At 50.6% G+C, this 257,516-nt stretch overlaps 6 protein-coding genes across 7 annotated transcripts; 3 read left to right on the top strand and 3 right to left on the bottom strand.

Annotated features, from left to right (window-relative positions):
• Positions 1 to 7,435: 7,435 nt before the first annotated feature.
• Positions 7,436 to 15,029, bottom strand: OLFML2A (olfactomedin like 2A). Its single transcript, XM_084298857.1, has 8 exons — positions 14,883 to 15,029; positions 10,522 to 10,785; positions 10,233 to 10,340; positions 9,893 to 10,078; positions 9,546 to 9,804; positions 9,244 to 9,465; positions 8,893 to 9,078; positions 7,436 to 8,695 (listed from the first exon to the last, which is right to left on the bottom strand). The coding sequence occupies exons 1-8, from the start codon at positions 14,946 to 14,948 to the stop codon at positions 8,094 to 8,096; spliced, it is 1,893 nt and encodes a 630-aa protein (XP_084154983.1). The 5' UTR covers positions 14,949 to 15,029; the 3' UTR covers positions 7,436 to 8,093.
• A 49,516-nt stretch (positions 15,030 to 64,545) lies between these two features.
• On the top strand, positions 64,546 to 86,429 carry NR6A1 (nuclear receptor subfamily 6 group A member 1; the record flags this gene model as incomplete). Its single annotated transcript, XM_084298823.1, is given in 10 exon segments — positions 64,546 to 64,573; positions 70,164 to 70,394; positions 72,321 to 72,376; positions 74,347 to 74,504; positions 75,597 to 75,801; positions 75,803 to 75,822; positions 76,470 to 76,724; positions 81,704 to 81,825; positions 84,066 to 84,218; positions 85,225 to 86,429. Coding segments are annotated over 10 exon segments (1,317 nt in total). The 3' UTR covers positions 85,314 to 86,429.
• A 13,463-nt stretch (positions 86,430 to 99,892) lies between these two features.
• Positions 99,893 to 115,222, top strand: NR5A1 (nuclear receptor subfamily 5 group A member 1; the record flags this gene model as incomplete). The annotated part of the gene is made up of 6 exons (XM_084298946.1): positions 99,893 to 99,994; positions 100,272 to 100,413; positions 103,632 to 104,269; positions 110,685 to 110,804; positions 111,255 to 111,402; positions 114,975 to 115,222. 6 exons carry the CDS (start codon positions 99,893 to 99,895, stop codon positions 115,220 to 115,222), a joined length of 1,398 nt encoding a protein of 465 aa, XP_084155072.1.
• A 5,866-nt stretch (positions 115,223 to 121,088) lies between these two features.
• Positions 121,089 to 143,588, bottom strand: ADGRD2 (adhesion G protein-coupled receptor D2; the record flags this gene model as incomplete). Its single annotated transcript, XM_084298990.1, has 25 exons — positions 121,089 to 121,204; positions 122,095 to 122,125; positions 124,767 to 124,825; positions 125,121 to 125,262; positions 125,625 to 125,678; positions 125,880 to 125,921; positions 130,634 to 130,754; positions 132,114 to 132,229; positions 132,871 to 133,004; positions 133,804 to 133,957; positions 134,452 to 134,554; positions 134,740 to 134,843; positions 134,956 to 135,082; positions 136,017 to 136,072; positions 136,347 to 136,452; positions 136,977 to 137,097; positions 137,233 to 137,367; positions 137,940 to 138,051; positions 139,285 to 139,563; positions 139,918 to 140,003; positions 140,447 to 140,545; positions 141,026 to 141,679; positions 142,421 to 142,651; positions 143,391 to 143,454; positions 143,541 to 143,588. 25 exons carry the CDS (start codon positions 143,586 to 143,588, stop codon positions 121,089 to 121,091), a joined length of 3,294 nt encoding a protein of 1,097 aa, XP_084155116.1.
• Positions 143,589 to 156,396: 12,808 nt separating this feature from the next.
• Positions 156,397 to 182,250, top strand: PSMB7 (proteasome 20S subunit beta 7). The gene is made up of 8 exons (XM_084299135.1): positions 156,397 to 156,556; positions 156,707 to 156,800; positions 156,947 to 157,044; positions 157,559 to 157,699; positions 158,968 to 159,083; positions 166,497 to 166,555; positions 179,878 to 180,029; positions 182,011 to 182,250. The coding sequence occupies exons 1-8, from the start codon at positions 156,495 to 156,497 to the stop codon at positions 182,120 to 182,122; spliced, it is 834 nt and encodes a 277-aa protein (XP_084155261.1). The 5' UTR covers positions 156,397 to 156,494; the 3' UTR covers positions 182,123 to 182,250.
• A 678-nt stretch (positions 182,251 to 182,928) lies between these two features.
• Positions 182,929 to 241,572, bottom strand: NEK6 (NIMA related kinase 6). 2 transcript variants are annotated; one of them, XM_084299133.1, is made up of 10 exons: positions 241,357 to 241,572; positions 220,505 to 220,632; positions 213,686 to 213,826; positions 212,684 to 212,746; positions 209,370 to 209,480; positions 205,824 to 205,932; positions 204,476 to 204,583; positions 194,575 to 194,669; positions 189,251 to 189,364; positions 182,929 to 185,191 (listed from the first exon to the last, which is right to left on the bottom strand). In XM_084299133.1, the coding sequence occupies exons 2-10, from the start codon at positions 220,595 to 220,597 to the stop codon at positions 185,081 to 185,083; spliced, it is 945 nt and encodes a 314-aa protein (XP_084155259.1). In that variant the 5' UTR covers positions 220,598 to 220,632; positions 241,357 to 241,572; the 3' UTR covers positions 182,929 to 185,080. The 2 variants fall into 2 exon arrangements, with proteins under 2 accessions (XP_084155259.1, XP_084155260.1); XM_084299134.1 differs by lacking the exon at positions 241,357 to 241,572 and adding an exon at positions 241,095 to 241,228.
• Between the last annotated feature and the right edge of the window lie 15,944 nt (positions 241,573 to 257,516).

Here is a 257,516-nt window from a genome sequence, read left to right as displayed (position 1 = left end):
GAGGTCTAATTACGTGTGGTAAAGTGAATTTCCCATATATTGAGATTCTATGAGGGACGGCTTTACAATGATGCTAATGCTGGCTGTCCGATGGCTTCATTAAGGGCCGAATGCAGACCTGGACGGGATGGTAGTGTCTCCTTGGCAGTGGAGGAGGCGCAGCCTGACAGCTCCGGCCCCAGCCCCACAAGGGACCAGGCTGCTGCAGCACGCTGTAAGGTTGCAGCATTGAGCTGTGGCTCCTGTGGGCTAATACGTTACCTAAATAGGTGCAGCATTGCAAAATGCTTTGCTTACTGATCCTGAACACCCTGCAGTGGCCAGCAGTAGCCTGTTCTGGAGAAGCACGAGCTTCTCACCCAGCACACGTGGCCCTCCAGAAGAAAAACAAGCAGACCACTGCGAGGATGCAGATCTGCACATTTCTGTCCCAGAAGCCTGATGCAGTTGGGTTACAGATTGTCAACATGCTGCTTACCATTCAGAAAAGAAAGGGGAGAAAACGTGGGGGAAAAAGCTTAAGTATCAGGCACTAACAATCTAAGGTGAAGCCACAGGTTTGGATGGCGTCATGCCCAGAGAAGACTCTAAACACATTGGCCAAGCTGCAGAGACAAAATGGATCGTGGCTCGCAGCTGATGCAAGCTGCAAGATGAACATCCTAAAGCCATAACTGAGAATTTGTTAATTCTGTGCTGCAGTTCTACATGATGTGGTTCCAAACAGAATAGTTCAGGTCAGAAGCTACCCCTGGAGGTCGCCAGTGCAACTGCTGAGAGCAAGGCCAACTTTGCAGTTAAATCAATTTGTCCAACTTGTTCCATATTCTTCTGTAGCTGATGGGTTACAGCTGCAATCTGCTGTTTTTCAGAAGCTTTTCTATATCCACTTGTGAAACAACAAAACAACGTTCAGCTTGCCTCAGCTCTGCCACTTTGAGCTCCCCTCTATGCCACATTCAGGGTTCGGGGCACGCTTTGTTTCTGTGTTCTCACACAAATGGTAGTGGAGCACAGTGTAACTGCTGGATGGGGGGAGGATTCTCGTGCTGTGCTTTCCTGTCGGGAGGGGGAGTAGGAGACCTGTCAGATGCTTGGCTCTGAAGCCCAGAGCGTGAGGCAAAGGGATGGGCACTGCTGTGAGAGTTAATGTGGGACAACACCTGAAGTTTTTGCACAATCTGCACCAGGCGTGTAGGGAGAGGTAAGTGGATTTCTGGCACTGCATTAAATACTGGTGCTGAATTTCTCCATCTGCCTGGAGCAGGGTGGCAAAACGTGAGCCCTGCCCTTAGGTCAGAATCGCCCTGTGCTGTTACAGACAACATCCTGTGGACAACTTTAAAGATATTGGGAGTAGCATACTATGGTTCTCCAGAGGGATGCCGGAGTGAGGGCTGCAGGTACAGAACTGCACGTTGCAGCTGTCAGAACAGAAGGTGCTGCTCCCTGCCCGTTGTGCCACGCTTTGCAGGGCCACCAGCGCTCTGTGCTGCTTCCCACTTCCCTGAGCGTCCCCGCGGCTGCGGGGTTGTCCCAGCCCCATGACGGCAGCCGCTGCCCGGGGGCTGCAGCCGTCCCCATGCCCCTGCTCCCGAGGGCAGGCGGCGGTAGCGGGGCTCGGCTCCTGCCAGCAGCTGCAGCCGGGCTGGCCGCGGCCGGGCTCTGTCCGTGTCCCCGCCGGCCGCGGGGCGGCACCAGCGGCACGGGCACAGCCCGCGGGGAGCGGCCGGGGCCCGGCGGGGCGGCTGCGGGGAGCCCCGGGCACGGGGGGGCTCCGCTGCACACAAAGCCCGGCGCTCCCGGGGCTGCTCCCGGTGCCTCCCTCCTGCGGGACCTCAGCCCCGCAGCTCCCCGGGCGCTGCCCTGGCTCCTGCCCGCAGCAGGGGACATGGGGACGCAGCGGGACGTGTGGGGCCATGCGGGGCTGTGACCACAGCCCTCGTGTCCTCGGCTGTGCCCGCTGCCCCCCATGTGCCACCATGGAGCCGTGTGAGCGGCGATGCCATCGTCACCCCCAGCCCGGTGGGCAGAGCCGTGTCCCACCAGCCCCATCCTGCCGGCCCCCTGTCCCGCCAGCCCCACGGGCAGCCCAGGTCGGCCCGGGGCAGCCGCCCGCTCGCTGCCCTGAATGCCGGTTTTGTTGGCCGGGCAGGGGGAGGCCTCGTCCCCACGCCGCCCCCGGCCCCGCTGCTCCCGTGAATGCCGGCAGTGTCTGCACGCGGGCACTGCGCGGCTGGGCCCCCTCCCGCTGCCCTGGTGGCTCCCGGACAAAGGTGGCACTGGGGCTCCCAGGCCCGGGGTTGCTGCGTGCCGGGGCCCCCTGACTCCCTGCCAGCCCGGGCTGCGCACCCGATGAAGGGAGCCTCTGTGCGAGGCCGAGCAGAGCCCGGCCGGGGAGCTGCATGAGCCGCCCTCCTCCCTCTGTGCCGTGCCACAGGGCACCATATGGGGGGAGCCTTTGTAGGGTGCGGGGTCACCATGACACCCCAAGCAGCAGGAGCCCCTCCTGCAGCAGGCAGAGGCAGTGACATGGGCACTGTGTGGCCCCAGCGTGGCCCCGCCGCCAGCCAGGCAGTGCCAGGGTGCTCAGCAGGGGGGGTGCAGACCCGGCCGGGCTGCGGGCAGGCAGTGTGTGTGCCGGGCCGAGGCAGCAGCGCACGTGGGAGAACAGTAGCAAACCCCAACATCTGGAAAAGTTTTGCGTCCTGCATTATTTCTGTAGTTCTGGCCCATTTTTGCTGAGATTCTCCTTGGCGGGGACTGCAGAGCGCGAGCTGGCCAAGCTGAGGAGCTCCCCGGGAGCACGGCACTGACGGAGGGGCAGGGGCTGTCCTGGGGCTGGTAGTGGGGGCTGAGGGTCCCAGTGGGCGCCGTGGCCCCTCTGCACATCCTCCCTGGTCCTGGGGGGGCTGCTGCTGCCCAGGCGGGTGGTGGGGCTGTTCTGGGAGTGGTTGCTTTGTCCCAGCATCACCTCTGGCCCCGTCCAGCCCTTAGGGCACCCCGAGGGGGCTGCCGTGCCCGGCTGCCTCACCAGGGCAGTTTGGAGCAGCAGCGGCGAGCCTGGGAAGGGATTTGTGTTTCCACTTGCGGGTGACTCAGCCCCGGCACCGCCAAGGCCCGCGGCTCCCTCCCTTCCCTCCGGCCGCTGCCGCCTGCCGCTGCCCAGCCCTGCCCCATGGCGTTTGGGGTCAGCAGGGCTCAGCCCCACAGCCCTGCGTCACCCACGGCTCTGCAGGTCCTGCACTGGGGCCTGCAGCACCGACATCTTCTCACCAAGCGAGTCCCAGTGCAGGGAGCCGATGGGGTCAGGGCACACAGAGCAGCACGGGCAGGGGCTCAGCCTCCCACCCCCGGGAGTCCTGAGGGCCATTAGGCTCTGCTGAGCCACTGCTGGCACGGCTGGGCACTGTCACGGGCACAGCCCTACACCGAGCCCCGGCCCTGCAGCCCCAGGGACCAGCAGCCCCCCAGCCCCACCACGCAGCTCCCGGCCCCCCGGGCCTGGGGACAGTGGCCCTGCTGGGCGTGAGGCCGTGCTCCCCGCCAAGCTGCGCTGCTTCCTGCAGTGACTTAGTCACAGCCTCGTCTTTTGCTGCCCCTGGGGACCATCAGCTCTATTTTAGGTACAGGGAACAACGGTGCCTGATACGGCACAGAGAAGGGGGGCGGTGGGGCCCAGGGCAAAGCAGGAGGGATGCGGGGATGCTCCATGCCCTGGGCTCTGCCCCTTCTGCCCCCTCCTGCAGCGTCTGTGCTGGGATGTGCCCTTGGTGCCTGCCCAAGCCCAGAAAGGGGAACTTCAAGGGAGGCCAGAGGGCCCCTGGTCCTGGGGTCAGTTCGTGCCTTGGCTCCCCCTCCTTCTGGCAGCCCCACGCAGCCCTGGCGTGCTGGGAAGGTGTGTGGGGGCCGGCAGCGCCTGCTGCTCACCCGACCAGCCTTGTTTGCGTTGGTCGATATTCACATCCCGAGCCTCCCGCTGCACTGCCAGATGCGGCTTCATCACGCTTACAAGAGAAACAGCTCCCTGCTGCGAGCACAGCCCCGCCAAGGGGGGCACTGCAGCAGGCCTGGTGCAGGGCAGCGGGGTGCTTTGGGGGGAGCCCCCCCTTGCTGACAGCCGCGGGTGCAGCGAGCCGGTGGCTGCCGGGCAGCCCGCAGCGGGGACGTGCCCCTTGCAGGCAGTGGGAATGCCTCCTGTGCTGCTGGCTGTGCCCGGGCCCTCACGTAGCAGGGACAGCGTGGAGGGAAGGGTCAGGGGGGTGATAAAAATAGACCGATGTGACACCCGGTACGGCTGGCTCTGGCTTTGAAGCATGTTTGCAATGTGGGCACAGTACCAGGACACACTTCCATCTGCTGCCGGACACACATTGCTTCATTCCCCAGGTCAGCAGCCCTGGCCAGAGATAAGAAGTCAGGGAAGGGCCCGGATTCCCTGAGCACCGCCGGGCCCATCTGCGCAGCACCGCGGGCACGCGACCCTCAGCTGTCTGTGGGTGATGCCCAGCAAAGGCCCATGCAGGGCACGCAGCCCACATGCCCCAGTCCCCTCGGTGCCACCCGCAGGCAGATGTGGCCCCGTCCTGGTGCCCTGTGGCAGGCAGGAGGTGCCCTTGGCACGGCAGCAGCTCCCAGCACAGCGGGTCCGGGCAGGCTCTGGCTGAGCCCTGCTTGGAGCAGAGCCCGTGCCTTGCTCAGCGCCCCTGCACCGCGTCCTCGCCCCGTCCTGCTCTGCAGGCTGCCCATGGGGCTGGGCTGCTCCCCGCCGTGGGGCTGGCACTGGGGGTGTACATGCAGCCCTGGGCAGCTCTGTGCTGAGTGGGGGCCCCAGCCTGATTAGCTGGGCCAGCAGGGAGGCAAAGCTACCGCAAACACACAGAGCTGGGCCGGTAACTGAGAAGGAAGCAGACAGGGAATTGAGCAATTCGTGCCTCACTGCCTGCCCTGGCAGAGGGGCCCGTGGGGGGCAGCCCCCCAGGACCTGCCTGCGCCCCGCTGGCCACAGCAGGCGTTGTGGGACGGGGTCACGGTGCCCACAGCCACTCGGCCCCGCTGGCCCCGGCCGCCCTTCCCCAGGTGCTGTGTTACCATCACCAGGCCTCGGGCGCTGCCACCCCGCCGTGTCCCCATCTCAGGCTTCATTTGCTGCTTGCTGCTGCATGGAGGGATTTTTAATCTCTTAATCACGTTACGAGCAGAGGTGGTGCTGGGCACGCACAGCAGGAATGTCTGGAAGTCAGAGGCGTCTGGCGTGGCAGGGACCCGGCCTGTCCCCAGCCACGTGTCCCCACCACGTCCTGCACAGGGACCTCCGTCCTGCCCTGCCTGGCGGGGCACCAGCAGCAGCAGCAGGACGAGCACGAGCTGGCACCGTGCAGCCCACGGGCTGGCGGGGCTGCCGTCACACACACATCGTGGCACCACACGCACAAGCAGCCCGGCCCCGTGGCGGGGGCAGCGGCCCAGGAGGTTTCACGTGTCCCCGAGCGTGTCCCGGCTGCGTGGGAAGCCCCCGGGCAGGCACCAAGGGGCAGCTCCATGGCCGAGGCCAGGGGGGAGTCCCCGGCACACAATGGCAGAGAAAGGCATCGGGGTGACTTCAGGCTGAGAGAACATCAGGGAGCGGTGGGGGGCCGGGGAAGTCCGAGGAACCCAGCATAATGACCCCTCCGGGAGACAAAAACCCCTTTGTTTTTGCTCGCTGCTGGTGTTTTGTCAGGCAGGAGCTGGGGCAGGGCTGCAGTGGTGCTGAGCCGGGGGTCAGGGATCCTTCCACAGCCCCACGGCCGGTGCAGGGCCCAGCGGTGCTGGGCACCGGGTGCCATGTGCTGTGGTCGGCGTCACCCAAGCACCTGCGTGTCCCCCAGGGCTGTGCCGAGCTGTCCTGGCCACGGGTGCCACAGGCTGGGGCCGCAGGGCTTGGGGAAATGCCAGCAGCCGTCGGGGGAAGGACTTACCTCGTGAAATGTCTGTCATTTGGGTGTAATTAAAGTTTCTCGTTATCGTGGTGTTAATGGCAGCCAGGGTGTGCTCGCAGAGGGGCGCCTTTGCAGGAGGCCCCGCAGCTGCAATTAGGCAACGCTGCCCTCCGGCCACGCGGTTTTAATTAACCTCGCCCTGGGACCCCCCCGGTCCCATCCCCTTTGGGCCCCAAACCAACTCCTCCCCTTGCACCCTCTGCTTCCCGGGCAGCCGTGGCTGCATCTTCACCCGCTGCCCCGGGCACGGGCACAGCGCTGCCGGGGGCACTGGGGGCACAGGGACAGGCCCCGGGGCGCTGCGGTGCAGGTGCCTGCGGGTCCCCGTGGCACTGGGTGCAGTCAGCTCCCCAAGGCACAGCCAGGGCCGTGCTTTGTTCCTGATGTTTTCGTTCCCAGAGGGAATCGAGGGACGCCCCTAACCCCCAGCCCAGCGCTGGTCCGGCACAGCAAGACAGCGCAAGGCAGAGCGGCAGCCCCCGCAGAAAAACAACAAAGCCCTGGAATTAGAGATGTGCTGGGAGTTTACTTTACCGCAAAAAAATGTCAGAAATCCGTATTGTTTAGACAGGGATTTGCTGGGGATCGTTAGATAAAAGCCTGGCAGAGACCCAGCCAGGGGAAAAAAGTCAGCCAACTCCTTTCCCCTGGCGGGGGACTGGCGGATGAGCAAGGGCTGTGCCGCATCGCACCGCTCGGCCAGCGGGGCACCGGGGCAGGCTCCGGGCTGGGGCTGCAGCAGAGCCGCGAAGGGCGTCCTGCAGTCCCTGCCTGCCCGTGGTGCCCGCCTTGGGCGTTCCCTGCAGGAAGCGTCATTTCGGCCATGCCCAGGATGTGTGCTCCGCTGGGGGGGCTGCTCTCGCCCCTTGGCCCCTCGGGGGCCCCCTGGCAGCTCCACGGTTGCAGAATTTCACAGCAGGGCTGGGGCAGCTGCTGCCGCCCATGCCCACGCTCAGCTGCTCTCGTCTCTCTGTGTCCAGGTTACAGTGAGACCAGATTTCCTGGCAGCCGGTCCCGGCTCCCAGATGTTCCTCCTCAGGCTGCAGCTCAGACCTGGAAACAGCAAATTCCCTCTTTTTTCCCCAGGACTGAGCCAGGCCGTGCTCCCGGCCCTGCTCTTGGTCCTGGCCTGCCTCCTGCACCGCCGGGCAGGGGCCCGCGGGACGCAGCCGTGGCCACGCCGGGTGCTGAGCCCTCAGTGTCCACCCTGGGGCCCCACAGGGCCAGGCTGGGGTGGGCTGAGCCCCCCTGCCAGCAGGTGGGAACGAGCAGCATGGCAGCACGGTGCCCTCCTCGGCACAGGCAGCGTGTGCAGGGAGCAGCCCCCATGCATGCAGGCAGCCCCACACCCGGCCGTGGGATGGGCGCACCCCCAGCAGGACCGCGAGCACCCACACCTCCCTGTCCCTGCTTCAGGAGAAAGGACGGAGGCACACAGTCTGGTTTTACGTCTGTTACTTTTTAATACTGTTCACTTCTAAAATGACAGAAACCAAGCCAAGCAATCCTGGGCCCTCGCCCTGCCTTGGGAGGAGTGCACGAGGGCCACGCGCCCCCTCCCCGCGTGGTGCTGGGCACAGGACACACCAGTGCTGCAGACAGGCTGCTCCGTGCCAGCGCACGCCTCCTGTGAATGCATTTAAATAACAAGCTATGAATTGCAAAAGCATAGGCATCTTATTTGCATCTTCTAAAATAGCAATCAGTGGCTGTTCCTGCCGGCGAGGCAGCGCCCCAGCTGCACCCACCCTGCAGGACAAGGTCCTGGGGGTGCTAAGGGCACCAACGGCTGCAGCGGGCACGGGGCCAGGCCGTGCACAGCGCCTTGGGGTGGGAGAGGTGCGGGGCTGCCCCGTGCCCTGCCGCAGCCCTGGGGCCTCCAGCAGGCAGTGCTGGCTGAGCCGACGGTGGTGGCACCCGGCCCCGCAGCCCCGGCAGCCACCGCGTCGTGGGGGTGTCCCCGGGGCGCTCCCTGCACCACGGGGCCCTGACAGCTCGGCCCTGCCGGTGGCTGCTGGCTGGGAGAGCCCCGGGGGGAACCGGGCCCTTCCCGTGGCCTCAGCCCAGCTTGGGTGCCGGTGCCAGGCTGCTGCCGGGTGCCCGGCCGGGCGCTCAGACCACGAAGTGGAGCCTGTAGGTCATCTGATGGCCGTTGTCCCAGGCGTAGAGCACCTTCTCTTTGGGGTTGTAGTCGACCTGTGTGGTGAAGGCGTACTCGTTGAGGAAAGGCAGCCGGAGCTCCGCCTCTGTGTCCGTGTGCGTGTCGAAGGCGTAGGAGATCTGCCCTTCCTTCTGGTTGTAGGTGTCCACGGCGTACAGGATGCCGCAGATGATGAAGCAGTTCCCGTAGGCGTTGCGCTTCAGCCCCGTCTTCCAGGTGGTCTCCCTGCGCACCGACAGGTCCCCGGGGTCGAGGCGGCTCAGGACGATCACCTCCTGCTGCGAGTAGTCGTAGTCCACTGAGGGGTAGATGACCCAGAGCCCGCTCTCATCCACCGCGAAGTCGATGTCCGAGTGCCCCCTCCACTTCCAGGGCGTCGTGTCCTCGTACACCACGTCGTGGAGCAGCGCCCAGCCGGCCACGTAACGCTCCTTCAGGTCGTACTTGATGATGTTCTTGGTGAAGGCACGGTTGTAGTAGAAGGCGCCCCGGTACACCACGTGCCCGGTGCCGATCCAGTTGTAGGGCAGCTTGTAGAGGTTGCTCCAGCGGCCTGCGGGCGGGCGGGAGGTGTTGAGAGCTCCGGGAGGCCCCGGCCCCTCGCCCCCTGAGCTCCCTGGTGCCGGGCAGGACGCCAGGCACAGGGAACCAGGGGCAGGTCCCCGTCCGCTCCCCACGCGGGGAGGCAGCGCCCAGGGCCTGGCACAGCGCCCGGCAGGAAGCGAGGCCCCCCCCTGCCACCGGCCTCACCCTGCTTGAAGTTGTCCAGGCTCCTGAACTCCACCAGGCTGTTGCCGTAGTAGTAGTTGGTGACGTAGATGCGGTCATCCTTGGCCGCCGGGTCCTTCATCCAGGCCCCCTCGTTGCGCCCGTAGCTGTGGTGCTCCGTGGGGGGCTCCACCGACTTGATGGTGCCTTCGCACTCCACCTCCTTCACTGCGGGAGGGAGGAGGAGGAGCAAGAAGAGGAGGAGGAAGAAGAGGAGGAGGAAGGCTCAGTCCTTGCAGGGCCAGGAGCTGGGCCACCAGTCCTCAGGAGCCAGGACGGGTGCCATGGGTGCCCCCTGTGCCCCCTCCCCGCAGCGTGGCCATGCTCACTCACCTCTGTTGGGCACTTCGGGGCCACTGGTGCTGTCAGCCCCGTCCCCGGGGGGGCTGCGGGCGGCGGTGCGAGGGGCCAGGGCGGTGCTGGGCGCAGCCGTGGTGCTGGGCACGGTGGTCTCTGCCCGTGCGCTGGGACGGGATGGGGTGCTCTCGGCCGGGGGGGGCGTGGGGTCCCTCTCCTCCTGCCGCTCAGGCACAGCCGCCCCCCTGGCGGTGCTCTCTGTGGGGACACAGGGGGGGCTCAGTGTGCCGGCAGCGACAGCCCCTGGCCCCCGCCCCACAGAACGGCCCTGCACTCACCGCGGCTGCCGGCCGCCCCCTGCGCCTCCTCCGCCTGCCCGGCCTTGTAGTAGGTGATGCCCCGGACCACGGTCTGCTGCTGCGCAGGCGGCTTGGGCTTGGCGGTGGGCTGCGAGCCCCCTCGCTTTGCGTTTTCCTTCTTGGGCTTCTCGGGCTTGAGCGGCTTCTCCTTGGGTGCTCGTGCAGCCGCCCTGTCCGCCAGCGCCTTGCGGGGACTGGGGAACCGCGCGGCCTCCTTCCCGCGGCCGCCCGCCGTGTCCTGGGGGAGCCCCGGTCAGACCCCTCCGGCCCTGCTGCAGTCCCAGGAGCTGCAGCACCACGGGACAGCCCGGAGAGGGGTCGGGTACCTGTGCCTTGCTGTCAGGGACCGCAGCAGCGTCCTTCTGCAGCAGCTGGTAGCCCAGGTTGGAGATCTCCTTCTTGATGCTGATCATGATGTCGGAGTAGTTCTCGTAGCGTCTCATCTGGTCGGTGAGGTGCAGCACGCTCTGCTTCATGAAGTCGTTCTCCCTGCTCAGGTTGGTCTTGATGGTCTGCAGGGAGGGGAGGATGAGGGGAACCCTGCTGGGGGAGCCCACAGCACCCCCAAAAGTCCCAAGCACCCGGATGGGGCCAGGCCACACGTCGAGGGCGCTGCGGGGCTGCCTGTCAGCATGCGGTGGGGAGGGTGCCCCGGCGCTCACTCACCTCCTCCAGCGTGTTCATCTGGGCGACCACCTTGCTGATGTAGGAGTGCACCTTCATCAGGTCCATGCTGTAGAGCGTCCCCTCCAGCAGGTCCACCATGGACTGCAGCTGCAGAGGGAGAGCCAGGCTGGGGCAGGGGCCATGGGGCAGCACCCATGGGGTGCCCCACGGATCCCCTTCCCTGCTGTGGCTGCAGCGCTGGGACCACACTGCTGCCCCCCCAGGGGTCTGCTGCTGCATGGGGTGGGGGCCCTGCCCCGCAGCCGCATCCCACCAGGCCCGCAGGTACCTTGAAGAGCTCGGGCGCCTGCTTCTTCAGCTTCTCCATCTTCCACTCGTTCTCGCAGGGGTTGAGCGAGGAGGGGGGCGCGGTGCAGGAGCACTTGCAGTCGGCCCCCGAGCTCACCGTCTCCACCGTGTAGAAGTCCTCCACCCGCGCGCTGCCGTCCCTGACGCGACTGCAGGCGTCCTTGCTGAGCGGCCGCAGGATGCACTTGCAGCGGCAGTCGGAGCCCTCCGAGGTCATCCGCACCTGGTCTGCCTCACCCAGTGCCTGCGGGGGACAGTGCCGGGGGTCCCATGGGGCCACCCGCCGCCACCGAGCCTCCCGCCCGCTGCAGCCCCAGGCTCTGCTGCGTTTCCCCCTCCCCAGGGGCTCCTGGCCGTGCCCTGGGAGCATGGGGCGTGGCGCAGCCCTGCCACCCTGTCTCTCCTCTCTGCACCCAGCTGATGGTGATGGTGACAAAACCTGAGCAGCCTCCCACCCCCGGGGCAGCCAGACCCTCTCGTGCCCTGGGGACACGGGGCTGGTTCCTGCTGCCATTTCCCAGCTGCCGGCAGGACCTGGGTGAGCAGCGCTGAGAGGAGCCAGCAGCGCCTCCATCCTCGCGTGCCTGCAGCATGGCTGGGGGGGGGCTGCTTGCACACCCCGAGCCCACACAGGGACGATTGTTCGTGACGAGACGCAGCCACCTCGGGGTGAGCTCAGCCCCTCCAGACGGGGACGGCTCCCGCGATGGCCTCAGGCCCAGTCAAGGACTCCCTTGTTTCCACACATGGCCCTGACTCACGCAAGAGCCCGGGGTGCTTTTCTGCTGTTTTTTCCAGATAAGGAACTGCTCTCTCCCCGGCTGTGCTTGGGAACAAAGCCCCCAGTGCAGCAGGCTTGGCGGGCCGGGTGGGCACGGCCGCGTGTCACCCAGCACCCGCTGTCCTGCCCAGGGGTGGCTGCACCGTGGCACGAGGCTGCTCCTGCTCCCCGGAGCCGCTGTGCTGCACATCCCAATGGCAGGGGCACCGCTGCCTGGTGGTGGGCAGCTGCCAGCCCGTCCCGTGCTCCTCGTGCTCCGGTCAGGAGCAGTGGTGGGAGCAGGGCCGGGAGCCGCAGCCGAGCAGCTGCTGCGGAGGCTTCTCCAGCCCGGGGCAGCGGCCGGCAGCAGTGACGCCAGCAGAGCTGCTTGTTCCCTCTCACACCCATCTGTGTGAAAACCCATGTCCCAGCCTGGCTTTGGCCACGCTGCTGAGCTGGAAAAAAGCAGCTTGTGTGTGCTGCAGGCTGCCTTCCCCCGGAGATCTGGGGCAGTGGGAGGCTGCAGCAAGCCAGGGACTTCCCGGGGGGACCTGTCCTGGGAAAACGCCCCCGTGCCTGGGGGTAACAGGGAAGGAGAGCACCCGTGGTCATGGCCATGCTGCTCACTGCTGGCTGGCACCTGCCCGTTTGTGGACGTGCCCTCGGTCACATCGCAGGACAGCGGTGGGGACGCGGGGCTCAGCTCCCTGCGGGGTCGCAGCCCGGGGGCAGGGGACGCCCCATGGCTCCTGGCAGCCCCCCCGAGGGCAGCCGGCTGCAGCCACAGGGAACCTCTCCCTGCCCACCGGGCTTCCCTGCCGCCAGCCACACCTTGCACACACAAACCCTGGCATTTTTCTGCCAGTGCCCTAACGAGCCCCTTGATTAATGAGGAAATGCAGAGCTGCTTGGAGGCTCCGAGAACCCCCGGGTGACGGGGGGCAGCTGGGGCTCGGCTCCTGGGGCTGGGACAGGCGCCACGCGTGGGCACCGGCACTGCCGGCGTCAGCCCCCCACAGCCAGGAGAAGCCCGTGGGTGGGCTCAGCCCGTCCCCACAGCCTCGGGGGCAGCGCAGGGACCCCCACCTCGCTGGGTCTGTGGGAGCCCTGGGGAGCTGGGGAAGGGTCCTGGTGGAGACCGCCCTGCTCTGGGGTCCCTCCTGCTCCGCGCACCACGAGGCTGGGAGAGGCAGCGCCGGGGGCCTGGGGGCAGGAGGGCTCCGCAGCCAGGGCCAGCCTGGCTCACCCTGGGAAACCAAACGGTGGCAGGGCTGGGAGCCGAGGTTAACTCTTCCCCTGCCTTCCTCCGCCCCCCCGGGAGCACAGCGCGGCGTGGGAAAGGGCAGAGGCACAGCCTGCAGGCAGCACCGCGGGGCTGGCGGTGGCCCAGGACCGGCAAGCAGGGAGCTGCGCTCCCTCGGCCACTGATCTCCCAGTCGGGCCCCAGTCCCAGCGGCTCCCCCGGCCCCGGGAGCTGGGGGTTTTCCTTCCCAAAGCTGCTGCGAAGCCTCCCTACGTTTTGCATTTCAAAAAAACCCTCTCCCTTTTCATAGGGAAACGAAGGTCTCACCAGCTGGGAGGAAAACAGGCTGCTGGGGAGCGCTGTAAATTTAACAGGATCTCATAAACCGCTCGGCAGGGTGCCGCGGGCAGCGGTGGCAGAGGGCTGGCGGGATGGGACGGGGATGGGGATGGGCAGGGCAGTGCGGGGAGCAGGATCCTCCTGGGCAAACACCGCGTCCCCAAGCTCCTGCGCTCGCCCCTGGCTCCCTCCGACCTCCCCACGGCAGTGCCTGTGCTCGTGCAAACGGGCAGGAAGGTTCGGAGCCCGGCCGCCAGCCTCAGCCTTCCACACCCAGGGGGCTGCGCGAGGTCCCTGTGTGCACGTGCGTCGCGGTGCCAGCCCCACGAGGGCTGTGCCAAGGGGCTGGAAGCGCAGCGCTGCTGGCACAGCCCGTGCAGGGCTCCCCCTGCCCACCAGCACCCCGAGACCAACCCACGGCCGAGCCCTGTGAGCACGCTGCCGTCCTGCCCGCACCAGCACCTTCCGCGCGGCACGGCTCCAGCTCCTCGTGCCGGAGGCTGGTTCCCGTGGGAGCAGGCGGCGGCGGGCGGCGCGTTCCCTCCCCTCGCACTTGGCAGCGCTGCTCCAGGGAGGATCGGCCTCGCGCGGAGGCCCCAGCGTCGCGCTTAGGTGGGGCGTGCGGGCCGGGGCCGTGCGCAGCGAGCTCGCCCGTAGCCGCTGCGGGTTGTTTACACTGCGCGGGGGGCTGAGCAAACCAAGGCTCCCCCGCGGCACCAAGAGGCAGCCACCCCTAAACCCAGAGACTGAGGGATCTCCTGGCCGCGTTTCAGCAGCAGCCCCTGCTCGGGGCAGCGTGCCCACCGCCCTTTGGTCTCGCAGGGGTCGGCAGCAGCGAGAGCCGCTCGCCCCAGACTGAGGGTGAGAGCGGGCGCTGGGGTTGCGGCAAGCCCGGCGGTGCACGCACCTCTGAGCAGCAGCCAGGGCACCGCGCCTGCCTGCACCCGGGCGGTAACATTAAACCCCGCTCTGCCTTTTAAATGGCTTCCTTAAACAGGAACCATATGTTCTATTTATACACAAAAGGCAATAAACAAGGAAGTCTTAAAAAAAAGGTCCCCGCGCAGCCCGCTCCGTGAAGGTCGCTGCCTCCGAGCATCGCCCGCGGCGCTGAACCTGCAGAGCCCTGCCTGGCCCCGCGCTCAGCCCCAGCCCCGTGCACCGGGGGCACGAGGCGGCTCCTGCCCCAGGCCGGGGGACCCCCACCCGTGGCTCCCCCAGAAGCGTTCTGGGGGCGGCGGCAGCGCCGGGCTGTGTGCTGGCTGCCGGCAGGCGAGAGCATCCCTGCGCCGTGCCGAGGGCGTCCTCGCTCCCAGCTCTCCAAGGGGGGTGATCCCAGCGCCGCTGAGCTTCTGGGACCTCTTGCAAAAGCGTTCGTGCGAGCTCTGAGTTGGTGCCAGCGTTTGGAGGAGGCAGGGCCTCTGACAGAGCCCCTGACAACGAGCCCGGCCGCTCCTGAGCCGTTCTGTGCCCTGTGCCAGGGGACCTGTCCCGTCCCGCAGGGACACCGCTCAGCGCCAGGCTCGCTGCCGTGCCGCGCTCCTCGCCTGCAGCGCCTGGAAGGCGGCGGTGCCAGGGCAGGGCAGGGCACCCGCGGCACCCTCACCCTCACCTTCCTCCTCCTCCTCCTCCTCCTCCTCCTCCTCCCTGCGCTCAGCCCCGGGGGGCACCGCGGGGAGCTCCGCCCGCGGATCCCGGAGCGGGGCGTTGCGCACCGGGTGCCCGGGCACGTCCCGGCCCCGCACCGCCCTTCCTGCCCCGGGGCCGCTCCGGGCACCGTCTGCTGCCGGCCCCGCTCCGTCCCGGGGCCGCTCCCGGCTCGGGCTCCGGTTCCGCCGCCCCTCTCCTCCTGTCCGCCGCGCTCCCGCCTGGCCGGGGCTGCCCCCGAGGCTCGCTCCTGAGCGCAGCGCCCCGCTCGCCCCCCGGTGCCCGCCCCGGGGGTCCCGTCCCGAGCTCGGTCCCTGTCCCTGTCCCGGTGCCGGTCCCGGCGGGTCCTTACCGTGCTGCCGCCGCGCGCCGCGGCCAGCGCCGGGAGCAGCAGCGCCGGGAGCAGCAGCGCCCGCATGGCGAGAGCGGCGCCGAGCGCCCGCACCGAGCGCCCGCTCCGCCCGGACCGGCGGCGGGGAGGAGCCGCGGGACCGCCCGCCCCGCCCCGGCCCGGCCCCGGCCCCACGAGCGGCGCCGCCGGGTGCCCGGTGCCCGCCCCGGTGCCGGCAGCGCCTCGCCCGCAGCGCCGTGCCCTGGGGCTGCCCCCGCTGCCCGCTGCCGGCGGCTGCCCCCTGGCGCCCCGCGGCTCCCGGGGCACCGGCGCGGGGCGGGGCGGGGCCACTCGCAGAGGGGGCGTGGCCATGGGGAAGGGGCGTGGCCTCCACACCCAATGGGCGGGGCTTGCTGGGGGGCGGCGGGACTACGTTTCCCGTGGTGCCCCGCGCGGGGGGGGCGTGGCGGCCGAGCGGCGGTGGCCGCGGCTGTCAGCAGCGCCCGGAGCGGCCATGGGGGCGCGCGGCCGCCGGGGCCCCTGAGAGCGCCGCGCCCCGGCCCCGGCCCCGGCCCCGGCGCCGCCGCCGCTATGGAGCTGGAGCCGCCCGCGGAGCTCCCGGAGCCCTGCGCCGCCGCCAAGGGGCCGCCGCGCAGCGGTGAGTGAGGCAGCGGGGGGGGGGGGGGAGCGGCGGGGAGCGGGGAGCGGGGCCGGGCGCGGCGGAGCGGAGCGGGGCAGGAGCGGAGCGGGGCCGCTCGGGGCCGCTCGGGGCCGCTCGGGGCGGGGCGGGCTCCACACGGCCCGGCCCGGCCGGCGGGGGCACAACAAAGGCCGCAGCGGCGCCCCCGGGGCCTGCGGTGCCCCCCGCCGGCCCTCCCGGGCTGCCCCCCACCCCCCCTCCCCCTGCGAGCACCGCCCCGGGGCTCTCCCCGTGCCCGGTCCGGGGGTGCCGTGTCCTGGGGCAGCCCCCCCCGGGCGGTGCCGGCGCCTCCGCTGCTGCGCCTCCGGGAGCGCGAGGCCGCCCCGCGACCTTCAGCCCCTGCTCGGCGCCCTGCGGCCGGGGGAGGAGCGGGGGGGGCCGGGGAGGTCCCCGCGGGGCGAGCAGCCCCCCCCCCGCGTCCCCCTCCGAACAAAGCTCCGCAGCGCTCCCGGCACCGCGGGCAGGGCTCCCCCTGTAAGCGCAGCCCCCTTTGGGGCAGCCCCCGTAATTTGGGGTCCTGGCGGCGGTGCTCAGAGCCGTTCCTGCCCCTCAGCCCCGCACGTGGCTTCTGCGCACCCCGGGCGAGCCGCCCCAGGTTGGGGGCTGCCCAGGGAGAGGCTCGCAGGAACTTTGAAATGCGGCCGCGGGATCTGAGGGCAGCGCTTGCTGGCAATTACAGCCTCATTATCTCAAGGGGCATTTCGCATGTCCTCAGAATCCCAGGCGACGGCTTCTCCTTACCGCTGCGAGCGGGTCCCCTCCGTGTGGGGAACGGGTTTTGTAACTGTGTGAATCAGAGGCAAACGAGTCAAATCAATGCTTTTTAAATAATTTTCTTCGGGCTTTCACTTTTCCTGCGCTGCTAGCAATTAGGGAGGATCCCCTTAGCACTGATTTCCCCAGAGTTTCATTTGGCATGTTGTTGTTTTTTCTATGAATGAAACATAAAATAACTGAAGCGGTGTAAAAACCATTAAGTTTCAAATAAAACAACAGTGGAGCTGCTTATCTAGAATTAAGGCAACTCCGGGCACTTTGCGTGAGTAGTCTTGGAAGATTTTAGAAGCAGGAAACTAACTGAATTATTTAGCTCCCTTAATGTTCCCGATGGGTAAATTACTGATCCGGGAGAGCTTTGCAGCAGAAAGAAGGGCAAAGTTGTGAGAGCACAGAGAATGCAAAGTTCTCAAGAAAAACGCCCTTGCTTGCATCCCTTCCCTCTCCTGCAGCTCTCTTAGAAAGTTTACTGGTACGCACTGACGTTTTTAGTGGCTCTTTATGCTTGGTTGCTTTGCATCTGATGAGATAAGCCTTTGCTTAACAAAGACTATTTCATTGATACAGCTTGGTCTTCGTTTACTTGCTATAAACATTTCTTTGAAGGTTTAGGAAGAAAAACAAATTGAGTTGTCGAATGGCAACGCTGCCGAAGTCAAATGTCTCTGAATAAACAAGAGGCTGCGGTGTTATTTCAGCGCGGTTTTGGCTTGCAGAACGTGGGTGCCTCTTGCTTTCGTAAATAATAACAGACAATAAACACCAGAACTGTGAGCCTGTGGATGTGGTGAGAAATAAGATTTATAAATTAGGAAGAACTGAGTCCTCTGTTTGTTTGGATGGTTAGATGGAAAAATACCTCTTGGTGTAAAGCTGGAATTCAGTATTGATGGCTTCTGTAGATCATTAATCGGGGGAAAAGGCTTTATGCGTGCCTCGTTGTATTAAAAACAAGACTAGCAAAGAATTCAGCAGGCAGTGTGTGATGGGAAGCTGCAACAATTTTTTTCTGCTATGAATTGTTGTAAAGTTACTCTGCAGGAGAAAATAAAACGGAATCTTCTGGTCAGGGGGCTGTGCTTACTGCTTGCCGTAATGCTGAGCTTTTAGTCACGTCTCTAGCAGGTCACTTTTGATATCTTTTTTTTGGGAGGCAAATTTGCAAGGGGTTGAGTGAATTACTGTGCAGCTCTTCGTGGCGGCAGCTCTGAACAAATGCTTTTACACTAGCATTCTCTGAGAATGAGAGCACAGTTTATCCTGTTGATAAACTGCCTATTTAAATAAAGCCTTCAGCGGTGTAATCTGGTAATTCTAGTGAAGTCATTTACATAAAGAATTGGCCCAGGATTTCGTCAGATGGTTGCTGGTGAGCTGAAATGCATTCTTTCCCTCCAGCTGTATTAAACCAGCCTTTTGATCCTTCCCTTTTTTTTTTTTTTTTTGAGCCTTTAAGCCACAGTGGTTATCACTTCGCAGAGTTAATTGAGAAAGGGAAGTTGGGGGACAAGAGGACCCTGCGAGGTTTAGCTTTAGTCTTAATTATTACAGTTCTAATTACCTAATTAGAAGACTTCAGATTTTCTGTTGATAAAAATGGTTCTGTGCGGCTCTTTCTAGAAAGAGGAAGTACAGTGCTGGTAGGCTAGCTTCAGAGAAATGCTGAGTTGGTGAAGGATTCCCTGCACGTAGCCTGCAGGCAGCCTGTGCCTGCAGCACCCCAATTCTCGGTGGCTCTGTGACCCCGCGTCCTTCATGAGGTGTGTGTGGGGCGTCTGCCTCGTGTCACCTCCTCGCTGCCTTTGTGGGGGTGCTGGAAACTTGGGGAAGTTTCTGGTCGCTGTGAAGGATTGAACACTTTTAGCTGTTTTTTCCCTTTGTGTGCATCAGAAAATGCTAAAGGTTCACCAGAGCTCTAATGCCGGGCTGACTGCGAAGTGCTGCACTGTCCTTGGCTTGAAGCACATCTCCCGGCTGAAACCTGATGGGAACTTTAAATATTTCAAGGAAATATAACCTCGAATTTTATGTCCTTGGACATCAGTCTGAAGGCTCCCAGAAGGCAGGAGCGGGAGGCAGCCCGTGCCCTAGTGGGGAGCTGCGGCGCCCCATTCTTGGTTACTGAGCCTCGGCTTGGGGTGGGTACCAGCCGAGCTGGGGTCTCCTCTTGTTTTGCAGTGGAACGTGAGCTTTTTAAAGTAGTTTTTCCCCAGAGCTGGAGCTCTGGGTGTCAGTTCAGCAGGAGCCGAAGTTTTGCCGCAGAGAAGCCGTTGTTTCTCTGTAGCACCTCGAGCCAGGTTTCTCAACCACCCAGGAGTAATGCTGGGCGCGTGCTTGGTGTTTTTCTGGGGTGGTTAATTGCAAACACAGCCTCTAGCACCCAGCTTCCTCGAGCAGTGTCTGTCAGCTTGGACACCCGGGGCAGGGCCCAGCTCGGCCATCACATCGCCGTGTCGCTTGGAGCCCGTGTGGGGTGACTGTGAAGGCCACTCATAAAGCCCAACTGGTATTTCATTAGGGACGTGGCTAAATGGGGAAGTCTGTACGAAGGGTAAGCTGCTGGGAGGTGGATTTGAAAGGTTCAGGAAGCTCGGAGCTGGGTTTATGGTGATGCCACCATCCCGTGTGAACCAGGAGCCGCGGCTTGGCCTCGTAGTTGAGGCCTTGTTAGAAATTCTTGTTCAGTGCTTCCCAGGCAGGATGTTCTTCTGAGCTTTCAGGTTTGTTTTTTGAAAGCGTCTCTAGAAAAGAGACCCGGGCTGCCAGCAGGCCTGTGGCTGGACGCGTTCCCCTGCCCTACAGGGCTGGAGAGCAGTGAGGGAGCCGCCGAGGTGCGGGCACACAGTGCAGCCTGCCCTGCCCTGCCCTGCCGGTGTGGCTGTTCCGTGCCTCCCGCCCTGCCTGTGGCTTCAGGAGGCTTTTCTTTGCCTGCTTGTCGTTCCCTGCTTCCCCGGTGCCTGCTGCATTGCTTTGTTACCTTCGCGCTGGAGCCAGCCTTTGTGTTTCATCTCGATTTCCATAGCAGCTCTCCCCAGCGCACTGTCCCTGCCCCGGGATGATATCCATAAAAATGACACTTCCTCGTCTCGGAAAAGCTCCCCAGGCCCGGTGGAGACGTGTAAAAAGGGCACCCAGCAGGAGGAGAGGCCCACGGCTCGAAATATTCATCAATCATTTTCCTGGCACCAGGAAACCGATCGGCCCTTCTGAGGGGCAGAGCGTGATCGATCACCCCGGCTGGGAAGTGGGGCCGCTGCCCCGACAGCAGCGTCGGCGGGGGAAGCGCCGTGTCCGTGTCCGTGTCCGTGTCCGTGCCCGTCCCAGGAGGTGACACACACGAGGACGGGCAGGCTGCTTCTGTGTGTGAAAACAAACAAACAGCAGAGTTGTGAGGAAAACTGATGAATCACCTCTGTGCAGCCTCAGCTCAGGCTAAAGACGTTTCCAGCACTTGAGCTGAGCTGTGCTTTGCTTCTGGATTTATTTGGGGTTTCTGTGGCCGACAGGAGCCGTTCTCGTCCCGTGTTCCCAAGCCTCCCTGTGCTCTACCCGCAGGTCCAGCAGCACGCTGCCTGCAGGGGCAGGTTACAGAAACTTACAGCTTCATGAAACAAACCGAGTTTAAACAGCCTGTGCTGCAGGCTGATAGCAGGGAAGGGACGGCCCTCTGGGTGCTGCTCCTTGTGTGTTTAACCTGTGCTGAAAATAAAAATATATGCATAGAGCTGGAGATTGCCCAATGATAAGCAAACAGTCCCTGCCAGCGTCTGTAGGGTATTTTATTGTGGCAGGCGGGTAGGGGTTACGTGAACTCTTATCTGGGAAATTGCTGTAAGCTGAAACAAGTTGTTTACAACTGCTCTTTCTATGAGGACTCCTGCAGTAGCCCTTGTGTGAGGAATACCATAATATTTATGGTGAGATAGCTGTCACTTGGATTGCCAGAACTCCTGCACCAGGAAAACCATCCCCGTGTGCCTGCTGTGACCCAAGCAGCGCTGAGCTCCGGGCCCTGATGAGCCCCGCTGCCCTCCGGAGCTGTGTGGTGCCCCGTGCTGGGGGTGGCACAGCGCGGCTCCTTGCACCCTTGTCCTTTTTCTGTTTGAAGAGCTCCAGGAGCTTGAACCCGGTGCTGTAAGTGCAGAACACACCCAACGGGTCGGCCCCTGCACAGCGGCTGAGGGCCAGGCCGCCAGCTGCTCCTCAACGCTCTCCTTCGGGACGGTGAGCTGCTTCCAGGCACGGACACGGCTCGTGGCTGCGGTGGGGGGAGCTGGGCTGGTGCTCGAGTGGCGAGCCTCGAAGCACGCCGCTGGCCAAGCAGAACGCGGCCATCTGTGGAACGGGGACTGCCGAGGCGGGGGTTCTTGTTTCGGGGTCACAGGGCGCTCGATTTCTCTGTAACACGAGGAGAGAACTCGAATGTCTCTGGTTTGGGAGTGTGAGCATGTCGGGTGCTGCTGGGCAAGGATGCTGTCGGGACAGACGAGGCTGCGGTGGTGCTCCTGCCCCAGTGCTGCTGTGTGGAGCTCCCCAGGAGGAGCCATGCCCCACGTGGTGTGATCCTCTGCTGCTTATCCGCAGAGCTGTTAGCTCTGTGCTCGGGGGAGCCTAGCATGCTGCCAAGAAACCAGGTAGGGGTGTCTGTTCCTTGGGCTGTACGGGCACTCGATAAGTGCCATGCCTGTGCCGTGCCTTGGCTGCCCTGAGGTGTGGGACGCTGGCCCAGGGGCCACTTGCCCGCTGGTGCTATGGCCTTGAGGAGGCTTTTGGGAGGGCGTGTGAGCCCCTCACTGCAGCTGGGGTGTGGGGGCCCAGCTCCAGCTGGCCGCAGTCGCTTACCACGAGCACGTTTAGTGGCTGTCCGCTGGTGAGCTGCGCTCTGCACACCTCCTCCACAAGAAATCGGTGGAAATGAGGTGCGTGAGGTTTTCATCAAGCTGGTGGTGAGAAAAGCAAATGATTTTGTCTGTCGGATATTTTCCATTCGCACTTCAGCTGCCCGGGATGTGGGTTTTCAAAGACACTTTCCTAAAGGAGACGGCGAACGAGTCATGAGCAGAAGGGGAGGTGCTGATACCCTGTCCTGACAGCTGGAGCTGTACGCTGAGGAGATAATTCCTTTAAGCTGTGTTTGTGCTGCTGCATAAAAAATTGAACGATAAATTGCTGCTACTGTTTAGCCTGGTTTTGGTGGAAAAAAACCCACATGCTGATCTTCAAATGTTTTTAATCTACTTGGTGAGCAAATATGCTCAGCTCCTAACAGAAAAATAGGAACAGATTTCTCTCGATGTAAGTGACTAGTGCTTTAAAATTACAAATTTTATAGTCATCTCTCTTAACCTGATACAAAAAAGGCAAAACCTTATCCTGCCTTTTCATGGAAACCAGCAAAACGTAAACTCTTGTGTTGTTGCTGTGAGGTCAGATCAAACTAGAATTAAAGCTTCAGATTTGTCTTTAGAGCAGCAGTGCATACTGAAGTCACTTCAAAATGATTTTTCCACTGGGGAGAATGGTAGCTTCCTTTTAAAAAATGTAGGTATTTTCCCTGTCCTGTAATCTAGTACAGATAGAAATAAATATCAACAAATACCCGAATGCTAGGAATGATGCTTCTATCTTGGAGTATGTTTTCTAGTTCTCAAACACTTTGCTGTGTTTTCCGTGCTGCTTAGATGTGTGCTGCCACACTTACAAGCTAATAAGCGAGCTGGCGTCCTGCGAAATGAGATTATAGCAGCAGACAGATGCAGATGGAATGAGGCTGAAGAGAAAGGAGTGTTTCTGGAATTGCAAGCAGCAGGAGCTAATACGGTTTGCAAACACCAGAGACAGTAGGCAGAGAGGTAGGTGCTGCGAGAGAATCAAATTTCCCTTGATTCTTGTCTGTATGCAGTCCCCATTCCTAGGAGGCCGATAATGCAAGCTTTTCACTCCAACAAACCCAAATTGTCAGTATTTTAGGGCTGCAAGGCAAGTGGCCAGTGAGGCTGGAAGGCCATAGATCACTGAATTGCACAGAAGTTGCTTGAGTCAGTAGTTGAGGAAGGAAAACTTCTTTAACAGGGCATCAAACTCCCAGATCCCATAGCAGACGTGGTTAAGACGAGCTGCGTGTGCTCTCGGGGTGCAGGTAACAGGCTGCAGGACTGCTGCCCATTCCCGTCTGCTCTCAGAGGTTCAGAGCTGGCGCTGGTCTCGTGTCCGGGACAGAGCCCAGGGACTGCTCGTGGGGCTTTGGCTGCAGCATCGCCTGGAGCCGGGGGCTCACACCCAGGCACTGAGCATCCCTCGGGCACGGGGAGCCCCGGGTCGATCCTTTTGCTGCCAAAGGACAGTTCATTTATTGCAGTCATCAGCGTGAGCCACAAAACACTTTCAGGTGGCCTGTAGGAAGAAACAAAGACCTCACGAAAATGAAAGAGCACCAGCCACAGCTACACCCACGCTGACAAATTACGTGTTAAGCTCATTCATTGATTTGGTCCTCTCGTGATGTGCAGCAAGAGCTACAGCTCTGGTGATTGATTTATACGACACAGAATATCATATTTCTAACACCTGCCACTTCCCTGTGCTGAAAGTGAGTTATAGACCTAACCACAGGATGCCAGCGGTAGCTTTATGTATGGTACGGGGAGCATATCTGCTGCAGCTCAGCTGTCTTGTTTTAGGATTGAGCATTACAAACGTATTGCAGGTAGGCCCTTACAAAGCTTTCACCCTTCCTAACGCAGTGTTTAGATGTTCACTGTGCATTCAGGGGTTGGCTTTAATTGTTCAGTCTTTGAGCACGTGTGGCAGCAGTGGAGGAATGTTTTCATGCCTAGTTCCTTCACCTACTTCTCACGTTCTGGGATGCTGCTGAGATCCTTCCACAGAGCACGACCCCGTGGCCAGTGAGTCCTGGTTACTCTTCTCTCCTTCCCAGGGTAGCAGGAGAGCCGAGTCACAGCAAGCTCTGGGTGCAGCTGAAGCCCGGTGCAGCCAGAAGCTGCAATGCTATCTTCACAAAATTAGACTTGAACACTGTTAAATTCATTAACCTTGAGGTTAGGGGGAAAACTGTTTTCAGAGCTCCCCACGTGTCTGTGCTTGCCCAGGATCTGTCTGTCGGTGCTGGTTGTGCACCGGCTGCTGAATTACAAGGGCACGGCGAAGAGGAACGGTCGTGCTTCCATTCTGAAGCGCTGGGGGCTGGCACCTCTGGGAATTCTGGCTAACCTACAGCCTGATTCCTGGCATGTTCCACCTGGCACGATGTGCTGCTAGTTATTGGTTGAGTCTTACTCTGGGTTGATAACGCTTCAAAAATCAGCAGCATCTCTACCCTTGCATAACGCTGCTCGATTCTACTCCTTATGTAGGTAAATCTGCTAGACTGAATGGATGGATTTTTGAGGTAGTATGCCAAGGACTTGTGTTGGCCAACATTTTATCAGTGATCAAAAAGTAAATATAGGATTTTCACTAATGTACACACAGCACAAAGATTTGCAGAACGATTATGCAATTGATCTTTCAATATTGGAGCAGTCTGGGCTGCCTGCTGGGCGATATCCCATTCAGCCAGAGCGTGTTCCAGGTAAATGGCATGGCTGGGAGCGGGCAGCTGATGCTGAGAGGCACTGGCTGCAAAACGTCTTTATGGGGAAGTGCCTGTCATTGCAGTGCTTCATCCAGAAATGCTGATGCGATCCTTTGGGAGCTGGAGGTGGGCCCTTCATGGTCACTGCCCGTCTTGTGCTGACGGCGCTGTGTTGGAGTGATAACAGTGTGGTGCTGCTTGGAGCCCTGATCGCCTAAAATACGGGGAATTGCCCCCAAAAGATCAAGGGAGCTTGGTAGTTCTGTCTTAGCTTATTGAAAAGACTGAGAGTAATTATCTTGTTGGATTGCAGCCACAAAAAGGATCTCTTGGGTAGAGCTTCCAGCACAGACAGGACCCAGTGTTACCAGGCTGCAAGCTGAAGCTCTGAATTCAGATTAAAAATACAAGTTGAAACCAGTGATTTCTTACTCTTGGTTACTCCTACATCTTGTAGTGGTTTTTGCTCTCGCCTCAGGACAGAATGCCTTTAAGAGATGTGCCTTGTGAGTCAGGGCAGTGCTGTGCCCTGAAACCCTCACCGTGCGGGCTGCCTGCCCGGCGCGGTGCAGAAGGCTTCTGGAAATCCAGGCTGGAAGTCGCGGTCCGGCTGGTACCACAGCCACACGCGTCTCCTCTCTGCTCCGATCTGTGTCTCAGGAGGCATTTCAGGAATCCCGTGACTTTTGATGGCATCAATAAATCAGACAGCACGCTGACAGAATTTCCCTGGAATGTAAACAGACATTTAGGGGAACGGCTGTGCTTAGGGAGGGGAGCGCAGGTACAGCTCCCGCAGCACGCGGGACGTTGGAGTGCCGTGCCTGCTTGCAGCTCTGTTGGTAAATAGGAGCCGTGAGTGTTTTCCATGCTAACAAAAATAACTGTCAATATTTATGACGAAGTGACCTTACTTCCCACTCCTCTCTCCAAACAGCACGTTTTCAGAGGAGAGGTGAGACGAGGAGCTCTGCCTGATGTAGGGGAAAGGGGAGGAATGTCTCTGTATGGTAAAATTAGCTGATAAGGGATAATGAATCACCTTTAACTCAGCTCTGCTCAGCAGTAGCTGATCTGGAGAGCTGCAGGCTGGTCAGCCTCGCCTCAGTCCCTGGGAAAAGCATGGAGCTGATCCTCCCAAAGGATGTTTCCAGGCACAGGTAGGGCAGGAAGGTAACTGGGAACGCTGATGGGGGCTTACCAAGAGCAAACCGTGCCTGAGCAGGCTCCTTCCTCCTGGGCCGGGATGGCTGGGCCCCCAAACGAGGGGAGAGCTGACTGCCTTAACCTTAAGCAAGGCTTTTGACATGGTCTGATGTGCCAGCGTTGTGGCCAAATGAGGAAATGTGGGTGAAAAACGAACTCTGCCTGGCTCAGAGGGTAGCAGTTGGTAGGTGAAAGGCTGACGGGTGGCCGGGTACCGAGGGGACCTGTGCAGGGGCAGTGCTGCTCGGTGCTGGCACCAGCCAGAGCACAACGGGGTGTGTGTCTGACCGGCTGGTGAGGTTCTGCAGGGCACGGGAGGACCTCAGTGACCAGAAGGGAAGGATCGACCGAAACCTCCAGGTTCAACAGAGAGCAGCTGTGGTGCGGCTCTGCTGAAATGCTGCGGGGCCCTGCTGAGCCTCGCGGGCGCTGGGGAGCGCGACGGCTCCTCGGGGAGGTGCTGGGAGGGCTGGGGGCTCCAACGCCTGACAGACGAGGACAGGCCGAGGGGATTGTGGTTGTTTAGCTTGGAGAAGAGGAGGCTAAGTGGGGATTAACGGCCGGCCTTCCAGTCCTTGAAAAGTGGTTCTAGGAACAAATGGAGCCGGACTCTTCGGGGGTGTGTGGCAAAAGGTCAAGGCAGCGATGGCAGGTTGCAGCGATGGGAATTCCTGCTGGATGCTCTGAGGGGATAAAGATGTTCTCTGGGGTGATGCAGTACTGGTGTCTGGAGAGGCCGTGGAGTCTGTATCCTCGGAGGTTTTCAAAATTTTGGTGAAGAGACCCCTGGGCAAGGTGATCCAGCCTTGAAAACAGCTCTGCTTCCAGTGGAAGGGCACCAGGTGAGCGGCAGAGGCCTTCCACTCTCCCGATGGTCGTACGAGTGTGATTCTGCTGCTGCTGACCGTGGGGTTCCTGCAGCTGCTCAGGGCACGGTGCCTTGCGCGCTGTACTCCTGTGTGCGATGTGCTGGGCTGCCAAACTCGTGCACCGATACCTTCAAAGTCCAATGCGATGTCCCAGGTTCAGGCTAAGTTCATTTCTAGGAGTATCCGCCGCGCACCCCTTCAATTAGCATAAACGGGGACAAGGGCAGGCAAAGGTCAAGAGAAGTTCAGAACAGCATAACCTCTTTTTGCTGGCATTTCCCAACGTTGCTCATCCTGCAAAGCTCTCCTCGCTCCCCTCGCCATCGTGTTTACTATACAGCTGTAAAAGTGGGAGAACAAGGCCCGGCTTGATACAAGGGAAGTTCGAAATCGAGCGGTTGAGAATAGGTAGCATTGTTGCTTAAAACAGGAGAAATAATTGATTTATGTTATGGTGGCCAATTAGGCTGTAAAGTGGGAAACTCTTAAAGCAACCCTGTGGCTTCAAGGCAGCCTTTGCTCTGATTTCTGCCCAGCAAATAGGGGGTACCCCAATAAAGGTCATCAGCTCCATGAGCTAAATTATTAATTCCTTTCATGCCACTCAGGGCTTGTAAACAGTATATAATCCAAGAAAACAATTGGCACTGTTCACTTACTGGGCAGAGGAAAGGTCAGAGGGTAAACAGTTGTATTGGCACCAGCTGCTCTTCATAGCTGAGCAGACTTTTGTCCTTTTCATCTGGTAGAGCAAACCTGTTTCCAAAGCTGTAGCCGGTTGTTGATCCATATCTCCTCTCTTAGCTGAGTTGTTGTTAGGAGCCTAATGTTGCATATAATTATGACAAAAAAAGGGCTGGAGGGGAGGGATGTGCATGAGAACCAGCATTGCTTCATAAAGAGCTGCTTGAAATACTGAACGTGCTAGTTTATGTGAATAAGAGGCATTTTATAATTCACCTCTTTGAGGCAAGTTGGTGCTTTTTTGGGGTCTCGGCTCGCCGTGTTCCTGCTGGGATGGTGTTGTGGGGCTCACAGCAGGGCTTGGCCGAACACGGAGGCGATCCCAGTAACTTCAGAGCTGGCACCAGGAGAGCTGTGACCAGTGTGCTGGCTGTGGTGAATATTGGTAATTAAAGAATTGATGTAATGTCAAGCACGAGCTGAAATTATCCTTTCAAGTGTAGCTAGCAAGTGTTGCACTTCTGTTGGCTGCAACTTTCCATGTGGCACTGTAGCAGTGTGAGAGTACAGGACTTGAGCCTACGCCAGCACACTGGTGACACGCTTACCGCTCAGAATTACTCTTCCGAAGGCACGCGTGTTGTGTGGTTGCTTTTTGAATGATATTTGATAAATTATTCCAGATGTTGGCAGGTGTAGCTTACTGCCCGAAGTGCTGGCTATTCACACCGCCGCTCCTCGGGCGCTGCCATCTGGCTGACTGGGGGCAGCTGGCCTCTCCCTGCCGGACAGCAGCAGGTAACCTTTAAATGACCATCTGCTGATCTGTCACTGCAGCCTTCCTGAAAGCTCAGTTGTGCGCAGCACTGGTGTCTCCATGGACTAAATCTTGCCATTCTCAGGAGAATAAAAGTAACTTCAGTGCTGCGCTTACTATTGAAGTTGTCCTGGCTATATATGGAAGCATATTTAGCTTTAAATAGGGGAAAAAAGAGGCTTTTTCCAGGTATCTAAAATTGTTATACTGCAGATAAAGAATCTTTTTTTACTTACAAAAATGTGTATAGTTTGAGTTACCTACCTCTTTCAAAGGGTTCGCAATTCCTGCATTAAGGAGATCATAGAAATAAAGTGGAAAACATGAAGATGCAAAACTTTTTATTATTTTTCCTGTAAGCAGATCAGGGGAGCTGTAAGAAGTGCTGCATGGCGTGTGGCTGTCAGAGTGCTCCAGGATGGCTGTGCCATACCCAGCTTTCTGGACAGCAGTGTGAGAAACACGAGGAAGAGCCCAGCCATACAAGGGCACGTTTGGTAGAAGTTCTGGGCAGTAAATGTCTCCAGTTCAACAGAAAACGAGATGGGCATAACCCAGGCTGTTTAAACTTTTATTGTCAGTCGGTACGCTGAACTGAAGCTGTTGGACTTGTGTGGTAAGACCAAGGCTGCTCAGCAAAGAGCTCAGTAGGTGTGGCTGGAAACATAGCGGGATTAATTTCTGTAAGCACAGTGCTGTGTGTGCTCTTCGTGTTCCATGACAATGGTCTGCCGAAGTGTTTACGTTCATTTGTGGTTTGCCTAATTAGAGCAGAACTTTGCACTGCTCTGTAAACAGAAGCCCTCAGTGCCGAGCTGTAAGAATGTGAAGGGCCTGATTTGGCCTGGCAGCAAACCCTGGCTGTGGGCTGAGCTGGGCTTCTGGGGCTCCGCTCTGTGGCTGAGGAATGTAAACTTGTGTTTGCTGGCTCTTAAATATGACAATTATATGTAATTGTGGGATCTACCATCATAAAAATGATGGAGAGGGAGACTGATTTGCTGAACTTGGGCATTTGTGGTGATGGCACAAGGATGAATGTTGCCTTTTTTGAGAGAGATCCAGCCCTAAAGAGAGCACTTCTTCATGCTACCTAATCTCAGATTAAAACTGACCCCATTACTAGGAGATGACTTTCTTGGTTTGGATCCTGGGAAGTTGGATCATTTGCGAAGTGCAGAGAATACCTGGCTCTAGGTTCAGATCACGCTTTTCTTATAATTTCTTTGCAGGCACAGGAAGGTAGTTCTGTTTCTTTTTTCAGATGTTATAAAACAAAGCTTTTTGGAATGTCTTTGTCTTTAAAGATACTTGCTTCTGGTACTGCTTCAGATCAAATGCCAGCATTTGTATGCTTTTGGAAGGGAATCTGTCTTCCTATCAGGAATCTTTTGAAGGAGCACTGGACACAGTTGTCATCTCTTTTTGTCTGCAGTAATGCTCCACTTAAACTGTCTGCAATAGCATCTTTTAAAGCAGACAGAATTTAGGATTTCTTCATGCTGAAGTGTTCTGAAGTCATGTTCTTATCTAACTTGCAGTGATTTTGCTGGAATGGCAATTTGAAAAGCAAGTCTGCAGGTAATGGGTATGTGAGATAATATTGTAAAAGGGAAAAGGGCAGCGCTGTTAAAAACTGCTTCTCAAAGCTACTTCCATAGATAAGATACACCTGTTTAATTTAAATGTACATTTTCAAGATTAAAAACTTATTAAGGCACTTGGTAAAACACACATCACAATTTTCTCATTTTCACTTTCTCATTAGCTACAGATGTGGAGCAGATGAGTTCCTCTTCTCCTGTCCTTCCTGTGAACTCCATGGGCAGTAAGTACCTCGTTTTCTTGCCAAATACAATGAGGTAGAATTTCTCACTCTGAGATCATATAAAGAGATGAATTCATACTTCGCTGTAGAGACTTTGAGAAGTTTTATAGCTAATGCTTACTCACAGAACTGAGGACCTGATATTTGGTTACAGAAGTAGCACAGTCGAGGTCTGCACATCGCTGTTTACACCAGCACAAGGTAGGTTGCATAAGATTTTGCCATGAGAGATAGGTCAGTGAAAGCTGTGAAATAGTTGCCTGAATGTTAGTGATACGATGATTAAAAAGGAACCTGAGGTGCTGGCAGGTTACATTGACCTAAAAGTATCCATGTGAAGTGTATCCCTATTAAACTTAGAAATGTTATAGCTGGGGATTTCTAATGAAACTGAAAGCAGTTGGTAAAATCTATTGTGGTGCAATTCTGGGCCTGTAACATTCTGAGACTAAAAATCTGGGCTGCTGGACACTTAAAATAAGGTGAATGTAGAATTCTTTTTTTTAATACTCCATCTAGTGGTATTTGCTGTGTCCAAGGATCAAATGCATTTTGTTGGTTATAATCCACTAGATGGCAACAAGTCCTTGTTGGACTTGCAGATGTTACAGACTGAAATCAATGCAATTCTATTCATAATAGAGGGATGAGGTATGTGCAAATTTATCATTTAAAGCAACTTTTTGGTCATTTTTAGAAACACTCTGGATTTTTCAGGTGTGGCATACTATTAACTGACACTTTAAAATAATGTTCAGATGCTCAGAACTACTAAAGTTTTTCCAGAGTCAGGGCACTGAGCATTCCACCTCTGTTATTGTGCTGATGGCACTTACTTTTGTTGGAGAACTGTGGTTCCTCTGCAAGGGGAGATGTTTCCTCCCTCTGTAATGAGAGCAGTCCTGTGGAATGAATGTAACATAGGCTCAGAGTTGCAAATGTGCGTGCAGTTACTTGTGTGTTAAGGACTACTTATATTCATCTAGCTAGGCTTTCTTCTAGTTGTTCATTTTTATATAGAAATTTCACATGTATATATAATTTTCATAAGCTATATGTGTATAGCTTATGAAAATCTTGTTTGATGTTTGGTTGAATCTTTGTAGCCTGGCATAGCTTACAGGTAATGCATGAGGGGTCTGAATGCAGTAAAAGGTATTGAAACTTAATTTTCCACTGTGTTCTCATATCAGGATATATCTGCCTAAGACTGAAAGCAAAGGCTGTCTAAGATGAGTCAAATGACATTTTTCCCCTAAATACTTGTATATTATTGCTGGTCTGAATTTGTCTAGCTGCAGCTGTTGTCTTTGATAAACCGAAAAACGCTTGTCAAACTTCTGTTCCGTATGAAGTTATTTATATAAACTGTTGATAAACTAAATAAACTGAGCTCCTGGAGTTCTTTTCACGTCTTCCTGTCTTTCGATCACACCTTCAGTGCTGGTGGGCAGGCTGAGCGCAGCAGCAGGGACACGGGCACGCCGCCGCTGGTGCCAGCTGGCAGAAGTGTCGGGTGGGCAGCAGGGCCCGAGCCGCTGGGCCTTGACAGATGAGCCCTGGCAATTCCTGCTGGGGCAGCCCCTAGAGCTCTGCAGCCCCGGCTGTCCGGTCCGTGGTGCTGGCAGCACTGGGGGTGCTGGTGCTCAGCTTTGTCCCGCGCCCAGCAGCTGGTCCTGCTGCCTGTGAGGCTGCTGGCCTGTGCTAGGGCGCGAGCAGCTGGCGCCAGAAGCATCCCAAACTTCCCAAGCATGATTTTTCAAAAATTCTGAGTATGTCGGGTAACCTGTTTTTCCCCTAGTAGTTTTTTTTCTTTGCTGTCTCATTGCAAAACATGATTAAAGCAAAAGGCTTACGGATTTTCACAGTGGAGTAGCAAACTGAGTTCTTATGCTTCTTTGTGCGTTAGGAGCATTGAGCTGTGGAGCGTCTGCTTAAACCTTGTGATCTTCATGCATTAGCAAACTTGCTCTGTAGTTTTCTGCCTGAAATGTCTTACTTGGAGTAATTGCAGTGAATTATTTTCACATTTTTTTTGCAGTAAGGATGAACATCTGGCAAGACTTTATTTTGTATTTTCATACAGATGTATGTAGGGAAAACCAGTAGGTCAAGTGAGATTTCGGTGTTTACAAGAAAGCATTTGTGTTATTTTATATTGTTTAAGAAGCCACTGGAAAAAGTACAAATTGTGTGATCATACATTTTCAGCAAGTCTTCCAAACATGCTGAAAAATTTGGAATTTCAAAGGCAAAATGTCAAACTGCATCAAAACAAGTCATTTGTCTAGCTCATGGTTATGCAATTGTGCAGGCATGCTTTCAGCCTGATCGCTTCTGTACTACTGCAGTGAACTTTCTAGATACAAACTGACTTTTGCCAAGAGTTTCAGTAGAAAAGCTCCGTGTAGGTGACTGGCACTGAACAGAGCCCTTCAGTGCCACACCTGGGAGATTTTTTCTAAAGCCGTGTTTTGCAGAGGTGCCTTCGGTTTGTGCATCAATTGAACTCAGCAAAGCTGTTCCTGTCTACAATTAAAAAAGTTTGTCTTTTAGCAGAATGAGTAAAGGGGGGTTACTACTAATATTCACCTAACTGGAGGTTACATGCCGTTAGTAGGTGCTGACTGGATGTGTGCAGCACATCAGTTACTGGGGATACCCCGCACAGCACGGGGCTGCTTTCAAAATAATCCCATAAGAAACCGCGGGAACAAACGAGGCTCAAGGAAAACGAGTGTGCCCGTTAATACCATGCATTGACTGTGGTGCTTCTGCTGGGCGAAGCAGCGTTCACCGTTGCCCCTCTGGTCGTGCCTGGTGCTGCATTTCGGGGGCTGTGGGATGCATGTGGGGGGTGCCCAGTGCTCTGTGGAGACCGTGGGGCTCCTGGGCATGTGTCTGTGTCATGTAAATCATGGAGACTCTGGAAGACTGCTAAAGAGGTCACTTTTTCTGCCTCAAGGCAGCAGCAGCTGTGTCTGTCATGCGTACTGAAGCGTCTGATCCTCCCAGGATGGCCGTGGAGCTGGTGTGTCCCCCCCTGCCCAGGCACTCTCTGCAAGTCCTATTGTAGCTCTCTCGATCACTCCTTACGTAGTCTGTTAGCTGTCTTATGTACATTTGGGCCTTTTTTAAAAAAAGTACTTTTTAACATGCGTAGCTACATTTAACGTTCAGATTTGTAGCATGTGAAAAAGATGTTTGAAGTCACTGATAAATGCCAATAATCGATTCCTGCTTTTCAGTGTTTATGTCTCAAGTAAAACTCTTAAAACAAAACAACAACAAACAGACAACAAAAAACACTTCACAACAGAATGTAAATATTACAAGATACTGTTTTAATGTGCTTCAGTAGACAGTACAGACCTGTATGAAAAGGCTTCCACATTTAACCAGAATGCTTTCTGTATCTTTATAAAGTGTCCAGCTTGGGCGCAGCTTCCACTGAAGCTGGTAAGGGACAGGGAGGAATAAGTCAGTCTGCCCTGAATTTGGATCAGGATTGTTTTCCTGTATGTAGAACAAAAACACAGCCTTGAGAAAAGCCATGTTCATGCCTTGTTACAACATCTGCTTTTCTACAGGGGATGCTTATTTCATCCAGAATTTACTGCTTTGTAAAACACTTTTATCTTTGCAGTGGCTGTCAGGTGGCAAAGCATCCGTGTGGGCCTGTGCTCATGAAGGAGCATGAGAGGCTGCTCCCACAGCTCCCACAGCCCTGCCCTGTGCCAGAGGAAGGAGAAGCTGAACTCAGTGCTGCTTCAGCACGCAGCCTACGTCCCTCCTCCTGCCGGTGAGCCCCGAGCAGTAGGAGCGGGCAGTCTCTCAGCTAGCTGGTCCGCAGTTTGCATTCATTGATCAGTGAGTTGATAGAAACGAAAACCCACCGACAGCAATGAATGTTGAGTGCAGCCATTAGGTGCTGTTCCTGCGGGCAGCTCCGTGCTTCCACAGGGCACGGTCGGTGTCGCAGCCATCCCGGTCTCAGGACACGACTATTGCAGGGCTTCTTGTATCTTGGAGGCTTCTGGGAAGGACATTTACACAGGGAGAAGAGTAGGAAAACATTCTTCACTTCAGAAACAGCATTAAAAATACAGGATTTCCTTTTTCATGGTTTTGCTTGGTTACTCCGCTTAGGCTACAGATTCTTGCTGTCAGGAGTATTGCTTTTGGAATCGAGACTGTTCTTGACTCCGTACCACAAGGGCTGGAGTCCTGCATGGCCTGGTCCAGCTGGGGCAGGCAGGGTACCGGGTGGACACGGCCGAGATGCCTGGGCATTCACCTTGCCTTCCCTTGGGAATCAAGGCTGGTTTCTTGCTGTCGCTGTACGAGCAGGCAAACATGAGTTGCGGCAGCAGCTGGACCTCGCTGGGAGGAATCCAGTCCACGGCCAGTGTTCCCAGTGAGCAGCTGCTGAAATCGAGCACAGGTTCCTATGAGCAAATGAACTGACATTCCACAGCTTTTTCCAGACGAGCTCAAGTTGCCAGTCCAAATGGAAAGGAGGTTTTCCTCCTGATCTGGCCTGTATTCTGCTATTCTGAACATACACCATACCCAGACTTGTTTAAGCATGCCATATGCCGTGTATACATTACTGCTCTTGTGCTGTCCACAGAAAACCTTCCATTACTCATTTTTTTTTGCAGAAATTCTGGTCTAGCTCATAGTCTTTTTGTTTGTTGTTGCTGTTAAATAGAAAACAACCATTACTTTTTTTTTTTTTACCAGTTCATTTTTGGAGAAAGTAGGGAAGTAGAGCTGGAAAAACTCAACCTCTAGCTCTTAATATAATCTAAATCATGACCTGTTAATAGCAACCATATGTGAAAAACTCCGAAGGTTCAAGCTTTCCATTTAAGAGAAGGTTTGTGATAAACCTCAAGGTACAGTCAACGGTCGATGGTTTTTTTTAGTTCTCAAACTCACCGACAGCGTTGAATGTTCACTGAAGCTATCCAAAGACGGCTGTGTACATGCACTGTACATACTTTCCATGCATATGTTTTCCATAGACTAGCAGTGGAAACACTGCTGAGGGCTGCACATTCTTTATTGTAAAGTCTTAAACTGCAAGTATTTTAATTACGAAATGGAACCATGCGGGCTAATGAATAGCAGAAGTGTAACACTACTGTTATCGATGCTAGCTTGACTTCGTGGTTCTTAAACCAGCTCCGAGTATATCTGAACCACAGCTGTGGAAAAGCCTTCCTCCTGTGGATGTGCACACTGTACATAGCATCGCCAAGGTTTTTAAAGCTTGAGCTGCTTGAGCGAGGTGGGCGTTGGGCACGCTGCTCCTGACTCCAGGTGGATTGACTTCACACTAAGACGTTTTTCCTCTTGGCTGCAGCGGAGGTGACATCCCAACCTTGCTGATGGGCAGGCAGCACAAAATCGTTTCTACCTCTTGTCTGATATTCTGAGCTGCTTCCTACGTGCCGCCGCGAACCTGCAGGTCCATCTGCAGTTGTCTGTGGCAGCTGAAAGCGTGGAAGGGCCTCCCCAACCCCAGGTGAATGTAGGCTCTGGGCAGGCTCACAGAGGCACTCGTGCTGGGCTCTGTTCAAAGCTTGATTCCTCCCGTTTGGTGGGAGTCCATCAGCCTGGTGTTAGGTGGCTTGGGAAATCCCACCCAAAGTGAAGAACTGCCTCAAAAGTCTGTCTGATTCTCAGATCATTTTTAATACAATCTAGAGCATTACTGGAACAGCTTTTTCCTTAAACTGAGTTTTAAACTGAGTATGTAAATGTCTGCCTAAGAACGTACCGGTCAGAATGCCTGAACTGAATTATCTTCATCCTGGAAAGTGGAAAAATGGATTTATTCGCCTTAAATTTCTATCTTGCATTCAGTTACCTTCACTTTTTCCACCTGGCTTCCACGGTTTGAGAGAGAAATTACTTGCAGCTTGTTTGTTAAAAATGGAATCTCTTGCTGTATCTGAAATAGCTGCTGTAGGTGAACTGGAGCCTGCAAAGCTTGTAGGAATGATTTTACTTTAAAATTCTGTAGACTAGCTTTTAATTCAGTGATTTCTCTTGTGAAGTTTCTGAATATCCCGAGCTGATACATGTAACTTAACAAATATTTTTTGTATACTGAGTAAGTTGTATCTTTGAGAGATGAGCTTGTTCACAGAATATAGTTTGGAGACTGCACTTAAATGGACTGAGTTCAGTGGTACCATTAAACATCAACTGATCCTGGAAATTAAAGAAATTCTCTGAAAATTAGTCTCACCTTGTTCCTGCAATCTTTTTGGAGTGGGAGCTGGTGGAACGAACAAAGAACATTTGCATTAATAACAAGTGGTGATTGACCTCAAGTGCTGAGCCCGGGTGACCGCAGGTGGTAGGTACAGCATAAAGCAGGGGAACCAAGTGCAAACCGAGCATGAAACTGCATGCATGTATTAAACTGCAGAGAGGCTTTTTCCTCAGTTCACATCTTCCTCCTCTTGTACCTCCACTAACCCTCTACCCGGTAACTGTCGTCATCTCATTTTGGAAATGGAAATCATTTTTTTTTCTGAATCCCACAAAGCGTGCATGTTATTTCTATATTCTGGCTGCATGTACCCTCCCTCTTGCAAAGTTCAAAGCTCTCAATCTGCTAGATTTTTGGTCGGATTCTGAGATGAAAAAAATATTCCCCAGAAACAATGGAACTGGGCAATGTTTGCAGGCTTGGGATGGACAAATGAAATAGTTACAGGTGTCCTTCTGTAGGGGATTTCTCCCCCAAACCACCTACAAAACCCCTTTTCTCTTTTGTCTTTCCCTCTCCCGGTGTGTGTGTTACATTTCCATACGGGGGGTACATACACTGTGTGCACATTGTGTAAGCACACGTGGAGGGTCACCCTGCTACAATGACAGCAACGTGCACCACCAGCCTGGAGGCCGGATTCTGTCCTACGTAGTCCTAGCACTTTCTCTTACTGGTGCTTGATTGCTTGTATCCTATCACACAACAGGCCGAGTCACTTTTCATGCCGTTTCTTCCCCATTTTGTTTCCTTACTGAGGTGCCTCACCTGCGTGCTTAACCAAAGCTTCGTCACTGGGGAGCAGAGCACGTGCTGAGCTGGGCAGAGAGGGCAGCCTCACAAAGCTGCTGCCGAGGGGTTGTGTGAGCCTACCGCACAACATTTTTTGCACATTTCTTTTGCATTAGCATAGCAAAATTGTTGAGATGCTGTTGTGGTTGTATTTTGTGCTGGGCTGGCAAACCTCAGAAGTTTGGAAGCTTCATTATCTGCACTGAATCTCGAACTCATGTTCCTTTCAAATGTTTTTCCTAGTGAGCGCTGACACCAGCCCGTATTTGACAGCTGCCATCTCTCTTTCTATTACTTTTTTATGCAGTGTTACAGATCTCTCTTGTAAATTGGGGAGTGTAAAAAAATAAAAACAAATGGACACTTCCCTGCCCCTAAGTCATGCTTTTACAGGAGGTAAACATGGCTCTTCAACAACACCTTCTTGAATCCTTCACCAGCTTCAGCTGAAACACCAGGCAGCTGGGGAACGGCCCTCCCTGGGGGAGGCAGTACCTCGGTGGGGAATCTGTCCGGGAACATGCTGAGAAGCAGCAGTGTGCGAGCACCATTGCTCAGGAGAATTCCCATCCCTGGATGTGCCCCAGAAGTGGGAAAAGCTCCGGGCGGACCTGATGCCTTCCCTAGGTGATAGCAGCAGTCAGCTGGTAGCCACGGGTCTGCAAGTGGCTGACGTGTGGAACCGCGGCAGGGCTCACCGATGGAACGAGCTCGGGGCAGAGCACTGCCGGAGCAGAACTTGGCACTGAAAGTGCTGCACGCAGAGCACAGGGCTTCTCTTTGAACCTCTACTGCAGAGAGCAGGTTTTTGTATGGAGAAAACTCTCCTCAAAATGTGCATACACATCCTCAAACGCAGATAAATTGTGTAAGGTCTGGTGACAAGATTTAGTTCTGTGGATGACTCTGGTATTCTGTGTATTTGTGGTGCCCAAACAATTCTTACACCCTAACCCAATCCTTCTGTCAGTTCCTCACAGCAACGCTTTTATTTAGAGCCTAGCAGGAACCCTAGCAGCAGTGCCCTAAGTGCCACTAAATACGTTTCCAGTATGCATGTGGTAGGAAAGCAGCTCCACTTCTCCACAATCTCCCCTCTGCCGGGGGAAGCACTTGTGGAAAAGCCCTGCACAAGCGTGTTTGCTTTGTCCTGTAACCAACTTTAATTGTCCTATAAACTGTTTGTAGAGGCAAATTACTTCGGTGTAAGCATGCAAATACACCTTAGGGAAACGGGGGGCAGATAAGGATGCAATCACTGGCGGTGTTTTTAGTTATTGCTATTTCACTGGAATTTGGGAACGTGTTTCAGTAGCAATGCCACTGCCAAACACTTCAGCATCAGCAGCCTTCTGCAATTAGCACTGCACGGTGTTATTTCTCCTAACTGCCCAAAAGCTCGCTGGATTACTACTTGACAAGTCTTGTGATATGTGAAAGCAGGGGACAAAGCTACCCGACTGTTCCTTTTGCCCTCTTAGAATACAGAACATAACGTCACGGTGCTGATCCCACCGCAAACAAACACAGCTCTTCTGGGACCTGAGAGAAGTGCGACTAATACCCGTTTCCAGTGATCTGGGGGGGGCTTAGGTTATTTTGATGTAACTGTGCATCGACAGACTTGCTGGTGGATGCAGCACAACCGCAGACTTTTGGAAGGTGTTTGACTTAATGCCATGTGACATCTTAGATGGGTGTGATATACATTTGCTGTGGCGAATGCTGAAAGGACTGAGAAATGACAAAGAGGGAGGTCTCAGTGTAATTCGAAGTGGGAACTTGACCAAGCGGTGCAGTCCTGGTCTGCTAAAGGCTACGCTAGAGAGATCACTAAGCTGGAGAGGTTTCTGAAAAGCTAAGTGGAGAGCGAATTGGAAAATCAAGAGACTTGGCAGCCTCTGTTTAGCTTAGGGTCAGGATCAACTTGATTAACCCAGTAGTGTGCATACGGCGAGCACAAGCTCACCTATAAAGGGTCCTTCAGCATCACGTAAGCGAGGCATCTCTGCGAGCACAGAAGAGCGTGCTTCCAATCTGTGACTTCCAGCTCTAAGAATGAGACTGCTCCAGTTGTTGCCAGTGGTCCAGATGGACTGTCTGTCACTAAGAGCATTTAAAAACTCTTCTGTGCTCTATTGAGAAGAGCTGCTCTTGTTTATATGGGTTGTTGCAGGCAAGCCCTAAGCCATGCTGCTCCAATGGCGCAGGTCTGCACCGTTTGTCTGGTCCTGGTTGGGAGCTGGGGATCTAAGCAGCACCTCAAGAGGAAATGTTCAGAGAAAACAACAACAAAATCCTCAAATACAAAATGGGTGCTTCAGTTATTCATGGAGCAAAGCTACTCGTTCAGCCAGGAAAGGTATTTGATTATCTTGAAGTGCAGCTGCCTGTTGAAGATAACCTACCAAAGCTGAAAGGGGAAAAAACGCAGACACTGAGGTCCTGAGTGGATGCTCATGAAGATTAAAAGTAGAATAAAGCTCTCTGAAGCAAAATGGTGAAGGGTAGGGAGTTCTGTCCTCTCTGTTAATGTCTTTACCTGCACAAATGAGCCAATTAGAGCACAGCAGCGCTGGCTCAAGCTTCGTGGTGTATCTGGTTTTGCAGGGGAAATGCAGACCCTTGAGGCTGGGTTAAGGATACAAGCAGGAGAAACTTGCCCATGTCCTACAAATCATATCATCTTCCAGATGTTTTTCAGCTCCCCCTCTGTTTCTTGGTTTCTGTGCATTCAGTAGCAGTGAACGAGTTTTTGTGAACTGTCCAGCGTCCCTGTGAACTCTTATCTTATCCCACATCTTTTAAGAGAACATTTGTTGCCATGAAGATTACTGTCAATATTAGATTCATTGTTAGGATTCCTGAGATTCTTCTCTATTAAAAATGAACTCCTGCCATTGTGCTGTGCTCCGACACATCCACTGCTGGGTAAGCAGCTTCTGTAGATATAAACAACCCTGTCTCTGTTGGTATATCAACATGCTGGTGATTCTTCATCGCTGAAATATTTGTCCTGTGCTGCACTAAACCTAGGACGTTGTTATAGTGGTGGTGGTGAATTTAAGATAAGTACTTCCTCGGAAGACACTGCTCTGCTGAATGCTCTTACTGACTGATCTGTGCTGAAGATCAGAAAGATTTCCCACTCGTGAATTTAGGCGCAATTCCTGTGACTCGGTTCAGGAAGGAGAGCGATGATTGTAATTACAACCACTCGAGTGTGCTACCAGTGCAAGCCCGAGCCTGAGATTGGTTTCTTCCTTTCGGTATTTTTAGAATCTACTGGCCCAGCTGTCAGTACGACAGTTGTTAGCAAAAGCTTCTGCTGTTGTAGAGAACTGACCTCTTGCTTTCAGATGGGAAATGGCTGGACTTGGCCAGGCTTGGTGGTGGCAGTAGGGAGGGCAGAAAATACTTTCTGTCCTAACACACATCTCAACAGTCAAACTGAGATACATCATATGCTTCAGAAAAAAATAAGGGTAGCTAGAGATTATAATGTTAACTGCAAAGACCAGGACTCTCTCGATCTTTTGTTTTTGATGAGCCAGTGCATGCTGCAAAGTCTGCTTTGTGTGAGCTCTTCCTGAACGTGGTGTCTGCAGTGAGATCTGTGTCTTACAAGGAATCATCCTGTGTTTCAATTCAAGGTAGTGAAGAAATGCCCAGGAGCTGCATGTACGCTTGACAGACATAGAAAAATGTCCTGCAAAGTAATCACCAGAGAAATTTAAAGATTTTGTTTTGTTTATATGGTTTAATCTTGAAAGACTGTATTAAATGTGATCCCTGCAACGGAAGGCCTGTTCCTAGGTAGGGACACCGCAGAGGTGTCTTCCTGCAACACGAGCCACGTTGTGGCTGTTGCAATGTCCCTGTGTTCACACACTGATCATACTTAAAAATATAGAAATGCAGATTTTTTCATATGCAAATTGGGACTTTCATATTTCACTTACTCTGTTGGAATATTAACAATTCTAGCTGGATGAACCTTAGATTATCTGCTTGGGAAGCAGTATGGATGGAGAGGGATCAAATGAAGGATTTGCTTTTCATAATCATGTCTCTTTCTGATTCATTGATAGTTTGTCCTTTGAAGATAATTAGTTTCTATTTTTCAGCTATATAAACCAGCAGTTCTCAGCTGATACAATTCTAGGTTTGCAGTTCTCAACAAAAACACCTCCAAATTTCACAGGTTTTGGTTCAGTTTAGACAGCATGGCACTTCTGAGTCAATTTTATTTTGCCATCTTTCAGGACTCTGTTTCAAGATACATTTAGTACAATAACGATTTTACTTCTAATAGCCCTAAATAACTACGGCAAAGTAAATGACAGCATGATGAGCTGCAAGAACGTATGTTCTCAGCCTATTCTTACAGCTTGGCGATGTCTGGTTTAGCTGGAAATGTGGCGTTGTCTTAATGAGAAATGTCTGCCTCAGGAGTTGAACAGGTGCCGTGATCTCACTGAACTTCAGGATGCTGGATTCCCAGTTGTGCTTTAGGTTAAGCCTCCCAGTTTAGGTTAATTCCTGGTTGTGCTTTAGTTTAGCCTCAGCAGGTACCGTGAGGCTTCAGTGCAGTGCTCCTTACGCCATCAGGAAATAAAACCACCGTTACCAGATCCTGTGCCTGCTCTAACTCACAGGGAATGAACTTCCTCAGTTTCACTGCTCCTTGTTCAGGTTTCCATATAAAATTATTTCAAGCTTGTTTAGGAATGATCTAAACTACAGCGTGCAGCCACAGCATTGACTTTAGGGAACCTCAGCCACTGGATGCCTCAGAAGGCAAGGACAGCCTTCTCTTCTCTAACCAGGTATTGTACTACTACAGCATTGTGTGTACCGTTGGTATCTCTAACTTGATTTTCTGTTTTTAGAGAAGATTCTGAAGTACTCTTAAATTGGGTATACTGTTACTGCTAGAAAAGCTGGTGGGTGAAGGAAGCAAATGGATTTCTCTCTTGATTCAGACTTGCCCGTCTGGGATCCAGGATGCAGTTCCACTCAGACTTGCTGTTTTGAAAGATGCAAATCCTGGTAGCGTGCCTGACTGCTAGTCAGTTATTGGCCAATAATACTTCTCTTCCCTAAGAACCTCTGCCTGCAGGGACTGTGGGCCCTTTCAGTTCAGTTCTCAGAAAGAAGGAAAAGATGGAGAACTGCCGCAGGGCGCGGTTGTGAGACCAAGGATTCCTTTCTGTAGTGTCTTTACTGCTTTACACTGCTTTAGTGTCCATTTCTCACTTCTCCACTCCCACATGAGAGGAAAAAGAAAAGGAAACATCTAAAACACACGTTGACAACTGTAAAAGCCAGTGCCTTTGTTCTTGCCCTGAGCTGGGTACAGCAGACAGCCGCAGCGGCCCTGGGCATTCGTTGCTTTGGTGTGCCCAGCCCTGGGTGCCACGCTGAGGGACCCATGCATGGCTTCACAGTTGTTGAAGGCTTACGAACTTCATAACTGAGCCTCCTTACAATCTGTAAATGACCCTCACCTGCCCGGTTCTTGCAATTTGGCACTAGTTCACCGCTCTTGTTCTAGCATCTCCTTCAGCTGACGCTGGAATTGGAGATGATGCCTAAAGCAGCAGTGTGGTCAGCCAGCCACCCGCTGCCCGCGATGCTCTTCCTCCACTGCTTGGGTGTGCTGCCCAGCTAGAGACCAGCCGTGCCTTTGTGACTGTGCTGCAGGTGTTAACATTTAAAATAGAAGCCTCTTCAAAGGCTCTTGCAGAACAACTGAGTATAATTTGGGGGTGGGTGGGAAGACACTCCCTTACATCTGGTGACCTGGCACGTATCCTGCTGGAAGGAAGACTTGCCCCCCTCAGGTATTTAATTTCTTTGCTTTTGTGTGCTTTAAGTGTCAGATGATGGTGGGTATGCCATCCAGGTGAGCAGGACTCAGCTGTTCTTTTCAGAATTGTAGACTTAACCTATTTAAACATAGCCATTCTGTGAAACACAAAGGAGAAAATGTACTCATCTTCATTTAGAAGAATGATCTTTGGATAACGTCACCCAAGTACTACATGTTTTTATCTTCCCTGTAAAATAAATTGGTCCCAGTGTGCTGAGATGCACATAAAAGTTTGAATATGGAAGTAGCATAAAATTCAGATGACTCGGTAGAACCAACTTCAGAATTTTGGAAAGACTGGAGTGGATTTACGGAGCACAATTTATGAAGGAGTAACATGCTGGCGGTTTTAATCCGTGAGTCTTAATCTGCTGGCTTTGTTTTATTTTTCCGTGCTCTTTTCTATAGTTGTTTAATTCTATTACCTACCTTTCTCCTGGGGTGTGATAAGAACAGGACTGTTTCATGGCACAGTTATCAAAGCACAGTAACGAGCCACAGACTGCAGATGATGGTTCTGGAATTTGTTTCGTGTACTGCTCTTCGAGTTGGGGATTCAACAATCGCAGCGTTATTTTTAGTTTCCCTTTTACACTCAATTCACTGGTATTTAGAAAATAGTTTCTAATACTTTAAAATATACCTTCTTTCCATCCCTCTTCCATGTACTTTCACTGACAACCGGGTGTTTGCATATCTGTGTTTCAGTAATTGCCTTCTAACTGGGACAATTAAGGGCTGTGAGAAGAGGAAACCTGTCATAAAGGCAGATTGCTGTTTGGAACACTCGGGGGTTTCCAAATGACAGCACAAAGCATAGGTGGACGTACTGCAAGGGTATCAAAACTCAGGCAGCGAGACCCTCGTGCTCAAACACGGAACTGCAGGTTTCTGGAGGGAAGGCTGCTTCTGTTCCCAGGCTGAGCGACACAAACCACTGCTCACAGAGATGATACAGCTGGAACAGCCTCGCTCTACTCAAATACTTCAGCATGTTCTTCATTTTCAGAGTATAATGCTGAAATACTGCGTCTATCCACTGGGTACTGAAGGAAAAAATTATTAAGTAGGGCAAACAAAGCTGAAGCTAAGCTATTATGTATTTCAGCTTGCTTAGTATTTGGCATGTGGACCAAATGCTTTAGATTATAAGGCATAAGCCGTTCAGAACCTTAAGTTATTTTAAAATTAAATGGATGACAGACACAGGTCTGCTGCACGGATTTGATTTTCTTTGTGTATTAGCAGAAGTAGTAAGCAATGTCTGTAAGTATCTAATAAAGCTATTTTCTGCTATTATAGAAAGGTTTACTATGAGAAACAGAACTGAGACAGTACTACATTTTCAATAAAACAAATTGAACAGATTCTCAGAAATCTAGGTCACAGTAACAGATGACCTATACATGGTCCTAGTTTTTGATGCAACTGTCTAATCTGCTCTGAGAGTACTAGCCAGACATCATTCCTAATTGACCTTGATATTCAGTGAACAGAAAGAAAGCTAAAGCCACATGATATTTAAATCTTCGGCAGAAAAAAATATATGGCAAACCTGAACGCATTCTTTTATACCTGGAATCTATCCTTGTACTGCGAGCCTTATCTGCAGCCAGGTTGGTATCTTAAAAATCTGAACGTGGGGCTCCCCCGCCAGCAGCCTGAGCACAGCCCTTCCCAACACCTCGCCCAGCTGTTTGTGACCGCTGGGGCACCGTGTCTTGGACTGGGCTGCCCTGTCGGCCCTTGGAGCGGGCAGTTGAGCTCGGAGCACGATTCTGCCGAGCACGAGGCCGCCGGTACCCGGAGTGAAGGCCCTGCAGTTACGGCAGTGGAACCGCTGACACGGGGCACGCAGTGTGCTGTGAATGCACGCCTCAGATGGGACTGGAAATCACGGTACGTGTGGTCAAACCCTGACCGCCTGTTTGCAGACCCGGCTAATCCTTCTTGTTCATGACATCTGACTTTAGGGCCTGCTGAAGACAATGCCACATTTACAGGCTTCCTACGTGTGAGAACAGAGGGATGTGTGCTGATAAATGCATGGCCTGCCAGTAAGCCCAGAAGAATCTAAGTAATAAAGCCTTAAGTGGGCATGGCGAGATATTTTCCAAGAAAATGTTAAGTTCCTTTAGGTAACCAACTAAGACTCGGTAAATACACCACAGAAGGTTTTGTATTGATGACCTGTGGTTTGCTGGACCTCACTAGCTGTGTTGTCAGGGGCCTGCATCTGGCAGGTGACGGCGTTGCTCCCCACGTGCTTCGTGCCGGAGCTGTGGCAGGAAGCACAGACGATGCCTGCTGCTGTTCAGGGCAGGGGCGCCTTGTGCTGACGACAGCACCCTCTGGGGAGGTGTGCGGGTGCACCGTGGGCAGCTCCAGGCCCTTTAATTTCAGCAACTCGCCCCCAAACTGCTCCTGTCCTCGACTGCATTTTGGCATCTCATCTCCGACAGTCGGGAGTTTGTGTGTTTTCATGGGTTGACCACAGATCTGAGTCATTTGCTGTTGCAAAACCAAATTGATGAGACTGTAAGAGAGCTGAGACTGAAAACTCGTGGTGATGGCACTAAGGTCCTTCCTTGCGTTAGGGGGTCGGGGCAGCTGCTGATGGTCCAAACTTTCCATGCACTACAGGGAAACTAAGAGTGATTGAAGTCTGTTTAAAAAGTGCTTTTACTAATCTACACGTCAGTGCTGCTGCTTATGGGGAAAGGATGCCTTTATTTCATCTGTAATATGAAAATACCCGATTGTTGTCTTCCGCGTTTTTTGTTTGAATCTTGCGTGACATTAATCAATGGTATGGTCCTGAAACGATTGTAGCATCTGCTGGCTATTACTGAGATAAAATGAAATTCTTAAGATTCCACATTCGTTAAATTGCCAAGTATATTGCTAAATTTGGGCATACCTGGTACATTTTTATTGGCAGCTAACCCTGTAATGCAGTATTATATATTAATAAATCCTCAGATTATATACACTTGGGTATTTTGCAACTGCTGCAACTTCAAAGCCTGTTAGTAGTTAAAAGGTTTCTTCTTTTTTTTTTGAGTCTTCATAAACTTTATACTGGAATAGCTGTAAGTGGAGTTGGGAGCACTGACTTGAGTTACCCCATACTTGTGTGTAGTTGAGAACACCCTGACCAAACAAGATCTTCAACAGCTCTCAGCAACCTTTCTTTATGTGCGTGTCAGGGATTATTCTGATGTCCCAGATGAGTTTACAGATGCTCACAGCCAGGAGGGCATGCCTGGACCTTCTTTTTATGCCTATTTTGATTAGGCAGGAACTCTTTCTGCCAACCTCTAACAGTATGGTTTCCACTCCAAATGAAATGCCCAACAGGTATTCAAACTGAGACACCTAATTGCCAGGGCAGAACAGAACTTTAAGCTTATTTTCTTTTTAGGAAGCAATTCAAGAGACTTTAACTTTTTTTTTTTTCTGAATGTTTTAAAATCAGCCTACTGATGAATAACCAGTATTAGCAGTCACAGAGGCAATGGAAAGGTTACTATAGTTTAAGAATATGATGGTATTTAATCTAAAAGTGCTTTGTTGGTAGATGCATCAGTATCCTTAACTTAGAATAGAAATCATCTGGGCTGTTTTCATTCAGAGGCTTCTTTTTGATAGGTCTTTCTGGGTTTGTAAGTATCATGACGAAGAAAATTAAAATAGCTTGATTGTAATCTACCCTGATTCTTATCACCCAAGTTTAACTGAGAAGTAAAACACCCAAGCCATTGTACTGCATCAGGAAGAGAATTCAAGGAAATTGTATAATTATGCAGACAGAAGTGATTCCTGTGCAAAGTATTTACATTCCTATTTGTATTTCTAATGTCCTGAAACAGCAGCCCAAGGTGCTATGAGCTGGCCCTGCGCATACAGGGATATTTTACCTCAATTTTACTAGCACTACAGTAAGAGGACTTCATGTTTTTCAAAAGTTGTGTAGTATTTCAGCCATCCAGGCTTTTTGTTCCCCTATATTGCCAGAAGGAGCACTGGAGGCACATCCTTGTCTGCCTGCTGGGCTGACGCAGGGCACATCAGCACGGCCAGGGGCCCCCACCCATCTCCCCCAGGTGCCGTGGAACAGGGCCTTGCTCCAGCACCCACCTCTGTCTTGCTGCAGTCACAAGGATTGCATTGGTAAAGCACGCTTAAGAGCAGCAACGAGCAGAGCCCATTTTCTCTATTTGGTGATGGTGCAGCTCGGAGCAGAAGCGTACATCTCCCAGCCGCAATTTATTACAGTTCTCTGTTCGGCCTTTCCCCTGGGTGAAGCAGAGAGCTAAGGTATTTCTGCTGTGCTCGTGGCCGTACAGGCAGAGATCTGCTGGCTCCTCTTAAATACTGGGGCTGAGAACTGCATCTGTATGCCTGAGAAGGTGGAAAGCCGTAACATCCAGTTGGAATGGGCGTTGGGTGATGTTCATGGGTACGAAGATTTATGGAAGCTGAGGAGGAGCAGCCCCAGCCTCCTGGTAAGGGCTGAACCTACCTCCCCCCTCGGTGTACAGTTAGGGGCAGGCCCCTCATCTAATAGGACCTGCTGGTTGGCTTTCTAATCTTTATAATTTCTGCTCATTGGCTCCAGTCAGAGGATTAAAGCCCAGTCTCTGAGGAGTTCTTTTTTTTTTTTTTTTTTTTTTTTTTTAAAGTCTGAAAGACTGGGGGGTGGGGGGAATAGGGGAAATAGGAAGTACGAGACACTAAGTATTTTGTTTTCCTTATTTATTGTGGTATTTGCCAGGCTGACCCGACTGAACAGCATCCTCCTACACGCCTGACGGGGCGAGGCATGCGGTGAACTTGCTGTACCTTTAGGACGGAGCCAGCGCTCCAGCTCCAGCCCCTTCCAGCTGCCATTAACATGAGGCAGCACATCTCAGGCTAGACATCAGCTGTCTGGGTAACGGATCTGCGCTGTTTATAAACACCGAGGCTTTCTGTCATCAAAATTCCTTCCCCCCCCCCCCCCCCCGTGAATTCAGACCTCCAGCCTGGCCACGCTCCTGCCTGCCAGCCCACGGGGCAGGCACCGGCGCTGCAAAGTAACCGTACGGACTCGTGATTTGATGGGCCGTGACCACAAAGCTTTTATGACCTTCTAGGTGGTTAAAAATGGCAGTAAGGAGCTCTTAAACATGGCACGGTCGTGTTGCCTCTCCGTAACGGCAGACCTGCCAATAGTGCATCAAAAGCCGTAATTTCCTGTGCACTGCAGCCCCCCGTCCCCGCTGCCTTCAGCTTTGTGTCCCCCGGCTTGTGCCTGTGTGCTAACAAATCTCTATTGTCCGGCGGGGCGAATAGTGGCTGGGAGCAAAGAATTGCTGTCTGGTTTCTATTCAAATCCAGGTAGTCACAGATATGAATGGGCTCCCTCCGACAGCCCCTGCTCGGCGCGGAGCCTCCGCCGCTTCCCGAGCCGGGGGGCTGCAGGGAGCGGGGGGGGGGTTGAAGGCGTTTTGACGCCGCTCCCGGCTGCAACTTCGGGCCCCGCCGCCCCCCGGTTCCGGCCGCGAGCAGCGGGGCGAGTCGCCCACTCGGCAACTTTCTCCGCCCGCCGCACGGCCCCGCGGCTCCGGACCCGCCGGGAAAAGTTTGGCGGCCCCGAGCCTCCCGCACGGCCCCCGCCGAGCCTCCGGTGCTGCGGGCAGCCGAGGGACGGGGCGGCCCCCGGGGCTGTCCCGGGCCCCCCGCGCCGTGCCGGGCCGTGCCCCCCGCCCCAACTGTTGCTGCCCGTGCCGGCGGCGCGCACAAAGCCGGTGTCGGCGGGCGCCCTGCCCTGCCCTGCGCTCCCCGCGGGGCCGCCGCCTTTGTCCCCGCCCGCCGCCGCCCCCCGCCGCCGCCGCCGCCTCCCGGTGGGGCCGGGGCCGGGTCCCTCCCCCCCCGATTCCCCCGGCCCCTCGGCTCCCCCCCGGCGGCTCCGGGGACCTTTGCGGCCGCCCGGCCGCGGGGCAGCTCCTGCGCGGAGAACAAAGGAGCACGTGCGGGAACGGCACCGGCGGGCAGCCTCCCGCCGGGACGGGCTCCCCGTCCCGGGCCGCGCCCCGCCGAGCGGCCCCGCGCCGGTGCCGGTGCCGGCCCTTACCTGGCGGCGCCGTCCCGCGCTGCTGGGGGCGCTGCTGGGGGCGCGGCGGGGCCCCGAGGGCTTTGTCCCGGCCCCGCGCCCGGGAGGCGCCGTCCCGCTCCGCTCCGCTCCCCCCCCGCCGCCGCCGCCGCCGCCCAGCCGGGAGCGGAGCGGGGCCCGGCCGCGCGCGCGCGCCGCCGCCAGTGACCGGTGTCGGTGCCGCGCCCGGGGTTTGTCAGCGCCGCGGGAGCGCGCACGCAGAGCAGCGGGGCCGGGCGCGTCCCCGCTCGGCTCCCGGCGCCCCGCAGCCCCGCGCGCGCCGCCCCGCCGGGCCCTTATAGCGCCCGCTGACGGACAGCGCCGCCGCCGTCACGCGCGCCCTGCGCCCGCGCCCATTGGCCCGCGCCGCAGACGGGGCGGGGCCTCCCCCAGCCCCGCCCCGCCCCGCCCCGCCCCGCCCGGCGCGGCGCTGTTTGGGTGTCTGGGCGGCGGGGAGGGGGGGGGGGGGGGGGGGGATGGCGGCGGGGGGCTGGGGGCGACCCCGGGGCTCCGGCACCGCCGTCCCCGCCCTCCCCCTCTCCCCCCACGCGGCACCGGAGCCCCCCCGCCGGCCCCGTGCGGCCCCCAGGCCCTCGGGGGGACCCGCGGGGGTTTGGGCTTCGCCCCCCGGCCGCCCCCAGCCGTGCCCCGGGCCCCTCCGGCCTGGGAATGAGGGTCCCGCCGGGCCTCGCGCCCCCCGTCCCGCTGGGCTCCCCCCCAGAACGGCGGTGGCGGGGCCGTTCCCCCGCCCGCTGGGTGCCGCCACCCCGGGGAGGCCGCCCCAGGAGCGCTAAATGCCCCCCTCCCGGTTCGTTTCCCCGGCACCCCGTGGCCGGCTCCCCGTGGCTGGGCTGCGCAGCGCCCCTCGCAGGGCTGGGGGCCGGGCAGGGCTCCCGCAGGGCCGGGGGCTCCCCTCGGGGCTGTCGCAGCCCCCAAGGCCCCGCGGGGCCGCGTGTGAGCTGCTGGAGCGGCAGGTGGCTGCGGGCAGCTCCCCTCATACCCCCTAATTTTATTGAAACGCCGACCCCAAGGGAGCTGCCACGGTAACACGGTCTGTGCCCTGTGGGGTCTCCCAGCACGGGGGTCTGGGGAGCGTTTTGGGTCGTGTCGCGATGCCAGCATCAGGGGTCCCTCCCGCGACAGGGGCGTGGGTGGCGAGAGGGCCTGTCAGCATTCCTCTGTCAGTTCCCACCGAATCCCCCTCGAGGGCTGGATAGATGCACAAGTGGGAAATGAGATGAAAAAACAAATGACAGTTACATGGCAGTCATCGAGGAAGAGGCAAACTGAAAAAAAAAAGGCCAGGACGGAGCTTCAGCCGTGACCCCTGCTCCTATCAGCGCTGTGCAGCTGCCACTGATGGGGGCGAAGAGGCTCCCACCTCTTGTTCCTGAGTGTGAAGGAGATAGCTCCTATCTGCTGTCCGTTCTGCCCACAAAAATCATTCTGGTAACTTCTCCGGTTCCCAGACAGCTTCCCCTCTGTCTCCAGCCATTCTCTCTCACTTGCTGAGGCACTTTGTCACTCCTCTGTCCTGCTGCTCAGAGCTCGCTCTGGTGCTTCCTGGGCTCTGCACGGGTGCCCGAGTGGTCAGCTGTGGGTCACACAGGCTGAAAAGAAGACAGTGTCTTTGAACCTATTTATGAAAAGTTAAAAATGAGACCGCAGGAGTGTCTTTGAGGGTAGTACGGACTTTGCAAGCCACCCAAATGGCTGCTGCACTCTAGGAGCTTTGACAGCCTCCTGTGCATGGACACTGTACTTCCCAGGCCTCATCTCGTGTCCAAATAGTGAAATCTTTTCATGAAATATTGTAGCAATGACATAAAAGACCCCAAACATGAAATGTTAGGGTCTAGAAAAAGAAAGTGCTTCAGCACTGTGTGTAAATGGAATCGCATCCCAGTCTCCAGATACCCCTTTGTGTCTCCCATGTCAGAGGTGATCTCCACCTGGTTAAGTTGCTTGAATATTGTGAGGCTTGCCCTAATTATATTGCTCTCATTATCAAAACACAAGGTCCTGTTCACTGGATATACATCGTGATTACAGAATTAGAACCGTGTTTCACTGAATCTATGGAAAACATCACTCCCCAGGGGGAAGCTGCTGCTGGAGCGGTCGTGGAGGAAAAGCTCTCCAGGCAAGGGCACCGCATCCGAGGGCGTCCTGACACGCTGCTCCTGGCGGCAGGAGCTGGGCCTGAAGGACCCTGTCACTGACAACGGGGCTGGGAGGAGGAGCTGGGGGTTGACCCAGTTTTCAACCCTTAGACCACGTTAAAATGCTGTAGTCGACTTCGGGGTATGTTCTGTGCAGAAAATTCACCCCAGTCAAAAAGAGCACAACGGAGATCTGCTGAGCCACCAACAGAAAGGCAGCGCAGGGGCACCTTGTGCTTCCCCCTGGTGTTTGCGAGTCTTTTTGGCACGTCCAGTCCTGGAGAAAGGCTGTGACAAAATGGGGGAAGGAGGAATTCTTCTGTAAGTTTGATCAGACCGAATAGGCGTGACTCAGACAGGTCAGCACTTGGGTCAAATATGTCTCATTTCTCCTGACACCTTGAAGCCCAGCGAGCTAAGAGCTGAGGGCTTACATGAAAGATGTTATCTTTCTCTTCCCGTGCCATCTTTATTGTAGCTACAGAGAAATGGAGTACACGAAGGGCGTTAAGCCGAGCACAGGCTTGTGGGGCTGTTTGGGGAGCTCTGCTGGTTTGTGAACAGTTGCCTCACTGGTCCCGCTTCTGATAAACCGTGGCCGCCCAGTCCCTGCAGGGGCACCAGGAGGAGGTTAGGGGGACGTGGTGCTGTCGTCCTCCGCGCTGTGCCGAGGGGCGAGGTGTGAGGGGTGCCGCGGCAGGGAGCTCTCAGCAGAAGGCAGGCTCCCAGCAGAGAGGCAGTTTGTCGGTGGGGTGAAGGGAAAGCAGGGGGGCTCAACGGGTGGAGATGCCTTCAGACAAAGTCATTTTGCTATGGCGTGTTACTGCCCATCCATACTGGTTTTATTACAACGTTCCAGCAGTCCCCAGTACGAGCTAGGGTAGGACAGCTCCTGGAGCTGGGGGCTGCGAGCTGCTGGACCTGGGGCTGCTCAGCAGGGAGCGGGGCTGCCTCCCTCTTGGCAGCGTGGCTCAAGTTCATGGTCGTTACTCGTCCTTAGCCTCACATCTGATGAGGGTAAGTCCAGTTGTGCAAAGCCAAAAACCATTCTGACCCGGTGAGCAGATCCTGGAGTCGAGCCCCGCGGTGTATGGCCCTGCCTCTGCCCCCCGTGTGCCCCCGCCATCAGGCCAGCCGGGCGTCTTCTGACCCTTCTCCACTTCTGTTCCTCTTCTGGGGTAATCAAAATGTGTCCGTGGTCTCGTTCAGTCAGGCACGACTGTAAATCAAACTATCTAAGAAAATAGTTTGGACAAAAGTTAATTTGGGTCAAAGAGGGATTAACCGAGGAAAGTGTTTCTACTCGTTCATCTGTCTGCTAAGAAGCAAGCGGGCAAAAGCTTGGAAAGAAACCTTGCTGAGCCCATTTTATGAGTTATTTTGTGTGTGCTCGGTCCTTCTGGTAGCTGTCAATACTTAAATCCGTCTGCATCAATGAGGAAGGGAATAGATTGATTGGAGAGCAAATTCAAAGGGGAAAGATTCGGCCAGTGGCACGATGAAAGGCAGAAGCGTGGGTAGAATGGGATTAAAGCAGAAGTACTCTTGGTATTGACCACACGGTCAGAGGCCTCTACTCCTGCTAACAGTCGTATTTAGGGCTAACTTGATACCTCTTGTGCATGAAAAAGGAGGGAAAAAAATAAAAACGTCAGCATGAAACTGAGGGAGATAGCAATTGTTTGCTAAAACTGATAGAAATTGATGAAGAGTCACTACAGAGCCCTAGGAGCAGCCTAGGGGAAGCCCACACCGGGAAGGCCTCGGGTTTGGGGCTGAAAACTGGAGGAATGGCCAGCAGCCGGCAGGGCAGGCTCCTGGGGCTGCCACTGCTGGAATCCGGGCGCTGTGCGGGGCCGTGGGGCTTGTCCTGGTGAATCCCCAACACAGAGCCCTGGGTTTCCTTCTTGCCTCTCCGTGCATGCAGTTTCCTCTCACCTTTAAAACCTCAGTTAGAAGAAAAGCAGCCTTCACAAGGGGAATTACATCAGCCATCCGAAGCACTGCCATTAAAATGTGTTCTGTGCACGGACCGCGGGACCGTGCCACTGTGCTGGGTGCTGTGCAGTCAGTTCTCGTGTCTGAGAGTCAGGGAACAGCTCGAGTCTGCTTACTTGAGAAGTAAACAAGAGGAAAATATAAAGGAATAAGACCAAAACTAAATAACGAGTCAGTGGAAGAGCCAGGAACGGGTTCTGCTAACTGTGCGTGTATTTGTTTTTTAGGGTATGCTGCCAGTATTAATAACAAAAGAATTGGCTCAGTTTCCACATTTCAGCTATGAAAAATGCATGTCTGTATTCCTGTAATCAGGGGAGCACTTGTGCTCAAAGAGAGGAGCGCTGCAGGTTAGCACTCTGACAGTGTCCCTGTGGCTGTCTTTTTCTCGGTGGCTGTCACCTTCTGTAGTCATCAAGTGGATAAAGAATTTTTGTCATGCTGCTTCATGAATGAAGTCTGTGCTCTTAAAGAGCAGGAGAATTAGCTCAGAAGTGTGCATTATCAGAGCGTGTGATGATGTTGGAAATCATAAAAACTAAAATATACTTTCTCTCTATTTTCCATTTCTCTTATCACGGCTCTGAGGAGGTGCAGAATCTGTTTGGAGTTTGTCACATTTGTTGTTGTTTTATTTTTTTTTTCCTAGCTGCTGCAGAAATGCTCGGGATCATGGCGAACTACCAGCCCTTTGCTTTTTGCATCATTCAAAAACCTTCCATTTAGAAGCCATTCTGATATCTTGGTGGTTTTTTTCTTCTTCGTCTTTTTTTAACTACTAAGGAAATTTGCATGAAAATGGAATCATTGTTTCTGAAGAGTTCCATCTGCTCCTGCTGCTTATTCTGTAGCTGAAGTCATAATCCTCTGCTTGTGACATTTCCCATTGAGGAGGTTTTTGGCTCGTTAGAGTTCCAGCACAAAATTTCAGAGCAGGGGACATATAGATGCTTCACCTATAGATATAGATATATATATAAGAAGACTGGAGGTGCTGTCAGAACTCCGCGTGCATCTGCAGTGGCTGCAGAGCCGTTCTGTGGGGACTGGCTGGGTAGGAAACGGGGCAGGCAGGAGGTGTGCTGGGCCAGGCTTAGGAAGGGAGAACGAATTTCCTCACGTTGTCAAAGCTTTGGCTAGGTGATCGGTGGGCAGCTCAGTGCGTTAGCCTGGCCCCTGGCTGGGGTGGGCACGCAGGGCTGAGTTGGGGTTACTGCACTGCTGGAACCAGCTGCAGGGAAGGGGCCAAGCCCTTAACGGAGCCTCAGCCGGGACGCAGCAGCCGGGCGCCCTCCGGCAGCCACCGAGGGTCCCTCGGCCGTTCCTGGAGGAGCTCCAGGGCCGTGGGAGCTCCTCCAGGAGAATTCCTGCAGATGAGAGGGGAGCCTCGTTGTTGTTCCCATTCCTCCCCTTCTGGGGTTTGTGCGTTTTACATGTGCGTGTGTGTCGCACCGTGCGGTGTGCGTGTGTGGGAATGCCAAACGCATTCTTCCAGTGGAGCAATAGGAAATGGAGAATCCTGCGAGCTGCAAAGTTATACTTGTCCTGCTAGGACCTCTGTCGCTATGCAGAAATACTGCAGGAAAGTGGGTCACAGCGCAGCGCTCCGAGCAGCGCAGCCGGTGCCAGCCCTGCCGCAAGGCTGGCGGCACCGGGAGCACGGGCAGGGAGCGCGGGGCTGTGCCGAGAGCATCGGTCCCCCCGCTCTGCGCCCCCATCTCAGGGAGTGTTTCTGCACCTGCGAGGTACCTGTGAGAAGCACGGCACGTGTATGACCCAGGCTGTGTTTTAAGGCAGGCAGCGTTCAGTTCTGCTGAGGAAAACAATTGCTCGCAGACCTTCTTCAAATCTCAGATTTCCGTTTTCTCTATTAATCACCGCGTGGTGTGCGCACGCACCCTTGTGAGCACCGTGTGTGCTCGGGGGCCGCTCTGTTAGCCCAGCAGCAGTGCCCAAAACATCCTGCCCTCCTTTATCACTGCAGGCTGAGTGCTCTTCCCCTGCCTCCCCGGCTCTCTGACTGTCCCGGGACGGCCACGAGGGCCCCTGCCCTTCCCCAGGCAGCGCCACGTCCGTGCAGCTCCGTCTGGGATCAATGCAGGTGGGTGCCCGGAGCAAAAGCTGCCCCCGGCTGGTGCTGCCCCGAGTCGGGGCGCTGGGCTGGGCTCTCCCGGCCCTCCCTGGGGAGAGCTCTTCACGGGCTGCCCCCGTGGGAATCGCCTGCGGTGTGCTGCTGGTGCCCAGCCCTGTCTGCAGCCAGGCACAGCCTTACAGCCCCACAACCCTGTAGGGATCAGGTTTGTAATTCACCTCTTTAGGGACAAGGGCAGCTGATAGCAACAGATCCGCATGGTTGTGTACAGTTGTGCTTTGTAAGCTCCACAGGAAATACACTCAGCTAAACAAAGCCGTGATTACGTGCGGCTCCCTACCTCTGTTTTCTTGCTGTTCTTTCTCACGTTAATGCTCAAGTACATGCTGTTTAGGAAAGCTCGCTCTCGTGCCCCTGTTGCCAGCACCAGGTCCCGCTCCAGCTTGTCGTCTCCTCTCTATCCTTGGCCCCTACAGCCCTCCGGGGAACCTGAGGCTCTTGTCCGGTGGCACCCGGTCACACAGCCCGCACGCTGCAGTCAGGGGCCTGGCATCCCGCAGCGTTGGTCAGGGGCAGCCAGGAGCAGTGGGCAGAGGGACTGAGACCTGCAGGTACCGAGTGCCGGGGGGCTGCTGCTGGCTCCCAGCGCGGCTGAACACCGGCACGGGTGTGTGTTGACATGGTTCTGCTGGGTGCAAGCAAAACACCTCTCCTCGGGGGAAAAAACCCTCTGCAAAAGTTTGGTGTGAGTATCGGTGCCTTCTTTTTGAGGAGGGGTCTCTCCCACCTGAGAGCCACAGGACAATGTAGGCCTTTCAGTGCGGGTGGTGCTGCTGGAGCTCCTCTGGGCTGGGCGCTGTGCCGTGAGCGTGGCCTTGCTGCACCAGTGGGGCCGGGGCTCCTCTGTCCTGCAGAGCTGCTCAGAGGCCTGGCTGCAGCACCGAGGTGTGCCAGCATGTACACAACATCCCAAACAAAGGGCCTGCTATTGTCGTTTGCATGTGATTTTTTTTTTCCTTTTAAAATTAATCCCGCTTTCTATTTCTGCGTGCAGAAGCACAGCCATGCACACACATGACCCAAGTACAAATTCTGCACAGCTACAGCCAAGTTATAAACGAGACCAGAAATCGCATGTAGCTCCGTGATTTAATTTTCTCTGACATATTGAGTCTATGTTTTAGCCTACAGAACTCCACAGCTGTGCCCTAATTCTCTTTTCCTTGTGATCTCAGCATCGCTGCCTTTTAAGGCACTGCTATTCTGGGATCTCAGCAGGACACCATGTTACGCTGTCACCGGGAGGTTGGTAGTCCTGCCACTGCACAACGCGGCTTCTCACCGGACTTGCAGACAGTATGTGCAAGGAAAAGTTTCCAGATTTAGTCGGTGGGGGATACCAGATGAGAGTGCTTCATATTCCATAATAATATACATTAAACTGTCGGTGCGGGGTTTCTGCTGTGATTTCTGTCCAAGGGCACAAGCAAAACATTTATATTTTCTTACAAATAATGCGCAGTAATTGGATTTCAGCAAGACCCGTGTCTGAGAAGGCAATTCACACAGAAGATGGCAATCTCTCGTGCTTTAAATAAGGGGGTCGCTGCCCTGTAGTGTTTCTGTTCTGTTCTGTTCAGTGCCGTTTGTATCTGTAGAGCTAACAGGCCTAGCTCTTGTCTTACGTATTTAACCGAATATTGACTGGGTTTTAATTCTGGTGCTGCCTCTTCCTGAGATCGTGGAGCTGCCCGTGTAGATGTGGCGTGGCAGTTTGCTAGAATTGCTGAGTTTGGGGTAGGAACTTGCTAGCTGTGATTCAGGCTGTTCCTGCACGTGGTGTGGCAGCCTTGCTGGTCAGATCTGTGAACATGAGCGTTCAGAGAGTGCCTCCTGGGAGCAGCACAGGCTGATTTGCTGTAGTGGGTGTGCTGCAGAGGCACCAACACGCAGCACAAGTAGCCCCGTATTTCGGCTGGTGAGATGCCTGGTGGTAAGCACGAGGAGGTTCTTTATGTGCCTTGATTGCAAGGAGCATAACACAAACACTGGGAATTTCAGAAAGCTGACTCTGAAATCCAGGGACCATTGCTGGGGCCGACCGCTCCAGCTCCCAGCCTGGCTCTCCCGTTCAGGCTCTGTGGCTGCATGGTGCTGGCCGGGGTCGGGGTGATGCTGGTGCCTGCTGCAGCCCCACACGAGGCTCAGCACGGCCGTGCTGTGACACCACCGGCTCCTCTCGGCCCCGTTCCCTTCATGTAATGTGCCATGTTCACGTTCCCAGCACAACAGAGCTAGTGACACCCGAACAGCAGCCGTGGGCTGCGTGAGGTTTGGGACGGGGCAGACCAGCTCCCCGGCGGTCACGGGGAGAGGCGGGCTCCTTCGGTGGGTGTTGAGGAGCATCTGTTAGGAAATTATCGCTTTGCTGTGGTTGATGTCCTCAGAGAGCAGCTCAGCACACCTTAATTAAGGTTCCTAATTCCTGCCAGGCAGCTGCTTCTGAACCTGGAGGGGAAGAGATGGCTTTGTTCCTCGCCTTGCAGAGGAGCGAGCCTCTTAACCTGCAACGCACAGCAGGTGGAAATCCCTCTGGTCTTGGTTCCAGCTTTGGCGTTCTGTTGCTTTTCATCTTAGATACAAATACTGCTTCAGTAATTACCAGAGGCATCAACCTGCACCAGCTATTAGATGTGGTACAAGCTCAGCATTTCCAAAAGCTGCTCCAGCACAGCATCGGCTCGGGCTCCTGCTCCTCCGGCTGAAGGGTTCCACGTCACCCCGGGCCTTGGTGGAAGGCGATGCAGGGCGTCCCGGCTCCCTTTGAGGAGTGGGCTCAGCCTGTACGGACCGTGTCACCGACCAGCTCTCAGCCCCGCTCCCGGTGCTGTGTGTTATATTAAAATTAGATTTTAATAGTTGGCGCAGACCTGCCTGGCAGTGCTGGTGTCCCGAAGGAAGCGATCCCCTGCCGCCACGCAGCACCTCCCAGCACAGCTGCCAGGCTGCTCAGCTCACCGAGTGCAAGGAAAGAGGGGAAAATGGAAATGTTTGCAGTCAGATATCTTGGGAGGAACACACCACAACATTCAGGGACTCTTAATGTCCTGGGGATAAAGTTGGAGGAATTCAAAGAAATAAAATCCCTTGGACGGCTGTGACAAGCCAGCGCGCTGCTACATCCCAGGTCATGTATTTTGAATGCTCGGGTGTTCTCCCGTGTCGGCCTTACAGCTCTGTCAGCTGGAAGACAAAATGTAGGGCTGTGCGTTCCCAGCAGAGCACGCTGGGGCTGTACCGGCTGTATCGAGACGAGCAGACTGGGGGTGAACTGAGAAATTGCCCCAAAACAACCAGCACGGGTGTGGGCTTCTGAAGGGTCCTCTAACGGGAGGCAAGTATTGACCAGCTGCCAGTTGAGGTGGCACGAGGCTGGATCACGTGGAAAATGGGGTGTGGAGATGTAGGTAAGGGCAGTATCGGGAGGCACATGTGTCCGGGGATCACCCCGATCCCCAGAGTCCCACCACGCGGGGCGAGTTCTCGCCCCCTGAGCAGGAACCTGGCACGGAGCAGATCAACGAGGGGCTGGCAACGAGGGCTCATCCGCAGGATCAGTCGGCTGCAAAAGCAAACGAGGGCACACTTCTGAGTGGGCTTGCTGAAAACAGAGGAATATTGGGATTAAAGATTCCCTTTATTTTTATTATTTTTTTTGGGGGGTGGTTGGAGAAGAGTGCAATTTGTCAGCTCCTTCTGAACCTGCCCGTGTTGGTGTATCCTGCCCTGGTCCTCTTCCTGTCTGCTCAGTTCCTTCGGTGGCCGTGCGTTGTTGTTGTTGTTTTTCCTGTGTGCAAGGTGATTGCTTTTCCCAGTTCCTCCTGCTTTCCTTCTTATTGGTGCAGTTCTGGGAAATTCCTCAGCCTGCAGAAGACCCCATTTATCTTTGAACTATCTAGCTATGTTTCGTGACTACAGGAATTTCATCCCCAAAATGTGCTGCAGTCCTGGGGACTTGTTTTATTTACTGCCAGTTGTAGCTGCCACCAATATGTAGTTTTCTTCCTCGAGTACATCGTCTTATTCCGATAGATTTTAATATTGGATTTACCAAACGGCACTGCCTGATGCTCCGGTGGCATCGTGTAAGACACGTCATGATAGATACGGACTTTAAAGATTGTTTTAAATGGCTTTAATACAGACAGAGGTCAGAAAAGGCAAGATAACAGCAAAAGAGGCTATGTCAAAAAGTAATTAGAGCAGGACAAATGGATTGTGCAGGCATGTCGAAGGCTGTTATTTCTGTAGGCAGTGAGTAGGAAAGGTGTTAATGTAATGTGACAGATCTGGAGCAAAAATGAGGGTGCAGGGAAAACAAATAGGAGCTGACCAATGGAATGATCTGAATTATGAGGTTGGCTTTAACATAATTTGATAACACATGGAAGAAGCGGTTAGTGTAGTTTCTTTGAAAATCGAATTGTCTTAAAGGCAGCGTGTTTGACCCAGCCTTCACACCCCCAGGAGCAGTCCCCGCTCCGCGGCCGCCCTGCGCAGCCGTCAGAAGCATGGGAACGGTTTGCCCTGTGCAGCTTCATGAACAGAGAGAAGGTTTTTGTTAGTGTGAGTCTAGTAAGGTTGGCTTGTATTTGCAGCCATGGATGTCTTAATTGGGGACCCCGTGCCTGGGGTGGGCGTCTGGGGTCTAGGAGCCACTGGTATGGATTACAGGAGGGCTGAGAGCCTGGTTTGGTGGAAGGGAAGGGCTGGGATCATGTTTAGCAGACGGAGGACGGGCAGGTAGCAGGTAGTTTTTCAGGACCCGGCTCTTGCACTATGCAACAGTGAGAGCAGTGTTACCCTGGGGGGGGCAGCAGTGCAGAAATACAGGATGCTGTGGGATGCTGTAGGATGCTGCGGGATGCTGCAGGGTGCTGTGGGATGCTATGGGATGCTGCAGGGTGCTGTAGGATGCTGTGGGATGCTGCGGGGTGCTGCGGGATGCTGCAGGCTGCTGCCCCCTCCTGTCCAGCCGCCAGCCTGGCAGCACCACCCGCGCAGGCGAGGGCCCAGCAGCGCAGCAGCGGGTCCCAGGCATGCAGCAAGCCCCAGCCTCCTCCTGCCATGCTGGGCGAAGCTGTGGTGTGCAGCGTGTGGGGTGTGACCCTGCGGGATGCTCCCAGGGAGGGCGAGGACAGGGCCCTGCCTCAGCGCGGCGGATAGCGAGGCTTTGGGATAATGCATTTTTAAAACTCGTCGTAAATCCCGAGGATTACAAACCGCGGGCGTTTTCCCTTTCGGCAGAAGGCGGGCGGTTATCTCTGCCTGGCAGCAGCCCTGCTCACGGCACAGGCAGCTCGTGCCTTGCTCAGCACTGCCCTCGTGTCACACATTCCTGCAGAGCAGCCTCTGCTCTGGGCGCTGCGCTGCTTGGGGCCCGAGCGCCTGCCAGCAATGCGCAGGAGGCACGGAGCAGTGTGCAGGAAGCATTTGTGCCACACTCCTGGTGACCCCAAGCAGCTAATTAGCAGCTGTGCTCGTAAAAATGTGCCTGGTGCAGGGTCAGGATCTGCAGCTTTAGCTCTGCAGTATTTCCCCCTTCGTTTTGCTGCCTGAGCTGACGGCTGGGGAAATGCCCTCTCCGTCGGGTTTGTCCTGGCAGTGCCCGGATACCCGGCACCTCTCATCCACTGGGATCAGGACTGTGATCCTAACAGTTGTAATGCCAAACTGTCAGCCCGCTGCTGTTATTGCTATTAAAAATACCAGCGATGCTGTAGCCAGGCCTACAGAAACCTCTTGGCTTGTCGGGTTTCCCCCGAAGTGCCCGGCAGTTCTCCTGCCTCCTCCTCGGAAGCTCCCTTCGCCTTCTGACCCCAACGCCTCCCGCCTCCTCCTATCCCCTGGCCCACATCTGCCTTTGCTGTCCAGTCACGGATCCGTTTTGGTTTTGGATGAAGAGATTTCTGCTAATCTGTGTGTGCACCCGCGGTCAAGGTGTGTGCCCCGTGCCGTGGCAGAGCCGTGTGGCTGCCCCCCCTTGTGCCCCAGGGCTTGGTGCCCGGTGCCCAGGACCCCGCTCCACGGCTCCCGAAGGCTTCCTGCAATGCTCTGAGGCCGTGGGACCGGCAGGGCTCGCTGGCTGTCGCAGAGTGCCGGTGTCTGGGCAGGGGATGAAGTCATCCTGCGGGAGAGGAGCTCTTTCTGCTAAGGGTTTAGAAAGGCGCTCGATTGCCTGCTCATAGAAACGGAAAGCTTTTTCCTCCGCAATTCTCTTTTCTTGTACTTGCCCACTGAGGCTGTAAAGCCATATACTTCTCATTCCTACAATCCCATTTGTTTTCCTTTTTTCCTCTGAAGGTGACCTCTCTGAGGAGCCCTTAACCTCCCCCCAGCTCCTTCCTCTGTCTCTCAGCCTCGGCGATTTGTCACCCACGGAGCGCGCTGCAATGAAACGCTTCTTGCCACCCGCTCAGCGGGCCTGCGCGGCAAGTCCAGTGCTGAGCAAAGGAAAATATAAACAAACGAAACTGGAAATGTGATAGAAAAATCCACCTTGCACAGCGACCTACGAGCGATTAGAGAGGAGGAAAATTCTGAAGTTTGTGCACACCAAGTGAACGTCTTCAGCAGAATAATTAACGCCCTGCTCCTGGTGCGTTAGATGCTAGGAGCGGTAATTACTGCATCTGTTATTCAACTGCTGTCCCGAGACCTCTCACACGTCAGGCCGATGGCTGGGATCATTTCCTGCAGTCCCTTGCACAGCTTCTGAACAATCTGCTGTAGAAAAGGGAGAGTGGCTGTACCCCGTTTGTGTAAAACCAAAACCAAATCACACAAAGAGTAGTTTTGCACAAAAACGAGCCGTGTAAAAGCAAAACAAAACTGCTTTAATTTTTTAAACACGGCTTCGTCCTGTCTTTACCTGCAGACAAGTGGCCGTGTTGGTAGCAGGCCAAGCAGGAGCAGGCAGGATCGGCACGCAGATGCATGCTGCCAGGCTTTGACCTGTACATTTGTTCCGTTTACCTTTTTTATGGTGTCAGGAATTGCTCCCTGTGACTTTCACACTCACCTAGTGCGACGTTCAAGTACAAACCTTTCCGATACGCTCTGTGCAGAGTATCCGGGCTGGAGGCTGGGGGGAAGGAGCAGGATGCCTGCTGCAGGCGGCTCGCTCTGCCTCCGTCCCGGTCCCTTACAGGATACCCCGGGTGCCTCGGTGCGTCCTATTGCTTCCTCTGCCCGGCCCTTATGGCCGTCGTGTCAGGACAATAAATCCTTTGCAGGCAGCGTTGTCACTTGTCGAGTTGTTGGCAGTGTTTTTGGCTTTTACTGTTGTGAACTGGTAGGCTTCTGAAATGTTGGCTGTCAGGGAAAACAGCGTCTTCTGGTTTGGTTGTTTGTGTTTGGGTTGGGAAGTGGCTGATTCAGGCAGCGTAACAGGCAGAACGGGAGAACCAGCCACAATACTTTTCCTTTTACCAAAGTAGCTTTGAGGCTGTTTTGTTCAGACAATAGAATTAATTTTTCTTGTCTTCTTTGCCTGCCTCTGTGCCCCATTCATAGTTTGGGCTCTCATTTTACAGAACAGTTCCAGATCTCTGCAATTATTTTCTGCCCTTAAGGATTCATTATGGACAAACTATGACATGAGTATTCAATACAAGTGAGTTTAGAGCAATTTGGAAGATTTGGATTGTCTGGCCGATTCCCCTTTCTCCAGCACCACGTTTTGTCTATACTTGCAGTTGTTTCTGGATTTTCTTTTCTTTTATTTTTATTTTTTGGATCTCTGTTTTCAATCCTAACAGCAGTAGTGAGAGCAACATTTCGTGTTGGGCTGTTATCCTGAGATTAAGGCGCTTTATTTCAGCCCCCTCTGCCCACAGCACAGCGCAGTGTTACCAAATAAGTGCTCCGCATTCTGGTCACACTTCTCCGAGGGGTGCCGGGAGCAGAGCAAAGCGCTCGCGTAGGATAAAGAATGTGGAGATTTTGGAGCAGGCACAATTGCAAACAGCTGTGTAAACAGCACAGCCAGGGGATGGGCTTACCTTGGCCGTGCTCTGAGGGTGCAGGATAACAGGCTCCTCTCACGAGCCCTGCTTTGGTAACCTCTGCAGCGAAAAAAGAGAGGTCAATCCGGAGAGCATGTCAAGGACTGACACAGCAGCTCCACAGATTTACAGCACGAGCACAGCAGAGGACTGGGCCCGCTGCACCGCTGCTTTGCAGCAACTTGCTGCCGTGCCGTGCACCTGCCTCTGCCCGAATGAGGAGCAGGAGAGGACCTGGGCTGGGAGTGGGCAGCCCCCCGCTGCTGGCTGGGGGTGCCCGGCCCCACGGGCTGAGCCAGAGCAGGTTGCCCGGCCGGCCGGAGCCCCGCTGCTGCTCGCACGGGGTTATTTGCATTGCTGGATGTCACCAGAAAGCAATAAAATTTCAGGCTGGGGATCAAGTGAAATATGACCTCTTTTGTTGCCTCTGTGACTTGTTTATTCTAAGCCGGCCATTTCTCAGCGCGGGTGAGCCCTGCAGCCCTCAGGATGAACAGAAGCAGGCTGTGACTTCTGAGCCGAACCAGCGCAGGCTTCTTGAGGACAAGCTGGGTTTGGCACTGGCAGAAACTGCCAATTTTGGCTGGGTTCATCCCAGGAGGAGGGTGAGGGTGCAGATGAATGTGAGGTGATACCAGAGATCTCACCGGTGCCTGTTCTGGCATGGGCAGCTAAAGCAGCTGCAGATTTATCGTTATGCAGACTTGTGCTGCCACCAAGTTTGGAGGCAGACAATCTGCCTTGTGGAGAGCAAGCAGCATGGATTTTCTTCTTATGTGAGAGAAAAATTGGGAAAAGATGAACCGCTCAACGTGTCATGCAATGTTTTCCATTCTAGCACAGATTTTCTTTTCAGAGCTATGGCTGGTGTAACTCTAACTGCATTCTAGCAATAACGCTGCTGAAGTTCTTTGCTTTCCGTTAGCAAAGTGAGTGCAGGCCTCCTGACAAGCCCTGTAGGTAACGTTTGTAAGTCCTGATCATTTGACTGACCCCGGTCACCAGCTCGCACCTCGGCTGCTCCGCACACACGGCTTGTGTCAGGGCACTGCGGGGCCGGGCGGGCAGGGCTGGGCTGCACAGCCTGCTGCTGGGATGGAGATGGAAACAGCACATGCAGGAAGGATCTGGAGAGACTCATCGGCCCTTCCCTCATTTCTAATGTGACCAACATGATCTGGAGATTTAGGTCTTGCAACCTAAAAACCAGAAACGTGGAAGAAGTGACCCACAGACACCTGCCGCAGTGTAACACGGACGCAGGGCGCGTGGAGGCTGCGGTGCCGGCACTGAGCGCCCGATGCCGGCTGCCGGAGCCCTGCAGAAACCTCAGCATGGGCCGGGGGCATCCCCACCGAGCAGAGCTTGGCCAAAGGGCTCCTCGGGGCCACCGGCAGTGCCCGCAGCAGCTCCCTCAGCTTGCTGCCAAAGCGCCCGGTGCTGGGCATGGCCCCGGGACACCACAAAGCCCAAACCCTGTGGCGTGGGGCAGCAGCAGCAGCAGGCGGTGCCTCACAGCGAGGGCCGGGGCAGGGGCAGAGCGGGCACCGCGGGGCCTGGGGGGGCACCGAGCAGGGCCCTGGCGGCGGGGGGGGGCGGCGGAGGGGCGCCCCCGGGCCCCGGGCTCCGTGAGGGGCTCGCCTCGGCCCCGCTGCCCCCGGCCCCGCCGGGCCCCGCGGTGACATCACGGCTCGTTAGCATAGGCTCGGCCCGCGGCGGCGACGGGCGGGTGAGGGCCTTGCAGCCCGGCCGCGCCGCGGCCATGAGGCGGCCCCGCTGAGGAGCGCGGCGCCGGGGGGATGAAGCGGGACTCGACCTGCGGGGAAGGTGAGGGGCTGAGGGGCTGGGGGGGGGGGGGCAGCGGGCCCGGGGGCGCCTCCCACGAGCCTTTGTTCGGGGAGCACGGCCTGGGAGGGGGAAGGGGGGGGGACACCGGGGCGGGCGGGCACCGAGAGCCGGGCCCGGGCCGGGGGGAGCGGGGCCGGTGCCTGCGGGGATCCTGGGGGGATCCTGAGGGAGCGCGGGGCGCTGCTGGACCGGGGCCGGGCTGCGCGGGGCCGGCATTGTCCCGAGCTGTGCCCAGGCCCCGCTGGGCTCTGTGGGGCTCTGCCCCCCGACAGCTCCCCCCGAGATGTGCTGGGGCAGGGAAGCTGCTGTTAGCCGTGCCGCTTGGTAATCGATGGATTTATAAAATTGTCTCACCCGGAGCTTGATGAGGAGCCCGTGGCGGTGCTGGGGCCGGTTGTTTGGTGCTGTGGGGCCGGCTGCTGAGCCCCGAGCGGCCCCAGAGCCTCGCGGACACGGGCGGCAGCTGCGGGTGCCCTCCTCAGAACCAGCGGGGCACACCGGGGCGCAGCGGGCTTTTGTTCCTCGGGCTTTGTCAAACAACCGGCTCCAACGAGCCGCCAGCCTCCGCAGGGCTGCCTCCCATGCGCGGCACAAAGCCGTGGGACGGGGAACCCGCTGTGGTGTGGGCCCCGTGGCCGTGCGTGGAGCCCCGCAATGAGCCTTGGGGTGCCGCTGGTGAGCCCTCGCTGGCCGGGGGCATCCGCTGCATGCCCTGCTGTGTACCTGTGTGAAAGCACAGCCGTGCTTGCCCTGGCTTTTTTACGAGGGTTTGCTTTTGATTGAACCCTTCTGCAGAAACCAGATCAGTGTGGAATAAGCCTGCATCTGTTGGATGTAGTTACTGGACGGGGTAACAAACTGAGGTGCGCTGGTTGTTTCTTCATCGCAGCATCCCTACTTTTGTCTCCCACACTCCGCTCGGTGCTTTTTGGGACGAGCCCGATCTCCATGTCTCTGTGGCACATCACCTTTTTACAGCAGAGAGGAGGACGTTGCAGGCCACCTCTTTTTCCACCCCCTTTTTTTTTTTTTTTTTCCTTTTTTTCCCCCGAGGCTTTGGGAGGCTTGTCCGTTTGAATTAACCTCCATCACAGCTGGGCACACAAACGGTTTTGTTCTATTTGCAGAGGGTTGGTGCCGGTCAGGCTCACGGCACAGGCCGGAGGGGCAGCAGCTCCCCTGGCTTTGTGCGCCCTGCGGTGGCCGGGGGCCAGCCCGAGGACGTGGTCCCTGCCTGCCGCCCTTCCCCGCTGGTTGCTTCAGCCCCCGGCAGATGCACTGGGTGCTGGTGGGGCGCTCGAGGCAGCCGTGTGCAGGAACGGGGCAGTTCCCCCTCAGGACTGAATTTAACCGGACGTTTTTCTCGAAACAAAAAGCCAACCCTGAAAGAAGCCGTGGGGAAGGATAAGGGGCAAAGGAGTCTCAACACAACACGTCTGTTGGTGTCTGAGGCATCGTCAGAGGTGAGAGGCGAGCGGGGTTGTGTTGGGCTTCCAGTCACACACGTGGGGGAGCTCCCCCCGTGCCCCTCCCCACGCAGCTGCTGCGGAGCAGCTGGAGGTAGAAACGCCTGAGCAGGGCTGCGGGAGTCGTGTCCGCGGACGAGTTAATCAAGAAGCAAAGAAACGATACGTAGTTGAAGAGCTGTTAAACCTATTAATAAATTGCGGTGTTGGGTGCCGCCTGTAATCTTCGCTGTGGAAGGTTTTCTGAGTGGAAAGCGAGTTCAGTTGTGTGCACTGGCACTGCTGAAAGCTGCGGCTTTCTTTGTCCTCCTGCTCCCATCCAGCCAAACTAAATCCCCGCACGGTCTCTTCTTCGGACCTTTGGTGTGGGTTTTGTCTTAACTTCTTGCCTCAGTCTAAAAAATGTAGGTTTTGTTTCTGCTCCACGGTGCAGCACCGGTGTCCCAAACAGCACGCTGCGGACACCAGCTCTGCCTCCCAGGGCAGACCTCGCGCAGGCGGCTGCGTGCTGCGGGTTTGAGCTGCACACACAGCCACGGGTGCGGCGCCTTTCACAGCTCTGGGAGGTGGCTGCGATTCCTCCAGCGTCTCCTCCTGTCCCCACCACGAGCTGCCGGCCCGCTCGGAAGGCAGCAGCAGGGACAGTGCCCCAGTGGCAGCGCTTGTTTGCACGAGTGGCAGCGCTGGGAGCGATAACGGGGGCTTGCCGAGGACCCACCACGTGTCCTGATAGTTTATTTGCTCTGTGTTTTATATGCTCGTTCATGGGTTTTAATGTTTTCTGTGCTTGTGTTTTCTGTGCCTGTGTACAAACGTGCCCAGGCAGTTGAATGCCGAGCGCTTCAACAGGAATCTAAGGTATTTCTTCTTAGAAATTCATGGGAATTTTGTTTTAAAAATGATTCCGAGTACTCATCTCGATGATAGGAAAAGTCTTTTATGAAATAAGTGCACGGCTTTTACCGCCTGCCTTACGGCGCGCAGACAAGTGGAGGTCCCTCTGCTTTCTCACACTGCCGCTGTGACTCTTGTGTAACATCATAATATTCCTGCAGAATTTACATTGTATTAAAATGTGGTATGAAACCTACCATGACCTTTGAAAACAATGCGTCCTTTAATGTGGCTTTGGGGAGGGGTTAGTGAGGGAGTAGCCATAAAAATCTTCAGGGTTCAAGATGAGGTTGAGATTTTTCTGAGTGCTTTTGTCGTAGCAGCAACTGTTTGATTTAGTGGCCCCCGTTACAATAGGTTGTGAGAACAAAGCCCGAACATCCCGCGTACGAGTCCGTTACGTGTAAGACCTACCAAGAAAACTGAAACGAGAGGTGTTTGCTCAGCCCTTCCTCCCAGACAAGCCACAAACAAGCTCTTTGGAGCAGCTCGGTGCCGGCGGCTTTATTTCTTATCACCATTGTCAGGAGCTGGGAGATGAGCACCACCAGACGGGGCGGGGGAAGGCTGCTGTGCTCTGCGATGGCCGTACCGACACAGCCTTGGTGCTCGGCGAAATTTCAAGGTTAAGGGAGCTCGGAGCGCTCCCAGGGCAGGGCTTCTCTAATTCCCCCGTGCTTTGCGATTCCCGTGAAGCCCAGTGGCGATTCGGCTCAGCAATCCCCGTGTGCGCTTGCACAAGGAGCTTGCGTTAAGCAGGGTGAAAAATAGCAAAGGTCAGGAGCTGGCAAACCCGCGGGCTGTAGGAGGATCACAATTCTACAGGATTTTTTAAAGCACCGAAACTCCAAGGCTTCCCGTAGGCAATTATTTTTTGTCTGCCAGTTGTGCTTGAGGAGCAGTTTACGGGGTACGCGGGCATCTCCTTCTCTGTTCCCCGGGGGTTTGTTTCTTTGTTCGTGGCGTGAAGCGCTGCTCTGTGTGCTCTGTGTGCGTTTTGATCTGGAAACACACCCAACAGCAGCTTGTGCAGCGAGCCATGTGCAGCCCCAGGTTCCTGAAGCAGGAGGGTCGCTCACACCACCTCGCCGCTGCCCTGCTCGGGGGGAACGGGCACGGCAGGGGAAGGGTCCCGTGCTCGGCCGCTTTAATCCTCCGTGCTTCCTACGTTCTCTAGGCGACGGCCCCATTCTTCCCACAACAAAAAGCTGCGCCTGGAGATGAGCCCTGGCTTCAATGCCCCTCACCAGCTGTGCGGGGGGACGCTGCCCCACGCTCATCCCCGACACCTCCCCACATTGCGGGAGCACAAAAAGCAGAGGTGGTGCAGCTCCCAGGAGCCGTGCCCAGGCCTCCCTGGGCGAGGTGCTCGGCCAGCAGAGCCCTGCCTGGGCAGCCTTCAGCAGCATTCATTCCTCTGCTGCTCCTGGGCACAGCCCTGAGCTGGGCCGGCCTGCGCAGCCGGGAGCGTGTCCCTGTGGCGGTGACACCGGGAGGGCTGCGTTGGTTAAAGTTTGTGTTGCCTTTCTTCAGGCCTTTGTTTTAGGATTCCGTCGCAATTGTGGTGGGATTTGCAGAAAAATGCAAATTTGCATGTCGCACGTCAGTAAATCTTTTAGAAAATTAATACCAATCGGTTGTGGTCACTGCTGGGTTTAAGCTGTGGGGAAAACTGCTGGGGAGTCAGAGCAGCTGGTGTACATTTGGGGCCGGCTTGTGCAACCCGGGGCTGCTTTCCTCTGCCCCTGCTGTGCCTGGCTCGCTCATTGCTACCGAGCTCAGATGTTCTGCAGTAGGAAGGAGCCAGGCTGCTCTGTCACACTGCTGGGGCTGTATCGGGGAGGACCTCGGTGTCACTTCTGTGTCCTGCCACTCCAAAACCCCGCAGACAAAACTATCCTCGGCTGGGAACCTCCTGATCAGGCGTGGCTGGGGAAGGCCCGGCGGTGTGCTGCGGGAAGCTGGAAGGGGAGCTCGTGCTCTCTCTTCCTTCTCTCCACTCAGTTTTTTTGCCACCCAGCGCCTTCCCCGCGCACTGCCACGTGCCGCCCTGCCCTGTTTGCTTCAGCCGTGGCCGTGCTGGGAGCTCCTGGGGCGGGGAGGTTTCTGCTCTGTGCTTCGAGCTGTTGGCAGCAGCAGGGAAACTTGTGCGGGCAAGGCCTGAGGCTGGGTGCTGAAGCTGGACTCCGGGTGCCTCGTGCTTGCAGCCCCAGGGAGCTCCAGAGAGCCATTGCCACCTCCTGGGGCCTGGGGGAGCTGCACTTTCCTGCCCAGCAGATCGTGCTCAGGCCAAGAAATGCCAGCAATGATCTGTCTGAGGCAGCAGCGTGGTTCTGGAGCCCTGCTGTCAGAAGTGCAGTGATGCCCTTCCTGCCCCTCGCGGCCTCTGCCTCAGGCCAGTGTGCCCAAGGCTTCCCGCAGTGCCCGCTGACACTGGGGAGACGCCAGGTGCCACAGCACAGGTCTGTGCGGACCCCTCGAGCTGTGCCCGTGTCCTCAGCACAGCTCTGTTCACCCCGAGCAGGATTTTGTTGGGTTACAGCACGGGGGTGGGGGCTGGCAGAGCGTCGGGTGCGAGGGGTTAATGCTCCTGGTGGCTCAGCATCTGCCGGAGGAGGCTGCCGGTGCAGTGGCGGCGTGATGTTAGCAGGGCTGACTTTTAATGTGAAGCAGGATTTAGGTCTCCCCGTGCAGATGCAAGATAATGAGCCTACATCTAGGTTAACGAAGTCAGTTGCTTCAGCCATCATTTACTTTTTCCTTCCCGTCTGACATCCACGTCCATGAAGATTACTGCGTGCTCGCGGAGGTTCTCGCTGAGCCGTGCATCATCCCTCTGCTGTCTCACAGGGGCTGTTACAGCCGCAAGACACTGAATTTAATATGACAGCTCCTATTGCTGGGGGTCGTACAATTTACATTTTTGTCATCCAAAGGCCTTCCGAAGGTTTGGAGCAGGAAAAGTAAAATCGAGTCACAGCAGCTTAACCTTGGTGCTGTTTCTGTAGCGGTTTGCTCAGGTTGTGGGCGCATGAACTGCGCAGCGAGGCTCTCCAGGAGGTGGCCGTGTCCCCTGGACAGGTTCCGTGTCCCCGGAGCAGGTTTGGGTCTCTGTGGGCAACGAAGGCGACTCCAGTCCCGCAGGGACGGGTCGGGTCGCTCAGGGAAGCCGGGTTGTTGACCGCAGCGCCCTCTCCCTTCTCTTGCAGATGACCGGGTTGAGCAGCGAACCTGCCTGATCTGCGGGGACAGAGCCACGGGGCTGCACTATGGGATCATCTCCTGCGAGGGCTGCAAGGGGTTTTTCAAAAGGAGCATTTGCAACAAGCGGGTTTACAGATGCAGCCGGGACAAGAACTGCGTCATGTCACGCAAGCAGCGCAACAGGTGCCAGTACTGCCGGCTGCTCAAATGCCTCCAGATGGGGATGAACCGGAAAGGTAAAGAAACCTGAGCTTTGGGTGCCACACGGCCCAGCTGGCCGTTCTGGGACACAATCTGCTTTTTCCCAGACCCCCTAAATAACCAAAACTAAAATAAATCTTGTCCTGTCTTAAGTCCGTTGGCTTGCCTCTGCCACCCCTGCTCCTGAGGGCTCCGGGCTGCCCAGGTTGGGTTGCTCTGTCTGCCTGTGAGAGCTGAGGCTTGCAGTTGCTGGCCTGCGACAAGTGCCAGTGTCTCTGGCTGCTGCCTGTCCCCAGGCGGTGGCACGCAGCCCCCAGCGGAGCAGCTCGTGGGTCTGGGAGCACAGGAGCTGCTCACCCTGGTCTCTGGGGAGGCCAGGGCCGGAGCTGTCCTGGGTTGGGGACAGCCGTGGTGGGGTTCCCATGCGTGGCCGACGTACAGAGCTGGTGAAGTGTTGTGGCATCATCTTCAGGATGAGAAACCCTAAGTAGCTCAGAAATTAACAGTAAAAACTAGACTGGGATTTATTTCAGTCATGTCTCTAGTCTTCACTCCAATCTTTTGACTTTTTAATCTGCAGAAATAAGGTTGTTACCCTTTAAAAGCAGACATTTCCTAGTTTAATGACAATCAGCTGGGTAGAAGCAGGGGCTGCTGTAGCACAGGGGCTGCCTGGGCTCAGGCTCTGCTACACGACTGCTGCCCAGCCTCCCAGACACAGGCATCGGGTCATGTTTGTTAAACGTAGCTATCGATGCCTTGAATGTCATAACTCACCTGAAAGCCACCTGTCAAAAGCACTGAAACCTCCATAAATTCACTGCAGATCCACCAGGCTCTTTGTTACAAAACGCATCTTGGGGGTGAGATGGAAAGCTTATCTCCCGACTGCCTTGATTACAAATTTTCCTGGGCAGTGTCTCCGGACGGACGCTGCCGGCGCTCAGCAGTCCTCAGAGCTGCGCGGGGCAGCGCCGCCATCTCCCGGCCGCCGCGCTGGTGCTCGTCCTGCTCCTGGTGCTCGCTGCAGCCCGAGCCTCCCGGGGACAGGACGCGGCTCCTTAGGCCTCGTGGCTCTTTGCAAGCACTTCAGGCTGGGCTTTCCGAGCAGTCGGTGCGTGTGGCAGGGATTTGCAGCCACGGGTAAACACCTGCAGCGTTCAGTTCACATCATCCAGGCTTCTGGACATGGAGCACAGTCGGTGCGGGAGGGCCGGGGCAGGCTGGGTGGTGAGCCCCAGGCAGGCTGGTGCGCCAGCCCAGGTTTGTACCTGCTGTAAAAGGTGCAGAAATACCCCAGAGGGAGATGCTCCACACCAGAAAGGTGCTGCTGGACACCACAAGACTTGTGCAGTAGAGGAATTTTTCCTTAAATACTGTCTCATTTTCTGTTCCTGGAGAGCCCCCCCCAGCCCTGAGCGCAGCACAGGGAGGCAGCGGCGGCTGCAAGGTCATGGTGCAGCTGGGGAGAGCCTGCTGCCAAGTCTGCCCGGCCCGCTGGGAACGAGATTGTGCCCTGATAAACACGGGGACCCGGGCCGGAGAGCAGGTCCCCTTCTGCAGGGCTGCTCTGAGGTCAGGGCTGCTGGGGAAGGGGCAGCTCAGGAGCAGCTCCAGCATCGTCTCCTTAATTGGGCTTCGCTCTGAAACAGCCGCAGGGGCGAGCTGCTTTATCTCTGGGTTGTCTCCAGCATCAGCGGTGTCTGTGCCTTGTGGTGGCCTCACCGGGCTGTGTGCTGTGGCATCAGAAATGCTGCTGTTGGCTTTTCATTTTCTAGCAGACCTGCACATTTGTTGAATTATTTGGGGGAGCAGGAGGGTTGCTCTCCACATGCCAGCTCTCAAATTAATACAATGTGATAAAGCACTGAGTGTTTCTTCATAGGAGTCTGTTAGTAGGAATCTATTTTTTGATACCAAACGGTAGTGTTCCTTACCAAGATTTGTTTGTTTTCTTTCAGCAATCAGAGAGGATGGCATGCCAGGAGGCAGAAACAAAAGTATCGGGCCTGTCCAGGTGAGCACATGCAGAAATGTCTCCAGGGTTCGCTTGCTCCTGTTCAGCTGACCTTGGCACACGCCTCTGCGTCAGCTGGGCTTCCCTCTGCTGTGGCAGGGGAAAGGCCGGCCATTTTCTGGTGGGAAGACACGTCCTGTCCACGGGAGCTGTTTTCCAAGTGCTTTCCTTGCCATTACTCCTGGCTCTGGCTGCTGGGAGCCGGAGTCACGAGCAGCGTGCCCTGGGACGGGGAGGAGGCAGCGAGCTGAGCGCCTCTGGGAGCAGGCTGGGGCCGGTGCTGCTGTGGCACAACCTGCCAGCCCTGCACGTGCCTCCTGCCCGCCCGGTGGGGATTGGGCTCCCCATCAGGTAGGTGCATGTCATGAACAGGAGGTTTGTAAATAAAGTGTGGCCCCGCTTGTCTGCGGGGAGAGGACACGTCACAGCCCCGGGGATTGCTGCAGGTGCTGGCATGAACACCCTGGGATCCCTGGGCTGTGGCTTGAGCCGGCGCAGCCGCCTGCCCTCTGTGAGCAGCACGAGGACCTCAATCCCTCCAAAGCTCCCAGTAAATCTTGCAGGCTGTGTGCTGCAATTTCTTAAGTTGTTGCAAGTGGGGCTCCCAGTAAATGTCTCGGTGATTGATGGCGCAGCTTGTCTGGAGATGCCTTGTAAAACGCGAGGTAATTCAGCACAGCAGCTTGTCCCGCACGCCTGAGAAATGATGGCTGTTTCCAGCTTGCTTCTAGAAAAGCAGCCTTTAAAAAGTTTACTGGTTATTTTAATAAAACAGAAAGAATACTGGAAGCATTTTTGTGACAGCGCACCTATGAAAGTGCTGTGCACCCCAGCGCAGAATGGCAGACGTGAAGAGCCAGGAGCCAGGCAGCTCAGGTCCTCTGTGACTGCCCAAGGAGAAAACAAGAATTAGGTTGTGCGGCCCTGCTGGCAGTCAGCATCAGGAGGGAGACAGCTCAAATAAATAAGTAAAAATCCCTTAGAAATGATACAGCATTTCCTGCTGTTTGCAAACACTGTGTTTACAACCACATCGGTTACTAATTCCTAATCCCATGTGGGTCTGTCAGGACTGGAATAAACTCTTTAAGCAATGTTAGGCTCTTGAAAATGACACTCGGAGTTCACTGCGCTGTCTTGCAGATTGCTAACTCGAGGTCTTTCCATGTTCTGTGACAGCCATGCTGAGGTACTCGCACATAATACATGAAAAAAGCCCAAAATGTTGTTGCATATTCATCATTACCGATGCAAGCCTGCTCCTGGAGCCTACCCAGCTCCTTGAACCTTCCTACTTCTGGTCTCTCCAGTACCCTGTAGCAGTGAATTCCCTTATTTTTGTTCAGTCCATTTTAGCTTCATAAATTTTACTCTCTAATACTTGTTTTAAGCATGAGGTGCTTGATGACATCTTTAGGTGCAGCCTGGTTCTTATCCGGGGACAAAGCAGTGAACAGCGATTCCCTATGAGCAGTTCCCCGACTAACTCAGGTTCAGCACAGCGCCTCTCCCAGCGGCTCTGCCAAACCAGAGCCTGCCCCACCTGCTGCTGGCCTTTCCCTCTGCTCAGTACCGAGTGGTGCTTTCAGGGGACCGGCCCCAGCTGCTCCCCAGTTTTTCACTGCGTGACGGGGCTGATCTTTGGCTCGTTGCTGCGTGCGTATTTGACATCATCTGTTCATGTGTCCATTCCTGTCTACTGTGTTATCATGACTCGAGCTGTACTGCTGGAGCTGAAGGTCACCATGATCAGCAGCTGTACCTGGAATTTTTCATGTATGTTGTTAAATGTAAAGGGGGAGTGTGGTATTTCTCGGGACACTGACGCGTTTCTGCTGGCGCAGATCAGTTCCAGCCCTGTTTGATGTGGCAGGACAGTCAGGGTGTTTGTGTATGGAAACTCTGCCGTGCTTCTCTTCTCAGTGAAAGTAGCAGCTTGGCACTAACTGTAATGATCTTATGTCTGAAAGATATCGGAGGAAGAGATTGAAAGAATTATGTCTGGACAAGAATTTGAGGGAGAGGCAAACATGTCATGGAGCAACAACGGAGACAGCGACCACAGCTCCCCTGGAAATGGAGTTTCTGAGAGCAACCAGCCTTCACCTGTTTCTACTCCATCTTCAAGGTGGGAATTACCTCTGGAAGAGTTTCGTGTTACAATAATGTTGACCCTGTTTCCCTGAGTGATACTCGGGATCAATGTAGGAAAAATTACCCTAGAATTACCTCCTCGTGTGACCTGAACGTACTGCACATTTCCTGCACGTTCTTACTTCTCTAAATGCGCTTTTAGAAAGACAGCCACTGGATTGGAAATAATTGATTGAGAGGTGAAATGCTAATGAGTAAATGAAAAAAGAAGGCAATGTTGAGTTAACATTCTGATATTTGAAATAGAGTTCTTAATTTGCATTGATTTTTTTCCCCTGCAGATCATGGAAACCTGATTAGGTCTCACTGTTTCTTCTATATAAGCTCTTTTTCTCCGCTGTGCTCAGATTTTGAAAATAAATGAACTCCACTTAGGTGGCTAATTGGTGGTGTTACTTTGTCAGTTACTCTTAGTGCTGGCCACCTGAGTCAGGATCTGACTGCAAACACGGCAAGAATCTCGGGCTTGCAGCCCAGCTGCTTTCGGTTGCATTGTAAGCTAGGAGGTATTTGCGTTCGCTGGCTGTATAAACTGCTTAATTTACAGTCCTAAATTCTGGCCCTTTAAGAAAGCAGGAGTGGAAATGCTTGCTGCAGTCAGCTCTCTGCTGTGCTCAGAATGGCTGCTCGGCAGCAGAGCCCAGTGCTTCGCTAAATGGATCTAGCTGGAGTCAGGCGCAACGCGAGGCACCTCTGCACGCTGTTATTTCCAGTGTAGCGTTTAAACACAAAGGGATCTCCTCTTCTCTTCTCTTCTCTTCTCTTCTCTTCTCTTCTCTTCTCTTCTCTTCTCTTCTCTTCTCTTCTCTTCTCTTCTCTTCTCTTCTCTTCTCTTCTCTTCTCTTCTCTTCTCTTCTCTTCTCTTCTCTTCTCTTCTCTTCTCTTCTCTTCTCTTCTCTTCTCTTCTCTTCTCTTCTCTTCTCTTCTCTTCTCTTCTCTCTCTTCTCTCTTCTCCTTTTTCCTTTTCTGTTTTTATCAACATTTCTGATGGAGCTGGATTTTTAACATTTTAATGAATTGTGTGGAATTCTTGTAGTATATTAAAATGCTTTTCCCTGTCTAGTAGGTCTGTGGAGCTGAATGGATTCGCTGCACTCAGGGATCAGTATATTGGGACGCCGGTGTCCATGCACTATCAGTACCTCCCGCACCTTTTTAGTTATTCTGCTCACTCGGCTCTGATGCCCCCGCAAGCGCGCAGCCTGGACCCCCAGTCGCACAGCCTGATCAATCAGCTGGTGTCAGCGGAGGACTTGCAGCCACTCGGCACTTCCGATGCTCATTGAAGACGGGTGAGTGTGCGCAGCGTGGTGGGGAGGCAGCCCCGAGCTCCACCTTCAGCTTGTCCTTCAGTCAGCTGCCCGTGTGTGCGCACGCCTGCAGCTCGTGCTGCGCAGGGTGCTGGGGGCACGGGGAGCCGGGCGTGTGCTCGCAGCCCTGGGGGCACGGGGAGCAGCGCCTGGGGAGCAGCTGCAGCCACAGTGCAGGCAGCAAACCGGAGCGTGTCCCATGCTGGGCTGTGCCCTGCCCTGGCGCTGGGGTGCGCAGACCTTGGCGGGGTGCCTCGGGCTGCACGTGCCAGGCTGAGCCTGCACGGGAGTGGGGTTTGGTGGTTTCAGCCCTGAGCCGTGGAGAAGGGCTGGGGATAAGCCCTGTATCTGGAAAAGCGCACACGGCTGGAATAAAGCCGGGGGGTCAGCCTGCTGGGGCCGAGCTGCCCCCTGCCTGGGGAGAGCCCCCGCTGCCGGGGGGGCCTCCAGCCCCCGGCAGGCTCTGGCAATCGCTGCTCCCACCGCCAGGTGACACTCTGGGCACCGGCATGCCGGGCGCTCACACACCAATTCCGGTGACATTTTCCTTGCTTTTCAAGTGCCTTGTCAGATTATGTCATTCGATGTTTTTAATTATTTCTATGCCTTCATATTAACTGTGCCTGCAGGTATAAAGTGACTCAGGCAGAGCTGTTTGCATTGTTGTGTCGTCTGGCGGATGAATTGCTTTTCAGGCAGATTGCTTGGATCAAGAAGCTGCCGTTCTTCTGTGAACTCTCGATCAAGGACTATACCTGCCTGCTCAGCTCCACCTGGCAGGAGCTGATCCTGCTTTCCTCGCTGACTGTTTACAGCAAGCAGATCTTTGGTGACCTCGCGGATGTCACCTCCAAGTACTCTCCCTCTGATGACGAGCTGCACAGGTGAGGCGCTGGGCTGAGCCCCAGGTGAGGGAGCGTGGTGTGGTGATGGGGGGCAGGCAGCGAGCAGGGTGGCCAGGCGCTTCTTCCCAGCCCCACCACCCCTGTGGGTGCTTCGCCTGCTGCTGCCTTTCTGTTTTCAAGGAAAGGTTATTCCATGCTGAGAACAAATGCTTGAGACTTCGTGTGTGACAGGGGCCGCGGCTAGTCAGTGCTGAATAAAACCTGCATTTTCAGGGCGGTGTATGATGCTGTCTGAAGTTTCATTTTGGTCGTGCTTTTGGAGTGGATGTCCCCGGAGCAGGGAGGGCACATGCTGTTCTTGCTCATGCTTGCAATCCTTAGGTCCAAATGCCTTCGGAAGAGCCACTTAGGTGCCCCAGGAAACCTTTTAAAAATCTGCACTTAGGGAGGTAGGACATTCACTAAATGTGACAATCTGTTACATCGAAAAAGTGGGTGCACATGTATGTGTCTTCTCTACAGGCTTCATTCAAACAATACTGTGAGATTGTATTTATAAAACCAGCAGGTTTTTACTGGTAAGAATCACAGGCTTGTTTTCTGGGGCTGGTGAGGACCCACACCTTGCATAGACTCAGTGTTTCTGAAAATTATTCCTCAGACTTATGCTAGCAATTCTAACAGGTAGAAGATAAGTGGTGGTCAGCTGCGCAAACATTTTTAGGAAGCCTGATGCACCTTTGCTTTGAGTCTCTTGTATTTGGACCTGAAGGGTAATTTCCATTTAAGTAGTGTCTTTTTAAAATATCATTTTATTTAACTTGAAATGTTTGTCCTTCTCGCTCGCATCCCCATTAATTTTATACAGACTTAGGGTTTCAATTTCAGCCTCTCTTAATGGTGACTTGTCTTAGAATTCCTCTAAATTTTCAAACTGACTGACTTACCTGGGTCCTCAGACTGTGGAGAGACAGCTGAAGGTAAATCATGTTTGGAAGCATTCTTTTGGAATTGTGCACAGAAAAAGGGCGAGACTTGTAATATATTTCAGACCAATCCCGTGATATCAGTTTGTGTTTTCTATTGAGACTGATAGTTTTGTTTCTGTCTAGTCTCTGGGGCTTCCTGCAGCTGAAAAACACTCACATTCTGTGTTTCCCAGCGAGCAGCCCATTTCTTTTTATTTTTTCCTGAGCTTTCTCTATATCTCTAAGAATTTTCAGTACATTTTAAAAATACTTTTTTTTTTTCTAATTTCTTTGATAAAAGCTGATGAAGTTGATAAAATCAAGCTGCAAATAAGGAAAAAAAAAAAAACAAACAGCAGCGTGGATGTAGTCCATTTCTTGTTTTTGTTTTTTAAACTAACAGCAGCTCTAACAGAAGGGCTCCATCCTGTGCTGAGCAGAGAGCTCAGTCAGAGGCTTCCCAGCTGTTGGAGGAGAAAACAGGTGCTGGTTAGATCATCTCGAGGATGGTTCTCCCTTAGCAAGGCTGTCTTCCTGCAGCACGGCTCTGCAAGCTGCCTTTGCTGCGGAGAGAGTAAAACTAACGGATCTGACACTTCGGGTAACCCTGAGGTACAGAACAGAAGGTCTTTAAAAATCACTTGGGCCAGTGGAACGATTGTTCACAAAGCTGGTCATCCTTATTATCAAAGTCTGCATTATTAATTGCTATCTCAGTGTTTTGATTGCATAAATTTGAAGATGTTGCAACTTAGCTGTTGTTTTTTTTTCCATAGCCTGTACTATCTGATGTTCTGAGGAACCTGCCTTTCATTTATCATTTTGGCCAGAGTGATGATTTTTCGCGTCTTTTTCTTTTTTTTCCCCCTATTTTCCCTTTCTCTCCTTTCTCTTTCTTCCGTAGTCTGGGTGCCAGACAGGTCCTTCTTTTGGCAGCAGACTGAACTGCCCACCCTCTGCCATTTGCCCTGTTTGTGCCCTGATAGACCTGGCAGTTCTGCAGGAGTCCGCAGGGGATCTGGGTGCTTGGTGAGCGGAGACTTAAAACACTTTGTGTGCTCGCTCATCCCAGCGCCCAGCAGTTTCACGGGGTTCCTTTGTGAACCCCCCTCACAGCCCGGGAGGCTGACTTGGGACGGCCACGAGGAGGCGAGGACTGGCCCCAGGTGCCTCATTTCCTGGGGCAGGTCCCTGCTCGGCCCAGCCATTCATCCCGCATCTGGTGCCGCTCCTGCGAGGAGCAGCGAGGGTCACAGCAAGACACAATGCCACTTGTTCCTCTATTCAGCCCGCCCTTTGTTCCTGCTGTCCTGGTCGGAGCCTCTAAAGAGAAGTGTGCGTTTCATTTTGGGGCTGGGATAAATATGAGCGAGAGGTAAGAAAATAAGACAAAGGAGGAATCCTCGCCCTTCAGAAAGGGGCAATTCAAAGCCCGCAGCCTCAAAAGGCCTTCAGAGCAGACCCGTGCACATGGGTGAAAATAGGTGTGCTCGGGAGGGCGACGTTTCTGTAGTCTCTTCTCCTGATGTAGCTTTTCAAGTATTAATTGTCATGAGGGAAAATGGGAAAATGGCACCAAAAAGCCATTTAGCGGGAAGCTGCACAGATGAGGGATCTGAGCTGTGCCCTTTTGGTCTCAGCTGTCGTGGTGGTGGCTGCCCCCAGCGTAGCTGCACACGGTGGGACCCGTGCTCGTGAAAGCTGTAAGGGGACTCATAAGGAGAGGCTTTCCTTGAAGAACCTCAGTTTCCTTGAATTCTGGTGTTTGCTGATTATTACAAACTGAGGGTTGGTCTTACAGCCAGTTGAAAAAATTAATTGAAGCAGTGCTCGTCTGGCATTTTGGGGTAAATCTCAGTCTCATTTACAAAATGCCGGGAGCAATGTTACCGTTTAGGTAGGTGACAAATGAACATATGGGATGAGCTCCTGTGTTTTAATCGCTTCTAACAATGGGCTGAATGTTCTCGTGGCCTGCTGGATCAAATGTTTTCTTTTATTGTGCTGTTTTTCTGTAGATGACTATGAAATGAATAGATTCCTGACCTCCCCCAGCACTCTCGTGATACCGCTTCCCTTCCCCCTCTCCCCAGCTGATCCTGATAACCCATAGCCAGAACCTCGCCTGGTGTAAACTGCGAGGAAAAGTGTGTGGAGGAGTCAGTCCTCAGGAAGAAATAGGGCTGTGAAAAACAGAACAGCTTTGTTTGGAAGGGGGAGGAAAGTATGCACAGAAAAGTAAGACAGTTCAACTGCAGGAATGAGAGAAGAGCTCTCCTGGATTTATGAAGTGATGAGTGGCTGGTAAAAATGTGCACGCTCTAAAAACAATTAAACCCACCAGACGACTGAGTGGTCTTTGTGCTCATTAACTTCTTGAGCTTTGCAATCTTGCACCTGCGAGATTTTTAATGTTAACTTGAGAGCAAGGAAACTTGTACAACTTTAGATTAGCCGACAAGGCTTTCATCACTTACAATATTACTTTCCTGAAGAATTGACCTGAAGTTCAGATAGCTTGTTTTCACTTCTCTGAGGCCAAACTGCACCATGCATTTTACAAATAACTTTGAAGTAAACAAACATACATGCCAAAATAAGGTGTTATTCAGTGAAAAGGGTTCTATTTTCGTTCTATTCAGAGATGGCTTTCTGGCTGTGCTCTTATTCTTTGTGCTGTACAATGCCAGAGCGCAGCTGAAGCTTGCCTAAACACTTCTGTCCCACTTCTCAGGATTTATGCAATCTATGGTTTCTTTGAAACCGGTGGTATCGCAGTGAGAGGCGCTCAGGAGAGGCTGGTACTGGCCATTTGCACACGTGGGACATCGCCTGCAGGCACCGGGAGCTGCTCTGCGCCCTTCAGGTTCTGCCTCTGCCTTAAATCTCCTCTGGCGTGCAGGCAGGCATCTGTAACCTGGCGTTTCACTCGCTGTAACAAGGATTATTGGTGCTTCTGTGCATGTTTGTGTGTGGGGAAAAGCTCCCAGCCTTACTGTGGTGTCTCACTTCAGGAAGCTCTCAGCTGACAAAGATTAGCAACCCATAACACACGGGCAGTCAGTGGGGTTGTGTGGAAGTATGGGACCTTTGTCGGTCACCGGGGGAATTTTAGGGAGGTGATGGAGGTGATCTCCCTCACCTGTCCGTTAGATAACTGAGGGTGCCACTGTTGTGCATGGGGCAGTGTCATTCTCTGGTATATAACCAAAGCCAATTCCAATAGCAGTGTGTGGGTAAAAGAAACTGTGGGCACGTCTGCTGCTGGCAACAGGAGGTGGTTCCTGCGCAGCGGGGTCTGGTGTCCCTGTTCCTGCAGCCCTCCCCACTGCTGCAGCTGTGTTTTGGTGCTGTGCTGCTCGTGTTGAAAAGCCCTGGGCAGAGCCAAAGCTTGCTGATTGCCCTGATTTTGTAAGAAAAGGATAAAATGAATGTAGCAGCTCTGTGAAATGGAGGGTTTCGTTTAATAAAAAAAGAAAAAGAAAAAAGCCAACGAGTTGGGCGTCAGGTTAGATGTCTGTTGCAGAGAACTTGTGTTCCCCTGTAACGTGCTGTACAACAGCACCCAGCCTAACCCCCCGGGCTGGCTGAGCGGTATTGTCCAGCTGTATGGGACACAACACACCTTGAAGGATGCCTCAGTATTTCTGCTGGCCACTTGCAGGGATAAATTCAGTTGCTGCAGGTGGCAGGAAATACAAATTGAAGAAAGATGCCTGCCCAGTGGGGTGAGAAGGCACTATCCTGGTGGAAAGCTGGGGAAATAGAAGTGTAGAGAGGCAAAGCAGTGTGCCTACAAGCACACAAGAAGGTGCTGCACGTTGCTGGCTCCGTCAAACCTTAATCCCCATCAGAACAGGCTGATGATGAACTGAAACACTTGCTTCTACTTCAACTTAATAGTCCCAGCAGACTTGAAGCAGTTTTGACAAAGATTTTTTGAATTCCATTGCAAAATTTTAGAATTTCTGAAGTTATTTTAATAAGCTTCTTACCTGTCTTGTGTGGACTGTGTCCTGAAGGTGTTCATGTATGGTCTCTGTCCTCCAGATTCAGTGAAGAGGGGATGGAGGTGATGGAGCGGTTGATCTACCTCTTTCGCAAATTTAACCAGTTGAAGGTCAGCAACGAGGAGTATGCGTGCATGAAAGCCATTAACTTCCTAAACCAAGGTGAGTCAATGAAGAGGAGGACCCAGTCCTGCCAGAGAAATTGTCTGAAACAATCTGAACAGTCTTTGCTTCCCTGATGAAAAATGGGAGGGAAGGATCTGAAACCCAGGGGCAGATGTGGGCTCTGGAAACTGCTGTTGTACAGACAGCGCACCACGCAGTGTCATACCTACGTACCTGCGTGGGGAAGTTCTGAAAGTGAAGGAATTCATTTGCTTAGTCATTTGTATCGCCTTCAGGTGTAGACACTGAGGATGGTACCTGTGCCATTTTACGTATGTAGCAACTGGGCCAGTATCAGAGTCAGACCATAGCAGAGGGACTGGTGAAACTTCCCTAGAGGGCATTTGGGTGACCCATTACTTACCAACTGCTAATGAACTTCTCACCAGGCAAGGATCTGTCATCTGAAAGTATTAGTGGTTTAGGTAGCTCTTCAGGCAATTAACTAAATGATTCTTTTAAAGCGGTTAATACACGTGATTTTTTTCCCCAAAATAAGTATTGATTATTTGCATGACAACCTTTCACAGATTCCCAACTGAAAAATGTATTTGTTCATTCTTCTGCTTGAAGGCATGGCTTTGTAAAACTTGATTTTCCCTGGTTTTTGTTTGTTTGTTGTTTTGTTTTTTGTTTTGTTTTTTTAGAGCTTTTCTGGCTCTGTAAAATATTTACCTTCAGGATTTATGCTTAGGTCATCTAGCTGGCTTCCTGCTATTTAGATTCTTCATCAATATATTTTCCCGTGCCTAATGTTACCTCTTTAAAATGGAAAGTATTCACGAATGAAGTATTTATATGCAAGCAATGAATTCCGCCTAATAAGGGGCTGTCTCCTCCTGTTGATTAATCACTGTTAAAGCTGGCTGTCCAAAACATTGCAAGACCCTTGACATTTCAAAATCTTGAGTAAAGTCAGTGCAAAATGAGCTGCAGATTAATTCTTCAATGAGTGAGGAAATCCTGGTCATTTCCTAGCAAATGCAGTGTGCTGAAATAGTTTGGAATCGATAGGTTTGTTGTGATTCCCTTTTCAGTAGTTGCTTGTCGTAATTACACATCCGTGGAGCCCCTGGGGACGTTTCTTTATGTTGTGTGTGCATAAATGAAGAAAACCGTGGAGAGGCAAATGCTTAATAGATGGTGTTCAGCTGTAATTTTGGAAATGAATGTCCCCAGAGTCTTCTTGTACTGTGAAAGATAGTTGCAGTCTGTAAAAATGTGCTGAAAACTCCCTCCTCCCCCACTCGTTTTCACCAGGAGATAGTGCTGACTCTTCAATGTGTGCCCGGGCTCAGATCCGGTTTGCTTCCCTGGGCAGTTTCCTGACACTGGATAATGCACTTCTTTAGCTGTCTCCATTGTTTTCCGAAGTGTATTTTCATTAACTTCCTGCCTCCTTTTATTTTTAGTTGAAGTTTGCAATTTTTTTATGAGAAATACCTGAAAATTATTTTTAAAAGTCAGCTTTTGGGCAGCAGATCAATGCCTCTTCCGTCACATTGTCGTAGAGGAGCGAGCCGCAGGAGGGTTGTGCAGTTCCCGTGCTCCGGCCGCGCTGGATCCCTCCCAGGACACCCAGCAGCATGCAAATGTCATTGATCATGCTGAAGGGTGGCAGTGGGACTTCCTGCCCGGCTGATGGCTTGGAAATGTCCATTTGTCCTTTGTGTACATTGCCTGACACTGGTAAAGCTAAATTTTAAAACAGGAGCTTGACCAGGCTGTAAATGATATGACATAACTCGTGAGCAGGTGGGGAGAAACACGACGGTACCTGGAGTTATGGAGTTGAACACCTTCCTCAGCCAGGCGGTACAGCTAAAATCACCGTGTTTCTGCCTGAGGAAGTATTACAGAACTGCTGTGAGGACTAAACCTTGACACACAGCTGCCTTACAAAAGGCAGTCAGGGATTTCAGGTCTGGAGCTGTTACTTGTGATAGAGTTCACTAAGCTCTGAAGATGAGCAGCTCAGGATTTGTGCTGTTCTCATCCGTGTCGTCTGTGGAAGGAAGTCTTGCACCTGGACACCCTGCGGGTGCAGGCACACCAGGAGAGGAGTGAGATCTTAGTCTCTGGGTAACTAGACATTTGAAGTCAGCCTCCAAAACAGTGACCAGCTTAGAGTTTTAGAAATCAGTCTGTCCTTCCTGAAGAGATGGCAGTAAGTGTGAATCTGTTGTTCTCAGATGTTTTCCTCGTGTTTTCATTACTCTAATCATATGCTCTTTCAGACATTAGGGGACTGACTAACGCCTCCCAGCTGGAGCAGCTGAACAAGCGGTACTGGTATGTCTGCCAGGATTTCACAGAGTACAAATACCCCCATCAGCCCAACCGTTTTCCGGATTTAATGATGTGTTTGCCAGAGATACGATATATAGCAGGTAACTTTTTGAGCTCTTCTCCCACTGCAATCATGTACAAATTATGAAATCCTCTTCTAAAATAAAGTTAATCTATGAGAATGATATTCTTGCCTGCTTTGCCAGAGGGTGTTTATGTGAGACCTTTTTCTACTTAAGCTTCTCCCTTGTCTTTGAAGTGGTCTCCTGTCACCCCCAGTTCTGCAGGTAGACTGACACGGGGCAAGTTGTCCCCTTCTGCTGCACAGTGCTGCTTGCTCATAGTCCCCTGCTCCCGAGAAGACAGGCTTTGTCCCTCAAGTGCTTCAGTTTAAGTACTTGGGTCAGGTTTGTATTTTATTTTACTCCCTTCAGTCCTAGCTCAGAGGCATTTTTTCCTAAATAGGTGTAGCCCCAGTCTGAGAGGTTGTTTCATGAGAGGTGGAGAGGTCCCTGAAGTGCTGCTGAGGAGCACAGGATGAGCAGAGCTGTTGCAGTCCTACGGGGTAAACCCTGGGCGTCAGCTCCTCTGGGCGTTAGCATATCTGAAACATGCAGGTGAATTGTCAGCTTCACTTGTGTCACTAATTAGATCCACACTGTCTGGTGTTATTAAGGCATTGTTTGTTCCCAAGTGTTATGGTAAAGGAAGATACTTGCCTCCCCGTGTCAAGGCTCCGTATGCTTCATCCTACCCTGCTGTAACAAAGTAGATAATAATCACATAATAGCTCACATAATTTACTCACCGAGATCTACAAGGGAGTTAGAGGAGAGACAGCATTTAGTCTTTCCCAGTTTCTATAAATACTGCTCCATTGTGGAGAAATCATTTTGATCTGACTTTGCCCATTTATTTAGCTTTCATTTCAGTAAATAATAAATCCTGTTGTGTCCAAATGGGTATCAAATGTCTAATGTAGCAGTAGGATGATTAACTGTTTCTCTGAGAGGTTCAAGGTAAAACCATCGTCAGCGGTGCTGGCTTAGGTGTCTCTCGGAAATCTGATTCAGGAATGGCTGCTAATTCTGGCCTTTTTCTTAACAGGAAAAATGGTGAACGTCCCGCTGGAGCAGCTGCCTCTCCTTTTTAAGGCCGTTCTACATTCCTGCAAGACGAGCGCGAGCAAAGAGTGAGCCCAGCTTGCCCCCGACCCGTGCCTTACTCTGTGCCTCAGGCAGGGAGCGGGCTCACCTCGAGAGGAAGGGGGAAACATGACCAGGGCAGGAGGGAAGTGCTGAGACGGGGCAACGGGTGTCCCTGCCATTGTAGCAAGAACCTTTTGTGTTTGTTTTTGTTTTTTTACTCTTTTTCCTATATATTTATTTCACGACAGAGTTGAATGTATGATCTTCAACACGATGCACATGGTTCTGTATGAATGCAGCAGATGCATTCTCCAGCAGTTTACAGAATGTGAAGATGTTTAATGTGACAGTGTTTGTTAGGGTTAGTTCTTTTGTATTTTGGGGCTGGGGACTGACATGACTAAGACTACCTCAAGGAGAAGATGCTGTTCACGCACTGCTCTTTCCGTGATTTATATCCAAAAGCGTTTGTCGAAGAGCGCAAACTGCCTCACCTCACTGACAGAGCTGTTAGCTTCCCAAATGGACAGTTTTGGAGACGTGGGTGTTAGAGAAGTGCCAAGCTTTATTTTTGTTATTGTTTAAGGAAATTAAAAAAAAAAAAAAAAAAAAAAAAAAAAAAAAAAAGATGACAGGGAGAGGAAAAGAAGAAACAGTTTGTTTAGCCAGTTGGTTTTTCTTCCTCTGGCAGTTCTCAGTCACAAGTGGCAGTGCCTGCAGTTTCCCTGAATTCTGCCCCCAGGATTGCAGTGCTCCCAGGCCAAGAAGGGCTTGCAACCCCGTTCCCTCCTGGAGCTGCAGGAGTGTGATCTGCCCTCCATCTCCAGCCTCACCAGCTGGCCTGCCACTGCTGCTGCTCCTTTCCATTCGATTGAAATTGTGCTGTTGCAGGTCGTAGCTGGCCTCTGACATTACAACAGCAAGGTACTCTCGTAGAGAGAGGGAACTGCAAATAATTTCTAATCGCTTCCTTAACATCCATTTTACATTCATAAAAGCAGGAGAGAAGTGGCAGGATTGCCTCTTTTAGTGTGTGCCCCCAAGGTGGTGGCTGACTGCTGGGAAGACTTCTGCACTGCAGCAATCAGAAGCAGCCTGTTTCTGGGACCAGTTGACCCCCCTCGTGGTTAAATGTAACCTGCATAATGGTGACCAGGGACTCCAGTATCCTCTGGCATGCTTTCCTCTGCTGGACTTGGGGAGGGCATGATCCATAGTTGTATTCTGCCAGGACAGTTTTACTGCTCTGTGGAATCCTTCTGCACCAGGAAAAAATACTGTGAGTACGGTACTTGGTCAGCCGTTTGTCCCAGGCGTTGCAAGGCTGGGATTTCCATCTAGCAACCTCCACACCACTCCACTGCATGGAGAGATGGTTTAATGACAGCAGGTTAGCTGTATGAGTAACTGCTAAGTCCTGGTGCTTATCTAAATTTGGGTATTCTCATAGGAAATCTCATGGCATCCCGCCTGTGGTGGTGGTGGGGAGCGCAGGGGACAAGCTCCTGATCTTTCATTAACAGTTAATGTAGGAAGATTCCCCTAGGCTGCCACGTTACCCTGCCTGGGCTTCCTTCCCTCTATCACTACATAAATATTCAGGTAACAAATTGCTGAATGCTGTTTTTAAAATACTTTGGGAAGCAGCTTCTGTTCCTTCAGGGGAGGAGGAACCAGTCGCTCCCTTTTTGTCTTGTCCTGGTAGCAGCTGTGCATGGCACGCAGTAAGTACTGCTTGGGAGTGAAGTTGCTGTGAGATGAAAATGAAAGTGGCGGTGAGCAGGAATTGCCTTCACCACTCGTCTTTCCTTCCCCTGCATCCCAGAGGGTTCAGCTGCAACCCAGGAGACCTTGTGACCCACTGGCTTGGCACATCTCTAGGTTAGTCAACGGCCCTGCTGGGTGCTGGGCGCTGCCTGCTCCCTTCAGACCTCTCCTCGGAGGCGTGCTGTTGACTAGCGGCGAGCCCCATTGCGTTCTTTGTGGTTCTGTTGGGAATCTTCCAGCTTGTCAGTTTCCCTTTTCTAAAAGTCCACTAGCTGCTCATTTTTCATTATTTAAATATGATGTTACGGGTAACAGCTGCTGGGACCAGCAGCAGTTCGGTTTGATAGAGCTTCACAAATCCAAAGGTGGTTCTGTAAATCTCATTTACTTTCTGATTGTAAAATGAGACAAGCACATATTTCTCAGGAAAGCCTTCTGCATACAGCATATACCTCAAGTGTAAATGGTAAGAGTTTAGTATATCTGTTTGTAAGTTAGAAATTATTTCTCAGCTTTTAAGTTTAATTTCCAAATAGCTTGATATGATCTTTTTATTACGGGTTATCTTCTGGCTTGCTGTTTTATACACTCAAGGACTTGTTAAATTGCATAGCAGTAATTTTATTCTATGATTACTGAATTCTTATAATCTGTTGATGAATGAGAGTTTGTTTTAATTAGTGTACATAGAAGTGGTCATCCTGTTGCCAAATACCCAACAAAAATAACGTATTTGCTATTCTGTATTTATCCAAAATACTCCCAAGACTAATGCTGTACCAAAAACAACAACAAAAACCACACCTAAATTCAGATAAGATGATAAACAGTCAAGAGTGTTCTACTTTCTGTTATATAACCAAATTGTATAAAGGCTGATTGGCAGCAGTATCTGTTAACAAATAATTGGTTTATTGTAGGGAGTAAAGAAGCCTTACTACATTGACAAGTGAGGCAGAAGCTGATGTACCAAACCAGAATGTAACTCACTGGACAGTCAGTCGGAATATCTTCTGCACCAAGTCCTCTAATGACTTGTATTTTTTAAACAGGGTAAAGTGAATGTGTTGCATTGCAAACTCAGGTATTATAAGAAGGTAGGAACGTAGCTAGAATGTAGAGACGTTAGGTCAGTCGCTAGATGTATTTGTGAATTTGGTTTGAAGGACACCCTGGAAAGGTTGGAATTTTTGTTCCATTCTTCACGTAACATTCAGTTTACAGGGACTCATATTTTATTTGTGCTTAATGCTAGTAGGGGGAAGTTCATTATCTTTGGTACCTATCTGCTGTTGCTTATCTGACCTTCTGTCATAGAGGAATCAATCAACAATAATAGTCTTTGGTAGAATTTTCTGCCATGACAAGTCAATTTTTATCCCCAATTTGAAAGATAAATTGGCTGACTGACCCCCTCCTCTCCTTCATAGTATTTGTGCAAATAGAAAGCTGAAGAGTTACTTTTAATCCGGACAGAGATTCGGGACATAAATTTGAAATGCCCAGGCTCCCGTATTCCGAGGAGCTCTGTGGAGGTCTCTTAGTTGCTGTTTTGCAGCTTGCAGCTCATCAGCCAGCACAGAGAACAGCGCAGGCACTGCTGCTGCAGGTGATGGCGATGAGTCTTCGCTCGAGCGGCAAGACCCCGGGACCTGAACAAAAAAGCTCTTTGAAAACCTCTGCATTTTCTTCCGAAGCTTGCCTTTGGGTCAAGCCTCTGTCACATGAATGGAGTCGTGACTCCACCGCGTGCGTCAGAGCAAGTTTTTGTCCTCAACGTGTCCCTAGAGAGGGCTGTGGGACTGCCAGGGTGCTCAGGGATGCCCCAAACCTCTGAACCAGTGGGTTCTGGAGATGGCCAAATGGATACGGCAGGGGCTATCCCTACAGCCGTTCACACCCATGCAAGCTCCTTTGTAGTTGTTAATCCTGCTAGTGGCCGTTCCCTTGCTCATCTCGCGCCTGGTAGCCCACACTGCTGGGCAGAGGCATCGCGTGCTTTGGGGAACCGGGGCATAGCTCTGGCTTGTTCTGCAGGTCCTAAATTCTGTTCTTCTGCAGCTGCTGTCAGCACAGGCACTGAGGGGGAGCAGCGGTTTCCAAATGGCGAGGACAGGTCACTCGGCCAGGTTGCTGGCTGCGGGCAACCTTTCCCCTGTGCAGCAACAGGAGTGACCTGCACGGGAGGTGGGCTGCAGGTACCCGTCCTGGGGGTGCCGACCACTCTGAGCCCCTCGCTGCCCATCCTGCCCCCCTTACATCTGTGTGCCGACACGGACAAGGGCTCTGCAGCCGTGTGCACAGAACAGAAGCACAGCCAGCTCAGGTTAATGATTTTAAGTTCTGTCCTTCAAACCAACCTTTAAAAAAAAAAAAAAACAACTAAAAAAAAAAACACTTGAATTTCTTTTTATTACATTTTTTAAAACAACAAAAAATTCTCCCGTGAATGTGCTATTTACCGATCATTCTTTCTTCTTTCTTGGTTTTGATTTGAAGCTATGAAGCTTGGTGTCTGTGAAAATGTTATTTCTGTATTTCTCAGGATAATAAGCGGCAATCATCCCTGCCACATAAAAGGCAGGAGAAAGGGGGAAACTTGGGGAACTAGTTTAAGTGTGAAACTAATTTTTAAGTTTTAGATGATGTTTAAATCGGGGGTAACGCGTGAGATGTCAGTATCAAGCTGTGGCGTTTCTCTGGGTTCTCAGTGTGTTGTTTGCAATGCACAGCAGCTCAGGGATAAGTATTTAAAATGGGACCCAGAGAAACCCGAGTTTTGATGTTGCAACCGTTGCTTCTTTCATGACTTGTCTGGAGGACTCCTTGAGACCTGAATAGAGCCCCCGTACGGAGGTGTTGGGGGCCAAATTCTGCTTTCCCTGGTGGGACGTTTGTTTAGGCCCCTCCGGTGGCTGTGGGGAACCCCCCAGGGATGCGTGGGGCTGGGGACCAAGCAGCAGCTCCCATGGTAGAGCTGTGCCGTGCCTCTGGCTGGCGCCCCACAGCCCTCAGCTCTCAGCCCCCAGCCCTGCAGCAGCCCCACTGGGGTGGGCAGGGCGAAGCGTGCCGGGCCAGCCCCGTGGGCAGCTGCACGCCTTCAGCGGGCACCTCGTGTCCAAAGCAGCGTGTGAATGCGCTGCATCCTTTTGCCCTCAGTGCTCAACGGGTTCAGGTGCTCATGGAACAGGAAAACGTGGGCACTTCTCTTGCTGGCAGAGCCATTCCTGCCGTCAGTGTGTGGCTTAGGAATGAGAGCGTTGGGGTCTGCAGTTGGTACAGCTTCCTCCTCGTGTTTGCCAGCACTGTAGGCTCATTCAGCCTGGCTGAGAAGTGTCCTGAGGTGTACACGCGGCTCACCCACCGCTGCTGGGGGTATCAGAACGGCGCCATCCAGCCCGCTGCAGCCACGGGCAGGGCTGGGCACAGGCAGAGCAGCAGCACGGAGCCTGGCAGCAGGTTTGTGGGGCTAAAAGCCACCTCCTCGGCTGTCCCAGCAGCCAGGGAGTGCACGCTGAGTGTAAACCAGCAGAGCATAAAGCTGGTGAGGGCGGTATAGGCGGTATCTTCGCCTTGAAAGAAAAAATTGAAAAAAAAAAAAGATACTGTGCAGTTGACCTCTAACAAGTCTATGAAAGAAGCAACACGGTTCAGTGGAAGAAATGCCCCCAAGGGCAAAAAGAAACAGAAATTGAAACCAGATGACGATCAACCTTAACAAAGCCTTTTGTGATTCATTGTTTTCTTTCGATTTATGAAATGTCTTGTAATAGTTGATAACATTATTGACTCGATTTCCATAACAAAACTACCTCGTGTGACATCCTGTTTATCATCTCAAAGGGATTGTGAGAAAAACAAAATGCTGCCAGTGTTTGTTGCTAACGAGCAGGCTGTGTGAAGGGCAGGAGTTCCCTGCCTCTTGGTGCCGGTAGGTGCACCCGCGGTGGTTTCTGACCTCACGTCCCCCAACCACGGGCACCCCGGCTCGCGGGGGTCCTGCTGCTGTTCCCGGGACGAAGTGCCACGGGGGCACCAAGCTCCATATTCCCGCAGCACGGCGCAGACTGGCGCTGATGGCCCAGGGCCTCCACAAGCCTGCACGTCCTGGCTGCAGATCGCAAGGGAGCAGCTCTGGCCCGCTGAGTGGTGCTCGTCTTGGCCATTGCTGCCTCCTGGGGTGGGTCCGAGGCCAGTTTGGTCCTGGGGCCCTTCTGCAGATGCTCCCAGCAATGATTTCTCCCAAACACTGCGTTTTTCCCACGATCCCTTGCCTAAATCAGGGAAGCAGGATGTTGCCTGGCATGGCACGTTAGCAGCGGGGAGCTGGGGTCGGGTGCTGCGCCCTGGGGAGCGCCTGGTGGGATCCGTGTCCCCGTCACCTTGCTGCACCCCAGGGGACGTCCTCCCGGTGTGGCGCGGTGCGGGGCACGGCGGCCCTGCTGCAGCGGCACCAGCACAGCTCCCTGCCAGCCCGGCCTGGCGCGGCTCCGCTGCCCCGCTCTGTGACTTGACTACCTGTGGAAATGTGACCAATAAGTGTTGAACGCATGTGTAGCGAGTGTTAGCTGTATGAACTAATAAATGTGAATTGTTCTGCACCGCTGGCGAGGCTGCTGCTTCCTTTCATCACTGAGGTGACCGCCCCTGGGCGATGGGGCTGGGCACCGGTGCGGTGGCACCCACGGCACCCCCTGGTGCAGGGGGGGCTGGCACGGGAACTGGGGTGGCTCTGGGAGAGGCTGGGGGTCCCCAGGGTGCACGATCCCAGTGTGGCTGGGGGTCCCCGGGGTGCACGGTCCCACCCTGTTGGGATCAGTGGGTAGGCACCGGGGGGGGCAATGCGAGAGCAGCGGTTTGCACGGCGCATCCCCTCCTAACCAAGGGGCAGGAGGACAGGAGGACAGAGCTTCTTTCTGCCGCTGCCTCCTTGCAGCCTGCTGTGCCTGCTGCCGTGGCAGGGCTGTCACCTGGGGACCTGGGGGTGGCCAGGATGGGCCGGGAGCTGCAGGAGGGGCGGCTGCAGCAGGAGCTGCAGCAGGAGGCAGCGTCTGCACGAGGGCTGCAGCAGGGAGCCTTGACCAGCAGCTCCGGAGGCACTGCAGAAAGCGTTTGGAGCTTTTCCATGTCACCGAGGTGGGTGTGCGGTGAGAGGCTGACAAGTGCTTCTCGCGTTTACATCTCTGTGGGTGTTGGGTGCAGGCTGAGGCCCACGCACTGCTGAGCGCAGCGGCGGCACCAAGCAAGCAGCTGGGCCCTGAGTCCGTCCTGGGATTGCTCTGCAGCTCGTGAATTGCAAAACTTCTAAAATCGGTGGTTCTGGGTCCTGCACGGAGCAGACGGATCCATGCGAGGTGCCTGTGAGGACAGGACTTTGGCCCAACAGCCTTTGTACCTAGGAAATTCCCCAGCATTTCTTCAGACAGCAGAAATCCCTTTGTTCAGACCTAAAAGGGGCTTTGCCCCAGGGAGCAGAAGGGGGTCAGGGGAGCTGTCTCAGAACCAGGCCAAGGCAAAGGGCTGGCTGAACGGTGATCTGCTCCAGCCTGGGCCCCTGACAGTAATTTGCAGCCAGATGAAGCAGTAATTCCCCCTGAGCTGGAACTTGGTGCTCACAATAATCCCTTACAGCAGCCGCAGTAAAGGTGTCAGGCCATAGATCAGCGCCGAGCGCCTTCAGCCTCATCGAGGGCCGGTCCCGAGCTTGCCCCGGGGCCGCGTGCTCGCGGGAGGGATTTTGCTGTGCCCAGGAGGGATTTTGCTGTGCCCGCAGGCCACGGCCTCGTCCTGCGGCCCCTGCATGGCACCTCCCGAGGGTGCGGGTGGGGTGAGGGAGGAGAATCCCAGGGTCACGTCAGGGGGAGAATTGCTCCAGCAGCCCGGCTGGGTGGCTGTGCAGATCCTCCTTCCCCACCGGGAGAGCTTTGCTCCTCTTCCCGGTGCTGCAGGAACCAGCACACGGAGCTGGCCCCAAGCCTGGTCCAGGAGCCTCCCCGGCCCTGCTCGGCTGCTCCCTCCCTGCCACCACAGGGGCTGCAGGGTGGCCGTGTCCCTGACCCCGAGCCCTCAGGGTCCCTGCTGCCCTCTGCAGCGTCGTGCCTGCCCCCTCCCCGCTCCTTCCAGGGCAAATTGTGTCCTCGTCTCGGTCCCCGCGTGAGCCGTGCTGCCCCGCTCCTCTGCCAAGCGCCTCCCTCCTGCTGCCCCTCCGTGGTGTTAATGGTCCTTATTTACAGCACGTCTCCTCACCTGCGGCGCAGCTCCAACGCCTTTGCTGCCACGCCGCCTGGATTTATTCCCCCGAGGGGCCCTGAAGGTCGGTGGTGGCGGAGGACACGGCGCACGCGGGGCTCTGGGGTCGTCCTCACCTGAAAGCCGAGCGGGAGAGGCCGGGGGGGCGCGGAGGCGCTGAGTGGCACCGCCTGGGCACGGAGGGCTGCCTGGAGAGCAGCCCGGAGTGGGAAAAGTACCAGCACGCTTCAATATCCAGCTCAACCCCTACTGACCACTGTATTTTGATTAGAGCTCTGCTTCCTTTTCATCTCCGTGCTCCGGCTGGTGACAACTGCCACAGCCTCGTGCGCGCGGTGCCATAGTTTATCACCGAAGGCCAGCCGCTCTATGAATTCAGAGCCAGCGCGGAACAAATCACGCTGTCACTAACGTCAAACTTGTTAACCTGATCTTTGGTGGATCACTAGTGTCAACATTGCATGGGACATACATTATCGGGCCCAAGGACTTTGGGAGATGTGTTTGTCAGGCTGTTCTGTCACAGTCCCACTCTTGACCTTCGCAAAGTAACTTTCAAGGATAAGCTGCTTTCCTCTTACAACGAGGTGCAGTTCCCAGGGGTGTCACCCCTCGGCCACGGGGCTGTGAGGTGAGGCTGGGCCCCCACGCATGTGGTGCTGCCACGGCTTGACCCAGCGATGAGCCAAGATCTGCCGGGGTGGTGCTCAGGGGCCTCTGCCAGGCTTTGGGCTGTGGATGGACCCCTGATTGTGTCCGTCACCGGGCACGTCCCCTGTGTGAGCTCTCCACCGTGTCACCAACTGCTCTCGCTTTGCCCTCGCATTTTGCTCAGCCGCTGCCCCCGGCGTTCAGACCCGGACACCAGCCCGCTGCGTGCAGTGGACCAGTGGGGCTGCATTTACTGGAGCAGTCTGAGCACCTCACCTCTGCGTTTGCCTGGCGCAGGTGCACGAATGGCTGCTGGTGTTTCTGGCAGGGCTGACACCAGAGAGGTCAGGGGAAGGACGGGCCCCCATGGCTGGGACAGCAGCAGCATGGTGAGAGGTGTGCGACCCCAGCAAGCTCCTGCTGCTGCTGCCTCTCCCCTGCCACTGCCCAGGGCCCTGCTGGGGCTGCGCTGCTCCCGGCCGCGCTGTCGGGACAGGGCTGAGCCGGGGCCGGGGCGGCTTGTGGCCGGCGGGACCCCGAGGCGGGCGCTGGGTTCCAGCTCCACATGGCTCTCCCCGCGGGCCGACCCTGCTAATCAGCTGTGGAAGAGAGAGAGAAAGCTGGAGAGAAATCTTTCTCTCTGCTAACCTCATCACAATAAAGATTCCTATAAAGAGCTCTTATCCTTGAAGAAAATGAGGCACATAAGCAGGAATAGTAAACAAAAGGCTGTCATTTTGACCCAGGAGTGCTTCATGTTGTTGGCAACTGCCAAGAGGAAACATAAAGAGAGGCTGCATCCAAGTCCCAATTATGCAGAACTATGTGACTGATATGTCAATGAGTCCCCCCGGGAGGAGACCACCAGCGCTGCCTGCGCACCATCTGCACACGCCGCCATGCGCCGGGCCTGCCCGCACCCCCGAGCAAAGGCGTGCGTGGCATCGGAAGAATGCGGGGGACAAGGTAATGTCATCGGGAACGCTATCGCCAAAGTCCTCGCCGCGCGCATGTTATCGCCACGCGCCCCGGAGTCAGGGACTGCGGGCAGCCGGCGGCGCAGGCGGCCGGCTCTGGCCAACAGTAGTGCTGACCACACCTGCTGCAGGCACGCTCCGGGAACGTGGCGCAGGCAGGAGGGCTGCCCCGCCGCAGATAAGCTGAGTGGATGAAGATAACATCCGAGAAGGAGATACGCTTTGCCGAGCATCAAGGCTGCGCACCAGCAAGGAGCCAAAGCGCGGCTGCGTCCCGCGGCGGGTGGTGCAGCCCCATGGGCTCGGCTGCGGCCGTGCCGGCCCCTTGGTGATGGCCGGGGCTTTGGTGACAACAGCTGGGGTTGGCGATGGCCGTGGCAGGGCTTGGCCCCATCGGGAGCACGAAGCAGAGGCTGTGCCAGTCCCTCAGCCGTGATGGGGATGGTGTCACTGCGTGTCCGGGGGCAGCGGTGCCTCCTCTGTGCCCATGGCTGCTGGGGACGCCCCCACCAAAGCTGCAGCAGGGCCTTTGGGTGCAGGCATCCTGTGGCAGCCAGCCCACCTTCCCAGCACCTCCCTGGGAGCCTGTGTCGCTGGGAGCCCAGGGCCCTGTCCCCTCCTGGGTGCTGGCACCAGCTCGTCCCTCTGCCACCAAAGCCTTGCCCCACTCTGCCCCTCTGCCCGTCCCCAGGCACCCCCAGGGCTGTGCACAGCCTTTGGCAAGGGCTCTGCATGCCCGGCTGCTGCCGCCTGAACGGGCACTTGCTGCGGGGGTACACAGGGTGCCCGCAGGCACTGCTGGTCCCGTGTCCTACAGCAAACCCAGCACTGGGACGGCAAGGAGAGCAGCAGCCTGGGCAAGTGGTGGGTGCCACTGCTGCAAAGCGCCCCGGTGTTGGAGCTGGCGCCCTCATTGCAGACAAAGCTGGGTGTCCCCAGTGCCGGAGCCCTGCGTGCCCACCTCACCAGGAGCTGGCTCATTGCAGGGCCCCCGTGGCTGCCCCGACCTGCAGCTCCCCTGCCCACCCCTCCGCCCGGCCCCACCGCGCTGCCCCGAGAGCGAGCACTGAGCGCGCGCCCGCTGCAGGAGCTGGGCCATGGCCTTGGCGAGGGCCTGTGCAAAGGAAGGTGCCCAAGGCCAGCAGGGACGTATTTACCCCTGAAAACACCTAGCTTCAAAAATAGCAAGTGGCCGGCATGCGGCCGGGGCTTCCCGGGGGAACAATGCCCGGCGGGAGGAAGCGGAGCGGCCGCCCCGTGCTGCTCCGTCCCCGCCTCGCGCGGGGCTGAGCCGCGAGCCGCTGTGTGCCGGCCCGGCGGGGACCTTGAACCTGCCAAAGATTTATTTTCCCTGACATTGGCATTGCATCGGAACATCTGGCATTCGGCTGATAATTGCTTGGGATCGGGGCGGAAGCTGCCTCTCCAGGCCTGGCTCTTCTACAGAGCTGTGTTTTCGTTACTTTTCTCCTCTCTTCAGCTGCAGAGCAAGGAAAAAACAACCGGGGCTGCACAGCTCATGGCTCCCGCTCCTTCCCCACAGCCCCGTGCCGCGGGCTCCCCGCTCCCTCCTGCGGTGAGGCCGTGAGCTGGGGCTTGTCCCTGTGGGGTGACGCCCGTCCTGTGGCCCCAAGCCTGGGTCCTGCCACCCCGGTACCCGCTGGGGCTGCAGCAAAAAGTCCTCGGGGCCGTGGTGCTGGGGTGAGCCACCAGTGGGCTCTGTGCAGACACGTGGGGAGATGCTGGGGTGATGGATAGTGGGGCTGTGGGGAGGAAGAAAAAGCAAATCCCTGCCCTGGCAGGAGGGAGGTGTCGTGAGTGGCCTCTTCCCCGGGGCCTCGCCTCTGCCCTCACAGGGAGATGGAAACCAGAGCCCCGGGGTCACCGCAGTGCCCAAGGGTCAGGACTGTGCCCGGCGCCGTGCAGGAGGTGGGAAATCCACATGGTAGGGACTTTGCTGCCCCAACACCTTGTCCCTGAGCACGTTTCCCATGTACCCCAAGTGGGCAGCTGGGCTCCGTGCCTGTCCCGGCCACTGTGGGTGCTGGCCTGGGTGGCCCAGGTTCCTTCAAGGGCTGGAGAGGCCTCGGCTGCTGGTCCCCGATGCTGGGTTCGCTCATCCTGCAGATCCTGCTCCTCCTGAGGCATCCTGCCCCGCAGCCTGACCTGGCGTGGCCGCCCCACGGCCCCCTCCCTCGCACCGTGGCCATAAATCAGCGTGGCCCCGGCGCGGGCGCAGGCGCTGGTGCGCTCGCCCCTGCCCACCCGTGCCCCCCGCCTCCCGCCGGAGTTCCTCTCTCCTGGTGCTTTATCTGCTGCAGAGGTCCCACTTATCTCCCCTGTCACTTTCTAATGCTAGTTTATGGGCAGCGTTTTGTAGCTTAATTATGATGTTTTTCTGCATGGTCACGTGGCCACAGAAACCAATAAGGCAACTAAGTTGGTCCACCTCGGCTGAGCCTGGCCCCCGCGGGGAGGAGATTGGCTGGTGTCCTGCACCGGGCGCTGTGCGCGCAGCCAGAGCCCCGACACCTCCCCAGCGGACGCGGGCCCTATAAATCCCCCAGCCCACTCCAGAGGGGGCAGCGGGACCCGGCACCCGTGGAGGCTCCTTGGGCTGGGGCTGCTCACCCGAGGTGCGAGCGAAGATCTCCTGGCACCCCCACCCCGTGTGCAGCGGGGCACAGCGCCGTGTCGCGGTGAGTATTTGCCAGCGGGGACACCCGCGGCCACCCTGACCTGCCTGCCCCCTGCCCGTGCCCTGGTTCCTGGGGTCTCTCTGGCCTGGTGGAGGCTGGGGACACTTGGCAAGGAAGCGGGAGCCGTGCGTGGGCCTTCGCTTCCCGTCCCATCCCCATGAGCGGACGTGGGGATGGAGGCACCAGCATCAGCTGGGCGTGGGGACACCCAGGGACACCCAGGGACACCCAGGGACACTCAGGGTCTTCTGGCCCTGCTTTGGGCCCCAAGGGCAGCAGAGCGAGGTCCCACCATGGCCTCAGCCCTTTGGCCTTGCTGCTGCCCAGAAATGCCAGATCCAGCCGCGGGGCAAGGGGGTGGCGAGCGAAGGACTCTGAGGGGCTCTGAGAGTGCAAGGGGTGGCGAGCCGGGGCTTCCTGGCCACCCCAGCTCCGTCGCAGCCCCCTCAAGCACAGGCAGCCCCCGCACCCCCAGCCCCTTCTGGGCTCCTCTCCCCGGTGGCAGCCGAAGCCCCGCGGCTCCCGGCAGCTCCCCTGGAGCTCACAGCGAGCGTGGGGGCTGCGGCCGGGGGGCTCTGCGGGCTGTAGGCGCGTTCCTTCCCGGCCAAACCATCCCGCGCCGGGGGCTGCCTGCTGCTATTCTTAGCCTGGGCTCGGCTCCTGGTGGCTCCGCAGCGATCCTGTGCCGAGCCCGCTTCCTGTTTGCCGCACATCCCTGCCAGCGCCGCTTCCTCCCCGGGGCACCCGCGGGCCGCAACGGGTGTGCGGGATGAGCCGTGTGGGGTGATCTGTGGGGGACGAGCTGCGTGGAATGGGATGTGCAGGGTGGGATGTGCGGGATGAGCTCAGTCTCAGGGCCTGCGACCTCCCCGTGGTGCCCTTGGGTGTCAAAACGCCTCAAATTGCAGCTCCATCCCCTGTGGGCCCTTCATGGTGCCGAGCTGGGCAGCCAGGAAGCATTTCTCAATGAGAGTAGGCCAGCCCCGAGGGGACGGGTTGAGCTCCCGTGCCTGGCTCAGGGAGGGAGCCTCGAGCTTCCCGTGGCCGAGCACCCAGACCAGGGCATGTGCCTGGCAGGGCTGGGAGCAGGAGGCTCCTCCTGCCTGGTGATGCAGTGCCAGGCCAGGCACAGAGTCACCCTTTTCTGTGTTTTTGGGCTCGGTTTGGCCCTGGTTGCTGGCCAGGGGGAGCCCCGAACCGGGCTGCAGCCCTGTGTGCCTGGGCAAGGCCCACGGCTGGGAGCAGGACATGTGTGGGTGCTGAGCTCCATTAGAGCAGCAGCCGCTCCTCCACCCCCACCTGGAGGCAGTGCCCGTGCTGCCTGCACTGCCCCGTGTGTCAGGGGCAGGGGGCAGCTCACCGAGCCCCCCGAGCAGCCCCTTCTCCGGTCACCCCTCAGCGGGACAAGGCTGGGAGGCTGGAGGCTGCTGCATTTGCCTGCGAGCAGGAAACTTCCTTAGACAGAACCAAACCCAGCTGACGGCGGGGACGTGCGCTGTGCTGGTTTATGGGGGAGTGTTTCAGCGAGCGTCCCTAAAAGTGAGGCAGGGATCTGAACGGCAGCAGCGAGTGCTGTCTGTCCGGCTGGGCCACGTCCCTGCCGCTACCGCTGCCGGTGGCCCCGGGGGTGCCGCACACCCAGAGCTCCTCACGCAGCTTTCCTGGGGCTCCTCCAGCAGCTGTGGGGGTATCGGGCCCGCTCTGGCTGTCCTGGGGGGCCGGGGGCTGGCTGCTGGCTGCGGGCACCACTCCGGGTGCTACGTACAAAGCTGTGCAGGCCGGAGCGGGGGGCGGCGGGGGGCTCGTGCGTGCCGTGGGTGCTGCGGGGCCCGGTGCCGCGTGCGGCTCTCAGCCCCTTGGTGCGGGGAGGTGGCCGCAGCCCCAGCCGGGGGCTCGGGTCCCATCTCCTCCTGCCCCGGGGCCGCCGCCGTCGGGGCCTCCGCAGCCGGGGGGCCGTGGCCGTGCCGTGCCGGGCCGTGCCCGCGTCCCCTTGCCCCCGGGCTGCCAGGTCCCTCCTCCCCAGCCCGTCCCCAGCCGCCAGCCGCCCGTTCTCCCAGAGGAGGTTCCCCAGCCCCCGGGGGGCTGGCCGCTCGCCCGCACCAGCATGGAGCTGCTCTTCCAGGCGCTATAAAGGGCTCCGGCGCCGGCACCTGCCGCTCGCTCTCCGCCGCGCCGCGCTCCCGCTGCCGCTCCCGGCGCAGGGCTCGGGGCCGCCCGGTGCCCGTCCCCCCGGCCCCGTCCCGCTGAGCCGCCGCCGTGTCCCGCAGCAGGGCCGCCGGCGGGGATGGACTATTCCTATGATGAGGACCTGGACGAGCTGTGTCCGGTCTGCGGGGACAAGGTCTCAGGGTACCACTACGGGCTGCTCACCTGCGAGAGCTGCAAGGTAGGAGCGGGCAGGGGGCTGCGGGGGGGAGGGGGGCACGGCCGGGGCCGGGGCTGCAGAAAGGGGGGCACGGCCGGGGCCGGGGCTGCGGGGTCCCCCCCGGGCCGCCCCTCTCCCGCTTTCGTTAGCGGCGGCTCGCCGGGCGGCGGCACGGGAGCGCGGCCGCGACGGGAGCCCCGGCGGCGGGCGGGGGGCTCGGGGCAGGGCGGGGGGCTCCGGGCGGGGGCCGGGGGCTCGGGGCCGGTGCCCGCCGCATCACCGCCGCTGGCCGCCGCAGGGCTTCTTCAAGAGGACAGTGCAGAACAACAAGCACTACACCTGCACCGAGAGCCAGAACTGCAAGATCGACAAGACCCAGCGGAAGCGCTGCCCCTACTGCCGCTTCCAGAAGTGCCTCACCGTGGGGATGCGCCTGGAAGGTAGGCACAAACGGGACGGGTCGGGACGGGTCGGGTCGGGACGGGTCGGGATGGGACGGAGCGGGACAGGACGGAGCGGGGGGCTCCGTGCTCGGTGCTCGCCCTGCGCGCTCCCCCCGCGGCCGTCGCGCTGTCCCCGGCCGCCGCCGCGCCCCCCGGGCCGGTAATTGCCGGGGCTGCTCCGGTTCCGTTTTTCCTCCCCAAGTTAAACAAAAATTCGTTTTTTCGCCTTGCCTTCTGCTTTTCGTTCCTTTGTTTTTGTTTTGTTTCTCCGGGGGTTTTGGCTGCCGCGGCTTCAACTTTCCAGGATTTTTTTTTTTTTTTCTTTGCTGGCAGAACGGTTGGGAAATAGCAGAGGAATTATTGTTTTCCTTAATCACATAATTCCAGAAGCTGAGACTTAAGGAAAACGTTAAATATTACGAGACTCACAATAAAACTGCGTGAGACCCACCACAAATTATATTTTTCCTCTTGGTGACATTTAGTATAACAGATTTCTCAGCTGCCTGACTCTCGGGGAGTGCAATTACATCCCCCACTGTTGTCACCTCGCTCGTGTCAGAGAAGCTGATCCTGACTGAGACGTTCGAGTCGGGCCCTGACATCCCCGCATCTTGTGTTGTGGTTTCTGCAGCGCTTAGCACAGCCCAGCAAAATACATCCAGGACACAGTTCGCTGCCAAGCCATTGCAAAGCAAAAGCAAACGCAAACGTGGAAAGGAAAACTCCTGCCGTTGTCAGCTCCCCCCAGCCCCTTCTTGCCTGAACCCGTTCACATTTTACGGCGGGTGGCTGGGGGCAGGCTGGGCTGACGCTTCTCACCTGGCCGGGCTGCCTGGGCAGGGCTGCATGGCGCGGAGTTCAAGGCGAGGTGCGGGTTAATTGCAAAGTACTGCGCGTACTTGCAGGGAGCGAGCCGCTGGCTTCCCAGGGAGCGGGGTTGGAGCGCTGCTGGGGCGGAGGCGCGGGGCTGAGACACAACATCGGGCTGCAGAATCAGCCCCTGCAAACTCCCGGCGTGGTCCAGCTTCCAGCCCTGTCTCCGGACTGATCCCAGTTCCCTGCTTCTCCCCGGACTGGAGTTACTGGTGCCCTGAGCCTGCCGTGCGCGGGCCAGCGGCCGGGCCAGCGCCGCACCCGTCAGCAGGGGTTTGGGAGTGGGGCAGGTGCCGGCTGTAAGGGACAGGCAGAGGCAGCTTTTGGGGGGGCAGATGCACTTTTGGTTTCCCATTTTTGGCTGTTTTTGTCTTGCTCACCATGCAGCTAATTTGGCCCCGTGTTTTGCCTGGCTAGGAGGGCAGCGGCCGGGCTATCAGCAGCCGTCTCGTTCCAAACAGCCTCTTTTTGTTTATTTCCTTGCTGTTAGCTGCAGCAGCTTGCTGGGGAGGGAGGCACCCAGAGGCAAATAGCATTCCTGTGGGACTCTTGTGTTAAAAACTGGAGCCTACATTGCCTTCGTTATTGCATTTTTTGGTCAGGGAAGCCAAGCTACACGGAGAATGCTTCAGCAACACAGGACAAAAGCAAGCCCCGAATGATTAATTTTGGAGACAAGCACGGTGGTGACACCGGCCCCCTCCCGAAGCCGCAGTGCAGCTTGTGGCTGGGGGAACCGTGGGGAAGGGGGCGCAGAGCTGCCGCGGGGATGGTGACGTGGCCAAGGGCCTGGGGCAGGGGGCAGGGGGCTGGGGGCTTCCCTTTGCCCACCTCTCTCCCTGCTCCGGGCTCTCGGCTGTGAGATGGCCAGGGTGTGAATCCAGTGGGATTTAGAAACGGATGCAGTCCTGAAATGGAAAAGGGGAGTAGAAGGTGTTGAAAGCCCCCTTCTGTCTTTGTGTTCCTGGTCCGAGAGGGAAGGAGGTGACCAGTGTTTGCCTGGAGAAGGTTTTGGGCAGGGAGGATGCAGGCGGGCTTGGGATGTGCTCCCTGGGCTTCCTTTCTCAAAAGGCAGGGGAAATGCTGGTGGGAGAATAAACCCCAAAATATTATTTGGAGTGGGTAGGAGATGAGGGCTCTCTTTGCACCCTACGGTGTGGGGCTGGTGGCGGAGGCCAGGTGCCAGCTGGGGCTTTGCTGGGGTGTCCCCGCGGGGAGCCCCGTAGGGCTGCTGGCAGCAGAGCCTGGAGGCAGGCACGGCCCGAGGCAGCTGCGTGCGGGGCAGGCTCCCACGAGCCGGGGAGCCGAGGCATCCCGGGTCGCGGAGGATGCCTGTGGCCGCGTGGCTCGAGATGCCGTTTCCATGAATAAAGAATGAGGGAGGAAGCACAGGGCGGCTCCCCTGGGAGCACATTCCTGCTCTCCCTCCGAACGCACTCCCGCCCTTCCAGCCTGCCCGGGGAGAGTCTGGGAGCTCTCCGGGGTCTGGCCACGCTTCCAGCATCCGCGGGGCACACGGCTGAGAGAGAGGCAGAGGTACCAGCGGCGACACAAAAGCAAGAACCGGCTGCTTTCAGCGAGGCTGTGAGCCAGCTGAGGGGCTTTTCCCTTTCATGCTCAGCCGCGGGCTGTGCTTGCTGGCTCGCTCATCCCTGGTGCCTGCCGAGGCGTCCAGCTCGCGGCCTCCCGAGCGGGGCTGTGCGGGTGGGCTGGCGGCTGCAGGTCTGGGGTGAGCTTGTGCTGCAGAGAAGCACCTGTGTGCTTGCACAGTGACACATTCTTGGGTTTCCTCGGGGTTCAGTGCAGGCCGTCAGGATGACTCCAAGAGCAGGGCACTTGGGCTGAGCTCCCGGCTGTGGCTGGCCCTGGGCAGCCCGAGGGCACCTCACAGCCGTGCACAGGGCTCTGAGAGCTCTGGAAATGGGAGAGGGCTGCAGGAAGAGTGCAGCTTGGGTGCACACAAGCCGGAGTTTGTGCTGCCCCAGGCTTGGCAAAAACAAGGAAATCCTGGGGCTGGTCCAGGGTTGAGGGCTGTAAAAATGAAAGCAGGCGTCAAGCCCCCCCTTGTCTGCCCAGGCTTCTGGGGCTCTGCTCTAAGCCCACACAGGGCACAACCTCCCCTATCCCCGTGCATTTCATAGCTCAAGCCAAGTATTTCTTCCTTCCTTGCAATTCCCAGAGGCTTTGAGGCACAGCAGACCCCAGCCCCGCAGCACAGCCCTGCCAGCAGCTCTCTGGGCAGCTGTCCCAGTGCCCCCCAGCCCCATTTGTCTGCCCCCCCTCGCGGTGCCCTCCCTCGGCGCGGGTTCACTGCAGCCTCTGCCGCCTCTGCCCCACAGCCGTGCGTGCAGACCGGATGCGCGGAGGCAGGAACAAGTTTGGGCCCATGTACAAGCGGGACCGTGCCTTAAAGCAGCAGAAGAAAGCCCTGATCCGTGCCAACGGCTTCAAGCTGGAGACCGTGCCCCAGATCGTGTCTCCTGTGCAGAACGACTACAGCCTGTCCTCCACCATCCACAGCATCCACGCCATGTCCAAGACCCTGCCGCCCAACCCCGCCGCCCTGACGCCTGTCGACTACGAGCGCGGCCCCTACGGGACGCCCTCCCTGGGAATGACTGTGCCCAGCCACGTGCCGCTCGCCGGCTACCACTACCCCTCCTTCCCCAGCCGCACCATCAAGTCCGAGTACCCCGACCACTACACAAATGCGCACGAGCCCGTGCCCTACATGTACCCAGAGACCTACCCCAGCAGCTCCCCGCCCGACATCCCCGAGGTCATCCTGAAGCTGCTGCAGCTGGAGCCCGACGAGGCCCAGGTGAAGGCGCGGATCCTGGCCTGCCTGCAGCAGGAGCAAGGCAAAGGCCGGCACGAGAAGCTCAGCACCTTCGGCCTCATGTGCAAGATGGCAGACCAGACCCTCTTCTCCATCGTGGAGTGGGCACGGAGCTGCATCTTCTTCAAGGAGCTGGAGGTAGGGGTCTGGGCACTGGGAGGGAGGTGGCATGGGGTTGTGGGCAGTGAGGGGAGCGGGGATAAGTGCCGGCAGGACGGGGTGCTGCAGCGGGCAGGATTGGGGCTGACGTGCTGGCAGGAGGGCAATGGCCATGACCACAAACCTGCCGGCACCGCGGGGCTCACCGTGCCCGGTGCGTCACGGCGGGGGCTGGTGCGGAGGCAATCGCCGGCAGAGTGAGTGCGGTGTCAGGCTCTAGGTATAATTGAAAAATGTAACGTTGAGGAATTATAGTTGAGACAATTCTCTCCTCCGCCTTTAGGAGGAAAATCGATGCTGTCAGGTGGGTGCCCGCGAGCAGCAGGGAGCCAGGGCCGGGCTGGGCTGAGGGCAGCTCCTCTGCACCGGCCTCAGCTGCCGGCAGCCGCACACTGGGGAGCACGGTGCTGACCCCACCTGCCTGCCCCTCGCGTCTCCCAGGTCCCCCAAATACTTACAGGGGCCAGGAGAGGGATGAGCAGGGCTGGGGCAGCCTCTGCCAGCCTCGCCACAGTCTCAGATATTTGATGTTTGTGTCTTGGGCTGAACTAAGATCCCAAAGTGCTGCAAAAATGGGAGAATATTTTGCCATGTTGGCACAGTGCTGTGAGATGAGTCCCGTGGCGGCTGGGAGAGGCAGGTGCCTTCCCGTGCATGCAGTGTGAGGCTGCACTACCCAGGGCTGGCCAAAATCAGCGCCCATCCCAGTGCCACGGGGACCATGCCCAGGACAGGGCCATGCTCCTTGCCATGCCCACCCCATGGGTACCACAGGGCAGAGCCTTGCTGCTCAAAATAGCCCCTAGCTATCCAAAACACTGTCAGGAAGTCGCATTGTGGGGCTGGGTCGGGCTTATTTCAATCATATCAGTGTCCAGCCTGGATTTTGGGAACAGGGCGGCTGTTGTTTTGCAGGAGATATTGTAAACAGTGTAAATTCAGCCATCAGCTGCATTGCCGCGTAGCCTTGTAACTCTATTGTCTGCCTGATCGCACCACGAAAATAGGCTGCTTCCGTGTGAACGCACCTCCGAGGGCACTCCTCCTCCTCCTCCTGCAGGGCTTGGGATGGTGCCACGAGGTCTCACCTGGCCGGGGCCACCAGTGCCCTGAGCACATCCCGGTGGTGCCCGGGGATGGAGCTGAGCGGAGCCCCCCGGGCACATCCCCCTGGGCTGCCCCGTCCCTGGGGTGGGAGCGGGCCGGGGGCACCAGCGGGCGCATGCCACAGCCAGCACCATGCTGCACAGCACCAGGCGTCCCCCAGCACGGGGCGGTGGTTTTTGGAGGCTGTGGGACAGGACAGCAGCTCCGCAGTGCCTGGAACCTCTCCCTCTCCTGCCCGGCGCATAAAAGCGTGCGGTAAATGAACTCCTGCTAGTGCAGAGTTTATGGCTTTGCCCTAAAGCCCACTAGCACAGCGTAAAACCGCGGCCTCGGGGATCGATGGCTGTAACACAGGCAGTCCCAGCGGCACAGCCGGAGCTCCCTGGAGCAGGGACACCGCAGCCCCCAGGGACCCAGGAACGGCCACGTGCAGGCAGCTGCTGCTGCCCCCAGCCAGGAGGGCTCCTGGGGGGGCAGGGCTGGGAGGGTGATGCACCGGCATCGCTCCAGGATGATGCTGAGCAGGGAGCAAGTACAGGTCAGCTTTCTGTGTCCCCCATGTGCAGTGTCCCCCCTCCCTGAGCTCTCCCAGCTGCCAGGGGTGCTGGGGCCACTGGCTCATGCTGTGTTTTGCAGCCAGACAGCTTCTCCAGGCCTGGAGTGGGCAAACCCTTGGGAGTGCTGGGGCGAGGCTTTGCTCCCTGCCTGGGGGAGCAGGAGCAGGTCCCCCCGGAGCCATCAGGTCCTGTTCCCGTTCTCATTCCCACACCAAAAGCCCAGTGAGGGACCCCAGCACACCGGGCAGACCGGACCCTTTGCCTTCTCTTCCCAGCTGGATGCTGGGGCCAGGGCTGGGGCCGTGGGGTGAGCCCCCCCGGCTCCTCCGCTGCGCCCTGGGAAGGACACGGGGGGAGAGGGGCTAACGGCCCCTTGACATCAGCTCGCGCGCCACGTCCGCCCGCAGGCACGGGGCAGCCAGATTGAAAACAGATTTAACTTCCCAGATATATCGTTTCATTTAAGGGCCAGTAATTCTGTCAGTCTGCCACTGACAAACGAGGGTCCCCATGCCAATCCGCCGCGAGACTGATGTCGCCGCGTTCATCTTGTGTCACCAGGCGGAGAATTACGGACTGCGCTGGCCTTCGGAGGCAAGACTAATAATGCCGCGCGGCAGAGGGGGATTTGGGGGCCCGCTTGTTTATCGAGGGCCGGCCGCGGAGCCGCGGCGCGAGGCCGCGCGGGCGGAGGTGGAAGAGGTCAGCGCTGATGCCCATAAATACGAACTTTAACTGAGTCTAGATGAGATGTGTCAGGACTGAGGGAAGATTTGCAGCAGCTCTTCAGGAAGAAAAATATGGGCCGGGGGTGAAATATATTTTGTAGGGTCGTGAGTCTCAGGCAACTTTGTCCTTTCAGATGTAATTTTTTATATATATATGGGGAGAGAGAGGGATGTGAGTGCACACGCACACTTGCACACTCACATTGTGTCTGCTCGAGGCTCCTTTTATACACAAATATCCTGCACAGTCTGGTCTAGATAGGTGATATTGCTACGCGTATCTATAAATATCATGCACACAGGGGTGCGATGACCTTTAGATTGGGATGAGCAGCCAGGAATGTTAAACAAATTGCCGTGGGTTCAGCCTGAGGCTGGTCAGAGCCCCGGCGGCTGGGCACGCGGGCTCGCTGTGATGGGTGCGCACAGCCGGGGGCCAGGGGACACCGATCCCCCACAGCCCTTCCTCGCTGCTCCCCACCCGTGGGCGAACACCAGCCTGAGGGAAACGCTGCTCCAAGGGGCTTCTGCGCTGTGCTGTCCTCGGGGCTGGTTTCCCTCGCTCCTATGAGCGATCTCGCAGCCACCACGGGGCCATTTGCAGTCGGCTGCTCCTCTGCCTGCAGCACGCATGGGTCATCTTGACCCCCATCTCCTGGCCCACAGCCAGCGCGTTTTTGGCAGATCTAAAATCTCCTTCTGGTCGTGGATGCTGCAGCAATGTTTAGCATCCTCTGCACTGGGGTAAATGTGACTGCTTCCCGTGGCTGCTGCTCCCGCAGCGCGCCGATGCCGAGGGCTGCTGCTGGCACGGGCAAAGGGCAGCAGCCCAGGGCCACAGCGCGTGCTCTGCCTGCAGGGAGGTGTCAGCCCAGCCCTGCTGCACGGGGCTTGGTGGTTGTTTTTTATTTTTTATGCTTTAAGCTGCACATGGCAGTGGTATCTGGGCAGGGGGAAGGGGGCCTGCATCTGACCATTAACACCTTACACTTGTGTGGGGTTTTGATTGCCGGCCCCCGGCGGACGGTTAATCCACTTTCGCACTTCCCAGCAGCCGAGGTGACAGGTCCTGCTCGCACCCAGTAATTGCCCGGGCTGCGGCTCGGGGTGCTGGTGCTCACCGCGTGCCCACGCTGGGATGGAGCCGCAGGGGCAAGCCCCACACCAGGATTTGGGCAAAGTCCCTTAGGGCAGTGCCGGGGTGTGGTTGGGTCGGGAGGCATCTGAGTGCTCCTCAAGCCCACGGTGTGTTGCAGCCGGTGCTGGATGGGTGTGCTGGAGCCTCTGAGCACCTTGGAGCAAGGTGAGGCTGGTGGTGCTCACTGGGATCACTCACGGTGTTGCAGGGATGCCTGAGTGTGGGCAGTGGTACCAGGGGGATGCCCTGTGCCAACACACGCAGCAGCACGGGGATTTAGCTGCTGGGGAAATGCCTGCCCCCTCCCTGGATCTTTACAGCCCCACTTATTGTAGGGAAATGGATTTTTGTGTTGGTTGCGGGTGTGCCTTCCTCAGAAAGGCCTTTTCCACGGCTGTGGTGGCAGGTGAGTGCTCGCCCTGCATGGGGAGCGTTTCACTGCCACGTTTTGTGAATGGGTTAAATGCTTTCTTTAAAAAAAAAAAAAAAAAAAGAAAATAAAAGAGAAAATAAAAAAAGCCTCTTAAAGACAGCTTGCATCAGGTCCTTGATAAAGCACTCCGTTGAAAAGCCTTGACATTAAAAGAGGAAGATCCTTTGCTTAACTTTTAAAGGCGAGTGTGCGTGCGTGCCGCCTCGCCGGGAGGACTGGTGGGCACCGAAGGGCCGTCCATTAGGAGCCCCCTCCTCTGCACAGTGCTGGCTGCAGCAGGGGCACAGGGAGGCTGCCCCCACGGTGGGAGCAGGGTGCAGGGATGTCCCCAAACACCCCATGCAGCACTGGAGCCCGTGGAGCCTCTGCTGGGCTCCTACCATGGCCCCACGGAGCCCCCAAGAAGGCCACACACGGCACACTGGGGCAGGCAGTGGGCACTGCAGGGCGAGGTGTGCTGTGGGTGGCGTGGAGGCGACGCTGAAAGTGCCTGCGGAGCTTGGGAGAAGCCAGCTGGTCTTGTTACGGGAAGAAACGGGGGTTTCGGGACTGTTTGAATGTTTCCTTTTGGAAACGATGAGTTTCTTTAGAGCATTTTTTAGAACAAAACCCTCAGCCTGTCCCTCCTGGAGCTCGTCCCGGTGAGGAATGAGGCACAGGAAGGAGGTTCCAAAACAACACCAGGAGATGAGCGGGGGGCTCGGCGCTGGCCGGGTGCTGCCGGCTGGGAGCGTGCGGCCGTGCGGGGAGCCCGGCTCCCTGCGCCGCTCACCAGCCGCCGGCCTTGGGGCCAGAGGTCGTTCAGAATGCAGAAAACCTCCATTTTGTTTTGACGCAGAATGAGCTTTTCCCCAGTTCTTTGTTCAGCAGCTGAGCAGAAACCCCGTGTCCTGTGGGGCTCGGGCTGGGTGCACGTGGCTGGGGCAGCCCTGCTGCTGTGGGCACTTGGCACCGCTGGGCACCTCCCTCCCCGGTGCCACCCGGGTCCGACCACCACCACAGCTCCCAAATACGCCCAGGCAGCCTGTGGGGGGTGCCGGGCTCAGGAACCATAAAGCTCTTTCTCATCCGACTTCCATTCGTTTTGCAATCTACCGACCCTGGTTTATTGCAGCCTCTTCAGCCAAACGATGGTATTATCCAGCTCCATGATACTGCATCTGTCTTCCTTCTATTAAAAGCAGCGAGCACAATGGCCCTGCAGAGCTCTTCTGGTGGCGCTGAATTTGCTGGGAGGGAAGTATTGATGATAAACCCCACGCCGGCAGGGACGGCGGCTTTGGGGCTGCCTCCTCCCTGCTGCTGGGGCCGGGACAGCAGCGTGGTCACATCCTGCAGCACCCATGGGCACAGGGACAAGGCAAACACGGCTGTTCGCTTAGGCTGGCTCATCCCAGCTATCGCTGGTGCTGCCTCCAGCCCCTGGCTTTCTGAGGAGACCCTGCAGGGCAGCTTGCCTCCCCGGGCTGAGCCTCTTAACAGGGGCATTTCCAGAAATTTCTTTGCAAACCTGGCCGTGCACGCTTGTAGCTGTCCCTGCGTGTCCACAGCAGCATACATGCAGAGATGCACGTGGCTGTGTGCAGGGGTACGCAGAGGAGCAGGCAGGGTGTGAGTGCTGGGAGGCACCAGGGTTAAAGTGCTGGAGGACGGGCGCTGTGCTCTGCAGCTGTGCAGTGACCAGGGACGGGCAGCAGACACAGGGCCTTTGTGCCAGAGCAGCGTCGCACTCCCCCGTCGGGATGCCGGGTGAGGGGATGCGGCCAGTGGTCATTTTGTTAAAGATTTGTGCGCGGCTTCGGCAGGATTCCTGCTGATAAGGGCAGCCAGCCCCGCTCCTCTGCTCCCCTCCCCTGCCCTCCTCCGGCCCCGCTCCCCCTCCGTGGGGTCCCCCTGCAGCTCCCTGGGATGGCCGTGGGTCTGCACTGCCCTGCGTGGGACACCAGGCGGGGATTAAAAAAATGTGTTTTTTTTTTGGCAGACAGTGCTGGTGGGGGCAAAGTCCCGGTCCCCAGGAGCAGTGGGGCTCCCTGTGGAGGTGGCAATGTCCCTGCAGCCACAGCCCTTCACCAGCCCAGCCCGGCTGCTGCCGGCAGGCAAAACTGGCCATGGAGAGGAGCTGGGGTGGGAATGGCCCCATGGGTCCGTCACTTGTGGGCCTTTGGGGAAGGCAGAGGTTTGGCAGGCCTCCAACACATCACGGTGATGCCGTACCTGTGCCAAGGCACTGCTCAGCCTCTTGGCAGGTGGCCTCACCCGTGCTCTGCTTCATGTAATGCGGGGCCACTGAACCTCCAAAAGCAGCACTGGGATGGTGGGGAGGGACTGGGGCTGCCCTCATCCCCTCTTCGGGCTGGGAGCGAGCTGGCACCCAGGCTCCTGTGCCACATCCACGTGTGCGGGGGCATCAGCGGCTCTGCCTGTGTTGCAGGTGGGCGACCAGATGAAGCTGCTGCAGAACTGCTGGAGCGAGCTGCTGGTGTTCGACCACGTCTACCGGCAGCTGCAGCACGGCAAGGAGCACAGCGTGCTGCTGGTCACCGGCCAGGAGGTGAGTGTGGGACTGCCCCTGGGGCTGCGGGGCTGGGGAGATTTTGGTCTCACTTCTGGCTGTGCTCCTCGTGGCGCGGGGTGGCCGGTTTGTGCTGTGGGCTGGTTGTGCAGATGATGTTTTTGCTGCGCTCTGCAGAGAGACCTGAGCCTTCTGCCCGGCCCCAGGGCATGGCCCCATCCCACTGCCCTGTGGGCTCCCGGGTCTGCAGCAAAACGTTTCATACAGGGGAAAATCCACGGCCGGGTGTTTATTCACAGAGCACTCAGCAATGCGCAGCTCTGCGGGGGGCCCGGTTCTGAGCAGCAGCAGAACTGTGGGGAACCCATGGCACCACCACTGTTCACTGCTTCTCCCCTGCTTTTGGCTGGAGCCGTGGGCTGGGGCGAGCTGGCGGGGGCGGCGGGGAGGGCGCGGGGTGCTGCAGCTGATGCTCGCCCCCTCCTGCAGGTGGACCTGTCGACGGTGACGGCGCAGGCGGGCTCCATCCTGCACTCCCTGGTGCTGCGGGCGCAGGAGCTGGTCCTGCACCTGCACTCCCTCCAGGTGGACCGGCAGGAGTTCGTCTGCCTCAAGTTCCTGATCCTCTTCAGCCTCGGTGAGCAGGGCACGGGCAGGGATCCACCACGGGGCACAGGGCCAGGGGCAGCGCTGCGGGTCGGAGCACCGCGAGGCTGCCCCAGGCGTTACGGGAGGCGGTGGGAGCGGCTGGGCTGGCTGCTGGAGGGATGGGGACTGAGGGGCTCTTGGTGAGGCACCGGGAGCAAGGGCTGATGCCTTTCAGCTGCCCTGCCTTGTGCAAGAGGCCTCTGCGGTTCCTCAGGCTGTTTCTGCTTTGCTCTGGCTGCGGAGGACGTTGCAGCCCCAGGTGCCCGCAGGCAGAGCCTGTTTTGGTCACCCACCCGCTGCACCAGGCGGGGAAACAAGCGGCTGATACGGCCCTGCAAAACAGGCGTGTTGACAGAGGCGGCCGCGGGGACGGCCCCTATCTCCCCCGGGATTTGCGTCAGAGGGCCCCGGCCAGGGGCTGCACGTTTCTCCTGATTAGGCGCTGCCTCGGAGCCTGCGGTCGGCCGACGCGGCAGGTTCACACGGTCCCTCCTCACCCAGACAAAATACGCGGGAGCCGCGGGCGCTGCCCTGAGAGCCCTCCCTGTCCCTGGGGCTCTGCCCCGCTGCCGCCCCCGGGAGCATCCCCCATCCGCCACAGCCATCGCGGGCGTGCGGTGCTTTGGCATTTTCCCACAGGCTCCCCCGAGGAGGGCAGTTTATGGGGTCCGGAGCCATCTCCAACCCAGCCGCCTTCGTTACCGGTGCTGACACCGTCCCCTCGGCCCCGTCCCGGCAGCAGCTCTCACCCCCCGGTGTGAGGACGGTGGCAGGGCCAGCGAGGGGCTCAGCTGGCTGCTGTGCTCCCGGCTCGCACCTCTGCTGCTGCAGCCCCTCGGCTTCACACCCCGCTGCTGCCACCGCTAATTGCGCCTGCCCGCGTCCGGGCCCTGGGGCTGAGCTGGGGCCGTGAGCCCAGCCTGGGGCATCTCCGTCCCCATCCCTAACCAAATCCCCAGCCCCAGCCCTATCCCTGGCCCCAGCCCCGTCCCTCTGCAGCCACGCGGTGCCCCTGGGGCAGCCCCGCTGCTGTGTTCATGGGCTGGGGAAGCAGCTGGCGTGGTGTGGTCACTGGGAATCCCCTCCCCAGTGCCTGGGCTGGGGGTCGCTGTGGACATTTCGCTGCCAGCAGCGGGTCCCTCGCTGTGGGATCCCAACACCTCGGGCAGGGTGGGTGTCTCGGGGCCTGGAGCCACACGGCTCTTCCCTCCTGCAGCTGCAGCATCTCCTCCCAGGGCTTTCTTTTTCTTTAGAGCTGTTTTGAAATCCAGAGAAATTAGATATGGGATTTGCTGTTCAAACAGTGATAAAGTGTGGCACAAACAGTGCCCGGGCTGGGAAATGAAGAAGCTGGTGGGGCCCACACCCCAGCCGCTGCCCCGCAGGATCTGCAGAGGTCAGGTTGGTCCCCACCACGCTGCCCTGTCCCCCATCCCCATCCCTGTCCCCACCACATGTCACAGTGAGCAGGGGCAGTGTCCTCCCGGGCACATGGTGAACGCCTGTGCCCGTGGAAGTTGTGCTGAGCACGGTGTGGGATTCCTCGTCCCTGGAGCAGCGGCTTCCAGGGAAGGCATGGAATAAAATAGCTGTGTTTTCCCAGACATCATGTTGCCCCAAATCCAACTTTTTCTCTCCATATTGCAGAGCTCACTTGGAGTAATTTGCCCTTCGCAGGCTCAGCTGTAGAGGATGGGATTGTGTATTATGTGCAGGATGTAATTGCCTTTAACAAGAGAATTTCCACATTTACCACTCTGGCATAGCACAATCAAAGCCAAGCCCTGCTCACAAGAGCTGCCATTTGAGTTCTAAATAGATTTCTCTCCTGAGCAGGTAAAGAGATTTAATTAAAATTAGGGCTTCTCAAAATAGCAATATTTATGAGGACGGCACAGGTTAGCTTTGTTCTACAGAAGGGCTTAATAGAGCCTTAATGGATTGACCTATCATTCGATTTCATGACTTACATTCATGAAGCAGCTACTCTTGGGGAGGGGAGGAAGAGAGGCTTTTATAGCCCACATTCCCTTAAGCGTTTGCAATTTATCAGCAGCTTCTCCCAAACAAAAGGAGCTGTGAATAGGAAGAACACTTGAGGGCATAGAAATAATCCCAGGCATATCTGTATGTGTGATGGGAGGCTTTGTCACAGGACAGTCTTTGCAACTGCTGCAGTGTCGCTAAATGAAGTGAGTCAATGTTATTTGGACAACATTCTTTATTCCTTGCAGGAATGAAAAGATTATTCAAATATTCAATTAAACAGTGAATAGGGTCTTTCAGAGAACCAGGTGAGTTCATCGAGTAGAACTAGCTATTGTTGAGCCAACTCAGGGGATAGATTTGACATTTATCAATATAACTTCTTTTTTTTTTTTTTAATGACTCGCACAATAACCTTATGCAGATAAAGAGATTTCATAACAACAACCCCGGGTAGAAGGGAGAGGGCCACAATAGGAGCAAATGTGCCGCAGGAGTGAAAAGGGAAGGGTGATCTGATAAAGTGTACCTTGGCACAACCCGTGGCACTCGTGCCTGCACCAGGCAGCGCCCACCCGGCCGCACAGCCCGGCCCATGCAGGGCTGGAGGCTGCGTCCCCCGGGACCCCCGGCAGTGCCTCTGCTCCCTGCTGTGCCTGTGCCAGGGCTCAGCCCCCTCACCACCAGCACCACGCATTGCCTTCCCAAATGCTGCCCAGCCCCTTGGCCATGGGCACAGCCCATTCGGCCCACAAGCCAAGTTCGCCTCCCTTCTTTTTTTGGGGAAAAAGCCTGAACTAGACCCCAAACCTCCCACTGCCTTGGTTGAAACCCCTGCCCAGATCCAGGAGCTCTGCATAGCCATGCCTGAGCTGCAGACCCAGAGCCGAGCCTGGTGCCAGGAGCTGGTGGCACCGTTGCCCACGCAGCCGTGGCGGCACAGTAAAGCTGCTAAATCCCAGCGCCCCAAGTGCTCCCAGTGCTGATGTCTGCAGCAAGGTCTCCCAGAGGTGGGTGCTGCGATACGATCCGTGTTTGGCTGTAGCCAGCCGATGGGGAGCAGCACGGTGCCTAAAGCCATTAAACCTGCCGATGCAGCACCGTGGCACGAAGCTTGACACCCAGCGCCTTGCCCACCGAGCAGCAGCAGCGAACCGAGCACCCACGCTGCGGCTGCAGGGGGAGGGCAGGCCTGCAGTGGTCACCCCGGGTGCCCAAAGTGGAGAACCCCTGGCCCACAAGCTGGGCTGGTCCCTGGAGCTGCCCCTGGCCCTGGCTTTGGTTGTGGTGTGGAGGTGGAGGAGCGGCTTGGGTGGGGCAGTGGCCTCGGGGCCACCCAAAGGTGGGGTCCTGCGGATAGGGCACGGGTCTGCAGCAGCAGGGGCACCCATGAGGTGGGCAGGGATGGGGACTGATGGCAGCACAGCAGGACCCCTCGTGCCATGCGCTGGCACTGGGCGCAGTGACTGCAGGAGCCTGGGTCCCACAGGGACGGATCCCTCCTGGGGCACCCAGTACGGAGCGGGGCAGGTGCCTGTGTTTGGCACCATTTCAGCACCCCTCCATCTCTTGCAGATGTGAAGTACCTGGAGAACCACACGCTGGCTAAGGACGCTCAGGAGAAGGCCAACGCGGCGCTGCTGGAGTACACCGTCTGCCACTACCCCCACTCCACGGACAAGTTTCGCCAGCTGCTGCTGCGGCTGGCAGAGGTCCGGGCGCTGAGCATGCAGGCGGAGGAGTACCTGTACCACAAGCACCTGAGCGGGGAGGTGCCCTGCAACAACCTCCTCATCGAGATGCTGCACGCCAAGCGGACTTGAGCGCGGCCCCGCGCACGGACCCGGCAGAGCCCCGGCGCTGACGGCAGCAGCACGGGGCAGGAGGTGCACCAGGGGTGGCCGCTGCCGCCTCTCACCCCGTGCTTCTCAGTGATGCTATTTAACCCGTACTATTGGAAAGGTCCCAGATGATTTATTTTAATACACAGTAAGGACTGTTAATGGCTGTGGGGCCGTGGGCTCAGCCGCTGGACTGTCCCATCGGCAGCGTGGCCCCGCAGCTCCTCTGCACACCCAGTGCCCAGCACGCCGCCTGCCCAACCCAGCTCTGTGGTGTGAGGAAGGGTAAAGCCCGGCTTTTCTCCTATTTATGCTCCTGTCCTGCTGTCCTTATGCACCATCTCCTTGCTGCCCTCCCTGCCCCCAGCCCAGCCCTGTCTCAGGACCCCTCATGCACAGGGCAGGGGAAGAAGCGAGCTGACCCCCTGCGGGCGGTGGTTTCACAGGGCTCGCAGTGTGCCCAGACACAAGCAGTGGCAGAGGATTTCTGCAGGAGCAAACAGAGCACTGGAGCTCCCGCAGTGTCGCTGCCTGCTGGGTGCCGAGCAGCACAGGAGGGGCCGGGCACTGCCGAGCCCTCAGCCAGGTTTTTCTCAGCGCCTGCTGGTGCGGGGGCAGCAGCCGTGGCTTTGCAGCCCTCGGCAGCTGCAGTGCGCCCTGTGCCCAAGGTCAGCTCGTGTCTGGGGTGGCAAAGCTTGGTGCAGAGGCTCCAAAAGAGTCAGTGCTGGGAGCAGAGGCCCGTCCCTGGGATTTGAAGCTGCTGCAACACCCCCCGCAGCAGGACAGGAGTGGACACAGGGCTGAGAGCTCTGTCCCAGGAGCATTGCGGGTCCCTGTGCCGAGGCAGCACCGGCACCGAAGCTCCCTCCAGCCACCAGCTGTGCCCTCGTCTTGCCTGAGGAGCAGCCAAGGGACATGACGAGGCTGGGGTGGGCTCTGTCCCCTCCCTGCCCACAGGTGATGCTGGTGGAGGTGGCACAGCGGCTGGCCAGGAGGGACGTGCAGGTCAGGCCCGTGCCGCAGCACTGGGCAGCCGCAGCAGCACGTGGCAGCACGTGCCCAGGGCCTGGGGTGCAGCAGCACCCCCTGCACCCACCTCCAAAATGCCGGAGCGAGGAGTTGTAAGAACAGCCCTGTGGTTCACAGGGGCCAAGCCGGGCCTCCAGGGCCCCGTCCTGCCACCCCCGGTGGAGCCCTCCCTGCCCAGCCCCTCCAGCACGGCCTCATCCCAGGGTGGCAGCAAGCACGGTGCCAACGCAGAGAGAGCCTGGGCCGGGGGCTCGCAGGCACCACGGGGCAGCACTGGTGGCTCCAGTTGCTCTCTGCTGCTGCTTCTCCAGCTCAGCCTCCACCCACCCCACGCCTCCTCCTCGGCCGGGTGCCCAGCGCATGGCCTCCCCCTGCCAGCTCCACCGTGGCTCCCTCGGTGCGGCTGGCGGGGGTTCGGGTGTCTCCCCGCTGTGGGTGGGTGTCCTTGCTCGGAGGGGGCTCTTTACGCCTCGGCTCTGCGCAGAGCTGGTGCCTCGAGGAGCTCTCAGGCTGCAGGCGAGCACTGCTGCAGACCGCTGCACCCGGAGCCGCTCACCCACGGAAGCTTGTTAGATGCAGAAGAGCATGTTTGTTTCTGCTTTCCGACGTTTGTGCATTCTCCTCCTGAAGTCTGTGGTTCGGTTTCACCTTCTTCTTTTTGTGAACTTAAAGAACTGGAGAAAATGGTTTCGGAGGTAAAAGATGTTTTATTTTCAGAAAATTAAAAGTGTCCTTAAGTGTCTCTCTCTTTCTCACATCCTTTCTTCTCTCTCATCCCTCTCCTTCTTCACTCCCCACCTTTCCTTCCCAGGCAGGAGGTTATTAACTTCCTTGTCAGGAGCAAACCACTGTAATAAATTTTGCAGTTCATTTAAAAAGGCAGACTTTGTCTTTTTTGGCTGTATTTCTCATGGTCCTTCCTGGTGCCACCTGCTCCTGGTACCAGGGCAGGGCTCAGCCCCGGTATCTCCATCCCTCAGCTCCCCCGGGGCACTGCCACCTTCGGAAGGGACAGGGACACGGATCCTGTGGGAGGGAGCCGCTGCTGTGGTTGAGCTGGAAGGCACGGGTACCTCAGGACCTGGTGCAAAGCGCTGCTGAGAATTGCCATAGCGACTCTGAGTGTGTTTTGCAAGTGAGCCCAGGGATGACAGCATTTAGGGGGCAAGGGGCACACGCAGGATTCTCCATGTAGCTCTTGGTCTCACTGCAGCCGAGAGCTGCCAGTGTGCCATGTACCGAGGGAGGGAGCAGAATTACAGAGGCAGAGCTGTGCCACCGGCTTGGTGGCCTGCCTGCAGGCAGCCCTGCATGGCACTGCCCCATGCCCTGGCTCCCTGGGCCCCAGCAGCTCAGACACTGCTCTGCCAGGTGCTGGGCACCAGAAGCGATGGCTCTGCACTCAGACCTTGCTCTCGGCCAGCATAAAGCTGCTCTGAGGGCTGCAGTTTCCAACAGCAATTCAATCCATGCCAACCAGCACATGCTGTGCTGAGAGCAGGGAACACAGCGTAATGCGGCAGGCAGCACACGGGATCCGGAGGTGTCCAGGAACTGCCCTCCGCTGCACCCAGCCCCATAAAGCCACCACGGGCTGCCGTGCCTGGCCGCGAGACCATTCCCGTGGATAAAGCACAAGGAGAGAAGTCTGCCTTTAAAAATCAGCATTTACTGTCATTGTAATCAGCAAAAAAAAAAAAAAAACCAACACATTTTATGTGCTCTAAACACTAGGAGAGTAACAGGACAAACAGTCCGATGCAGAGAACAGAGAGGGAGGGAGAGCATAACGCCAGCTGGAGCAGAGAGCAACGCCAGCCAGATGGGAAGCCCAGGGAGGAGCAGGGAGAGATTTTATTGTCCTAAACGCAGTAGAAGATGCTATTAAAGTCAGCTGGTTTAGAAAAGCGTTGAAGCCAGCCGCTGTCTTCCCTGGTGCGCGTGCTTCCCGTGCAGCCCGTCCCCAGCACTGCCCCTGCAGAGCACAGCCCGGGCAGGAGCAGGGCCAGGGAATGCGGAGTCCTCATCTGCATGGGCACAGCCCTGGGCACAGCTTCCCACCACTGCCTTGTCCAAGCAAAACCAGCCCTGGTGGTGGCACAACCAACACAGGCAGCCGAGTGTTGGACTTGGCCGCGCTGCCACGGGGACCCAAGGGCGAGCCACGCAGGCTGGGCAGCAGCACAGAGGGTGCCTGTGGGGTGCTCTGCACAGCCCTGGAGAGGTGCAGGGTGTCTTCAGCATCAGACAAAGCCCAGCGGCCCCGTGAGACCCCCAGCTACCCCAGTCCTGCCTTGGCTTTGTCCGCACATGCTGCTAGGAAGAAGCACAGGGTTAACAGCTCTGCCTGGACGCGAGGCCCTCCGCACGAAGCCAGCTCCTCTGCCCCGCCATCCTCCAGGCTGCTCGAAGGCCACCACAGCGTTGTGGCACCCAGAAACCGCCTCTCAGAAACCTAAAGCAAAAGAGAAATGGGCTCAGCTGTGCTGGCCAGCAGCGGGGCCAGGCTCCCTCCCAGGGCCAGGGGCACCCACGGTTGTGATGTGGGGACAAAGCCCAGCCCTGCTCTGCCTTGGGTGGCCGCCTGGTCCAGGAGAGGCAGCCCAGGTCCCACCAGTGCTGCTCTGCCAGCCCCCAGCTCCCCTGGCCCTGGAGGGGTGTTGGGGACATGGCCCTGGGGCAGGGAGCTGCTGCCGTGGGCAGCGGCAGCCGCGAGGAGCCCCCCTTCCTTCATTCAGCTCAGGAATGAGCACACCGCACACACTGCCCAAGGCACCGCCAGGTCTGAGAGCTCTGAAGGGTGAGGTTTCGAGGAGATTTATTGAAAAATACCTACACTACCATGGAAGGGAGCACTGGTTCTGCACAGGCTGCGTTTCCTTCAGTCGGGGCATGAGGTGCCCTCTGCCCAGCGGGGAGGGATGCTGGATCCCACCGCAGGGCAGCCCCACGGGGACAGCATTTCTCTGAGTGCCCATGTGCCTGACCATCTTTGAATCCCAGAAATTAATAATTTCCCTATTATTTCGAAAGAAACCCTACTGAACACGGTATTGCGAGAGTTGCAGAAATCCTCAGTATTGATCACAGAAAGGCTGGGCCATGGAGACAAGATCCATGTTGCTATGTGTGGCTTAGCAACATATAAATGTATTCAAACAGAATAATGAAATTATCGTGGGGAAACAAAGAAGCCATCACTTGAAGAGATGGAGGATGTGGAGGCCTCTTGGAGCTCTTGTTCACCAAGACAAGGAAGACGGTACTTATTGTTTGTACAAATATGTGAACCCCCCCGGCCATCCCCTTCTTACATAATGGGTGTAATGAATCTGGGCAGAGTGCTCTGTGCAACGCGCATCTTTGTACAGCTGGGCTGGAGCTCATTACTGTGAAAAACGTGCGGCCTCTCCAAGAGAATTGAGTCCTTGGGGGGAGCCCGAATATTGGGGGTGGGAGGCGGGGGGGGGATGCAGGGGGCAGAGCACAGCCCTTGCCTGCCTCCTTGCCACAGCGACGCTGCCAAACTACTCATTTTTGTGTTTCTAAAACTGGCCTGGTATTTACGGGGGTTTGATCTGCCTGCAAAGTGCCGCTGGGAGCCCGCTCCTGTCTCCACCATGGACCCGATGGTTGCCTCCTGCATTGGAGCAGCATTTGGGCAGCACCAGTTACAGCACTGGAGCAGGGCAGGGAGGAGCTGGACCCCACCCCAGACCTCGTGCAGGTTCCCTGAGAGATTCTGAGTGAATCCTGTATGCCCTGAGTTTCCCACCCGTGCTCCTCCAGCCCACGAGCTCTCCCCATGTGGGCAGCGGGGTGCGTGGCTTCTCTCCTGCATCTTCTCATACCCTGCAGGTCTACTGCTGGTACGCTGATAATTTTCATTAGAGCTGGTTGGAAAGGTTAAAATTTGGGCAAAATACACCTCTTTTCATTAAACTATCCGGGCAGAAAACAAAACAGAAGAGGAGAAGCAGTGTCTGCTTTGAAATTATTTGTCTCTCAACCACCATCAAACACAGGTTTATGGCTTATTTCTCCTGATGGCTGTTATTCCTAAGAGAGATACAGCCTTTTGCTCTGTTGAACAAGCAGTGAAGACCCTGGGCAACGCTGACCTGCCCTGGGATCTTCCAGGCACTACCACAGCCGGGCACTGCTGCCTTTTATTTTACTTTCTTTAACGGCTGGAAGCACTCATCTTAGAGCCCTGTGCCTCGTGCAGTGCAGCACAGCCGCCCGCCAGCGCTGTGCTGAATGCTGGCTTGCGTGCACACAAGTGTGCAGAGGAGTGCTCTTCTGGCTCAAGGAGATCTTCTCAGTCACCCTCAGGCTGCACCCGTCACCCCCAGGTGCGAGCGGAGCTGCTCTCAGGCTAGCAGAGAGGGTGGGCAGGCACGTGCTGCCCTGCCCCAACCTACTGCTTCCACGGCTTTTGTGTGGCCTCCAGAGAGAGGGGAGGCACCGAGCCCAGCCCTGCTGGTCCAGCAGTGGGGATCCAGGCACCCCCTGCATGCCCCCAAATGATTGGGTTCTCCTAAACTTGCCGGAGAAGGCACAGCCACCTTGAAGGACTGGGGGCTCCCACCCTTCCTTCAGCAGGTGCAGCGGTCCTGAGGGCTTACCTGAGAATACAAAAACAAACTAAACAACCCACCTCTTTACACATCGGGAGTTTAATTACAATGCGGCTCCATTAATATACGCAGGAGCAGGTGAGGGTGAGAGCGTGGGGGACAGAGCCACAAATGCCTGTGCTCAGGGTCCATCTCGCTGAGCGTGACCCCACTCCTGTGCCTGAAATGCCGCAGCACATTTATTCCTGGGTGCCACTGTTTCTGCCTTGCTCATGTGTCCAGTGTGGGGAGGAAAGCTGTAATGCTTCTGGGTGGCATCTTCTCGAAAACAGTCTAAGCATGCCCTGCTTAGACACTTAATGTGGAGCAAAATCAGAAACCTGCTAATGCACTGCATCCCTTGACAAAAGAAAATGTAACAATGCAGGAAAAATAATATCAGTCCATCCCTGCTGCGTCTTCACTGCACTATCTGCTTGAGTGACCCCATCCAGCAACTGCACCGAGAGTGCTTGGAGTACTCATTGGTGATGGATTAAAAAAAAAAATACACCACAAACAACCAAAATATGCTACGCCCATGCACAGGGGAGCTGGGGAGTTGGCCAAAGCCAGGCAGGGAAGGCAGGGAGGAAACAGGGCACTGCTGCTGTCGAGCAGAGCTCTGGGGCTTAGGAGGGATTTCTCTTTTGAATTCTACCCACCTTCACGGTGACATTGGCCTTTCTACAACCTGAAGCAGAAGAAGCTAAATGGCTGCTTTTAAGCTCATAAATCCATCCCTGTCTGAACACCCCACCTTCCCCGGCTTCCCTTCTTTGGGAGAAAGTCACTTCTAACACCCGCCAGCACCTTCTGAGGCAGCTGCTGCTTTAAAATACCCCGTGGCAGCAGGGAGCTGTTGGGGCTCTTGAAAGCAGCCTGGTCCCTGCCAGGGCTGCCTGCTGTGCCCACTGCCTCTCTGCTGCCTTCCAGAGCCTGCTGGGTGCTGCGGGGAGGCAGTACTGCAGAGCCTTCGTGCACCCACCTTTCACCTCCTGCTGCTGCCCTGTTCAGGGGGATGTGGCTCCCTCAACAGCCTTGCCAGGACTGCAGCCACCAGGGCAGTTTGGAAATAAAACACTCCCTAAAGTCTTGGTAAAAATAACCCGCCCTCCACCCGCCGATCCACGCTCCACGATGCAACCAGAGAAAGCAGTATCAGCGGTAACAACAATTAAAGGAAATGAGGTAGGCAAGTGTTACCTGAGGATTTGAATGCTGTCAGCTCTACGGCCTGAAAGAGGGGAGAACATTTGTTAGCAGAAGGCACAGGTCTGTGTGTTGGTGGCTGGAGCCCTACGCCACCCCCTGTGGGCACCAAGCAGCCTCGCTGCCCTTGGCCTCCAGCCGAGCTCCTGCAGAGACAGGGACACAGAGCCTGCATCCCGGCCCTACAGAGATACTGGGTGCTTTGCTTATTGCTGCTGCAACCCCCTGCTCCTCTCAGCCTGGGCGCCTGCTACAGACCGCAGCACAATCCAGGAGTGCAGCAGAGTGAACTTTCTGCCCGTGCTCTGGTGGAGAGACCACACGTAAACCTGCTCCGTGTGCCTAAGTGATGGTTAATGCTCTCCGAGGTGCGAAATTCCTGCTCCCAGCCCAACAGCAATAAATATCACCCAACAACATTTAAAAAAGCTGAAACACAAAGAACATCTTGTCTGTGTTTGTATCTTCACTCGCTCAGTGTTTTGTCATTTTAAGTGTTTTCAAACGTTTTTAAGTAGCATCTTCTCTTCATCCAAACCATTGTGCAGCTGCCAGTGACATCCTTAATTCACAGCTCCTCCAGCGAGTTACATGACTCATTTAGTCGGGGAGCAGGAAAAACAGCACTGACTTATATAACTAATGAGCGCAGAAAGCAGTGCCTGCCCTGCGGAGGGTAGCACCACCTGGGCACGGAGGCACCCACTGCCTCGCCGCTGAGGAGCCTGGCTCAGGACAGGGGCTCCCAGCACCACGGGGCTGCTCAGCATCGTGGGGTCACCTCAGTATCACTGGGGGGCCCTGCAGGCTGCTGGGGTGCGGATCTGCACGGGGACCAGTGCTGTGCCCGTCCTCACCCCCCGCAGACATGGGCACCAGCCCGGCCTTTTGAAGGCTGCTGAATGCACGTTAGCTAGCAAGGAAACAAGTCCATTAAAAAAGAAATGTTTAAGCGGCAAAGATACAGTAAAGTCCTAAGTGACCCTCACGCAGAGGAAAGAGGCTTCTATCTTTGCCTGCTAGGAAATGCCATGGCCTTGGCATTTAGGAAATCTGCCTCCTAATGCTCCCTGCATTAGAAAACCCAGGCCTCCGGGCTAATCTCTTTAACCCACGTCTCGCATTTTGTGCCAGGGAGCTTAGTCCTGGTCCCAGTTTACACAGCAAGCACCTGGCTGGCTGAGAAAAGCATCACCTGCGGATCCTGGTCGGTGTTTAGCACAAGGGAGGAATGGCATTAACCGCAATATAAATCAAGGGAGATGAAAATATGGATTTTATTGAGTGGCTTCAAAACGATATGCCAGCTATAGAAGTATTATCTATTGGATAAATAAGAGCTGTCTATGTGACACGGGTTTTCAAAGGATAAATATTAGAGAGGGAGAGAGAGATCCTTCAGTGAGAGACTTATATGAAAGTAGTGTTGGATTTTATTCTGAGGAAATTACAGCACTTGTATGTCAAGTGCACAAGGACTGATGATCATTTCAATAGTGGGAGATGGAAGTGGTATCAGAGTAGTCAAATTTAAATTGTTCTCCACTTTAGGCCATGCCTTGCTGAGCTCTACGTCAGACTCACTTCTGCTGGGGGAGTGAAATGGCTGCAGAACAATACAGGGCTGCCCTCCCTGGGTGGATGCAGCTCAGCTGCTGCACAGACAACAAGCCCCCGCTGCCCTTTTTAAACTTGCTGGCCCTGGGGGGGATCTCTTGCCATGAGCTGTACCGACTGCTGCTCCGTGCTTCACGTACTCAAATTCACGAGCTCTTTCTGTTCATTGATATCCCCTGCCGTAAATCAGCCCCCAGCTGCGCCCCCCTCCTGGAGAGGAGCTGCAAGCCCTGGGTGCGGCAGGGAACAAAGCTGCGGCAGCGCTGGTTCCTGCAGCCAGGGGTGAGCTCTCTGCTTGGGAAGTGGCTGCACCAGGGGGTTCCTCCCTGCCTGCCCCCTTTCCAGCACTCTCCTGCTCTCCCGTATTGCCCTCAGCTGCCTGCCCTGCCCCAGACCAGCCCAAAAGGTCCTGAAAAGGTCCTTGGCTCGGGAACAGCCTCCCAAGCCAAGCCCCCACGAGCACTGCAGAGCCAACGCAGTCCCCAGCCAGGAGAGCCTCCCTGCCAGCCAGCCACCTCTCCTCCCCCTGGGCAGCATCCTATGCTCAGCATCATCCTATGGCTTGATTACTAGAAGTGGCAGTTATGGGCATGAAGTCACATATCTTAAGTTATTTAAATGACTTAAATGAATATGCTACTAATAACCAGTACATATTTTAATAAATGAGTGTGTCCAGGGTTCGTATCAAGACCTTTTTTTTTTTTGTTTCAGTCCAGACAGACCACGTGTCTAGATTGGTCCTCGGGAACAGGGCACCTACGCTGTGATAACACACTGTCTCTGGTCCATTACAAACATTTGGCAAGTGTTGTAACATCCTGGGACAGAGGGAATCATCGTTATCCTCGGTCTGCAAACAGGATGGATGAGTCAGACAGCTTCTGAGACTTGCTCAACGTAAACCACTGAATTTGTGCCAGAGCTGGTAACACCACCAGGTGTTCCGAGGCCCAGCCCTTTGCTAGAACTGCTATATACCATTCCCACATAACTGCTATGCTCTGTATATGAGTGAAGGTGGAAGAATATCAGAAGACATTACATACCGGTCTCTCTGGTGACATAATTGAAGAAATCCCCATGGGAATTTTGGCTCCAAAGTTGCCTAGGGGGGGAAAAAGCACAATGAGTTTGGAGACCGGAGAGCAGAAATATTCAAGCTTTAGCAAGAACTCAGTGCTTTATGTCCCCTAAATATCTTCCGCTGAAGCAAAGGGACCAACCAGGTTATCTGTGTAATTGCAAGTAAATCCTTTTACCCACAAACAGGTTGGAGCTTGCAATACCTTTCTTCCCAGAAGCTAAAAAAACTATTTCCTACTGTCTCTTTCATGCCTTGGGAACGTTTTACTGTGGTCTCATCCCACAGCCTGGGCCAACAGCAGTGACAACCCTTTTACCTTTGTTGGTGATGTTCTTCACTGGTGGATCTTTCTGCACAGGGCTCGACAAGGCACTCTCAGCTGCAGGACTCAGTTTCCCGGTCTCCCAGGAGGTTGTGTTTCTTGGACTTGATAAGTAGTTGATGGGATGAGAGCAGTTCTGTGGTGACAGGGAAGAGACACAGGACAGTGAAATCTGCAACCTGTCTTTGCTGGGCTCAGGTCCAACTTTGAAGACTGGTTTTATCTGCACTGCTGCCCCTGGCGCTTGGACTCCCATCCCACCCTGGTACTGAAGGCTGCTTTCTAATCAGGGCAGATGATCTTTGGGTCTGCATTGTCCAACAGGACTGCAACGAAGGGATTCAGTCTCTGCCATTCTTCCTATACTGGGCAAGTAAGGAGGAAAAATAAGACTTTCCAACATCATCTCCTCAAAGAAGTCCAAATGTATACTTAGGGCCCTCCTCTAATGGCTAAATGATGAGCAAATGGGGGCAGCAAGGCTTCCTTGCAACTTACCGTGAATGAGAGTGCTTTCTTCTTGTCCTTCATCCTCTGGATGGCATTCCTCACCTGGAGCAAGGCAAGGACATTAGAGAAGGCCACAGCAACTCTTGCAGAGATCCTCCAGGAAGTCATGGAGAAAAAGCAATAGCTGTCCCAGAAGCACAGTCTGGGCTACGCTGTTTCATTGACTACAATCCCAGCTACCCCTTAACCCCTACTAAACACTTGCTCTGTAGTGACAGAGCCCCAGCCAGGGATATCTCTTACCTCACTGTTATAGATTGCATAGACCAGGAATATATACAGGCCCTGAAAAGGAGAGAGCACAGGAAGTTAGAGATGTACAGCTGTTTGCCTGCTACTTTCCACGGGAGGAAATGAACTTGATGAGTATTAGAATAGGTGGCGACCTAAGGAGAAGAGGCACAGACGCTGGGCATGGCACAGCCAGAGGACAGCTGGGCTAGAGGGATGTTCCTTAAAATCAGACCCAAGACCAGGCTCTTCACAGAGAGTCCCAAAGAGAGGTCGCCCCCAGGTCGCTCTTCCTTTTCCTCTCCCCCCGTTTCAGCTCAGGAGCAGCACAGTTTGGGCACTCGGCAGAGGCTGCTCCGTCCCTCCCTTGCATGATGGAGGGGGAGCTGGCATCTCCTGCACGGCCCCTCTGCTCCCCTCACCCCCAAGCTCTCCCACACTCCTGTTCACCCATGCATGCAAAATCCCCCTCAAAACACCTCCTTCGGATCTCAGAGACAGAAACCACCAGGAATTTGTTGCAAGAGGAACCCAAATCCAGGAAGCAGCCCTCCCTTCCCGCTGAGCCCAGGGAGATGGGCTTGAGCCTTCCTCCCACAACATGCAGCATGATGCCATGGGCAGATCCACTGTCCTGCACAGTGACAGCCCACAGGGTGTTAGCAGGAAACTCCAATCCAAGTTTAAGGGGTACAGATCCAGAGGCTTTGCCCAGCCTCAACAAAACTTTCCCCTTCCCAGACCAGGACCTCACAGCTTGGACAGCACAGCCGTGGCCACCCTCTCCCTTCCCACCAAACCAGTGCTCCTGCATGCAAATACTGGGGACCAACACGCAAGCAAACGCTCTGCCACAGCCCAAAGCTCGGTCAGAGCCCACTGACCGCTTGCAGCTCACTCAGGGTGTGCGATGGGCAGTGCTCTGGGCACAGCCCGCAGCGAGCACCACCTGGAGGCCACAGCCAGGGGCTAATTACAGCTCCAGACCAACAATTTTGGCCTTAAGGCAGCCCTATCTGGCCCACCAGATTTATGTTATATCTGTGGGGTGTTTGTTATCGCAGCTAGATAAATCAGCTGCAGCAAGAAAAGTAATCCATCTTGTCTTCAATGAGCCTTGCTCTTCATCTGCGAGCTCTTGGCAGGCGTAATGGTAGCAATACCCTGGCGCCGTGCCATGACCTGTCCTTCAGACAGCAATGCTGGTCACTCCTCCAGACCAGATTTCTGGTCGGGCTGCCAAGGCAGGTCTTCCTTGAAATAATCATTCTGTATGAAAGCAGGGTGGGGGAGGGAGCCGTGAGGTCGGCTGGGAGGAGAGCAAGGAAGGAGAGGAGGCCCAGCTGCAGCGGGCGGAAGCGGAGCCATGGCGCGGAGCGGTGCTGGAGGAGCCGCTCCTGCCCTGCTCCTGCCCCGCTCCTGCCAGCTCCCAGGGCAAAGCAGAGACACCATCCTCCTCGGGGACCTCCATCACAATCAGCACCAATTCCACTCAGGGAGGGGTTTGGGGACGCCGAGCCAGCTGCGCTCCCGCTGTTGGAGCCCGGTGAGGGCTCGGTGCATCACGTAGCCTAGGAAGGGAGGGGAGAAACCCACATTTGTGGGCAAGCGGCCATCATTAGGAAATAACTACTCAGCACAGCCCTGTGCAGCCCTCTAGACCTGTCCCAGAAGCTGCAGCAGCAGTAGGAGATATTTTAAATAGCTCTGAGTACAAAGACATCCAGCTGGAGGCCTGCCCCTGCGGTGCTGCTGCAGGCCTGGGCAGTGCAGAGCACCCGGGAGGCTGCAGCGGCAGGGGAGCAGTGTGTGTGTTCCACAGCCGAGCCACCAAAACTCCTCCGGCTGTCCCACCTCTACCAGACACAGCTGGCAGCCACCCAGGGGACCCTTCCCACTCTGTTGGCCTGGTTCGGGTGGGCCGAGCCAGCACTGTCCGCAGCTGACGCTGGGGAGCCAGCTCTGCTGCTTGTGCTCTGACGGTGCCCATAGGTACCAAACCAAGGGTAATTAGTCAAATTAGTCAGCTTTTTTTTTTTTTTTTTTTTTTTTTTTTTTTTTTTCCTGCAGCTGTCTCATGGGAATTTCAAAGCCCAGTGCCTGCCAAGGCTTATCTGGACAAGACCAATGGGTGGTTTCACCTGTACTGGCAGAGGTGCTGAAGCCCTCTCAGTATCAGCAGAGCTGAGGAAGAAGGAGCCCTGGGGTGGCTCCAGTCCCCTCCAGTCACCCCTCACGCTGGTGACGGGGTGAGGGACTCGTTTTGGTGGGGCTTTGGCAGCAGCACTGCATCCTCCCCTGGCCCAGCACCATGCATCACTGCTTCTCACTGGGCTGAATTCTTGTGCTGCCTGGCTGGAGAAGGAGTTGTCGTGTTCGGTGTCGACGCACAGAGTAACCTTGAAAACAGGCTTCAGTTTCCGCAGATAAACAGAAAGCAGTCAAACAAACAAACAACTTACAGCAGCAAAACTTTCCTGCACAACACCAGCACATAAAGAAGCACACTGGCCTTAAAGGAAATCCCAAGGTGATCTATAGAAGTTGTCCTCAATAGGACAGCCTGCAAAGGAGCTGAAATGTGACTCTTTTATCCCTGCTTTCTCTCAACTCCACAGCTGCCCACCAGCATCACATTTTCTTTTCTAGGGTAATATTTAAATTGACCTGCACTTAGCAATGATGGAGCAAAAGGCAAACAAGCACAGCACGTTCATGGGCAAACCCTTGACTGTTTGCCCACACAAGAGACAGGGCTCCTACCGAGTGTTAGGAGAAAGAAGGAAAACAAAAGAAGCAGTAACTTTGAAAGCAAGGGAAGAAAACAAATCCTGATCCATCCAGCAGCCCTGCTCCTCTCTCACCCCAGGTGGACATTGCTATGGTTTGTGAGAGGGGGTCTCAGGAGACATCTCATCCAGAGGACACATATGCATTTTAGAAGTTATTTCTTGCCCTTCCAAAAAAAAACAAATATATGCCTCACATCCATGTTACAACCCCCTGCATCGTGCAGTCTCTCTGCTGTCATCCGTGATGAGTCAAAGGCTGAATGAACCATGGGAGATGCAGTCTGGGAAGTGACACTGTCAGGATAGCATCATGAGGCATTAGCAGTCACCGAACCAGGGAACTTGTTGTGGGGTTCCTCTCGCCATTGCCAGGTTGCAGAGGGAAGAGCAGCCCTGAGTGCTGCTGGAAAGCAGCTCCCCTGAGAGCTAACCAGCCTGAGACCCCCAGCAGCACCCTGCTGCTGTGATACATGTGCTCATGTTTTTACAGCGTGAAAGCTGAAGCAAGGCAGAGACCTTTCAGCATCAGAAAGACTGACAGGATAGTGCTGGGAAGCTGTACTCTGATCTGTCTCTCTTTGCTGATGTTGATGGAGTTCAGCCATGCTGAGAAATGGTTTTGCTGTGAACAAAAAGATGCTGGTGCTGTCCTCAGCCCTGTTCATCTTAGCATCTCTTCACAGCACTGAGCTTGGAGTTCTCTGCTGCTTGATAACCCAAGCATGGCACGAGGAGGCAAGGAGAACTGAGGCTGTATTTAAGTACAGTCAGCACAGGCTTCCTGCCACCCTGCTGGTATCCTTAATAGCAGAGACGTCCAGAGGCAGCCCTTTGGCCTTAGGATTTCCCCATCCAAGAGCTGACAGATGTGCATGAGCAGCACCCAGCCACTGGACCTGTGCCAGCCACAGGCAGAATGTGCCTTGGAGCAACCACACATCTTGTGCACATGGCGATAACGCTTGCCTTTCACCCTTGGAGATCTGGGCCAATGTTACACCGAAGCCTGCCAAGTATGCCAGAGGGAAGCACTGGAACTCTCCTGCTCCATAGACGAAAGCTTCTGCACTGGCCATTTTCTATTTCAGCCAAAAGAACAAGGGAGATGGGGCTGGAGAACTCTTTGAATCCCAGTGGCTTGGAGGATAGTGCCTGATTGCTCTCTTGAGCTGGATCCCCTGGAATAAGATTTGTCTTCAAGCACCTGGCAAGGGACTTTGAAAAACATGTCTGTGAATATCTGGTAGAAAAGCCCAGGACTGGCTGTGTGGGTACACCCAGATGGCTTTTTATTGGCACTGTCTTAGCACCGGGCTGGACTGCGGCCATGCATGTTCTTCTCTGCATGGCTCTCTGCTGATGGTAACTACCTGTCTGCAGATAAATCTGCCTGGGGACATTTGTCTCTCCTGCAAATATCAGGAGCAGTGCTGTTTAGTGCTTCTCTAGCTCCATCTACAGCTGCTTCTCTCGAGGTTTGGAAGCTTTCAACAACCAGGTGGCTGATGCTTTGAATTGCAGGTGGCAAGCACAAGTTATGGGACTTCAGCAAATCCTTACAACATTTTGTCGCCCCGTGTCCCTGAGTTTCACCTATTCTGAGGCCATGGGAACAGCTCTACCTCAGAGCTGAGCACTCCTGGCTGCTGTAACTATTACCATTTGCTTTGCTCTCTTAGCCACATACAGGCTGCTTAAAGCTTTAAGCTCTTTGAAGAAACCAGTAAAGTCGGAAGCAAATATTAAGTACTGCTTTACACACCAGGGCTACTTTCTGTCCTGCAGAGCTCCCTATCAATACAAATGTACTAACAACAGTGACTCTTGCATATGCTAGCATTCAGGAGTCACACCAGAAGACACAAGACTGCCAAATATTTCTAACTAGCAGGAGAGATGGGTTACACTGAAGCACAAGGAGCTCCGGGTAGCTGCCTGGCTGTGAGGCGAGAATCCCGATGGCACAGGACTCACCTGGAGGGAGTTGAGCACGATGAAGACATAGGCCCAGACGATGCTGAGGTGGACAAGGACCCCACACACCCATGTCAGCCCCAGCACGGGCAGCAGCACCAAGATGGGCTTGGCTGTGGCCCTGTCACAAAGAAGAGCTCAGAGTTACTCGAGCACATTTCCAAGCTGAAATGCTTCGTGCTGGCACCCCACCGGCACCCCTCTCCCAGCTGCCACAAGGGTCTTGGCTGTGCCCTGCACGCTTGAGACCAACACCTCCTGGCAAGGTGCCCTGGCCTGCCAAGTGTCCTCCCTGGCCCTGCAACCGCTACCAGGGGCTCGCTGCCATCCGCCCGGGGATCTGCACGAGGCTGCAGAGCACTGCAGGGTTTGGAGCGCTCTGCTCTGCACTTTGCAGGTTAGAAGACAGCTTTCCTTGTCTCCATGTGGGAAACGGCTCTGTGCCTCCAGCAAGTGCCTACCAGACAGTGTGTTGTGCAAGCGGCACCCAACAGGGCGGCTATGAAACAAACTCCTTTGCAAACAAAATTAGAGGAGAAAAAACAAACGCTTCACCTCCCGGCCCCCCGTCTGCTAGCCCTGCTCTTTTTTTATCACTGGGAGTTAGCAAGAAGGGAGCTCTTTGACGTCATTAGCCATGAGAAGGCAGCTATTTCCCCCGAGTCGCTGCTACGAGCAGGGCTTCTGCTATTGTTTTATTAGCATATGGATGTCACCCTGCCCTCCTGCACTGCCCTATCTTTCTGCTTCTGTAAATTTGGGAAAATTTATTTATGATAGAGGGGAACAATGCGTGTCTAGCAGGGGTATCCGGCGCCAGCTAACAACAATAAAAATTCACAGAGGATGATAAAGTAGTGACTCAAGCAGCAGTTTTTTAGAGGTCTCCCTACATTAACTGATTAGAAAAGTCCATGCTGCTTCTCCTTCCCCATGTATGTAACCCCCACCAGGGCTCCTTTTGATCCACCAAGTCCCAAACACATACAGAAAATGCTTCTTATTATGGTAAACAGCCTGACCGCCCCGCACTTGGTTCATCTGGCATCCTTCTGATGGGCATGCAGAAGCACTAAGTAAGGGGTGAGTTTGAACTGCAGCGCTCTGTGAGGTGGAGAGGACTCACTTCTGTGGCTCAGATCTCTGGAAAATTCCAGGAGACTGGACACCTGATGTCCTTTGGTTCCTGGAAATGCCCCAGATCGCCACCTCACTTCCCTACGCTTCTATTTTACAGGATGTCTGCGCGCCAGCCAACAAGCTGCTCAGGAGCACAGAGGCCTAATGTTCTCAGTGGTGTAGTTGTTCCAGTACAGTCTGCCTTTGGGTGATGCACAGGCACTGTGGAGGAGAAAATCCTTTCTGTTCTGACTGCTTTTCATTGCACCCCCCAAGGCAAAGATGCTCAGCTTTACAGCAATTTCACCATTTCATGCCCAGACCAGCGAGTGTGGAGATACCCAGCCGCTGCCCTGCTCACCAAATCTGTGTTCCGATCTGGTTCTCCAGGCTGCTGTTGGGTGTCAGCATCTTCGATCTCCTGCGAGCGCTGGACACGGTCACCATCACCACCCGGAAAAGCACAAAAGTATTCACCTGTCAGAAAAGAGCCAGCGGACCCTATGAGCTTCTGTGAGCTTCAATGTGGCGAGCCGCTTCTGCTGGGAAGTCAATAACTAGTTTCAGAACACAGGGAGAACATATCACTCCTGACAAAGCTTTAAGTAAAATACTTTATAGATCTATCTGCACAAGTATCACATCTATAAAACTTATCTCAAAACCTCTCCCACAGAATGTATTGTTGAGTGTCAGCTCTAGTCCCCTTAAGCATTGCACCTTTTTCTGCTACTGTGCTGTTCTGGAGTGATACTGATCCTGCCCCAGGGAGGTAGCTGTTCCCGTATCACAAGCACACCTTCAATTAAAGCAATGTTACAGTCAACCTACACATTCACCTACATTCCTAGCCCAACAGCCAATACTAGAATAAGGCAGCAAAATTTTCTTAAAACGCATTTTTTTCTATCAAAAAGTTGCTTTGGTTAAAAAGATTTAATTGCATTGTGTCAGCATGTATGAAGTGTAACAAAAATTCCCCCATACAAGCAGTGAGGACAATGGGGCCAGCGAGCAAGCACCTTAGCTACAGAAGTGCTGCCACCGCTGACCCTGCGATGCTTTCCCAAAAGCAGACACGCGGGAATCACACCTTGCAGGAAGGTTTCGGCACTTACTGCCAGGATGAAGAGAACTGGCCCGACAAAGGCCCAGATGACGTTGGTCTGAACGTTCAGCCAGCAGCGGCTGTCTGCCATGTACTTGTTAAAGGAAGTCGCAAGGGTCACAGCCACGATAACGGCTGGAAGGCCTGCAACACACACACAAAAGGAAATCAGAACCCAGGAAAAGCAGGAATGACCCAGGCAGGTCGGCTGTGCTCTAGACAATTGCTTCAAACCCCCTGTGACCAGTCACGCTGCAGCATGAGGCAGCTCAGCCTCTTAAACCCCATGTGCAACATCAATTTACTGCAGCCGAAATCTGTCCCAGCTCTACAGGACCAGATTTATGTGCTGTCAGCATCATGCTCTTAGGCATAAAGCATTGCAAGTCATGAGCCCTGATCAAAGCAATTGACTCCTCACAATGCAATCAAAGACATAAAACATTGCAAAATACTGGGACCAATTGTCCACCATCCAACTAGGTATGTGTTTTGCAAGGAGCAAAAGAGGCCTGACCTAAAGAGGCTCCTCTGATATAAAACGCTGCTTATTCCAATGAGTTCTATGTCCCCAAAGGACTCACTCAGAATAAAGGCTGCTCAGTTGACATATTTATGCGTTAATTACTATCACAGTAGTAATTCTCTCCAAGAACAAGAACTTACCATAAACTTCCTCCTTCAGTTCTTTGAATTGAACCCTTTGTTTTAGAAAAAATAACAGAAATATTTTTTTAAACTTACACTCTAAGTCTGGCAATTTAACACATAAGGGTAAAAAAGCCCCTACAGAACAGTGGCACCCGGCTCTCATACTGAATCAAACCAAACATTTGTCTGACTCAGCATCACTATCGGGGGAATCTCTCCTACTGAAACTTTTGCTAGAGAAAAAATTGACACATTTTTTTTGAGTTCCCAATGCAGAGGAAGCTGTAGATACCCCAGCCTGTCAAATAGTAGAACTTCATTCTCCTGTCTTCACTCATGTTGACTGCTACCACTTTGCTCCACAGGAGAAGCCCCTCTACCAGCATCCACGAAAAGGCTGCCATGAAGAAGAGATGAAGGAAGGCAGTGACCATGAAACACACCACCTGCAGAGAAGAGAAATCGCATGCTGTTACAGGAAGGGCAGTGCTCTGGAATCTTCTCAGAGCGTGGTCAGGAAGCAGACAGGAACCTGCAAACTGTGCTGCAGGGTGGGCAGGAATGTATTTAGACATCTGCAAGCACCAGGAAGAGTCCTTAAAATTGTAACACATGAACTGGCCAGCTCATTTCTGTGCGACCATCTGAAGCCAGAGGAGGAGAGGGAACTGACAGTATTTTTTTCTGCAGTTCTTGGATTTTCCCTGCAGGTCTCTCATCTCGAAACTGCTTGATCCAGCCCCAGGATATAGAAGTGGACACAGAATGAGACAGAACTGCGTGTTGTTCTATAACTGCTTACATTTACAAGTTACTTAAAGTTACAGGTAATTAACAAAACGTTATTAGAAGGAATTAAACTTCTGTTCTGTTTGCTCTTACAATAACACTTAGCAGAAGTGGTCCTGTGGGGTAAACGGGATGGTTTTAGTGAGCGTACCTGGTTGGTCTTGGCCAGTTCACTGAACATGAGCAGAGCTTGTGCTGCAGCTAAGGCAAAGATCAGGTTCTTGTGCACAGTTGTTCGCTCACTCTTGGGGACACTGAGGAAGGAGACACGAAGCCCTCAGCTGCAGTCACCTTAAGGGGTGTACAAGTTCTGACTAGTGCTTACTGGGCAGCTTCTTCCCACCCACCTACATAACCATACCTTGTTTCTGTCCTTGTTTGGAAGCAAAATGTCAAACAAAAATACAGAGAAGGCAACAAGTGTCTCAAACTTCCTTACCCGACTGCCAAGAATAAAATAAAGGTAACAATCAGGGCACAGAAGGAAACTCCACATCCAATAAAAGTCAAGGTCTGCAGTGTGATCTCCTCCTTGGTGGTCCTCTGCTCCAAACACGAAGCAACAAAAGACACAAAACCCCCACAAATTAGCCACATGCTGTGTGCAGTTCTTGCACCCACCCCACAGAGCAGCAGAGAAAGGCTGCTCACTTACCGGCATCTCGTACACTTGCAGCAGCACTGCGAAGTTTGTGGTGTGGTTGCAGAAACAGACAGTGGAGTCCGGGAGAGAAGTCACCACAGAGCAGCCAGCTGTCGACCACATCCCGCCAGCATCTGGGCTAACATGCAGCAAGAGACAAAGAAACAGGTGGAAATTGCCATCCACAAGATGCAAAGACACAGTGCTAAGGGGAGTTCATTGTCCCAGAAGAAATAGAATTGAAATGAGGAAGAAGAGGATGTCAGTGACAGGTCTTCATGTGGACTTTGTTTCGGTCTGTGTCTCAGCACATTTACCTTATCCATCAGGCATACACAAGAAAACAGATCTAGCATCAATGTGTGTATTAAAAAGTACATTTCAGCTATCACTGGTCTAAACAAAGCTCAGTAACTGCACAGTTCCACCTGAGTCTTGATTTCCAAGGCAGGACAGCCTGTGTGCAGCCAGCCAGCTGCTTGGTGCTGCCCAGGCACTGGGCACTGTGTGTGTAGTACCAAGGGAAGATCAGATTCAGACCAGGGCTGGTGGAACTGTTTGTGCAGCAAGCAGCTGCCTCCGAAAACACATTCTGCTCACCTTCCTCAAATGCAGCCATGCTTATTACAAGACTGTGACTCCAAAGAGGTCTTTTGCAGTTGAATGACTTAATTACAAATCCATAATATATCACAGTCTCGGTGCTCTCACTGTGGTGACATTCAGCAAAAACATGTCTCAATGCCAAGCAGTATTTATGAGGCATGGGAGCCCTGAGTGTTTGTTGTGCTATATATCTTGGCCCAGCCCTTCTTTGTTACAGGCGACAATCACAATTAACGGGCTTTCCATTTTAGTTGTACATACTTCATTAAAGGTCACTTGCTTTTGAGTGACTTTTGCAAAGGAAATCTTCCCAGGAGAGAGCTCTGTTCCATCAGATGGAGGATGTCAACATGCAAAGCATGCAAAGAATGACAGGTCCCTACTTTTGCCATTATATTTATATTATGTTTGGTTTACAGTGGAAATAAAAGCTCATAAATCTGGGGACCCGAAGAGAAACAAGGCACCTGAGGCTGAAGTTCCAGAAAGCACAGATGGGCCCCAGCAGCTTATCGGGCAGATCCTGCAGGAGAGACGGACAAGAGGAGGTTATGCAGCCCCACACATACATCACACAGACATCACTCCCTGGGCTGTAGCAGAATATGGGCTGTTAGCCCCAGACAGTGCCTCCCCGGGGAAACAGGAGTCAGGGTGAGAGCCAGGCATGGGACACACGTTAGCCCGAGAGCTCGGGAGGCCTTGGGCAAAGTCTTGGCAGGGCTTGGGGGGTTTGGGCTTTGCTGCCGGCCTGGGAGGGGGCTCCCCGAGGCTCCCCAGCCCCCTTGCCCGGGTACCTCGATGCGGTGCTGCAGGCGGTAGCGCACAGAGGTGCTTATCTCCTGGTCGTCGCTGAGCAGAGTGGACGAAATGACGGCGGTGCCCACCGCGGTGCGCAGGGACCTGCGAGGCAAAGCGTGCTGCTCGGGGACCCCCCATCCTGCTCGGGGGCAGGACCGCACCGGGCACACACTGGGCAGGCGGGGAGCGGGGGCACGGGGCAGGGGAGACCCCCGAGCACCGGGCGAGCAGCGCTGTGCGGGCGGCCACCCCCACCTAGCGGGCGCGGGGAGCAGCGGGGCTCTGCTGCTCGGCTCCTGCTGCTCGGCTCCTGCAGCCGTCGGTTCTGCCCGGCCGGAGCCCCGGTGCAGCCCCCCATAGCCCCCTGCTCGCCCCCGGCAGCGGGAGGTGGTGCGGAGCCCCCGGGACACGGCAGAGCCCAGCACAGCACCGCCCGGTGTGCCCGGGTCTCTGCTTGCGCTGAGCCCCCCGCTGCTGTCCTGCTGCCCCGAGGAGCAGGGGGCAAAGGGAAATGGGGTGGGATGGAGCAGGGTGGAGGTGATCCCAGAGCGGAGGCACTGAGAGGCTCAGCATGGACCCCGAAATGAACCCCCCAGCCCTAGGCACGGGGGTTCTGCTTCACTCACTTCTGTCCTCTGTCGGAGGCAGCCACGTCCTGGGAGGCTGTGGTGCTGCCGTGGTCGGTCAGGCAGTGCTGGAGGGAGCCGTAGCCAAACCACATGTTCTTCACTGTGACCCTGTGGAGACCTGGGCAGAGAGAGCTCTGTGGGACGGGTGCAAGCACCCCTCCGGGCTCCAGTGGGCACGGTGAGGACCCTTCTTCCCAGTAAAGGTGCTGAGGAAGTGCCACAGGGACAACCAGGGACAGGCTTCGCAGCCTACCTTTGGCTTTCAGCCTTTGCATCTCTTCCTCGGGGACTTCGATGAGGTCAGGCTTGTCTTTTTCGGGGCCGTGGATCAGGTATGCCTCACTGCTCAGCTCCGGCCTGCTCAGTTCCAGCTTCCTCACCTCCATCCCTGTGGCAGGGGCAAGATCAGGTACTGAAGCAGGGTTCAGCCTTGCTCCAGGGCTATTGCACTGCACAGTGCCACCAGGATATTGCAGCCCCAGCCACAACAGAAGCAGCAGATAGATCCCTTTCATCTGCATCTGGGCTCAGTTTGTCTCTTGTACCCAAAGGTTCCTTATGGTCCCTTTAACCCACTTGTTTTCTCACAGTGGCCCAAGTTCTGCTCTTACAGATAAAAACCTGCAGAAGTGGACTGAGAGGGGAACACAGCAGGTACTTCCCCTCCATCCCGATACAGAAGAAAAGGATGCCTGGTAGGCAGCCAGTGATGCCATGTGCTGAACGGAAAGGAGCCAGGATCTGTCCAACATGAGCCATCACTGACTCAGGCACACCCAGGAGAGAAATCCTGAACTAAAAGGGGGGTTGGAGAGGTGCCTCCCGCACTGTGACACTTCTGCATGAAGGGAAGGAGGCCGAAAGGGTTAGCAAGGGATGAGCTGGAAACCAGGCAGGATGACTAAGCTGGGTCCCTGTGAGACGCCTGCCTCTGCCCTGCCATTCACCAGGGCCACTCACCAACATTTCGGTGCTGAATTGTGATCTTCGTCCTCCCTGCGGTCAGCAGCAGGGCTAGGAGTGACACCATTCTGTCGCAGAGCTCAACAACAGCCATAGGCCCTCTGATAACCTGAAAATGTGCAGAGAACAAGAGGAGTCAGCACCTGTACTGCCAACTCACACTGCTCACAGCCCACAGGAGTTTTCTTATATGCTTAACATTCAGCAGAAAAAGATATTGGGACTCAGTGCTTTTGCTTTGCTTTTCTGTCTTCTTCGAAGAAAAATGTTCCCAGTTCCTTCAGCAGCAGCGTAGAGACTGGCAAAAAGGGAAAGTTGACGGTCTTTATGAACAGCCATTAAAATAGCAAGCAAATAAATAAATAAAGAAGCTTCTGGGGAAAAAATAAAATAAAATAGGATTGACTCCTGATTTTTGCAAAGCTGTAGAACAACCTGGAAAAGGTTTCCCTGCTGGAGGTGCAGCAGGTGACTGGCCCAATCATTCCAGGTCCTGTGTGTGCTGGGCAGCACAGGTGCCACCCCTGTACACAACACAGCCATGAGAACCTCCTGGAAACAAAACAAATCCCTTCTTCTGCAGATACACCTCCTGCACCAGCTAATCTGAGCCAAGGCTGTTTTTATGCCATCATCAGGAAGCTGTGAGTAATTGTGGCCACAGAGACCACAATTACTTAGCTTAGCGACTCTAAGCGACGAGGTAAACTCTGAACTATTCAGCATCCTTTCATCTCTGGAGGTCCCTGGCTCAGTTCCTGGAGTGCTGGCCAGGCCAGACTCTGTCACACTTTTCCCAGAGACAGGTGGGGAGTTTGGGTTGTACAAAAGACATAAAAGACCCATGTGAGAAGGGAAGAAGGCAGTGGGGAAAATCCTGACGGGGGTGGGATAATGAAAATTCCTCACATAAAGCCTGATGGTGTTTTGAACAGCATGGGGTCTGATGACAGACAACTTCTTGGCAGCCCACCTACATAAAATGCAACAAACTGGAAACGAAGGGCATTGCCCTGCCAGACAGTGGGATGTGGGAGCAAGGAATCTACTAAGCAACAGGAATCTGCAGACTGACAGTCCTGCAAACCCAGGCTCACAAAGTGAAGAAGCTTGAAGAAAGTGGAGATGACCATGGGAGCCAGCCCTTCCCTGAGCTGATGAAATGGCTCCGTGCCCATGATCACTGCAAATACTCGAGCTCCAGAATATGGCCAGAAAGGCTACATGGACCATGCAAGGAGAGGTCTTCACCCTGTGGCTGTGCTGCAGACCAAGGAGCTGCACACTCAGCAAGATGAACCGACGTGGCACAGGGCTGGCCAGACTGCTGGTGCCATGTTACCTGGCTGACTGATGACCACGTTTCAATATTGTGCTCTTCCAGGATGAACTCGGTCACTTCCACATAGTACTGGCTCAGTTGCTCCAACATCTTTAGCTCCTCTCCCTCCTGGACTTCCACATTGGAAACTTGCTTTAGTAACAGAATCACCGCAAGCAGGTCCGAGGGCTTCACCGGTGCCTCTCCTTCCCTGAGAACAGCCGCCAGGACATCAAGAGTGCCAAGAGCAACGGAGAGATTCATGTCTCGGACATCACTCCTGAAGATGTTCTCGGGGATCTGCCACGGAAAAATATATTTTAAGTCAGTGTATAGCCATGATCTCTGCCTGCTCATCAGCTACGCGGTGTGCTGGGGACCTGAGCAAGGCCCTGCTCGGTGCTCTGCAGACACCTGCCCGGGCAGCCTGCCTTCAGGGGAAGGCCTGCCCGGACATTTTGAACTTCTTGTCCAGCCTCAGTCTCGGTGACAACCCAAGGCCACACTCTCCAACAGCATCCCAGAAGAGGCCACAGGCATAATTTCTGGCAAAGTGACATCAAACGCCAGCAGAAGCCAGCAAGCCCACCCCGACAGCTCCCGCTGCTGCCAGCGCCCCGGGGCAACCAGCTGCTTCCCTGGGCCTGCACTCACCACAGTCCTCTCTGCAAGTGCGTTCACACGGCTGACAAGCGAGTGGCTGGATTCCAGCTGAGCTTTTTTCAGTTGCCAATATGCATCTGGGAATAAAACAAAAGCGTATCTATGGCTGTGGTGTCTAGCAGCATGGTTAACATATGCCCTGTTCAAAGCCTTCAGAATGCTCAGCACAGCTGTGTTTTATTTCTAGTACAAGATCGCATCTGGAGAGACAATCCAACACTTCTTCTCTGCCTCCTCCCCATGTCGCCCTGCCAGTGAGTTTAGAGGTGCCTGGACTGGGAGGCGCCCTGCAGCATCATATCCAGGAGCCATGCGGTGTCTACAAGCACAGCTTCACCAGAGAGTAACAAAATAACCCACCAGAGCACAGACAAATGAAGCAGTGGCTGCTACAGCACATTTTGCATGCCGTCTCTTCAGAGCAGACACCAGGCCTCCCCGTCACTGACTGTGATCCCAGCTAGGACCCCAGGAGTGAATGCTGTGGAACCAACGAGTAAATAAATAACAGATGCTGTACCCTTTCTGTAGCGACAGATAAAAGGCAAAGACTGCAAACAAGGCGTGTAGCGGAATCCACTGCTGCCAACTTCAAAAACTCGGCATTCCTCAACAGGCCCTGTGGAAACACACAAAGAGAAGGCCCGCCATTCCCCAGGGACACGCCGTGCCCAAGCAGGTCTCGTTTCCTGCAAGCAGCCCACGAACTCTGCTGAGGACAAAAGCGGCAGACTGCTCCGTAAGCAGCCCCACTGCTCAGTCAGAGCAGAGCTTGTGCTGGGCTCTGACTGCCTCCAACATCCAGGAAAACACCGGAGGAGGCGGCAATGCCAGGTCCTGAGCTCGTGTTTTATCAGCATCGCCAAGCCGACCTGGCTGAGAGGCAGCATCTGCCTCCCAGCTGGGCACGGAAGCTTTGGGTGTGCAAAACCCAGGGAGCAGCATCACTGACAAGTAAGGCATTTCTCCTGGTAGAAGAGAAAGTCTTACTAGCTCCACAACTCCTTCGCTGAGGATGGGACTTGTTTCTTGGGCCATCCCTGTGTGCTGACCTCCCATCACAGAAGGGAGCTGCAGCAGCAAGGGGAATGGGACTTACCTGGGCAAAGAAACTGTGCGGTCACCTCCTGGACGGTGCTCTCAACCTCCAGAGCATTTGAGCTCCACCCAAACACAAGCTCTTGTTCTACCATCCAGCACGACCGAACTTTCTCAATCTGCTCTGCGCTCAGGACTTTCTGCCAGATGTGCAAGTCCGTGATGTTCCCACTGAAGGACTCTTTAGCCCTGAAGGTGCCCCCCAGAGAATCTTGATCCTGACCGATTATGAAAGTGCCCTGGCCGTAGATGGCCTGGGGGGCAGCCAGCCCTGCAGCACACAGACCGCTGGCAGACGCTCGCCTTTTGCCATCAGCATAGATGGCCCAGGTCCCATTTTCCTGCTGCCAGGTCACACAGAAGTGATGCCACTGTCCGTCAGCACGGAACACAGGCAGGTATGGGGAATGGTGCCCGTGGACAATGAGAGCGAATCGGACAAAGCCTTCCTCGTCGACAAAGCCACGGAGCTGGAATTCATTAATAAAAGCTGGCACGGCATAGGAGAAGATGGTGGCGATCTCCTGGGTCCTGGTGTCCCACTGGAGGTGGGCACAGGCTGTGACAGCAGGCAGTTCTGGGAAGTCAGAAAGCACCTTCACGTATTTTGTGTCTGTTTTGTCTTTGAACACCAGGACTGGTACAACATGGTCCCCTAGAAGGAGAAATTTCAGCCAGCATAAAGAAGAAGCATGGCCAAAGCTTGCTCATCTTCCACTGCAATAAAACTATCCTTTTCACTGGACTGCTACCCGAGCTAAGGACTCATGGCCCCTGCACACGAGAACATCCTGTGTGTATGCAGCAAGGCTTCAGCTTCCCCTGTGCCTGGAGGGAATCAGGAAGGCAGGAAAGCCAAGGTTGCATTATTACAGCAAGTATAATTTCCAGAAATGTAGGTTTCTAGTAAACAGGACTGCAAACAATGAATCCAGAAGGAAATGCATGTCCCCAAGCATCCCATGCTATAGCAACCAGGAGCACAGTCAAATAGGACCTTTGAGGCATCTGCCATGCAGAGCCTTGCTACTGGGGAACCCCATTCTCCTGGTCCTGTATCTGCAGGACCATCATTGCTCTGCAGACCTGAAGACCACAAATGGCAAGGCTGAGCAAAGTCAGAGCTGTTTTACAGGGAGATGGCACAGGATGGAGCAGATGAGCCCCTTTGCAACTCCCTTTGGTTGCAGTGCATTGTGAAATCCTGATAGTGGCTGGGCTGCTGGTGTACCGGGTCACTGGTGGTCCTGCTGCCAGCCCCCGCTTGTGACGGGAGGCATCACCACAGTGACAATAAAAAACAACTGGCAACCTTTCCAGTCAGATTACTTTTCCAGGATGAAGAAGATCCAGCAGTGAGCATGTCTCCAAGTAGTCCACACCCACTTATACTCACGTCTCCGTTTGGGCTTGTGCAGGACACCATCCCTGTCGTTCAGCCAGAGGGAACCTTTGATGTGGTGGGACTGCAGCAGCTGGCTGAAGGAAGCTTGCTCACTGTCAGGGGGTTCAAAAAGCAACTGGGCAAAGTGCTGGTCACAGTATCTGTCTGCATGCCACCAGTCCAAAGCAGTGGCCACATATTCGTACATGTGTCTTGAGGTCTCTATCGTGACAGGAGCAAAGCCTGAAGAAAGACACACACAGCATAGAACATGTACCTTGGGCAACACCCAGCCTGCAGGACACACAGCAGTTTCCAGAAAGCAGCACTTCACTTCAGCTCTTGGGCTGCATTTACAAACCCTCTGCACCCCGGGGGAGAGGAAAGCAGGTGCTCGTTTCTGTGTTCAGCCCCTGGGATGTTCAGCAGGCACAGCATGGCAGAAATGTCCAGACTATCTTGGAACGAAAATGCGGAACATCCGTGTGTCTGCTCACAAACTGAATCACTGGCCTGGGGCTGCAGCTCAGCCAGACACCCAAAACCATGCCAAACTCCAAAGAAAAAGCTCACTGTGGTATGTCCAGGGATTGCCCTTAGGGTAGTTTGTTCAAAGCAGGTATGGACAAGCAAATTTTTTTTTTTTTTAATTTTCCATTCCCCACTCTTACCAGCTTCTACATTTGCAGATACAACTTGCAAGCACAAAATGATCTCTGGTTTGTAGCTACAGCAGAAAGAGAAGCAGCTGGGCAGTACTCTCCTGATTTTAGACAGTAAGTTCATCGTTAACCAAGCAAGAAGTTATAGTACAGATAAAACTTCAGCCACAAATGAGATTAGAAAATGTTTCTTCACTTTTGCTCCTGCAGCGGGACACCCTTCTATGCATTGTTTCTCTGTGCTAAACATGCTTGTAAAAACAATATAAATTAAAACCAATATAGACTAAAAATACAGAAGAGCCAATAAGAACACTAACCTTTAGAAGTCTGATTCTCAGCAGGGGCTGCAAAGACTAAGAAACTCCTGGACAGACTACCAACCTGTTGGAGAAGACATTTTTAACACTCATACAAAGTAGTAATATTATCTGAAATATTCAAATCATTAAAATTTCTGTAAAACTCACCAGAAAGCTGAAGAACCAAGAATCAGATCTTGAGTCTCTCCTAAACATGCTGACCAACTGGTAAGCTTTCACCCCTTGCTAGAATAAACAAAATATTACTAGAGATGCACTGCAGAGACAGAAACATTCTGCAGAAAGCCAGCCCTCAGAGCAAAGCTGCTTTCCTCATTAAGTCTGAAATCAAAAATGAGAAAAGGGCTCTCTGAATCACCTATCCTGGCTATTATCCTCAGTTCTTAAAGAACTGGAGGTCTCATGTAACATTTGTTTCCAGGATACAGAATAACTAATCATAAAACATATACGGATGTGTGATATTAATAGGCAAGTTAGCCTCTTTATCTGCATTAGCTAAATAAAAGAGCCGTCATAAATTTCAGCGTTAAACAGTGCCAACTCGTGGGTAGCTTTTCTCATTTCTCTTAAAGTCCAAGGGAATACAGCACCAGCAGAGGTCCTGCGGACCAGTAAGCCCAGCATACCCGGTCAGAGCCCGAGCACACTGCCCAGCAGCATGCAGCCAGCTGCAGAGCTGCGCCAGGCCGGGGCAATGGCACCCAGCAGGCAGAGAGCCGGGGGTACAGCCATGTACGAGCTGGTGGGGACGTCGATAAGGATATGTAAAGAGACATGGAAACTGGCAATGTGCTCTCCAGTGCAAACAAGTCCTCAAGCCGTCTCTCAGCAGTGACACTGCTGGCTGAGAGAAGTCCCTGTGCTCTCAGTGGGACTCCTGAGCTGTGCGCACCATAAAAGTGCATCCCAAAGCACTGGGTGCTAAGGGGCTAAGGAGATGGGTTCTGAAGCCCTGATTCAAAATAGGTTCTCAGATGGGTCTTCCAAAGCTCAGCAGCGAATTACGAAGAGCGAACACAGCTCCAGGTCCTTGGGGGAGTGCTCGGCTCCCACCCTCCCGGCCGCTGCCTGCAGGGAGCCGGCAGAAGGCACCGGGGTCAGCCGGCCGGGCGCTTCTCGGCGGAGCTGAGCCCTAGGGGCAGGGAATGGGGCCGGGGCCGGGCATTGGGGCAGGGCGGGCAGCCAGCAGCCTGGGAATGCAGGCGGGCGTGCTGCGGGAACCGGCCAGGTCGGGAAGAGCCGTGCCGGGGGACGAGCCGCCAGCCGGGCGGGCTGCGGGGCAAAGCTTCCGCGGGGACACCACGCCACGCATCCCGCATCCCAAATCTCACATCCCTCATCTCACATCCCACATCCCGCATCCCAGATCTCACATCCCACATCCCACATCCCGCATCCCGCATCCCTCTCCCCGCACCCCGCGCTCCGCACCCCGCTCCGCCGCCGGTCTCCTCCGCTCCGCTCCGCGGCTCCCCCGCCCCGGCACCCCCAGGGCCGGGGGCGGCCGGCGGGGCTGGAGGCCGGGGCCCCCTCCAGGGGCCGGCAGCGCTCCCCGCCCCGGGGCTGAGCCCGGCGCCCCTTCGCTTCGTCGCTTGGGCTCTGCAGCGACGGCGCTCGGCTCCCACTCCTCCCTCCCGGCGAATGCTTGAATCACGCCACGGATTCACGGGCAACTGGCTTTTGTTCTGCAGGGTCTTCGTCCGGGAATGAAGGCAATTATCGCATCCCGGCGCCTCTGCTCGCTGCAATAAATCTCCCTCCGAAGAATGGACCTTGGAGGCAGCTGCTCGGGGCTGCTTGGTGACCGCCGCCAGCTGGGGGGCGGCCCTGGCGCACTCGCAGAGCTCGGGGTTCGCCAAGCGTTGGGGCAGCTCCCGGCCGGGCCCTGCAGCTCCCTGCACTTCTGCCAAAACCGGGTCCTACCTCGCTGCGTGATGGGGGAGCAAAGGGTACGGGCAGAGCCCAAGCGTAGACCAAGGATCCTCAGATGAAAAAAGTGCAAAGTATCCCTCGAACTTACAGCTGGGTTAGGTTTAGTAAGAGTTAGAGTTACCCAGCAGATGGTAAACTATTTTCTTTCTGCCTGTACCTCAGACAGAGTTAACCCACTTTTTGTAATGGCAATAAATGCAGTTTCCTGGTAGCATTAGAAACATTTTGGTCTAGAAAAATGTGGTTTAGAAAAATGTATTTCAGAAAAATGTGGTTTAGAAAAATGTGTTTCAGAAAAATGTGGTTTAGAAAAATGTGTTTCAGAAAAATGTGGTTTAGAAAAATGTATTTCAGAAAAATGTGGTTTCCTGGTAGCAAACCACAGCCTCCAGCATCACCCCTCTTTTCTACAGATTTACACAGAAAACACCCTCTGTACACATGCAGAGAGGGTGAAAAAAGTTTCCAGTGCTCAGTGAATGCTGCCTGAGTTTCTAACCTCAACTGCACAAGTTCTTTGGATTTAAATTTTAAATAACTTCCCTAATCACACACTGGACTTTCAAATAAGTCTTCTGTGCTTTGGCTGGAATCAAGGATGGCTCTAGAAGGCTCTGGTGAGAACGCTCTGCAGGCGCTGCAAAGCAAGGACAGAAGCCTGTACATGGAAGCTAGTATCTGGCACCTCATTGTCCTTCCACCTAAAAACATACCTGCCCTGCAAGGCCCCAGAGTGCTGGGCAAGTCCAAAAACAGGGGGCTGAGGCCTGGCCTGCTGGAAGCTTCCCTGGGATGTCTCAGCTCCTCAGCAAGTTTCTTGCAGCCACACACGCACATTGGCACTGCAATCTGTTTGCTTCTTGCCATGAAGGCAGCCTTTGCCACCAGTTCTGGTAATTCAGCTTTGTATCTGCACTAATTCACACAAAGCAAATACTCAAGACAGTCATCTGTCCCCTTAAGGCAACTGCAGCTCCTAAAGTCAGCCTTCATTCCATACATCTCAAAATAAATTAGAAATAACAGAGTTTTTAGAGTTGAGAAATGTCCAGGCAGTGCAAGAAGACCTTAGCAAGTAGAGGTATGACCTTAGGACAGTAAGATGGTGAAATCCCAATGTACTTTTAATGCCTGTAAATCTCTCTAATAAGCAGTTGAGCAAAGGGCAAATTGTGTTGTGCAGTTTGGGTGATGCTGTCAGTCTGGGTTAGCTTATTTTTAAATAGGTTGCAATTCTGTTTATATGTAGTCAATTAAAAAAATCAGCTCAGGTGCATTTTAGGAAGCATTAGCCTTATCAGCTCATAAACCCTGATCTGCCACCCTCAAGGCACATCTTTCACACAGCCCTTGGAAGAGCTTTCCAGCACATGGGCTATCAACATGTTAATCTTTATAAATCAAATATTTGCCAAGTGGAGTAGAAAGCCACATGTCTAAATAAGATGTATTGAAAAATGGAACAAAGTGATGTGTGTGTCAGAGATCACTAGGTCATGTTGCAAGCCTGTCCCCTTGCAGAGTTATCCTTCAAACATCTCCCTAGCCCAGCTGTACATGTTAATTCTACTCCAGTATTTGTTTTTCCCCACTTTTTAATACACAAAACTGACCCTCTCTCTGACCTGGCTCCTCCTCCTCACTGAGTTTAATGCAACCCAAACTTTGTTTGAATTAGATTCACTACAGACAGGGCTTGCCAAATGTTGACTTAGGAGGCATTGGGAAAGAAGAGGCAGACTTACCTCCCGCCCACCCAGTACCAGGGCTGTGAAAGTAAGTCTCATGTATTTCAATTATTTTATGGTTTCACACAATTGAAAATTTGAAAACCTGCTGTTTGTGCTGATGCCTCACACTGATAGCAATGCTGCTTCTGCAGTTCAAAGCTATCCTTATTTATCTGCATATGGAGGCTTCCCTTTGCTTCTGCAAGGGATACTTGTCATGAGGTTTGGAAGGACCTGAAAACACAGACTCTTTCTTCATCCTAACAAACCATCTTGAATTGTTTTGCTATTTATTATTCAAAAAGAAAAGTGAAGCGGTTGCTTCTGCTCTCCTGACTGGCGCTGAGTACTTGAAAGGGGGCAGAGGGGCTCTTTGTGAGCACAGGTCAGAACCTGAGCCTTCTGCTTCCTCGAGCTCAGACGCTCTCTTGGTGAGCACAGACTGAGCCCAGATGTCTCTCACATGAAGAAATTAAAACTTCAAGCTGCTTCTACGTGCCCAAAATGCTTCTGCTTTCCAGTTTCACTAACAAAGCCTTCCACCAAATGCCATCCACCCCGGTGTAAAGGCATTGCAAATTGGCAGTTTGTAACTTCCACAAATTAAAGTCTGTGGCAGATTTAAGGCTCTGGATGGTCAGTCCGCCATTGCACTAGGAAGAAGGTTAAGGGATTTTTGAGGGTGTTTTCAGGCTGGACATTTAACACATCCCTGGAACAGATACTTCTGTGCCAAAACTCCTCTCCTTGTCCTTCCCACACCCTGAGATTCCAGTGTGTAAGCAGCCACAGGGGAGCTGACTGCTTCCAAACTCCAGCTGGCTGAGAGGCCCACCAGGCCTGGCTTCAGCTCCTCCAGGACCTCCAGATCAGCTCTTGCAAAAGAAGGCCATCAGTATTCAGCAGGCAATTAACAAATATTTGGACATTTGCATTGATCCACTCACAGCAAAACTCCCCACTGCTCCAGCTGATGGGGACATCAGCCCTGGACATCCCAACACTCAGAGCAAGCTGCTAACACATGCTGTCTCACATGGATCAAGCTATCAGACAGAAGCAGCAGTGTCTGGAAAAATCTACACAATCCTTTCACTTCCTCTGGATAAAACACGGGATCACCACCTATCATCCACGCACACCCTGCCCTGAGGAGCAGCCTGTAGCTACACAGCAACCACGGGCTGGCTGAGCTAGCAGCAGCCGTCGAATGCACAATTTGCTCTTTGGACTTTGGTTTGCGGATGCAATTTCACATTCACAGCTCGGCAGGAGAGAGGCATGCGGACACATGTTCTGGCTAATTCTTCAGGTTTCCAAACAAGCTTCCGTATTCTGCACACTAAAGGTTTACATTGATTTGCTTTTATGGCCAGACACCTGCATGTTTGGCGATCCCATTATTTGTCTAGCTCTGTCTATTTCCTCTCCCCCTCTCCTCTCAGGTCTGTCACATCAGGGTTGACCAAACTTCCTGATGCTACAACTTCACATCAAGAGCCTGGCATGTCAGGGGCACGCGCCGCAGGAAGCTGAGGGCAGAGGGCAGGAAGGGCACCACCTGCCCGAGGGGACAGAGTGACCCAGGCACATGGGTCTCAGGAGCCTGTCTGCACTGCCTCGCATCCTCACACAGCAAACACGCAGTGCTCCTGCAGGACTCACCCCACCGTGCCCCGTTACCAGGCCTGACTCCAGCACACAGCCCACACCTGAGCCACTTGTGAACAGCAAGCCGTGCCGGAGCTCCAGGGTGAGGATCTGTGCCTCCTCTGCCAGCCTCATGCCCCTCATGCTGCTGAAAATGCAGTTTGGGATCTGTCAGTGAAGACCCACAGCAGTAATTAGTTTGTGGCATACGGCAATCGTGAATCATATACCTGAGAAGATGGAGGTGATAGCACTGGTTTTCCTAATTTACCTCTTTGGCTTTCCTGATGCCTGACAGTTGGAAGAATTCCTCCACCTGCACAAGTCTGAGACTTGCTGACCAGTTCAGTCTATTCTAACAGAGAGCTCTGTGAAGGCTCAGCTGGGCAGTGGCTTCCCTTCCAGTTTCAGTACTGGTCACAAGAAGTAGCTGAGAGCAGCTATTTCTGATGCTGCTTTGCTTTCGGGACCTTTGCAGGGCTAGTAATTTGGGAGAGCTTTAAACATTCAGAGTGCCAAGTACGGAGGATTGCCTGGGGCTTATAACTTGCATTAGCTGGGTAAAAAGTCTGCTCCACTGGCCTTCTGCAGGCACTGACGCTTCACCCTCGTCCTGGTTAAGCAATAAAAACTCCCACTGCAGCTGCGGCATGCCGAGCCCCGCATGGTGTTTATTTCCTATGATACACCACTGACAGCTACAAGATCTCTCAGATGAGAAGAAAGTCTCTCCTCCACAACCCCGGGCTTATATTTCTAAGGCAAATGATACAATTCCAGTGCTACTTGGCTTTCTAGACTTGTTTGCAGAGTTAGATTTAACTAGGGTTTTATTTTGTTGTTTTTGTGTTTTCAAATGCCCAAAAGTCTCAGTGAGATTTGTTTCAACAATCTCTTGTGGAGATGCCAGCCTTAATCGCACTCTTCCAGGCCCTTCTTATTGTCTGGGATGAAAGCACAACACAGAGCCTCCCCTGCTAATTGCCAGCTTTCTGTTTTCCAGTGACAGGTGCATTGTCTGGAGGAGCAGACTCGATTGTGTCCCTGCGCAGGAGGGCATCAGCTGCTGATATTAGAGAGCCTTTCAGCAGAGCTTGGGCAAGGCTTGTTATTCAGTGCCATCGTTTATAACGAATCTGTGTAGCCTAGAAACTTTTAATAGAAAAAATAGGACCTGCCATTATAATTCATCTTTGCTTGTTGTTTTTTTTTCTCAAGCTGCTAACTACTCCTAAATCTCCCGTCCTCCTACGGCCAAGACAGGGCATTTGGTTCTGATCCTCTGTGAAACACTATATCTTTCTAATATCCTTTTTCCATAGTTTTCTCATGAAAGGATTTTGTTGGTTTAGCCAGACACCCACTATGGTTCTACTTTAACCTGTAATCAGAGTTAGCAAAAACTTTTTTAACTGTGGGTCCTGCGAGGTCCATTCTGAAGCAGCGGGGCTGGTTGATGTACATCAGCTCAGGCTCACAAATGTCCCAGAGCTCTGGCTGGTGTCTCTGCCATCCTCTGAGATCCCAAGTGAAAGAAGAGCTCGCTCCGGGGATGGGGACTCTGCACCTGCTTTCTGGGGTGAAGAGAGGAGCTCTGGTGCTCACAGAGAGTGAGGGAAGGCAGCAGCAGGAGAGCTGCTGCGAGATGAGAGCAGTAAGCACGAGAACAACATTAGGCACAGACCACATCTGTCTTTCCCATTTTTCACATTAAAGGGTAAAGTTTTCCACATGCAACTGTTGTGCAACACCAGAACTCCAGCGACTGCCACTGCACCATGCAACCAGGCACACGCCAGACCATGAAGCAGATGGCCTGGGTTTTTGCTGCTGGAACCTGGCAGTAGAGAAACCCTTTTTTTCCTGGATCTTTTCGCCTCAGTCACAAGACAGAAAGGAGGGTCTACAAACAACTGGTGTAAGCAGCACACCCCACAGAGCGGAGGCACGGGCAGCTCCGAGGGACACAGGGTGCCTGAGGCCACCGCGCCTCCTCGGAGCCCCCCTGGGCTGGCCGGGGTCCAGCACCCCTCGCAGTAAATGCTCTTGCCCAGCCCTACCCACACACACAGGCCTCTTTAAATACCTCATGGCTACTAATACAACAAAGAGTGAGCAATGAGAAAAGCAAATGTGACTTCTGTGGCTTAAAAAGGATGCGAGGCTTCCCTTCCACTAGGTACAGTGTGGAAGTTTTTTCCCAGTGCCAGGAAATTAATGTTGTGATGCTGAAATGATCAGTTCAGAAGTGGATTGGGTGCCTTCAGTACCTAAGTTACTCTCAGTTTTTCCTCTAGGATGGTCAGTGGTTCCTGTTATGACGCCACAGGAGGCAAAAATACCGTGGGTTCAGTGGGATGAAACATAGACCCATCTCCAAAGAAGTGCTGAGGCTTTATTACCACTTGTCCATTTGACTGAGAAATCAGACACTTCCTTCCCTTCATTAAGCTAGATTCCTGTCACAATACCTGTAATAAAGGCAAAACATGGATATTTAGGGCAACAAATTACAAACCACAGAATTATAAAATATGCTTGGGCATTGCAACAGAAACTCTTGTGGCCTTGAAACTCCTACAAGAGAAAGCCATCTCTTCTAAAGCTGCCTTGACTTCTCCCACACAGTGGGGAATGAAGTGGCAGCACTTTGCAACGAAATCACAGAGATGAAAATTCACAGGCTGTGTAATTGCTCTCTTAAGGACAGATCAGTTCTCAGGCTTGGGTGCAATCAGGGTGATCGGGTGATCGTTTGGGTTTCTCACCCAGAGGCAACTCCACTGTAAGCACCTGTGTCCTGCAGGAACTTGCCCAGCAGTCCCCACTTCACACCCTTCTCATGACACACAGCAGCATCTCAGAGAGCTGCTCAGACCTCTCCGTACCTGAAACTCTCTTCTTCCTTTTCCAACTTGTCTAGTTTTGCCAGCCTGTTCTGACAGAACCTAAATAAAGCTGAAAACTCAATCCAACATTTCTAACAGAAGGACTTTTCCAATTGTCAGCAGAACACCAGAAATTCAGGCACTTTTCCTAAACAGTATTGACAAGTGATAGACAGTAGCAGAATGATTTGAGTATCATAATGCTAGAAAATAGCCTAAGATCAGCACTGGACTTTCTTGAGTTTCTAGCATCCTACAGCATCTAGCTAAAAGCAAGCAAAAGGCTCCCCATGCACTTTATTTGTCCCCCCTAAGGAGGGACACAGTCTGTTTCTTGTTTCTGTCTTTCTGCCAGGTCCTTTCCCCCCATTCAGAAAATTGTTCTTTCAGAAACTCCTGGAAACTTTCTTCACGATTCAGTGCATCATCACTTGCCTGCACCACTTCTCTGCTCCCAGCTTAAATCTCTTCTTTCAGTTTTTATGTAATGAATAAACTTCTCAAATCAGATACCTGTATGTCCTGTAATGAGTCTGAACACCTTGAATAGATCTCCTGCTTTCAGAACCAACAGGTACACAGTGAAGATCCCTGAGAGATCACCTTCTGTCCCAACCTGGGGAAGCACTTCCTTGATTAGCTTTCTTGTACCCACAGGTTGGTTAAGTTTTAGTCCATCTCGTTCAGATCTGTCAGAATTGTATTTAAATTCTTCTGACAGATTCTTGGCCTGCAGCTTGTTAACAGATCGCCGTTGAGGCAAGATGTTTGAAATTAGAGTGGTTTTGAACAGGAGAGCCACATGGTGCATTTATTCTCCTGTTCGGTGATTATCTCTGCCTGGCTCTGCTCCTAACCCAAGTTCACCTTGGGACATTACGGTCGCTCCTGGCTAGTTTGGGAACTCGTGAATGTGTTGGAATACGCACAAGACAGCCATGACTAGGGTTCAAGCACAACCACAGTATGTGTTTTCAGCTCCTGGACAGTCTGCATTGCCTCTGGCCACCCCTAACAAAACCCAGTCACACGCAGGGCTGGGTGGTGCAGGAGCCCAGCATGTTTCCCCACAAATTCTGCAGGCAGACGCGAAGCATGAGGGAAGTCATCATGCAACAGAGATACCAGCGTGGCTACTCATAGCACAAGAAAGCATTTCTTAGGCTTCTTGAACTGCCTGTCATTTCCCATGCGTGTGCCAGCGGTGCTGTGTCACCTTTCAGTTTGAACAGTTGCAGGCACCAGTCCCATAGCCCCAAGTCGCTGGGCACCACGCTCCCACCACCGACACAGCCAGCTCTGTGTTGGCTTTCACCTACCAACACTGCAGGCTTTGCTGGCGTGCTACAGAGCACTCGAGATTTTCTCAGTGTGCCCAGCTGTTGTGCTGACTGTGGCTATCGGGGTTGTCTGACTGTCCTGTGAAAACCCTAAACAAACAGGTTTAGGTGCCAAGTTATTCCATCAGGGAAAGCCGGAACAATGGCAACCCTTCACCCATCACTTGATCCCCCATTACACAAAACCAGGATCAAAAAAGCCTCATCTGCTAACACTTTACTTTTTGCAACTCCCTTATCCTAGAAAGCAAAACTCTGGTTGATGATTTACACTTGTTACCATGAAGAAAAAGCATGTTTGTCTTTAATACAGCAGGAGCAGGTGCAAGCTTCATAGAGTAAAACTGTACTGAAGATTTTCTTAAACAGTCCAAGTTCTGCACTGCCTCTTTAAATAAGGTCTGAGAATTCAAGATGTCATTTGGCACTCATACACAAAGAAAACACTGATACAAAACTGGGGAACAAGGCAGGGTGTAAATGCAGACACCAAAATACCTGGGAGTTTGTAAATTATATAGAGATACAAACTGTAAAGATATGGGCTTCAGCCTGAATGCCCACCTGTTGAGAAAAAACACCAGCATTGCTTGAATCCCAAGTAAGTTTCCAAAAAAAAAAAAGGTATTTGGGTGCTATTTAACTTCCCTGACAGAAGTCTTGTAGGGCCATAAACTTGGACTGCAGGTTAAGGCTTGGAACAGACTTCAGGGCAGCTTTATAACAAAAACAAAACCCAACAAAACAATAACAAAAGAAAAGCTTGCAGTCTTCAGGCTTCAGTGTTCTGTGGTCCTGATAACATCCCACTGGGGACTCTGGAGGACTGCAGAAAACTTGAACAACTCACCTGTGTGTATAGTGGAGGGCATCAACCCAGACACAAAGATTGCAAGCAAACAGGTGTGAAAAGGCCTGTGTAAGATGATCAGAAAATAACTTGTTCTTAAGACCATCAGTTGTGCCTACATACATGGGACTGGAAATAGGTATCCTGTAAGGCTGAGAGGAAGAAACAAACATTTATCTGAAATGCAGCCAGCTGTTAACCAGCAATAGATGGAGCTAGTGGTGCACTAAGACAGCTTTGAACTAAGGAAGAGCCCTACCTGCACATCTGCAAGAGAGCCAGTTGCATACCTGGGAGGATAGGAAAAGACACTATATTACTAGAAGGTAAAACAATAATCGTAGGACATCTGCTTGGTTGTCAAGGACCAAGAGGGAAATAAAGCTGTTGTCCCCTCTAGCTAAAACCTGCTGTTTCTTTTTCCCCAGACTCCCAACCACCAACTGCTCTACAGTTTGTATGCCAATCCAATTTTGACGCCTGTAATTCACCCTAGAGACTGTTTATTTTAACTTTATCAAGTGAAGAGAAAAACAACTGTGTTAGAATAAAAAAGAAAGAAAGAAAAAAAAAAAAAAAAAAAAAAAAGAGCATCTGGCAGCAGGATATTCTTCCTCTCAGACAGCTTCCCAGCCTAACCGGTGTGCAAGAAAATAGGATTTTTAGTTATGCAAGGGTTGAAAGAAGGGGGAGAAGAGAGTGCAGGTTCTTTGTGTGCTTATCTTATAGATGGTCTTTTGTGGTCTGTTGGAACAAATGCTGTCAGTATAGTGCACTCCACCTCAAACCAGGCAGCCAAGCTTCATCTGGGACCTACAATACACAGAGGCAATGAATCCACACGCAGGGACACTGTCTGATTTAGCCAATGCCAAAAATGTGAACTCTGGAACTCCACCAGCTTAGCAATGTACCCCTGGGAGCCCACAGCTGGTGTGGATGAGAGCAGCAAGGCTTTCTGACAGTGACAGAAGCCAAAGGGCACTTAGAAATAACAGAGATCCCCATTCCTCTTTCCAGTTTCAAGTATCAGGCACTTTTCCCCTCTCTTCAGCGGGCACAGAGACTTTGGGCAGTGTCAGCACATTTCTCAGAGTTATCTGTCTGCAAGGTGTCCTCAGCAAGGGCTTGCAAGTCATAGGATCTGGAGTTAACCTACCTCCAACATAAAAATTGATTCTTGCCTATTTCACAAGCCTTTTCTATTAACTGTCAGGGACAAACGCCGTGTCTGGCTCTCCAGCTCCTCCAGTCTGAACACTGCTTTAGTTATTTTGCTACAAGACTGGCATAAACAAGAGAAATGGTGGATTTTGTTTTTCAACCCCCTGGCTGCTTTCTTTCCCCTCCCATTGGCATCTATTTTTGAACAGGGAAAAGCAGACGTTGCACAATAGCTTTGCCCACCCGTCTTATTTTTGTTTGCATACCTTTATCTGAATAACACAATGATAGGGAGCATTTTAAATAATTTGGAGGGACACTGTAGACTTGTAGATTTGTTCTGGATGCATGAGACCCTAGTTTGATTTTTAGGCCATCTGCTAACTGGTGCTTGTTCAGAGGGAGTCTGCAAGATATTTGATTCACTTCTGATGCAAGAGACATCGTTCCTTCTGGAATGAAAGCCAGACCTGCTCCTGCCAGCAATGCCACATATTCTCAAGATGTGTTCTGAGGATGAAGCACCTCAAAAAGGAAGATGTAAAATGCTTAAAATTTAGTAAAATGCTTAGATAAAGTCTCCTTTAGGCAAGAAGCCAACAGACTGATTACGTTCTTGTGGTGTTCTAAAAGATAGAGGTTCTTGTATAATTACCATTTAATGGTTGGGACAAACAACATTAGACTTTTTTAAAACAACAAGATTTTTAATTTCAGACACTTTTTTCCCAATTTTCTAGAAAGCAAATTAGACATGTAATTAGATATGTGGTACACTTCTGAAAAATCTCATTATGTTTGCATTTAAGATGCATCCTTTCTTGAAAAGCTGCCACGAGTTCTTTTGTCTGTGAACACACCGGGCCATTCCTTTCCATGTCTGTAACCTGGGGAAAAGACAGCTAAAGCAAAGGTCTGATGTAGTTTATCTAGAAAAGTGAAATAATTTTATTGATCTTGGGATAGAGCAGGACTTTGCTGATTTTGAAAACGGGTGTTTATATTCTCTCTCTCACCATATAACCGTGACATTAACAGCATTTCAGGTGGGTTTGCATTTTCTCTTGCAGTTGCAGGTTCTTTGTAAGGTCTGAACATATGAGTCAGTTTGATGAATGCTTGGAGGAACGGGACTAGCAGTGCAGGATGGACCACCTTCGGCTGCTTGGTGTAAAATGCACACAAACCGCAGCTCACCCGTGCACTTTCTTATTATTCCAGCCTGGACACGGACCGGCACCCACCCCGCGGGGCTCACGCTGCCTGCGGCTCCACACCGCGCTCCCACCCTTCCCTCTCCCTGTGCCCCAGCCCCTCCGCCACCAGCTCCGAGCGCTGAGAGCGGGGCAGGGACCCGAAGGCAGAGGGGCCCAGAAGCACGGCCGGGCACCCCCGGGGCAGGACGGAGCCGTGGCCGTGGAGCCGGGCCGGGCCCCGCCGCCATTTCGCAGCGCCCGGCGGGGCCCCAAGGCGGGCCCAGCCCCGGCAGCGGCCCCGCTGCGCGCGCAGGAGCCCGACCCGGAACCGCTCGGCTCGGCGAGGAGATGGCGGCCGTGTCCGTGCTGCAGGCGCCCAGCGGCGGCTTCAGCTTCGACAACTGCGCTCGGTGAGGCGCGGGGCGGCCAGGACGGGGGGCGAGGGGACGGGACGGGACGGGACGGGACGGGACGGGCGGGCTGCGGGGCTCGGGGCTGGGAGCCGGCGGAGCCCCCGCCACCGCCCACCCGGCCTCAGCGCTCCTGCCCCTGTGTTGCAGGAACTCGCTCCTGGAGGCCGAGCTCGCCCAGAAGGGGCAGCGGCTGCCGGCGGCCCGCAAGACCGGCACCACCATCGCGGGCGTCGTCTTCAAGGTGAGGGGCGGCGGAGGGCTCCGGGCGGGGCCGGGCGGCGGGCAGCGGGCCGGGCCCCAGCGCTGCGGCCCCGCTGAGTCACGGCGGGGCCGGGCCCGGGGCTGGGGCCGAGCCCGGGCTCTGGGAGTCGTTCTCCACTTGCGCAGGATGGCGTGGTCCTCGGAGCAGACACGAGAGCGACGGAAGGAATGGTTGTGGCTGACAAGAACTGCTCGAAAATACACTTCATTTCTCCTAACATCTAGTAAGTGTGGGATCGGTTGTTGCGTGGGATTTTTAGCTGTCCCCTCTGCCAACGGCAAGTATTAAGGTGCTTAAAAACAATAATTTACATTTGTTAGCCAGGCTTGCTCATTTTGTGCATTTTATTCACGTTTAAATAGGCTGTCTTGTTTCATGCTCTGAAAATATTAACTGTACGGGAACTTAGTTTCTTCAGTTTTGCAATGAGGGAAAGGGATGCGCAGACTGCAAATGCTGAAAAGAAAAAAAAAAAGTCTTAAGGAGTTTTAATTACATGTGCTGCTCATTAGGATTACCGGTAGCAAGGCCGTTGTGTTTCAGGAACCCTAAACACTGTCTAGGGATGGACAGGAAGAAAACCCAAGTAGTTAAAAAGAGTTGAATGACTTCAGGCAGCTTAGAAAGAAAAAAAGAAGTTTAAATTTGTTGAATAAACCAGGCAGAATGCTCATAGAGGCACAGAGTTACTCGTTTCCCCTCCCCGCCTCTTCCAACTTGCTTGCAATATTTCCCAGTTGTTGCGGTGCTGGAACAGCTGCAGATACTGATATGACAACTCAGCTGATTTCTTCCAATCTGGAGCTCCATTCGCTGTCTACTGGACGACTTCCACGCGTTGTCACAGCTAATCGAATGCTAAAGCAAATGCTTTTCAGGTAACCAAATGTTCTTCTTATATTTTAATAATGCCGTTAAAACTACCACCTGTGACTCAAGCTCCTGTGAACGCATATCCTTACTTAGCCTACCTAACCTCCATAACAAGACTCTAGGAAAGGCTGAAGAGTTGCTCCATCAGTGATATTTTAGAGAACTGATCCTGCAGTTGTGCTGTGTCGATAGCATTTATACTGCAAAAATATAAGGACAATACTTTAATGAACTGTTGATCACAACAGTGAAAAATGATCTGTATGTTTTTTGTGACAAGACGGCTGGGCCAGTAATAATCTTGTAAATGCAAGCTTTTTAAATTGAGAATTTTATGACCTGTAATAGAATCACAATATGAAGATACATTTTATTTTCAAAGGAATAGAATGACTAACCATTTGAAGCTTGCAGCTTCTGTTAATACAGAATTCTGCCGGTGGTTTAGTGAGATATAGTAATATAACAGTTGGAAGTTGTACTGCAGTTGTCCTAAGGAAAACTTACCTGATTGCTTGGCTGATTGGAAACCATCACAAGTATGGGAGTTGTACCTCCTAAATAGCAATGAGACTTAAAATGTGCCATTATTGAGGGAATGTTCTTCAAATCTTTAAGCATTGCAGTATTATTTTAATACTGTTTTTTGTAGAAGTAAAGAATGCTGTTGAAAGAGAAAAAGAATGAAACAAGCATATTCATTTAGAGAGATTGTTCAAACTATGGAAGAGTCTCCAGCAGAGTGAAATAAAGCCCTCTTCTCCCCAGCCCTGCCAGCTTTGTTCAACCAAGTGACCTAGATGAATTACAGTAATCCAGCTCACTTGCTTAATGCTGTATTCCAGGGCAGTTTGCCTTAAACATGTCATAAGACAATGAATTAAAAAGTTAAATCAGACAAGAACATCTCATGGAGGAAACGAAGGAATATATTTTCTTTGAAGTCTCTAAATATAAACTTAATTGCAGATACAGGAATTTCATGCAAGGCTTGAAAACTGTTCTGAATTCTCTCCCTGTCAGCACAAATGTATCTTCCAGCCTCCTTGCTTGTCCAATGCATGCTTGTTCTGGTTGACAGTGAAATATATAATGTTAGCTAATTTCTCAATTTAGGCTGTTGCTCACAGATAGTAAAAGCAGTCTTCTGTTATAGAGATGTACCTGCTGTAATCATGGAAGAATTCTGAAATGCGTGCATTGTGTTTGAAACGAACAAAAAAGCACAGCTTTATCATAGGTTTCCAAGTTCACGTATAAACATTGTCCCTAGGTATCAAGGCTACATCGGTGCTGCCCTGGTTTTAGGGGGAGTGGATGTCACAGGACCTCACCTTTACAGCATATATCCTCACGGATCAACTGACAAATTGCCTTATGTTACCATGGGTAAGTGCTGGCTCCTAAGTACTCTGACACAACTCTCAAAAAAAAAAAGTAATTTTTACTTAAATTCTGTTGTTTGCTGTGAGCTGTGCAGAGCTCAGACTTCAGAGGTAAAGCTGTACCCATGTTTTTACAGCAGGTGAGATGTTCTGTTTTGAATGCTTTAAGGTTATGGGCTATTATACTGTCTAAATCTTAAGCAACCCAAAAATGGTATTCAGAAACCTGATGTGCAGATAGTGCTAATTTATGGTTCATATAAAATCTTGCTGGGGAAATGCATTCTTCCTGAAGTTTGACTGCAGTTCGATTAGGAATAAACGTGTCTTGCTTCTCATCTGGACCTATTTTGTTTCTTGCTAGGTAGCAGCGGTGTTTTAAGCAAGAAGGAGCTTCATTGTAGTTTATTTACAATGTATGATTGGTTTTAATTACGATACGGAGCTTCTCAATAAGAAGGTTATGTCTATTGCTGGGGTGGCAACTTGACAGTAGTAGCCTACTGTCACGTTATTAAGTCTTAACACCATAAGTCTTCCATCTGTACCTTTTCTGTAATAGCACTAATTTGAACTATATGTAACTGAAGTATTTTTTATTTTTTTAAATGTCCTGCAAGCTGATAGCTAATTTTAAGCATGAACCTTCTTCCTGCTCCTCCCTTGTGAGGGCTGTGGAGGAGAGTATGAAGCAGTTCTTTCATCTTCCTGGCCTTCTGTTTTGTTGGCCAGGGGTAGCCGAGTTTTAGCTTGCTTTAACCACATGGTTTTCACCTCTTGCTAAGGAAAAGATAAAAGTTCCTCGAAGAACCAAACCAGCCCTTAGTCTACATGGTGGCCTTGCTTCTTTGTGTCATTCCTTTCTCTTCTTTTGAGATACATAGTATATTCCTCTTCAGCTGTTTTTTCAACTTCCTATTCAGTGTTTCCTGTGGTCCTTACACTCCAGGAACTGGTTTGTCAGTTTCAGAAATGGACATTTGCAACTTGAAAAGGAATCATCTGGCTTAAGCAAGCATTGTTTACTCCTGTAGTTTGATACAAGTGTTGTGTTTGAGGGCCTGCAGACTGTGAAGATCCCTTCTTTGCTATTATTGCTAGCAGTTTGTGTTCTAAAAATGAAGAAAAAACAGCTTAAACAGTAATGTTTGTCATGCATAATGCTTTCAAGCTGGAAAAAGTAAAATTCTAAACATAGCCAGGGTTGCAGTTGGTCTCTGAACTCAAAAGAAGACACGCGTTTCAGATTTACCTTTCATTTTGAAGACTTGAATGATTTTTAAATGAGATCTTGGTTTCTGCAGAGTTGCAGAAGTGTAATGTAGAGTCCACATAAATCAGAAAAGCAAACTGAAAGCAGAAAAATGAAATAGGTCAGTTTAATAAGCATGATTTGCTCTATGTAGCTTTTATGCTGACTCTGTGATGGGAAAATACAACTTCAATTTTCCTTAATCTTTTCCTGTTTGTGGTTGTTATCTCTAGATTAAATGCCATTAGCTATATTATATTCTTGGAAATTTTAAAGCTTTTTTTTTTTTTTTTTTTTTTTTTCCCTTCTGGGTCTTTCTTAGACAAAATGGCTACAAAATCTACAAAAACGGCTTTTCTGCTGTGTGGAAGAGCAGGAACCAGAAATGCAAAAACCTGTGGTTTGGGGATTTTTTCCTGAAATAGATTCAAAATGCCACCACAACACTAAGAACAGAAGTTCTTAGTGAGCAGTTTTTGTAGAGTTCTAGTACAGTGCATTAAACTAAACCAGCTTTGTTGTAAAAACAGAATTTATGCTATAGGCTTTTTCATTTAATTGTCAGAAAAACGTGTACTTCTATGGGACAGGGATTTTGCTTGCCCATTCTCTGAATGTGATTAAGGAAGTAGTGGGTTTTAAAAAGTGCCCAAACTATTTGTTAGGGCTTGACTTAACTGAGTTTCTTGTACCAATTCATTTGACCTTCAGGCCACCACTTTCTTTGCATTTGTTTTCAAATTTTCGTTGCATGTTGTTGAGAATTTTAAAGAGATCGCAGCCTGTTTTTATCAGAGCTTTAATATTCATCATTTGTTAGAGCTGAAGATGTTTAAGAAAGTAAACTTTGAGATCACGTTTTTAGCATGCAAAAAAAGAAGTCTTTGAGAAGGCTGGAGGAAACGCAAAGATTCTGGTGTAAGTGATAAACCAGGGTTGTGTATATGAATATCTCAAATGTTCAGGAGGTGGAGGCTTTGTGTGGGACAGTGAAGTGTGCATGTGGTAGCTATTCTGAGAAGCCGTGGCCTCTGAACTGACTTGCTTTGCTGGAAGTTAATGAACCTATTTTTAACACGCAGCCTGTAACAATTAAAGCTTTCCATCCCTTTGAACTAGTAAAACAGTACAGCTGTTAAACTGAGTGATGCGGTTAACTCTGGGCATGAGAACTGTGGTCCTTACAGAGATTCTGCAGCGGTGGCACTGTACCGATAGATGGTGCCATTACCTTAGCAATTGGCACAGGACTTGCTTGGCAGAGAAAATCCGTGTAACAGTCACATTACGTGATGTCATTGTTTAGCCTTTAATAGAAAAAAAAAATAGTGTAAATGTCTGATTCTTATAATTGCCTTATGTCCAATATCGTAGTAAACTGTAAAACCGTAAATGACTTTAAACTGCTAACTACTAGGAGTTGATTGCCTGAATAAAGTCGCACAGCTGCCGTTATGTTCACGTGCCTATTTTACGTGCCTACTTCTGTGCCTATGCTTTCAAAGCTTTAAAATATGGTATTTCTGAAAATCCTGGCCATTTCTCTCCCTCTACAAAAATAACATAGTGGCAGAGCAAGCTCAAGCAGGGAGTAGGCTCTCAGTGGATTAATTTTACTCTAGTTTAAGCTTTGATTTGCTGTCAGCTGTGCCAGATCTGTCTGGTGATTGCATGTTACTTCTGTCCATGCTTCCACACAAAGCCCTTCTCAGCACAAATGTTCTTTACCTTTCTATAGGCAGTACACTGATACTACTTTGTCTAATGACTAGGATATATTTTAGTAACAGGAGATCTGCTTACGCTTATAAATGAAAGAGAACTAAAACAGCAGAAAATGCATCAAAGGTCAAATCAGAGATAGTAATAGGAGTTGTATTTCTGTTTTATGTAGACCATAATGTTTTTCCACAGATGTTTGAAGGGTGGTTTATTAAATCAGGATATGTATCTTAGACCAGTCAATTTCTGGAAATGAAATTCTTAATGGGAAATGTTGTTGAGGTGTTGGGTTATTTTTGTTTTTAATGTGCTGAAATATCTTGCCTTGAATGTATTTGTGGACAGATAGAGTGATGTCCTCCCTTGCAAGGCAGATTTAAAAGATACTCAGTGCTTACTCAGGAGTGAAAACATCAAATTAAACTGTTTATGCTGACAAAGGACAAAATTGGATTTCAGCAAACGATGCAAGATTGTCTGATTGCTTGGCTTGTCTAGGAAAGCTTCTGGCCAAGACTTATAATGAAATGCGTGCATAAAATTAAACCACTTGAAGTCTGTAGTTCAGCTTTTGGAAACAGTAAGTATGTTCCAGTAGTCTCTAGTGGCAGAAGCCAGTCCCCTGGTACCTGTGTTGCTCCATATTCATAAATCAGCTCTTCATGCATTGGCAATGTTGTCCTGCCGAGCAAGCAGTACCACCGCTGAGACTCGGCCCCTCGGCCAGGAACCAGGGTGAAAAATGATCCCGATCGATGGGGCTGTGGAGATCACCGAATTTTTACCTAGGATGAACAGCAAATTGAATAACAATGAGTGCGTGTGAATAAATGCCCTGTCAGGGAGCCCTGACACTGATGGATTAGGAATTGCTGAATGTTACTCTCGCACGGCTGTGCGCATCCTCCGCTGTGGCAGGCTGAGGTAGCAAACAGGTCCTTGGGTGATGAAAACAGGCTGTGCTTAGCAGTGAGGAGTTGTCCTCGGTGAGTGCTCTGCTAAAAAGGTCCAGTTCATCTGTCGCAGAAAAGCTCCTGCAGTTGCAAAAGACAATGGAAGTCGTTAGCTCGATTTTCTGCTGGGTATCAACAATTATCTTTTACTTCAAATCTGATACCGAAGTGGTACGACTCCTTGTGTAAATGCCAAAGGCATTATTACAGTCAAGTCCAGGAATTTTTGAATAATTCAGTTGTGAAAACTTATTAAATGACCAGTCTTTCTTAAAGGAGTAAAGCAAAACAAAAAAAAAAACCTCATGTGGTCTTTAATGAAGTTCTCTGGTTTGTGCTAATTGCAAGACTGAAAAGTATTTGCCTTAGAATACAACTTTGCATCGCGGTTTTTGTAGGTCTTTATTTTTTGGCTACTGGTGTTTTTATATCTTTAGATGCCAGATTAGTATTTCCTGAATATTTACTTAGTAAGCATAGTTTACTGAAAATGAATGTGAAATAAATTCTTTGGAATTGATAAGGCGCTTTTTTCGTCTTTCCCAAGGTGTTGAAGTAACATTGCTGTTAGTGTGTTTAATAAGTCCAGCTGAAAGATTTCTGTATATTATGTAACACAAATACACAAAGACTTTACCAATTGTATTTGGTTTTAATTACCCTTATTGCTGATCTACAGAAGAGTTATAAACATCATTTATTTTTATTTTTAAAAAAAAAAAAAAAACAACCAACAGAAGTTCCTGTTTCTGCACTGGTTGTGTGGATTGTGTGGTGCTAAGTTCCTAAACTTAACAACAAGTTACCCATCTCAAGCTATCTAAGATAAATAACTGTTGAGGTATTATTTTCTGTGCACGCTGTGTGGGACCAGCGGTCAGCCCTCCGGGAGCACCGCGGGTGGATTGAGGCTCCCTGCCTCGGCGTGCTACAGGTGGCTGCGGTAACTCACCTCCGTAATGGTTTTCAGGCAGTTCGTATTGCTGTTGTCAAACAGCAGCTGATTTGTTTGGATGGAGGAGCTCAGAAGTTTCCATATATTGGTGTTCCTAAAAACACAGTCCTTATAGCTGGTGCTAGGAAGAGTAAAGAACTTCCATTGTGGTAGCTAAGATTACCAAAATCTGTTTTTTTGGAGAATGTTTAGCTGTGTTGCAGACTTCTGCTAAGGTACTGTTTTTTTTTACAGGCAAGCTTATAAAACTTACGTTGGCATTTATAACCAGTCGAGGAAAAAAATTGAGTTTAAGCAGCTTTTCCAGCATTGCTTCCTGTTCTCCTTGGAATCTTGATTTTTAGATGTAAATGTTTACATGTAGTGATAATTAAGTACATTTTCAACAACTCTTCTACAACCTAGGTTGTAGGACCAGCTACATTTGCTTATTTAAAGCTGATATTAAATTTGATGTTTATTTGCATCTTGCTAATGTGGTGAGATAGTTAACAGTACAAATTTCATGTATAAATGATTTAGTGTAACATAAGGATCTTCTTTTCCTTGCCAAGTCTCCTGAGTTCTTGTCCATGGGTTCTTTTGTGAACTTTTTTAAAAAGAGAACCGGAGGAATAAATCCAGGCTAAGTGTGCCATGTATGAAATTACTGGATTATTAGCATTATTGATTAGTTTTTGTCAGTAGAAGTTTTAAGAAACGAAGACCTTTTTTTTTTTACCTCAGTAGTTTTAATGTAGGAGTTTGTGAGATGCTAACTTTATATTTTATTTATTGCAAAATCTTTTAGGCTTCAAACTAACTTTGTTTCTAAAGAAACCTTCTTGAAGGGTAAGGGTGTTTGTTTTCTCGTTCTAAGGCTTCCCATTCTGCTTATGGTAGGCCTTCTGAGTGCATTAAGAGTATGGTCTTAGCTTGAGACCATATCCCAGATTATTTTTTTAACCTTTCATTAGAAATGTTCCAGTGTCATTGTACAAAAGGAATTACTTTATGGTTTAAGTCCTGTATTTGTTCTGGAATGCACCTTATTTTGACCTTGTTTGAAGGATCAGTAAAATTCCTTTTATTTGGTGATTTGTTCTGTGACATCAGCTGTTTGTATCAGCAGTTCATTTCTGCTATTAGTTGCTTAAAAATCCTTTTTATTCCCAGCTTCAGCATTTAAAAAATGGAAACACACATTGCTTCAAGGTGTAAATGAATAGTCATAGCCTGTAATACAAGTACGCACTTAGAGTGTCCTACTGCTTTTAGATGTGATGTATTTGGTACTGTAAAGGTAATGATCCTCAACCACAGCAATATTCTGTAACAGCAATATCTGTCATATTCATTGGGATTACCATGTTCATTGATTTGTGTCTGTAAATCTGCTGTTTCTACCCTTTAAATTTGATCTATAATTGGACCTCCTTAAGTGGTTCAGATAAGGTAGTCTGTATTTTCTCAACAGTGTCACTGTCAGCTTCTCCTTTTTCATTATACATTCAGCAGACTTGATAAAATCAGCAGGACACCTCATTTGAAACTGTTTAATCGCTGCCTTTTTCTTTCACTAAACCATTGAGGTGGTCAAGCGATATACACAAATCATTTTAAATAGAAAATATGGCTTTCTCTGTGACCCAGCTAAACAGATAGCAGTATGCAAAAGAAGTTAAAAAGTAATAAATGCCAAAAAATCTTCTAATTGGAGTAAAAAATTGCAGGTAACTTTATTCACTCCCCAAAAGTAGCACACGCTGAAATATGGCTAGGGCCACAGACAGACGAGATCCCTTCCTGAAGATTCACTCTGAACAAAGCACGTTCATAGTTTCCAGTAGTATTGTACTGCTTTTTGTATTCGTTTATGGAAAGTGTATTTGTAACACCTGCAGTTAGTGCTTTGGGTAGGGATGGGCTACGTAATGTTATTGTACTTGCAGCATGGGCTTTAGGAGAAGTAATGTTAAACTCGTGATGTCATCTTTGTCATTTTGTCTATTGAGTTGTTATTGTTGAAAGTAAAAATAATGGCATGAAATAAATGTGTAATAAACTGTTAGATATGGGAAATAACCTGACGGCAGCAGCCAGCAACCCGGTTACCACTGCTGGCTTACTCGTCCCCTGTACACAGGCGGCGGTGCCGGGACAGCTCGTTAGGGCGATCTGTGCCCTCTGGGCACCCCAGTACCCAGTGCTGAACCCTCTGTGGGTCGGGGAATGGAAGAGCAGGAGTTGAAGCTGGCATTCAGGTAACTCACTTTTGCTGACCTCATTTTCATATCTCAGTGTTTACAGTGACAAAAAGGCTGTCGGGACAGGGAACACAAGTCTGTGTATACCAGATTAAAAATTCAGGATTAAATTAGGTGTTGGACCTCAAGAGGTAGACACTTGTAGTAGTTGTAAGCGAAGGTAGACTTGCAGTCTGATTTGTGTTGTTGATTATTTGTTACCTTTTCTTTAATAAATTAATGAGAACCAACCCAAAATCTTGTATCTAAATACGTTGGCTAAAGAAGTGTCCTAATTTTGTTACCATAGGTTCTGGATCGCTAGCAGCTATGGCCATTTTTGAAGATAAATACAAACCAGACATGGAGGTAAGAAATCATTTTTCTTTCAGTGTTTCTTTGTCTACAGTAATTCTCATGACATGAAGAATTTAAGAGATTTGCTTTAAAAAAGATAAATCTGCTCAAGTGCTTAAAATATATTAATGTCGGCGTAATGTAAACCTGTAAACAAAAATTAGGGGATACAAAATTTGAATAAATGTTTAATATCTTTCAAATTTAAGTATGGAAAAACTTTTATGATTTTAATGTAGATGAAAGCTTGAAAAACATGTACGTTACTAATTATAGTTGACTCCAGGAATTTAACAGCCTTTGCATAGTCAATTTTGCTGATTTTTTTGCTCAGTAGTCAGGCAGTCTCTTTATGCAACTCTCAGTCTTTAAAAGAGAATAGATGATTGTAAAAATAACAAAATATGTTCCAGTAGCATAGGAAACCAGTTAGATTTTGGGTTGACTGTCTATGTTCAGAACTAGCAACTACATTCTTGTAGTTATCTACTTAAAAGCTGGTTATTGGAAGACTTGGTTGAGTTGTTTGTGTTTTGCCAATGATCAAACTTGAGAAACGTTATGGTTGTTCATGAAAGAGAATCATTAAGGAGAACTATAAAAGCTGGAGTGTCTTGATGAAGATCAGAATAAGTTACTGTCATTTTTTTTTTTAAATGAATTTATCCAAGGACATTATTTTTGTATTCTCTCTAGTATTTCATTATGCTTACTAGCACCATGTTCAGTGTCTGCTAAACTAAAAAATGGTGAAAAATCTAGTTATCTGCAGGCTTACAATTGATGGAAAAAAAAAAACACACAAAACAATTGTAGAGCTTTCTGTGACCATATTTGTAAAATGCCTCAGTAGTTTCAAGACCCCCTTTAAACCATGTTAATCTCTTCAGAATTTGTGAATTCTCCTCCTTATTCCAGTTAATAAGTTCACATTAAAGAAAAAAAATGAGAACTGAACACAAAATCAGAAAGTGAACCCATTGAAATGACTTGTAACACTAACAGTTGCAGTCATTTGAGCGTGAAATACACAAATAACAATCTTACTAAATATTCAACATTGCTGAATGACACACAAAAAGTTGATGAACTTCAGAAAAGGTCTTCAGACGTTCCTCATCTTTGTAGTGCAACTGCTGTGGGCTATTTTCTCCCCTCCAGATGTTGCAATGACTGCAGTGTATTTTCTGGGGATAATCCCATAAGTCTTGAGCTCCTCACTAAAACTGATCAGTTAAATTTTACATTTAAAGCATGTCATATGTTGTTATATATATGAAATAGTTGTGGTTGTGCAAACTTAAAAAATGCAGTAAGACGAGGATTTGTATGCTGCTTCAGTGTTTTAGAAAGAAACTGGATTTCTGGCCTCCAGTATATTTATAAATGCTATCAAAATATTGGAACCTTTCAATAGGCACTCAAGTATCTTCTGTAAATAGCATTGCACTAGATAGCTAATACAAAGAACCACTAGGTGTAGAGGTAGTCTTTCTACTCTTTTTTTCCCCTCATACTGCTGTGAGAATGACACAGTCTCTTTTCCAGCCTCTCCTGTGACTATGCACTTGGCATGTGTGCTATTCAGACTGAAAACATGGACTACAAATCCTTGGAATCAACAGCTACAGCATAATAGTCCCCTTTCAAAGATACAAATGTCAAAGAGCTATGCTATGAAACTAAAAATCTTACCTCATTCTCAGCTAGTTTTCAAGCTTGTATTTTAAGTCTTTCTTTGTGTAAGAGCAACCAAAAATGCACCCAAAATTGGTAAATTTCCAACTTTTCCTGTTTAGAAAGGTCATCCTAATTAAATTGTCTTCATACACAACCGTAAATGGCAGCAGATACTCACTGTTAGAACAAGCATGTGGAAACGCAGCCTACCAGTTTGTTGAAATAGATATTTAGATGTTTGAGGCTTGTGTGCAAGCTTCAAACCCTTAACCCTTCATTTGTTTTTATGAGACATTCTGTTGTCTAATAATTTAATAATCAGAATATCTAAACCAGCAAAGTTTCAAGTGGTAGAGATCAAACTGTACTTTTAAACACTTCTTCATGCTGTTACAGCTGCCATCTTAAAATATTTACTTTTTATGCCAGATTTATTTTTTCCAATAAAAAAAACAAATAGCACGTTTCTATTGAAATTAAATTAAATCTGAACCACACTGTGTATTTTGTGTAAAATTTGCTATGAAATGGCAATGAAGATTAAATTTAAAATTCGCGGAGATTAATTTAATGAAATGGGTAGAGGATTAATATTTTTCTGTCAAGATCAATACTGCTTTCTTTTGCACTAATTGTCAGAATATCTTGCTAGGGCTACTGAAGGGTAGTGGTGTGCTGCAAGACCATCACATCACAGAAAAATGATTCAAAGGCAAACTGTCCTGCACCCTCTGGTATCGACTTGCAAATTAGCATCTGGAATGTAATTAAACAAGCTTAATGAAAGTAGCAGCTGAATACTACTGGAAAAGACAATCAGCTTTTTTCTCTCTGATATATATTCTGTACTATTGAAGCTGATCACCAAACACATCGCATGAGCACAGTTAAAAAAAATTAGCATTTATTTGAAGAATAGGAACTGTTTTTCATTCTGTTATGCTTTTGGCATGCACTGGTGTCCCATGAGAGCCATGCCACAGCAGATAGTGCACAATATTTATAAATCTATGACAGGCAATAATAGCAACTTGAAAAATTCTTTTGCTAGAATTTCAAGTTGAGAGCTGCCAAAAGCTGAGAGGATCAAATCTGCAGTGGCAGCTGCTGTGCCCTACAGTTAGAATTGTAGACTTTGAAGATTCTCAACTTAAAAAAAAAAAAAAAGAAAAAAAAAAAAGAAAAAGGAAAAAAAAAAAAAAGACTGCAGGCTTAGCCAATTTTTGCAGGTTTCTAGAGCCCTGGCTCTCTGCCTTTTGAAGATGAGTTGCTGAAGCTTCTACCACTGCCTGAGGCATGCTAACACCAGCAGGATGTGTTTTTTTCCACAGACTTAGTGTGTCTTCAGATTTAAGTAGCACATGCTTTATCAATGCCAACTGTGATGGTCCTTTCCCTGGTTGCAATGCCGGGAGATGATCTTTACCCAACATCCTTCAGAGAAACTGCTAAGATGGATGGTGACGTACACAAGTGCCACTTCTGCAGTCTGATTTATGGAGGCATGTTTCATTATGAAGCAAGTGCTGGCCTCTAGAGGAACCATTATAGATTGCTGAAGATGTGAACACTTTCAGCCCTGAAGGCCTGTAGATGCTTCAAAATGTAATGCCAAGCACCTAACTACTGTGGAACAATATTAATCTGTCATGTGGGCAGCTATAGATCTACTTTAAAAAACATAAGTGGAAGAACAGCACATCTAATAGAGTGTTTTGAGCTTAGATCTTTCATTGCAGCCAATTTTTCTTTCAGCAGAGTAGCCATATGGTTTTTAAACCTTAGTCAGAATTTGCAAATACGCTCATGCCTTCCAGTGTTAAACAATAGTGAAGAAGTGCTCTGAAGCAGTAGATATGGCAACCGTCATGATCTGGGAAAAAAAAGTCTGTCTGTGGTATTAGATGCTGGAATCCTGGCTTTCTCTATACTGTGGTTGTTGAATTCCTAGGGAAACGGGGGAGGGACGTTATATATTTTGTCCTGGTATTTGACTTCCCTTTGAAAAGTAGAAGGTTTTTTGTCTGTAGAAGAACTACTTGATGTGCAGTGAGGCTATACTGTAGCTTCATGTTTAAGCATGGACACAGGCTGTCTTTAACTTTCTTTTTTGTATTTCATCAAAACAGCCAAGTTTATTAAAGGAGGATCTAAAAGGAAGAGAATGAGTAGAAGCCACAGAAAGCAGCATTACTGCAGAGAAAAAATAAAATATGTCTCGTAATGAATTCAGGGGCACAGAATAGGTGGGGAACAATGGAAGGGGATAGAGTCTGGCAGCTATTTAGTAATTACATCTGAAATGGATCGTTGCAAAAATGTGAGATTGTATTTACAGTCATTTATTTCACCATTTGTAGTGCAGTAAGAAGTCAAGCAGTGATGACGGAAAACCAGAAGCTCTGAAGGGCTAGGAGTGGATTTGAAAGGGGTCTGGTGGTGCTGTGACTGTGTTCCCCTCGAAGCACAGACGCTGGCCCTCGTGCAGGAGTAGCTCTGCTGTCCAGGAGTTAAAATATTCTGGGTCCTGCCTTCCCACCAGAGACGTGGTCCTTCACCTAGTGGCCAGATTTGCTTTTGTGACCATTCCGCAGTAACTGCCTTGGCTGACTTGCTTGGTTTTGACAAACCTGGGTTAGGGAGCAATCTCACGAGCAGTCCAGCTGGCAGATTTGGTAATCCCTTGTAAAAGGAGAAAGGAGAAGCAGACCAGCCGTGGGAGGTAGTAACCTTTTCCAGCTAATGGTTGCGACTGTCCGAGTAGGTGTGCTCACAAAGAAACTACAGAAAGGAAGAGGGCTGAAAGTGATCTAGGTTTAAAATGTGTAGTCTCGGGCTATTCTGGTCCACAGTTTTGTTCCTGGCTTTGCCACTGGTTTTTGAGGTACGTGAGGGCAGCCCTATCCCCCCAGAGTGAAGGAGCTGTGGCATAAAGAACGGCTTCCCTGAGGCTCTGTGTGCACTGAATGTCTTTGCTGTATCAAAGGGAAGGTAGTATGAACGCTAGTTTCACCACATACTTCTTATTTATTTATCTTCCTGAAATAAATACCAGGCTTAGTACAAAATATTAGGGAAACATGCCACTTTCTTCCATTTTTAAACAGCTGACATACAGATCATTCAAAAATGTTTCTGTGCTTATATTTCCTACTGTCCCTCAATATGGTGGCATTATTTTTGTTTATTAGCTGCTGAGAATAATACGGAGCTATTTTTGGAAACTGCCAAAACTCTCTAATCTTCAACACCAGTTCTCATCATTCTTATTTAGACTGCATCTGTGTGATTCGGGGCTCAGGAGCAATGACAAGCTGCATATGAATTCTGTATTCATTAGTGATGGTGATCAAAATGCCTGTGTCCCCGCCATAGGGCTCAGGTGTGCAAGTCTGCAGGCTAATCCCACCAGCTGACATTCAGAGGTTTAATGACTCCATGGGAAGGTGACCACTTGCTGGGAGGTTTGTCGGCTGAACTCAGACAGCAGACAATAGAGATCAAGCCAGACTATCAGAGTTAAGCTGGAGAGCCTGCCTGAGATACTTGAACTCCTGTTGGTGTCAAACACAGAGATTAAGTAAATGGAAAAAAAAATCTGACTCTGGGAACAAAAATAAGTACTTAGTATTTATGTGCTCTGTATATCTGTTTATTTCATTACTCAGTGACAATAACGCAGGCTGGTAGTGGCGTATTTTCACTGCCTTTTGCTGATGGAGCTCTCACTGACACAGATTTCATGCTTTCCTGTGTTATTTTCTCCTTCAGGGACCTGAATTTCCACGGGTAAATAGCAGATATTACCACAGACATCCATCCAGAAAATAAAGGCTTCTCATGCTGTTTCTTACTTTTTTAGGTTAAACTTAGTGTACCCGAGCTCCATTTCTGCTCGGAGCGTTGGTCAGTCGGTTCTGTTCTCATCTGCCGCAGGATTGTGTCTTGGATTGATTTCCATTGTTGAACCAATGTTAAATGGGAAATACAAACCTGGTTTAAAATGGTCTGTGCTGCTCCCTAGCTTCGTGGGCTCTGAAACGGCTGATGTTACTGGAGAAGAGTTTTGAGGTGTGCTTTTGAATCTATCAAAGTACAATTTCTGTGCAGAAATCAGGTGGGAAACTGCCAGCAGTATTAATCTGGGTTACCAGTAGTACCCCGTAGCACTTTCTTCTAGGTTTCTGTTGATGGGCTCTCAAAATAAATGAATTTTGCCTCGTTTTAAATTGGGCCTTGCTGCATGACAAAGAGCAACCATTTCTTCACCTTTACGAAAGTAATGCTTAAACTTTGTACGTAATAATGTAGACGAGGCAGTCAGAAGCAGAGCTCCATGTTAAGAGATCATTTCACTGCAGAGGGTCGATGTAGGACAGGTAATTATTTTTGATGCATTTCTCAGGAGCAGGTGTTCCTGTTTAGATCGTTTCAGTTCGTATATCTCCCATAACCGCAGAGCCCAGGCAAAACATGCTGGAAAATATTTCAGGTGGCACGGACCCGAGTGCCGTCCTGCAGCGAGGACTGCGGAGGCAGAGTGCGTCCCGTGTGAGCGGAGGACACCGAGTTGGTGTGAGGCTGAGCAGGGGACTGTGCCTGGGCTCTGGGGGGAGGTGTCCTACGAGCCAACGAGGCATATGGAGCTTTTTGGTGTATTTAGGAAGAAAAAATTACCAGGGCCGAAGACTTTTTTTTTTCTTTCCCAAACAAAATGTTCACCTCCATTCCCTTCCATTGTTTTTTAGTTTAGGTAATAGTCACGTGAAAGTTAATTTGCTTTATTTGAAGCCAGATGTTATAGCTGAATATTCATCTTTTGCTGCACAGTACTGAGGCATAGATTTTTGGTTTTATTCCCTCCATGGTTTACATTTCTTGCTACGTTCTGGCAGCTGAGGTTCAGTGCCTTAGTGCCAGGTAGTGCAGTGGTACAGAAAGGGTACCGCACCGCGCCGGGTGGAACTCGCAGCATGGCAGAGTTTACAGCTCTGTTGGTGAGTTCATTTTATTCTGAGAATTGATTCCCTGAAAAACATGAACTTTACACAAACAATAGATTAAATGTGTTTTCATATTAATTCTTAGCTCAAAGTATGGAAGCAGTATTAAAAGAAGCCCTGCAGTTGGGAGAGGAGCTTGTGATTTAATTCTGTACCAGCGGAGCTATGCATTGTACTAGTCTCCTTGTAAGGAATGAAATATAGGAACTAATGTTATTGAATAGGAGTTCCGAATCATATAAGTTTTTTGCCTTGGCAGGTAATTTGGCATAAATTGTTAATGTAAATCCAGGTTAGTGGGGAAGACATTATTTTACTAAAAAAGATAAACTGCTGATTAATTCAGTATAGAACTCAATTACAAATTGAAAGTGTCTCTGCGGGACGCCAGTACCCTAAAGACAGCAGATGTTGAATTGATACTCCAGCATATTTCACACTGGTATGAAATATTAACATGGTTTATTATACTTGTGTGGTGTACAATATCAGAAAGGGGGAGGTGGCGATGAGCATGGGCTTGCAGGCGTCTGTACCAATGGAACAAGAAAAAAATGTAATTACTGAGAATAGTAATTAGGGACTTAGGTATATTTTATTTGAAAGTATCTTAGTAAGAACAGTTAGAAAAATAAACATTTACTAATATATTATTCACAACAATATTTGCATCAAATGCAATACAGAATTATCCGATATATTAATGAATTTAGGTAAATTTGCGTAAAAACTTAAATATGCTGAGGTTTAACAAGGCTGCTAGGTCACTGCTGTGCTCTGATTTCTTTTTTGCATAATTTTTTGCCTATGCCATTTGTGCTGAAAATTACTTCCTATCAAAACTAAATTTCCTGCATTTTTTGTGTAAAGTAGGCAGTGTATTAACCCTCATGTATTAATAACCCAGGGTTTTAAGCAAATTATTTTTTTTGTCTTTCAAGGTATTGGATAAGTGATGGTGCCACAGACAGTCTGTGTAGAGTTTGCATTTGAGAACACTCCAAGTTCTGAAGGGAAAAGTGGTGTAGTGGCACAAGGAGATGCAGGAATGTATATAACTTAAATCTGGTTGTGCTTTATTTCTATTTATTTAAATAGAAGTCTGAACTTTAAAAACGTGCAGAGAAGGTAGAATTCAGACAAATGCAATTAAAGTTACCCTATCGTGAAAGCCATTCCTAACAGAAGGCATGATCCACAGCATTCGACAGGGTGTGTTCTAGAGAGAAAATTGTAATCGTATTTAAGTCTTCGAGTCCTTTTAATTTTTCCATCACACTTACTGAGAATATTCAATAGTTTCTACCCTTTTTTTAATGCACGAATTGGTGTTTGCTCCCAGGACCCATTTTTTGTCTCACTGCTACATGTCTCCCAGATGCTGCTAATCTTTGCAGATTCTGATTTTCATAATCCTTCTGCCTTACTTTGTGACTTTTTAGAAAATGAACAAAAGCTGGTGGTGGAAGGAGCAGGGGAGGGGCTAGAAAGACTGACTTCTGAATTTGTTCATCTCAAAGCTGAAAGAAAAGCAAGATACAGTGATTGTAGCATTGTTTATGTATTTTTATAAAACAGATTTATGAAACAAACCGTATTTTTCATCTGCTTATGAGGTACTGCTTAAAATTCACGCTCTTTTTTGGTGAAGACTTGTGAAACCCAAGTGGTTGAAATTACAAGTGCCAGCCCCTTTCCAGCTTCAAGGGGCAGCCAGAACAAATTCATTCTCACTAAATGGAGCCTTTCAACGTCTCCTTACAAGGAAAAAAAAAAAAAAAAAGCAATATACTTTGCTTCCCAGTTTTGCTATCTCTTTGGACATACCCGCAGATTTTAGCATTGCTTCCAGTTACGTATTGATCTCTACCACGATTCCTCCCAACAGACAGACCTGCACATCCTCCCGCATGTTGTAGTCTGCTGATTACTCTTCCAAAGTCTAATTATGCTTCTGTAGGTGCTTATGTCCTTCAAGAGGTATCACTTTCCTAGCCTCCAATTCCCAACACTTCTTTATAGATTTTTTTTTTAACCATCTCTGCCCTTCCTGGAGCTTCCGATTTCTTCCCCTCTGCTTCCTTCCATTCTCTTCCCACCTGCCCATCTGGTGGATTCTGCCTTTCAGTAGGACGTACTTTTTACATGGCAGAATTTGAACAAATTTCATTCTGCTGTAAAAGTCAGTTTTGTTAAATGTTTTTAGATTTTTTTCTTACAAAAGTTGTTACACCCAATAATATTCATTGTATGCTAATATTCATTGTGTACTAAAATTTAAAATTCTGAGACTTAGATATTTGATACATAGTGCAGTTCTCCAATGCTAACAGGATACTGGTGACCAGCAGAAGCCATTCATTCCTTTTTGGTAAGAATTAAAAAATAAAAAAATCTTTCTACAGTTTTTAAATCTGGAAAAGACATCTTGTTAACTCGCTTGTGAAGTTTTTAAAAAAAAAATAATTTAGGAAATAATATTCACAGAGCAGTTCAGCTGCTCCCTTTACTGTTGTAGGCATCATGATTAACTTGTTTAAAAGTTATTAGTAAAATAGTATTAACACGAGGTAGAAATGTCCACATCTCCTGTAGAAAAGTGTCTTTTTTACTTCAGTAGTATTTGAAATCTGGAAATCGCTTAAGTGAGAGGAGAAACTTGATTCAAGTCGTATACAAGAGTAATGTGGAAAAGTTCCTTATTGGTGCTGTTTGGGACTTGCACCGTAGCAGCTGTAGAGAGGTAATCTATCAGTTCTTGAGTGTCTACAAAATGCAACTCTCCAGATAACAGGTTTAAAGTAAAGATTTAATACAGTCTCTATCTACTATGATGCTGCAGTGACAGTTTAAAACTCATTCTCTAAATCTCAGCAGACTTTATAGCTAGCAGTGGGCTCATATAAAGCTTAATGGCATTACAACACATAAATCATCTTTTAAAGATGCTACCAGTAGCTCCAATATTAAATGCAGACAATTGTCTGTGTTATAAATAATTTATCAAACACCATTTCAGATTAGCCTTTCATGCTGAGTTATTTATTTTAGCCTTTACTGTACTATTCCTAAGACGCGTTTTGAAAGATCCATTACTGGTCAGTTTAATGAACTTGGGGGTCTGTTTGCTCCCCCTCCAGCACTACGGTACATCTGTGGTGACCATTACGTGGCTGATCTGGACCTCTTTGCGCCTTTTACAAGTGCTGCCCATTTGTCATGTAGTGGTAAATGGAGCTGCACATTGGAGTCCTGGGACACATTGCGTGATGTAGTGATGGAGACAAACAGATAGCTCTATAAAGCGCTGCTTGTCACAACTGACTTGTATTACAGTACATCACTCTTGCTGTAATCTCATTTAAGAAGCAGTGTGGACCCGAGAGAATGATATTCCCAGTTAGCTTGGTCTTTGCAACCATAAAGTAGGAAGTGCTCCTTTTATATACTCTGAACTTTTAGGGTTTTTTAAGATTAATTATTACAGTGACTCATTCGTGCCCCTACACTTAAAACTGTGTCAGCACTTTTCACCATAACCCCCTGTTTTCGGGTTGTAAAATAGCAGCCCTTGCTAGAACTTTGTATGCAGCATCTCTATCAAGGATATTTTTTTTTTCCCCTCTTGTGGCTATTCTGGTCATCTTTCTAAATTATGGAAAGGGGAGGAGGGGTAAACAGAGCACTGTAGGGTTTTCTATAATTAAAATTATTCCAGGTTCCCAAACTGGAATAGACTGCACTATATCAGATGAAGGAGCTGAGATTACATTTTAGACCTTCCCAGGGTAACAGATGCTGTAGTGTGGTTACAGCTGAGCTGTGTTGACTGTACCGGTCATTTTAGAACTGTTTTCATTTTGATAACAGTAGATTAATAGAGTTCATTTTAAGAAATAATAAAAAAAATTGAGTTGACTCTGCAAGATTTTACATAATTCTTAAAAAAAAAAAAAAAAAAAAAAAAAAAGGATTAAAGGGGGAGGGGAAGAAATGCTTACATTCTGCTTTGCTTTTCCTAAGCTGTGATGTTTCTCTTGTACCAGCAGCTCAAATAATAGCTTAAAATGTTTCTGGTTTTGCTGCCACTTTAAAAAAAATAATAATAATTGTGCACACACTATTGTTTGTCTTAGTAGTATTGTGAAAATAAATGTGTAAAACACGGTTAGCACACAACACATCTGTACAAGCAGTCTTGTATCAGCTGAAGGAGAAAGCACTTGCTTATCAGGGCTTTACTATCGAAACACAGAGGAAACACACAGGAATTATTTTTACAGCATATCTGTTTTGTTTTAGTCAGCTTGGTGGGAAGTGTAATTCAGTGGAAGAGGGTTTCTTGTTATTAAAGGTTGAGGCTAATACGAACTTAGGCTGTTTAATAGTTTACTGAAAAAGCCCCACTCTTGGTCAGTACCTTAATGAAGCTGTTAGAAGAGGAACACTGCTATTAACAAGTTCTTTTATAGAGGGCCATTGGAGAATGCGGAGTATGCGCTGGGAGCAGACGTGATTGTAGCTGAGCTAATTTTGGGCTCCTCTTCAGCTGCACTTGTACGCTGGGGCTTGTGCAGCTGCCGTCTGAATCAGAGGCACTGGAGGAGCTGGGCTTTTAGCATCGTGATTTTCATGGCAGGATAGTGGCAGGGAGGCCTTTAAAATGAGGCAGATAAAAAAGGTGCCTCTATCAGCATCAGCACTGGGTGTTTGCTCTTTCATTCATGTCTAATGGCAGAAGATTACTGAGATGTGGGAGAAGCCAGCAAAGTGACAGAGAGTGGCTGCAGCACGCAGTTACTGCTGTGATCACATCAGGATAGCTGTGCAGCAACGGCCATGACGAACTTTAAGCTAAAACTGAGACAAAACTTCTGTGTTCATGGTCTTTTTTCAGTCTTATTCTTAACTCCTTGGAACAGGCCTGCTCTGCTCATGGGGTTTCTTAAGTTCTTGCGTATGCTGGAGAAAACCTAAGCTGGCGGCGAGGGGTGTGCTTTGTGCTCAGGTGCGTATCTGAGAGGCACCAGAAAAGATGAAAATGGGGTGGGTGTAGGTACAGGGGGCACCACTGCCCTGCAGCCTGACCCTGCTGCCAGCAGGAGGGGGTGCGGGGCAGAGGCAGCGATGGGGAGCTGCAGGGAGCTGCTGGCGTGATGGCAGGGACACACAGGTGCTGGAACCAGGCGCCTGTCTTTGCGTTTTGCAGGATGTAAATGAATGCAGCAGGAAGGTTGCTCTGCGATATTTATGCTCGCTATCTTTGGCTGCAGTGTAAAGTAAGGATTTGCTGTTTTAAGTTCGTTTCTAATATTGCTGGATCTGTGACTTTCAGCTTTTGGAGTTGCTTTTGCGATAAAAATAAGCCCTCCTTGGGAGCTGTAGAGGGAGCCAATGCAGCTGTAATAAGAAGAGGTTATCGGGCGTATCAGAACTTGGACTTCTGAGGCCTGTACGTCAACACTCACACCGTTTATTTGGGGATGGGGCATGAAGATGATTACAGATCTGTTGTGATATTTGAACGGAGAGTTTTGATGATTTTGAAATGTTTCTTTGTAAAAGACATTAAACTGAACGTTGACGTGTTTGTGTAACGGAGATGCTATTGTGCTCTGTTTCAGACTATTTAGACAGCCTCCAAATAATGTAAAAAATAATTTTAAAAATTCTGTTATGTGCAGCATGCGTAGTTCACCAGCTGCATATTAGCACTTTCTTTTAAAAGGAGATCATACAAAACCTGAAAGAATGTGAACATTTGAACTTCTGCAGGATTAGTGCTTGGTTTCAGCAGCAATAAAAAGTGAGCTTTATTTCCTGTTCTAGTTTTAGATTCTAATTTTGCTACAACTAGGATTCCACTTTGGACTAAAAAAAGTAGAAATACATGTTTTAAAATACATAAATTTAATATTATGCTTAGTATATATATTATGCTTTAATTACCTATGGAATTTCTGAAGCCTATAGCAGAAGAGGGACTGTAGCAAACAACCCATTTTCTTATCTAAATGCTAAGAAGTCGATCACAAACTGCAATATTTTGATAAAGCTACCTGGTTCTGCCAGCATGTTCAGCCAAGTTTTCTGCACTTGTTTTCAGGACTGGAATTAAAAATATTAGTAGGCTACAATTCAGTGCAGAGCTAGGCTGCCTTGCAGCGCAGTTACAGAATATATTTTGTAAACCAAGTTATGTTCCAAAATCATACAAATATTTTTGATACTGCAGAAGAGTAAGTAGTTCCTACCTAGGCAAGGATTATAAGTACACTACTATGGATCTTTAATTTGTGTGCAGCTGTTACAGGTGGCACTATAGGGAACTTGTTTGTGTGCACAGAAGCCTGGACAATAAAATCCACGTTTAATTTCTCCACTCATTGAGATAAAAATCTTAATTTTGTTTCTTTGACTCTCTTTACTAAATCTGATGCCTCTGTCTTCAGGGGAGAGAGGGATGGAGCCTGAACAGGATGAAGGCTGTCCCACTGTTCAGTAGGCTGTTGTTCATGCTCTGTAGTCCTTGATGATTATCTCATTTATTGTGAGAGCTCACAGCTTCCAGTGTCACATGGACAAACATTTCTGTGAAATGCCAACGCTTGTGCAATGACAGCTTTTTTTTTTTTTTCTAAACTTTTACAGGAAGAGGAAGCCAAACAGCTTGTGAGAGATGCCATTGCAGCTGGCATATACAATGATCTGGGCTCTGGCAGTAACATAGATATCTGTGTCATAAGCAAGAATAAGTTGGATTTCCTCCGTCCATACGATGTGGCCAACAGAAAAGGCGAAAGGTTAGTGTTTCTGAAGCTGTGTGTTACCTAGGCTGCTCCTAACCGTTCTTGTTTTCCATAGTACTAAATTTTGTCACAGTGCTCTCTAGATCTCTGTACTGAATTCCAGCTAAACAAGAAAACAAAATTAGTGGCTGTGCTTGGCAGTTGACAGGAGGCTTAGTTGCATTTACAGGTGTGTGAAAGAAACTAATTGCTTACCTGTCACCTCTTTGCTATGTTGAGAGACTGCTCGTGGAGTTCAGGCAGTGTGAGTGTGATGAAGTTTCACATTTGTGACTGAATAGATACATCAGGTAGCAAGAAGGTCCCGCTTTGCATGTTTGCTGAAACCTGTGGTGCCAGAAAGACTCGTGGCATCACCATGCCTGCTGCAGTTCTGCCTAATTGTAGCATGGGGATTTGAAAAAGGAGCACGTGGCGCAGTCCAGCCTGTCATAGGTGTTATCTATGAGCTCACTGCAGGGATAAAACCCAAAGAAAACTGCAGAACTCTAGCCTGGGACTGCCACGTTGTGTTCTAGTTCTAGAAGTATTTTCTAGCCTGTGCCTGGAGAACGTAACCTATGTGAGATTGCTAAGACAACAAACCGATGTTTCGATAATTTCGATAACTCTTCTCATAAATTAAAATTGTCCAGAAATGTACAGTAAATTGTCCTTTCACATTACAGTTAATAGCTAAATATGGCAGTAGCAAGATTTAAGACAAAACTTGAGTACTAGTTTATGTATAAATTAACTACAACTGTTCTGTGTTATGAACATTCTTGCTTTCCTAATGGAATAGTGCCCTTAACCACTTCAGCTGTATAGAAACCTGTGCTGCTTTCCAGCTCTTCCCTTTTGCAAGCCCCATCAAAAAGATCCATTTCAGTATGCCCACCCCACCCTCATTTTATGGTTCTCAGTATTCATTGCCTGTATTTATTGAAAATGACATTATTCTGTGACTTGTTTTGAATGATTGTAACACAAATCTAACTCTGGAAGTTGCTGGGAAACAAGGTTACATTTAAGCATGTAATATTGTCTTGCATCACTGAGAATATTCAGGATACAGAGGTGCTGAGATTCTCAAGTGAGCAAAATTTGAGTGTTAGCAGAGCTGACAAATTTTACCTCTAAAGGCTCAGATGTGTTGTTTGGTGAACTACATTGCCTCGTCAGTGAAATTACAGCCCGCAGGGCAGTTAAAGGATTTTGTGATACATACTTTTATGTTATGTGTAACAAGTCATGCAGCTTTTCAGTACGCTACCAAAATAGTGGACTTCAAAGAAATCTCTTTTCCCCTTCTCTTTAATGCAGGTGGCCATAGCCAAAGTCCAAATGAATTGCACTGCTTCAGTTAAAAATCCTCTGGCTTTCTTACTGTGCAAACTTGTACACATAACCCTTTGTTCTGAGCAGAAACTTCTCACTATAGAGGTGGTTAGCCAGAAGAATCTTCATTGACATTTTAAGTGAGCTTATGGCTTCTACTGTGTAAATGGGAAAAGAGTGACACCTCCTTTACAGTCAGATGCAGCAAAATTTCTGAAATGTGGTTTGATTACAGGCAGTTTTTGTGTTAAATGTTAGCTACAATTAGCATGGAAACCCAAAGTTTATACACTGGTAAAATTAATCTAGAGATGAAAAAAAGCTTGTGCTTTGAGCAGGAGTACACAGCAAGAATGGCCCATGCTATAATGAGATCCCACTTATTTCTACAAAGTAGCCTTTCAAGTTACCTGCTACCTTTTTTTTTTTTTTTTTTTTTTTTTTTTAAAAGACCATGCATTTCATAAAAATGCTAGGTTAGCTCAAACTTTATTAGTTGTTGCAATCAGTTTAGATTCTGCAATAAGCACAGTGTCACTCTGGACTAGTGTAAGAAACTTCCATATCACAGAAGGCTAATTAGTTCTGAACTTCTAAATGAGTTTTCCTAGGTAGTACCATCTTTCAGCTTAACTTTCACTGTTTTCTTTAACAGGTATGGTAGATACAAGTGTGAAAAAGGAACTACTGCTGTTCTCACGGAAAACGTCGCACTCCTGGAAATTGAGGTGGTGGATGAAACTGTACAAACCATGGATACTTCCTGAACGTTATGTGCAGCCCTTCTGTGTCACTGCATATGAACGCTGGTTATGTTTCGCTTTTAGAAGCCTTCCTGCTCAAAGAGAAACATGCAACTGCTACAGAATAAAGAGGGCTCTGACCATTCTCCTAATTAGTGTTTCATAGAGTGCTGATTTCTTTTGCTGCTGCTCCATTCTTACCCCTGATCAAAACACAGGACTCATACAGAACAGAACTGAAGCATCTTACCACTGTGAAAATAAGTTGCATGCTACCCAGAAAGATCAGGAGAGCTAGATTAACAATTAACAGGAGAGCTAGAAGTGTCCAACATCCACACTGGTATAAAATGTTTTCATTTCTACATTACATAACCAGAGAAAACATCATTTAGATGTCTTAATTATCTTACTTGCCTTACATTTCTATAAAAATGGAACTTTTTTGTCCTAAAATCCTGAGTTCATGCTCTTTGAGATGAACTGATTTCAAGTTGTTTTACACTGTATTCCATAATCTTAAGCAAAAGAAAAACTACCTGAAAATCCACCTATAAAATTATTTTTTCATCTACTCAAAAGAGAATGTGTAACCCCTACACTCAGCTTCAAAAGGTTAATTGGTAGGAGGCCCTAGTCTTACCATCCTGGAACAGCCAGTCGGAGAAAGCATCTTTAGAGCAGCCACCCTTCTAGAGGTTGAAGACTTGTATGCAGTTTTCCATCATGACAACTGATAACAGCTGATGTAGTCCGTTCTCCACAAGCAGAGCTTTTTGTCAGGTATCTACATATTATGGTAGCTGTTAGCAAATTTCACACACAGTTAGTCCTGTTTTGCGTGGTTTTTAATTTTTTTCCCCTTCATAGTTGACTTTTTTTTTTAAACAAAGGTGTTTATTTTGTAAATCATTTTTTTTTTATTTATCTAAAAATGCACAATTGCAAAAAAAAAATTACCTTTTGAAATACATTTACTTATAAGCACTAATGAATTTTATGCAGCAAGAAAGTGACCAGACTTCTCAAGACACTCAAATTTAAGCTGAGCTTCCCTGGAAGCCAGAGATCCTTTTCTATGTCACACCAATAGAGGCGCAGCACAGCCATCCCTATGAATGTGTAGCTGCCACCACAGCTTAAAGGAAACCTGCAGTGTGAAAGTGACAGTCCTCACTCTTGAATCTAAGAATTGCTAAAGAAGCTGGCTATAAATTAAGCAAGTTAGCATGGGAATGTTGGAAGCCATTTGGTGCCTCTCCTACATCCTCATGCTGATTTGAATTTCCTCAATCTCTCATGAGAGCAGCAAGATCAACTTTCTGCTGAGAAGCCTCGATAAAATGGCACCTTGCATTAATGATACCAACATTATTCACAGCAATTAATAGCTTTTCTTTGCTACCTATATAAATACTTCAAAATTTGATGGAAAGTAGTTGAAGATGGCACTGCAGTTTTCCTTTAAGTAGAGAAAATTAGGTTAAAAAAAATCCACTAAAAGCATATATATGTATGTAACCCTCTAACCCTAATCTTATTTCAAAAAAAAAAAAAAAAAAAGATTGTATTCTTTTCTTAAAGAAAAAAAACAACAAAATAACAACAACAGAAAAAAAAGGCACAGGCTGCATTTGAACTGTCACACACAAATCTACATTTTGGCATTAGCCACCGTCACACATGGAAGCAGCGCTGTAACAGAACAGGCTTATTTATTTCCCCCGCTGTAGTCCTCAAGAACACTAAGTGCAGCACTGTTCCTCTGAACAGGCAAATGAAATGGAAACACTTGAACGTGAATCCAAGTTTTGTTCCTAAAGCAGTGAATATTTTTCATTGACAGTAATGAAACAAATCATTGATTCAATGAATGAATTTAGTTGGTTGAAAATTTTCATTTAGTTAAAGAAGATGACTCCTTCAAATCAGGTTGAGATTTTTATAAAAATTCACATTCTGTAAATTAGCTTTCACAGTTATATAGACGGGGCTGATCCTTATGTAGAATTAGATACACAAAGCATTTTACTTACTTGTTTTTTAAATGTTTCAGAGTTTAAAACACTGCTTTGCTTAAATTTTACCTATTGGTACTTAACATACTACTGAATGTGTAAAAGTATCTTCCCCAAAATCTAGCTGTATTAAACACTGGTTTTCAATACGAACTTGTAGTCTAAAAATAGTCACAACAAATGGGAAGATAAATTTAGAGGAATTATTTGCAGAAGCATGATAGTTTGGGGTTTGTTTGTTTTTTTATTCCCCTCCCCCAGCTATATGCTGAATTCATCTAATTGGCTGTAGCCAAATGAACAAGTAAATGCATCAGCAAAATATTCACTCTTAAGTTTTCAGTTAAAAAAAATAAAAAAATCATTAAACAAATGCATTTCTCTCCTCCCAAGCCCCTCCCAGTTTCTAAGTCTGAAGAGGAGGGAATTAATAAAAACACATAAATGGATGCTTTAAAATACACAAAGTAAAAATTGAATTCGCTATTAACCATTTGCAGAAGAGGCAAAGTAGCAGTTATACAAATTACACAAAAATCTACTGTAATTCTTACATTAGTATAAAGTGATTTCACCAAAGGAATTATTTCAATATTTCACATTACAGTTAAGATAGAAGAGGCGTGTCAAATGCTCTGACACCCTTGTTAATATAATCTATCCTAGATTACACACGACAGTTTTAAGAAAGGACCATTAAATGATCTACAACTGTAACATGTTATTGGCCTAAAAACAAAACAAAACAAAAAAAAAATCACTTGCAATACCTCACAGAATCTTCACTTTAAAGCATGACCACCTTGTAAGAGTCCTTGTCAAATAACCTGCAGAAATAATAGAGCATCTTGCTACGAGTGCTCAACCCTCTCGCTTGCGTGACTAGGCACCAGTCGGTTTCATCTGAGAAAAAAATTCAAGTAAGACTAAGCTGTGCTGGCTTTTGAGAGTGTTTGCAGATGGTTCAAGTGCTGGAGGTCCAAACATGCATTTGTTTTGCTATTTGGTGCACGTAACCAATATCAGGTCTTTGATCGGGATCGGGGTATATGCACATGCTGACCAACTCCCGTAGCTGAAAGACAGAAAAACAGGCATGCAAACACGTAAATGAATTGGCTCGGTTCTCCCTGGAAAAGGCTTTGGGGCTGTTTGAGCACTGGGCTGCCGGGCAGGAGCTAGGAGCCCTTGTACACACAGATGGTCCTGGGCAGACTGCAGGCACACATTTGTTCCCCCTCCCCTCCTGCCCCATGGAAGGACTAGAGAGACCCTTTTCCACCAAACCATCAGCACAGGAGCTTTAATCCACACATCACAGCGGATTTTGTGTCATTTACACTGCACTGCTAGCATCCATACACTTGGTGGGTTCGCTGTTGACTGCTCAGAGACGTCGCACGGCTCCAGAGGGCCCAGCAGCCGCCTGGCTGCTCCATCGCTCCTGACTCTGCGAGTTTCAGAGCTTTAGGAGCAAACAAACAGAAACAGCCCTTTTTCTAGTGGGATTTTTGATTTGCTTCAGAGAAGTGGTGAGGCTGACCAATGCCATCAGGTGAGAGCAGCTCGCTCAGCAGGGCCCGTGGCACAGCAGGGGCACCGGGAGCTGGGCACCAGGGGCAGGGGCAGGAGCAGGACGTGCACGTGAGGAAGGAAGGACTGAGCTTCCAGACGTCCAGGTGAGCCGACAGACACGGATGGACGTGTCAGTGAAAGGGGAATCAGAAGAAAGTAGAAGGAGGGGTTTAAAAACCTGTCCTGAACAGAACTCTCCCGTACAGCAACCGTACGCCCCACATCAGCCTTTGTAACCAGCCGGGAGGGTTTTAACGTAAAACATCTGAACAGCACCTCTGCCTTCAGACACAGGATGCCTGAGCACGGCTGTCAAACACCAGTGTTTCCTGGAAAACCTTTGTGAAGGAGAGACTGGTCATTGATTATGTTTAATAAATAAAATGCAGAAGGGTGAAGTCTCCCCACCTCCCTACACTCTTTATTGTGCACATGAAAGATTGTAGCTTTTAATTATACAGACACTGAAAGCTGCTCGTACCCCCGAGGCATAGGGAGAAACAGCCTTGAGCCTCTGATCTTCTCACATCCTCCCAGTAGCCACAGTGCCAATTATTTTAATGGTAATTAAAAGCATGACCATACAGCTATCAGGCACACATTTCAGCTGCATTACTGAACGTACCCAAATGAGGTTTCAGCTCTGTGCAGAGCCAGGCCCCGTGCTGCAGGTTGGTGCAGGGGCTGAAGCCCACTCCAGCAGGATTTCTGGGGGCAGTCAGCACGTGGGCAGGACGGCGCCAGGGGCACGCATCCCACACAAGCAGGACGCGCCATAACGCTGTCGCTACCTCACCACCTCCTGATCCTGCTGCAGGCACACACAGATATAAAACCTGGCCAGCCCATCCTCTGTAAACTCAGCCCCGCTGTCCCTCTGGCCCTGTCCCTCTCTCACACCTGCTGTGGTGACCTGTCTGACTCATCTGGGGGCACGTGGTGGTTTGTAACAGCTGAGACCCCAACGATTTAACACGCACCTGAGCCCCGAGATGTCCACAACAAAGCACCCACAAACAACCACCTGCTTCTAAAGCTCTGCCCGAAGCCTGCGCTCCCAGTCCAATGTATCCACGCAGCAATGTGCTCCCAGGCAAACCAAGGCGCTTCGGCAGAGTGGGGAGTTCTGTTCTCAACCACCACGGTGCAGGCACTTCACCATCAGCTGTAAGGAACCGGGAGACCACGCTCTGATAGTCAACCCATGACTAGTAAGCTCGTCTCTGAGAGAAAACTAATCCTGGCTGGAGTCCCAGCTCCTCCTGCTAACAAAGAGTAAGCCAGTTCCTCGTGAGACTGGGCTGAACAAAAGGCGACCGCCAGGAGGACATCACTGAAGGGGAGCACCATTAAAGCAGGCATTTCCCATAAATGCTCTGCCTTGTCCATGGGAAATGATGCCCCATGTAAAACACTCGTGGGTCAGCAGCTGGCCTGCAGCCGAAGCCTTGTTTTGAGGCTGCCAGGTGAAGGACAGACGTGCTGACGGCTCCACAGCACCACAAAGCTGGTAGCTTGGCACAGCCTAACCCACATCCCTGCCCTGGGCTGGGAGGATGCAAAGGCTCTGCTGCCTTCCCACATCACTAACAACCCTGCTGCAGGGACAATATTAGGGTGGCTTACAGAATCTGCCCTTTCCATCTAAGATGAAGACACTCTTCGAGGAAAACACACACATCCAGACAGAGGTAACCAACCCCTGCCCATCAGAAGAATGGATTCCTTCTGGTGCAGCTTGCTGCTGCCGGGAGTGCTGCCACATTTCTGAGACTTTCAGAAGGACCCAGCCTGCATGGCTGGTAGAAGACACTAACCCACCTTTGTCTTTGTCTCCCCACTCCAAAATAATCTCGAAAGTCCAATCTTTAAAGCCACCTACAGCACCAGATACCACTCGTGGTGGAGCCATGTTCTAATACTCAGAATTAAAGCTCTTTGTGGTTGATGTAAGCAGCAGCAGCTCATACAGCGAGCTAAGCTACAGCCAAAGGCACAGCCCTCCTCAGACTTTGTCAAGCATTCTGTTAATAGTGTATGAACACCATCTGGAGTCTAGTTCTCTGGGACCTGGCGCCTTTGAGCTTTAAACCATCCTTCTCACCCTGGATTGTATCACTACACTACACACACTCTTTAGCACTGCCAGAGGGAAGCAAACAGACAGTAATTGTAAAGACAGGAAACACATCTGTCAACTTACACTAATTCTTGCTGCCAGCAGGCATATCCTGAGATGCACGCTGCAACAGCATGGCGAACGGGAAGGCACAGAGCTGGGACTTGCTGCCACGGCAGCTTGGGAAAAAAATTCCACTTTTCCACAACAGTTCTCGAATAATCTTCTCACAATAGCTCTTTTTTGCTATGTAACTTACGTAGGCTGTGTGGTGGCCTGGAGGACAGCACGACACCAGCCCCAGGGGACTGCATCGTGGCTCAGGCCGGAGTGAGGCACAGCTCCACGCAGGCTCCTCTGCAGCCCTGCCTGAGCGACTCACCCCATGCAGCACCACCTGCAGCTCGCCCAAACTTGGTGAAACCTTGGTGTTCTTACTCCTCTTTTAAATGCCATTAAAGGGAGTTCTTTATGTCCAGTCCAGGGAAAAGCACTCCTGCACCCCTCTCACCCCTGTGCCCCCCAGCGTGCAGCAGCCCAGATGCTGAGCAGGTCGGGCACGAGGCCGCCGCTACCTGCTGTGTGTGGTGTTTGCCCTGAAGCCTGCCTCCTGCTCCTCAGAACTTTGAGGGAGAAATAAAACAAAAGAAATCCTGTGAAGGATACGATGAACATTCAAAATTACATTATCCATTTCCTTTCAAATAGCAGGCAACTGTAACTGAATGAGGAAGTAAGGAAAACAGATGGTTTGTCAAGGTAAGGAAAAGAAAGCTTAAAAGAAAAAAAAGCAAAGCTCAAACAGCCCTGCCTAAAAAACACCACGGGTGTTTGCAGCTGGAAACATCGCAGAGCAAGTATGCAGAGTGGATTTTTTTTTTAAGGTAGACCAGCTGAGCTTCTGCTCTCCATCCCTTCCTTTCATATGAACAAAACCCAAACTTCAACCCCCCCACACAGAGCTGGTGTATTGACACTTACTGTGTTAGAGTAAGCAACTTTCCTTCCCTCCCCCTCTATTTAAAAAATAAATAAAGAAAGAAAGAATTCCCCTCCTTGTAACAAACTGCAATCTACATAAACAAAAATTTAAGCGCTGGTTTTATGGTATGTTATTTTAAGGGAAGGGAAGCAAGGAGAGGGCTTTCCCACGGTTCATTGTTGTTTTTTGCCAGCATAACAGACTTTCAGTATCAAAATGCTCCCCATGTTAAGAAATCGCATTAAGAAAATCTTTTCTGTCTTAATTTAGCTTGTTGATATTCAGACATCACAACAATAGCTTCCTTAGCCAGCCATAAAGGCACCCGGGGCATTCTCTCTGGCCAGCCCCTGCTCTACCTTAGACGGGGGCTCTTTTTCTCCCGGCCTCCTCTCCTGTGCTCGGGGAGGTACCTCACGGCACCCCCACATTCCCCTCCAAAAATGCTCCCAATTTACCTTTTCAGAATAATGTTCAGCTGGAAGAGGTGGGTAGTCACATTGCTCTATTTTTTGGCAAAGAGAAAACAGGTTCATTTTATCTCCATAGAAAGGACTCTGAAGAGCTGCCATCTGGAGAGAAAAACAGAGAAAGCGTTTCAGAAATGGGAAAGCTTTAATAGCCCTCAGTACTGCCGATTTGCAGGAGCAAATTTCGTTCTTTGACTGTGAGCAAATGCTGCCGCCGAGGTCAGACAGCTCCGCACACCGGAGGGGCTCCCCGAGGTCCCGCCGCCCTCGCAGGGGGCGCAGAGCTGTGGCTGTGTCCCCAGGCCCCACTCAGCCCCCACCTTATGGGTCCCCCCGAGCCATCCTGCAGCAGGCGGCCGGGGGCAGCGGGCTCTGGGCAGGGCTTGCACCACCTTCCCTGCACACACACAGAGCCACGCATCTCTCCCCCCTGCACCTCATTACACGGCGAAGTCCCTACACGTTTTCCCATCGCTGTGGTTATTTGCCAAAAACATTTCAGACGTAGAGCTGTCTGTAAACAGCGGCCCAGAGCACGCAGCACAGAAGAACCGGCTCATTTACATAGAGGAAGGGTGCTCGTGCTGCTGGGCAGCCGGTTAGAAACCAAACGGTTCAAAGAGGACTGAAAACCTGATAAATGTGTTCATCTCTTCACAAAGCAGCTCCGCTGTCTTTGATAACTGTTACGGTTTCAACCTGCCCCGGTTATGATCATGTTCAGAACAGCCAATGCATTTGCTCTCTGTGACTGGTAAATTTTTAATAGACTGCTACAAGAAATAAATGGATTGATTTTGAACATTTGGCTACCTAGAACACAGAGAACCTTTTAATGTGAGTGATGCAGTTCAGCCTTTACAGGAACAATCATCCCCTCCCCCTGCAAATTTGCTATTTAGGAGAGAGCATCCCAGGCAGTTTGGGGATCCAAACTGCTGAAACTTTTCCCCATCGGTCTGGGCTTTTTCCTCTTCAGATGCTGTTTTATTAATCCAGTATTTGCATCTCCAAACCCACGACAGATGTCTGACATAAACAGATTATTCACCCAGCACAGAGAGCACAACGGAAGGCTCTCGGTGGGGAAAAACTCCTTACAGAGCACACAGAGGCTCCTTACAGAGAGATGTTTACATGATACTTAAGTGTCAGGAAGGAAACTGCATCTCTGTGTGTGGAAAATTGCCTATACTGCAAGTTTTTAACCAGGAGGTCTAAATGAGCACTGAACAACGCGCCCCAGGAAGGCAGCCCTAGGAGGAGGTGCTTTCTGAACACAGGGGGGCACAAACCACGTCGGTGTCAGGGCTGCCCACCGGGACCCACCAGCACCACACCACGGGGCTGTGCAGGCGGCCACGAGGCACAGGAGCAGGATGCTCGTTACCACCACAGCCCCATCGCTTCTTACTCCGTGCTGTGCTGGTCCTCAAGGCTGCCCAGCACTGCGCCGCACTGCCCTGCCTCCGCCTGACGAAGCGCCACTGGATAATTGTTGGCATTATCCACTCTGTTTAGATATTTAAAGCATTTTGCCACGAGCTGCATCAAATTGGCAAGCTTTTCATACTGAGGCCAGCTGAAGTTGAAGCTTCTCACTATGTCTTTAACAGGGGGTTATTTGATAATTATTAGTCTTTTGCTCATTACCATGCGCTGTGAAAGCCATCAGAAGAACACTGTCCTGCTGCTGACACACAGCAAGCTCCCTGCAGAATTAAAAACAGTCAATACTGGATCTTCTACTCTATTATCCTGCAGTTAGGAATCATGACTGATGGATCATTAGTGCCTTGGTGACAGGCAGGCAGTTGTGAGTGGGGCAGGGTCTGAAAACGTTTGGGTTTCATTCCCAGCCGTTGGACGTGGCCCGGCACGGGGTGCTGCAGGGGAAGGCTGCAAAATTGCACTGCAATGAACATACATCAAGTGCTAAGCAATGCAGGACACGCTAAGAGAAACTATACTTGGTCTGAATCATAAAGACTTCTTTAAAACAATCTAAGGTTATTACATTTCTGCCTTGCTAACCTGCAACACGCATTGGCACAATGAATCCTGAGCCTTACAGAAAAGCAACAAGAAATGTCCTGGGCATTTGCTTTCATGCCACTTATCCAAGGTTATCTTCCTTCGTGCCTCCCAACTAGCTTTTTTTGCACAAGACTCTTTCAGAGATATTTATCAGATATCCAGAGTGGCATAAAAATGGCAAAGCAGAATATCCCAAGGTACCCAAAGCACACTGAAGGACACAGTGAACGGAGTACACAGCTCCCAAAAACATTTCAGGAAAATCACAGGCTTGTTCAGTTTTCTGGCTGCAGTGCTCCAGGTGACACAGCTTGCAGTGTTTGCTGTGCCCGTGACATTCACTGTGCTTGGCTGCAGGCTGAGAGAGAAGAGGAATTACACTTGTAACAGCTTGTAACCCGCAACAAAGGGCTGACCAGCGGCTATGGCTGTCCCTCTCTGCAGTTTCACCCACCATTATCAGCAAAACAGCAATAATGAAGAGCCTTTCCTCATAAGCTTTATAGACCCGAGGTTGAATAATTGAGGACTAGTTTGTGGGCTGCACCCCAATGGCAGGCAGCAGCCCGGAAAGCCTCGGTGCCTGCAGCCCTTCCCAAGTTTTTGAAGGCAAAAGGGTGAAGTTATATCCCTATTGCAGTCATAATGGCAACAGGCAGACCAGTGGGGAAAAATTACACACTGCAATTAGAGCTTCTAATCTCCAATTAGAGATTGATAGCAAACTGCTCCCAATCAGCAGAACAGAAGAGGAGAGCCCAGCACGCAGGACTGCTCCAAGAAAAACAACCACGGGCGCGTTACGGAGGGTGCATAAAGCAATCACGGGTTAAACAAGGTCTCCCAGATTTCAATAGAAAAATCAATAATTTCAGCCTGGTTGAAAAGGATTTTTCAATTCCCATTAACTTTCCCTTCCACATCCAATTAAGTGGTCATGTGCAAAAGAGAAGAAATGAAAAGGAAACAACAGAGGCTTCTGGGGTGGCAGACACAGGGAATTAAAGGGGGAAGAGGCGGCACCCTGGTTGTGGCTGGAACCGGTCTGCGGAGGGCCATGGCTACAGGCGCTCCGTACTCACTAACAACAGCTGATGCTTCATTTGGGTTTGCTTTTGACATTTTGATTAGAACAATTACCGCAGGACAGCCAGATCTCCTTTTAAAATGACCACCATGCAGGATGACTGGTTGAAAAAATACCTATACGGGAATCGCTGTTGGTGCTTAAATTGGTCATCTTGCCAGAACTGCTGAAGCCATTGCTTGTAGCTATGTTCTTGGAATTAACAACTTATTTTCATCCCTCCAAGTGATCTTGCTGACAGATTTCTACAGAAAGTGAGGGATGAAGACAGTTGCTACTGTATTGATAAGATTTAATAAAAATCACTGTACGGTTATGACCGTCAAAGTTAAGTGGTGCTATCTGGCATCACATCCCAAACCCCTCAACGTTATATAAGTGGATTCCAGTGGACACGCACATCTCTGAAGGCAATTTGTACATTAAAGCCCTCTGCAGCTTATCTGCACAATGTATCTGGAAAAATATCAGAAGTGACTCATAACCAAACAAACATGGCTTCCTTACTTTTAAGCCAAATGGAAAAAGATTCTTATTACAAGGAATTAGCCAAGACAAAAATATGTCTCCTTCAAAGATGCATGAATCTGATTTTTAATTTTCCAAAATCTAAAAAGTTTAAAAAGTCAAGTAGCTGTTTATCTAGCGAACACAGAATTGGTAACCGTCCAGTCCTTCTTGGAATTTGCAAGATCTCACAGCTCTCGTTCACAAAGTAAAGGCTTACCTACGTAGGAAGTAAATTTAAAAGTGCTTCAGATGCCAAATCTTTCACGTTACTGTAGTACTGCTACTCCTACCAGAGAATTATGTTTAGTGCACAATTAAGTCTTCTTGAGATCTAAGGAGTACTAAGACTACCGTGCCATAAGGAGACCATATTGCCTGCAACAAAAACATATCTTAGCACAACGCTAAATATTTCTCTCTGCATAAATCTGGAGTCCCATCTCCAGTACAGCTCAGTCTCAGAACTGACTCAGAGCAGCCCGATGGAGAAGGTTACCTCGCTGAACAAGCATTCAGCTGTATTAGGTGAGTATTCTTCCCAGAAGTGGTTAACAGCAACAAGCACTTAACTCCTGCCAGAAAGAGCTGTATCATAGGAAAATTTGCTTTTTTACTGTCTTGTCCTAAAGGTTTGTTTAACCAACTAGCTGAATTACATGTTTAACTACAGTTGTTTTCATATCTAATTAGCTCACAAAATAATTGCATTTTCACTTATTCTCTCATTCCGTCTAGCTGTGAGAAATTGCAGTGAGAAGAAAAATTTCATCATTTCACATAATTGAAAGTAACTCAGGAAAGCATGACCCTGACACTTGGAGGTCTATTATCCAAAGAGGATGTGAGCAGTAGCCTTATAATTAAACATCCTAGGGATTTTTAATTCTCTGGGCAAGGATAAAAACTTTCTAAATGCTGACTTGCACTTTCGCTTGAATTCAAAGATGACACATACATTTAAAATTATTAATGACCACAATGTTGTTCCAAACTCTGATTTCTGATAAAAATGAAATCACAAAACCCAAAGTAGTTATAGTCATAGCACCTATTTTTAAAATGCATGTAATAAACACATGTAAAAATATTTTAAAAACTAGTTACATGGTAAGCATGCAGTTCATACAAAGTGTGCCTGCTTTGTATCTGTGCATTTGTCTGTAAGATAATGTACAATTAGAAAATACTCCAGCTATATTCTAATACAGTTAAAGGAACGGTGATTTCATGTTATATAAAAACCCTACTTTTCATTATCAAAAGCTCTCAAAATTAAGATATTCCAATTGGTCAGAATTCCATTAAACAAACCAGTAGCTTACGTTCAAATAAGTCTTCTATTGTTAGAACAACTGGCATTCAGGAAAGACTATGAATACGCTGCCCTCATTACAGCTCTCCTCACAGTCAGAAGAACGAAATGCAGTAAACTGGCTTGTTTGTATCTGTATCCTCAGCATCTACTGGGACCTACTAAATTAACTTTGTGTAAGTACCATGCTGTATGGCACAATTTCTTTGTTCTTCAAGTTCAAAAAAAAATCACATGATGAGTACAGAGTTATTTTTTCAGAAAGTTTCTCAACAGCTAAGCTAAAATAAGTCTGACCTACTCAATTCCTGTTTCACTATACTGTGTGGTTAAGACAAATGGGGAAAAAAGTTAGAAGATACTTACTTCATACAATAAACAGCCCAAAGACCAGATATCAGATTTAAAGTTATAGCCGTTTTCATGTATTCTTTCTGGGGACATATAGTATGGAGTTCCCACTGTAAAGAAAATGAACAAATGAGGAGTTACTGTCTTAGAAAGAGACAGTGCAACCTGCATCGTACAGAAGTTTGACTTTGCTCAAGGACTAGGTTTAGCACATATTGCTCATTAGAAGAGACTGGCACAAAAATTTGGAAAGAAGTCATGGTTTCAAAGGCACATTCTTATGTAGAACCAAAAATATAATCACATGAAAAGCTAGAGAACTGCTGAACGTTACTGGAAATATCTTTTGTATTTCTGAAATTTGAGGAAAGTTATCTCCCCCTTCCAAGTACCGCCGGAGTGGCTCACGGACAGAGCTGTTGTAAACGATCATTCTCCTTTGGTTCACTCAACAGCATATGAAACTGCAAGTTAGATGTCATGAATGTACACTGCTAAAACAAGAATCCTGTGACAGCACATCCATTGAAAGTTCACTTGACATATACCGCACTAGCAGCATGACAGATCAGCTGCAGATATGACGGGGTACCCTTTTTAAGAGTTCAGGAGACCATTTACTGTAGCAGAGAAATGGAAGTAACAAGTCTGACATCAGACAGGTATTCGAAAACTTTCTGGAAGAAGCAAGATAATAATTCCAAACTTTAAAACACTGTTCCAACTCACAGTCATGTTAGAAGCTGTGGGATTTCTATCTACTTCCAGAAGTCTGTATTTTATCACAAGAAATTTACTACAGCATTTTGGACAGGACTTACAGGAAATTATTAATAAATTCCTTACCTCAAAAAGGCTCTTTTTAAAATCCTAAATAAGTTTCAGTTGTGGTACTGAAAATACAAGACATCCTGGCAGTCTCAGCTACATCAAATAATCCTCAGATACATCATTTATTAAAACATCCAAGGACTTTATACGCTCTCTTTTCTCCTGCGTCCCTGTCCCCTGTCAATTTTTTTTTTTTTTTTCATTTGGCATTCCAGTGTATCCTTCTCCTAATTAAAGACGTTTCTCACAAGATGGCAAATGCTTCATTTGCCCGTAACTTTCAGTTTACAATTTCTTCATTCTAAACCCTGACCACAGACAGCTGAAAGATTCCTAAGCAGATGAACGGTGTTAGCGACAGGGGGGAGAACTGCCACCGCCTTCCCCCAGCTTTCCTGAAGGGGGGATTGGCACTCTGTAGGAAACAAATTACTTTTGGAGTGAAAAGCAACAACTTCCTGAAAGGCAAAATCCCCCTCAGAGCGCACACAGGACACAGCACAAACCGGGGGGCTGCTGAGGTCTCTGTGAAACCCAGGCAAAGGCACCTCAAGCGCCGTGAGCTCAGACCACACTGCGTTAAGTGCACAGGTGAGCCAAAACTTATCTGCATTCCTCTGTCATCCAGAAAACCTAAACACAGGCCAGGATTCCACTGGTACAGGCACTGTACAATTCACAGGACAGAAAGATGTGTACAGCCTCAAATAATTCATGGGCACATAAACCAAGACAGAGAGGAGCAGTTGGGCACAGGGCAGCCCCTGGGCGGCCAGGCAATACTAGTTAGTACATCAGCATCCTAGCAGAGCTGAAAATCAAAGACAGAAATATTTTCTTAGGTTATTTAGTCAAAACAAAGAGCATTGATTTGAAGTTACCACTATCAATGCAACTACCCAATTTATTCCAAAGCAATGCATATATACAACTCTACTCATCAAAACAGATCAAGTAACCAAGAAAGGGGACCACTTCCCTGACTGGCTCATTTATTTGGTCCCCCAGGAGTTTCAGTAATCAGGAGCACTACATGATGAATTCAGCTTGCGTTTGCAGGTCATTCAAGCAAGAAATTACTTCACTTTCAAGGTGAGGAGTACAAAGCAAGAAAGTACATTTTTGCAAATTCTACACAGACTACAAGACGGGAAAAATAACACATGGAGATTATTATATTTCCTTGCTCAGTAATATCACATCCAGCCTAGGAGTATGCTGAACTGATGTTGTCCCAGATCTGTCTGGCTTTAATTGCCAGGAAAAGGCCTCTACATGTGGATTGGACCAGAGTTCTGTCGATAGTCAGTACTTTTTAACACACTGCAGAGTAACTTCACAGAACATCCTGAGCAGACAGGACTCATTCAAAGAATCCAGCAAGGCTTTCCATGGATGTCTCCCCTGTGCATGCAAAATGCACACGATGGACAACACAGGTCTCCAAGTAATTCCCATACAGCTTCCAGATTTCCGTGGAAGAGCTGCACTCGGTTAGAATAGCACCGATTCATTTTCCTCCTTAAAAACATGCAACTGTGGAAGAAACAGTGATTAGTTAAACTCTTGAAAACAGTTCTGGAAGTCTCCATTGAACATGAGCATGTAAGACACTTTGCTACTTTTCACTTCTCAGTGCTTCTTCTCATCTGAAATCTGACAAGAAAGTTACCAGACTAGACAGAAGAGAAAACTTCCTGCCCTTCACCAGCAGGGAGTGAAGGAGCTGTGTAGGGGTGGACCACAGCACCCAGAACTGGCAGGAGGGAACGTGGAGGTTGTTCCCACTCTTACTTCCCGAGGTCTGCGTGCTTCAGAGGATGCGGTGCCAGCGGTGGCCTCCAGCAGTAGCTGCTCTTGCTATCAGTTATTCTGGGTCACTGCGTAACGAGCTCAGAGCAAATAACAATGTGTGGGCTCTAAAGTTATGGCCTTGCCTTCCGCGTTTGCAGGGGTCTGCTTGGTAGGCTAAAATTGTCGTTTCGGATAATGCCTTAAAACAACCTTCGATCAAAGCAAAATGACAGGGTTTACAACACGGATGAGTGCGTTCTAGTCCATATTTGATTTTTTTGTGCATTAGTCTGTTCCATTATATTAATAGGTCTGTGGAGCAGTCCCTGCCTGATCTGATTTTATGAAGCCTACCTTGCACATTTACCTATCATTACTGTAGTGTTGTCAGCAAATGTACGAACAAGCAGGACTCCGCGTTTCAAAACTGATGCATTAATTTTTAAATAACTGTCATGATAAAAGACTGACAAGCCCAATTCTCTTTATGGCTTGTCCAACATTATGTGGGAATCTCCTGTAATGAGCATCTTCTAGAGAACCGCACAAGACTTCCAATGCAATCAGTCAGGGCTCACCATTGCATTACATTAGTCAATTTGACAAGAATAGTCTAATCAGAGACTATTAATCAGAAACTTTCTTTGGCATTTGCCCTGCTGAAAATACAAAATATTGTTCAGATTCAATATTAATCACCAGCTGCTAGAGTAATGCCTTTAAAGTTATAAAGGTCACAAAACGATAGAGAAGAGTATGACTAAGCAAGCATCTTCCCATTCTATTCCTGAAAGTCGAAGCACTTCACTGAATATCAGCCTGCTTCACAGACCCCAGAACAGCATTTCTTCCTCCCTTCCCAAGCACCGTGTGTGTGTGTGCACAGCTAAAACGCCTGTGTGGACCAGAACAGCTCTGGTTCAACACCCAAGTTAGGGAAATGCTAATTATTCCAAGTTAAATTAAGAGCAGAGTCTCTTGTTTCACCAGGAAAACACAGGCAAAGTTATCTCAGAAATAAAATTCAAATACCTTTCCTCCCATATATAGTTGGGAACAAACAAAGACTACCTGCAAATCTGATCCATGCTTTTAGGAAGCTCTCTTACAGAGCCTCATTCACTGAATTTAACGTACCACAGATGAGTCTCTTGCAGCAGCACTCTCACACCTTCAGACAGATGTCATTAGACAGAAATCAGCAGAGAATATTTCCAAATATTTTATTAATTTCTGTACTTTTTTTTTTTTTTTTTTTTAAGTATTATAAAATATAAGTCTTGAAACTAATCTAACTCCATAGCCATATTTGGTTGCAAAATGTAAGAGCAATTGATTAGGAAAGCTTTTATTGCTTTGCCTTCACCAGCACCTTCCAGCTAATCTTCATACCGAGCTGAACACTGTTTCTGTATCTACCACTTTGCTTTCTCACAGCAGGCAACAGAGTTCTGAATATGAAAGAACCTAACAAATTCTGACCTTTATTGTATCTTTACAGAGTATTCCCAGTTTCAAACCAAGAGATATCAGAGAGCAACGTGGGCCTCAAAGGGGTAATACTGATTAAAGCATTCCTTCGTCACCGAGATGTTCCACTCCTGTCAAAACAAACTTCGTAATGTTTTGAAATACTTGTGATTTTTGAAACATGTTCATTGCAAATGAAACAGGCAAAGAACTGTGTTCAAAAACTGGTGATGCCACCCCTTAAAAACTTGGTTGTTAAAAACAAACAAACCCACTCAGTTTAAAAATAATAATAAGGTATTTTCAAAACTACCAGCTTAGCTTTAATATGCTGGACACTAAAGCGTATGCCATGAACATGTAGTTACAAAAAATATTTCAGTAGGTTTTAATAATATCAGGTTATGCAAATACAGCACGGAAACAATTCTACTTGCAAGTGACAGTCCACAACTCTCACCTGCTGCAGATCTCTCCAGACAAGCTCATAGGCCACAAAGAAAAACGTACAGCATTATTTAAAAGGAGTCTGGTTTTAAAGTATCAGTTTCTAAAAGTTTGTGTAATTTGGGGTATATTTTCACATCTTTTCGCAGAAGAATAACTTGGGAATTAGCTCAGCTTTGGGTAATTGTTTATGTATTGTCGTATTTTCAGGAGCCTTAATCTTCTCCTAGTCTGTGTTCTATAAGAACACATGAAGTTTCTGTCAAGGATAAGCTTCTTTGGACTACTGAAGAAACATTAAATAATAAAAATGAGATATAATACAGCTCTTCTTTTCATCACCAAAAAAAAAAAAATACAAAAAAACACTGAAAGCCTGAGCAACTCAGCTAAGAAAAATAAAGAGCAACTCAGGTTGTGCTTTTCTTGCTTTAGCCATTTTTTAGTGCCAAAAGTACTGGAAAATTTGCAAGTGCCTGAGAGGACACAAGCATGTTGCCTCCACAGCAGAGACGTGACAGCAAAATAAAAATAAAACCGTGGTCAAAGGCACTAAAATGTACATTAAATTACTTCAAATCTCTATATGAGGTACTCACACTAATTGTCTCAATGAAAGGTTAAAAATAAATAAATCTACTTATTCCTACAAAAGAGTGTATTTTGTGCATCGTATTTCAGCTCTTTCTAGTAGACCTGTTGCTTTAAGTTCTCTTATTTTATTTATTTAAGTTACAAATACAACTCTACCACGTCTTTAGAGTCAGATTTTTATATGCAGGTATTGCAATATACCTGCAGCAATCATTTTTTTACACAAATACTGTACTTCAGGCACATACGAAAAAGCTAAAATTTCTCAGGATGCACAGAATATTGGCTGTTGTAATATTAGGCAGATTTCTTTTGTGTGTCTCTCTCTTTCTGAAGGAAAAAAAAAAAGCCCCTCAAAGTATTGTGACTTTGCTTCAGATGATAAAATAGCTTGGCAAGCCAAGGGAAAAAAAAGGACAAACAATCTATTTATAAAAGAGCTCTTCTCATGACGGCAGAGTTACTCCCCGTTCACCCTCATATCCAACAAGAAACCAGAAGGAACGTGCAACACCCCACGTACACCAATCCACAGCTAGTTGCATGTTCTAAACTGGGAAGGTTTGACTTGCATACATCCCCCAAAAGGAGAATCTGCTCCAAGTTTATTCTTGTCCAAGAATAAATAATAAGTCATCTGGTCCAAAACAAGACTACTCTGTGTAAAAGTTTTTCCATCATTGCTGTTTTTTGGTTTTCAAAATGTAAAGCCAATCAGAAGCTCGGATAATGCCAAGTTTATTTGGCTAAAAATGAGCGTTATACCATTTCACAATAAAACGGCCCATTTTAATAATAATGGAAATTCTCTATATTTATTACAGATCCTAGTGAAACAAAATCTAGCATTTTATTGTTAAACTTTCCAAAGTCTTAAATGGAGTACTTAAATATTTTGCTATTTATAATATCATTATGATATTTACAAGTAATTAGGTTTTATGGCAAATGTTAATGACAGGGCTTTTCCAACATGCTTGTTAGAAATACCTTAACTGACAAGGTACGCCTCTGGATGCCGTCCTCGGAGATTAACAAAATAAATAATGGACACGAGCAAACACTGAAGACAAGACAAAACAGGAATACTTCTAGCCCTGTTAAATTGTGAATGACGAACAGGGAGACAACACCTGAGGCACGCTGCCCGCCCGCAGCAGCAGGGTGTCACAGCCGGGTCTTGCAGCGCCTCCGGGCGTGATGCCCTGGGTGAAGCCCAGGCACTGCCTGCGGCGAGCTGGGCCAGCAAACCGGTGCCTCCTGGCTCTGGGGAAAAGTACCACGCAACGGGGGGAAGAAAACTAGAAATGAAATGAAATGCTCACATTCTAAATAGCAAAAGAATAGGCCATAAAAGTTTCTTCATGAAAAGAGTGATTGGTGTTAAAATAAGAAAAATGAAAGAAAAATTCCTCCTCACCGTGGGCTGAGCTGCCTCTGCCCCAGTGCCACCAAGCTCTTGTAACAGCCAACTCCACCCCGACCACATCCCGCTGGCACCAGGAAAGGAAGAGGCAAGGCACCATGTGGTGACAGCAGCAAACAAAATCCACCTTGGCTGCATTAATTACCTAAAAATCTAGGAGCTTCCTAGCAAAGCCCATGCACACCGAGAGCTCCCAGCAGCTCTGATCGCCGCTTCAGCCCCACTACAAGAAGGGATGGCGGGGGGCAGTGGTGGGTGAGTCTTCAGCCTGGCAGCTGGAGGGATGCCATTGCTTCTGGCTTTCTTCAGGGATCCTCCTCTGCCTCTCCCAGTGTGCGGTTTTGTTATGGCCACAGAATGGATGGTGGGCAGGAGGTGCCCGGGTGCCCGCTCCAGCCGCCCCATGCTGCCCGCACCCGATGCAAGGCTCACCAGCCTCTCCTGCGCTGTGTATGGGCAAATCTTTCATTTTTCCTTCATTACGCCGGCATGTACTGTCACTTAATTTTTGTGTATGCAATCCTTCCTGACAAATATGATCTGCTGCCTGGTAATTCGTCTGACGTTCATTCTGCTCCTTGCTCTAATTACGGCTCCCATCCCTGGCGCAGCCGCGACCACGGCCCGGTGGTACACCTGTCAGGCGGGTCATGGCGCCGTCGAATGCCCTTTTATGCCAGTCTGATGTTGGCAAATACAAAGGAAGGGTAAAAAAAAAAAAAAAAAAAAAAGAAAAGGATGAACGTATTTGCATAGGCCCTGTGTTCGATTCATGGGTCAGCAGCCAGAGAAAGGATGGCGCAGGGTGGTTGCCAGGGCAACGGGGCCCGGCTCCGGCTTGGGCCTGGCCTGTGCCAGCCCCGCGTGCATCACTCACGGCGACTTACACAAACATCTTCGTTAAACCAAAACCACGATCTGCATCTTTCCTGCTGCCACGAATCCTGTATGTCTGGCAAATGACCAAAAGCAAACAAAAAAACCACACCCAAACCCAAAACCTTCAAGTGTACAGTATTTTTTGATTGTAAAAATATTCTTTTTGCTTGCACGCAGGACCCACTGCAAATGGCGTTCTGTCCATGCCCCCACAGCACAGCACACTGTCTCCAAAATCACTCGCTGCTGCTCCGTTAGCATTTTGCATCTCATTCACCTGTTTCCAGGATGCTGTTGGTCTGAGAAGTGCAAGGTTCACACAGAAGAGGCTCAACTCTTCCTACAGGAGCCTTCTCAATTAAGAGAGAGCAACCCTGGTAAAGGTCACGAGCTCGGCTTACATGTGCAGCGAGCTTCCCAGCCCCAATTTATCCTTATTAATGTACTAAGTGCAGCAGTCAAGCTAGATAAGATCATATAATTAGACACGGTCATATTTTTGCCTGTTCAAATGATGAGATTGTAACTTTCAGTGAAGAGGATTTATTTTAATCTATTAGGTATAGTGTGCATATCCAAGGGTAACTTTTGATGCAAAGGAAAATTAATATTTTATAGAAGTAAACTGGAGAAACATCTCACTTTTTCTAAGCACACATAAAATAAGGCATACATCTTCCTTCTTTACTTAGAAGTGGACTTAGAAGCCCAGTGTCATTGCAGAGTACTCTCAAATAAGTCTGCATTCATTTAAAGAAACAATCAAGCAAAACTTGCACTCGGTGGAGGAAATTGCACAAATGAAGACAAATAGTGAAACAAACAAGTCGTGTGTTCCAAAATCAACCGAGAGCACTAAATGTAAGAGAGCTTTGATACCATGCTAAAGGCAAGGATCCTTCTCTGCTGGAACACAGAAATACCTCTGACTCAACAAATACAGCCACATCAACAAGAATGGAAAATCAGCTATCTCTCAACAGAGTACAGACACTCAGGGGAAAACTAATAATTATGAAATATTTTATACTGTAAGACAAAGGATGAACTGTGTACACTGTATACTTTCCTATAGTATTGTAGTTAATACTAACAGTACTTTTTTCCTATGCAGAAGCAGTTTCTGTGTAGTTCCTTCATGTTATCAAAACATCAATATTTATCTTTTGATTCATGCTGAAAATACATTCTCCTCAGAAGAGATTATTTTTCCACAATACCTCAACTTGTAGAGATGAAAACATACAATAAGATTATTATTTTTTTTAAGAATGCTCTTATGAGACATGAGAAAAAGCATACTGTCGCTCTGGTTTTCTAGTTTTGCTTTCTCTTGTAAGATCACACATAGAGGTTTGTTTTTTGTAAGAAATAAGGTTTCTTTGCCAGATTTTGTAGATAACTTACTTTTTAGAAGTCTTATTGCAATTTTATAATGATGCAAAAAATTACTTCTCTGCAACACATGAGAAGGTAAGACTATTAAAGAAAAACTCTGTGAAATCATTTAAATTTATTCATTTAAAAAAGAAAGAAGCAACAGATATCTTATAACTTGAACAGACCTTTTATCAAAGACGTACAGGTTTACTTATAAGCAAACTTTGAAATCTATCTAAATGAAACCACTTCACAGATGCAAAACTGATCGGAAAACAGTTCACTATCTAAATAGAAGGCTACCTCAAGTGAAGTCCTGCAAAACACCCGATAGCCCCAGTGCTTTGAAGATATTCATTAACCACAGCAATGCTATTGCCTTTATGGATATCAAAAATCTGGGATGAGCCAGAGCATAGCAGAGTACAGAAGAATATTTCAGAGTGATCAGTGTGAGAGTCTGGAAACAGGATACAGTTCAGCAAGAATAAAAGCAGGGTACTACGCTTTGGTGGGAACAATCAGCTGCACAGACTGATTGTTGGAGCAGGAAAACAACCTTCAGATACGTGGAAGGCATTAAGAAAACTTGGATCTTTAAAGCCTGAACTGAATTTCAAGTCAAGTCCCTCTCTGGAACAGACAAGCTCTGAGAGCTTTAAACACCTCCCTCACCTCAAACACCATCACAATCCCTGCTCAGGGGAAGATGTCTGAGAAGCATCTGCTGAAAAAAAGTTGTCTGTGTAACATCTAATTCTAGTAAGCAGAGTGCAGGCAAGCATGCTATTTAGAATGGAAAAGCTGCATTTGTTACATTTGCTTTACCAAGCCAGACATGCCAGAAAACAACAACAAAAAACAACATAACCATCAAGTGGAGTTTTTAAGCAAAAAAAAAAAAAATCTAGTAATTTTTGTATGAAGACTCCAAATGTTTCAATAGTATTTAAAAAGGAAATCACAGAAAACAATGGTATGTGCCCACCAAATCAAACTTCTGTCATAACAAGAGGACAGAAACCACTTCCTTTGAACATCACAGCTAACAACTGTACAGCAGTGCTTGCTTAATGTCTAGAAGTATCATCTTACCTAAGGAATGTGCTGCAGTGGTTTTAGAACTAAAAAAACGGCCTAATCCAAGATCTCCCAGCTTCACCACCCCTGTGGCTGTTATAAACACATTGGCTGGTTTTATGTCTGCAAGGAGAAAAAGGTAGAAGGTCAAAGCCACAAAAGGTTATTTGGTTCTAATACTGCAATAGAAACATAGCCCGGAGCACTGCCTGTACAGGACAGGCTTGTGCAGAACTGTGTTTCTTCTCAGCTTTGATAGGCTGAGTCTTCCGTGACTTCAGGTTCCATACACACACAATACAGAACATACTTCCCAGCACACAAGAAATACCAGTGAGGGAAAAGTCGTAGGAAACAGCGTAACACAATAGAAGCAACCTCTTTAACTGATGGAATCAAAGGAATGCTTAAGTTTGCTTCCTTTTGGAAACAATCATTTTCTGCAGGAAACAGTACTGCCTGCGTGGTCCCCTGATACCACTGGCAAATTACTGTCCTACCACACGCAAATTCTGGGCTCTATGCAGCCTTTTTTGCTTGTGTAGATTAGTAGAATTCTGGTTTCCCAAGTAGCCAGATCAGGATACAAGTTAGAAAGGCTATTTTCTCATGGGTCAAAGCAGACTAAATACACATGGTTCCAAATTTCAGCTAACAACAGTAGAACTAACTCAGGTACAACTGATAAGCTACATGAGGGGTTAGATACAGGAGCAAAAGTGATACTACTCTGCTGAAAAAATGGTTAAGAATTCACTACTTCTAAGGAGAAGAGAAATAGCAGAAGCAGCACAAACTGGTATTAGTGCCTTTTGGGATGTTTGCACAAGTCCTTCACAAAGCATTTTAGTTATGCTGCAAGAAGCAATGTAATGTTTGGATAAAGCTCAAAGCAAAAAGTTCTAAGACAAGAGATTCAAAAATAATTAATGAAAATGGAGAACAGAGTATGAGAGCGTGGGACATATTTGTATTAATATTTCAGAAAAGCTTCCAAGACAGGAAAACTCTTCTAAACTCTCTAAGGTCACAACTAATATAATGAAGACTATTTCTTAGAGTTCACTGTTATCTAGTAGTCTCAGCATTTTACTTCTGACACTTTTCTAATGGCAAGTTTGACACTTCTACTTAATATCAGTGTCTGGAATACAAAGCAGCTCATCTTCCTAATACCACACTCACTTCGGACCGAATCCTTTAACAATGAGGCAAAAAGACAGAAGGAGAAATCCATCTTGCAAGCTCCAGCCTCTCTAAACATGCATTGGCTGAACATCAGCATAATTGTTTTTGAATGTAGGCGCTTACTAATTGGAACATTATATTATTATTCAGTGAAAAGAGACTGAATTAATGTTACCTCTGTGCATCACCCTGCGGGAGTGCATGTGTTCAACTGCACTGCATAACTGCACAAAATATTTCCACACCGTCCTTTCCGGGATTAACCGTTTCTGCTTTTTAAAATACTGTGGAAGGAAATAAATAAAAGATCAGTTGAAAAGCAACATATTTGACTAGTTCCTGGACTCATGTTAGTCAACTGCAGGTTGCTCGTGTCTTCCCAATCTGCAGCAGCATGACTTTTCTTCTGATTAGCTTTTAACTCCTTCTCTCTGTATGTAGACTTCAATGCAGTTCACTCATTAACAACTATTATGAAAAATATGCGTAAACAGGTTTGACATTTTTGAATGGACACCAATTATAATTAGCATTAATCTCCTTAATTACCTTGCAAAACATATTTAATGCCTCAAAACAACAAATGTCTCAAATATTTTGCCTTAAGTAACAAAAGATCATTAAAAAAATCTCATAAGCATTCATTGTTGTAGTCTATTAACAACAATAAGGAAATATGTTTCCCCTTCTAAGAAGATGGCCATAGCATCAATAAAGTATCTATATTTCTTCTGTGATCAGGTAGGATAATATATTCTATTTTATGCATAATAGGAATATTAAATTAACTGAACTCTCTCTAGTGAGATTGCAAAGACACTGCTGATCAAGACGCACAGATTTGGAAGGAGGCCGTTTTGTGTGCTTTTCTGCAGTGCCAAGCATAGCTGAGTCCAGACTCTGTAGACTTCTGGGTGCTAAAAGCTCTCAGGCAAAATTATCAAAAGCAAAATGCATGCAGTAAGAAGTAGTGCGTCTTGGGGATGGTTATTTCCAATACTTAATTCTTCCTCCCAAGTAACTTATTACAGGAATAAATAATCAGCTGTACACTCCAGCGGAGGCCAAATATGATGATGCATCTTCAAGTGCTCTTTTCCATTTCAGGAACACGCTACAGCTGGGTACATTGTGCAAAGTGCCACAGCCTCCTTCAATGCTTCCCAAAATTGCACTACTTCTGGTTATTGGTCCCTGACTTCTCATTGCTTCTTCCTGTGCTTGATACTGAGCAAGTTCTTCATCTGGAACGCTAACAAAACACATTTCTAATACACTTCCCTTCCAGTGGTTTAGGATTTATCCTCATCCTTTGATATACAAGGTATGACTGGATAACGACCATCTCTGAAACGCTGTATACCCTTCTAGCACTCTACAATCACATTTCTTTTGCATCGTACCCTTGAGAATTTCAGTCGGCAGCATGCAAGAGCAAGAATAAAGGAAGGAAATTGGCTGTTGCCCCTTTCTGCAACTTGTGCTTTTTCCTCTCAGCACAGACATCTGATGTCCGTTGTCACATTTTGTATTTTATGTGAAATGCTGTTACTGGATCGTGTTTGACTCAAGTAATGGCAAATTTTATTTTGCATATCAGCTGTGAAGGGGCACGACCGTGCAATTCCCCAGGCAGCAAGTCTGACAGCTTGCAACAGTTTCAAACCGAAACTTGATAGAGAGCACAGAGGAATTACAGAGGGTGAGGGATAAAGTGTTATATACACGATAATATTATTTAATTCTCATTAAAGTATTTAAGAGTGGATATGCAAGACCACAAGTGATAATTTTCTAAATGTCATGTCCAATAAGACTTGCCTGACATTTACAAGAGAGTCCCAACTCTCCAGTGGGTTATCCAGCAGCACTCTGTTACATCAGCTTTACAATACCTCATAAATAATGCAGGCAACAGGGGCGTGACAAAGACAGTCCCTGTTTTTATCACTCTCGCACCTTCAGAGTGTTGTTACTGCTGTTCCTACCGCCTCTCCGAAACTGAAAATCCTCACATAAGCTTAAATTCCCAAGGGACGGGTGGGGAGCAAGGGCGCCACAGAAGAGCAGGCAGCAAACCTCAGCTCGTCAATTTTACTTTCAAGCTATGTTTAGGAGGAGAATTTAATTCCCTCCTGGTTTTAGTTTTTTTTTTTTTTCTTCTTCTTTTTCCTGTTTTTGTTTCCCCACCCTTTACTTCAAAAAAAAATGAATTCAAATATTTGCACCAAAGGAATGGCAGCATTTATATGACCTTCACAAAGCCTCGTCTTCCTCATGACTGCAATAAACATACGGGAAAGCAGACCAGACTGGAGAGCATTGGCAGAAAAAAATTAAGTTACACTGTTGTTCCAGCTATCAACCTAAGAATGGGCAGAAAACAGAAAAATGTAACTCCTGTTTATTAAGGCATACAAGAAATAATTTTAAGAAAATGAAATAACCAACCCCAACAGATTAAAAAAACATTTAGTAGGGAAAATCTTAAACTAAAAACTGTAAAAAGCTCAAATATTTTATATGATACCTGACAATTATGCTGGCAAAACTTCTTTAAGCTAAGACTTAAAAATGAAGAAAAATATTTGCACATCCCAGGGTGATCACAGCCCTAACTCCTACCCTCACAAGCCTTAACCGCAGCTACTAAGAGCCTGTGATGAACCACAGGCTTCCCAGGATCTGCTGGGAAAACACATGAGAAGCTGGACACGAGCACAGTGCTGAAAGAGGACACACGGGCAGGGCAGGGGCTCTCCCAGGCTGTCTCCTGCCCCTTGGCCGCAGCAAGGCACCAGCCTCCCCCCGACCTCGGCCACTGCCTCCTCACCCCCAGGTCCAGAGCTGCTGCTGCTATCAGGGGTCTGTGGATTAGGTCCGTGTCTGGAATTTTGGGGCTTTCCCCAGGAACTGCTCCGCCAACCACCCACCCCCAGCTTGCTCGCCCAGGGGGACTCTTCCCTGAGATGGAGCAGATTTTCAGGGAAACTGTAAATTTAGCCACTGACTACGGACTGAATGGATAACTTGTTTGACAGCCTTTGGCCTAGTGCCTCATAGCTCTGCTGGCAAAGAAAACAAATCTGTTAATAAGATATTTTAACTGTGACAACAAGGAGGAGGAGAACTTTCCAAACATTCATTTATGATAATTACAGAATAATGATGGCAAAAAAAACAGGTAAAACATGGAGAGAAGGTTGAGAGTGCTAACAAACATGATATAACACATCTGTTCTCACAAGGGATGTATGTCTAAAGATTAACACGTCAAAGAAAATATAAAAGCAGGTGGTAACAGCTTAACTAAAGCTGGTTTGCAGCAATACAAGTATTCCTGAGAGCGACATAAGAGAAGAGCAAGTACTTGAAACATTTTCTCAACCCCAAATCCCTGTTGCAAGGAAAGTCAATACGCTTCCTTGAATGTCTTCAGTGGCAGACAGGCTATGTGAACACCGAATCTAACAATTAGATGTCCTCATCAATCACAGGTGGGATAAATCAGCCTTGCAAAGTAAGGCACACATCCCACCAACCCACACGGAGACCTGCTCCCGTCTGAAGCAGCAGGCAGGGCGAGCAGCAGCCCCTGCTGCATCCCACCTGCCTGCAGACGCTCAGTCTCGGCCCCTCTGGGTGGGTGGCACCGCGAGAGGAGCATCAGGGCTGCTGCCTCCTGGCTGTTCGTACCCCTTTAGAACTGACACTTCCTTACCTTAATCATCTGGGAGAGATCTCCAGCATCTGCCAGCTCCAGGACAATGTTAAGCTCATTGTCTTCAATGAAAGAGTCCAAATACTTAATTATATTGGGGTGGTTCAGTTGCTGCAGATAGAAGAAGTGCAAGGAAAAAAATTATCACGGTGTAGTAACAACTCAAAGATACAAAACTTGTACCATTTTTGTAATCATTATGCAAAATGGTTGATAATAGGTGCAACTACAAACTGCTCTGGGTTACCATATGCAGAGAGCACATCAGAAACAAGTTCATTTATCAAAAACGCAGCTTAATAAAATACTGTCTTGCATAAACAGCAGTATGGCCCAGAACAGGGTGAAGCAGCCTTTTCTCTTGTAAACTCACAAAGTATTTAAAAGCAACATTCTGAAAGACACTCAGTAAGCAATAACTGTTTTTTTTTCCCTGTTAGAATAATAATAATGAAAAAACCACACATACAAATCAATTACTGATTACTGTACTTGATAAAAATGAGTAAAATTCAACAAAAATTTTGATGGAAGTAAAATAACATACAAATTACATTCAGTACGTTAGTCTATTATCCCTGTTATTTATGCTTACATTTTCACTTATTACTTCCATTTAAGTATAGCTTTTTCTTATATTCACAACTGGTATTGTACTTTTTATTTTTTCTGCTCTGTTTCTTAAAAATTTGCAGCTTCTCAGATTGTTATGCTTTATTCACAGGACTAAATTAAGAAACTGGCTCAACAAATTAAAATTTCCATTTTGATATTTTATGTCTGAATTTCTTAAAACGGAAAACTAATTGCTTAGAAGGTAACGGAGTACCCAGATTTCTCTACTTGCTCGCTCTTGCTCATTTTGCATGACATTATCTTTCTCTTGTGCTCTTAGAAATGCAGTGAATTTAGAAACTACCAAAGTGAGCATTTCATCTACAAAACAGCTGTGACTCAACCTGCCTATTTCAGGGGTTACAAAGCCAAAAGAAACACTGTTATGATCCATCATGCTAATCACGCCTCTCTGCATGCACATTAGGGGATAGATTCTCCTTTGCGATGCCTCGACACTAACGCACATTAGTGTTAATGGGATCCATGTGCAGGCATCAGGAGAAGAGCATTCCCACCAGACCAAGCCTTAAATAAATAATAAATAAATAAATAGCAGAGCCCACCATTTCTGCTGAAATTTCTTTCACATGTCTGCCCTCAGGTACATCGATCAAAGACCAACTTCCAGGCAAGAAAGCACCAAAAGCAGGAGCAGAACGGATACGGGTACGGTGTGCTCGCCGGGACGCCTCACGGCCCCCACAGCATCACACAAGCTGACACAGCACAGCCAACGCCAGGACGCTGCACGCTGATCTTGCAGATAAAGGTAAGCCTCTGACTTGTGAGTTGCTTTCTATCTTCTCTAGGCTGCTCTGCCAGGAAAACTCTCCTGAGTTCCCAAAGGCAATGGGGAGTTCAAGCAATCACACAAACCTTCTTCTAAACCTCAGCACCACGTGCCAATAAATTGCATCAAAATACAACAACCCTAACAAGGAATGCAGACTGCACACCTTTGGAGACTTACCATGCTCATGTTCCCCCCCGCAGCCTCTGCTTAGTTTACTGCATATAACAAAACCCAACTACTCACACACAAACGTTGTTTAACTAACACAAAGATTTTAAATATATTTTTTCCATGAAAGAACAAACGTGCACTTTTTATTGACATAATTCATATTGATTTAAAGAAACTCATCAGCTCTAAAGAGGGGTGTTTCTTCTGTGACAGTGAAGTCACACAAGGTCACAAACAAGACACCTGTGCCACTGTGCTAACTTCTGTGATGGCTCTGTGGACGAGCAGACATCCAAGCGCTGCCCACGAGCAGCTGGAGCTGCCACCACCCTTTGCTGAGGCTGAGCAGCAGGATGAGCACTCTGGAGGGAGCCTTACCGAGCTCCTTCCTCTGCTGGAAAATGTGGGAGACTGCCCACAACCTGTCCAAGGTGTGAATGCAGGCGTGTACATTTTCTCTACCTTTTGTCTCACAGACCTTTGGACTCTGTTTTCCCGGAGCGGCTGGGCAGAGCACTCTGGATACACCACATCTCCATGCTCCACTCTTCCTTTTGTCAAGCTTATTATAAATAAGTAAATTGACTCAGGGGTTATTTCTGTAACTACGGTGTATGCCTGTGGCATAACGAAGGCTACCTGGAATCTCTTTTGTCAGAAGCAAAGTATGTTAACTCCCACAAATCCTTAAATGTGAAAAACACTGCAAACACCTTATCTTGGGTTAACGACATTTCCTATTTCGTTAACGCATCCTAGAAAGTTTGATGGCACAGCAGCATCAGGGACTTCGGTCCCAGCACATCCACAGACATGCCTTCAGCCACCTCCATGCTGCTGCAAGGACAGGCAGCACAGAGCTCTCCATTAGCAGGAGACGAGCTGCAGGCAGGCTCTGACACGTTGCGTGTCGTAAGGCACAGGGCGACGCGCGCTCAGCTGCTGACTGGCAGGCGCTGGAGCCAGCCGGATGAACCCGGATGAACAAAACCAATCCCATTTTATCAGCTGGCAGTTTTCAAAGCAGAGCTGCACTCTGCTGGCATCATGGAAACTCATTCCCCTGGGAGCTCCAGCTGCTACAGGAAGACGCACAAACAAGAACTTGCAGGCACGCTACTCTGCTTGGAAGACTACCGCTGAAGACTTCAGAATAAACATGGGTATTGCTTAATTTCAGACAAACAGAGGTTTTTAACTTAAATACATGGGCTTGGAGCCAACAAAGCGCAACGTGTACATATTTTCCACAAACGTTTTGAAATAAATTACTGAGAAAGCAAAGATCATTAGTGGGTTTAATCACTTTAAAAGCACTGTCTGGTTTCAGAGTTTGCACCTACACTACCATTTTTCACACGTGTATGTACACATGTAACATGACAGACATGCAAAACTTCTTCCCTTTAGCAGGTTCATTAATCAGCTTATTTTAAAGAGAGAAACAAATCAAAATACAAAGCACAGAACTTGCATACCTCTCCAAAATAAGAGTACTTGGTGTATTTTTCTATGACAGATTTTTAATAGATTCCTTAGACAACTGGCAGAAAACTCAATAAAATAATGCTTTTAGATAGAACTTATATAATGCAGGCATTTTAGCTTGCAAAAGAAAGCACAGTCTACTAAGACTGTATGTGCCCTATGAGCTTTATTTGCTATGAAAGGCAAACCTGAAAATATTTTTTCCTCAAAACAAAAAATTGAAGAGGAATTGTAAAATTCTTACCTTCAAGAGGTCAATTTCTTTAATGCAATCTTGCCTAGCCTTGGCATCCATCATTTCAAAAATCTACAAAGGTAAAAACACAGATTAAAATGAAATATCAAAAACTAAGAACTTACTTAACAGGAGATTTGTCTTTCGTCCCTCACTTCGTACAGCCTGTACTGTAATGAGTATACATACAACACTCAGATCAAAGAGAAACATTTTCTTTATTTTGAAAATAGTAAAGTACTAGCAATAAGGTAAAATTAATTGTAGAACCTGTAGGCAATATTCTAAGCAGCAAAAAAAACCCTAAAGATACTAGCTTGTGAACTTGCTGTCATCATTTTCGAACATTTAGCTTACTACTTTTTCACATGGTAAATAAAAGACAAACTTTTTTTTTTCCTTTTAAATAACACTAGACAATACTTTATGCTGAGTTACAAATCAATACTGCTGGCATGAAAGCTTTTCTGAAATTCTTCTGAAGTCTCCAACAAGCACGAGCATTTCTTTTGTCTTTTATTTCAGCACTTGAGAGCCTGGCCACCGAGCAGCCCTGCAGCTGCCCCTGCACACCCAGGTATCGCCACCACCTGCAGAGGGGGGAAGAGGAGCCAGCACCTCCAGCTGCCCCTCCTGCCCTCGCCTCCCGCAGCTGGTCTGTGCTGAGATGGCAGAGTCTTGTCTGTATGATGATGGCCATTAGAGCCTTGCTCTTTCCCACACATTTAATAATAAACCTTTTTTATAAGGTAAAAAATGAAATTAAAAATAAATATGAAATTACACTGCTGTTACTATTGCTGCATAACCGTGATTTATAGAATAACATCACACCAGATCATCCAATGGACTCAAACAGTGAGATCTCAGTTTGTAAAACATTTTATAGCATTATTACTGCTGACAAAAGAACACACTTCTGAGTCAGATGCCTTTTTTAGATCTGTGTAGACACCTAAAGCATTCCCATTCTACTTGCTAAGCAGTAACACTTTGAATTTAAATGCTTACCTGAACTTTCTTTAATGCCACAGGTTTTCTGTCCAGAAGACAAGTTGCTTTGTAAACTTCACTGAATTGTCCTCGTCCAATCTTTTTCTCTATCTGAAAGTCTGCCAGCGTGCAGCGGTACGGGTACGATGTTAAATGTCTCTGTTCAATTCAAAAGAAATTGAATCAATGAGCTACAAAAAGCAATAGCAAACCCAGAAACTTGCATTCCCAATCTGCCTCCTGTAAGACCCCAAACTAGCAGTCTAAGACTAATTGTGTGCAGGAGAATAAGGACAGAAGGCAAGAAAGACAAAGAAACCTGGTGTTGGAAATACAACGGGCCATGGAGTGGTCTGGCTTTCCTTTCCTCACCTGCAGTTTGCTTTGTGCACTCCTTGCAGTGCTGCACCAGAGCAGAGATTTGTACAGAGCAGAGTTAACAACTCCAAGCGCACATGCACTCGTGCTCTCATTTGTGAGGATCAGGAATTTATTCCAGGCTCATCAGTCCATAGATAATTCTGACCATAAATGCATTAATTTCCAGTAATTTGTTAGTAATGTAAGCTGCATTAAGTTAAACGACTTTTCTAAAAAGGAAGAAGTCTTGCCTCCCATGTAAGCAGCTAATGAGCCCCAAAGTACCGTCTCCCTGGTCGCACACCCGCTCATCTGCTTTGCCCACTTGGCACCTCGGAGGTGTCGATGCCTCCTGGGGAGCAGCCTCAGGTGAGCATGCAGCCGGGCAGGCAGAGGCAGCGGAACGAGGACCAGGGGCTCTAGGGACTGCATTGCTCCCTAGAGCCATTCCGGTTTCTTCTGTAATTAACGTGACCGCTAAACAATTTTTGAAAAAAAAAATTATGAAAATAAATGACAAAGTTGTTGAGCATGCCAAGTAGACTATTTTTAAGCTTCAACATCTTGAGCCATTTCAGAATTCCCACCGAAAAACGCAAAAAGCAATTAGCCAAGTACACAAGGGAAGTTGTGGGGACAGTTTCCCAGGGATTCAGCTGTCGTTTAAGTTGCATCTTCAGCAGACAACCCCAGCGAGCGTCCAGGAAGAGCAGGCCACAGAGGCTGGAAGCTCAGGGAGGTGACTGTTGCTGCTACTGTAATTTCCTAACCCAGAGGGCTGGGAATGGAAATAAGATTTAAAATGCAAGTAAAGCTTTCAGTCCAGTAACTTCTACCACAAGTACACACAAGCCAGAGTGACAGCGTCTTACAGTGTATGTTTCTTACAACTAAGTTTGAATTTCTTTCATTTGCAACAGGAATAAAAATTGTTACTACTCAATTAAAAAAAAAAAAAGTATTAGTCAGGTATTTATATAAAAACAAAGGCATCAGCATACAGAATTGCAAACCACTTTTATCTCATTAAACCACAGAAAGAAATAAAAGCGTTCCCCTTAACTGTGCAGTAAGAAAGTTTGAGCAAAAGATTTTCTACCCTGGAGTTCAGAATAAAGGTAACACTTGCAGTGTGATTTATGATGTTAGTGAAGTGACAGGAGGTATGTGTGTGTCCCAACCACTTTTGCACGGTTAACATATAAAGTCTGCTTGCCTTGCTGGAGCTAATGCCGGATGACGACTGGACACCTTAGCTGATATGTTCTGGCATCCTCCAGGACTACAGCTGCACATTTACATATGCAATGACCTAGATTTGCATTTGCTATCACAACCTATCAGACCTAATTAAAGTAATGGAGCTTTCATACAGGCTGGATGTTTGACTGCAGTATAAGCCAGAGAGCGTGCCCAGGTTTGACCAAAGCCTATCAGAAAGCTCCCCACTGACTGGGGCAGTCCACTTTCCCACACTTCTGCTTAAATTTAATCTTCTCTTGTGCTTTTTTGTACTTAAATGTAAGCAGGTAGCTCTTACAAATAACATCACACATTAAGCATACCTAATATCAACCTCCTCAGAACAGCCTCCCCATAGACTGGCCTGACATACATGTCACTTGTGTCATGACTTATGGCAGTGAAGTGTTAAAGAAGTAGAAATAGGAGGGGAAAAAATGCGAATCACTACAAATCTGAAGACATTTTGATAATTTGGCAATTTGCACACTTTGGTTTGCAGGGCAGCTGTAGGAAAGGGACAGTCTGCGAACAGCTCATTTTGAGACAAAGGCTGTTCTCTTTGTCCACACAATGAAGTCTCATTCTTCTAGTACTCTACTAAAAAAAAAATAAAAGCCAAAGATTAAAGTCAATTAATTCCTCATTCAAATAAAGAGGCTATTCATTTTTCAGAAGAAACACAGAGATTATTGCAGGAACAAGCTATTCTGGACAACATCTTTGGCATACATGTCCTCTTTTAGATGTAATCATTGATGCAAAAGCAAAAATTTCAAAGCTCACAGAAATATGTGGCAATGGCCTTCTGCAAAATACTTAAGGAAGAAGTTTACCAGAACTTTCAGCCTGAAAATTTGAGGTTTTACGAGGTTCTGCAAAACAGAATCAGCAAGATTTTGTAATATAAAAAAAAAAATGCAATAAAAACCAGTTATTTCATCTTGCATGCCCCTGAGTAGATACACTGCAATGATAAGAAATTAATTAAAGCTGATGAGGAGTCTACATACCAGATTATAAAGCAACACAAGCAATTGCAGAGAATGACAGTACTAAAAAAATTCCTTGCCACATACTTGCTCTTTGCTGATAGGTTGTAGTTTCCACTCGTGCTTCCACATTTTCAGGGATGTCTGTTACAGTGCCACCAAAGAAATATCCTGAACTGTTCTCCTGACTCAGAGACTTGTTCCTCTTTAAGGAAAAGTGTCTCCAATATATTGATGCTCAGCAGCTTACTCGGCACTCTCCATTCAATGGCACAGGGAGCAAGGGAAAGGATGGCTCCTCTGCTCTTGTGAATGTGCGACCAATTAATCTACCAATAAGTAAGTAATTTTCAAATAATAAGGAGAAAACCTGAGCAGTCCTGGGAGAACTGCCCCAGCAGCCCTTCCTGCAGCCGTTAACCTGGAGTTTCAGGCAAAGGCCAACACTGAGCGGTGAGAGACTAAGCACAGAAAGGCCAGTGAAATACTGACCAGCCACAGAGCAATGCCTGCACGACTGCTTCTCCCAGTGGTATGGGAAGACAAAAAACAAGCCTGAATAAGCCAAAAAAAATGGGACTGTTCACCGCTAATTAATGCTCAGGGTTTACACATTGTGCAATGCTGATTAATAATAAATTCAATTGTTTTACTGTTGTCTGATGGCCATGTGGGGAACCAGCACTGGTCATCAGTCTGCACAAGTGGCTACAAGGTTGCACGATGCTTAGATTATTTTTAATCAACCAAAAATTGTTAAAGATCGGTTAACCAACAGTTAAAAAGTCAGTCACTACAATCTTTAGATACCAATAAAAGCATCTTCCTATAGAGCCATGAAATGAAATATTCTTCAGAAGAGTAAAAACATACTCGCCCAATTAATTTTCTGAAATCTCATTAAAAAATTTAGCCTGACTAAGTCATACACTTCTGACCTGAATTTTAATTATCTTCACGCTGGATATAAGTTTTTTTTCCTGATATTTGCAATGCATCATTAATTTTAAAGCAACTGTTTCCTTGCTTCTAAAGTGCATACTTCATCTGAATGACATTTACCGTAAACTAATTTCACCTTTAAAAGACATCTGTGATAGTAGATGGAGAAGCTTCAGCCCCCACAGTTGAACACGTATACATTATAAGCAATGATTTACTATGAACATCAGTGTTTCAAACCCTTTTATGATGTCCCAAATTGTACACCCATCTCCACTCAATGATGCTTACCTGAAAAGAATTTCGTATACTTTGAGGTTGGAATTCCAGCGTGAATTTATGAGAACACTTAGAACAGATTGATTAAAAAAAAAAAAAAAAAAAAAAAAAGAACTTCTGGGCTCACAAGAGATGAGGAAACTTTTAAAATATGGATTATCCTTCAAACAGGTAGTCAAGTAATTATTGAAGAATACATCAGGTTTTTCATTTTGCCGCTTCAAAACCAGACTACGCTGCCATTGTAAGATATCCTAAACCTGGACTGTTACCTAGAATTTAAAGTTTGCTTTACAGAAGAACTTGGCTTGAATTTCAAAGTTTTAACATCTCTATCAGCAGGTATCTGTACTAGTTTATGAAGAGGAAAGAGAGAAATACCAGCTTGAAAATAGCAGACCACATATTCACATCAACAAAGGAATTCATGTTAACATAGAAACAAGCTAAGCACTTCAGAAAACAAACTGCAGTGTCTTTGCTGCTAGATGTTCAAATCTACTTTGAATTGGCAGGCCAAAACGAAACTGCCATGAGCAGCTCCACTGCTAAGACGTGCAAGTATATCAGAGGAATGTTTAAAAGCAAGTTTATATAGTATGAAAACTAAATAAAAAATTGCAGCTCTGTATTTCACGTCACTGGTTTATTCCTCAATAACTTCCCCTTCCTATTGCTACAAACACAAGTAACTCTGAGATGTCAGTGACTGACACTTTCACTCAGAATATTACTGGAGCGTGCTGTGTGCCTTGCTGACAAACTTCCTCAAGTCAGGTAGCCAGAAGCTAAACTGTGACTTTACATTCACTTACTCTGATTAGAAAACTTCTAAATACGAAGCACTGCTCAGAACTACCTTCTTCTCACTAAGCTACAGCAGCTAAAGACAGGAAGAAGAGTCTGATACCCTCACTCCTAGCTCTACTAACAAGTTACCTGACATCAAGTAACTTCTTGTTGATACCTGTGAAATAGAAGTAACACCTCTGTCAGCATGGAAAAATGCTTTAGGAAGCCGTGCAATTACAAGAAAAGCTTCTACTGGGGGAGCAGGCACTTGCATTGGTCTCTGGGGGGGAAGGGGCTGGCAGGAGGAGCGGGCTCTGCTGTACCAAACCCCTCCCTGCCTGCAGCAAAAACCCAGGCTCTGTCTCTTCTGCCTTCATCCCCGCCATGCACGGCACTTCTCGTAAGGCAACTTTAGTCAGATTTTTCTTTCCAAACCCTCCTCTCATCCATGCACTATTCTATAGCGTGCCTGCACTGCTTGCACCTTCAGAAGAAAAAAAAAAAAAAAAAAAAAGATATAATCTCAGATTCTTCCAGGTAAAACGTACCAGGAAATTAAAAATTATACATAATTACGTTCCTGTAAAATGGAAAATCAGAAATATGTAATAAGCAATCATATCATGTCATCAGTGTAAGGTGGCCTGCCCTCTGAATACTAGATTTTTTGTTAATTTCTAAACTGCATTTGCTGAGCAGAGGCATTTTTCTGGTAGACTGCATATTTTGTTATTTGTTTTTTTATTTGTTTTTCAGCTTCCACCTTCTCCCCTCCCCTTTTTATCTTAAAAAAAAAAAAAAAAAAAAAAGGAAAAAAAAAACAACACACAAAAACCTTCCTGCAATCCTAATTCCAGACTAGATCATTCTCAGAGCAGTTAATATACTTAGAGACCTCCATTAACACAACTTGGGTATTAGCAGAGTGGAGGGGAGGTTTCACTAACAATGACCATACAGCAAAACGAGCCCACTCAGCATCAGCAGAGCAGCAGAACATAGATTATTAGCTACTAATTACACTTAACTATGTCATTACAAATTCTAACATGTGCTCCAAGATGCCATGAATGTATCTGCTGCACAGGAACACTTCCTAATCTTGTTCATGAAATAATTACAGGGGCTCTATCCTGCCAAATGAGGCAGTAATTAACCCTAATTGCTCAAAATGCAACTGGCTAATTCTAGGAGATTAATCAAGGGGATTCAATTATTATTAAATGACTTAATATGACAAATTGCTACATTAGGAGAGGGGAGCTCTGCTCCATACAACGTATTTTCCAAGTAGTGCTGTATAAGATACATTCATTGTCATACTATCGTGTAGGCAACTCGTTGTTTTTGCAAACCCTGTACTGGGTTTTGATACCGCCTTCCTAATGACCATTTCTTGTTCAAGAAACCTTGAGCATCGCTGGCCTGCACAGCTGGAACAACAAATTAACACCCACGTGCCCTCCCCGTGGCAGTGTTACGCCACAGTTCCAATATTCTTCTTTCTGACAGCTTTTCCAAGATGCTTTTTATTCACTTTTCAAAATACAAACAACTAAAACTCATCTGGTCTGAAAAACAGTGTAACAGTCTGAAAAATTCAAGTTTTCAGAATTCACGAAACAAAAGTTTCATGATTACAGTGAAGGTCTCACTGTTATTTTATTACAGGGTCTAACCTTGTTTTAACCCACTGCTGCAGAAGGGTGGGAAGGGGAAGGGAGAGGAACCACTACAGTGTAAGCTGATGACAGTATGGACAAAATATATTGCAGTAGAAATCTTCCAGAAACTCTCAGGAAATGAAGTCAGAGAGTCTACAATTTCATGTAGGATGAACTTTCTTGTATTTTGTAACTCTCTCATCAGCATTTGCTATTAATCTATACAAGGAAATAAAATATATTTATTCACTTACATTCAAACACCTGCCTTTTCTTCAAAGAATCACAGAGAAGAGAAAGCCAACACAGTTCATGTTTTTATAAGATGTTTTAAAAACACTTGCTTTAAGTGAAATTTAAAGTATTTCCTTTGTCTCTTATCATCATCAAAAATCGGACTCAGGAAACTCTGCCTGGCTGGCAAAATCCCAAGCTGGATATACCCTAGAACTGCCACAACTGTGCTATAAACAAAGGAAAAGGGAAAAAAAATTGCTAAGAATTCCCCACGCTTTGTAAAAGGCAGGGAAGAAAAGCAAAGAAGGGCCGAAGAGAGCCCCGCTTACCTGAGGGTCATGCTGGTAGTCCTGGCCCGGCAGCTTGCAGAGCGCGCTGTTCTGGTCCCCCAGGTGGTGCGGGTGGTTGTGCTGCCCCTCCATGGTACCATGCCAAACCCTGCCTCACTCCGCGGGAGCTGCGAGCAACGCCAGAGAGAAGAAGGCTCGTCAGTGCCAATCCAACACGGGAAGCAAAAACTCTTCCTAGGGGTGTGCCCAGACGCGGCTGTGCAGCAAGGCTGCGAGAACTGATTCCGCCCCCTTCTTCCCCTCTCTGATGGGCTCCGTGTGTAAGTGGAACTCAGCAGCCCCAAACCTGGCACCCAGCAGTGCCCCGCGGGACCTTGGCTGGCCCTGATGCACCGCACGCCGGCACGGCCACGCGTGAGCACGCAGCAACAGGTCACACTTATGCCCGCGCCCCTGAGATAACAGAACAAAAACACCTCGATGGCAAACATTAGGGGTATGCTTTCATGCTAAGAAAAATAGCAGAGAAGGGGTTTATTTGCTCAGTGGTACGTTATCTACAAAAAAACATTGCTTTTATCAACTCCGGTACCACGGCTAACGGCAGGGAGGGGCGCTTCCCCTGGAGCTGCTGAGCGAGGGGATCCCTACAGCACCAGGCACGCAGCGACGGCTGCAGGAAGGCCGGCACCTTCTCCGTTCACAAAACAAAAATGAACACCAGCTCACGCCCCACCGCGATTCCTCAGCCTTAAGGAATTTCCAAACAGACCCTACCTTGCCTGCTTTTAAAGCATTCAAGGCTCTTTGGAAATCTCAGGCACGTGCAATCAACGAGGCCATACAACACAAGAAAAGGTGTGCTTTTCCCTAGGTCACGTTTGTTAAGTTCTGGTTTAGGGTCTACATCTTCTGATCTTCCACAATACATCTTACAATCAAGGTGAACCCAACTATCCGCGTGTTCTTCCAGAGATGGTAATAAATAATTCACACAGAGAAAGCCCCAAACGTCCTTTGTGATTCTTACAACACACTTGTTAAATTTGAAATAATTTAATTTAGTAATTTAATGGAATAATTTAATTTAATAATTTAATGGTCTGGGGTCAGGATCCAGCCCTGGGAGCAAAGCCAGTCCTCAGCAATGAGACCAGAGCGTAGTGCACATGAACACATTGATGTCCCTTCCCCTCCAAAGGATGTGTGTGAGTTTTTTGGCTTGCTAAACAACGTATTTCATAGCTGGTTATTCATTATCCGTGCGTGCTCTAGGTAAGATCTCATTTTAGAACCGCAGTGCTGCTGTCCTTAATGGTGACGAGAGGCATAACAGTGACAAGGTGAGATTTAGGGGCCAACAAAAGCATTTTCAGAAACTTGTTTCAGGAGTTTTGGCAAGTACTCACTCGGTGACAGAGCACAACCTGATCTCATTAGTGTATTAATAGTGCATGCCTGGCATTTGAGCAATGACTAATTCTTAATTTAAAATGCAAAGGTATTTTAAATATTTGGGGGGGTGTGCGGGGGGAGAGAGAAAACACGATGCAGAAGAATTTCTATTGCAAGTTGTGCTTGGTTCTTCTAACAGTTGTCGACAAAGTGGGCTTTTAGCTCCAGCTTTCCAATGCCAGCCACTGCAACATGAGCACACGGCACTGGGAAAAGCACCGGGAATTGCTCCTCCTGGTCCTTAGGCATACGAATGCTCCCTCCAGCAAGCACTCACTAGGAAAGAGGTGAAAGTGGGGATAGCTACCACATATGAAGAGACAAATGCAAGGGTTGCTCTTAGTAAAAGATGTTTGTCCAAGTCAGAACAATGAAGCTCCAGTGGAAGAAGAGCCAAGGCCAGGCTGGATGGGGCTCTGAGCAACCCGATTCAGCGGGAGGTGTCCCTGCCCGTAGTAGGGGCTGGAACAGGTGGCCTTTAAGGTCCCCTCCAGCCCAAACCCTGCGATGATTCTAAGAAGAAAGATAATCACTACTAGCATGACACAGCTTGATTTTAGCATTCCTTCCGTTTCAGGTATCTGTAGACTTATTAGCAACAAAGGTGAACATTTAAAAAGGAAAAATAGGAGAATTTAATGTTGGTGTTAAGAGACCTATTAAATTCCTACCTTATATTATGCTAGCTACTATTATTAAACTTAACCATTATTTTATTATTCATTATTTTATTTTTACTCATTATTTTATTATTCATTATTTATAAAGGTCATTCACTAAAGGGAGAATGTAACACATGTTGCTTTTTTTTAATTTATTTTTTATTTATTTATTTATTCTTCCCAAATCCCCAGGCACAGAGGAAACGCTGCTATAGAGCACAGGCTCTGACAGCCACCCTTTTTGCCACTCATCTCCCAAGGAATTTGGGAATTTCACATTCGCAGCCTCGAGATAAAAAGGCATGTCCGTGCAGTGCACATGAAGTACCTGTAGGCTAACTGATCAAACATCTTATCTGCTGCCTCCTGCCTCAGGACAGGAACAGAGCCCGGAGAGAGGAGGCAGTTCCAGCTAAACATGAGAACCCCAGACATCTGATCACACATGAATCCGGGACGTTCCGGGGAGAACCACGGCTTTTTGGCTGCCACGGGAAGCTCAAGGTAGGGCTGCTCACTGCCAGGGCTCAGACAACGGGAAGGCACCCAGCAGCTCGGAACAGTCCGGCCACCACCAGCACGTAGGAGCATTTATTGGGCGGCGTGTTTGGGTTCGGTCACTGCTTGTTTCAAGTGCTACAGCTGGAAGCGAAGGAAGAGGCAAGAACCAAATATCAGCTTTGAAAAGAGATACGCAGGGCTCACATGACAGCCGCCCGCAGCCCGACACCTACGGGACAGCGTGTCCTGCCCCGAGCTGTCAGCTCAGCTATTCTGGGCTGCTGGCAACCGCCGCATAGGTAGGCTGGGGGATCCTCGCGAGAGGCCCTGCAGATAGCAGCCAGGGACACAAAGGCACTCTGCGATGTCCAAAAAGGAACTCGGGTTGTACAGTGTCAAAATGCTGCCAGCTTTTTCAGAGTCCCATAATCAGTGCATGAAATTATCTCATGGATTCCAACCATTCGCATGAAACACTTCCTTCTAACTAATGTAAGCATTTGCATAAAATGTAGTGTACCAAAAGCCACGTGTTCATTCCTCTTAAAAGGACTGGTCTTCTCAAAGTCATTCAAGTGAGTTACAAACTCCCACCTTGTTCAGGCTGCAGGGATCGGGCTGGCAGCACCTCCTGCATGCTAACCACGCAGCAGCACCACGTGCGTGTCGGCCACGAGCAGCAAGGAGGCTGACCTATGTGACAGCTCAGCTTAGTTACTGCAAGGAATGCCTCCAGAGCTGACGGTGATATTAACTGGTAATGAATTTTCCTTATTATTCTTTTAAGAGTTGGAAAGAAGGGAAAAATTAAGATTTTGGCAGCCTCTGCACTTGAAGAAAATTATTGCTTATACCTAGTTTTTGGGTTTCATGTGATGCTTTAGGATGTAATTTTACTAACAAGTGGAGTAATAAACTCATTTCACATACCACTTTTTATCAGCAACAATATCATTGACACAATATAGCATCAACAAAAATAATCGAATACGGAAGAGAACAGCTACTCAGAACAAAAAAACAAGCAGCCACAACAACACTCCTGATTTGGTCTCACTTCCTCGTTATCAAATTCAGGGAGGAGCAGCAGTTGCAGACAAATAATTGAGGGTTAGGGTGTTGTGGTTTTTTGTTGTTTTTCATTTGTTTGCTTTAAATCTGTTTAAAACAGCCAAAGACAACAGTAGGAAATAAGAAGTCTTTGAATAAGATCTCTCAACACTGGCACATTTTCACTTTACATTGTTCTAGTTCTGCACTTTCATTTCTCAAGTGACAGGCTTTTTATTATGCTTCCAAATTTCCAAGGAAGCTCTGCGGTGTCAAACAGCCTCAGACTGGGTCTTGACCATGACAGTAAATTAAAACATATTTAAATTGCATGAAGCATCACGTATCTTCCAGAAAGTGGATAAAAGAACTGGATCCTCACCTGCAAAAGGTATTACAAGAACAACCTAACAGCTTTTTGACATTACTATGAATACATGTATGAGATATTTAACTTGAGCGAGTCCCCAATAACACACATGCCTCAAAAATCCACATACACAAAAGCAAGGGTTATATATGATTCAGAAAATCTCTTGCAGCATTTTCCAGATTTTAAAGTCAGACTTTAACCAGATTTTAATTGAAACTGAAACAATTACTTCTGTCTCCAAAAAAAAGCAATTGCTTGCTTTGGGAACTAAACATTAAAAACAAATGATGGCAATTGGGCTTCCAGTCTTTGAGAGAGGAAGGGGTAAGTGGAGCAGATACCAGTGCTGGTGCCTAAAAGCACAGGGAGATTTCCCTGATGCTCTATTGATGCAGCATTACTTCCAGGATAGTCCAGCCAAGTCATGTTAAGGATATATCACAATTGTTTGGCGTTTGGGGTCAATTTTAATTAGCCAGATAAACTCCAGATTGCTTGGCTTGGCTACCAACCAATGTAATAACTCGTACAGCAGCAAAAACGTCACCCATTCAGGTGAGTTTCAAACACCAAAGCTTATGATCACACATTGCTTTTACCTGTGCCACCTCTATATTACAAGAGCAGAGGCAGGCTCACCTCCCTCTGCACCAAACATGAAAGCACTTTTATCACAGCAAAATCAGAAGGAATTCTCACAAGTATAGAATACTCTGATATTTACAGTTATTAAAGTATTGGTACTTAGCTGTACAATATAAAGCAAGGCATGCTGCCTTGGAAAATGCTTTTAACTTTCTCGTACAGGGCAGACACCACGGCAGCATATAGCCAGGCACAGAAAAGGGCAGTTCCTATGTAGCTGAATGTACTGCCTATGTAAATATTTGCAGAGATGTTAATGCTGCACGATTGTTCGCCTGCGCCTCAGCCACTGGGGAAAACAGTTTCTGAAAACAATGGAAGGAAGTGAAAGACTTCCAATTGAACCAGCGTCCTAAATAAATAGAGAAATATTTGAGAAAATGTACCTGAGCTTGGCCTAGAGCTGCTTCGCCTCACGCAACAGGCTTTAAATTGGGAGACACAAATTTTGAAACCAGTGCACCAAAAGCACTCAAGGTTCCAAGAAGTTCCACCTCATTTTCTTTCGGTTTGTATCTCAGCAGCTTTGTGAAAAGTCAGATGCTCTTCAGGAACTCAGAAGAGATTTCGGAGCGGAGGGGAACACAACGAGGCCTACATGGGACAAGCGCTTTGCTCTCGCAGCATGGCTTCAGGCGGGCCTAGCACTCTGGCCCTCCACTATGGGGGTGAAAAGCGCTCAGGAGGGGAGCGAAGAGCACATCAAACCAGGCCCAAGCACCCGCTGAGGCAGAAAGGCCGCAGGCAGCGAGGGGAGGCACCATGGCTGGTGCCAGGAGCCTGGCAGGCGGGGCTGCTCCGCGCTTCAGGTGAAGGCCCCTCCTGAGGCTGCTTCTGTAACGCGCCCTGCAACTCCAGCCCTTCCTCATACCACCACAAAAACCATTCTGGAATGAACCATGGGGCTTGGGGCCTTCTCCTTTGGCACAGCTTCCCGTCCTGAAAGCAATGCAACCTGGCCTCCAGCAGTGTCAACATTGCTGGCTGCAAAATGGGGGCAGCTGTGCCCTTCCTGGGCACGTTACTGTGCTGTTTGTACCTCTGACCTGCTCCAGTGCCCTCAAATATCATGATATACGTACATACATATGTATGTCCATGCTTTTCCGCTCAGTTACTGTCTGCCTCTCACAACCTCCCCATCCCAATCCTCAGTGCAGCAGGAGGCAAGCCCCTCTATTCGGGTACCTTGTGTATAACAAAACAAAAAGGCAAGTCTTACATCGTTCCAGAAATCCACCGGTTGTTTAAACACAGTCAAGTGCATCTCTTAAAGTACTGCCCCAACTCCCACCTCTCCACGTACAAAGCATACAGATTAACTGTGAACCAGAGCCGCCACTGCGCCCGAGGCAGGCAGGCTGCCCGTCAGCTGGCGACGTCTGCAGCAGAGCCCGGCCGCAGGAGTCGCTCCCAAAAGGCTGGAGCAAACTATTTTACAAAATACACACAGCCGCGTCAGTAACGCTTTCTTCCTCTCTACTGCCCAAGAATATTCTCTCCTGCCTGCTCGTAAAATAAATCTGTCAGGATACTATATGAGATTACCTATATATTTAAATGATGATCTTGGCTTATGATTACATTATCGCTCTGGTTCAGGGTACGTGCCGTGCAGAAGGCAGTCCAATCCTAGGAGAGTATTATTTTTGAGTGACTTTTATTGTCCATTATCTTACACCATCTCTGTCACAGCCGTGATGTCTGGTAGGAATAGTTCACAACAGAAATATCTCTGTCGTTAGTATTCTCATTGCAATTTAGGCAGATCAACCTTTAAATCTCATCCATCATACTGAAGAGCTTTGGCAAAGCAAGCGCAGTAATATATGCTTCCATGCAAAACCTAATTACAGGCTAGGTTAAAAAGCCTACCCCATCCCTTCTGCAGTGCAAGGTGACAGGGAGTCCTGAGCATCCCCGGGTTTCTCACTCTCCCTTTTTGCTGGTGGAAGTGCACAACCCATTCATTACAGCAGACTGATTCTGTCTGGCACATGACAAACTTACTTGAACCTAACAATTAAACTTCTGACAGTGTTTCCAAAAGCAGAGAGTATTTACTGTAAATGCTTGACAATTTTTTTTCCCTCTCTGCTCATCTCTCTCAACAGTCACCTTATGATGACTGGAAATTACCATAAGCAAATAGCAGCCTAACATCCAAAAAAGCCTCATGTTAATGTGAAATACACACCTGCCAACACTGAAAATAAAAACAACCTATAAATACAAATGTTAAAGGGAAAAAACATGAAGAATGCCGACGAAATGCAAGAGATGGGAGACAATGCAGCAAGAGCAGAGTTAAGCAAATAATTTAGTGAAAAAATGTTTAGAAAGAGTTGCCTACAGAACGTGCAGCTGGCTGGAATGCTGCTGCGGTGGCGACACTGCCTACGACCACCAGAAGCCGTGCAGAGGAAGGACCGTGCATTTTTTCCTTACTAACAGCTCCAGATTGCAATAAGGGAATCCGAGCAAGAACTGTTACGCAAAGAGCAGATGTATCATCAGTCAACAGTTTCAAGAATTTAGGCTTAATATTAGGAAGAAACTGTATCTATGCATATACATGTACACCAGCAAATGTAATACAGCATGAATTATGTACACATGCAAAGCCCAAGAAAGCATAAAATATACAGAAGCGTGAATAAACTCTTAAAAACAGTATTAAGATCACCCAGTTACACAACTTCATTGGATTTAGTAATTCCATCCATGACCAAAGGGCTAATATACTATCTAATATAATTTTATTCATCCTCAATGACATAAGCTCTAAAGGACAACTGAAAACTGGCAGAAATCAGCTTTCCTTGTCTTTAGTATCAGGGAAGTCACAGCCCTTGGTAAAAACCATACCAGCAATTTAATTTGTAAAACCCTAAAAGGGTGAGGATGTTTGTTACAAATTGACTACTACCTAGAAGAACAGAACCCAAGTCTTCTCAGTGTCTCAGACATGTGCTCCATTTTATGAGTGCTGGAATTATTTATCCTGAAAGCAGGTGCAGATGGGGTTACGTTAAGACTTTCTGCAAACTTTTGTGCAGAATCTAGTTTGCACAAAGTGTTAACAGCCAGTAATGGAGTGCTGGCTTCTTGAAGACCCAAAATCCACCACGAATGCTTTAGCAAAATGGCTGAAAAGCCCTAGAGCTTTTTCATTTTATGTCAACAACTGATATTCATTAAACAAATGCAGTGACAGACACTGTAATTCACTGTTCCATACCTAGAAGCAAAATGACATTAAGTCAACAAATTTTAAGCTAGTCGGAGCCATCTCACTGCGGATGTCAATAAAACAAATGCTTCCTGCCAATAATTAAATATCCATGTCAAACTTTCCACTCTCCTTTAAATTACTCTCTACATCCAGTTCAGGTCCATATTCCCATTTTTAGCAGGCAAGATTATCTTTTTCAAGTACACTATAGTCTAGTTTGGCAACAAATCTATTAAAATGACTTGGAAATAGCAAGGTCTCTGTCAGTATTTTCCCCTTCTCAGCTATACCTCAGCTATACACCTGACGATGCTACTGGAGTTAAGACAATAGATCTGATAGAATGGCTTTTATGCCCATTACTTGACTTAGTTCTCCCCACCAACCAGAAAGGTAGTTAACAACTTATTTCTAATTTTGGTTCGAAATCTCTCATGTTCCCATTGTGTTTTTCTCCATATATCATCAACAATAGTTTACACTGCTCTTACGTAGATGAGGTCTGTATGTTCCCTACAGCTCCAAACACACCAACAGCTGCTAAACGATTTTCTATCTTTTATTTGTTCCTTGTTACTACTGTTATTATTTTCTTGTAAACTATCTACTCTTTTTGTGGTATGTAACGTGGACTTGGAGGACAGGTTTAATGTGAGGTTTTTGTTAGTGCTGTGTTTTTGTTTGTTTGTTTGTTTTTTAGTATGTTGTGAAATCTGCTTCTTAGAACTTGATGCCAAATCAAAAGATATAATTGTTTTTAAAAGTCTTCTAAATATACTTTAAATGTTATGTAGCTCAATCCACTCATTACAAGGGATGGTTTCACATGGCTCCTATTAAACAGCCCTAGGATCGATGCCAAGGGCACTTAGTGATTTACAGTTATGGCTAAGTAATCAATGTGACAATGAGATAAATGTTCCTTTTCACCAGCCTAACCGGACTAGTCCTACCTCTTACTTCCCTGCACGGAATTTCCTCCTGCAACACCATGTGTAAATATTTACGTACAGTTTTCCTATCTGTAGATAAATATCAAATACGTATTTAAAATCAAAATTTAGTATGGATGGCAGTCAGCTGCATTTAAACTGACAACAGCTCCTTTGAAGACAGATAATACTGTAAATGCAGAACAGCAACAGCAGGCTGCATTTTCCCCCAACTAATTTATATTCTTCTAGGCGCAATTTCGAGCCTTCCAAAAGTATTCATTTAATTCATTTTTACAACCTTTGAAAGGGTAGAGATAGACCTCTCAGGCCACTATTCGTGTTAACGAAACACGTTAAAAATAAACACATACTAAATCTACCGTATTGCTTACTAAGCATGCAACAACATGCTTACCTTTTAATTTATAATGCAATAAAGCTTTCAAGCCTGAAGCCAAATTATTTAAGAACATTTCTGTTGTCCTTCTCAGAATTCATTCATTTCAGATGAAGGAAAGATTAAATATAGGCTGGAAATATATTCATAACATATACGTTCACAGAAACTGCCAGACATTTTCACATCATTAAATCATAACTGAAATAAGTAACATCACATAGAGCTATGAAGTGTGCTCTGTCTGTGCCCGTAACGTCAGCTTCATTATCCCGCTGGCTGCAGCCTCCTCCTGCATCGAGGGAACAATCAGCTATTTGCACGTAAGAAAGCAAGCTTACGGTCCTACCAGCAAGCTGGCAATCTGCACGTGAAATACAACCAGTTTGCACTCTGAATCAACACCCAAAGAACCCCTGTAAAAACAGAGCCAAAATCTAGTAGGGAAGACCGACTATTCCCAACCTATGGGGAAAACATCCGATTTCCGCCAATCCCTGAAATACGTTCCCACCACATGCAACGAAGAACACGAAGTATTTCCTCAGCTCACATCAGATGGGCTCGAAATCCCTGAAACCTGCTGTAGCCACCCTGCTCATGAATTTGTGTCTTTATAGCCAACATATCTATCTGGAACGGAGGGAAGAGGAACAGAGGAGGACATTATATATTTTATATATATATTTATGTAGGCCCAACTTCAAAACATCAGAACAACAGCTTGAAGTATTTACATTTCTCATAATCTAAAGTAAGAGGAAATGATGCTGAGAATGATGCAGCCTAGCCAACGTGAAGACTCATATGATTCAAATCCAAAGGCAACTTCAAAGCCACCTCGTAAACCCTCTGCACAACTTACAAAGCCGCCAGATGTAGCACTGCAAGAGCTTCCCCGCATCTGGATCCTGCAAGCAACAGCCAAACGGAAGCAGAAACTCTTCCCTGTGTAAAAAGATTGAACATTTTTCTACTTACAAAAATAGCTACATTAGAAACACGTTTGTATCATTCCTCCTCGAAATATGCCGGGCCAGCTACTATCGAATGTTGCTATAAAGTGGCTTATCTATACTAAATAAAATGACTGCTTTCCCTACCCATTCCTGGAACTAACAGCATGGGTTTGGGTTGGGTTGGGTTGGGTTGGTTTGATGCTGTCTGCACCTCGTGCCCACTCCTCCACGGCACTGCCCGCAGGGCCCCTCCATCCCCTCTGCCACTGGGACAGCTTCCTTGGAGAGCAAGATTCACGCACCAGTGCCTCACGAATCACGGCTGCGGGGTAAAACAAGAAAGTTCTGTTCTTTATAAAGTCTGCATAGTTACTTTTATTACTTATTTTGATGACAGACAGGGTTAATGACGTTCTTGCAGAGAACTCTCCCTTTCCTGGGCTAAATGCCCAAATTCTTTCAGGATTCACAAGACTGTCTATTTAAATTGGGTCCAATTTTTTCTCCTACAGAGGCCTGCACAGAATGTTCTGACAAGAAGCTGGGAATCAACCTTTTGAGAAAGCTCTGGCTAAATGCGCAAGCTCTGTGCCAGACAAAAAACATTCAGCACTACATTCTGCCCTGTGTGTTTCATTATTCTAACAAGCCCCACTGTTGAGGCATAAACCCAGAAGAATCAGCAGATTATTAAAACCCGTAGGCTCACTCATGTAAACACGAGCCTCCTGTCCTGCCCGCCCCACGCTTTTTCTTTCATTAAGAATTCAGGGGAGAAGTCCTAACACTACCAAAAGAAAGAAAGAAAAATACCCAGCTGAAGCACAGAGTGCAATTTAGTTTTCAGCAATCTATGAACAAAGCAAAATGTAATTTTCCAACCATCCTGAATTACCAGTTTTTAAGAGTAATTATGCTGAACACACCTCAAAATATCTGACATGGGCCTGCTCAGCAGTGGGGACAACTCTACCATCAGGCACTTGCAGAAACACCAAGATTTGTCTCAGGAAGGAACAAATATTCACAAAGTTGAAAATAAACTACAATGTTTTATCAATATCAATGCAAATGATGTTGAGAGCTTGTTAATACCTGTGTATAAAACACATTTTCTCATCAACAGAAATAATTTTTAGTTGCAACAAAATCCAGGTGAAGCCAACCCTGAGCAGTGAAGCAGCAAATGACACAGCAAAGCAAATGCAAAAGCAGAAAAATCAAAATTAAAGACACTGACAGCAAAGGAACAAGTTGAGCTGATGTGAAATGAACCAGCTTAGAGAGCTAGTAAAAATAAATAAATAAATGAGTAACAATGCACCCAGTTCTCTCGAAAAAACATGAGCTGCAGCAAGAAGCACCCGAGGAGCAGCCTCGCAGCCCTGCAGAAAAGCCTTGCCTCCTGCTGGTGGGACAGACCCAGACCAGGAGCTAGGGATCCATCAGCTCTGCCGCTCTGACAGAGCGTGAATAAATACAGAATTTGTGCCTTTTGGTTTGCATGTGGAAGAAACTTTTATAGTAGTCATCGGCTTTTCATTGGCTAATGACCAGTAGGCACTTGGAAACGAACTGGGCTCGGTACGTGCCAGAGGAGCCTGAGCTACATCCAGAAACACCCTACTGCAGGAACAACACCCGTGTGCCCTTACGGGGCTACAGGAAAGGACTGCACAGTGCCAGGCATCCTGCCTGCCTCCACCCAAACTGTGCACCAGGTCCCTGCATTGCCAACAGGATGCCCCAAGGGCTCTCACATTTGGGGATCTGCATTTTCTAACACCACTGCCACAGGTGCCAGAGGTGGTCAGTGACCACGAGAACCCTGCACCAGCCCCTGGTGGAGGCAAGGTGGGGCGAAAAGACCTCACCTGGTTATCTCACCTTTCAGAGGAGCCAAAATTTCAGTGTGCAACCTGAGCTCTAAATCCCTACCAGACTTAAACACGTCAGCAAAGAAGAGCGAGTCTTCTTACTGCTCCTAAGTCCTAATGGATTTTCTAATTAACTTGATTAACCCATCTTGCTCACTTCTCAAATACCCATCTCACAAACAAGTGATTTCTCAGCTCTGCAACGCGGGGCTTGCAAGAGAGCTTCATAAATCAATGGAGTTGAACTGAGGTTAAAAAACGCATTTGTGGCCAGCACAGGAGTCGTTTAAGAGGAGAGGTGTACCTGGTACTTCAGGAAGGGGAATAATTCTGGGAAGGGATTGGAGTACATTGTCAGTGGGTTTCCAGAAGTCACAGCCACAGGTTTACGGACCAGACTATTTCGGATCAAACCAAGGCACAAGAGAGATAAACCCAAAGCCCCAGAACCGCGAGCACAGCGGAGAGGAGGCAGAGGCAGGACCACACCGCTGTGTCTCGGAGGTCAAACCCAAGCTTTAGCACACGGGAGGTGACGAGGGGGGCTGCTCTGCTACGGCACCTCACGACCCGCTGCCTCCCTCAGGAGTTCACAGCCTAAACCCAAAGCCTGCCAGTGAAAGGAGAGCTGGTCTGCGAGGGACGTAGCGGCCACACGCTCTCAGCAAAGCATCCAGGCACGAGCCCGAGAGCCCCAGTGCCTCACCCTGCAGTGACAGCGCGAAGGAAAAGGCACTGACAGCAGCTGAGCGCGGGGCAGAATTCATGCCACATACTGGATGCATGAACAAGAGCAACCCCGGCTGTGACTGCTGCCTGCTGACTTAGGAGTAGATAAAAACTTAAATATGGGCTGGTGTAACAAATCGGAGACAGTCTCCGAAGGGAAAACACATTCCCCATATCATCCAGCTGCTGTTATCAAACTCATTAGTGCCATCTATGTCACCAATAAAATGAGCAAGCTGCCGTTCGGCTCCCCCCCCGTTTCAGATGAACAAGAGGAACGATATTGGGCAACTTCGCCGGATCCTGATAAGAGCGGTGATGCAGGGGTCATTTCAAACTTCCTTCAGAGCACTACACGCAAATTGGTGCCTTAAGCACACACACCCCGCCGGCCGCCCCAGGCTGGCCTTTCACGTACACTTTTCGAGCTGAGCACCCTCTCACACACCAGGCAACGCCACCAGCTCCTGGCAGTGCCAGGAACTCCCACACGGTGCTGGCAGGCGGCAGGATGGGACCCCGCAGACCCCACAGACCCGGGGAGAAGCCTGCAGTGAGCACAGTGCTGGGTGAGTCTCAGTGCCCTGTTAGTGATGGAATGAGCGAAGCCGAGGCAGCAAACATCTGACCTTCCTACTCTGAAACCAAGCCTTTGTTTCCTTCCTTGCCCTTTTGACATTTTGTTAATCCACAAGCAAATGAAATGTTGAGGGGGGTTATGGAGGAGGGAAAAAACGGCTAGAAGGGAACACCACAGTGTGGTGTGCTCACAAAGCATAACCACCACCACCACCAAAAATCTCAGCTGAATCTCTGAAAACAATAAATTCACTGTGTGTTACACCAGAAACGCTACAAGGTCTGCTTGTCCGTGAGAATGAATCATGGTTTACATCTGGGAAGAAAGAAAAGTGCAACTAGAAATCAGGCTCCTTAGGGGATTTATTAGATCCTCACAGAGTCACCACAGACGCTGAAACCTGCTTCTGCAGCAGAAGCTGCATCTTGCAGACACCAGGCAGAACAGCACAAATGAGAGCCCGGCACATTTCCCTTCAGCATTCCCAGGCAGCGAGAGGAAGAGAGCTCAGTGCGAGACCGCTCAGCCTCTCCGGCTGCACCTACCCTCGACCTTCCAGAAAATTTCCCACCGCTCTGCTTCTTCCAGAGCTTTGCTTGCTGCTGAGCACTCGGGGCTGTCCCCAGAACCAGGGATCGCAGTGACTGCCCGGTGCCCCCGCCGCAGCTTGCAGGCAGTAGGCAAGACGTCCCAGCGAAAGGAGCGGGGACAGTAGCAAGGGGAAAGGCAATCTCAAGAGGACAAACTCGAGCGCAGGGAGATCACCTTTTCAAACACCAGACCTACTCAACCCCCTCCATTCAAACAAATCTTTACTTTAAAACTGACAGCTACAGCGCAAACAGCCTCGAGCCAGCCCTCCCTCCTCACCACCGCCTCCCCGAGAGTTGCGTGCTCAGCAACACGGCAGTGTCTGACTTACAGTCACCAGCTACAGCAATCGCCAACCAAAAATACCTAAACATTATCTGCAGCAATTGTGACTGAAGCAGCCGCAACGTGATGAACAGCCCTTTCTTCAGAGAGGGCTGCGGCAAGCCTTCCCCTCTCCCTCCATTAGTGATGAAGCACAAAAGCTGCAATAAGTCATCGCAGTCACTTTAAAGTACAAACCAGGGAGACTCAAAGAAATCCCAACAGGTCACACCGTAAATTATGGCATTCCGTAATACACAAAGAACCGAGAGCAAACACAGGTAAAGAACCGTACCCACCACTGTTTACCCTTGGATGGTAAAGTTCTTACGAGTGACAAAACGTTATAAATTGAGTAATTGACCTGTAAGGAAGTAAGGAGCTCAGGAGAGTTAAAAATTACCCTATAAATACCATAAAGATTAACAGATTTGTAATACCCACCCAAGAAGCACTTACTCTAAGTAGAATGATTATGAAAACACAGCAAGAATATTTACTACATAGCACCGACTGCAGTATATACAGACTGCCACGAAAGGCAGCGCTGGTTCTTAATATAGTGACAGCTGAAAGTCACCACTTAGATTTCCCTGCTGATTAAAGGGTAACCTACAGACACACGCAGCTCTGACTTATTTGCTTCTTTGAAATGCAGTCATGGATTTTGAAGGACCTTTTCAAGGCTTTTTGTTGCTGGTGTTCTAGTTTAGCGTTTGTAAGCTTTAAGTTTCGCACAGCTGTTTGATAGGAGGTCTAATGGAATACTGACAGCGCAGGGGAACGAAAGCAGAACTTCCATGAACAGAAGAGGGATTTTTGTGTCCACGTTTGCTAACACCTATTTCAATCTAAGTCCCTACATTTGGAAGAAAAGGAACCTTAAAACATCTCTCAGGTTTTTCTCCCCATCTTCTCACCGTAATGACATCCGTATGCCCCAAGGACCAGAACCCACCACGAACTCTCCAAGAGTCTTGGCAGTTCTCAGTGCTTCTATGAAGAAACCCAAAATGCTCCAACAAGGAGAAAAAACACTCCTTTTCGGGATGGCAGAGAAACGTCCCCATGAGGGTAAGGACAGGACAGAGACTTCAGGGGCAATTCCTCAAAGGAATCGTATTGAATTTATTGTGAAGCAATCCGCCCTTCAGACCAACATTCCCCAGTTGCTGTTGCACCACCTACAGCAACCTCCATCTCCAACTGCACCGTTTAAAATTTACAAGGCTAAGAAAAATCTCCCCAAAGTGCAGGAGGACAAGGAGGCCCACAGGCTCTCAGCAAAGAGGAAGGGGAACGTGCATTTCCCTGCACCGTGAGCGGGGCGAGCTCCTGGCCACCAGCACGCCCCTCGGCACCGGCTCTCGCACGAGCTGTTCCTCGCCGCCCGGCACCCGCTGTCAGCCTGGATTTCAGGTTCTGCCTCAGGCACACCGGGAGTTTTCGGCAGGCCACTGGGTATTTCCCACCTCGCAGCAAGCGGGCTTCTCGAGGCGCGCAGACCGGACGACAAACGCAACTGGAGAGCGGCGCCTGTCACCGAGCTCTGCAAAATGAAAGCCTTGCAAATCCTCCCAGGGCGTGGAGCAACACCTGCTCCGTCAGCAGGCTGGGCTGGGCGCGGGGTCACGGCCCTTATCGGCTCGGTTTTTGACCCCTGCAGACTCAGGGAGCTAGGTGAGGTGCCACCGGTCCCATGGGACGGGGGACGGAGCCACGGGGTGCCCCCGGGGAGCCCCAGGGCAGGGCACACAGCGACAGACAGCTCGGAGAGGTGGGATGCTGAGCTGAAACGCGAGACCGGGACCCTTCGGCAAGGTCCCTCAGCTGTCTCCCGGGCTGTTGACAGCCGCTCATGTTGCGAATAGCTGTGCAGCACGGAGCTGCACCGGCCCCTCTCCCACTGCTCCGTCCCCTCCTCAGCGGGGAGCCCCTGCCCTGCTCCTCAGCATTCGTGGCTCCCCGCTCAGGTTGGATGGCAGCGTGCCCAGCTCGCCCGCAGCACAGCTCAGGAGCCAGCTCCCGAAGGCTCCCCAGAGGGCTCCTGGCACTGGTAGCCCCCGAAACCTGGAGAAGCCACGTTCCCACCTGCCCCATGTCTGGCACTGCACGTCCACCGTGCCTGCATGGCACCGAGGTGAGCTGACACACAGCACCACCACGTCCCGAGGGGCAGCGAACAGGAAGATGCACAGACCCCTGCCCCTGAAGCAGGGCGGCATCAGAGCAAGAACTGCTTGGAATTACGAACAAAACCAAAACCCAAAGGAAGGACAAACACAGCACCCTGCCGTGCTGCTGCCCACGGCTCTGCCCAGAGACTGGGAAGGGCCCGGCGCGTGCTTTGAGTCACCAGGCGAAGCACGCATCGTGCTCGGAGCCCACAGCTGAAGACTTTATTTTAATAAAATGCAGTAGACTCTAAAGAAGTAATTCATAAACTACCTGCAAGGCAGCGGAAGGGAAAAAAAATGCAGTTATCTCAACGTCACTGCAGGAGCGGAGTTTTATTGGGCATGAGGATTACACTGCCTTCACCTGAGGAGGGGAAGATTTAAAAGCAGTATTTAAGTAGATTTAGAAAAAAAAAAAAAAAGAGAGACCAAATAAATAATGCATTCTGACTTCTAAGCAAGCATTTGTGAGGTTTCAAGAACGCTTTGGAGTATGAAATTCCTAGAGTCGTTCACTTACCCCATTTGCTTTCAAATCAATACTGTCTGCTGTCAGTTCACTTAAACACGTAACAGGAAGCTCAAATTTGACTAAAAGGTAGTATTACGTTACTACTGGTTTTGTATGGAAACCTTTTTAGAAGTAAGAAGCTAAGGGGAAGTTTTTTTTCCTCTCCATCTGCGACAGACAGCTGTTCACTGCCTGGAATCTATGATAGCAGACACTTAAAGTAGCACCAAGCCGAAGTAAACACTTCAGAAATTTAATTTCTTTAATTGCACTGACACCGTAAAAGTGTTTGATATTTGCCATGTGAGAAATCAAATCATCTGATTAAACACTGAAGCTGAACACACACTTGTAACTGACTTTATTTAAAAATGTATTTTATGAAATATTTGAAATATTCTGAAAATTAAAAAAAAATATGTTTAAAAATGTTAACACAATTCAGGAGACTTCTCGTGCATGTACGTCGGTGTACAGCATGTCCAGATGTTTAAATACTTAGCACAGGTTAGAACTTGAAGTAATCTTGATCCAAGCCAATATGCATATAAAAAATAAGCCAAGATAGAAAGAGACCTATCTAGCCATAAAAAGATTTGACAGCTTTACAGACTGCTGCGTTTGAACCGCTATTAAAAGCAACTCCCCATGGTTTTCTGCTTTTAAATAAAACTTAGCTCCCGACTTCTAGAAGTGTCCGCTCAGTCCCCTGCTTGCGAGGACCTTGGTTCTCCCTGCCCTACCTTTCAGCCGAGCAGCGACAGCAGCTCCAACGCTGCTTGAAAACCAAACAGCACCCTCCCCAATAAACCTGCAAGGCGTTTTTAAACAAGGGCTGGATGTTCTCTCTAATTCAGACACACTGCAGCAATTGCAACCTGCTGGGAAAAAACAAACAAACAACGAAAACCAGCACGCTGTGCTTTTAAAAAGCACTTTCTTAAAATCTAGAATTTGAATGCAAATTTTTTGGCTTCTGTTTTTCCCCTCTGCCTCCCTCCTTTCAGCACCCTCTGCAGCGCTGCGCAGCCCAACCTGAACACCGGTGGGGATCCCACAGCCTCCCCGGGGAGCCGCTGCACCGTGCCCTACCAAACCGTGCTGCTGCTAGCAAAGGCATCTCCTCGTCTCAGCGCTGCAGGGCCAGGATCTGGCGGACACCAGGCACCTCTGCACAGCCCCAGGGCACCGCGGTGCCCCGTGAGGGGCTACAGCACTCTGCACTGCTTTTGTGTGCAATGTCTCACTGGACTCGTACCTGTCGCAGCAGCACTGAACGTGTCCTGCAAAGCCTGAGCTGCCACAAGGCAGCGAGCCGTGCTTCCCTGCGCTGGGACAATCACAGCAGCGCTAACAGGAGCTAACACCAGAGGAAATTACTTTCAAGGCCTCCATCTTTAACATGCCAACGTTTTACTTCTCCATTTCAGCCAGCCTTTAACTTCCATGTGGTTTTACACTGGAAAAGGCCATTTCAAGGGGTGTACAACTGTGTGGTGCTCAGGTGCGCTGAGGCTCCCCCGCGGCTCCTGCCCAAAGCCCCTCAGTGACGTGAGGGCAGCCGGGAGCTATGACCACAAGGACACTCCGTGCCTGCTCCCAGGGCTGCAGGAACATTGCTGGTGTGTCCTGCTTTTAGGCTGGACACGAAGATGCACCACGCCACTTCCTAACCAAACCTCTATTCACTTCTTTAACCACAATCCTGTGCCCAAGCGTCACAGCCCCTTTCCATCTAGACACGTTGAATTTTCATATACTGAAGTGGTTAGTGAAATAGCCCAGCTTCTAAAATGAAGTTCCAGTTGTTTGTTTTTTTTTTTCCCATTAGCTGCAGATAGACAACTTTCATGGGTTCTTTGCCATGAGCAGCCTCTTCTGTAACAGGAGCTTCCATGAGAAGTCAGGGTGACAAAGGCTAAAAACCACAAGTCGGACACTAAACTTGTGTTCTAAAAGGCCGCTATCCCAACGAGGCTTTCATGTAGCACAGGGCAAGAGTCAGGCCCCTGGGGTTACACTGGTGCCCGCTTTCATCACTAGGTTTTGGGCATCTTCCTCTGGGACTGCCTCTGCCCTTCCAGCAGCACGCGACAACTCGTGCTTTGAACTAAGAAGAAGTCGGATTCTTCCTGCCTGCCCCACTCGCTGGCTGCTCCAGGTCTGTGCTGCCATGTTGTTTCTCGTCTGTCTGTTTTTCATAGCCTTAAGTTAAATACATTTGGCACACACGAAGCAGGAAAAGGTGTGAAGTACATTCCCTAATTCATCCTCTGCACAGCCAGAAAGTGTTCTGAAGGTGCACAGAAAAACTTGCCTCCATTTTACAGCTAAGAAAGCACAGGTCGAGTAGAAAAAAAAACACAAGTATTTTTGGCTCCTATCCCTATACAAACACAAAAAAAATAAAAAACAGTCATTTTACTCTGAGTAAATAATTGTTAACAGATGAAAAAAGAACTGAAAAAAAAAAAAAAGCACACCTCTTTAAAGCCACTGACTGAGCGAGGCCTTCAGACCGACAGATAGGTCTGAACAAAGCCAAGAAGCGCGGTGCGAGATCAATCTCAGAATCTCCCACTGCTTCCTCCAGCACAACCTCGATTACTATGAGAAATGAGAACAGACAGCGTAGGCTCAATATTTTCAGTATACGCTGGAGTATTACACATTGGCAGAAAACCTTTTGGGCAGGATCACAGGAGACGAGCACTAAAGAAGTCAGTTTGCCCGCATGCTCGGGCTACGCACTGCAAAGTTGCGTTAAAACTCACCGCCAAGTTGTGTGCCCGTCCTCCCCTACCAAGCACGTGTTGGTCAAGGAAAAGCTCCCGGAGGAGCAGGACAAGCAGCAGGAGCAGAGGCGCGTCCTGAGCCGGGGTGCTGGGATCGCAGCGGGCTGGCTCTGTCCCGGCAAGTTCCACCAGGGCGACAGCCGTCACTTGTGCCCCATCCAGAAACCGCACTGCCCACGGGAGATGCTCCTTTTCCACCATAATAAAAGCCTCCCCCCCACTATTTTCTTTTTTTTTTTTTTTTTTTTTTAAATCTCTGAGGCATGAAGCCATAGGAAACGGGGGCAGCAGCAGCTCTGCTATCAGAAACGAGTCCCCTTCCCTCCCCCAAGCTGAAGGCACGGCTGTCACGAAGACCGCCGGCAGGAAAAAACCCGACAATGGAAAAAGAGCTCGTGGGAGCCTCGAGAGGTGGCGGGGAAGGCACCAGCGGCAGCGGGGCTGCAGAAACGAAACGGCCGCGGGCCGTGATTCACGGCACCAAGCCCCGAGAGGAAGGGCAGCGGCACCGCACCGAGCGAGTTCCCGGGCCGGTGGCAGGGCCGGACACACGGACAGGCGGACACACGGAGCCCCGCCGCTCCTCCAACAAGTGCAACGCGCCCCGGAGCGCTTTGCTCCGGGGGGGCTCCCCGGGGACGGCCCCGGGGGGGAACAGCGCTGAGCGGGGACGGGACGGGACGGGACGGGCCGAGCCCCCCCCCCCGCTCCCCCCCCAGCCCCGTCCCGGTCCCCGCCGTGCGCTGCCCCCCCCCGCTCCCCCCCGGTGCCGCCCCCGCCGTGCACGTGCCGCCCGGGCCCCGCACCCCCTCCCCGCACCCCCCGGTGCTCACCTGCGGCCGGAGGAGCGGCGGGGCCCGGCCCGGCCCCGCAGCCCCGCGCGAAGCGAGCGAGCGGCGCCGCGTCCCGGTCCCGCTCCCGGTCCCGGAGGCAACTTCGGCCGCGCGCGTGCCCGCCGCGCGCCCCCCGCGATCTCTCGCTCTCCCCCCCCCACCCCCTCCACCTCCTCCCCTCCCCGCCGCGCTCGGGAGCGCGCCCGGCGGCTGCCACGCAGGCCGGGGGCCGGGAGCGCGCGCGGGCGGCCCCGCTCCCCACCTGCCGCCGGGCTCCGCCGCCGCCCGGCCTCGGGCTCAGCCCCGGCCCCGGCTCCGGGCTCGGGCTCGGCCGCCGCCGCCTGCGCTCGGCCGCGGGCTCCGTGCGGCCCTGCGGGGGGCTCCGCGCTGCCGCCCGCTCGCCCTCTCGGTGCTTTTTTCCACGTCCCGCGATGAGTCACCGCCGGAGCGCCGCTGCCCCTGTGGAAGGAGCATGAGCGGAGCCCTCCCCCCGCCCTCCCGCCGCCTTCCTCCCCCGGAACGTGACGGCGGCCCCGCGCCTCGCTCCCGCCCCGCCGCGGCCTGCGCTGGGCCCCGCCGGGCCGGGCCGCGCCTCCAGCCCCCGCCGCGGGGCGCTCCCCGGGTGCCCGGGGTGCTGGGGCCGGGGATCTGAAGCCCCTTTGCGAGGGGAGAGGAGCCTGAAAGCCAATAAATAAAAGCCAAACCCGCGGCTCCGGCTGAACCAAGGCGGCCGGGTGAAAGGCACGCGGTGGTAGCCCCGCTGCCAGCACCGTGTGGGGGCTCCGGGCTCGGGGCTCGGCCAGGTTTTGGCCTCCCCGGCCTTGCCCCACCGGGACACGGGCACGGCCACCACACCGTGAGCTGGCACCAGCAGGGTACAGAGCACTGCCGTGGCGTGGGCTGGTCGGTGAGCAGAAGCAAGTTTTGCCACTACACTAGTTGGTTCCTACTTGTTGGTTCCTACTTGGAGCTCTGCCACCCAAAAATAACACATTATTTTTAAAATGACCACTGACCGAGGCCGTTCGGTCGCTGCGAGCAGCTGGCGTGTTGCTGGTGATGGCTGTGACCCCGCCAGGCTGGGAAATGCGGGCACACGGAGGGGTCGCAGCCAGCCCGGCGCAGGCAGCATGCAGGGGACCCTGTCTTTGGGACGTGATCTTGTCCCGTTTGTCCTGGGCCTTTTTGTGTTCCCCAGTTCCTTCAGGCATCCCGAAGGGAAAGGCTTTGCTCTGCATCCCACACTTACAGGCATGGCCAGCACCTCCTGGAGAAATGCTGGCAGCCTGCGGGGCTGCTGCATCCCCAACCTGCACCGCCTGCGCCAGGGCTGGGGCAACCAGTTACCTGTGACATTTTGGTCCGAACAAGTCATTGCTGCCAGCAGACTTTCCTCACATAGTTTGAGCTCCAAAATCCCAGTTCTGCAGAACCCGAGAAGTCCCGGCACATCCTCGCGCAGGTGGCACTGTTTGTTCATCAGAATTACTTTTAGGAAAACACCCTCAGTAAAGCCCGGCCACCTCTGGCATCCAGAGAGACAAAAGAGCCGCAGCAAATGTTTGTGGGATATTCAGGTTATTTTGTAAGATCTGAGCCAATTCTTTTGAAACCGTCACTAAGTTTTGTTTTTGTTGTAAAGTTGTTTACACAAAGCTAATATAAATTCAGTGCATCCAGCCTGGGTGAATATAAACATGATCCTTGCAGGGCCTCAAGTTTCTGATACAGCTCACATTTAAGATACTGCAGAAGTAGATTCTATCTCCCTGAGCAGCTCTGATAGCGTAGATTTTTCTCTCAAGGGTACAGATGCCTGCACAGCTATGCAATGCTTCTCACTAGAGACAGAGCAATAGACACAACAGATGGAAACTGAGAGGCCACCTGGTTTTAAAGCAAATCATATCATCAATCTATCAGTACAAAATCTGAAACATGGGAAAGTGCTTAGAGAAACAAAATGAATTCAATTCTTTTTTTTTTTTCTCCAAACTCAATTTTCTCAAGGTCTGTTGATGTGCCACTTGCAAAAATGCATTTCTTTCTCTTAAAAACAGACCGCCAGAGGATCGAGGTACAAGAACTTTCGTGTTTTACATCAAAACAAAACAAAAAAAAAAAAGAAAAGGATCTTTTGTTCGGCTGCCATGAGTTACTGTCTTGCTACTCAGAAAAGCTGTTTTCAAAAATCTGCTACATTCTTGTGCACAGCTTCAAGATCCAGGTTTTTCACGGCTAAATTAGACACACCAGACAGAATTACTTTGGATTATCAACAGCAATTCAGTTAAGAAAGAAAATTAAATTTCCTCAATTAAGTCTTGACAGAAATAGGCTTTCTTTCATGCAGCATGCTAGGATTCTGCTGCAGTTCTCCTTCAAACAACCCCCAAAGCGAGAACTTCCAGAAGATGCTTGCGTTTTTCCTTCCCCGTTGCAGCCGCTGCCGGTGGCTCGTGGCAGAGGGAGGTCGGCCCCGTGCAGGGCCGGGCCCACACGTGCTCGAGGTGCCTCGACACACACCCGTCTAAAGGCAGGTTGAGCTCGCTGAGCTCAGCTCCCCGTTTCCATTTAACCAATTTCACTGTTTTATATAGTTCGATGTGCTGATGTACATTTTAATCTACAAATTTTTTGAGTCCCACTGACACAGCTGTCAGAAGGAACTCCCAGCAGGCAGCGTAAGCCTGGAGCTCAGCCTGTGAGGAGCAGAGAGCTACATAAAAAAGGGTACTTTAAATAACTTCATTTTTAACCTAACACAAGGAAGTGCTCTTCTGTTCCAGCACAGCCAGGCTTTTGTGCCTCTAAAGCTCTACAGCCAAAGCTCACACGGTCACAGCCTCCTCGTTCCCCACAGCCCAAGTGTTTTGGCACTGTCCTGACCTGTGGCCTCGAGGCCACTTTACTGCCGTCATTCACACACAGCCGAGTGCCACAGGTAGGCCAGCACAGCGGTGGGGGCTGAGAAGATTAAACTGGTACATTTCCTTATTTCTTGCGGGGATGAAGGTTCCCGGTAGTGAGTCTGTATCTGGAAAACTAGAATGATCTCAACCCAATTCTTTAAGGATTTTAAATCAACATCTAGTCAATGGAATTGATTTGCCTTATTCTGAGTGCTAAATGCAACTGTCACTGTGTCCTTCATCCTCAGTCCGTTATTGATAAATTCCTGGCCCTAGTGACTTAATATATGCCTATTGACTTATTTGTTATTTTCCATTCTTAATAGCATCCACTGCGGAGACTTCTGCTAACAGTTATTTTCAGAAGAAAAAAAAAAAAAAAAAACAGAAACCACCCTTCTTCCTCAAATGAAACTTGCAGAGTTTAAGGAGCTTCAATTTTCCAGCAGTAGCTAGAGAAGATGGGCTGTGAATTTTTCTTTCCCCGTGCACGGCGGCAGCATGCCTTGTCCGTGCACACTGCATGCAGGCTGACTTTCACGGTGTGTCTGCAGCCTGCACGCTCGGTTCTCATATTTCTGTAAGGTTCGAGTCCCAAAGGAAGCATTAATGCTAAAGGAATGCATACCAGCGTGTAACTAGTCTAAAAGTCAGTACAAAATCTCTCCAACAGATTGCTCAGAGAAACACCTCTTTTTTACTGCATTTAAGATCTGCAGATTGATCTCACGAGCATTTGTGCAACAGTTTAGTCTCAAACTGATAAGAGTGCTGCACAAAGAGAGAAAGGGAATCAAAGGAGATTAAAAAGCGCTGGTCTTCAGGAAGATAAGCGACCTCGAGCCGCCACGTGACCCCGCCAGCGCTCCAGCTCGGCCGCCTGCGGATCTCATCAGGGAACCAGATGTGACCAGTGGCAGAATATCCTGCGCAGCGTGAGATCTGGAGTCTGTGATTGCCATCCAGGAAAGGGGAGATGGGAAAGTATGATGGAGAAAATGTCCTTTTTTTATTTTTTATAGAGTTTAATTGCTGAGAAGAAAGACACGTTTTCTTTTAAAGAAGAAGGGATGCTAGGAAGCAGGCTGAGGAAGGTGTCTGGAGGAAGGAGCAGAAGGGGTTTTTGTACTACAGACAACTTTACATCGCTTCCTCCTTGTTGGTGACTGTGTGTTTGGAAGGACTAAGCGGCAAGGAGCCGTTCTCATTCATTTCTTTGGTCAGTGGAAGCAGGGCGGGGTGGCGGAGGAGAAGCAGAAGCGGCCTGCTGTCCCTCCCAGCAGGCCAGGAAACTGCTTCCACCCGCAGCTTTGCTCACCCTGCCTGGTGCCTGTGCCCGTCCCCAGCACCGCGAGGGGCCCGGCGTGGGCTCTGCCCTGCAACCAGGGCTGCGGGTGGCAGTTCTGCTGCCCTTGGGGAAGGGCGGGTGGAGGATGGGGGTTGTCAGGTTTGTGCTCGCTGCTTATTTTGGGGAGGAGGAGGAGGAAGTTGCTGTTCAGAGCTGGAGCTGGGACACGGAGAAAGCTGCGGGTCCTGCACGGGGAGGTTCCGCTCCCCGTGCTCTTGCGAGAGGAGTGGTGGATGCCTTGCCTCAGCCCCAGCGAAGGGTCTGGAGATGAAGATGAGCCCTTGCATTTGTATTCAGACAAAGGCCAGGGAAGCAGCGCAGCAGCCGAGTGCTGGGGCGAGGCCCCCAGCAGCCCGCGTTGCCAAGCAGATGGGCTGCCGTGTTCTCAATCAACTCCAGTTTTTAAGGTCATGCCTAGATAATGAGCATCACAGCACTCAAGCCTACAGATCATGAATATATGGATGAATATTGACTCACACATTTGCCTTTCTACACCTCTGTTCCCGTAACTTCCCCTGTGCCCCAAAGCCAGCACATCCTCCCTCGTGGGGTCTCCAAGCCCTCAGCACCCTCCACCTTTGTGCTCCTCCCGGCCCCCCGGCAGCTCAGCCCTCGGCAGCACACGGCCACCAGCATCTCCCACTGTCCTCTCAGGAACATCTCAGCATGGAGGCAGAAAGCAGACAGGCCAGGCAGTGCCAGGCACAAAAGGGCTCCTTCAGCTGGACTTCAAAGACAAGCCCCAAAAAGGGCAGCCCCTTCCCCAGCTGCAGCGCCTGCTCTGAGAAGCCCTCGTCACTGCCAGGGGGTTGCAGCTGCTGCCGAAACCCTCATGGAGACTTCTCAGAGGGGGCTGAGGCACTGGGGTGCCCAAGGAGTTGTGCACTAGGGCAGCAGGTACCGGGGCTTGCTTTGGGAAGGGAGAGGAGCCTCACCGTGCCACGCCACGTGTGGCTGTGGAGGAACAGCAACCAGGAGCAGCGCTGCTCTGCTAATCCCTGAGCTCCAGACCACGCTGTTCGTGTCACAGTTCACGTTGCCATTTGTGCCAGGGCTTCAAGAACCTCGATTCAAACTTGTGGCCTCCCTCTTGCTTCTCTGGTGGGGTCTGAGCTCAGGTCAGGTCCTGTCCCGAGCCGAGGGCTGAGCCTGCCTTTGGCTCACGTGGGGCTGCGGCCACGCAGCCAGGCACTGGGTACACCCGGAGGGGTTGGGCTCGGGGGTGAGCCCAGACCTCACCTGAGGCCGTCGGTGTGGACAGACCCAGCTGCTGCACTGCTCTGCTAGCGACAGCACCAGCTCCACTGCTAAGCCTCCCTGTTTTCCTAATGAACTGTCTTAAGTCAGTCCCTGTTTATACAGTGTCTCTGGATGTTAGCAGTACTTGAATGCCTTCCCTTACTCAGCCGTGCTGGGGTTCTCATTTTTTGTTGCAGGTTTGCTTTCTTGGTTTCACGGGTGAATTTCTAGAAAAAGAAAAAGAAAAAGAAAAAGGGAAGGGAAGGGAAGGGAAGGGAAGGGAAGGGAAGGGAAGGGAAGGGAAGGGAAGGGAAGGGAAGGGAAGGGAAGGGAAGGGAAGGGAAGGGAAGGGAAGGGAAGGGGGAAAAACAGGAGAAGGAAAAAGAAAAAGCAACTGAAGCAATTGAAGCCAGATTGAATGGCTCTGGCTTTAACAGTCCTAGGCCCTTCCCCTATTTCCCTGACATTCCTCCTTGTGACCCCTTCCAAGTGTTCTGGGCGAGTTTTGCAGGAATGCAGTTACGCTCCGTCTCCGTGAGCACGGCCTGTTATTCGAAAGGAGCTGGCAGAGCCTCCCGGCTTTCACAGCCAGATGTTACGAGTGTGACCCTGCCAGAAGCTGCATGCGTGCACCTTCCCATTCTCAGCCCCTCGCACAGGGGATTTTTTCTGAAGAATCTGTTCTGGGTAATGCTTTTGTGATTTGCTCTCTTCTTCACTTCTAAGGTCTGCTCCTAGCATCAGTGCTATATAATTTCACAGCCAGAGAAAGCGGGATACATTTTGCCATGAGCTTCAGCAGGAGCAGGACAGCACCGTAACACTGCAGGACAGGATAACAACATGGCAGGACTTTTGGGTCCTGCTCGTGAGTCGGGACTCAAACTGCATTCAGTGTTGTGCATAAAAAATTCAGAACAAAGGAAGATTCCTGCCCATAAAAAGCCTGCAGGTAAGTTTTACATTTCAGGCTAACAATATGGATACCGAGACAAAAGAATGCAAATGAAAAATGAGACAGTACTGGTTAGCATAACACCCAGGGATCGTGCAATAGTAACAGTTTTTCTTCCATCTTCACCTTTTCTCTGCATTCCTCTAGCTTATTAACAGTTACGGTGATACCTATACCAAGACGCACAGCCAATTCTGTACAAGTACAGTAATAAATCACTACACACCGAACGACAACTCCGTCGTCGTAACTTTGTGTCCCACATGATGCATGCTTACAGATCTAAACAGTCTCAGTTTCAGCCAACCTTCTCCTTTCTCTTCTATTGCTTTTCGTAGTTTTGTATTAAATTATACATTTTGCAAGACAAAAACTTTGTCCTTTGTAGCATCACACTGGCTTCCTGACCACTGTTACACTTCGAGGAGCTACTGCCCTAGAACACTTAACACGTGCCTCAGAGCTAACGACTTGTCACTTTGTTTAATTTATCAAGATGTAGCATGGACGTTGTTCCTATGCCTCAAAATGAGCAGAGGTGTGGGTGGAAACCATGAAGTTTAAATCTCCTACCATTTTATGATCCCAGGAATCAAATGACAAATTTAACCTTTAAAATAATATTACGAAAGGAAGTTAAAATAATGGCACGGCGCAGTTCTTAATGTTAAAGTGCTTTCTATCCCTCCAGTGAAAGGTGCTGCAGAAATGCAGAGCATTATGTTTATTTATTAATAATCCTGCAAAGAAATTTTCATGATCGCCACTGGGGACTGCCTGACAGGTGACACAGGCGACCTCCTGCCAGGAGTGACATCTCTCCCCTATAATTTACATTCTCTAAATGATTTGCGATCAAATTACTTACAGCACAGATTAGCTTCTCCCCCTGCTATTCACTCGCAGCACCACATTCAACTGTTTGTTCCACAGAACCATAAAAATAATAATATGGAAAGTCAGTGCCTCTGCTTCCAGGGTATTCCAACATGGAAACAGCACACTGGCCAGGAGATCGATTCCTGCACTCATTTTCTCAGGCACTGGGATTTGCATCTGGGAGAGATGCAGGTCGTTGGCTTGAAAAGAGCATTCTGAGTTCACATTTTGATTGCACAACCAGATAAACAAATGAAGTGTCCCAATTAGAGGGAAGAAAATAATCAGCCTGCAGTGCGGAGGTGCAGGGACTGAAAGGACTGAGGAACAAACGCGCTTGGAACAGTCAAAGGACAAACCCCAGGTATTTACTGGATGTTAGGGAGACTGTAGCCATCAGTGGCAGGGAACTGGTTAAGAGAATATATTAAAGGTGCAAAGGGTCTCCCGACCTCTGCCACTGTCAGTTCTGTCAATGGGTCTACAGACTCCAGTGGAATAATTATGGCCTATATTTAGATTATGGATGCATCGGGCAGGGTGAAGGTTGAACATGAGGAACATGGTTGTTTGCAGTTCATTAGCGGTGGGAGCAGCCTAGGGTGGGAGGAGGGCACTGAACTGGATTCATCCCACCTGGAGTGCTTGCGCTGAGCTGCATAATGTCAGGGAAAGAGATCTGATTATATGTGGAAACAAAAGCAATAAACAACCGTGTTCGGGTTGTCACACCCGGCGAGCCGAAGAAAGGAAGGAAGGAAAGAGAGGAGAAAGCGAGACAAGCCTCTGGCTCTCGGCCACCTCGTTTCTGTACGAATGAATGCAATGGCCACCGAGAAATCGGCTGGCTGGAAAATGCAGAAGGGACGGTGTGAGCCCTGTGAGTGTGGTTTGTGGGCTCTGTGCAAGTTGTCTCTTGCTGAATTCTGAGCTGACCGTACGAACCTGTGCGCCTGGAGCGCTGGGCATCGAGGGGAGGCTGTGCTCCCCAGAGGTGCTGAGGTGTGCTGGACACGTTGGTGCTCAGCAATAACACTTGGGAGGGTTGCACAAGCAGGAGCTAGAGATCAGGGAAAAGGCACAGCCAGCGAGCTTGGAAACACACACTGTGCAATGACTGGGCAGGAAAACACTGAGGCTGCCACTAAGAAATAATCTTGGTTCTGGCTCCTGGAGAAAAAATAAATAAATGACAAAAGGTAACGGGCGTAGAAAGCAAGGAATGCAAACAGCACGGCCATGGCTCATTGCAACACGATGGAGGCCCTCTATTTGTGCCTGCCAACAATGAAGCAAACCTAGGGGAGCTAATACTGCAAATACCACTCAGGTTAGATTATGAGTTTTCCTTTTGCTAACTGCCGGACCTCCAAGCCAGAAGAAATGTGAGCCCCAAATGATTAAAGCTCAAAGCACTCACCCTAGAGCCCACGGTTGCTTGTTTAGGGAAGAGGAACCTGCATGCTCCGTGCTCTGCATTTTCCCTGCTGTTCTTGCAGTTCCTTTTTGGCTTGGAAAGCAATCCTGAAAACCTTGAGCTGAAACTTTCCCAATTTTAAACTTATTCATAGTATTGATGCCATGGCATCAAGGTCTGTTGTGAAACACAGTGCTTTTTTTCTAATTCTTTATTCACATCAGCATATTGTTTTGTCAAAGTCCTAGGTCTTTCTAAAGAGTCAGTAAACAAGAAGTGAAGTTTTACCCAGGAATGCTGTGTAAAGGTGATGGTCGGGAGCAGGAAAAAAACTCTGTGATTTCTGTCTGCTGTTTCTACTTCACCCAGAGTATTTCCCGTATGTGAACTTTCCTTACTCACCCAGGTTTTGGAGGGGCCAGAAGGAAGATCACTTCTTGTTTTCTGGCGGTGTGTCCGTTGAGTGTGGGGAGCTAACAGAAGCCTCCTCCCTTTGTTATTCCCGTTTTGCAGGCAGCAGCTCAGAGACACTGCAGTGGGAGATCGTTTGCCCAGGGTCACACAGCAAGTCAGTGGCAAGAAGAAATGAGGCCCCAGAAGGTCAGCTTTCCATTCTAAAGCAGGAAGGAGGAAAAGATTCTGCACAAAGTCACAAATTCCAGCCCAAATCTAAAGCACGTTCTCTTCAAGGGAAGAGAAGAGAGGAGGCATGTTGTATCTAACGCTGCTGTGTAGGGCCATGCCAACACTGCAAGTCCTCGGGGTGCCCCTGCACAGGCCCTTACTGCTGCTCTGCTGGAGCAGCCTCTAGGAAACAGCAAGTCAGATAAAGACGAGTTGCAGTGAATGGAAAATGGAAAACAGATGCCATACCATCACGTTATTTCCTCAATGCAAGCTAAAAACAACTGACAGTTTCCCATCATACTGACTACTCAGGGCCCCAGTCAAACGGCTGGCAAAGTTTCTTCACTCCAAAACACTGGGGATAATGAATTCAGAAGTTCTGAACAGCTGCTTTTCATGGATCATTTAGAATTTGCGATGCAAATATGAAAAATCCATCTTAAATGCCCTCAACTAATTGAGTGGAGTACAGCGAATACAAAGGAACAGATCACTGACCTTGGTGAAAACAGCACAAAAGCCTTAATCTGCCCAGAGAGACCCAGAAGGTTACCGAGGAGCAGAAGAGAGCAGAAGCCTGTGTACTCTCACTCGGGTTCCTAATTCTGCTGGCCACGAGGCAGCTACAAGCCTTTCCTTTGGGGCACACGCAGCAGCCCCCGGCGCCCTCCCTTACAAACCACGGCAGTGGAGAAGGAGGTGGGTGGGAGCTGGGCCTCGGCCAGATCGCTGGTGTCGGAGCTGACAATTCAAAGCAGGACTTGACGCTGGGGGCGAAGAGAGAACGGTTACACATACCGCTTAGGAAAGGTGAGAAGATGTTTTCGAATAGCTTCGAAGGCACGAGGCAAACGGGGCAGAAGGGCAGGGCTGTGTGGGAGTGGGGCAGGTGGGTATCAGGGCCGTGGATCTGCGGGGCTGCAGCACGGCCGCTCGCACACAGCCGGAGGTGGAAGGGGCAGGACTGGAGAACTGAACGCAAAGGAGAAGTGTGGCTTTCGGGGCTGACGTGGCACAGCCGTTCACCTTGGAAAAACAAGAATGTGTTCATGTGGCCCGGCTGCATGTTGCAAATCCCCAACGTTTTTCCTTAGCTAGGTGCATGCTCCAAAGGTATTAATTGTTAACCAGCAGCTGCCTGGGCGAGGGGCTGTTAATGCAGCGCGAGGCCGGGCAGATAAGATGTTGCTCTCCCGAGGCTCCCTGTATGGAAAACAGCGGCAAGGTCCAGCAAGTCTCCCCAGTTGTAGTTTTCTAAAATTGGAGCCTCACGTCCGCTGGGCTGCGCATACCAGCTCCGGCCCTGTCAGCTGTTGCTCACTTTATCATCGTGCTCCTTCGCGGGGAGCAGAGCGCAGGCTCCTGCGGCCGCGGGCAGCGCCGCACCTTGCCCAGGTTGTGGCCGCGAGGAGCAGCAGCACGGCAGCGCCGGAGACACTGCAGGCCCGTCTGGTATTTACACCAGCTGCTCCCTGTGGGCCTGAACAAGCAAGAAGCTCTCTTTAAAAGCTTATAATCGTTGGTCGCATTCCAAGAGAGACAAAGGGATGTTGTAAAAACAGTTTCGTTTGAGCTTGGCAAAACGCTCTGCCAGGGCAGAGGCAGCAGGTTTCCTCTGTGGGGAGGCAGGAGGTGGACGGCTTTGTTCAAATTCATGTTTTTCTCTGTCTGTTTTGATGGCACTCACTCAGATTTACATTTTCTAGAGCGGTTTTCTGCAGAAGCAGGGTTTTGGTGGCATTTCCGAGGCAGCAGCCCTGCTCCGTGCCCGCTCAGGAAGCCGGCGGTGCTGACTCAGCTCCCGGGGAGCCACCGAGCATCTCTGTCCTCTGCTGCGAGCAACCACAGAGCACAAGCGTGGCGGTGCCCCTGGTTCAGGCGCTGGGCAGAGAGAGGCTTTACTGCAGGCAGGAAGGAAACGGAGGCACCACAGCGGTGTCACCGTTTGTCAGAAACGAGAGCAAAGAGATGAGACCCAAGCGTCAGGGAGAGAACCAGGCACATGGTCAGGTGCTGTGCGAGAGGCCTGGGAAAACACTCTGCTCGTGCTCTGCTCATTTCAGCTGAGGTCTGAATGCCCAGAAAGGGGCTGGAAGGTTGCCAAGACAACAGCGTTTTGAAAACCGCAGCGTGCAGGTTTGGACGGGGCCGGGGAACGTACTCGAGCTCTTGTGCAGTATCTGGAGCCACGAGCCAGCACGAGAACGCACCCGGCCGGCAATACCCAGCGGGAACCGGCGCAGCCGTCACAAACTCCTATTATGCCTTTTACTCAGCGCGATCCACATGGTTTTCATTAGGTCCAAATTGTAAAAGAAAATATATACATATTAAATAAAAATACCAGAGTTCTGCGAACGTGTGTTTGGCAGTTTGCGTTCAGGTTACAAATGCTCACACTGTGAGTTTGAGAAAAAAGCTGTTTTACAGGGCTGTGATCTGCAGGCGAGTAACGAGAGGCGTGCCATGTTCTCAGAAATGGTTTTGGCCCACACGTCCTCAAAAAGCAAATAAACAAAAGCGAGTAAACCAAATCGTCCTGCACGTCAACAGCTCGGTCGGTTTGGGAAGATTAGTGCCTGGGAACAAAGGGGTTTATGGATCAGAGACCTCTCTGGTTTTCTGCACGCTGTGAGCCCGGCTCCCTAACGACTCAGGACCCCTGCGTTCACCGCGTCCATCTGCCACCCCCACCCCTCCAGCTCCTCTCCTGCTCACTCGCCGGCCAGTGAAACAATTTTGTGTCATTTGGCAGACACCCCGGTGCCCCATCACCGTGACTGCGGCTCACACCGACGGGGGCTGGATGTGAAATCCTGCGGCCCCCCTCCTGCTGCGCTGTGCACGGGGTTGTGCCGCTGAGAAACCTGTGAGAACAAGCAGTAACTGCTGGGCAGCACCGTAAGCAGAGGCAGCATTTACACCATAAAAGTATGCTGCGCTGGTGAAACACGTACAGAAGGAAGCAGCCTCTGAGAACGGGTTGTTTTATGAGGGGCTGACTTCAAAATGAGTCATTTAGCACAGAGCAGCAATTGTGACTTTATTAAAAATCACCATGCTCTGGAGTGAACTCCTTGGCTCGCTGCGTGTCCTGCCAGCTCCATCAGAAAATAGGTCCTGCCGAATTCCCATGGAAAAGCCCTGGAGCGGCTCCCAGCCCCATCGCGCTCCCTGGGGACGCCGCTGGCACCCCGGCTGTGTGCTTGCTTCCTGCCTGCTCGGGGCCAGAGCCTGCAGCCCTCAGCCCTCAGCCCTGAGCCCTCCGTGCTCCGTTCACAACTTCTGCAGCTTTTGTAACAACTCCCCACCGTTATTCTCGTTCCCGTGCATCCACCAGGTGCATTTGGTGCAGTGCTCAGGTGCTGTGAAGTTAATTAAATTAAGCCAAAATGCTCACCTGAGATGAAAATAGGACCCCTCGCAGCAGACCTGCAAACTGCAGCAGCTGCCCTGCCCCTGCCAAGGAGCAGGTAGCGACAGCTCCTGCGCGGGCAGGATGCTGGGGAGGAAGAGCACAAAGCCAAGGAACAGCAAGTGTGGGAAACACAGGGCTCCTCGTGCTGGGTTCCAGAGCCCGTACTGGGATCCAACAAACGCAGATATAAAACAGATCGTCTGCTCGATATTTTAACGTGTAAGCGTACGGACTCTGCACGGCGAATTGAAAACTCTGCGCTGAACTCCTTTCTTCTCTCCCCTTGAAAACAGGTTTTAGGGATGGAAATACTGATCTAAACTAAATCCCAGGAGCCTGACAATCCTTCTGCAGAACTTCCCTGAGACCCTGGGATGCTGCCAGCTTTATGTGATGGAAAGGAAGACTGCCAGGTCACAGGGCATGCCACAGATGGGATCTGACTTCTAAGCAGTTGTTTAATTTAGGCCTGGAACACGATTTATGGGAGTCTATCTGAAATCAGAGAGAAAAGAAGGCACAGAGCTGGAGGGCAGAGGCAGGTACGTGTGAATTCACATGAGACAAACTGTCTGTAGGGCGAATGTTCCTGCGAGGCTCCGAGTTTCCATCTCTGTTTTAAGGAGGGAGAAGCTGACGCTTCAAGTGAAAAAATGCCTCTAACAGTGAATAGCAGCTGGGGGAAGAATGCGACCACACCGGCCCTGCCGCCCAGCTTTATGGCCTGCCTGTTCCTGCAGGGAGGACAGGACGCGTGGGAAGGCAGGAGTTTGGTGTCACTTCCCTGCTGCCCCGAGCCCAGTGCATGCAGGACAGGACGAGTACCGGGGCACGGCCCCTTCGTGCACCACCCCCAGGCTCTGTGCCCCCAGCCCAGCACAAGGCGTGGGCATTTCGGTCACGTTCCCGGGGGGTTCCCCAGCCACCTCCACGGCATTTTGTGTTGCTCCTACTGTGCAGCACCTGGCCCCGAACCCGGCTGGCCCTCCCGAGCACTTGTCGTTTTCTCTCTTCCCTCTCCTCCCCTCTTAACAAGAGAAAGAAAACAAAACCATTTCCCCACAGGCTGCAGACACAAGTGAGATGCAGGTGCAGGCTGCACAAAGCTAATGAGTTCAAATCCCAGCGCCCCGCACACCCTCACGGAGGAGCTGCCCGGCCCTTTGAAGGGCAGCAATGAAAGGAGCAGGGGCGCAGGGTGCACCTGGAGATGTGGGGCTGCTCCCCCAGCCCGGCCGTGGGACAGGCAGACGGACAGACGGACAGACGGCTGGACACGACACCCACCCCTGACTGCCACCGTGCCTCCCAGCAGCACCTTTCCCTGGTGCTGAGCACCGTGCCTGCTTCTCGTGGGCTCCCGGGTGCTTTCCAGACCGAGACCCACTCAGACCTCCCCGTGAAAGAGGTGCGAGGAGCGGCTGCAGGCAGAGCAGGACAGCCGGCGCCTCTCCTGCCTGGGTTCAAACCACCAGAGCCCCACAGCTCACCCCATCCCACGGGAAAACCACCTCTACTGGGTCCTGGCAGCGCCGTGTCTTAATCACTGCAACGCCTTGTAGGTCAGGGGGAGGAGAAACGTGTTCCTCAGCCTTAGCCAGTCCCTTCCAGAACAGTCCCTGGTGTTTCTGCTGGCAGTGTAGGTTCCTGTGGTTATTTTGCCTCTTTGCTACACACGGGGACAGAGGGGAGCTGCCTCCTTCCCTGCCCTCGGCCGGCTGAGCTGGATCCTGCTTGGGCCACAGAAACTCAGCGCTGGGGTGGGGTCACGCAGTCCATGCAGCCACCGAGGGGCAGGTTCCCAGGGCTGGACACCGCTCCTTGGCTTTCTGGAGCAGCCGGGCAGGCAGGACCAGCAGCTTCCCCAGGGCTGCTGCGGCTGCTGGGCCGTCTGGTCAGCAGGGAACGCTGAGGGCACGATGGGCGCGACCCAAAGGGCATGAAGAGTGCTGGGGCGCACGCAGCTCCTGGCCCCAAGGCTGAACCCACTCATGCTGCAAAGGAGCACAACTCACAGCATGGCCCCAGCAGCCGGCACAGGACCCGGCTGCTGCTCCAGCCGACGTGCCCAATGTCCCCTGGTTGGTTTCAGACCTTCAGCAGGGCACTTCCACAGCTCCCAGTTCGCACCAGTGGGAACAGGATGGTCCCGGCCCCTCCTCCCAGAAGCCTGGCTGGGGTTCCTCGCATTTCTTCCTTGCGGAAAGCACTGAGAGTCAATTTTTTCCCTGTTAAATCATCTGATGTTTTTGGCTCCCCTTCCGATAGGAATTCTTTCTTTCTTTTGCATTAATTTTGCCCGGTTCCAGCACTGACCCATGTTTATGAAAGGGGCTTATGAGCTGTAATGTTAACTAGCCTCAGTTTGCTGATTCAGCAGCAGAATAAATAGGTAATTACACTCTGCCATATGTGTCTCTAATTCCAAATAGATGGTGTCCAAAAGGCGCTGTGCATTACCAGCGGATGACTGGAGTTGGGACTGTAAAAATGAGTAAATTGGTCCCCAAGGCCAGAAAAAGCTCTGTCAAATCCCACTGTTTATATCATACTGAGTGGCTGACTTGTGGTTATTTTGTAATTTAATACTGCTAAATGTCAACGGGAAATCCTTTCAACTACAGTTTGATACCTAGTGACAGAAAATCATTCAAGACTTAGACAAAGCCGCTAGCTCGGAGAGGTGCGTTTTTGCCTTTTTAATCTTCGCGCACGGAGCGAGCGGGCGGCAGCTGCCCTGCCCCGGAGGCGAGGCGAGGCGAGGAGCTGCTGGCGGTGCTGGCGGTGCTGGTGCTGCTGCCCCGTGGTCCCAGCCCGGAGCCACCCCGGCCTCGCCGTGCCGCTCACCCTGCACAGCCGTGTGCGAGAGCAGCACTGTGGCCGCAGGTTTGTGCGCGAGGAAGCGGAGCCCAGCGCGGCCGCGTTCCCCAGACGCTGCCTGTGAACAAATCCGCACGCTGATGCACATGCGAGGCTGCGCTGAGCGGCGAGCTGCAGAGCCCGCGAAGGGCTCGAGGTAGGTGTCTCTCAAATGACAGCCCGAATCTCCTTCGCTGCCTCCAATAGCTGCCTCTACAGGAGCTGCTGGAAGGAGAGCTGGGAGCCGTCGGGATTTTGGGCTGAGCCGTCAGTCCCGGTGCTCTCCGACCACCGTCCACCTCCTGCGGCAGGGACGGAGGGACACAGCCGCCCAGTTCTGGGAGCAGAGTCACGGTGCTGCCTGTGGCGAGGAGAAAGGAACAGGTCGGAGCTGTGTGGAGACCTGCAGTGAGCAGGACCCCGTGCCCAGCCCTCGCCACGGCCGGCACCAGCGTGTGCGGCACGGGAGGCACTGACCTGACCTGGCCCAAGCAGAGGGAAGAGCTTCTCCTTCTCCGTGTGCAAGCACGGAGCTCTGCCCGGTGCAGGCTCGCAGCTCTTTGTGCCGGGTGGCAGCAGCCACGTGTCCCAGGGCTGCTGTCCAAGCAGGGCCTGTCGCACCTGACGTGCTCGGCTCGGGCTGTCTGCAGCACATCTCCCGTCTCGAGGGGCCCCGCAGAATAATTAGAGGTCTGAGAGCTGGACAAAGCCCGTCTGCTGGACAGGGTAATTTACAAACGCTCAGACTGTCCACATCGCTAAGCC

The sequence above is a fragment of the Netta rufina genome (assembly GCF_964035555.1).
Source record: "Netta rufina genome assembly, chromosome: 20".
Taxonomy (NCBI): domain Eukaryota; kingdom Metazoa; phylum Chordata; class Aves; order Anseriformes; family Anatidae; genus Netta; species Netta rufina.
This window is presented reverse-complemented; position numbering and strand designations above follow the sequence as displayed.

Excerpts from the sequence above, each read along its gene's own strand:
- OLFML2A (XM_084298857.1), bottom strand. The coding sequence starts at position 14,948 with ATGCGGGCGCTGCTGCTCCCGGCGCTGCTGCTCCCGGCGCTGGCCGCG. Across the intron at positions 10,786-14,882 it reads CGGCGCGCGGCGGCAGCACG|GCACTGGGTGAGGCAGACCA; the intron begins GTAAGGACCCGC and ends TGTCCCCCGCAG. Across the intron at positions 9,466-9,545 it reads GGGGGCGGCCGGCAGCCGCG|AGAGCACCGCCAGGGGGGCG; the intron begins GTGAGTGCAGGG and ends GTGTCCCCACAG.
- PSMB7 (XM_084299135.1), top strand. The coding sequence starts at position 156,495 with ATGGCGGCCGTGTCCGTGCTGCAGGCGCCCAGCGGCGGCTTCAGCTTC. Across the intron at positions 156,801-156,946 it reads TCGCGGGCGTCGTCTTCAAG|GATGGCGTGGTCCTCGGAGC; the intron begins GTGAGGGGCGGC and ends CCACTTGCGCAG. Across the intron at positions 157,700-158,967 it reads CTAAAGCAAATGCTTTTCAG|GTATCAAGGCTACATCGGTG; the intron begins GTAACCAAATGT and ends CATTGTCCCTAG.
- NEK6 (XM_084299133.1), bottom strand. The coding sequence starts at position 220,597 with ATGGAGGGGCAGCACAACCACCCGCACCACCTGGGGGACCAGAACAGC. Across the intron at positions 212,747-213,685 it reads TGGCATTAAAGAAAGTTCAG|ATTTTTGAAATGATGGATGC; the intron begins GTAAGCATTTAA and ends TTACCTTTGTAG. Across the intron at positions 205,933-209,369 it reads ATCTCTCCCAGATGATTAAG|TATTTTAAAAAGCAGAAACG; the intron begins GTAAGGAAGTGT and ends TTCCTTCCACAG.